The sequence below is a fragment of the Thermobia domestica genome, chromosome 11 (genome assembly GCF_964235325.1).
Source record: "Thermobia domestica chromosome 11, izTheDome1.hap1.1, whole genome shotgun sequence".
Classification (NCBI taxonomy): Eukaryota; Metazoa; Arthropoda; class Insecta; order Zygentoma; family Lepismatidae; genus Thermobia; species Thermobia domestica.
In genome coordinates this window covers 114,018,154-114,306,511 of record NC_137464.1, presented here as the reverse complement: position 1 = coordinate 114,306,511, position 288,358 = coordinate 114,018,154, and the positions used below count along the sequence as shown (strand labels likewise).

The following is a 288,358-nucleotide window of genomic DNA, read 5'->3' as shown; positions in this document are numbered from 1 at the left end:
CTAGATGTTTGAAAGTATCCACTTTATCAAAAGTATTATTTAATATTTTAACACATACATAATTTGCCGTATTACGGTCCAGACGCACTTCCATGTATTTAGTTTTCTCTGCATTTACTTCTAAACTCATGTCCATGCAAGCGTGTCTAATAAGACCTTTGAATTTCTTTCTATTTTTCTCATATCAACCCCTACTAAACTTACATAATCAGCGTACGCATAACCTGGTGAACACCGTTCAGCTCTAGGCCTGGTTGCTATCCTTCATCTTCCTTATAGCGTATTCCAGGACAAAGTTGAATAATAATGACGACAACACATCTTCTTGTTTCAGGCCATTCTTAACGTGAAAGCTCGTGGCCAAAACTTTTCCTACCCTGACTTTACTTTGGGATTCATTTAAACATGCCTTAATTAATCTAATTAGCTTTTTCGGTATTCCAAATTCTGTAAGAACGTTGTACAACGTTTCTCTCCTAACCGAGTTATAACCCTTTCTAAAATCAATAAATAGTTGATGTACCGGACTACTGTATTCCCGCTTATTTTCGAGTATTTGGCGAATGGTAAATATTTGGTCGATAGTTGATCGATTTCGTCTAAATCCACACTGATAATCTCCAAACATTTCATCTGCGTATGGGCTCATTCTTGCTAATAGAATGTTTGAAAGGATTTTATAGGATGTTAACAGAAGAGAGATGCCTCGATAATTATTACAGTCAGTTTTGTCGCCTTTCTTGTGAATTGGAACAATGATTGATTCTTCCCACTCTTGTGGCAATTCTTCCTTGTTGTAGATAAGGAGAATGAGTTTGTGTATCTTGTTCCACAATTTTTTGCCTCCAGCTAAAATTAACTCAGCCGGAATTTCGTTTGCACCCGAGATTTGTGTTTCTTTAATTTCTTTATAGCGAGTTTTACTTCTATTCGATTGGGTTCTGGAATATATGATTCTGCCGGGTGTATCTTCCTTTCTCCACGCACATTAGTTTTTGGCTGCGTGTTAAGCAAATCGTCAAAGAAATCTTTCCATCTATTTAAAATGCTATCTGTATCAGTGAGAACTGTTCCATCAGCTTTCTTTCATATATAAGAACGAGGTTGATAGCCTTTCTTAAATTCGTTGACCCCTTTATACATGTCCCGAATGTTTTTATTTTTACTATCTTCAAGTTCCTAAATTTTAGCTTTCAAAATATCGCGTTTTTTTGTTCTAAAAGTTTTGGAAGTTCCTCGCCTGATGTCTACGAAATTTTGTGTAGTTACTTCATTCGGATTTTGTAGCCAACGTAATTTTGCCTGTTTTCTCTTCTCTGCTAGTTCGAACCATGGTTTGTTCCTACGTATTATTTCCGCGTGTCCCAATTTTTCTTTTGAGAGAGGATGTTTCGTAAGCAAAGAAAAGAATTCAATTGCTGGAATATTTTTCTCTCTAATCTTAAGGTTACATCTGTTAAGTAAAGAGTATGACATGCGTCAGATTTCTGAAACGATTCCTGTAATGTTATTGAGATTATAATCATTTTGCTCAAAGAGTATTGTTGCGTCACACATAATTGATATTCTTTCTTCATAGTTTTGGGGAAGTCGTCATTTATATTATTATATTACTATAAAACAATTTTAACGTGGATCTTTGTGGATGCCTAATTAGAAACATACAAATTATAAATATGCATGTATTCAGATTTCAGAATGTTTTCACGGCAGTGATTTGTAATACTGATATGTACTACTACTTCATCTACATCACCTAATATATAATATACTCTACAACAGTTGATCAGATTCATCTACCGTAATATGAGTTTCATCTCCCTTATCTAGAATAAGCCTCAAATCTGCCCACCTTCCAATGTTGAAGACAACCAATGGCGTATTTAGGATTTTCTTTTGAGGGCTATGCCCAATACAATTAAGGAAGTGGGCAATTGCCCACCTGAGTTTGAGAATTAAATATATTTTAATTTATGCATAAATTGAAGTTATAATGGCAAGAATTACAGATCGATAAATCCTATATGATATGACACAAAAATTTAAAAGTGAATCTAACCCTTAATTCTATTCATACAAGAAAAAGAAAGCATCCTCTTGGCCGTCCTAATTTCCCGGGCTAATTATTCCCCCGTTTTGATTTTCTTTAATTCAAACATTTCCTTCTTTTAAAAATAACTAAACGATATAATTGTTCCTTTGTTATAATAACTAAAGTCCTGTCATGTTGATATCCGCGCATGTTGGTGTGGAACACTAGTTTCGCTTATCAACTCCTCTTAGTTTTGGTGTTACTGATGACGGCCAACTTGAATCACAACTGACCATGGTCGATAAAGTATGATAGGCGAAATGAAAGTAGTAACGTCAAGAAAAAGAAACAGAAAAATAGAAAGGATGACAGAAAGAACAATTAAGGACGCGGTTCTTACATGGAATGAAATTTGACAAATACAGTATTATTTCTAAACAAAAAGCATAAGAAAATGGAAAGTCAATGACATTCTTAGAAATGGTAAGAAGGATTATTGTTGTACGTGGAATGCGTAAAACTAACAAATTATTTCGAGGGGAGAATGAGCCCGATAGCCTCCTAAATTCGTCACTGAAGACAATTCTGCTCCCTGATCCTTCACAGCATTGTTTTTCAACTTAATAAATATTTTGAACATCGCTTATATATATATAAAATATATATATATATATATATATATATATATATATATATATATATATATATATATATATATATATATATACGGGACCATCTTACCCCCCCCCCCAATGTTGAAGACAGATTTGCGCCTTTGCTCTACCCCTGACATTGTCACATCCAATGTGAGTGTTAGTGTATGCCCACCATCTTCTACGTGCCTTACTAAACTAGTAAGCAACATTATAGCTGAAATATAGCATGACATGGAGACAACTCGGAGATTTCATAAAATTTGTTGTGTGGCGACTTAATACTCATATTGTAATATATATATATATTAGATAATACGGAATGCCCGCTACTGGACAAACATGAGCTAGCCATCGCTAATCAATCTTTGCTTTGTCAAACAGATACCTGAGGAAACAGACAATACGGAGCGCCCGCTACTGGACGAACATGAGCTAGATGGTGACGAGCGATACGTTATACATTTACACAACTGGGGGAAATGATTTCATTCAAAGCAAGAGAGAAACGGTGTTGATATCAGACTACCCCGCCGGCGTATGATTCGACTTACTGGACAGAGACTCACTTTCGTTTACTCGGACATGTTACTGACAAGACTCACTTTAGACAATATTATAGACATTGTAGAATTGATGCACACGATATGTAAATACACTGAGGAACCAGTGATTAATGAACGTACGTATATTATTGTGCTTTATAAAACGACTTGAGACAGTAGGATAAACACACGGTAGTAATATTGTAACCTTTAGATATTGTAGACAGACACAACTTGGACAAATGTATGAACGGTGGACAAGTTCTTCACCACTTCTCGGCCGACATTACTTTCTTCACAGGACGGAATAAAGAATAGTAAACATAATTACCTGGAAACAGTGACCAAAGCTCACCCAACCTTATTCCCACTCTACGAGTAGGAACACTGCAGAAACATTGTGGGACAATGTCCTAGGGTGGCGACCAGTCCCGATGACTTCTCCAACCTCACCATATAGCAGTCATGACCATAACTTCGGCACAGGTTGACCAAGAGGTGACATCTCCTTAGTTAACGCCAAGTAAGCACATTTTACCACTACTTTCACCAGGTAGACAGAAGTTCGCTGCAAAGCTGCTGCAACACTTGTGTTTGCAACAGCGACCGCAGTCCAGGAACGTTTAAATCCCACAGAAGCAGGCGTGACCAATAACAGATAACATAGGACGGAGTCCCTTATTAAGGAATCTGATGACACAGAATCACTACGTCAAAGGACGAGGCTATACACGACTGAAGGTGGTTCTAGAGACAAAGCTTAAAAAGACTACTAAACTTCAACTCTCATCACAGCAGTGATTAACGAGTGTTACACCAATCCCAGTAATATGTCAGACACACACGCGCTGAGCGGGTTTAGATGAATTCCTTATGATTCACTACATGTTCACTCCTCCAGCATACTGTTCGACTACAGCAATGCTTAAAAGGGCGTTGCTAATAAAAAGGACGATCGCTTACTGCACAATTCGCAGTAAATTTATGTCCAAAGACATAAAGCAATTATGCCTCCCTCTAAACTTCCGCCATGTTTTCGTTACAAGAAGCTAAGACAGGGGGGGGCACGCTCCGCAGCCCGCTCGCTCCTGATTGGTCGCTCCATACTGCGCATCAGAGCGTAGTATTGAAACGACAACTTTAATAATAAAATATATATGACTAGGTGGAAATAAAAAATATATAAATAAACGTCTATATACTTACGTTTATAATTAATCTCTCTGTTTAAACGAAACGCGAAATTTCAAATTATTTCAAACAGTCAGAGCTATCCTCAAAAGCCGCTCAACGCAAACCATAGACATACAAAGAAAAGTAGCATACTGCGGCTACACACACTAGTCCAATTGTCGACCATCTTGAATCCTTCATGAGAGTCGAGAATTGAGAAAATATAGAAGGAAATAACATTAACTAAGAGCTGATTAAACATTTCCACAAATAATCTCTTTGAGAAAATGTAACGCTCAAAGAGGAACGTTACAATGTGGAGTATCAAACAATAATAGGCTTTTCTGAGCAATATAATATACTAACTAGTTTATTCATATCTAAAACGGTTTACAACTTACAGTGCTTGGAAATTTGACAAATTTGCTGTTTGTAGCAGATAATAGATGACAACGCTACCAAGGAACATACGAGATTCGTTTCGAAATTAATGACTCCTATTTTTGTTGACTTTGTATGTCCGTGCCGGATGTCGTTAGTGTACTGCTAATGCTCGAGCCTTCATGGGTACGGCATTTCCAAGTTAGTGAAAAGGGTGTTCATGACAAGCCACGGCCCGGTCTACCCTGCACAGCTGTCATCCCTCGTAATGAAGAGCATCTTGATGAACTCATCCGTGCGGATGCCGGATAGCAACCAGAGAATTGTGTACAAAGCTGAATGTGGCGAACATTTTCAAGACTCGGAAGCTGTTGTAAAAGCTGTAAGGAAGTGGTTAGTCTAAGCTGGTTCCGATTTTTACAAGCGCGGCATACAGGCTCTGGTTCATCGTTGGCAAAAGTGCATAACGAATGGTGGGAACTATGTGGAAAAATGACAGTCTGTATCTGAAATATTTCTGTTTAGTTGTGCTGTTGTTATTTATGTATCTCCATTAGTTTCCGTGAAAAAATAGAAGGCATTACTTTCGGAATGACCCTAGTACATCATAGGCAGCATTCTTACCGAAGAAAATTATTCTAAAACCAGAAGTGCAGATCATCAGCATTCATAAACTTGCCAAATCACAATTTTGCAGTGCACTATGAGCACCTAATATAGAATGAAATGTCACAAATTTCAGAAAAGTGAGTGGCGAATGTGCTAAAAGCGTACTTCTTTGGCATCCCAAAATCAGTCAATCGGATCGTCATTGTAGCTTAAGTTAAAAAATTAATATCGAAGCATTCCTGTGAAGCGAGGAAACTGATACTGATTGGACACAGATGAATGAAATGTGACAATGATATCTCTGTCATGCAATTTTAATGGATTTTTTTCCTTCATTGCATAATAATATATGGGGGTGACTGAGAAGTTTTGAGCCTAACATAGAAAATGAGAATTTAAAATAAAATAATTATATGTTGTATTAGAATAGTACAACCCTTGATATTAATATGTATCAATCTCATGGTTCTAAGTAATTTCTTTTATGTTTTACAAGTTCTTGAAGTGACTGAGATGGCAGAAGTTGGGAAAATTGAAAAAGTCGAGTACGGGTTAGTCATAAGTATCTGCAATTAAAAGGAATATCGGCATCTGAGATCCACCAAGATTGGTCAACACCGTAGGTCAATCTGCCCCTTCATACACCGCCATCAAAAGATGAGTGTAGGAGTTCAAACGCGGTAGATTGTACCAGCTTTCAACTTCCCTATGTTTTTCTTCTCTTTTTTTTTTTATCAAACCTCTCATGATAGGAAGGATGGATCCTTCCGGTCATGGGAAGCTTGTAATTCGGAGTAATCATCAGACTTCGACTTGAAGAGCAAGTTCGGCACGAGTAGTGAGTCCATCAAACAGTTGAAGTTCTTTTATATCAAACTATCTAAAATTTCTAATGATGAAAATAAATCAAATTTCCTTGCAACTAATTTTATGCATTTATTCAGCATCCAAATCGATATGTACGAAATACTCATGCAACATAAATCATATGCTCATGTACAACTATCGTATTTATGTACGCAAATACGCATATTACTTTCTTGCATTAGTTAACTTACTTAGTTAATTTACATCTTACATTTGCAGGCATCGGCATGCTTTGTGTTAATGACAAGAGGCACATATAGACTACATGTTAGCAATCAGATTAAAGAGATATGGAGAATAACATGCCAGTCAAAGTTACTTTAAATTCATATAGAAAAGGATATTCATAATCAGACCATATGTTCCCCAGACGATTAATTAACGTAGATTCTATTCATTTAATTTTATAAGAAATTCATTCCGACGTAGCTTCACTTTTAATAACATATTCTAGAATGTAACCTTATTCCATTTCATTAAATTCCTATCTTTTAATGTTGGAAAAGACATAGCTGATCATATTCTAATTTCTCCCTTTTAATATGCACTAGTAGCGTGGCGATTAACTTTTAGATTCTCCCTAAGATGAAACATAGACCTTTCTGACATTTTGTCTGATGGTAATAGTATACAACGGGTCCTCATCATCTAGTGTGCGCGGGGATACTTCATACTGTTGCACTACGTATAAAAATGATTTTATTACATTTAGAAGTGGTAACAGAACACGCAAGAAACCCAGATCACGTTGTATTCACACTCCAACATGAAGTGTGAATACACCGTGATCTGCGTTTCTTATGTGTTCCATTACCACTTCTACATCAAATAAAATCATTTTATACGTAGTGCAACACTAAGAAGCATCCACGTGCACGTGACATGCGATATGTGTTTCAAATGCCCCACATATACTCATACACTATGTACAAGGGCACATTATTATTCCTCGCATACCATATAAAAAAACACATTCCTAGAAAAAATTCTATAAGCACAAGGGCCATTTCAAGAATGCAATTAAAAAATAAGGGAGGGAGTACCAAGCAAAAACGCGCACAGAATAAGGACTATATTATTTTTTAATCAAGAAATATAAAGCACCCTGAAAGTTAATACCCAAAATGACCTATTGAGTAGTATACAAGTACTTACCGCAGAAATGATGACTTTTTCATATAATGTTTAACACGCAATAGACACAAAACAACCACTCATTACGTAGAATAGAAAACTTTCAAGCACCAATATAGAAAAATAAAAATGTGGCACGTGGTTTACGATCCACGCATAATTCATCACAGCAGCCATTTTCTGCTTATCTCCTCAGTACTGCAGCGTGCTCCCACCTACGGGCAGAACACAAAGCACAAGCTACATCAATGTACGCAGAACCAAAAAAAAAAAAAAATGACACCTGCACGTAGACGGAAACTCTGCCTAGAACTGCAGGACGTTATACGGCCCGCAAGAAAATTCCCGAAAATGCAAATTACCAGTAAGTGAAAGTAACAACAAAAAAACAAACTTCGCATTGCATTCAGCTCACAAAAACCTCTACGGAATGATTCCAAACCTTGACGCAAAGCTCTACGGAATAACCCCGCAAACCCGTTTTCTTCACAAAAACCGGTAAGCAAACACGCTAGACCTGCTACTACTGCATACAACTCTCAAACAGTTGAAGAGCGTTCGCCGTCGAACAAAACAAATAAGGAGTACGATCACAAAGGTGAATATATGTATCTTGTTTTTCATATTCGTATTACCAGGAAAGTGAACGACACTCACTTCGTTACCCCATTTTTAAGTTCCTAGATGTTCAATGAATAATCTGTAAAAGACTGCACTTCGTGCGTCCTCGAGAAGTGACGAGTACTTGACGTCTACTATTAGCTATGCGTTAAATAGTTTAAATTTCTCTCGATGTTCGATATGTTAGATTGCTGAACTTAGCTAAATTATCCATGATTATGATCATAATAGGAATAATATATTCAACCTTTCTCCTAAAAAACACACCTTCTTATTCTCACAACACATTAGCAGAAAAAGAAGTACATCTATTCGATATTAAAGAGATGACATGGTCTCTAATACATAAAGCTTACAAGCATGAATGCAAAATTCTAATAAAAATTGATGCATTAAAATAATATCCAATAATTGAAATTAGACATATGATCATGCAAAAAATTAAACATTGAATACAACTACTTAGACAAATTAAATAAAACTGGAACAGAGTAAACAGTCTGCTACAAGGCATAGTGTTGAAGATGAGCCGAGATCTGAAAAAAAATCAAGTGATACCGCCACGGAAAACACTGGCCTGCTGCTTGATATGATGACGAAAGATAGCCGATTGACAGCTTGACAGATAGAAGACAGACTGGGCATATCACAGGAGCGACCAGATCATATTCTGAAGAACGGGGTTGGTTTATCAAAAGTTTCTGCTCGATAGGTCTCACGTCTTCAGACTCCCGAACAAAAACGCACTCGGTAATTCCTATCCGTGGACAATTTGAAACTGTTAGAACGTGATGTGGACGATTTTCTCTATCGATTCATCACTATGGACAAGTCTTGGGTATACTATTGTACAGTCGCCCCTTGTCGGTTTGAAAGATTAGATATTGCGCTTATAAACAACGTAATTGGGGATGTCAGAACCGACAAGTTGCGCCCAGGATTTTGTACACATTGAACTTGATAGAACATAAGGTATGGGATTCGACCTGGGTTGCATTTAAATAAAATCAAACATATGCAAAGGAAACAGACTGTGATGTAAAAGGGGATGAAAGGGGTGAGAAGGGAGCCACTTTTAGGACAGGTTAACCTACTTGCACCTACTTGTAGATTTGGGTGTTGCCTTCTTGACGATTCTTCCAGTGGGCTGACGTCCGTCCATCTCTCCATCTGGCTGGCTGGTCGTCCAAGTAATCGAAGGTTAAGAGTTAGTGAAACCCGGACAGGAAAACCAACTTTACGAAGATCGCAAGTTCAGTCAGAGTCGAAACTTCTTTTCAGAAAACAATTCATCGTCGTTAGCTATGTAACGTTAGCTGAAACAAAGGTGCTCTTTAGGACAGAGCAAGGCTAAATTAGTTGTAAGTTTCAAAATGAAGTTCGCGGTCTACATCTTAACTCGTTTCTAATTCCATGTCGACTGCCCCTTCCAAAAGTCTCTCAATCGTTTTTGTTTAGCGTCTCTTCCGGGTTCATATCTTTGGTTGTTCACCATGTTTTCCGTCTAGATGAAAAAGTGCGTGCTCGTAGATTAACCAAGGTAAGGTGACGGTAGGAATGCGGACGGAAAGTAATCTGTTGTTTTATTAATTTAGAAATTACAAATGTAAGAAAGAAATGACAGACAGCAATAAGGCTTGCTAGTGGGAAAGGCAAATGAACTTAGAAAAAAAGTCGAAGGTGATTTAACTTTAAATGAATGGTTATCCTTTTCACTATAATGTTTTAAAATAAAATGTCCCATAGTTCAAAATAAAATATTTTGCCATGTGTCTAAATACACATATCTTCACATCCCCCCTGAAATCAAAGACCCGAATGAAAACATTTTGGAGACAAACAAAAAAAATCACTTTTTAGTTTTTCTATTTTAATTAAAAAAAAATAGCATTTTTGTAGTTCCATTCAGTCTTCATGATATAGACACAGCTGCAAATATAGTCTGGAAAGATTCATGTGGTGAGAAATGATGAATACAGCATAAATTTTCACAACACTAACACAGTTGATAGCATAACAGTCAAGGCCAAATGAGGTAAACACAGCAACGTCGATGTTGTAAACATAGCATCACTAAGCACAAAATGTAGGTCTGGAAATCACAGGTACAATGTCCTTACACATCACGTAACTGGAACGTTCATTCAGTACAAGTAGATTATAGGAGTAGGGTAGACAGGTATATAATAGTAACATCACAAAATTTAGGGGATACAGTCAATGACTGCCCAAAACACGTAAGATATGAGAGTAGGGAGAATAATTGGATAAAATAATGGAATGAATAAAATCGTCGAAAAATCAGGGGGAAAATGCATAAGTAATAACTAAACCGTAATCCATACGTATATATCTATATATAGTAAATAAACACTCCAATTCCAATAAAAATTTTAACTCTATAATCAAAATAATCATTACGCGGTAGAAGAAAAATTAATCTAGCTACCCATAGAAAGAACAGATAAAACAACACAAAAGAATGTTGATTTTCAGGTTTTAGAAAAACGAATTGTGGAGAATTTAGTTCCACAATGTCCGACGTATTGGCAGAGTTATAGCCCTCTGCACTGGCTATAAGAAATCAACATGACAGACTATCACCAAACACATTCCTAAATCCCTAACTAAATATGTGATAAAAGAGAAAAAATCTTTCTTCTTATATGAAAGTAAAAGTACGTATACCCACAGGCAAGTGTGGAATCAAGTCAATTCTTCAAATATACAGGAATATATACCATATAAGCACAAATCTTCGTTATACATAAATTCCAAGTCATTTTCATAATGAAATATGCAAGTTTACTATATACACTGCAGGCAATGAAAAATTGTTCATTCAAAAGGATCACTAAAATCACACAAAAGGTTATAACAGTCTATATTCGTTTGAAAAGAATACATTGACTGAGTATGTTCTCAACAACTAATAACAAATCGTAGGATCGAATCAAAAATCCAGGGAAAAAACTTCATTCTTCTTTACATCCACATTTGGGTCATAAAATGCATCTTGAAAATGCAAAAAACGTAGGAATTCCTTCTTCATTACTATCATAACATAGATAGCATACAAATATCAATTCACAGTCGCGTCTATCTTCCTAGTTTTCTTCTGCTAAGCACGGTGTATCAATGTGATGGTAATTTGGCGCCAAGATACTAATTTATTCAGTTTATAAGCTGTGGATAAGATGACAAAAAAAGAACGTGTTTTACAAAGTTAACCAACGGTTCTAAGTAACTGAAGAAACAATGCTGTCTATATGAGTACTCCTTTTTCCCCTTCTCTACGTTGTAATTGTTATTGCCGGCAATACTTAGAAACACAAACAAACCAAAACAAATTCCATAATGACATGGCCAGTGTCAAAACAAAATTCGTCACCAACTTCACAGATGTTCCTAATCCATCGAATCTTTCTTTGAGAACCGTCTTCTTTTTTTAAAAAAAAAACTTCATTGCAGAGAAACAGCTTCCGCTTCTTTTCCTTCTTCCAAGGGAAAATACACAGGTAAAAGACGCTGATAGAGATCCCAATTCTCCTTGTCGAAAATACACAATACAATACAATCTACGTTGTCCACATGATCCTCTAAAAATTTTCGTGTGTTTAACAATGCAATTCTGGCAGCAGGTTCCTTAGGGAGATGAAATGCACCCGCAGCGATGCAAGGAAAAGCCACAGTTGAAAACTGATTTTTCAACACAAAATCAAAACAATTGTTATAACAATTCTCCAAAGTCTTCTTGTTCGCATCGCTGGGACCACACGTCAATAATACATGATCAGCGGGGAGATTATAGCCTGGAGCAATCTTCACTTGTCCTGGTTTCAAAGAACGTATTTTCTCACAATCTTTACGAAATTCTTCTCCTGCAGCTTCTTGGATACTTCTATTTGCTCCTCCTAATGGAATAAGTAATTCATTCGTGGGGTTCACAACAGCGTCAGCTTTAATCATAGCGATGTCTCCCCGAAAAACACTGATTTTCTTGTTGATTGCAGAATTGGAACCAAACTTCGGTTTCAAACCGGAACAATTCTTCCCTGTTTCAGCCCAAGTGGGTAATTGGTTGGCAATCACAACCTCACGAAGATTCACAGATGGAATATCTTCTTTTTCTATCATGTTTACCGCAGGGTTAAAAACAATTTCATAATGTTATTCTTTTTCTTTCTCTCTCTTCTGTTTCTCTTCCTGTGCTTCGGCGCAGCAGGCATTCGCAGGAGCATTCTCGACAACATCTTATATATCCAAGTTAACATCACCTTCTTCTCCCTCATCCTTGTTTTCCTTCTGTTTCTCGTAGTACTTTTTCAATCTTTGTACTGCAATGGAATCAACCTTGAATCTTCCTCGCGCAATCCTGAACTTAACAAAATAGGAACTTGGATGGTCAATATCCTGAATGATTCCTGGACCAAGATAACGTCCACTGAAAGCTCTGGTGGATCCTTTCTTCATGGTACTGTCCAAAATCCATACCTTGTCTCCGACTTTGAGATTGGGTTTCGAATGACGTTTGTCATAAAATTTTGTTGCCGTCTTATGTCTGGAACCATTTATCATGGGCTTTGTCTCCTATTTCTCCAAGTTGCCGTAATCGTTCAGCATTGTCCTGAAATTGACAGGGGGTGTCCAAAATTGCTTTGTGTAGCATCCTACATCTGAATCGATGCAAAAGTTCAAAAGGGCTGTATCCAGAGGATAAGTTAACAGTTAAATTGTGGGCTAACACAACAGATGGCAGTAGTTCGACCCATTTCCCTTGATCCTTATTACACAACGCAGATTTCAGTCTCTGTTCAATGTTTCCGATAGCTATCTTAGCAGTCCCGTTAGCGTAATGAGCTTGAACATTTACAAATCGAATCTTAGCTCCAATCATTGCACATAACTCCTTGAATAGGTTACTTGTAAAACATGGACCTTTGTTTGTGACTAATTCTTTAAAAATACGTATTTTAAAATTACATTTTCATAAAGAAAATTACTTACAGAAGACGCCGTTATATCTGCTAATGAACCACAAATAGTATACCGAGTAGCAGCATCGACAACGACAATCAAATACTTGTGTCTCAAAATATTACTCGAGGAGTACACCCCTTCAATGTCTACGAAAATGCGATAGAAGGGCGGCACTTGAGGATACGTTTGCAATGTACCATAAGCAGAACCAGGTTTATTTTTGCTGGACTGACAAATTAAACATTCTTTACATTTCTGATAGATATATTGTTTCATATTAGGGAAATACACAGATTTCACTAAAAGATCATATGTCTTAAAAAAGCCTCCGTGACTTGAACCAATGTCAGAAGTATGAGCCGCATCAAAAACTTTATAGCGTAATGAAACAGGTACAGCAACTAAAAATTTCATACCACTAGATGTTTTTTGTTTTCTATACAAAATTATTTCCTTAACCGTAAAATAAAATGCCTGTCTTTTAATTTTTGGGTTTTTCTTTTCCTTGTTTCCTAACCAATCAAAAATATCCTTATAAAACGGGTCCTTCATTTGTTCATCTCTGAGAGAAGGCTCGTCACTTAGCATATTGTTACACTTAGTAACAGTGGAAGAAAATACTCGAGGATCTTCCTCATTTTGTTGCTCGTCAGAAATGTCCCTGGGGGCACGAGAAAAACGTGAAAGAGCGTCAGCTTCTATGTTAGACACCCCAGATATATGTGTCACAGTAAAGGTATATTGTTCAATAAAACTAAGCCACCTAGCAAATTTACCTACATTTTTTGTCTGTTTCAAAAACAACTTTCTTACAATCGGTTTTAAAAAAAAAGTGATGTCCTAGTAAAAAATAACGAATGGATCTCAAGGCATATATAATGCTCAAAAGTTCAAGTTCATAAAGATGTCTAGATTTTTCACTTTTACTTAAGCTACGGCTACAATAAGCAATAGCTCATCTGAAGAACATATAGGTTGTTTGAGCACGGCAGCAAAACCGCGTGTAGGTGCATCACAGAACAAGTATACAGGGTGTTTCGGATTATAATGCATTAAATATGGCGATTTTATGAGAAGGTCTTTAATTTTCTCAAAAGCATCTTGTTGTTTTTGTGTCCACTTAAACGGTACATCCTTTCTGAGAAGCGAGTTCAAAGGCTCCGCGATTTCAGAAAAATTAGGTAAGAATCGTCTTACAAAGCTAGCTAACCCTAGAAAACTTTTCACATGTTTTTTCGTCTTCGGACGTTCATAATTACTAATGGAGTCAGTTATTTTCTTGGAAATTCGCAAGCCATCGTACGAAATATCGCGTCCCGAAACCGTTAATGAAAAATAAGCCAATTTCGTTTTTTCTGGTGCAAGTTTAAGACCACGTTCTCTAATTCGTTGAAATAACTTCTTGGTGAGATTGATAACATCCTCAAAAGTATTTCCACCCCAAAAAAATCATCAAGGTACCCGAAAATTTGTTCAGATTCTAATCCTTCCAGTGTCATTTTCACTAATCTGTTTAAACCAGCGGAACTAGTAATGACCCTGTGGGACGGCTGTAAAACAAAACGAACCAATTCCAGGGATTGAAAAGGCAGTGACATGTTGATATTCCTCAGCGATCTTCACTTGGAAGAAACCGCTGAGCAAGTCAGAGCAGCACAGGTAGCGACACTTACTAAGACGCGAAAGAATGTCTTCTATCGACGGTACAGGAAAACTGAATGGTGCAATGTGTAAATTAATAGCCCTGGCGTCCAAAACAAATCTAAAAGATCCAGACTTCATTTTCACGAGAAGAATAGGTGAGTTATAACTCGATATACACGTCCTAATAACCTTTTGTTTGAGCAAAGTATCAACCTGTTTTTTAACTTCTTCTCTTAAGTGGAAGGGTATTGGAAACTGATTGGTGTGAACTGGGACTTTATCTAACATTTTAATTTCATGTACGTAACCCTTGGCCACTCCAAAATCATCCTTTGACCAAGAAAAGCAATCCTTATACTCCTCTATAACAGGATGAAACATTTACCTCTGATCGTCAGAAAGTTGAGGGTTAATGTCCACACGCTTGACATCAAAACCAGCAGGAAAGTTAGTGTTGTCTTGTTTACTGGCTAAACCATGATTTTGAACACTATCTGTATCATTTGGGCAATGTGCACCCGGCCTAATGTCAATAGCTGCACCTAAATGAAGATTTTTCTCTAAACAACTTTTTGTTGGTTGGGTTGACTACTCTAATAACAGGATTAACAGGATTCACTCTAGACTCAATGACAAAAATTTCGGCTTTAGAACAGATCTCGTTGTGTTGCAAAATATTCTGAACTCCCACTAAATCATTAATTTTACGAACAGGTACTGAAACGCTGGAATTCGGTGGCAAAGTGACAGATTTCGCTGTTATGAAATACGCTAGCATTAAGTTCGCTGTTCGGAAACTGTGCCTATAGCACGACTCTCAGGTAGCGCGTATTCAGTGGGTTTTCCAAACCTAACTATATGAACTACGTCAATGTCGTGGTTAATAGTAATGTGTTGAGGAAGTAACCAATCATTCCGTAACAAAACAGAAGATGCAAATTTGTCTACAACTCTAAAAGTATGCGTAAATGAATAGCCGTCAATTTTGAACTTCAGCACAGCTAACGTGTTAGTTTCAAGTCCTTTACCCGAGATACCACGGATAATAGTACGTCTTTTAACAAGTCTAGTGTTAGTAGGGAGGAGCTCCCTAGTACAAATAGAAATTTGACTACCAGAGTCCAACAACGCTTTATACTCTTTGTTTCCAATAGTAATTTTGATACAAGACAGAATCCTATCCCTAACAATAGGCGTAGTTATCGTGTGGGTCTTAAAAGCAGGTCTCTCACTATTCTCTGAACTATTTTCGGTATTTAAAACATTACAATTATCACTTCCCTTGAATTGTGCAATGTTGCACTCGAATATTTTAGCAGGACAGTGTATATTGTTATTCGCGTGAGACGTACTATGATTCTGTTTGCGCCTGTTCTGTTTGTTCTTAGCAATAACAGAAGTATTTGTTGCAGAGCTCATTCTATTATGCATATTATTATTATTATTGGCACTCTTACATTCAGGGGGAACAAAAAGAAGAAAAAGAGTTACAATTCTGTTGATGAGGCGGGATAGAAACTACAGACTGTTGATTACCGCATTCTTTCCCAGCGAATAAGATATCATAATGCAAACGCGCAAACATTTCTTTTCTCTCCTGTTGTTCCTCGAGAGAAAATGAAACTTGAGAATTATCGCGCAATGAAACATCAGCTATCTTAGCGATAAATTCCGGTGTACTATACTGCAAGATTTGTTCTTTCGAATTAGCTTTAATAAGCGTCTTATAGTTCACAATTAACTCAGCTGACTGTTCTTGTAATAGAAATATCACACAACGCATCAACGGATGAAAACGATTTATTGCATGTGAGCTTAAAGTAGTGAGGCAATAACCCTTCCATTAGGAAATTGATTTGTTGTTGTATAGGCATAGATTTATCAAAACTAAGTATGAGATCTAGCTTCTCGTAAATATAAGCTCTCTGACAACTGATATTTAGTCAGCAAAGCATAGGAAAACTTAGAAATAAAGAAGCAAAACTACCTGAAGTATTTGGCTATGGTTCATCTAATCATGGGCGTCGTAACGAGGGGCTTGGGTGGTCGCGTTCCTCCCAGATTTTCGTCACACGTATGTAAGCAAACTAAGAAAATAAAAGCATATATTCAGGGGTGTAGTCGAGAGTATACGAAGGTGTATTGCTCAATCTTAGTCATTTGCGCATACTTTCTGCTTCAAGGCGTGTAGTACTATATTCAAAACTAGCATATATAACCTGTGAAATTTTTAAGACTAGCGTATACTCTGAGAAAATTTTAAGACTATGGTGTACGCCGTGTGAAATTTTAGGACTTGAGCAGGAAGTTTTTGATAGTCTATTATTGCAACACAGCCCGTGCCCGCTGCAGCCTCTAGTTATTCGCCTCTACGTTCTAAACATTTTCTATATATTTTACATCCCTGGAGTTGGTGGCCCCGCATCGTGGAGATTGTGGGGACATTATCTAAGCCTTTGGTCAAGTGACCTTACATTTGGACCTGTCAAGTGACCTTACATTTACATAGATTACTATTGAGATAAGTGGGTAAAACTGCATTCAGGTTTACACCTATAATTTCATTGTTCTTAGTGTTCATCCTCCCGAAGTTGAACTTTCGAAGATGTCCTCAATTCTAACTATAGAGAAACGTTCTCACACAACAGAATAAACATAATTTCAAACCGTTCATGATCTACAGTATGTCACAATTATATTCGTACACATGGTGATCATAAAGAAAATAGAGAGATGCGCGTAAACAAATGAAGGACATTTATTTCTGCTTGAACATAAATACATTTGAAACACTTGTTTGTTGTTACAGATACAAAGAAACAATCTACAAATCGATATAATATAAAATGCGTGCGTAACTAAATTAAGATACGCAATATTTCGCCACATTGTTATTCGTACAGTTAGATATAAACATTGACGTAAGAAGCAATTTTATGAAAGAACAAAATAATTAATACTTTGCAGCGTAGCCTTTGGCTTTAATAATTGCCATACACCGCTGCTGTATAGAATAGACAAAAATAGTACACGTGACAGGGCTGATATTGGCCTCATTCTTCCGTCACCACCCGTTTTAAGTCTTCTTTTGACTTAACATTTTTATTGTGAACCCTAGGTTTCAGATAAACCCATAAGTGTTCAATAGGGTTAAGGTAAGCGAATTGGTGAGGGGTGTGCAATTGTTTGCTTACATTCCAAATTAACCAGTCCCTCTTTATACCTGCCTATATTTGGGATCGTGATCATGTTGGAACATAAAAGTTGGTAGCATGCCCAATTTTCTGCAGTTTGCTTAACATTCTTCCTCAAAATGTCAAGGTACATAACCTTGTCCATTGTACCATTAATAAACTAAACTTTAGCAACCCGTTTTGCCGATATGCACCCCCAAAACATAATAGAACCATCTCCATGTTTTGCGTGGGTATGGTATTGACAATATTGTTGTCCAAATTGGGTTTTCCCATCACCCTGTGGACCCCATCAAACCCAAAGAGATTAATTTTAGTCTCATCTGACCAAAATACATTGTTCCAAAATTTCTGACTCTTGTTAACATGTTCTTTTGCAAACTGAAGTCCTAACTTAGGATTCTTACGACTTATGAATGGCCTGTTCCGAGATATTCGACCATGGTAAGCGTATTTGTGTAGCACTCGACGAATCGTCTCAGTGCTTACTTTGTTCCCTGTAGCACATTCTATTATCTTATGGACTTTTGGAGCACTTAGTCAGGGATTTATTTTTATCTGTCTCACAATCACTCTCTCGTCCTTCTCACTTAACTTCTTATTCATCGAATTTCTTGGTTTATTTCTCATTGAACCACTATACATAAACTTATTTACTACACATTGAACTGTTGTGTGCCTTTTTACTATTAATTGTCCTATTTTCTTAACGACCATCCCCGTAATGCTAGCGTTACGATTGTCTCCTTGACTTTCTCTCCTAGTTCCTTACTCTTCCCCATTCTTGAAGGTTTATTTACCTGTGTACACCGCGATTAAGACCAGCTGTTAATATGTCCTTTTCCTGTACGCCACACTAGCTATGCTCGTGTTCTAATGCTGTTTTCTTTCCTTTTTAGTATATGAAATGTAAACCTGTATACAAGAGTACGAATAACAATGTGGCGTAAATTCGGGAGTTCTCATATGTTTTCTTTTCTGCCTTTCTATGGTGTACTTGTTTCGCCCCTTTCTGCACTGGGTTTGTCTATCATTGTCCTACCTCACTCCTCCAGCAATCTGCTGTCAATTTTACCACTAGTATGTTTAATACATAGTGGTTTTCTTTCAAATTAATGTGTGTACGAATAAGAATGTGACATACTGTATATTTAGAAAAAAATAGCACTCTGCTAACGTAATTTGCTGTTTTGGAAAATATAAGTTTTACTTATGAATATCTGGGAATCAGTCGATCTGTCTGTATTCTGACGTATTGGAGTTAATGTCCCTTTATAATTCATCACCGATGCCGATGCTAAATGGTACGTGAATCTATAGTTTATGGTAGGATCCGAACCACCATAATGCGTTCAAACTTCACTCAAGGGAATCGAACCTGAGACTTGCTGCAAAGCAAACATGCTTGCTAGACACTTTACTAACTTCCTTTGTATATTTCAATATCATTAACTTTCAGTAATCACCGGTAATCGACCTATAACCAGAGTCGAAGTCTAAGAGGGAGTTATTGAAAATGTTTAATTATCCTAATTTTTATGTAAATATTTCACTTTAGAATATTAGCGTTTAAATACTCCTCTCCCCCATACAACCATTACACACGCTAATACTATGTAACAAGCAGTAACGACTACATATTATCAGGTGCAACATTTAATCAATCAACATATAACATATAAAGCTTATAAAATTTTAATTAGTCAGCTGGATTACATCTTATGAAAAAAGTTGAATAATTTCTACCTTATATGTTAGTTGTTTGACGTAACGTAAGCATGAAGGTAAGCTTAGATCTTTGTTCGAAATTCACATTGAAATGATATTCGCAAAGAATCTTCAGTGGGCTGAATCTCTTTCGTTTCAGGTTGGCTACAAGACTGCGATAATCGTAGGACGTAAAAATGTAGATTTTATTCCCCAGTCAGAATTTTTAAACTATCCTATCTCCTCAAGTCAATAATTGTCTGTTTTACATTATTACTTTTCAACCACAGAGCAAAATAATTCAGTCACTCTACTCCTATTTAGCGTGTAACAAATTGTTGCGAGGTCCTGGGCAAGAAAAGTTGTTGATCGCCCTTTCAGTTTTTAATTGCTAATTATAATAAAATTTCTGGAAATCAATTAATCTACACATTTAATTATTTGTGCTAAAGAAAATAAAGGTTTGTTCTTTTTACTTTCCCGTTCCACCATTTCTTTCATCATCATTCATTTGGAATTTCATCCATCTCCTTAGCAGTTACATAACTCTGGGGCGCTAAACTAAAGATTTCATCTTTTCTTTCATTACTACAATCTTAAAGTTTGCACGTATTAAAGTTTGCACGACATTATTAATTGTTGAATTGGTGGATTTATAAAAGTCAGTGCTAAATCATTTTAGGCTCGATAATCTTTCCAAGGCCCCTGGAGGCGCTAAGCTCTGAGCGTGCCATTTAGGGAGGATAGCGATAGAGAAATTACCTTTGTTCGAAGGGTCGCATGTTCGATTCCCGTCCAAGTAAGTTCGTGGTGGAGGACATCGTGTTCGTGGGTTTTCTGGGGATTCTCCAGTTTCCTACCACATTCTCATTCAACTATTTCTTTCATCATTCACTTCTGTCTCCTTTAGCATTTAGCTTGCATAATCGTGGGATCTTAAACTAAAGATTTCATTTTTCATTTGCCTTTACGCATTTGTAGTGTAAGGAATCCTTGAGACAACGTTTGAAAGATATCATTTCATAATTGTGGGAATTACTGAAAATAAACTTTCCAACAATGATAGCTGCCAAAAATGAACCAAGACCAAAGTGATAAAGTGCACAAATTGGCCCCTAGGGTAGTTTCTTAAGACAAAGTTTCATATTTATGGCAATTATGGAAAAAAAAAATTAAAAATTTTAACATTGTTAAGGTAGGACAAATGTATCTCTATTAGTGGTGAATATTAACAATATTTGAGCATCGAAATTAACCTTACAAGCACATTGACACATTTCAGTTTATATTTTAAAATACCAATTAACTTAGATTCACATTCAAATCAATGAAGTCATTCATGTTATAGGTTAGAGTGGGTATATATTTCCGAGTGATAATTCAACAATAGTGTTCTGAAGTATTTTATTTGTTTGCTGACGGAGTTTCAAAATTAAGCTCTTTAGATCTTTCCCTTTGAATGTGTTCAAATTCCTCAGTTACGCTACATACACCAGGGATGGCCAACGTGTTGACTATCAAATTCTGACAGATAGTCCGCGGCAGTCACTCTACCGCTACTCATCAAACCTTGATTTCACCCTCACCCTCATGAGAGCCATCCTTGTATGGCTGAATACTTATGCTTGCATCGTAGTTCAAGGAACATTTTGAAGTAAAGGCATTGGATACTGTTGATAAATGATGTAAACGTCACTATCGACCGAGATCTCCATTGTAACAGTTGTTCCATTTTAGGTGTTCCACAGTAAGTTATACGATGATATGTTTAGTTTTCTTTCTTTAGGACGTATATTAAGCAATGGCGGATCCAGGACGGACTTCTGGTGGGGGTGGTGGGTTGTAATACTACTACTTAGAGCTACTTTTAAGAGCTCCAAACTCTGGGATGCGTTTTATTTGTATATATATACAAAATAAAGAAGTTTCCTCTTCTGGGGGGGAGCGATCGCCCCGATCGCCCCCTGGATCCGCCACTGACGATAAGGAAATAATTCAACAAATAGGTTGAATAATTGATGCTCTGATCCTCACGAAGGAGACCCTCTCTAGGCCTCCTCACCCTCAATTAACCTCGCCCTCAATGATATGAGGGCGAGGGTGCGCGAGGGCGAGGATGCGCGAGGACGAGGACAAGCTTCGATGTAGAGGATGAGGGTGCGCGAGGGCGAGGACAAGCTTCGATGGCGAGGGTGAGGGTGCGTGAGGGCGAGGACAAGTTTTGGCCGCGAGGGCGATTGTGCGCGAGGGCGAGGAAAAGTTTTGAGCACGAAGGCGAGGGCGAGCGAGGATAATGAACAACTCCTATCGCGAGGGCGAGGGTGCGCGAGGGCGAGGACAAGCTTCGATGGCGAGGGTGAGGGTGCGCGAGGGCGAGGAAAAGCTTCGACGAAAAGGGCGAGGGTGTGCGAGGGCGAGGAGAAGCTTCGATAGCGAGGGTGAGGGTGCGCGAGGGCGAGGACAAGCTTCGATGGCGAGGGTGAGGGTGCGAGAGGGCGAGGAAAAGCTTCGACGGCGAGGGCGAGGGTGCGCGAGGGCGAGGACAAGTTTCGGCAGCGAGGGCGAGGATGCGCGAGGACGAGGACAAGCTTCGATGGAGAGGATGAGGGTGCGCGAGGGCGAGGACAAGCTTCGATGGCGAGGGTGAGGGTGCGGGCGGGCGAGGAAAAGTTTTGGCCGCGAGGGCGAGGGTGCGCGAGGGCGAGGACAAGCTTCGACGGCGAGGGCGAGGGTGCGCGAGGGCGAGGACAAGTTTCGACAGCGAGGGTGAGGGCGCGCGAGGGCGAGGGCCAACTGCTACTGCGAGGGCGAGGGTGAGTGAGGTCGAAGTAAAATTAACATCTATGCTCTGAACCATTGCGACCAACTCCAACCCACCAAAACCCATCGACATCAACTCTGACTCATGATCCACGTCCTCCTGTCCATTGACTAAAGAGGTTACAATTGCAATAAAACAAGACTGTGAAATTATCACTTATCGGAGTTTGAATTTCTACCGTCAATGGCTCAAGCACCTTTCTGTTACAATACTGGTGGATCTGACCTTTACGATATATAATGGCAAAGTGTTTCTCATCTTCCGAATTAAAATGAATTTAAATGTATCATATATAATTATTTCTATGTTGTCTTACAGACACATTGCAGTAGAAAATAGGATGAAATTTGAAAGTCTCAAATCAAGAAAAAGTAGACCAACGTAAAAAAAGAAAGAAAAACTAATTTTCTATATAATTAAGCATTCCGTACTAATTGAAAATGCCCATGTAATTAAGTTTAGAATACAAATTTTATGGCCATTTTTCTCACAACTTTATGGCTTGATTGCCTTATGCTCTGAACGCTCCATATATTAAACACTAGCTTCAGCAATATAAATAGAATGCAGTGGGTATAAAATTCGAAGAACTGTGGTTTTCATTAGTCAATTTGTTTCTCAACTAATATAAATCGTTTTCGATTATTTTTACAAATCAACCCACTACCAATTTCCAATGTATACAAAATGCACCCCCACCCCCGCTCATAAAACAATTTAAAAAATGCCAGGACATATTCTGTTTATTTTTAATAAAGAGTTATATGCTGAATTTTAGCTCTCAGTTGAACGGCTTGTGAGATACTCAATTTTTCGCAAAAATTCGGACTTCTACTCCCTCTAAGGATATGTATTATAATGAAAGTGATACGCGTATGATAACTTCCCAGTTGGGATTGGGGCCTGATTATATACCAAACGTCATTTCATTTGACTTTGAAATTTGACCGGGATGATTACGCAGACATAGTTACTTTCAATTTTTATAATTTAATTCATATGTTATAGGTGATTCAAGAATAATTTTTCAAGCAGTTCGCTCCTCTAGAAGCTCACAGGCTGCATCCCAAAATCCAATTCCTACTATCCTATGAAAATCCAAAAGTGACTGAACTGAAAAGAAAAAATGGAGATCTTGAAAGTAAAATGTAGAAAAGCTCACCAGAGTTCAGAAGATGTTGTCTACAATGCACTGAACAGAATGGGTCGGAGGGTGAGTGTGAGTCACGGTGAGTGGTGTTTCGCAGCAGGTCACGTCCTTTTGACCCACGATCCACTGACCCACTCACAAATCTTGACCCATTTCACCCACTTACCAACCGACCCATTGACCAACTCCATCTTTGATTTTAACATGTCTTCTTTCATTTAAAAGACGAAACATACATCCACACAATTTTTTCGTCGATTGCGAAGATTAGCTTGATATAAAAGTAAAAATGGTCACTTTTTCTCACGGTGAGAAATTGATATGATTAAAACACCCATCTTGAAGTGGGTACAAACTACCTTCCAAAGTTATTAGAAACGCTCTCTCAACCCCGAAAACCATAAATTCGACAAATATTTCAGTAATTTTTGAGATTCTTTTTTTAGCTCTCCCAGGCCATCATCCTGTAAAGATGGGGATTAATTTGGATGTAAACTCCATTATGCGCATCACTATCCATCTCAACGATAGAGAAAATTATGGATAAGACACTAAGATCAGTCGTTTTACATTATTTTTACATGTCACACCTCCCAACTTCCATAACTTCATACTACCACAATATTTTCTTCTTAGATTGAAAGTAATATGTCCCCCAAGTTTGGTAAACGTTGCCCCAGACATTAAGGAGTTACCCTGGAATATACACTTATACAGAAACATTAAAATACTTAGAGCTGTGCGAGCAATGGCTTCAATGCTGCCCCTGTAAATTCAAAATCCAGCTAACATGTTCGTTCAGAAGTATTGCTATTTATCTCGGTGATAACGAAACTATCGACTCTACACTAATATCGGTCGTTTTAAATCATTGTACGTATATGTTACTCGACTCTCCTTATTAGATCTGCTAGGGAATTTTACTTCTACTGGAGGTTGAACTTAAAGGCCATCAGAACTCCTCCCAATGAACTTGGAGACCCCGAAAGATATGGATTCACACTAACATTGGTCATTTTCAACTACTTCTACATGTCAAAATTTCACACACCCCTTCAGGGTGCTAATGAGTGCTTAACTTACGTGGCACCTGGAGTGCCACTCTTTATCTAATCCACCCCGAAAATTATGGATTCGATACTAATGTCGATCTTTTTTTATAATTTTGATGTCAGCCCCTTTCATTTCTCCTGGGAGAGCAAACGGATACTGCCACCGTTAGGACTAAATTTGGTCTTAAATGAAATTACAATTTCTACCAATTAATTTAGCGACCAGTGTTGCATTTAAAAGCTCGGCCCCTACGCACTTTTGCTCTCGGCGCCCCCAATAACTACATATTTCTCCGCCCCTTCCTCCCTAACTTAAAAATAAAACAATTCGAATATGCTTAATTAGTGAATTTATTACAGTTAAATACCACTCACTACATGCTACAGCTACAACTACGCAACAAAAAATAACAAATGTGAAACATGTTCTGAATTACTTTTAGATTTCTTACGCTATTATTAAACATATTAAAATAGTAAAAGAGGATTGTTCATGAAATAGTATACTTGCTCTTGATTTTTAACTTTTTCATACGGAAAAAAATAAAATATTATTCAAGTTTTAAACTTTGCACTCTGCAAATATGTTGCCCTCTAGGCAATGGGACTAATGTGAAATGTGGACTAATGTGGACTAATGGGAAATGCGGCACTGTTAGCGGCGCTGAAAACTTGCGATTCGACTCTAATATCGGTTGATTTCGATATTTTTATGTCGCTACGTAACCACCCTGGGTGCTAATGGGAGCTTAATTGGACTCTAATTGAAAGTAGAACTATTCACCTAAGCGACCACGAAACTATGGATTCGATACTAATATCGACCCGTTTCTAGCATTTTTGATATGCATCCTGACAGTACTCTTTTCCAGACTGTAAGAAATATAGTTAAAATTGCTTTAGATATATCAGAATTGTCTTTAAACACCTTTTATATTCTGTATAAATAGAGAGTGAGCGAGCGAGCGAGAGAGAGAGCGACTCAAGACATCACCACTTCCACGTTGCAAAAGCATATATCAGGAATTGAATTGAAAATCTATGTAAAGACTTTCTGCTGTGTCATGCTTCATAGGGACAATTCCAGTCTGCTCACGTGACCTTTGGGGTTCATGAATTTCTTGCGAGCGTTGCGACTTTGGATTCTCTGTTTATACCCTCTGTTTATGCATCAAATAATTTTTCAAGAACATAAATGACATGCTGTATTATGAATGTTGAAAATTACCCTCTATATGACAAATAGCTGCAAATAAATACACTACATGATTAATTTATTGCTATTGAACGAGTTTCTTAGCTTGCATTTAACATTTTCATATATAATACCGACCTACTGTAAAAATTATCTCAGATGTTATATTTTAAACATAATAATTACTATGTTCTGCAATGATTATGTTATATATATACAACTAATGTATTTTAACTATTACAAGAATAAATAACATGTATATAAACAGAACAATCCTAAAGCAAATCTCACAGTAGAGATAACTTTATATACAAATCAATTTCTTCTTCTTCAAGCATAAGAAAATCAGATAACATAAAGAAAGGTGTTTTAAAGGAGAAAAATCTCCTCTAGCTCTTTACCTGGTGGTATGGTTCCTAATATAGAGGCTACATTACCTCTTTGCACTTCCATACTTATTCTCTGAATTAGGAAGGTGCTTGCTCTATCATCACCAGATAATTGAGTGATGCGTTTACCTACTTCCTTTATAAAACTGAGGCCTTCTTTGCCCCAGGATCCACTGGATTCAATGGCAATGGGAACAAATTGGTACTTCTCTTTTAGGTTACTGTATTTTCTTCTTTTTTCTGTTTCCTTTCGACTGGCTACATTGCCCGCTTGGAGTGAGGAGAAAGGAAGGTTGGAAGGGGCGAAAGTATCTGTGCATGTAAAATCCCAAATCAATGATTTGCCTCTCTTCCAAGGTATTAAGGTCATCCCATCTGGTCTTTTACCATCAGCTCTACTACATCCATTTGGCTCCCTTATTGCCGGTATACCAGCTGAAATGGGTGCTCTCATTATAATGTCATTGACATTTGAGTGTCGGGGATATCTACCTGTACTTTTTATGCAAGACAGTCCATGCAGTCCTTTTTTATCTACTGGATTCTTACATGACTGACATTTATGAGGTTCACATATATTTGCTCCCAAGCGTAACGCAACAGCCATTCGAAAACTCTCATTACTGAGATGAAGGCCTAGAGGGGACGAAGGTAAAGCTTTAAGCCAAGCTCCTCCTTCTATGGATGATGCAGCAATTATTCTAGCCTTGTCTTCTAGGCTGTCTGAAGACCGTAGCAAAAAGGAGAAGTGTGATTTAAAGATAGGTTCTTCCCATGTGGATTGCTTTGCTCTGGTACTAAATTCAGGTAATTCAGATCCAACTAGTAGTGACCAAGTGCAAGAGCAAATTTAATTTTTATCACTTGTTTGACCAGTAGTTGCAAGAAATAATCATATCATTATGTTATGATTTTTTCAGTAACAGACAGGAATATATTAAAGTTTACAACAATAATTATATTATGAAGATATTTCTGTTAGCTAACATCTGATGAAGATAACGTTAAGTTATTGAAACTGTTATGACTTATTTTAATTTTAATAAATAGGTATAGTCTCTGTTCACTAATGTATTTTAATGTAATTATTTTGTATAATTTTTCATGCATTGCAGAAAATAAATATAAGTGTAAAAAAAGCATTGATCTAGATGAGAATCGAACTCACAAGCTTATGATTTAAAAGCCGACAGCTTACCAGTGAGATAACACAAGACTTGTGGAAACAAGCTTCTAGCGATGTATAACGGTTCTCAAGAAAATTATGACCTTCATATCCACTACAAACGCTGTTTTTGTTCTACTTTGACTTTTATTTTAGTACTCAGGGGATAATTATATTCTATGTCTTAACTTTGAGCATTCTTTTACATATGGAAAGATTCGTTTACGTATCTAAATGTTCCATCACGTATGGAGAGCTAAATGACAAGCAAGCATGTGCTGATATTAATACAAGGTTTCGAAATATTGTAACATTAAGTATTTCAATCAATGTTGCTTTTTTTCTACACTTGGTAACAAGTCTTATTATATTTAAAAGAAGAAGAACACATCTGCAAACTTTTTCCCGATTGCAAAGGCTGGGTTGGAGGTTCGAACCTGGTTGATTTTTTTCCGAAGACACCCGAAGTTGGACTTAGAAAATTTTGGCCTCAAAACACCAATAAGGAATGCGCTCAACCTTTTTGAGACAAGGTATCTTTATAAGCTGAATATAAAGTTTCATGGTCTGGAAGCCCTTGTTCCTCAAGTTATTGACCAGCAAATTTAGGGTTGGACTCAATTACTCCAAATGAAATATCTGCACATCATATTTAATATGCATACTAAGCACGTAAAGATCTATCTTCATGCCAAATATGCTTGAGTAAATTTAGTGAACTTCTCGAATGAATTTCATCAATCACATCTAGTAGTTTTCTTTCTTTTCCTTTTTCTTTCTTTTTTTCTTTTTTCTTTTTTTTTGTGTGTGAAAATTTTACTTCTTTCAAACTCTAAATTTGGTTCTTAATAACTCGGGAACCAAAGATCTAAACTTGATCCTATTTTTAATTATGGTAAATTTGAAGACCTTAGTAAGCATGCAGATTTATTGGTCATCGAAGTTGCTTTGGACTTAGTGCGTTTGCACACGGCAACGATAATATCGGTGGAAGCCCCGATAATATCGGTGTCGGTGTACTTTGCACACGTCGCCGACAATATCGGTGGAAGCCCCGACAGTATCGTTGCCGGTGATGAGCGAAGTAAGTGACACACACAAAAAATCTTCTCCATATATGAAAACTAATAAAAAAATAATAATTGGGAAAATTATTTTTTAAAACAAGGACTACAAAAACTGTTCTGAAGAGGTGTGGAGGACAGTACAAAACTTAGAAAAAATAGTCCTATGCCTAAACATGTTTAGATTTAACAGTGCCGTTTTAAATAGATGCTGTAAACATATTATTTTCGTTTGGATGAGAATTGATGCTGCTGTACATTGCAAACTATATTAGTTTTTAATTTTTGTTGAAACACTGTTACATATTGTATGTATATTATTTTGTTTTCCATGCAATTAACATTAATGTCATAGTTGATTAAATGATAAGATTCGAATTAGTAATTCTGTTTTACATTGCTCCATACATACACTGGCGCAAATCCCGGGGGGATGAAGGGGACCTGTCCCCTCCAATCTTGGAACTCGGGAGATTGTCCCTCCCCCCCAATAATCCGATTTGAAATGTGTTTTTTGGGAGAGAAATTTGATTGTGTCCGATCGCCAGAAAGGAAAGTGAGATGAGATTAATGTCCACTCAGAATAAGCCTCAAATCTGCCCGCCTCCCAATGTTGAAGACAACTCTGCTCACTAGAGATGCAAGAGCTCGGAAAAAACCGGCTTTTTTGAAAAAAAAACTCGTTTTTTTCTGCTTTGCTTTTTTGCTTGGGAAATTTTGGGCTTTTTTGAAAATTCTGCTTTAAATTGATAAACCAGATTTTGTTTCGCTTCTCTACAACACAAAAAGTCATTTAATTAGTGGTTGATGCCGATAATAATATAAAACCTCAAAAATAAACCATGAATTTCGGAAAGATATTTCAAACAGTTTTACTTCTCAACATATTTACATTATGAATTCCAAAGGATTAACCAATGTATAATAAGATTTTTTTAAACCTCCTACATACAAAAGTAAGCAGGGTTGGCAAGAGCCATGGTTGTTTTTGAAAATGCCAAAAAACGCGTTTTTTGGTGGGAGTTTAAACTAGGCTTTTTTGGTTTAAACCAGGTTTTTTTGGGTTTAGATATTTTGCTTTATGTATTTATATTACATATTGACAGAAATAAGTTTGTTTCGCCTTGGTGTTATTATGCAACAACGGGGTTATGCTGGAAGAGGTCACATAAGCTTAAAGAAGTCCGGTCAGTAAATTTCTTAAATAGGGAAACTCCCGCTCTAGCCATCGGGAAAATCCCGTCATTACTCTAAATGTAAAACAATAACGGAAAAAATCCTGTTATTGCTTTGCATGTAAAATTTAAAGGTCAACGTATCATAATCAGTACGCTAAAACCGAGGTATTAAATTACAAATTTAGTGCGTACATATCATTTAAAGTACAATCCAAGCTAATGTTGGAAGCTACGTAGGCAATCGATAAATTTTGTCAATTTATATCAGTATAGATATTTAAGCAACCTTTGCTTCTTTATAAAACAGGCATTCAGGCATGCAAAATATACAATTTAGTTTCGTTTCGTATTTTCAGGCTTAACATCCTTACGTAATACCGAGGTTATCAAGGAGAAGACTTTCGCTTAAAGTGACATCCGAACCGCTACTTTGTTTACGCATGAAAGAAGGGTTGTGATTCGACCGAGAATTGAACATGGGGCACCTTGATTAAAAAGTGAAAAGGAAATAAAACTAATGCAGATGGTTTGATGTATGGAAACGTCAACATGAAGTTCACACGATTCGCATTTTTCGTACCTTTTATTTTTTTTTGTTTTCGGTTTAAACCAGTTGTTTATTTAAAAAAAAAAAAGAAGAAAAACAGCTGGTGTAAACCAGCCAACCCTAAAAGTAAATACTTCTTTAAAAAAAATACTCAAATAAATAGCAAAATTCTATGTAGTGTTTTTCCTTCAAAATATTCCATACCATCTTTTTGGAACAAAATAAAATTAAAATAAAACAAGAAAAATACTTAGATTTATATGATACACTTAAAGGCTGCCCACCTAGAGCTTTTGGTTTTGTATATTCTTGAAATTCTACAGTTTTATATAAGCACCATCACGGTTTATTCAGTCCTCAAGTTTTCTGTATTTTTAACAAGAGGGATTGAACATGAAGGGTGTGAGATAAGAACATGGTAACCCATAATTTTACTATTTTAAGAAATTAGAAATTTTCTGCTGCACAATCCATTTTGAAAGTCGGAAAGCTGATTTTTCACATAAGTCTATACATGAGGGATTAAACGAAGCGGTATGCGTTGCTGCCTATCTGATACTGCGTAACTCAGCAATTGAAAATTTGTTAGTTACCATGTTCTTGGCTCACACCCTTCATATCATTATGGAACTCTCCCCACCCCACCAACAAACACACAAAAAAGGACTACGGAATATATTTAAGTTAAGATAAATACAACTGCACAACAAACATGATTGACTGGAGCTTTTGCGCTTTTATCGAGAAGTCCGGAATTCAACTCAGCATTCGACCATTCTGACAAAACTTTTCTTCATTCCATCTATGAAGTAGAAATAGTGCGTGTACTGTGAGTTGGCTGACTTCATTTCTTATTGTTTTTAAATCGTTATTATTACTAATTACCAGCAGTGACGGTTTTGCGAGGGTTAGGGGGGGGGCGGTCTTTCGGACTGAAGCCTGTTCCCCAAAATTACGGAATGTCTAAAAACGAACGAAATATATATTAGTTATGCCTTTACTCATAAACTTTAAGCTGCCGTCAAATAAAAATTACGAATGTTTAGAAAAACTAAACTAAACATTAGTAAGAAAAAAACCCTCCCAAAATACTTTTCTAAATCCGCCACTGATTCTCAGCATAAAATGATCTTCAAGGTTGTATCCGGAAGATTATCGCTAAATATATAAACGAAACGAAATACAGTATTAGTTATGCCTGTACTCATTAACTTCAAGCTCCTCCCAAATAAAATTAGGAGATTTTAGAAAATGAAACAATCAGAGAAACCCGTCCCAAAGTACGTTTCTAAATCCGCTACTGATTATTTGTATAAATTAGTATTCAAGGTTGTATCCGGAAAATTATTGCTAAATCGTTCCACAGCTACAGTATAACAGAAATGTGGAAAAGTACGGTTAGACGGATATATTAAAAAACGTACGCTTTGACCGATATATAGAAAAACGTAAGTTTAACTTCTGCGTTAGAAGCTAGAGTACTAAGCTCTTAGAAATGAAACAGACGACAAACTGAAATGATATCGAGAAGAAAAAATATCGATAACTCAAAAGTTAAAATAAAGTTAAATAGCCTCTAAAATTGCCCTCAAATACTACATTCTTCATGTTAGCTTTAATTCGTAAAACATGTGCTCCATCCATCTTGATGGTGAATTTTAGAGCGAAATATGGCATTTAGGTCATGGAATTCTTATCTAAGTATAGAATATACTATAAGAAAGCTATTTAGATAGAAAAATCATGAAAATGAAAAAAGCCAAAATTTCCAAAATTCTCGTTTTTTTTTTCCAAAAAAGCCGGCTTTTTATGTGAAAAAAAAACATCGATTCAAAAAGCCGGCTTTTTTGCATCTCTACTGCTCACCTGATCCTCCACAGCATTGTTTCTCGATTACAGAAATAGTTTGAACATCGTTATATATATATATAATAGGGGAACGATCTTACCCGCCCCCCAATGTTGAAGACCGATTTGCGCTGTTGCATACATACCTGTCGTTTCTCGTTTGTTTTTGTCCATGAACTCAAAATCCTGGGCAAGGCTTGCATAAACTTTTCGCCATGCTTTTTGTTTTTCAATTCTGTCCTTGAAAGAGTCTGTTATCTTATCCCATATGCAAGATCTACATTCCACAAGTTCAATAAGGGTTAAAATATCGAATGGAAAAATTCCTGCCATCTCTAAAAATCTAAGCAAAACTAGAAAGATACGAATGCAATAATACACAACCTTTTCATTCAGTCACTGTAGCTAAACTGCAGAGCTCTATCAGGGGGTCGATCCCGGTACAAAGGAGAGAGGGAAAACTTTGACACATAGCTTTCGTCTTTGTTTTCAATTGCCATTCCACAAATTATTTGGGATGGTTTTGGAAATGAGAGAAAAAATCTGCAACAAGTGAAGCATGAAGTCACATCCCTATTGTTGAGATCACAATCAAGAAAATGCCAAATGAGTAACTTGTCCTTGGAGTTTTGGAAAGAGTGTTTGATTGTGCTGGTTTCGTTTCAAAATAATAATAATTCTACTTTGACTTGTCAACAAATATTCTATTCAATCATTGCTTATTGAGTGGAACCGGGAAAAGTGATCTGCACACAATTCTGATGAAAATAAAAGAAAGTAATAATAATCAGGATTTTTTTCCATATGCTTATGTTCACAGTGTGTCAAACTTTGAAAATTACGCTTAAATTAATTTCCAGAATGTATTAAAATTTAAAAGCATTAATATATTAAAAATTATGCCATCAAAGAGTGTGTGTGTGTGAGAGAGAGAGAGAAAGAACAAAAATAAAAAAGGAGTGGAAAATAATCAAGAAATTGGTTATCTAAATTTCCTATATTCTATTTGATAATAGCTATTTAGAGGGAAACCAGTTCTCTTCAGACTTCCCACATTTTATATTTATTTAATAAAGGGTATTAGCTACTCCAAAACAGAGACTGTAAAAAAAATTATAAGCTGTTCCGAAGTTGTTTATAGGACAAGATAATAATAATAATATTATACAATTGTAATAGAAAAAATGGAAACAACAAAATTCCAAAGACAAGAAACAAAACAAAAATACACAGCGCCTTGTCACTCACTCTCTTCATCTAACCCACTGGCCGGCCGACATTATCGGTGGCGTGTGCATCCAATCATAAGAAAACATTGCCCCCGACAAAATCGGTGTCGGCGATACCGCCGGCAGTATCGGGGGCTTGGCCGACAGCATCTGCGTGTCGGAGGATCGGCCGATAATATCGGTGGCGTGTGCAAGCTACGATTTAATACATTGAAGTCGATTTCACCGCCTCGGTTTGAAGGAATATTATTGGTGAATTGGCAATGGCTTTCATGTTCTTGACGCTAATCCTTACATTTCTGACGCTTTCAACTCACGTTTACTGAGTATGAGTGCATTTCTGGGCATTTTTCGTTAAGTGTTACCACACATGTGAATCACCTTGCTTCATCTGTTATGCTCTACCGACACTCCAGATGTCTTTGTAGAGCATTTGAGTACAAATTCGCTACACTTAATACTCAGAACTTCACTGTTGGCCAGCATCCGTACCTGGCGATTATGCAACCACTCACAACGGGCATGAAGGTGTCCGTCATTTTATATTTATTCCAGATATCGACTTAATACAAACGAATTATTGTTACCTGGTAGAAAGCCTATCAATTCATATCCATTTAGACCAAGTTTAATTTGGTAGATTATCCGGGACTCCCTACGTTCCTTTGGGGAATCCCTTGCGCGTGCATGGTAGGATTGTGAAACATGAAAACGTCCATAGAACAGGTATGACTTCTTCAGTGAATTTTTTACCCGCCCTCTTTATGTTGGATAGTTTCCGTACTACTGGCGTCCGAAAGTCATTTTCCCACGCTTTCGGCACCTTGTAGATCTGAAACTATGTCCGATAGCAGAAAGTTCAGGAGAACTTTTTTCTTGTCTCAGTGGCAGGGGTCACCTCCCAAGAGTTGTAACACTTATTTTGCAAGACCCGATATATATATGCATGCGTCCTCCTGCGCGTGCCACTGTCAATTTTAGTATGCCGCAATTAATAAATATTTATAAAAAGTTCTTCCCCATTTTGTTCTCTCACAAATGGCATTTTGGGGATAATAGTATATTCTTAACATAATAAGTACTGGACTGCACTTCATCAATGGTAGAGTGCGTGGGTCACTGGTTTGATCCCAGCTGTTGCCAAGTTAACATCCTGATTGACAAACACCATGCTCGTGGTTTTTCTTGGAGTTTTCTTATTTCCCTCCTACTTCTTTCAGTTCAGCTTATCATCATCATCCATCACATTATCACTGTCTTAGTGACGATGGTTAACGTTTAAAGTTAAACTAAAAAATAATAATAAAATTTAAATAAAAAGTATTAGCTGGTCAAACAATAGAAGTTTGTTTAAATTATAAAAATTTTAACTTATTTTATTTGTTGTAATAATTTAATTATTTGTTACCATAAGCACATCAGATTAAATTGATTATAAGTAGAAATAGAAGATGGACATGAGGTGAGTTGATATTTTTCTTGTAAATATTTTGGTAGTTCATTTGCAAAATTTATATTACAGTTTTATAGAATAAAAGCGCATAGAGGATTTTCAATATGTAATATTTTAGTTATTTCCACCACTTGCATGCTATCTGTCAAATATGAGTGAAATGAGTTTCTTATTATTCCTCTTATTTCACATTTCTCTATTTTGTATAAAAGTTCTCTACGAGGCACTAAATCAAACGCTTTACTAAGGTCTGAAAACAATCCTATGCACTTATTTCTTTAGTTCACTTACATAATTAAATATTGGTAAATAGCGGTTTCCGTTGATTTCCCTTCAATCAATGCATGATGTTCTTTTGAAATTGTTCCAGTGCTTTGTAAATATTGTGAAACCTGTTTGTTCATTACTAATTCTAATACCAGGGGCGTACGCAGGAGGTGGGTCTTGGGGGGTCCGGATCCCCCCCCGAAATCCCGACTTTTTTTGTAAATGTAGTCTACTTTTAGGGGCAATTTTAGAAATTTTCATATAATTTAGCCTCAAATTGTATTTGGACTCCCCGAAACGCTTTAGACCCCTCCCGAAATAAATTCCTGCGTACGTCCCTGTCTAATACTTTCGCGAATTTTGTAATGAGAGAAATCGGTCTGTAGTAACCGATATCCATTTTATTCCTTTTATATATATATAAATTGGTTTAACTTTGGTAACTTTTAATTTATCAGGAAATACCCCTGTTTGGAAAGAAAGGTTTATTAAATAGCACAAAACTTCAGCTAGAGAGTTATTTACAATTTTGCTAAGTGCAGATGGTATTTCATCAATACCTGCTGACCGTTTATTTTTCATTTGATTGATAATTTTAATTACGTCAGTCACATTTACAGAATATATGTACATTGAATTCAGATTATTGTTTATGTTTACTTTCCCAAATTGGTTGCTATTTTTGTGTTTGTCGTATATTCTACATCAATTTTAATAATATAAAGGTAACCAAGACGGTTCTGTCGCTTTTTGTGGAGGTCTGTGTTCAATTGACCCTCACACCGTGAGTTGAATGCGAATGGAGATAAGGCGAAGGTCAGTTTTGGTGTGGGTATATACAACACACTACCTGTTTGTGGCAGTTTAGTTATAGCGTGAACTTGCGCAAGGAGAGTGAACATGGGACCTTCACAGGGTGTCATAAGAGCGTGTATGCTGTACGAGTTCTAACTGGGTTCAAACTGGCTGTAGCGAGGCGGAAGATAATGCAGATTTTTCGTGAGGGTGTCGTGACTACGCGGTGGTTTAACAAGTTTAAGAACGGTGATGAAACACTCGAAGATGAACCACGTGCCGAAAGACCAACACACCTAAAAAATCAAGATTTCAGGCAGCAATTGAGGTGAACACTGGCCAGACATGTGAGAAAGTGGGACTACAATATAGTGTGAGTTGAGAAACCATTCGGCAGTGCCTCTATCAATTTGGGAAGCACTACAAGTTGGGTCGATGGGTCCCACACGATTTGACTCCAGGTCAGAAGGCAACGCGAGCAGACACCTGTGTTTCTTTGCAGTCTCGTCTGAGAAAGGAGCCATTTCTGGACAGGGTGTTGACATGTGATGAGAAGTGGGTTCTGTACAAAGCTTCACGGCACCGTCATCATTGGTTAGTATCCCATGAACTGCTTCCAAAACAGCCGAAACAAGCATTGCACTAGAAGAATGCCCTCCTGTGTGTTTAGTGGACTGCTCGCGGCATCGTGCATCGGGTACTAATATCAGCTGGTCAGACCATAAATGCAACTGCGTACCTTCAACAGTTGTGCCGTGTTGAAGAAAAACTTAAAACTGTGGAGCCAGCACTTCTGAATCGCAAAAGAGTCATTCTGTTACAGGACAACACTAAGCCCCACGTGGCTATGATGACCCGGTACATCATTGTATGCCTAGGATGGAACACTATTGCATCCGCCATACTCCCTAGACATTGCACCGTCCAATTATCACCTGTTCCATTCCTTGGACTATCACTTGAAAGGACATCAGTTCAAATACCTAGTAGAGATGCAAAATGCACTTGAAAACTGCTTCGCTTTACGCCCACCAAGTTCTTCCGCAATGGAATCCACGACCTTCCAAAACGTTTGCAGAAGGTCGTCGATGCTGATGGTAACATATCGATGTTCAAAGGTGGTGGTTGATAAAGTGACAGAACTTTCTTCATTACCATTATAATAATTAAAAGTGTCTGAAATTATTTTTGGATTATGGATTACTTCATCATTAATTATGTTTTATTTCAGTGATATTTTCTCTATTTTATTCTATTCTTTCTCTTCTTTTTAGTTCATTATTAACTGATGTTCACATCGCTTTGGTTTTATTAGCTGAATGCTGTACTATAGTTTTGTTGTGCTATAATAACACGTTTATATATATATTCTTAAAATTTGTATAATTGTTTTCGAATGTTTCTATAGTATTTTCTTCCTTCCTTAACAAGTTTAGTGTTTTCATTTTTTGATTGGAAATTTTAATGTCCTAAGTAAACCGATGTTTGGAAGTGTTTGTTTGTAAAGTAACACTTTTTTTTTGGGGGGGGGGGAAGCTACATTGAAATAGCAACTAAAGTTATCAAGAAAAACTACCAAGTTGCATTTACGCCATTGTATAAAACTACTTCTTCCAAATTTCCATCTTTAATTAGCATTTTACAATGCATAATATTATTTGTATTAAAATCCTGTCTATATATGTATATTTTTCTTGTTTCCGTCTTAAAGACGTATTTTTGTTTATTGGTACATCAACAGTGAAACGTAACCAAGATGGTCAGAGAACCCAGTGTTTATTACCCTAGCATAACTATTTAATGTTGACTCCTTTATCAGAAGTTGATCTATTGCTGTTTTGCTATTTTCATTTATTTTAGTAGGTATTCTATGATTGTTTTTAGACCATGTCTTTCTAACATGACATTTAATTTGAAATCAACCTTTTAGGTTATCAAAAAGTCAACGTTTATATCATCTATTACTGCCACGTTTTTAGTTCTTTCTTGGTAATATGTTACAATTTTTCCCAGTTTGTTTGTGAATAAGTCTATATTACCGTCAGGTGTTCTGTATACACATACTATAGCTAAATTACATTGCAATAATTCTAGTATGCTATTTTCAAAAAGTTTATCTACATTTAAAATTTCATATTTTTATTTGTATTTAAGCCTTGTACAGCGACCAAGCCCTTTTGTGTCAACTGCACGAAAGAGCATTCTGCTTGGTCCTGGGACTGGCCAGCCTTTCAACGAGAAACGTATCCGAGAACTAATACTCTAGGCATCAACTTGACAAAGTGCTCTCCTTTTCGAGTTTAAGGGCAAATCATGTAACAATTTGGCAACCAATATTTTTTGAATATATACCCATCACTGATCACAAAAATGCCGGATGCCTGAAGAAACACCTCACGGGAGGGGGAGGGGGTGAGGAGACGAAATTTTAGCCGTTTCTATTATTCACTATAACTCCCTAATCGTTGGAGCTAAAGCATCCAAACTTTTTTTCATTTTGTTTGCCTAATTGTCTTCTACAATTTAATTCTAGTGCATTTTTGAGCTGTATGTATATATTGTTATTTTCATTTTTACTCAGTATTGGTTGCGCGTGACGTCAGTTGTTTTAGCCACAGATTCTTTACAAGATCGAATTCGGAAAAATGTTTCCGCTAAAAGTTTTTCGTCATTTTATGCTCTTTCAAAAAATGTATACTTTATATTAGTGTAGGACTAATAGTGCCTGAGTTATAAGCGACTTTATTCAGTCGTGTATGAAACTGATCACGGCGCGGCCCAAACATAATTTTGTCTGCCTGCAAGTATATAATCCTGATGATTAAGACTATCTATAATCTAACTAAAAATATCCATTTTTAATATCAATTGAGGGGCTTTCCAATAAAATAGCCTTTGTTAAAACACAATTTTTTCCGAAGAATGAAAAGAGAGCTTTCTCTAGTACACAGTATGAAAAACTCAGTAAATATGTTTCTTTATACGTGTGTTTGATACCTTTCCCTGTACCTGATATCTTTAATACTTACTGTAACGGTAAGAAAAGAAGCAAAAAATAAGATATGCCTAACATAGCTAGGTTCCTACTTTTAGGAAAATGCAGCCTGGAGAAATTACCTCCAACCAGTGGTGCTCTGAAGCAACTTATAAAGAGATCCCATTACCAAACAGCAAGTTGGGAAATGCTGATAAGTGTGAGATTGATCTATCAAGGCTAGAAGATTCCGGATGTTACTTTGAGGACCAAATTCTGAAGCCAGTTTTGAAAAGACTTGAAGATATTCCCAAGGTTTGTTTAGAGATTACCATGTGTAGCTGTCAGAAACTTGAGTGTGTAAGTTTGAAATGCAAATGTAAGAATCGTGGTTTATTGTACACTCCAATGTGTAGTTGTCCGAGCGAGTATAAAAATTCAATATCAGTTAATGAACAGAGTGACAAGGAAGATTGAATGACACATTAAAGACATCACAAATTTCTTTTCCTTTTTCGAGGTATAAAGGTAACCGAGAAAGCTCTGTTATTTTTCGTGGTCTGTATTCAATTGGCCCTCACGCCGTGAGTTGAATGCGAATGGAGATGCGGCGAAGGCCAGTTTTTGGTGTGGGTATATCCAATATGCTATCTGGTTGTGGCAGTTTAGTTACACCGTGAACTTGCGTTAGGACAGAGTGAATATGGAACCTTCACAGGGCATCATAAGGGTGTGTATGCTATACGAGTTCAAACTGGGATCAAACGCCGCTGTAGTGGGGCGGAAAGTATGACAGGGCTTTGATGAGAGTGTCGTGACTACATAGACAGTGCAGCAGTGGTTTAACAAGTTTAAAGACAGTGAAGAAACACTCGAAGACGCACTACTTAGCGGAAGACAAACACATGTACAAAATGAAGGTCTTCAGGCAGTAATTGAGACGAACAGTGGCCAGACATGTGAGGAACTTTGACTACAATTCAGTGTGAGTGAAGAAATCATTCGACAGCACTTCCATCAACTTGAGAAGCACTACAAGTTGGGTCGATGGGTCCCAAATGATTTGACTTCCTCCAGGTCAGAAGGCAACGTGAGCAAACACCTGAGTTTCTTTGCTGTCTCGTCTGAGAAAGGAGACATTTCTGTACAGGTTGTTGACAGGTTGTACAGGTTGTTGATGAGAAGTGTGTCCCGTACGGAGCTCCACGGTGCCGTCATCATTGGATAGCATATCATGAACCGGTTCTAAAACAGCCGAAACCAGCACTGCACCAGAAGAAGGTCCTCCTTTGTATTTGGTGGTCTGCTCTCGGCATCGTTCATCGGGAACTGCTTCCAACTGGTCAGAGCATCAATGCGACTGTGTACTATGACACTTGAGCCGTGTTCAAGAAAAACTCCAAACTCTGGAGCCAGCACTCTGAATCACAAAGGGATCTTCCTGTTAGAGGACAATGCTAAACCCTACTTAGCTAGGATGACCCGGGACACCATTCTACGCCTTGAATGAGAAACACTATTGCATCCGCCATACTCCCTAGACATTGCACCGTCCGATTATCACCTGTTCCGTTCCTTGGACAATCACATTAGAGGACGTCATCTTAAATCCCTAGTAGAGGTGCATAATGGACTTGATATCTTCTTCGCTTCACGGCCCACCAAGTTCTACCGCGATGGAATCCATGGCCTTCCAGAATGTTGCCAGAAGGTCGTCGATGTTGATGGGGTCTTTTTTATCTTTCAGATACGTGTTAGGTGACATATCGATGTTCGAAAGTGGTGGGTGAAAAGGCAACAGAACTTTCTTGGTTACCTTTATATAAGAGTGATATAACATTATTGAGAACTAATTCTAAAAAAACAAATAATTGCTACCTTAAGAATATAATTTCCTTCTATTAAGTTGCATATTATACATTTATTGTATTATAGCAACAGTACACAATCTTAATAATAGGAGTGCTTCTTCTGTAAATAAAATTTAATAATTTTAAAACTGAACATTTATAAAATATGTTAGGGATATCTTATTTTTTGCTTTTCTCCTACCGTTACAGTAAGTATTAAGAGGGAAATCTGGTAATATTAAAAACGTGTATGGCATATTGTTCATGACTCTCTCTTGAAAGCAATTTTGTAATCTGGTTCCTGCTCTATTTCGCTCAGTACCATTGTAGTACATAAATCGATGGACTTATAGCAAAAACAGCCCTTGTCGAACATGATTATTTCAGAAAAATGTATAGAAAGATACATGTTTAGGAATGTTTTAGAAGGTATCAGAGACACGTATAAAGAAATAGATTTGCAGAGTTTCTCATACTGTGTACTAGAGAAACCTCTCTTTTCATTCTTCGGAGAAATTTTGTATTTTGACTAGGGCTATTTTCCGAAAAGCCCCTCAATTGATATTAAAAATGTATATTTTTAGTTAAATTATAGACAGACTTAATCATCAGGATTATATACTGGCAGGCAGACACGATTATGTATATATTAATCATCATAAGCTGCTAATATCTACCGTTTGTGGGAAGGTAACGCTTGGGCCGCGCCGCGATTAGTTTCGTACACGACTGAATAAAGTTGCTGATAACTCAGGCACTATTAGTCCTACACTAATATAAAGTATACATTTTTTGAAAGAGCATGAAATGACGAAAAACTTTTAGCGGAAATTTTTTTCCAAATTCGATCTTTTAAAGAATCTGTGGCTAAAACAACTGACGTCACACACAACCAATACTGTGTAAAAATGAAAATAACAAGAAAGCCAATAGATTTAGCTCAAGATGCACTACAATTAAATTGTAGAAGATAATTAGACAAACAAAATAAAAAAGTTTGAATATTCTAGCTCCAATGGTTACGGAGATATAGTGAATAATAGAAACGGCTAAAAGTTCGGCTTTCTCCCCTCCTCCTCCCCTCCCGTGAGATGTTTTTTCTGGCATCCGGCATTTTTGTGATCAGTGATGAGTATACAGTATATTCAAAAAATATCGAATGCCAAATTGTTACATGATTTGCCCTTAGAACTCAATTTTTAAGCCCTGATGCCTAGACTATAATGGTTGCCGAGATCTCTCCCGTCGACGATAAGCGTCGTTTCAAAGAAATCATCCCTTTCTCGTTTTCTGTGAACTTAGCTACTGTTGCAGTTACTTCTTATAAATCTGTGGCAACCCACATGTCCGACGTTTCCACTCAAACATATCTTGTTTCCTACAAAAACCCAGAAATTCCGACCCCAGTCACATCAACTAGCGAACCGCTCAAACCCCACGTGTTTCTGTTAATATTCCTTCAAGTGGTCTTCGGCGAACCCCACCTCATCGCCGCTCACCTTACACGGCCGGCCTAAAACTTAGCCAGTATGTACGGCAACTTGATGAAACGGTCGTTTCCTTGAGAACAAAATCTCCACCTGTTCGTAAGCCACCTTTTGTTTCCTTGAAATCTGATATTTTGGGAAAAAACGACCTGATGGATACTGAATATAAGGTAGTTGGCGCAAGGAACTTACATTGAGAAAACTCTGTTCTCCGGACAGCGGTATATTGTATAAATATATGGAATACTCTTGCTTACTACACAAATCAGTACGGATCATGCGTTATCGGTATGCTACATAGGCGCTGCCCTTAGATGTTACATCATGCCGTTGCAGGATGTCTGATATCTAACAGTCTTCCTTATATTACATGCATATATCACAGCGTTTCCCAACCGGTATACCGCGGCTCACTGGTGTGCCGTGAATGAGCCGATGGTGTGCCGCGAGTAAATCGAAACAAAATTATTAATTCTATAGCAATTAAATTACAGGACATAGGGAAAAATGTATACTTGTATTTCACATTACTATGAACCCCTCCACTACACTCGAACCTCTAATATGAATCTACAATTTTCAGTTTCATACCGCGTTACTTTTCTGTACATTTTTAATATTGAAAAAGGTATTTGTTATCATTGTTATGACGTTATGACCATTATTGCTTCTTTATTGTTGCAGACTATTTCGTGACTTCAAATTTTAAAATATTCAATCCTTTCGACAAAACAAACATGCATACAAATTACCTACATTTGTGTTTTAAAAGTAAAAGAGATTTGTTTGTTCGTTCGTTATTTAGTGATCTTCCTTGTTAGTGAAAGTTTGGATGTGGTTTTCGAGAAAGAAAGTGTATTTTTATAAACCTAAGTCCAATATTTCATTGCAATTTGTTTTCTATTTTTAAATTAGAATGAAAAATAAGCATAATGATTTACCATGGTGGAAAACCAGTGATCGAGCTTTCTTCTCTGTTAAATCAGTAATCACAGAAAAAGATATCATGGTATTTTATATTTAAATATAATAAAATCTATGAGTGTGCCGCGAGAATTCAAGTTACACCCATAGTGTGCCGCAAGTTGAAAAAGGTTGGGAAACGCTGATATATCACCTTCGTCAGCTATATGTCAAATACGTCAAATTTGTATGTGAGATCCTGACCGCCGATATTGTTTCATACGAAAAGTACGTACAGATGGAACGCTTATACAAAAAGTATTATAAAACATGCGTTTTCAGTTATACTTTTGCTGAACGTTAAGACCAAAAACTACAGGATTTACAAATGTAACATTCGATTTTCCGTGTGCCACATACAATTTTTTTCTCAGTGTAAGTGCGGGAACTGTTGATTTTACTATATCACGTCGACCAACAAGGCAAAATTAAATTTAACGCTATTAATAATAATAATAATAATAATAATAATAATAATAATAATAATAATAATAATAATAATAATAATAATAATAATAATAATAATGCTCTGAGCACACTATTTGACCATTTTCCAGTGTTGTTTGTGTTAAATAATTCAGATTAAGAACTGTAATTATCCTGAGAAAAATATATTAAGAAAATCTTACTCTTTTATCAAAGTTGTGTACATTTTACATACAAATCATAGTTAAAAGAAAAAGCACAAAATTAGTACTAAATTCATAATATAGAGTCCAAGTGTTATTATGTGGTAAAGATAGAGAAACTATCGGCACTCTAAAAGCATTATGAAAATTATTTAACATTGCAAAATTATAAATTATAACACCATTTGACTAATTCAGGTAATAATTAAATAAAATTAACAAATAAAATTAATGATAAGAAATTGTAACGAAATCAGGTCGCGTTACTGGTATATACACTAGTAACCAAATCTTCATTTTCTTTAAGTTATTATTAAAATGAGGGGGCGCGGTGGCTCAGTGGTAGAGCGTTCACTTTCGGTGCTTTGGGTCCCTGGTTCGATCCCATCTCGCGCCGTGTGGACTTTGTGGTGGACAAACATCGTGTTCGTCGGTTTTCTCGGGGTTCTCCCGTTTCATTCCACTTTCTTCATTCCACCATTTCATTCATTTCTCATCTTCACCGTCTCCTTTAGCCTAACCTGCATAACCGTGGGACGTAAAACTTAAAGATTTCATTTCATTTTTTATTAAAATGAGACGATTGGTGAAATTATGAGTGCGACTACTATAATTTTCTATAGCAATTTAATCAAACATGATTTAAAATTTAAAGATGTCGAAATCCTTAAACAATCATTTAAGACATCACTATAATTGGTTTTCTAGCTTTGCTTGTGTAAATATGCAGGAATGTTAATAGTTCCGTGGTTATGCTTCAATGTGCTTCAATAGGATTTGAGGAAGTTGGGATAAAATAAGTTGAAGGTCTCAAGAAACTTCGAGATAATATATTTTAAAAAGTATAATTTATGCCAGGAAAGCGTGCTTTAGTTATATATGAGGAACAGCATCGTGGAATGACGGTTAACACAGAGCTCAGAGAGTAGAGCATAGACAAGCGAACAGGAAAAATATGGGCAAGTGTCACTATGTCTCATCGACGTTGGAGGACTCAATGCATTGATGCACTGTGTTCGAATGGAGCCTCATGGTCTTCCTACGGAAAGGCAAGCTCATATACTGTGAAATTTGGCAAGTGCAAAGCATACCCCGAAAACAGTGATGCATGAGAGGAAACAGAAGATAATCATACGAAAAGACAATGAAGACAATCGCGACGAACATACGTGTCAAAAAATCTCGTTAGAACATTTCTGCTGCTAAACCAGTGTACTGCAATATAATATGGTATGTGACAAAGGATCCTTGTAAGACGCACGTTGAAAGTTCCATTGTATTTGCACAGCACTTCATTCTACACATAGATTGTACTTTATCTTAAATCAGGCTTTTTTTTTAAGCTACACTAGCACCACCACCAGCAAATTCACAGATTTACAAATTTCTGCTTTCGAAAGCTTAGTTAACCATAACCTTAGTCCGTTGGTTGTAATAACTATTTAAAAGTTATCAGTTACAATTCGGGCAGCCTGTATTATTCGGAGTTTTAAAAACAGTAAATAAATTGCTTTAAACTGCATGCCATTTATTTATTTATTTATTTATTTCATTTTAATTCCAGATTTTACTGAGGTATTCAGCCTACACATTTAAGGAATGTAGTTCCTTCAACGGACGAAAAAATCTGTCTTGATCCGAGTGGGTCACGTGCGCTGCTTAGACAGCTTTGGTAAGCTCCTTATCAAGTAGAATAAAATAAGTGTTTTTCTTCTATTGACCTTTATTTGCAGGTTAGCAGTGATCACGGCGCAAATTCCCGGTATGATAAAGGGGACCCGTTCCTTCCAATTTTGGAACTGGGTGGGAATGTTCTCCCTATAATCCGATTTGAAATGTGTTCTTTGGGGAAAAATGTGGTAATTTGTGCCCGACTGCCACAAAGAAAAGTGTGATGAAAGTGATGTCCCTTGCTATACGGTACAACATACAACAGGTTCACCTCAGAAACCAGATTCATCTACCTTAATATGAGTGTCATCTCCTTTCCCCCAGAACAAACCTCCAAACTGCCAGCCTCCCAATTTTGAAAACAACTCTGCTCTCCTGGTCCTCCAAACTGGCAGCTTGCATTGTTTTTCAACTTCATAAATATTTTGAACATCGCTTTAAAAAAAATACATGGGAACAATCTTATCCGTCGCCCCCCCCCCCCCCCGTTCCAATTTGAAGACAGATTTGTGCTGCTGGCTGTGATGATGATGGCATTAGAGAAACATACCGTATTTCTTAAAATATAAGACACATCTCTTTGTCAGCTTTTAGACATCCAAAATTCAGGTGCGCCTTAGATTCGATGGCGTCCTGGATTTCGATGTATATATTGCAATATACATGTTTATTCATTGCACGTAGGTTACAACATAGAATCTACTGCAGTCTTTAATAGTGGTAGTTACAACTAATATGCTTAAAATTAGTTGTATTACAATGACAGACTGCACAAAGATGGTAATCGCTCATGAACAGTGAACATTTCGTTTTACTGATAAGAAAATGCTTATTGAAATAGGAATGTATTTGTATATTATTTCTGCGCCTTAGATTCGAAGCTTTTTGTAAATGAGTTAAAATGAGGTGAAATTTCAATGGCGCCTTATATTCTATTCAATACGGTATTAAAGGCATTATGCTTACATTAGCAAATCGAAAACGAATACAAAATTTCAATTCACATGATTCTAAGTAATAGAATTTATTTCTAGTTTAATGTCTCTTTTCAGCATTGAGTCTATATAAATCATGTACCGAGTTTGATGAAGTTCGAATCAGTGCAAAGCTCCGTGGTTATATGATTAGCGTACGCACTTTCAATATGAGAGAGTCGGTCGGAGACTGACTATCCGTGAAACTGTGCGGAAGTTAAATATTTCCATTAGTTCCAAATTTTATTACGCACGAAGACCTAGACGTATATTGGCGAAATTCATTGCCATATAGAACTAGAAGAACACTCATGTCATCATTAGTAGTCGCTACCCAAGAAAACAGTCACCAATCATCCGACAATTCTGGCTAGTATCAACATACAGGATGAATCATGGGTTTACAGGTACAGAAAATCGAGCTAATGTCATCCCATTGGAAGTCACCTGGATCTACAAGACTCAAAAAGGCCAGACAAGCCCGATCCCGGTGAAAAAACTGTTGTTTTTTTTCACTGTTCGGAATCGTACATCACAAATTTCTTCCATGTGCCCAAACTCTCAATAAGAAGGTCTACGCAGCTGTGTTACAATCGTTACGCTAGTCTGTTCGTCGTAAACGGCCAGACAAGTGGGCATGTGAATAGGGCATTAACATCATGCATATGTTCTGTGTCTCACTTAAGAGATTGTGTTCGACGTTTTTCCCAAATACACCATCCCCATTAAACATCATTGTCACGGCTCCGTGTGATGTTTTTATTTTCCTCGCACTAAAATTCGCATTTAAAAGGGAACTATTTGAGAACGACGACAAGGGAACTCCAGCACATTCCACAGTTTTATCAGGTCATTTTCTGAAAGAACATGCGGTGAATATGCAATTAGGAATCTTGGTTTCAAAACTAGATATATTAATAAGATCATTACAGCAAATAGCTATCATTAAATCCAAAGTATTGTTCCTTTGTGTATCAAGGTTCACTTCCCTTGGTACTGTACAACCAACGCCCTATATAGGTACAAAATCCAATCCAAGTCCATAATGAATTAAAATTATCTAGATTACATGTAGAAACAATGGATGGAGTCTTAAATCAGACCCGTAGCAGGGGAGAGGCTATAGCGGGCACTGTCTGCTCTAAATTATTTCTTGCTTCCTTTGAAATAGAACTTGTAGAGAACTTTTTAAAATGGCTCACAAGATATGAAATTCTTGCCATTTTATTTATCAACTTATATTCCGTATAGTGCATTTTACTTACTTCTTGCTAGACTAGCAAATATCTTACAGAAACCATCGTAGTCTTAGAGTTTTATACCATAATACAGTGAAACCTGTCAACTTGGCCACCTCTCTAAGTTGGCCACCTGCTTATCTTGGCCTAGTTCGTCCTGAACCTGCATTTTCCCATAAGACGTTCGTTACTTACTACTCTGGTTGGCCACCTGTCTATCTTGGAAGTTGGCCACACTGAAGCAATGTTTATCCTATGATGATAATGATAAATTTACCTGCGTATCTTGGCGACGCAAAATATAGTTTTGTTATTTTTTTTAACTCTTTCGTATTCCCATATGAGAGGCAGATGTTCTGTATTTGTGACTGGAGAAAAGAAGCAAGGATTCCCGCGATTTGCTCTTGGAGGTCAATGGCCAGAAGACTACCCTGCTAAAGGGGTGGTGAAGGAAGATGTGAATAAGAAAAATCACGTACAGGAATTCAGAAATTGGTTGTACGTATTTGTTTACCCTGTCTGTTTTGGTAAACCCATTAGCTATATCAGCTCCTCTCAGCAGTGGGGAGCTTTAGTAATTCCGGAAAATTCTCAAGGTTAAAACTAACCATCTCAATTGTTAACTATTGGCACCTGTCGGCGTGTCAAAAGATAGCGGAGTTTTTGAGATATGAATTCCCTCAAGATTTTCTCAAAACATCTTTTGCTCCGAGGGTAACACTTCTAGCTCATTCCGAATAATGCAATGTACCGGACTTGTTTTCAGGAAGAGAAAGATATGCACATAGCCTATATTAAACATATTATAGTAATATTTTCTAGTACTGTATATTTTTATGATTACTCTATATACATTATTTATAAGTAGCTGTGGTGCCACTGCTTATTAAAATTTTACAATCAAGTAATACTAGAAATCCTATTCTAAAAATACACAAATCACCTTATTTTCTGTAAGTTGGCCACCTGTCTAAGTTTGCCACTTTTCGATGGAACCGATGGTGGCCAACATAGACAGGTTTCACTGTATCTGTCATTTGTATATCCCTCGTAAAAGGAGCTACAGCTCTTTGTTATAGATTTCATAAATAAATTAATAAATAGTTTTGTGGGTTTCTGATGTCTTTATCATTGCCCCCTCAGTGTTCACTTCTGCCTTCTGTAGGAAACAAGATTGACTACAGACCATCTTAAATATCTAGATATTTGCTAGTTACTTTAAGTTTTGTGCGGCAAGAAAAATAGTTACAAATATCGAATACAGAAATTACTTTTATACACGAAAAACATGAATTACCTTCCGGCTAACTTATTTTGATGCTATGTATAATTATTTCATAAAATACAAATCATTCTTGGAAAAATGACTTCACTGGAAGAAGAAAGAACTGCCTAGGAATTTCAGGAGGACTGTAGGTGCAATGCCTCTGTCCCTAGCAACATCTCCTACACATTATTTCGTCTCAGTCTAATCTGGGAATCTTTAGTAACGTTTTCATTGTATTGTTTTATTGTTCCCTTCTTTCAGAGTCTTACGTTCCAATAATTTCATCAAACTCCTTTAGGAAAACTAAAACAAGAGGGACTCCGAAGCAAAAAAATCTTTCCAACTTCACATTCAACATATGTTCACAAATAACAGTCTTCTATAATCGAATTCTCTGCCCAAATTTCGTTTCTATTTGGGGAATCAATCTTCTACTGTACGCTCTAAAACAGTTTCTACTTCTGCGGAATTAGTATTGTAGCTTTTGCTACACTTCTGTTATATTTTCCCACGTGAGGTATATATATATTGTATACTATATATATTGTATATAGTATAAAGTAACTAGGAAATGAAAATGTATGTCGATACACAAGAGCGCCTACAAAACTTTTTCCGGGGAGGGGGGAGGCAAGAGACTGACACAAGCAAAGTCGCGAATATAAACATCTTGATGCATATGACATTTCATGTAAAACAATTATTATTGACGCACATTACATAGCTTTATTAACTACAGTAAATATATTAAATACTAAACTGTAAGGGTAAGGATATCTAATATATTTTTACATGTATTACGAAGAACCGAACCCCTTTCAAAAATCCAGAGAGGACAATTCTCCCCCGCTGCGGGTGCCCAGGCCGACAGGAGGAATAAGCTTAGTTTTTCTATTTTTTCCATGCTACGTACTAGCGCAACTACAACACTGGGTGTCGTAACTTAACCCAGTTATGCCTGAAAAAATTTCTACTATTAATTGTTTTAATCTTTTGTATTTTAGCTCATATTACTGCCTTTTGACGAAAAAAGGCGAAAAAGGTGATCCCCCACTTCTAGTTTCACCGGGAGGGGGTGTGCTTTAAAAAGGGCCAGCAGAAAGCACATTGGATTGATAGAGCATAGACGAGGACGCCTTAAAGTCAGTATTGCAGAGTGTCCTTTTAAAAGGACGGTAGGCATATCTGGGTTAAAGAAACTTTTATCCGACAAACAAAGGCTTTAATCTCCTTTTAAAATTATGACACTAATATTTGTTTATAATTATTTAGTGTATTTGGATAATTTTGAATTTACTTCCTGTATTTGAACGCAAAAGATTTTCGGTAGGCGATTCGTGCTTTCTGTCTTGCTGTCAGACATTTCGCACAACATTAACTGCTAAGCGTAAATTATTGCTGTTGTTCGTTTTCATTAGATACTTAGCCTGAAAATTATGGATATACAAAATAATTCAACCAAATGTTAATAAATTTTAGGAACTTGAATTTGTGAAGAGTTTCTCAAATATTAGCAGCAAGCGTGTTTTCCTGTCAAGGGGTATTCTAGATTAGAAAAATATCTCTGTTGCATAGTCATCGACAAAACCACGTTTATGTTATACTTATTAGTGAGCCATGTAATCTTAAGTATAATAAACTAAAGAATAACCCCAGCTAGTAACTCAATTCCTTCCAAAATATGATGATACCATTGATTGATAGACAATGATTGAAATATCTAATATTTTAAGATGTGTAGGTTCTTTAAAGCTTTCTGTGTTTACAGGCAGATTCTCATTCGTCAGATCTACCAATTAAAGGTCTTTGTTTTGATACAAAAATAAATGAAAATTCCTTAAGGAATCAAAACGGATGGAAGAAGAAGATACATATGGTTTGAAAGAGTAATGGATCTAAACTTAACTTGATTACATTCTCAGTAGTATGGAATTTAAAAGAAAACTGATATCCTTTGTGCCATAAGTACAAAACCTGCAGAGATGACTTGCGATTCAAAGGGAAACTGTGTACACATAGTCCTTAATTACGTTTTCAAGAAATACTTCGATTGGATTAAGGGATTAATACACAGTATAACTTCAAATAATTGGAAGAGTTTGGTATGAGACATTGAAAAATATAGTTCAATAAAGCAGACGTCTTCGACATGATCATGAATAATATAATGGACATATCTGTGAAGTAGATATAATAATTCCTAATTTTTAGAATACAGTGATCTTATGTACTTCCAATGTATTTTTTCTTTAATCTTGGTTCTATTTAAGACGAGGTCCAGAAATTTTGTGATATGTTCTCAGAAGAAGGTTGTAATGGAGCTAAATTTTGGAGAAAAACATTCAATATAAAACTATTATTCGAAAGAAAAAAAAACAGTTGTTCCTGTAATTTCAAAGGAGTGTATTAGGTTTTAAATATACAGTAGTCAATCAAACTGTATAAAGTGATTCTATCACACATCAATATATTTTTTACGAAATCAAGTTTGTCAATAAATACCGGTACAAAGTGGGAAAAAAGTCAATACGTATAAATAAGAAGAATAGAAAGAAAATGATATTGAAAGAATATACAAGTGATATAACCTTCGTCAGCAAAATATTTTTCTTGGTTCTTCTATGGAAATACGTTGTTGAAGATGAAAAATGGAAAAATGCATGCTCAGTCAATTGCAAATTACTTAAATAGCAAAATTCGAGATGAAAAGGTCATAACACGCTTACATCAAGACACAATATTTTGTACAAAATATTTTACGACTAGTTGCATATGAACAGTGTACACAAAAAAAAAAGACTCAGAAGTTATTAAGATTTAAATTGAGAAGCAACAAAGAACTCCAAGTTTTAACTAGTAATCAGTGTTCTTCCAAAGGAGAGTCAAGTTCAAAGTTTCTTACTCAATGACTGTAGAGCCATCGAACAACTCCCACCGATTACTCCTAGAAGGAAACTACAATGTTTCAGCGCTTATATATTCTTATTCAACGCTTTTTAACGACATCAAGACTTAGTTACTCACTCTTACTGGCGCATCTGAGATTATTACAGTCAATATTTCCGTGTGATAAGCAGCAGATACCTGTTACTACATCTTCAAAGAGCCGAAACATCCAACGTCTGCAATGAATTATTGTGTTACTGATTGTCGACTTTATATCCAGCTTCTACGTTGGAACTGCTGTCCATGCCTTGTTTAAATCCAATGGACGTTAGTGAGTATAATGTTACATCTAAACATTACTTTGCAGTAGTATCTTTCTCTTTCTTTTCAGGACAACATGGAAGTTGAACATTACAAAAGTTGAACATTACATATATCCATTTGACTTATGACTTAGGAAACTCGCTAAGTAAATTGAAATTTACCGCAGTTCCGAATTCTCACCAAATTCCTTCGAAATGACTTTTCCCAAAGTCAAGACTTTGTTAAATGATTTTTCTTACCCGGAAAGTATGAATTCATCCCATTTGGTGCAAACTGTTAGGCAACCAAAAGAAAGAATTTAGGAGAAAAAGATTAAAAGTTATTAATCTGTTTGCACACATCTTGTATTCACCAGTAAAAGTTTCCTTAAAATCTGTCAACAATAGCACAGGCCAACCTTATAACTTCTCTGATATATCGATTTCTGTGTGATCATCGCTGGATCTTGCCAGTAATTAAATGAGATGTTTGGAGAAGCAGATAGTATTTGCAATGTTGCTTTTATCTAGCGTTTACCCCTCTCCCTGCGGGGGGGGGGGGCTTGGTACTGGTGCAGTTCCACATGATGGATGTTGTCGCCATACAATGCTGGTATTTCTCTGTGTAAATTGGGGATAGGATATGTTGGTAATAAACAGCATTGATTTTGACTTTTGTTTCGTCCTTTACTCTATAGCAAAAGAAAGTATCACTCAAAATACCTTTTGAAAAAGTTGTTTGCATTGACGCACCAAGTTACACAGGTCTCTCTTTGACGAATGCCTCTGTTGATGATGGCCGACCTTTTACACAGTCGTTTAGGTAAATCAATATTTCCTGTATTGTCACAACAAATTTCCAGTTTTATCAGACAGGTGGCGCTCGTACAGCTTCCTGCCTTTGCAGGTCCGTAACCAGCCCAAAAATGTAGGGGAGGCGGTAGAAGTTAAGGGAGTGCCGATCCAACCATATTATAGTTCATCACCATATAGTTCATTTGCAAGCCTACAGTAAAAATTTTAGGGGGGCAGTAAAAATTTAGTGGGGGTACGGCCCTCCCAGATCCCCATGGATACGGGTTTGTGCTCTTTCTCTTTCGTTTCGTAATGTTAATGCATGCACCTGACTTCCAGACAGATTACAGCCTCAATATGTGATGGATCGTACGACTCACTGTGATTGGGCCATATGTAATTGACTATAACACGTTGAGGTAATGGACTCTCACAGGCGTATTATTGACGGATACGTTGAGGATGGATCTTCTCTACCACAGATCTTGTGTTTCAGTAAGGTCCTCTTTGGATGCGATTTCGTAGGAGATGTGAGTTGTAGAGGAGCATGCTGCGCATAACGTTTAATCACTGAGAGTGGCCCGCCCCTTTACAAAGTCATTGTTTTGACACTGTTCTACTATGAGGGAAATGCTAATTTCCATGAGAAAGAATTATGACGTACCCTTTTCAAAAGTGTTTTTTCTCATCGACATTTTTCCCATTGCAAGACCTTCATACTCCTACACAAGTGAGAGATGTGTCCGATTCAATTTTTAAAAAAATACTATAAAATACACGATGACAAACGCTAACCGTTGATTTCTAAATAGTACAGAGTGATCACAAAGTCCCGTTACCCCCTATGCATTACATAGATGTTAATGAATTGTTGGTTCTTATTGTGGCATGTGCTGATATACATCTAAATCATGGCTGATGAGTCCACTTACATTATGGAGGAATGGACGGACACAATTCGGCTCATGAACGACCCCAAACAGGAAAATTAATGAGAGATGTTCAGCATGATTTCACTGTAATGTGTCAGAACAATTTCACGGTGGAAGAAAAAAACTTTTTGCAACTGGCTGCGTAAGAGAGAAGCCCAACTAAGGACGGCCACTAACACCAATGGAAACTTGTGTGGAGGCTGCAGCGTCTGTCGAACGTTTGCCAGAAAAGTCCATTTGTAAGCGATCACAGAAATTGGTATTCCATACTCGACATTGCAAAAACATATGACGAAGGATTTGCAGTGAAAGGATTAGATTTGTAAACGAAATAAGTGATAGTGACATGCAAAAAAGTCAACAGCCTTGTGAGCGAATGCTTGATGTCTTTACAGCTCTTCTTTCAAAGGAAAAATTGTTTTTCTCGGACGTGTGTGCAATATATCGCAGTGCAAAAGCCAGAAACATTTATTTCTGGAGTAAAGAAAGCCCACATTTTTTAAATAAAGAACTTGAACACAAGCCACCACATATGATCTGGGCTGCAAGCCTGCAACTCACTTGGTAGGTTCATATTTCTTTGACGGTGCTGTGAATTGCATTGCGTATGTCACCATGTTACGTGATTGGTGTATTCCATATCTGCAAGATCGGGGGTTGCTCGGTCGTGTATAGTTGCAGCAGAATGGAGCACCAGCCCATTATGCTATTGCCGTTAGAGAATATATCAATTAGGTATTTCCTGATAAATGGGTAAATGATGTTCTGATAAATGTAGTTCTGAACATTTGCCTGCACCCGTGTAGTGGCCACTACAAAGTCTTGATCTCTCATCTTAAGACAATTCATTACGGAAGTTCGTTAAACAAAAGGTTGATGCCACACATTACGAGACAGTTGATGAACTTACGGATGCCGTCCGACATGCATTTACTGCCATCACACCAGCAATGTTGAGCAGAATTTCACATCGTACATGGAGGAGAATCATACTCTGTTATGAAAACGATGGTGTACATACAGATACTCTGGAATAAATAGTAAATTATAGTCATACTACTTCGAAGTTGTCCTCTGCCATGATCCCACATTAATACAATGTGATCATCAATGAATATATGGACACGCGATAGGGGGTAACGGGAATTTGTGATCACTCTATAGATATTGAGAATATTTAATTCCAACTTAAGTACTGATAATAGATTAACTATCACACATAACATAAACAATTGAAGTATATAACATTAAATCATGCAATAAAGTGAACAAAACTTGAACATCCTTCATTCTTTTCAGGTGTCAGAAATATTCTGCCAAAGAAGAAACTATGGTTAAATCATCTTGCCAATTACCTTGAAATTCTACATAAAGAAGAGCAAGATGTATCTCTTCCCTCTCAAGAAAGTAAGTTTTCTCTTTATTTTTGTATAATTATAAACATTTCTTCTACTCTCACTAAACATGGAACCTTGTTTTCGATTACAAGGAGCATAATTTTTATGTATACTTTTAAAATAATACTCATAATCTCGTAGATTTCAGTGCTTTATATTGTACGATTAACGGTTTAGTAATTTGTCATGCTCCCATCTAACCAAAGTGCCATCTCGCATGTACTTCATGTGGTGTCGGGTTCGATTCCTCGAATGCATAGAATTCTGGTATTTTCCCACCATCATGAAGCAATTGGGGTCATTGAATTAAGCGGTAACGAATTCCACTCTATACAGAATGACAACAACGAAGGGATGCGAATGGCTGACCACACACTGACTAAAATCCATCTAGTTGGCCATAATACTTCGTGGGTTGAAACGTTAGAAAGAAAAAGTAGTGGTTATAATCCATTTAGCTATATTATTAATTGGTTGTATTGGGGTTTAGCGTCTCTGCCAGCATTGTGGCTATATGAGGGATGGACCTGCAACTTAACTTGGAATTCGAACCACACGAGCCACCATATTCTACTTTCATTTCTTCTACCGACTACCACCTCTTCCGGCATCTTGATCATTTCTTCGCAGGGAACATTCCTAATCACCGAGCAGTGCAACGTGCAGTGGAAAACTTCGCATCGTAGACTCCAGGTTTGTCTCATCATCTCATCATGAATGTGTTGCTGAAGCTAAAATCAAACTCTAACCAGGTATATTTTTTTCCTTTGATAATGACACGTTAATGGATATTTCTATTGCACCAACCCAATACAAATATATGTAAGTATGTATATGTCTCTCATGACATCTGGTAAGAATGAAGTATTTACATTTTAAATTTTATTTGTATCATCTTTAAAACAGCATATTGGCATTGTTTCCATGATTTATAACGTAAATATTCCTAAGAATTAACCTTGTTTGAAATTTTTTGGTTGATTGTAAAATAGGTTCTCATGTCTTAACGAATTTAGCTATGTGGAAACAAAAGAAATACAGATTTTCTAGTTTTAGCCAGTAATCAATTTTGCTTTATATTTAAAGTTCTAGTTTTTTTTTCTTCCACATAATTGTGAGGATAGCATCTCGGTGGTATAGTGCTCTCTTCTGATTGGAAGCGTCGCACTTCAGTTTTGAGCCATATGTGTGGACGTTGATTACATTATGCCAGTGGACTCTCCCATTTCCTTATACTTTCTCACCACCTTTTTCCAAACTCATTCACTTGAATCTATCAGCAATTTTTTATTTCATTTTCTTTCTGAAATACAGTTCGTCTAATGGAAAACATCTCTGGTAATATATTAAATGAAGTATCATCTCGGTATTCAATCAAATGATAGGAGTGGAGCAATCCATAATGCACAGTCGTCTACAAGTCTCTACAGTGTTTGCTGATTTGCAACTGGCATCCTCCATTACCTAGTGTGTATACTGCAAGCTAGGTCTTCCCTAGCATTTTTTCCCTCCATAAGTTAGTCTAGCAACTTTTTTTTATTAGCTCATCATGACATAAGATAAGAGGGCTGATCAACCAAGACTAAGACTGATTATTGTAACGCAGTTAACTTTGTTGCCGAATGCCAGCATGTTTGATAGTTGAAAGAGTTTGTTTCATGTATACTCTCACTAGGTGGCAGCATTCTCGTATCAGTAGGTTGGAAGTAATCCGCTGTTTTAGACACTGGCTTCTATTTCAGCTCACAACGTGCTCTGTATATGTATACAATGAGGTTGCACGAGAAGAACAGTACGGAGCAATAAAGTTTTGTTTTCACTTGACCATATTCTTCTGAAATATACGAAAAGCTCAAGCAAGCTTCTTCCGGAGTGAATAGTCGTGGTACCCAACGGGCACAAATACGAGACATATGGAGATGATCTTGCATTATTGGAAAAAATACTGCCATATAAAATTCCAAACACTTCACTTAGTTTACGTAATGTTATCCCTCGATCCTCACGGACAATCACAGCAGCAGTATTGATGTTTCTTTCTGTCACAGCACAGGCTGAAACACCAGGTCCACCTTGCTTAACACATGAAACTCGTTCTTCTTTGAATTCTTTGAGCCACCGAAGCACTGTTGCTCGAGGTAATGCACTTTCACCGTAAGCTTGCTTGAGCTTTTCATATGTTTCAGAAGCTGTATGGTTGAAGCGAAAACAAGACTTTATTACTCCATACTGTTCTTCTCGTATAACCTCTATTGTAAGCATGTACACAGCACATTGTGAGGCGAAATGAAAGCAGTGTCTAAAACACAGTGGATTACTCCCAATATATGAAACACAACTCTTTCAACTATCAAACGTGCCGGCATTTGGCAACAATGAAAGCTGCGGTATAATAATCATTCTGCCTTGGTTGATCAGCCCTCGTATGTTTACTCCATCCAAATATCTGTACTTTTTACAACACTTTTAACAAGAAAGTTGTTTTCTCTTTCTTGGTTTATTTCTTTGTCCAGATTTCAAAGGCAGTTACGCGTTTTTTATTTGTTTGACCAGGCGTCCAGCTCTCGCTTCTAGACAAAGGTAGTTAGCAAACGCTTTCGAATCCTTGTATCAATATTATAGGAATAAGTATATTCCATTTGCTGTTGAAGGTGGCATTAGCTTGGTTTATTCGATAGCAATCTCTCCTTAAATCTTCCATGCAGTGTTATCTTACAACCAAAGTACATGAAAGTAGATTCATTCTGTAACTTCTCCCCACCAATAAAATGTCTTGCCTTTGCTTTGTTCTTACTTGCTGCCATTATCTTTGTCTTAGAGCGATTGATCTTCATACTATACTTTTTGAGTACTAGATCCATTATATTAAGCGCGGCTTCCATCTCTTGCTCAGCTTCAACTAACTCCTCCTCTTCTGGATCCAAATTGATCATATGTAAGGATAGATTCTATTTTTCCTGCGATTTCCCGTAGAACGATTGCCTGAATCACTAAGATCAGAGTTCTAAATCTTCAAATTAAATGGCTTTTTTTTTTTTTTTTTTTTTTTTGGCGTAACAGTTTTTAAAGTCATCCAGAAACTGCTATCTTATACACCCCTTGCATCGGGCTAAACAGCTCTTTACGTATTTGAGAACCAGAGGACTTGATAAATTTTGCGGACCGTGTATAAAACATTCATTTCTGCGGACCGTGTGATACAGAGTACATTCTGTGAACCACTTCAGTCAGAAACAAGTTTTCTTTGTATAAAACATTCATTTAGTGCTAAGATAAAGGTTATTCTGAGCTGAGGCATTTCTCGATTTGCTTTCTTTTTTCCTTTAGTTTAACGGTACTTTTGCATGTAAGTCAATATGTTAACTAATATTACTAAATACGTTCTAGCATACTTTTGTATACTGCGCTAGAAGTCATGAGTTCAATTCTGTGAAATATTACGTAATTTCTCATCATCTTCTCTGTTCTAAAGGTTTTAAACGTCAAAAAAGAAATAGATTCATAATACTGAATTACTACTGCCTCTGACTTCTGAAGTAGGTTCCATTGCTCTCAATTTACGAAATCTTCCCGTGAAAAGTCTGAATTCAACATCTCAATTACATGGTGGTGCACTTTGATGAGCTGATCAACTTTAAACTAAATTAGTTGTTTGTTTTTTAAATATATATATATATTTCAAACATTGAAAACAAAATGTTAAAGCAAAATACGTATTAGAGAGTACGAAAGAAATCGAGATGTAACGAAGAAGAGAATTACTCACATACACCAAATTTTATTTATTTATTTATTCCGCATATTTATTCCAAAGTTCAATGTGCTTAGGGCGTCGTTGCTAAATACCTCTTTAAAAAAACATCTGACACATTTAAAATTGCTCTTTGTACTTATTAAGTTTGAATTCTTTGAAAACATCTAAATTTCAGAATCTATGCCAGTAAATACCTAATCATCATAAAGGGCAAGGTCTAGTGAACATAGTGGATTGCCCATGTATTGAAACTACAGATCTTTTAAAACATCCTGTCATTTACTCTTCTAGTATGAACAAGATTTGTTTGGCAAAAAAAGTTATCTTTCACCGTCACTTTTCTTACGAGTTTTAGTTTTCTCCAACACGTTTCAACTACTACATTAGCATTAGTTCTTTGACCCTTATGATGATAATTTGTAATTGGTAACGAAATACTGTCGTTACTTTGCAGTTAATCTATTTGCACTAAATCTCCTTGTTTTCAATTTTCAGATCACAAAGGGTATGCAGAATCGATTTTATGGTACGTAGCTTCAATTAAATGGGGTGGTTGGATCAATGGGTGGGTGGGAATAGTGTACCATCAATCTTCCCAGACTTCAAAGGGTCAAAGGGTGAAGATTGATGGTGGCTGGATTGACAGACAGGGGAACAGGCCGTGGAGGGAGGGCGTTTGGGCCGCTGGGCAGACGGTTGGATGTAGTTACGTCTTTTTTTTTTTAATCTGCGCTTTACATATTAATCTTTTTTTTTTCTTGGGTGGCGTCGGATTGGGTGCGTGGGATGTCTTACAGAGTCAATGCCAGTTAAAACTAGAGATATCCCAATTAAGAGGCAGAAAGGTTTTACTCTGAACACACACACACATCTATTCGTAGACATATACACGTACGACACCACTTCCATGCACGCATACACAAGTACATACGTATAAATATATTAAACTACAGGCACTCCATCTACACTGCTAGGACCCCAGACACCCATACAAACTCTCTCTATCTCACACACACACACGCACATACACTTATATATATATATATATATATATATATATATATATATATATATATATATATTGATAAATACATATTTTGGCGCGGGAGACCCGAGTCCAAAACTCGGCTAGAGCATATGTGGTTCGAATCCCTTGTTAAGCTGTAGATCCACATCTCATATAGCCTCGTTGCTGAAAGGGACGCTTAACTCAAAAAATAAAAAAACGGAATCCAACACGCTTACACACATTTGACACTGCGATAGAAACGTCTATTATGTCACTTGTAGACAACTACATTCACTGATAAAAATCAAAATTGCTAGAAGATACTTGTTAACATTCCTAAGGACTTCCAAATAGAATATCTTGATTTTTCCAAGAGTGTACCTTACATTTATTGCCAAAAATTATCGAACATAAATATCATTTCAATCGTATCTACAAATAGTTAATATTATTATTAAGAAAATCTACTTCATTGTCTCAGCATTTCTTTTTCCACTTGACTTCTAATATTCCTAAAAGCGTACAACGACATCAATCAGTTTACATAACAGACAGAAATTGTGTAAATTATTCTTCATTTCCACTCACCAAATCCCACAAATCATTATTTAATTTGTAACCCATTTAGACCCTAATTTGAACTTCGGAAACATAGTGACAACCGTAATTCCAATCATCACCTAACTTGCTGTGTTATTCTTATATTTTTAATGTTCAATTCTCCCTCCTTTTTTTTATCATACACCTTATTATACCTATAATTATTTTCTTCACTCTCCTTTCCCTACAACTTTCACCCCTAAAGAATTCACTATTTGGTGTTGTCTTCTATTGTTTCACTTCCTTCGAAAATTGCTCTTCTATAATTTATTTCCCAGTTCTTTTTATCCTCACTTTTCTTTCCCGATCTTCATTTATTCCGAATGTTTTTTTTTTTGTTTGTTTCCTTTACTCCAACATTCACCATAATTCAGTAGTCGTATTGGAAATAAAATACTGCCGATATGATTAAATGCATAAATATATCTTTAATATGCTTCAACATTGTGGAGCTTATTTTTAAATTTTTATAACTACTAAGATTTATTGTTTTCTAATTTATTACCAGTACACCGTACCAATCCATACCGCCCGAAGTCAATCAATGCCTCAATCATCTCATATATCATAATTTTGATTTCAAATGTTTCTATACCTCTACTTGTGTACTACGCATATGGACACTCCTTTCATGAACAAATGTATATGTTACAAACATATAGAAGCATTTTATTGTTCTCATTTTTTCTTTTCTTTCTTTCTTTAAATGACTGATACTATATGAAATGTGGATCTAAAGCTTAACAAACAATCCAAAACCACATGATCTCCCACCGATAACAGAACCGGAGTCTCTCGTGCCAAACACGCGAAAATATTATTCATACAGAGACACGTTTTGTACAGTTTATTTATTTATTTATTTATTATGTTTTAGTTTAACGTCTCATAACTATGCACCGAGGCTAAGGGAGAAGGTGATAATAAGACGGAAGATAATGGTGGAATCACGAAAATGATAGAAAACGGAAACAACCCGAGAAATCCATGCGCACGTTGTTTGTCTACAACAACGTTTATATGGCGTGATTTGGAATTGAACTATGTACCCCTGCGCCTGAGGTGAGCGCTCCCTACCACTGAGCAACAACGGTCTTTTTTTAACATACATTTACACAAATACATTACACTGATATTTCCAACTACGCGCACTCTAGCTCTTTAGATCGCAAGTAAGAGGGAATACCCAAACTATCCAGAATTGCAACATAGCATGTACGCGTTTTATAGTTATGGAACGCACGTCACTAGCAGAGTCGCGTCATCTCTGTGTGGGGCTGGAATTCTTTATCATTGGTGCTGCTTTGTATGTGTTCCTGCTTATAGCGTCCAGTAATTATTGTGATGTATAATTACAAGGAATGAAGAGAGTGATTGAAATTTTACTTTTTGTTGGAGAAAACTGCAGCTGAGCTTTGTTATCCAGTAAGCAGAATTCTTTGAATAAATCACAAGTTTACAAGTGTTTCCCGGTTCAACTGAAAATTTCCCACAAATTGAGCTCTTTCTGGGCCTGTATGAGCATCAGGACCCAACTGTGACTGACTCCCGTCTTATTCCAAAATCGTATAGAATTCGCTGACAGGCACTCCATGGCAAATTTGTTCAGTAGTATTTTGACTATCGTCTTAATAGCCTGTAGATGTTTTTCAATGTCTTTTTATTTCAAGATTACTAGGTAGTGGCAGGTACGAGGTTTGGTGAAAAAATATCCGACTCTTATTCATTGTGTATTCAGCGTAGTTCTCCTTGGGCTTCCAAATATTTCTCTCAACGGATCTTAAATTACTGGGAGCAGCGTTGTAACACTCTTTCCGGGATTACGGGCAGGTTTTCCGTCGCATATTCTCTTGAGAGTGACATACAGCCTTCTTTCTTATTTTAATCTCTTTTCCTACTTATACGGGGTTGACATTTTATATGATTCGCAACCATCTTGATCAGTCCCAAACATAATGTACTATTAACCTCTTTTCTTCCAAGTAGGTAGTCACATAGTTTGTCCGTCTTTTTCGTCTTCCTCTTCCTCTTTAGCCTTCAACTTCCATCGTCCCCATACTCTTGCAAAATAATTACCATTTTTCTCGTAACATGACCATACTGTTTTTAATCTTCTCTCATAATTCCTTCGACACGTCATCCAACATAACGCTCTCTTATATTCTTTCGTTCCTGATCAAACCTAATAACACCATACATCCATCTGAGCATTTTTATTTTGCCCACGACTAGTTTCTTCTCTTGTATCTTCTTGATTTCCCAAGTTTACACTCCGTACAGCATGCAGATTTCATTACGGTTTTGTAGGCTCTTCCTTTTCCTTTGACAGTTATTCTTGCATCACAAAGAAACCTAAGATCTACCATTTTATCCATCCTACTTTATTTATGTGCTTATTTCCGCATCTAAATTCCCATGCTTATCTACCATAGAACCTAAGTACTTAAATGTATTTACTTCCTATATGCTCTGTCCTTCCATCAGTACGGTTTCTTCTCTACCTCCTCCAAAGTTCATATATTGAGTTTTCTTCCTACTAATTTCGAATCCTGTTCCCCAAAGTCTTCTCCACTTTCTAGTTTCTCATCTAACCTTTTCTCTTGGTATTATACAAAACAATATCGTATACTACAAACGGCATACAATAATGCGGTGTGTCTTTGATACTTTTCACATAGGACATCCGTAACCAGATTGAATATGTATGGGTTGAAGGAAGATCTTTGATATAATTCGACTTGCTGGTATCCAGTCCGTGTAGATTATGCTACTCTTGATTCTTTTCCTAGTTTCTTGATATCTACCAAGGGCGAGACGAACATATTTTCCTGGTACGCTACTTCTCATGCATCTTCAAGTCTTTCAACATGGTACTTTGTCATAACCTTTCTCCAGGTCGATAAACACTACATATATATCTATTTGTTCTTTCTTGATATTTTCCCATCATTTATCTAATTGCAAAAATGGCATCTGTTGTTCCCCGATCTGGCATGAATCCGAATTATTCCTCCCCTATTGATGTATCTTTGCGAAACTGTTTCTCAATGAATTTTTCCCAAATCTTCATTGTATGAAACATTAGCTCTATAATTATTGCTATCTTGGATATCATCCTTCTTAAAATTAGTATTATTATATGATCTCTTCATTCTTTGGATATTCTTTCTTCGGCAAATAACTCTTGCATCTGATTTAACAATAGATCTATTCCTTCTTCGCCGTAGCATTTCCATACTTCCAAAGGCATTGCATCCGGCCCAGTTGTTTTGTCTATTTTTCATTATGCTACCATTAATATTATATTACTTCTTTCTTTATGTTGTCTGTAACTCCTTGCTTTGATACACAGTTCTCCATGATTACTCTCTAACTTTTCTTCATTTAACAGCTTTCTAAGTAGTTTTCCAAACATCTTTTGGTTTTATGCTCTTCATGTAGTACTTGTCCTTTTTGTATCTTATTTGCATCATATTAAGAAAAATATTTTATTGTTTGTCCCATGCTCTGATTATCCGTAAAAGTTTTCTTTTATTTTTGCATTTTTTTTTAAAAAAATCTCTGTCTAGTGTTGCCTTCTGCAGGAGAGAAAATCTATTTAGATCTTCCTTGTTCCAATTTTACATGTAACTAACTGCTTTGTATTCGTTTGGAAGAACGAGTTACATATAGCATAATCAGATGCCACTGCAGAATTTAATATTCCCTTCAATTCTCTATTATTTTCTCTGATATTCCAATCTTTCTGGAACCTTGAATACATATAATATAACTCCTACTCTATTATCAACATGCATGTTCAGATAACCACCCAGAATTCTCTTTCCTCAGTTGATACACTAATTAATTTTCTTTCCAAATCATCCCAGAGAGCGTCCTTTTCTTTCTCTTCGCATCCAACTTGCGGGAGTAAACATTTCTTCAAGATACAATTTGACACTTATTGTTCTATCACTCCTCCTATTTACACTAACTACATATCGCCTTAATTCACTACTCAGGACGATTCGTATCTCATTTCTACCTTGTTGATTTGTTTCACTATACGGTAGTTTATATCCACTTCCTAAGTTCTTCGCTTTATTTTCTCTCCACTTTATTTTCGAACATAATGGTTCTATTTAGTCAGTCTTCTTGCCATTAGATGTATACCATTTGTTTTCTTTTCCAGTAATTGTTCCCACATTTAAGGTTCCGAATGATATCTGTACTATCTTCTTTAATAGAGATCGCCCATTACTAGGTATCTTTCGCTCATTTCTCACAACGGGCCCTAGCAGGGAACGGAAATGCCCTAGCATTTTCCGAAGCAAGATTAAAGTATGCTATAATTATTTTTTTCCCAGCGGAAGCCCTTCCTGACACTAACCCTTGCTATTTATCCGGACTTTGGACGGGCACTAAAGTGTGCTGGCTTGCACCTCTAATTGTTGACTTGATCATTCTTTCCATTCGACGATGGATTTCAACTAAGACACCTTCCGCTGTATAAAAGCACACAACATCCTGCTGCTCTTCTTTCGACGCCTCCATTACGCCTAGCTTTAAACAAGAAATGACGACACGGCTACTGTTCGGTTATCATCGTTTCTTATTCCTTGCTGGACACGTAACGCCTTTAAATGAGTGAAATGGAAGAATAGTTTTCCTATCACTAGCAACCACTTGTCTGGCTTGTCCCAATTTTTCTAAATACCATAGTTTTTATGCAATATCTTCTGCCTCATTATTTATTGACTGCTCCTTATATATTTCTTGAAGAAAAAAGGAATCAGATACTTTTTGGAGAAACCATGTATTCAAATGATATATTGCCATTTTTGAAAGGGAAAATGCATCCTAAACTTGTGATGTACACAAAGAATTATTCTTGTGCTTACTGGCGGATAATTGTAGTCTCGGCCGTAGATTTTTACCAACAATTTCAGACATCACCATATTCCTTGTGGTCATACATCACAATAATCACAGGACACCACGAGTAGGAAGACACACAATGCAGCACTAAGCAGGAACCACTTACAGGCTGACGCCACTTCTGACATTGGCTAGGGAATCACAAGCTGCAATGTCCAGTGGCACATTCTGTAACTACAAAACGTATCCATACTGTGTTGTAATTCCGGTTATTTTTGTGTACCCTCTCCTATCAGTGATAGTTATATGAACAATTACACTTACACGACACCATACCTTACCTGGCTCTCCATATGTTATGTATATTTCTACATAGCTTATGGCATTTTCATCAGCGCCCTAACACTTGGTCTGATGCCTACATTTTCATCTGACCCGATGTCCTATGGCCCAGATGTCTCTCCTGAAGTTTTCGTGCTCCCCTGTCTGTCTTCCCCCCACCCAGCCATTCTTTCAGCCACCCCATTGAAGTTGGTGGGCGAATAGTTTTATGGCTGGCCTAATGAAAAGGAGTACTGGAAATAATAATAATAATAAATAATGGAAGGAAGAAAAGGATCAACGCCCAAGACAGAAAATACCCGTCTATGAAGAAGATAAGTTATGCTGGAAGAGATTCATAATTTAATGTCCAAGTTAAATGGTATCCAAAGAGAGGGAAGAGTATCAGATAAGTACTAATGAATGGAAAAGTATATCATCAACAGAATGAAGAAGTCAAAATTTAGATTTCACGAACATCACCAATGCTCAAATATATACTTATATTTTAGAAATAAATGTATTTGCTCTTAATTCAATAGGTTTCTTTTAATTTCGTCAGTATGTTTCTTGCATATTTAGTGATGTTTGAATACCCGCGCTGTCTGTTTTTAGTTCATCGATTTGTTTGGGGTTAAGTTTCTTTGAAATGAAAGAAATTTTTAGCAGTTTGACTTAGTTTCCCCTTCAAATCTACTTGAATGTTTCTTTGTGAACTTATATTTTGTAATTTAAGATTTAAATAGTTAATTATCAAATTTAATTTGAGTAATATTGTAACGCAAATTCAGTCTGAAAGAGGAAAAGAAACATTTCATTAGACTTAAAGAAGAAATCGGTAAAATCACATTCATTAAAACTTTAGTTTACTTGAAACAAAATAGAAAAGAATTCCTCAGATACAGTAAATCAATTGGCCAAAGAACAAGGAGGCGAAGGTGTTCAACATGGTTGACTACGGCCTATCCAGTGGTTTTTACAGAGAATGAAGAATAGAATTTAACTGAGATCGCACATTTACATGAGTTTTAACAATAACACCAGTATCCAGAAACCATGCAGTACCCATCTATATACCCATCTTCACTAAGCTCTGTAAAAAAATAATGCATTAAATTAAATGTTAATATACAAAAAAAAGTAACGTTTAAAATTAGAATCAATTTCAAAATTAATTCAATAAATTTAAAATTAAAAATGTAAATTCTCAATATCTTGCAATTGTAAGAATTGTTTTGAACTGTAAAAGTTAATGTATACAGAGGGAAATGAATAGATTATTATAAATAATTAGGTTTTTCGAACAAAACTGATAATTAAAGTAAAATGAAAGTACCATAAAATTAAGAAATAACGTTGGCAATTCCTATAGATGGAAATAACTCTTCTTGCTGGACTGGCCAGTGCGCATGCCTTTCACGCACGGGGTCCTGATTACGATTTTCGATTCGAAAGAATTGAAATTTGAACGAATTACGTTGGTTCGAATTTCATCTCCAATTGTAGGCCCACGTCTCAGAGCTGAGAAGCATCAATACTAAACTTCAACAACAGTAACAACAGATATTGATAAAACGTATTAAAAGATAGTAAAAGTAATATGTGTATGTAATGCCAGTTTGGTATCAGAAGGGTACTTATAACCTTCAATAATAATGTTTTCCTTTTATAAAGTTCGCGAGAGAAGGTCTCGTGACCATTCAGTCGAGTGTATAAAGTTGTGGAAACCGAACATAGATAATTAATATTAATAAATATAAATAAACAAGTATAAAACTATTGAACTCACAAGTAAAGGTTCTCTCCCAAGAATCGGGGATCCGGAAACTACGCATATACAGTATTTAGATAGAGGAGGGCCACGAAGGAATACTGGTGAAGTATGCCGGGCCGACAGCAAAGGATAAATCCAATACAGCCGCCCGAATAGTCTGGAGGATCCGTAACAAAATCTCAAAGAATCGTGCAATTTATGATACAAGCGTCAAATTTTACACGCTGTTTATAGACATCATAAGAAACAATTCTAGGGGTGGAGCCAAAAAATATCACGTGATTTCGTCGAGATAGCCGCCATATTAAAAATGGCCGCTCAGTGCATATAAAATAACATTTAATTATATTGTTTAACATGTTAATGCATTTTGATTTTAAAATTATAATCTATTTTTCACTTTTATGCTCTTGATAAAGGTCATTTGACACTTGGCGTGGTAAAATGTTGAACTTAAATGTTTAATTTTGATTGATTTATTTATTTTTGTTAGTTGTTTTGCAGTTATTTTGCCTGCTATTTCTTTCGTCTTTCAGTGTAACTCCAATTTTGTTTTCGATTTATTTCAGAACTGAACTGCTGCTAAAATGAAATGACATTTCAAACTAATAGACACATAAAGATGGCCTTTCTTAAATGTCTTGGAGACATTATCAAAAGAAGTGGCTGGAAAACTGCTCTAGAACAAGCTAGAGTTTCAACTCCCAGGTCTGCGGACGCGTTTCTGAAAGTGGTACACATAAACAAGACTCTTCGTGCCTATCAAGTAACAGCATGCACAATTTTCAAACTGAAGAGCGACGCCTACAAGCACTATCTTGAATCGAGAGAGGACATCAATGAGCTCTTATCTTTTAATGAATGGTCAGAAATTAGATGCAAGGAAAGTCCCCAGTTTTTCTTCTGGAACTTTATAATGAAAGGAGATTTTCAGTGCTATGTGAGTTCTTTGTCAAATATTGTGTGGTTGTCCTTTGCTTTGGATCATACTAACTACGCCAGAGCCGTTTCAGTTCATCTCAGAGATATGAGAAGACTTAAAGAAACTCACCCTACTATTCTTCAAGAATTCTCCAAGGGGAAGTTCACACTAAATAAAACTTCGAGACCTTTTTCTTTCATGCCTCTTGACGAAGCACATGAACATAATAATGCGCTTGTTAAGGGCGAAGGAGGAGCTGTAGGTATTACAGAGAATCCAGAAGCACTTCGTAGATGGATGGTCTCAGGGCCAGAAATGTTAAGGGCAGTGGAGGAATTCTTAAAAATTATTAGCCTGTCAAGTTCCTCAGATTCAACTATTCATCATGAACAAGTGTCATCAAATCAGATTCGATTTATCAAGGATGTTAGAAACCTGGCGGAAACAATAAAAGAAATGGGAGATCCTTTTCTGGACAGTACTCAAGATTTAGTTACCTTAGATTCACGTGTAGTTGCTGACGAAAATGTTACAAAATCATATAGAAACATGGAAGCACTTGGAAGAGAACAGAGCACAATTCTTCATTGATCGTCTATTAAACTGTGAAGTTAATATGAATGAAACTCTGACAAAGGATAAATTTCCGCTTTTCAGTTCTCCAATTAGGTCGAAATGTACAACCATCCAACAAATTGTAGCCGTCAAATAAGACCGCAATCTTTTCCTTAGAATGTACATAGGATGTCAAGTTCGAGATGGCGACCGTTATCAGTTTTTCAGTCATGAGCACCAATCATTTCCTCCGCCACTGGCAGAGTGCAATGGAAGCATTCGGTATGGAGGTCAATCAGACATAGTACCCTGCCTGGAAAAACTTATTTTTTGCAGTGAAGAAGATAGTGATGAACCTGATGTTGAAATTATTATTCTTTATGGTGCAGTCATTGTGCACTTTCTGACACCCGAAACTACAGATTCGTTTGTTGATTATGCCGAAAAGTTCATAAACATGATTAGAAATCGATTTAAAGGACAAGTGAAACGTGTTGACGTGGTGTTTGATACCTATAAACCAGATAGCTTGAAGAGTAGTGTTCATGAGAAGAGAGAAACAGACATTCGAAGAAAAGTTGAAGCGGATAGAAAGGTGCCTAAAAACTGGCAGGACTTTCTTAAAGTTGATGAAAACAAAACAGAGTTATTTCTTTTATTGGCAAAATTTGTAAGTTTAGCAGAATATCCACGAAAAGTTGTCACTCAAGGAAACAGTGCTGTTAGTTCACAACCTGCAGATTTAAGTCGAATAGTACCATGTTCTCAAGATGAAGCAGACACAAGGATATTTTTACATGCAGCAGATTGTATAATAGAAGGAAATATACAAGTTTGTACGGTTGACTCAGATGTGGTTGGCAGTCAACCATGCAGCTAAGTTGGAATGTGATTGTTCGTGGGTATTTGTATGGATCAGGAAAACATATGTGTTACATCAATGCTACAGCAATATCAAAGGTACTGGGAAGTGAGAAAAGCTCTGCAATACTTGCTTTTTATGCTTTGACGGGAAGTAACACTACATCTAAATTTGCAGGTAAAGGTAAAATATTAGCTTGGATAGCCTGGAAAGCTTATGATGAGGTTACGTCAGCATTTCAAGTATTATCAAGTGCTCCAGCCGTGAAGACAGTGTTTCCAATTGTTGAAAAATTTGTTGTACCGCTATATGACCGTTGCAGCATAGATAATGACATAAATGTAGTAAGGCAAAAGATGTTTACACGAAAGAATCGTGAGCTTGAGCTTATACCTCCAACTCAAGATGCTTTGCTACAGCATTTACTTCGAACAGCTTATCAAGCAGGACAGATTTGGGGAAGATCACTTGAAAAAGAACCTGAACTTCCATCTCCGAGTATTTACGGATGGATACAACCCGAGGAAGGAAGATGGATACCTCGTTGCATAAAAACTAAACTAGTCAGTGAGTCTTCAAGAGAGATATAGAAATGTAATTGTTCCAAGTGTGTTCTGGAAAGTGTAGCTGTTTCAAAGCTGACTTACCATGTACAGCTCTTTGTAGATGTGAAGGATGTAAACGCTGAATATATGTGCACGAAGAAAGACTGTAAATTCCAATTTTACTCTGCTTCATGTTTTAACATGAAGTAAAATTTTCAATTTTGTTGCTATGTGATATGTTTTATTGTACAGTTTTAGTATTGCAGAAATCTTATATTCAAACTTCAATTTCCACAAGCTTGACATGTAAAGTTAGAAAGATAAACTTAACCCACAAACGACCAAGACCAGTTTTATTCGTTAGCAACTGCCTGAACAATACCGTGTTACATCGAAAACCTGAGAAGAAAACTGAGCGAAATTCCTACAACAAGATTACGGGTAGTGTGCCTGAAGTGGAACAACGGGGGTTTGGCTAACTAAATGATATAGCCCATGTAACGTAGTGAAAAATAAAGTGGGTCACTGGTGGCACAAGGAGCGTTTGTGGGTTAAAATACTTAATAGTGCTATGAATTCCATTCTCTTAAATCAAGAACAGACCGTCTGATAGTATTTCTAAGCGTATATTTGCAATCAGTGACCTCAAGAACATATATTTTGATACCGATCACTCTATAGTTATGGCATTATGTTAAATCTGGTCACATTGGGCGCCATGTTGAAAAATAGCAAACTAAATAAACTAAATAACAAACTAAAATATACAAATGTGTAAATTGTTCATTATTTGGACAACAATAATTAAAATAATATTGTCACTTGCACATAAAGAGAAAAATATAAGCTATTTTCAAGAAAAAACAACTTTACGATATTAATTTTTCAATATGGCCGCCACTATGACAAGAGCGCCAATTTCGATTGGCTCCACCCCTAATATTGTTGTTTACACATCAATTATTGTGTACTGTAAATTTCATACTTGTATCAAAAAGTGCACGATCATATGACCGATCCTCCAGACTAGAAGGTCATGCCAATCGATTTTTGCAAGCAAGCTCTCATCCACTTCCCATGGGCAGATTGACTTAATGTTTTGCAGATTGATATATGTATGAACACTACACATCTATTGGTTTGAAATTTCGCGGAAGTTGACGTATTGAACCCAATATGGCCTATCAAAATGTCAATTTGTCAACGACCCATGTCAGGAAACGAATTGTACTATGGAAGTACAGTATCACTAGACGTGTACGATGTTACCTGTGTAGCCACAGTGCCAGTGTTGGCAAGGCGATTTTTGCTATATATGATATGGTTTGCAAACTTTAAGACGCGTATTCTAGCACATTTGTGGCTAGTGCGTTCTAGACTTCCCCAAATGAACAGTATATGTTTGCGTGTAACACTTCAATCAGATAACACAGGCACTGGTAACATTTTTAACTTACTGGCATTTCACCTGCAAAATCTGTTCCAGTGAATTATAGGTGATTTTCATGCGAAACTCCCTGAACTGTTTACCTGTTTACAGTGTATATTTTATATGCGTATTTCGCGGCTATATTGGATACACGATGTAAAAATTGGGATCCATTTGTATTATTTTCCTCACCTACTAGTGGTAATGGATCTTTACACAAAATTTTGTTTTTGTAGTACGTGCTGTTTGGTTCAGGATTTTGTTCGGCCATATTGGTTTTCAGATTTCGATATTTTGAACCGTTTAATGCATTTCGTACACATCTACTGATACTGCACTTCCATAGTACAATTCGTTTTCCAGACACGAGTCGTTAACACATCGACATTTTGATCGGACATATTGGGTTCAATACGTCAACGTCCGCGAAATTTCAAACCAATAGATGTGTAGTGTACATATATATATCATTTTGCAAAACATTAAGTCAATCTGCCCATGGGAAGTGGATGAGAGTTTGCTTGAAAAGTCGATTGGCATGACCTTCGGTCGGCCATATTGGATTTATCCTTTGCTGTCCGCCAGGCATATTTTACCAGTATTCCTTCGTGGCCCTCCTTTATCTAAATATATGCGCAGTTTACGGATCCCCGATTTTTGCTAGAGAACCTTTACTTATCAGTAAATTAATGTACGTTACTTTTAATTCTGGTTGTTCAGATTCCATTCGAATTTCGTTTTTAAAAAGTGCATATTTTAAAGACATAAGCATAATTAATCTTTTACCTATAGAAATTCTTTACAACAGAATTTAACTTTTTTTAAAAAAAAAAAAACAAAGTATTTCAGTATATTTTCCGGTAACATCCTGGTTTTAATAATAATAAAAAAAAAATGCTAGAATAGGATTTAATATTTTTCAATGTCTGTGCAGGTTAAGTTCCCACTTCTATTTAATTCGTTCAACTCTAAAGAATAACATTTAATTCAATATTTAATTAGAATGGTGTATGGTATACGTAAGTTAGTTAATTGCATGCTTAAAATGCACCTACGGAAAATAATTTATTTTGTTTATTGAATTTCTTTATAGAAAATATCTTTTCAAACAAGAAGGGTATTTTCTTTAAAATTTTAAAAGCAGAATTTGGGGAATTCTGTGTCAAATCTCTTATGAGACAGTAAACAATACTACCTAGTCCAGGGCGCAAAATTTCGAAGTCAGACGCACTCGTCAATAGTCAGCAGTATCTCTGACGTACAAAATTATGAGAGTCCCTCCCGTTCCACGAACTTTGATTTCACAAAGAAAGAGATTACATCAGGGCGTAAAATTTCAACACTAGACCAGGAGGGCAAACTACAACGTCGTCAAGAGTTTACTTTCCATGTAAGTTGTGAAGACTTCACATTCCGTGTTTTCTCTCACTCAGTGACAATTATTTTCATGCTAAACAGAAACTGCACAGCCCTGTGAGTTAGGCAGAAACCATTCTACTAAACACTGGTCGCCAGCTCTAAATGTATAGTCGCCAGTGGCGACCTGGCGACCGGAAATTTATTTTACTGACCCAGTCGATATGTAAAACAAATATTAAACTTTTCCTTGATAAGTGTGTATAGCCATTTCTCGGGGGGGGGGGAACATACCTAAAATGTGATTTTTTAAAATTAAAATTTTCAGAAAGATGAATTCTGAATAGAATGTTTTAATAAAATTATTAATGTCAAAGAATCATGTAATTAATCACATGACCGATGATCTTAAAAAAATTGAATTTTTGCTCTTATCTAAAAAGTACGTGATTTTTTAATTCAAAATTTTCCGAAAAATCGTTACACGGACGATTCAATCCATACAACTGAAACAATTCTAAACTGTTTTTAGTAATAAACATTATGACATTATGAAAAGAAAAGAAAGATCTTGAAAACAGCAAAAGTTTCATAGTTGATTTTAATATTTGGTAGTAAGCTTTAGTTCATGTACCAGGCAGAGCTTGTGGTGAACTCTTAATTAAAATGTGGTAATTTGAGCATAATTTCAGATATTCTAGGAATAGGTAAAGAGATTACATGGTTGACTATAGTTTAGTATCTCTTACGAACAGATGATGTGCATATTTATAAGACTAATATATAGTTTTACGAATATTCTTTAACAAAAATATGAAAACTGGTGATAAGATCCAGAATAATGCGGGCCAAACAATATACAATATTGCATAAAAATCCAAGAAAATCGAACATGTAAGAGGGAGGTAAATTCTACCTCTAATTCTTTACTGATATTTTGTACTACTTCTGGTTTAGCAGAAACTTAAGGATCGAAATGAAATGTATTCTTAGGACATGTAATCGACGTCAGAAAACATCTTTTATCTGGAGGGATGCTATCGAGACGAGACGAGACGAGACTTTGTACAGTCTTGGCCTCGTCTCGGTTGATAAATAGTGATCTTGGTCTCGATCTCGTCTCGAGTCAAAAATCGCCATCTCGGTCTCGTCTCGGTCAACAGATGCTTGTCTCGATCTCGGTCTCGAGGACCAAGTCTCGGTCTCGTCTCGCTCTCATGTCGAAAGTCTCGAAATAAATAGTGTAAAATTAAAATTGTGCAAGTATTAGACCCTATTATCGTACAGTCTGTCGTTCCCGCTTTTTATTTTTTGTCTTCATTCTTGACAAAATTATTATGGTGTACCTCTTCATAGCTAATTTGCCTGCGCTAATGCTTTCCATGCGTGTGTTCAAGGTTCAATCATCAGTGGGTATATCATACCTGGGACAAAACCCTAATAGTAACTCATATTTCACTTTCAGAAATAAAACTTCTAATATAACCTCAGTACAGCTTATACAATTAAATTATATTAAATTAACTCCAGTAGTTTATTTCCTTCCTTTGAATTAGAATTGTTCAATATCTCCTAACGGATAACGCAACACATAGCTGCATGAATGTATTTAATCGTACCGAAATTGAAATTTTACAGTTTCCCATTTATTATCCAATACATTCTGCTTTGAATGTCATTTTAAAATAGAATATAACGTTCATTACCTTAACAAATAGCGTAAATTTTTACTACAATATATTTTGTTTCAAATTGATCAAATATTTTATTACCGTTTCACATCTTCCTGTTTAATTGACACTTTGTAACACGAACGTCCTTAACTTAATGGTGGGAGATATGGCACTCATCTCTGCAATGTGTGGTCTCGGGTTGGATAACCAAACAGTTACATTCAAAGTCCAATGTTTCGCACAGTTCGCGTATCACTTTAAGTACGTTCTGTTTCTTATACAAGTTCATAAGGTCATAATGCATTAAATAAGCATATATCCACTACCGTAACTAGGAAAGAGCAATTGGGGCAGTGCCCCGACTCTCACCCGTAAGGGCCTCGAAAAAGTCAGGAATTTCATAATTTCTACTCTGAGAACTGAATAAAGAATGATACCTAAGAAATTGAAGAATTTAGTGCTATAATTTGAGTAAATTGTCATGGGTCTGTAGACATATCTGCACGCCAGGAAAAATGTCGCTCCCTCCTGTGACGTCTGGGACTCGCTTCTGAGGTCACCTAGAATAGCCACCAAGCCCGGGGGCTTTCCTTATGATACTTCCGCCTCGGGGATTCGGAAGGTGGATTCAGATAGTATATTGTGGAGTTCGGATTAGGATTGCGAGCTGGATACTGAGGAGTTGCTTTGGACTCCCACTCCGAACCAGAGGATGGCAGTTGCATCTTGCCAGTAGACCAGAACCCGATCAGAGAGAGAGAGAGAGAGAGGCGAGACGACGGAGACCAGGACACCAAGGAGAACCCAATATTCCTAGCGTAAACCTGGTCTCTCTTCTTTTTATAGAAATTCCTCGTAAATTTCACTTGTATCCCCAATGATCTTATATTTCAAAGGGCAGCCGTCCGAGCCCAGTACCTGTCTTACGGGCTGAATTCCCCACTTTCATTCTTCTGACAGCTTTGTGTGTAGGTGGAGTTTCTTTTCATTTTTCCTCCCCCACACATCCTTTACATGGTGAAGATGTGGCTTTCTACCCTTTTTTACCCCTGCTAGTGCCTTAATTTGGTGGAGCATTGTTTTTAGCCCTGTTAGTTTTATTAGTGCATGTTTTCAGTTTTCGGTTTTCTAGTAGTGCATGCTTTTTGGTTTCTTTGTTGGCCAATAGCTGTTGTTGGAGCAGGCATTTCGGTGCCAAGTCTAGACTGGTTTTCTTGCGGAGAGTGTTGTACACGCATCCTGATCGAGACCAGTTATTAGGCGTATCTCCGCAACAGACGGATGGTTTCACCAGAGTATAGGCCAATAAGCTCTCTTTTCTATTGGGTCTTTCGCATTTCACTACTTATGCAGTGAGGCATTTTTGCCGAGTCTGTGCGAGGTTTATTGCGGAAGTATGGACGTACCCCGAACAGAACCTTGCTAATGACGTAGTACTGTACGAGGAGGGTTTCACCCTATTGTGAATGCTCTTTTGGTGTGCGTCTTTCTTTCGAGCGAAAAGTACTACTCTAGCGTTGAGGCCTGTTTGTCGAGTCCGCACACGGATCTCGTTGCGGCCAGATGAATTTCTGACCGATCCGATTTCCTCGTTTAGGGGCGTAATAGCGCTAGAGTCCGAGAGGTTCTCCTCAAGTGGCAAGTAGCTCAGCTATGTTTTCCTGTTATTTTGTGCATGACGGTTGGGTCCTGGCGAGATGTTTTTTTTTCTTAACTCTTTCCGAAGTACAGTGTGTTTTTTTCATTTATATTTCTTTGTGTTAGCGTATTTTCGGTATTATTATTTTATTTTTGAGTTAATTATTGGAGCTATAGTATTAATGGGATGTGTAGTTGTGTGCCCAAGTTCTCACAGATTCTTGTCTATGTTGCGTTACTTACATGAGGAGTTAGGTGTGCCTATAGAAGAAATTTTAGATGATAGCAATACTGTATATTTTGAGCCTGCCGCGTGTTCTTCCCCAAAGTCTGCCAAGGTTACGTTTTTACATACCTTACGTCAGCAGTTGCACTTATCCGATACCATTTCCGAGATTTCTGGCTCCTCTTGGATTTCTTTAAGTCCGAAAATTTTAGATATAACATCTGCAGCGAATAATGCAGGAGGCGAAGGTCCCGTTTAATATATGAATTCTATTATTAGGCCCGAGCCATTTTATGCACGTTTCAGGGAGGATATGGACAGATTTTTGAGAAAATATGAAACTGTGGCAGAAGTCAATGGATGGACAGGAGCTCACAAGAAGTTAATTTTAGGATCTTTACTTAAAAAGGAGGTGCTGAAAATTGGTATTCACCAATTGAGACAAAACCTGAATTCGCGCAGTAGACTTATGACCAGTTTAAAGAACGAATTTGTCAAACTTTTAAAGATCATGCGCTTCCTCATTTTACTGTTGCACAGATGAGAGCCAGAGAGGAAGGTACAGATGGAAGCGTGATGGACTATGCTTACTCAAAACAGGATCTCATTCTTAGATCATATCCTACGGCCTCAGAAAAAGCACAAATTTAATATATCATCGAAGGTCTTCAACCTGAATATTTCCGTGCCGCCATTAAAAAGAGTATGAAAATCTTGCTGCACTCGTTGATGAGTTAATATTAGAGGAAAAAGCACGATTGCTGACAAAGAGGAAGGAATTGGATCAGTTTATTAAAAAGAATTCAGTACTTCTGCAATCTGCCTTGGTCAGCCACAAGCCGGAGACAGCCTTCCTTATGTAACAACTGCTGACGCAGCATATAGACAGGAAACAGCTGTAAGAGCTGTGGACACGCCACGAAAGCAAATGCAGCACAGTAATGACGTCAATGGCCGTTTGGTTGAATTACAGCAACAATTATCCAAGTTAACGCTGCAAGTATCTGCTATTTCTGATGGTAATAAAAATGAAAACAATGGAAATAGCTCACGAAATAGAAGAAATAATCGTAGACGAAATTTTTCACGTAATGACAGGCAACAAACGAATGATAATGGTGGCAATAGTTTTCATGTGCCTCAAAATGATTCTAACCGATCCGAATCAAATACAGGGTCCTCCCAAAATAACGACTCCTCAAGAACGGGACCTATTACCTGTTTTCGGTGCAAAGGTCGTAATCATATTGCTAGATACTTCAGGGCGTCTTTAAACTAACTGCTAGAGTAGCAACCAGGACTATTGCTACTCGTACTCCCCAAATTACGGTCCCTCTTTTCATCCAAAATGAGCTGCCCCATAATAGTGTTATTGTGGGAGGTGTCCAGACTAAATTTATGCTCGACAGTGGCAGTCAGATTAGTTGCATCGGTTCCAATTTAGTGCCGGAAAATGCTAGGAGATATCGTATTAATACTCGTTTACGAGGTGTTATTGGCAAGTTTATACAGATTTCTGAGCTGGCGATTCTCCAGTTTGATATTAATGGGAGACGTTTTTCTCATGTTTTAGAGTTATTCCGCACGTTGACTATGGTCCCTTGCTTGGAGCTGATTTTTTGAATAATCACAGAGCTTTAATTGACTATGATAGAAATACCTTTACTCTTTCTCATTTTGGTCGCTTACCGTCTCGTTCATTGCCGAGGCGAAATTTAGAGGTGCATTTGTCCAAAGTCCTTACGAGTAAAATTGCTAGCTGTTCCACTCCTGTCTTTCGAGTTTTTGAAAATACTGTGTTGGCACTACGATCACATACTTTGGTCCGTCTTCGGAATTCGCTTGATATTACTGGGGAAAAAGTTGTTGTTGTCCCCGTCCCAGCGAATTGAAGAGTTATTGGGAATTTTTATCCCACGAGTTTTGGTAAATAGTGACACACCAGTCATTTATGTGACGAACCCCACCACCAGCCCAGTGAAGTTACGCATGGAAACAGTTCTTGGTTTGGTAGAGGACTTTGAGAAGGTGCCTGATGATTCGGAGGCAGTTGTTGCAAACACCACGGAGGAGTACACCACACCACCTGAGCAGTTAGCCGCATCGCAGAAAATGTGTGATCCCACCCGAGTGGACGTCAACCAAACCAAGATCTCGCTCCGAAGGACAAGGAAAAAATTTACGATCTCATGCGCTCCTTTGCGGATGTCTTTTCTTGGTCGGACACAGACGTGAGCGTTGCCAGAGACATTGAACATGAAATTAGGCTATCTGATGAGACTCCTGTCAACAAGGCTCCGTATTCGGTCCCATACCACCTTCGAGATGTCATCAAAAAACAGTTGGATCTTCTCCTACGTCAGAATGTAATTTCCGCAGACTTCGCCATGGAACCACCCTATTATTTTGGTCAGAAGACGCTCAGGAGACTCCGATTTGTATCGGACCTCAGATTTTTAAATCTTCAATCAATGTCCTGTAACTATCCGACGCCACCGATGGAGGACATCTTAAGACGCATGGCGGGAAAGCTTTTTTACACCAGTTCGGACATGAAGGCTGTTTTCTTTAAATTAAGCTTACTAAGAAGAGTAGGGAGTGCACAGGATTCTCAATTCCAGGCTTCGGATTCTATGTGTATAACTGTCTACCGATGGGACATATCTCCAGTGCCGCAGCCTTAAATAAGTTGGTAAAATTCACGCTAGCAGGAGTGCCTTCGTCAAACATCGTGTATTATGTGGACCATTTTTATGTAGTGGCCAGTAGTGTACATGAGATGCTAGACTTGTGTAATATATTGTTCGAAAGACTCCGTTGGAGAGGTTTTAAGCTGTCCCCCGATAAGACCAAAATCGCCCACCACTCTTTGGTCGTACTTGGTCACAAGCTTGGGAGTTTTGCGATGTCCGTCTTCGATAAAATGTTGGACACCATTAGAGACTACAAGCGGCCACGAACGAAGAAACAAGTCAAGAGTTTTCTTGGAGTTTGCTCCTTTTTGCGGCGTTATGTCAAGGATTTTGTGATCATCGCGAATCCACTCCAGAAGTTGATGAAGAAGGATGTTGATTTTACCTGGGGTAAGTCCCAACAGGATTCCTTTGAAGCGCTGAAGACCGCCATCTTGGAAGCTCCTACCTTATTGGCTTACAAACCCAAGCGTGACTTGCACATATACACAGATGCTTCGATCCGAGGTTTAGCTGCCGTCGCAAAACAAACCTATATCTGATGATCCCGAATCTGAACTTGTACCTATTGCATTTGCATCCCGTGCAGTGGGGCCTGCAGAGAAGAATCTTTCTCTTTACCATCTATAACTTCTAGCTTTGCTGTACGCCTTGCGTTCCTTCCGCTATTTTGTTTTGGGCAGACATTTTTCCTGCACACGGACTCCAAAGCCGTAACATATTTAAAGAATAGCAAGAACTTAACTGGAAAACTAGCCGGTTGGCTCACTGAAATTGAGGGTTATCATTTTACTATATGTAACGTTGTATGCTCACACATACAACTGTGGTCCCGCGTTCAATTTGTCCACAGGTAAAAGTCAAACCTTGCCCAATTAACGGACACAATTCCTTCCTTTACCTGCACACAAATCAAACACAAGCACACTAGTCGAGTTAGATTCCCCGATTCTTGTTTTGGCAATAGCAGAGTAAAAGCACTGAAAAATAATATGTTTTTTTTTCTGGAAGCAATCAAGCCTGTTTTGACTAGGAGATATATGTAAACTCTCAAAATTCAACTTGAACAATTTATTATAAACAGAATATAGGTATAACAACAACAAGAAATTTTTAAACCCCGTAGCAAAACGATTAAATATTGAAATAACTCCAAAAACTTCCCAACAAATGACAATTTCAACAATTAACATTTAATTTATCCAAAGTTACGAAAATATCAAATTCTTTGAACATTAATTAGTCAAAAGCAACGTGAAAAATTTCAAAAGATACAATTTTACCCGTATATACATTTACTCTTTCAATTCACTGAAGAATACCACCCTTCCGGCACTCAGTGACAATCCGGATACACGTGAATAATTAATTTTGCTTTTCTTTCCCCAAAATTCACAATATTTATTGGTTAGGTTAGGAATTAACAGTAATACGTCTACTCGGGTATTACGCGTTTGTTCCCACATGAAAATTCCCTACTTAAATACTTTCCCAGTAATATTTTTATAGTTGGCATATATGTGCTTAATGGGATCCGAACCCAGCATGCGCGATCCGAACCAATATATAATATAATGGGATCCAAACCCAAGGATTGGGAGTCCCATGCACTGCTCTGACAAATAACGCGAGGACGAATAAATTTCCAATCTCCTTCTACAGCTAAAAGAGGTTAAATAATTCGTCCTCACCTTATTCCCCAGGACAGTACTAAGAGCAAACCCAATACTCCACGTTAGTAGAAAAATAGCACTCTACTTACCAAAGAAAACACACAAAAATTCTTAAACATGCATTAATATTCATAATATTCTGATAACACACTAATTGAAGCACTCTTTTCATATAGTATCCAGCCAACTGTCACATAATTCCAAAACCATATGTTTGAAAGGGAATTTCAATGTTATATCATACCGAAAAATGAATTTAACTAATTTCCAAGAGTTTTAATCTAACCCTTACCCTTTCCAATCTTCAAGTGGCCGATTCAAACCCACCCAGCTGCTACAGCCACAAGTGCTGCCATCTCTTGAGACTCGAGGGAACTCCTCGTGACAAGCACTCATAAGTGAAGTGGAAGGGCATCTATTGAGTAGAAGCCGTATTACCTAACTCCTACCTTTACATCCAAATATACAATTATAATTCCATCAGAAATCTTTTTTTTTTCTCTTCTTCGACGGAAACGCTAATATACGTTACATATAGATCCGTCTGCCCAAAAATTTTTAATTACATCCATCAAAAGTATATGCGTTTAAGGAGAAGAATCTTAATCTTAGTTCTAATTACAAATTCCATGCGTTGCATGCTTATAGACAAAAATTTTACAACTTACAGTCTCCATCCATTTATACTTGAGGACGTGCTTAATTACAATGGTAAGATAGATCCGCGTACAAATGTATCCATATTCGGGTATATACTGGAAGATCGTCTTCCCTCATTCTTTCGGACATAACCACAAAAGACATTAGGACCAAAACGACGGACAGCTCCTGCAGGATACAAAAATTAAGCGACACAAACAATTCACACAAACATGTCACAAATATATATATATCAACATGATAAAATGATCTTCCTTACAAAAAATATATTCTTTTTTTTTCTTACACCTAAACCTGTTAATCTCCAACCTGGTTCACGTGTTGCGCATTTCTCGGCAGAATATACCGTTTACAATGCTGAACATGTCTCTTTATTTTGACCTGGGGGTTGTCCACCTTCTCCAACCATAAGGTATTCATAGTTGGTTGACCAACTACATAATAAGGACCCTCCCAAAGTTCAGCAAGTTTAGGGTTGAAATGTTTTTCTAATGATGCCTTCATGAATCTTTTTGTTAAGACTTGGTCACCAACTTTAAAGTTAACTGGCAAATGCCTCTTAGAGTAGGTCTTTTCACATCTTTTCCAGGCGTTCTCCAAATTTCTTTTTATGATTTCATATTTCGTATTTTTATCGACTTCTTCGTCTAATATTCCCAAATCTACTAGCCACTTGACATCAAGCGGGCTGTACATGGTTCTTCCATAGTAGATATCACATGGAGAGAGACCCGTAGTTTCATTAAGACTCACATTGATAGAGAAAGCAATTTTAGATAGTAATTGGGCCCAATTCCTTTGATTATTATCAATGTACGCCTTCAGAATTCCCTTCAAACTACGTATCGTTCTCTCACAAATGTTCGGAGATGGATTATAAGGTGAAGTTTTTATGTCCTGTATCCCTAGGCTGTACAGGAAATGAGTAAAGTACTGTGATACGAAATATGTCGCGCAATCATGAACCACCTTAGAGACAAATCCAGTTCTTAAAAATATATCCATCAATTTCTTACAAATAGCTTGACTTGAGAGTTTCCTTAAAGGTTCTAAGAATACAAACTTACTACAGGCGTCTACTACAACTAATACATATTCATACCCCTGACTACTAGGCCATTTCCCGGCAATATCAATAAAAAACGTGTTGTTTGGAGCTTTTACATGTCTCGTATAATAATTTCCCTGAGGCAAGGTGTTCCTATCACGAATCCTTTGACATTTTGAACAAGATCTCACAAACTCACTGATATCTTTAAACATATTCGGCCATGTCATACGTCTAGCAATGGCGGCAGTTGTCTTTCTTACCCCTCTATGAGCACCACTTATCAATTGAGAGTGGAAATAGTCTAGTATAGTTGGTACTAAACTTTGTGGAACTACTACTCTATAACCATCCCCAATCTGGCTCTTCGTTTTCTTTAATCTCTCAAAACATATGAGTCTACACTTTCTTTCTTTTTTAATTTACCTATAATTTCTTGAAGATCTTTATCTGACTGTTGATGTTCTTTCAAAGGTTCGTTTAACAACGGCAATTTCCAAAAATTTACAAAACTCAAGTTGACATTTTTACCATTATCTTTGATAACCTCAGCTGTATTAGGTTCATTAGTATAGAATTCTACATGATTTCCTATTCGCGAGAGGAAATCTGCAGCAATGTTAGAGCTCGTCCTAATATGGAGAATTTTAAATTTAAACTGGGAAATTTTCTCCATCAGAGTACCGTACTTCCTTTGCCGTTTATGATTATGAAGTAACCAAGATAAAGCCTTCGAATCTGTGTAAACTACAAAGAAATTATGCAAATAATATTCGAAACGTTCTAACGCCAAAGATAAAGCCTTCGCCTCCAACTCGTAAACATTTTTGCTCCAATCTGATGGTGGTATGGCCTTTGAAAACATATGTACTGGCATTAATTCACCATCTTTATTATATTGAGATAATATCGCACTGTAGTTTTTCAAAGAAGAATCACAATGAATAACAAAACTTGAATTCATATCCGGGACCTTAAGGATTACCTCGTCACAAAACGCATCTTTAAGTTTTTGAAAAGCATCATCGTGTTCTTTAGTCCATTTAAATGGAACTTTTGCGGAACGCATCTCCTGTAAAGGTGCAATGAGTTCAGCAAAGTTATGTACAAATTTTGAAAAGAATTGGAAAAATGCACACACCCTATTCAAGCCTTTCCTATTCTTGGGTTTCGGTAAATTTTTAATGGTTTCAAGTCGGTCCTCATCTATGGTCATCGTACCTCGTTCAAATTGAAACCCTAGATATTTTATTCTGGTTTGAAACAAAAGAGTTTTGGAAGGTGATACAGTTAACCCAGCTTCCCTGAACCTACTTAGAACTTCGTCAACCAGTTTTTTATGTGATTCTAAATCAGGTGTAAATATTAACACATCGTCATAAAATATTTCTAAGTTATCCCCAATTAAGCCATCTAATATTTTAGACATCAAATAACTCAAAACATGAGGTGAAGTTGATAACCCCATTGGCAAACGCCGAAATTGATACATCTTATTCTTAGTTACAAAGGCAGTTACCTGTTTACTATCCTCAGTGAGCAAACACTGGTAAAAACTTTTCTTGAGGTCAATCTTTGAAAAGATATGGTTATTTGATATACTAGAGATAACATTTTCAAGATTGGGTGACGGAAAATTCCGTGTAATTATCTTTTTGTTCACAGAGCCGTAAGCCACGACTAATCTCTTACTGTGGTCCCTATTCTGGACCAAAAAGCATGGACTGGAAAATGGAGAAGCATTAATTTCTTCTACCACCCCCTCTTTTACTAAATCTTGAATAAAATTATCTAATTCTTTTTGCTTATAGTTTGGTACACTATACGGTTGTAACTTAACTGGAGTTTTATCTATTAATTCAATTTGATAATAGAAATCCCTCACACATCCTAAACGATCCGAAATGACATCTGAAAAGGAAGTTACTAAATTATTAACATAATTTTGTAATTCAGGATCTTGAACTAAAAGTTCCGAAGAAACTTTATAATTACCTTCTGAAGGTGCTGCATTCTGCCCAGAATCAGTAACCTGAAGCACCTCATGATCCACATAGGTTTCCAATTCGGCAGCTAACTGCTGTTTTCCAAGCGCCTGCTGTTCTGATCTGCAAGTCTGATTTTGTAAGGTTCTAGGGAATCGAGCAGCCTCCTCAGCCCCCTTCGAGCATGCGGGAGTGGGATGAACCACGCTATCCCTAGAAGATAAAAAGTTTGTCCGAGGAGTAGACTGTTGTAGGTTAGATGGAGGATTTATAGGAATGATTAACTTCCTAGCTTGGATTTTATAAAGTCTGTTTGACACATCTATCACTGCTTGATATTTTCGATGGAAACTATTTCCCAATAAGAGATCAAACTCTGTAGATGGAACTATATAAAAGTTTTCTGTAAACTGTTGAAAACCCATCCGAAAATATAAGCGAACTCGTGATTTAACTGTCACTTGTTGATCACCAAGACCTACAACTTGCAAACTAACATCTACTTCTCTGATTTTACACTGTTTTTGCAGATTTCTAAAGAATACTTCACTCACAAAGCAGGACTCGCTCCCTGTATCGAGGATTGTGTTAACTAATTTCCCTTTTATATATGCAGGCACAACCAGAAGATCTCTATTATGTTTATTAGGTTGTGAAGAATTTATATTTTGGAAACCAGATTCATTCACCAATGATGTATGTTCAGAATTTCTACCCAAAGCACTGTTCCTTTTTCGAAAATGTTTGTTTGAACCCGAAGAACTAGTCCCAATATTCTTCCTAATGGCACCTGTATTACTTTGAAATTGTTCACTACCTGATGACGTATTAGTATTCTTACCAGAAACTATTATATTTTGATTTTGTTCAGGATTCCCGTCTAAACATCTACCTTCAACCAAATTTACCGGTTTACTATTTACACTAGGTTGACTAATTACATTACAAGTAGCCGTTTTATTCGTTATTCCCTTATGGGGATTTTTATTTACACTACCCATTACTGGTCCGACAGCATTTCTCAAATTGTAATAGTCGCTACTATACCTATACATATTATCAAAATGTAAAGCTGCGTCCTCAAGCTGTTCAAAAGTCATCGGTATTCCCCTACAATTGAAAAACTTATGAACCATTGGACTAACCATATTACAAATTAAGTTACAAATCACTGGTTCTTCGAAGTTCATATCTAAAACATGTATTAATGCTAATTTTTCCTCCACAAATTCATACAAGGTTTGATTTTCACTCATAACACGGTAAAACTCTAAACGCATAAACTGTGTTCTAGCCAAAGGTGAGATGAATTTAATGACAAGTTGTCTACAAATGTCTCCCCAAACTGAACCTGTACCAATCATCGACTGCAAAAGATAATTAAATTCCCCTTTTGTCCGTGCTAAACTAGCTATTAAAATAACATCACACGGTAAATCTTTACTACGCACTATTTTGTCCAGTTTCAAAATGAATTGGAATGATAATTCTGTATTTGTACCGTCTACTAAAGGTAATTGATTAGTCTCGGCTAACAACAATTTATACACCCCTTCGGTTGCTAATTTATTAAAATCAAAATTCAAATGCTCAGTACGCATATTATGTCTGTGTACATTTCGTCTATCTAAGCCTGGAACAGAGGAAGAACGTATCCGTGGCCTCCCACGATTTGGTTCAACAAAGTTGCTATCAAAATTTGACTCTGCATTATGAAAGCAAGGATTTTCAAAAGCTACATAACCTACAAATCCTTCTTCACTACTCGAACTACTACGATCAAAATTATCTATATTTTCATAATTCTGCCTATTATCCATCTTTCCTGTAGCCAGAGTTCAAAATTATCCGTAAATTCTTCTCCTTTTACAAACCACAAACAAATGCGCAACAACTCGTGCCAACTTGTGCTAGGTGCACCCTCAAAATTTTTCTCTCACACACAAATTTATTTTCTTTTCATATATCTCCTGTATATTACTCTGTGCTTTATTTTCCAACATTAAATTCTAATCTAAGCAAGTATATAGCCAAAACAAGTAACACTTGAAGATTGGAAAGTTGTAACGTTGTATGCTCACACATACAACTGTGGTCCCGCGTTCAATTTGTCCACAGGTAAAAGTCAAACCTTGCCCAATTAACGGACACAATTCCTTCCTTTACCTGCACACAAATCAAACACAAGCACACTAGTCGAGTTAGATTCCCCGATTCTTGTTTTGGCAATAGCAGAGTAAAAGCACTGAAAAATAATATGTTTTTTTTTTCTGGAAGCAATCAAGCCTGTTTTGACTAGGAGATATATGTAAACTCTCAAAATTCAACTTGAACAATTTATTATAAACAGAATATAGGTATAACAACAACAAGAAATTTTTAAACCCCGTAGCAAAACGATTAAATATTGAAATAACTCCAAAAACTTCCCAACAAATGACAATTTCAACAATTAACATTTAATTTATCCAAAGTTACGAAAATATCAAATTCTTTGAACATTAATTAGTCAAAAGCAACGTGAAAAATTTCAAAAGATACAATTTTACCCGTATATACATTTACTCTTTCAATTCACTGAAGAATACCACCCTTCCGGCACTCAGTGACAATCCGGATACACGTGAATAATTAATTTTGCTTTTCTTTCCCCAAAATTCACAATATTTATTGGTTAGGTTAGGAATTAACAGTAATACGTCTACTCGGGTATTACGCGTTTGTTCCCACATGAAAATTCCCTACTTAAATACTTTCCCAGTAATATTTTTATAGTTGGCATATATGTGCTTAATGGGATCCGAACCCAGCATGCGCGATCCGAACCAATATATAATATAATGGGATCCAAACCCAAGGATTGGGAGTCCCATGCACTGCTCTGACAAATAACGCGAGGACGAATAAATTTCCAATCTCTTTCTACAGCTAAAAGAGGTTAAATAATTCGTCCTCACCTTATTCCCCAGGACAGTACTAAGAGCAAACCCAATACTCCACGTTAGTAGAAAAATAGCACTCTACTTACCAAAGAAAACACACAAAAATTCTTAAACATGCATTAATATTCATAATATTCTGATAACACACTAATTGAAGCACTCTTTTCATATAGTATCCAGCCAACTGTCACATAATTCCAAAACCATATGTTTGAAAGGGAATTTCAATGTTATATCATACCGAAAAATGAATTTAACTAATTTCCAAGAGTTTTAATCTAACCCTTACCCTTTCCAATCTTCAAGTGGCCGATTCAAACCCACCCAGCTGCTACAGCCACAAGTGCTGCCATCTCTTGAGACTCGAGGGAACTCCTCGTGACAAGCACTCATAAGTGAAGTGGAAGGGCATCTATTGAGTAGAAGCCGTATTACCTAACTCCTACCTTTACATCCAAATATACAATTATAATTCCATCAGAAATCTTTTTTTTTCTCTTCTTCGACGGAAACGCTAATATACGTTACATATATCACACGTCGCCGCAGTCAGCAATGTAGAAGCTGATGCATTTAGCCGTTTTGTTAATCACAAGCGTGATATTACTGATGAGAACGCAAGTGCGGCGGATTCCCGGATATTTTTCATTGAAGATGATGACGCTATTGATATCAGAAAAGCTCAACGAGAAGATCAGTACTTTAGCAAGATTATCGCCTACTTGGAGGATGCTCCCGACAAGGATCCTTCTTTCGAACGAAGAGCATCACATTTTACCCTTAGGAATTCTCTCCTGTACAAGGTGTACTCCACGCCTCTTGGGAAAGTTTATTTAGTCGCCGTGTCGTTGTCCTTGAGAGACCGAGTTTTAGAGAAGTATCATGCCGAAAAGCTCGCAGCAAACCACGCTGGATTTTTGAAAACCTATAATTTGTTATTGAAGTCTGTATACTTTTTGGACATAAAAAATTGTCTATCAGAAGTGCAAGGAATGCATAGTTTGTCAAGTGCTGAAGAAGAGGAGTAGCAAGCCTCTTGGAAATCTCCAGACGCATCCCAGCGTTCCACCCTTCCATAGAGTATATAAAGATTTTTCCGGGAAATACCCGAGCAACAACATTCTTAAACATAGTTATTTGGTTGTTTATATCGAACTCGGTTCTGTATGGCTGGTTCTTTGCCTGATACATCAGCTGCTTCAGTGTCTCATTTTTTGTATGAGCAAGTTATTTTGAAATATGGCCTTTTTTCAGAATTGGCATGTGACCGTGACTCAACTTTTACGAGTCAAGTCTTCAAGGAACTGTGTAATATTTTCGATATCCAGTTACACTTTGCGGATGTGGCAGGACACTATATTTAGGCCTAATGGAAGGCGCCATAAGACATATAGAACAAAAACTGAAACTTGCCTTGGACAAAGATAACCAGTCCAATTGCATTGAACTTTTACCCCAGATTGTTTTCTCGTATAACGTCACATGCAATTTCAGTATGCAGATTTCGCTATTTCAGTGCCTTTATGGATTTTCTCCTAAACTGTTACATTCAGCCATGTTGGACACACAGTGTCAATTCGCGGAGAATCAAGATCGACTAGAACGTTTAAGATATATAAGGGAAAGAGCCCATGATAATTTGTATAAGAGATTTTTGACTTCCGCTAAATCGTACAACAAAAAGAAGAAACAGCAAACATTTAAGAAAGGTGATCTGGTCTGGATTTTTGATTCAACTATTAAGAAAGGTAATTGTAAAGCTTTGACACAGCCCAGTACCTGTCTCACGAGCTGAATTCCCCACTTTCATTCTTCTGACGGCTTGTGTGTAGGTGGAGTTTCTTTTCATTTTTCCTCCCCCACACACCCTTTACAATAGGAATTGAGTTCTTTAAATCGACGTTTTGTGTACTGGATGCTGTACATTTTTCTTCTTTGTGAGTGACGATGGTATGGGCTTTGGTCCTGCATATTTTATGAGGGATGGTAATGGCGACTTTTCCACGGCATTGATTTGTAATCAGTTCTTTTAGGGTGTTGAAATTTAATTGCTGTCCTGCATTGTAGTTTAATGTAAATCCTCTAATTTTGCATATGTAGCTGGTGACATTGGTGTTTCGATTATATATTTCTAAACTGTAATTTTTTGGCCCTCCACTAACAAATGTCTTGATGTAGGTTCGTTGTCCATAAGAATCCATCTCATCTGATAAACATCCCAAATATGTGGAAGGTTCAATGGTTGTCTCCCCGGGCTTTTCTGTAAATATCACAGAATTAGTGTCGAAATATAAAACACGTTCCTGCAACATTTGCAGGTACTTGTACAGTTCCAGATGTGCCTGATATTTTGCAAATGCTTCTAAAACGACATTAGTGTTTCGATTTTGAACAGGCACATGTTCATTGTACTCCCAGAACGCATACAACATGGTATCATTGATGGATACAATTTGATGGAGTTCAATGTCGGGGGAAGTGAGTTTTCATAAAATTCTTCAGGCTGATCAATAATCGTGGTCTGGTTAAAGTTTGCAAGTTTTGAGAGAGCTTTTCCCATAGAGAGTTAACACAAAGTTTAGATAAACTTCTTCGTGCAGGATTATTTTCAATTTTGGTCGGATCCAAAGCAATACCTTCACGCTCCAGGACGGTTTGTATAAATTTCGTTTTGTCTTCTTCGGTGACACATGAACTCGACCATCCAGAAGCTTCCATTTTCGATTTCAAAAACGTGTTGCTGTATTCCGTGAACAAGCCACCTGTTTTCGTGATGGGGTCATATTGTTCAATTTCAATCCCAAATTTCAAAAATTTCCACCGGTTGATATCCTAATTCTATTGCCTTTTGTATTTCGTATGATTCACATGTTCCAGTGAGGTATCGCTCCTGATCGTTGTGCGTACACGTTGCTGTAGGGTCTAGGTTCATTTCGTCGGCACAAGCAGCACACAGTGGAAACAGTAGTTTCTTGTTGCATCGATATGGGAGGAGACCATGATAAAGATGGCGACTTGGCAATATCGTCATTTTGATCAGACAATTGACTTTATTTATCAGTTGTATATTTTCATCTCCCTGTAGATAAATTCTAGGATGTCCTACAGGGTATTTAGCGCACTTATTTATGAACGGATAAAGCGAAACAATATCGAAATATTTTATTTTTTCTCCTGCTTTTTCGTCGACTTGATGTTACAAACTCGCACAATTGGTCCTGCCTCCAAAAAAGCTATCTCTTGGATTTAAGGGTCTGCGATTCATGTACGGATGATTCTTGAGATACGTCGCCATTGCTGGATTTTGTTTCAAGAACTATGTAAATTCGCACTCTCACATTGCATTTTTCGTTGCGTTCGTTCATAACGGAATTCCATAGTGTCTTCTTGATTGCCGTAATTGGGCTGATTACGGCCTGTAGTAACACACACTTTACAACAATGATAAAAACAGCCGGCATGCTCATAGACGTGCTCCTCTAACTTTTCGGGATCTTGGTAGTAGCCATCAACATGGAATCCCGCAATAAACACTTCCTTTTGTCGAGCCGCGTGTAAGATTTGTTTTCCTTCGGTTTTTTCAATGTAGGCCAGCCATTACATTGCAGCGATAGACTGCGTACTTCTCCATCGATAACCATGTGGCGGTAGAATTCCAATGGTATTAGGCTTGAGGAAATTCCGGCGGAATACTAAATTGGAAGTGCTTGCAATTGTTATCGTCTCCAAGAAGGGATTCACTTTGGTTTCTGCTTCAAATGACGTCATAAACGAAACACATGCTTGTCGCAGTATATTGACATCTCGAATGCAATAGTTGATAATTTCCTTCTGGAAATCAAACGTGTCATTACGATGGTCGTTGTACCACTGCATGAACTTGTTCTTGTCTTCTACGGACATTTCATCTGCACCATAATACTTCGTTTCTGGAAGTGGTCCAATATACGATTGAATTTCCTTGATGTTGAAGAAATACGGGAAGTAGCCTTTGGTTGCAGGTAAATTGAACGCTTTTGACAATTTGCTTAATGCCATAGGCAGAAAGTTCAAAGAGTCAATGAATGTTAGATTATTTAGCGTTAAACTTAGTATTTTGGTTCCATTTAATATGACGTCAGGTCTCCATTGACATTACTCTACCATAGTCTTTAGAATAAAATGTCCATCGTAACCCTTCGAATTCGGTGCGAAACAGAAAATCCTATTTATGTTAGGACGACGTTCCCGCAAGTACTGGAGAAAATTGTAAATTGGATCGTCTCCTTGGAAAATATGCTGGCGCTGACCACACGTACTGCAAGACTGCTGGATATTGTCATTTTCAACTCATGCATAACATACTTGTTGTGCAACCAATAAATTCGGAACGTGTACAAACATGTTATCGCCAATGTTCTTGTCCTGCATGAATTCTATATCGTAGAAAATCAATAAGGCTTTCTTTGCTTGCATGATTGATGGAACACCAGGTTTCAAGCATTGTCGATCAGGAAGCATGAAACATTCATGTGATCCTGGAACAATCTTCTTACAAACATACAAAAGATCTCATTACAGTCATGAATGCGTTGTCCACTTCTTACAAAATATACTCTGTAACATTTAGTACATTGTTTCACCATTTTACATACAGGTTCCCCTTGATGATATACAACATTACGATGATTATTAAAACATTCTTCGCCGTAAAATTGACGATTGCAGTCGTTGCACAATATCAGCGTTTGGTTCTTCTCGCATACAAGTTTCTCTAAGTATTTGGAGCACGTTACAGGACAATTTTTCACATGTCTGTTACGTTCGCTGTATTTTTATGGCACGCTTCACAATAGAACTTGGAGGCAAAACAAGCAGTTAAAGATTGAATAATATCAAAATGGCCAGCCAAACAAATCAAATTTATGGGAGTGCGATTTTCATCGTTGGGTCCCTCGTACATGATGTCACGGCTTGGAGGGAACACTGCTCACATCTCGTCTCATCTCGATAGCGAGACTAGAAGAGATTTTTTAAATAACAAGCTTACCTCGGCTCGGCTTAACTGAGCCGATGGCTCGAGCCGGCTCGCTTGGAATGAACCATCGGCTCGAGCTGGCTTGGTTCGGATGAGCCATCTGCTCGGTTCGACTCAACTGAGCGAAGGGCTCTAGCTGACTCGGTTAGGTGAGATGTTGGCTCTTCTTACTTCTCGGTTTGGGTCGATAGTGAATGAGCTGTGACCCGATCTACTCGAGTCGTTGACAATTCTAAACCCAAGCCGAGCAGTTTTGAAGATATTTGGCCAGTGCCCTATAACATTTAACAATGTTTGGCTCGAGCCCGAATACTCAACCTAGACCCTCAACCCAAATTCAGAAGCTCGTGAACAATGTTCTTGAGTTCTAGACTTCACGACTACCGAGGTTGGCAATCAACTACTTTTTTAGTATTCAGATATCTTTCATGTGTATACACAGTGTTGTTATACTACTACTACTACTATTACTACTACTACTAATAATAATAAGAAGAAGAAGAAGAAGAAGAAAAAGAAGAAGAGAAGAAGTTGTAGTAGTAGTAGTACCATTGATAATAATTATATTGTCTATGTAAGATATTTGAAGAGAGTACTCGAAACTATACACCAGATTTGGCTCGACTCGACTCGAAACTCGACCCGAATTCAAGTCGAGTTGGAGGAAATTTTTCAAGCCGAGTTCTCGGGTCGAGCTCAAAGATGTCTGTTTCTAGTCGAAACGAGTTTCAAAGAAAACTTGCTCGAGCTCACTCGGGCCCATCCCTACGAGTAACGCAGTATGGCATTTTAATCAATGTTTCATTACATTAAAATGTTCATATAGCTGTCATAGTAAAAATTTGTCCTTGCATTTACATAAATCGATTCAGAACGCGTTACATTTAATAATAATAATAATAATAATAATAATAATAATAATAATAATAATAATAATAATAATAATAATAATAATAGCGGTAGTAATAGTAGTACAGAAAACTGAAGTAATAAGATTTTATTCACATATTCAAAGTTTCGGACCTAAAAGTAACGCTTACTTTTGAAGTAACAGTTACTTTTTTGAGGCAACTAAAGCGTTAGTAACGCGTTACATATTAAGAGAAAGTAAAGTAACTTGTAACGCGTTATATTTTTACAAGTGACTAACGCTATAGAAGATAAGGAAAGCAACAATCATAAAACATTAACAAAAATACGTCATTTTAAGCAGTATAACAATCACTACCCATATGTTTGGTGTCTCTGAAACGGTTTGAAATAACAATTGTTGTAAATGGCATTATGATCATTTAAATCTTTTGAAAGCATCTACATGATAAGACGTGATATGTCAGCACGTTTTTGAAGTAAAGTCTTTAGAAAAAGTTAAATTTTCCATTTCTTGTAACTTTGTTCCTTCATTCATTCGAAATATATTATACCATGATCATAGTATTTGAAGCTAAAATACAATTGATGGGCATTGCACCATCCATGTCATTTGAGTGATTAGAGATCTCCAAAATGTTGATGTTAGTGATACTGTATTGTCCTTTGTTACACTGAATAATGTATATGGTATTGTGGTTCTATTTAATGTCTAAATTAGAAATATGTAATACCTTATGTAGTGCAATTAGAGAAAATATAACTTTAAGTTGCGTTGCAACACTGCTTGTTTATCTAGTGGTATTGCAGGGTATTCATTTTTAATCTCATTGTTTTTCCCCTTTCAGTTTGTTTATTCATTTCTTAGCACAAAATTGCATATAACATTTTTGTTTAATTAGTTGGAAACAATTCTGCACTGCAGTGTGCATTGTTTACAAGGGGTGCAAAACTTCATGAAAATCAAATTAGAAGAATTTCCCCTTCAATATTTTGCACAACATGGTACAAAATTTTAGCATTTTTAACTATATATTTATAGAAGCGGATCCAAGGAGAGGGCTATACGGGCTATAGCTCCCCTTGACACGGTTTACGCAGAATAAAATGGGCTTCAATCCTACTTTCTGTACACTGCATAAAGCGGCAAACTATGTTTGATCCCCTCCTTAATCATATCGCGGATTCGCGGCTGTATATCTGTATATATATATATATATATATATATATATATATACAATATAGATAGATAGATAGATAGATAGATAGATAGATAGATAGATAGATAGATAGATAGATAGATAGATAGATAGATAGATGGGGAATATGTTATCTTGATCATCCGCTATAACGGAGAAACCAAAAGAGGGAGAAAAGCGAAACTTTGCACGAAGTAACTGTAAGGAGAAGCATGTATGAAACAGAAACACCCAACAGTGTTGCCAGCCCAATATAAAGTTATGTTTTTCCAAATGGCACTTCGTCAGATATTACATATTTCAAATCAACATGTTAAACGAAAACTTAAATTAACTCATTTATTATTCAGTGTTGCAAATTAAGGATGCTATAGTAAGTTACCACAAACATCCAAAGTTTGGAAACCTCTATCACACAAGCAACACAACCGAGTTGGACAGGATAATGCACATAGAAATTACCTCAGCGTTGCATACCATAGTTAGGGTATGACTTGTTTTAAGTGAATAGCAAAAAAGTTACAAGGGCTTGAAACAATGTTTTTTTCGAAAGATTTTATTTCGAAAACATGCCTAGGTAAGTATCATATCTAGTTACTAGTATGGTTAGCAATTGGCAAACAAATCATCTTGCCGTTTACAGCATTTCGATATTTCAAACTATTCCGGAGATATGAAAACCATTGCTGAAGTTTGCAACACTGCTTAAATCATGAGAACTTGTAATTACTGCTACTAAATGTTATTCCTGCAATGCTGTAAAAAAGAAGGAAAACAACAATGATTTTAAATATTTTCCCAGAAATACGCCAATTTCAGCAGTGTTGCGAACTTTATCAATGTTTATCATATCTCCGGAACGGTTTGAGATATCGAAGTGCTGTAAACGGCAAAATGATTTGTTTGCCAAATGCTAACCACACAAGTAAATAGATATGATACTTAGCTAAGCATGTTTCGAAATAAAATCCTTCGAAAAAATCAAGCCCATTTAACTTCCTTGCTATTCATTCAAAACAAGTCATGCCATAACCATAGTATCTAATGCAAAGGTACTTCTGATGTGCATTGTCCTGTACATCTCCGTTGTGTTATATGTGCGGTAAAGCCTTCCAAGTTTTGGATGTTTGTGAAACTATAACATCCTTAGTTTGCAACGCTGAATAATAAATGTGGTATTTTAAGTTTTCGTTTAACATGTTGCTTTGAAATACGTAATAATCTGATGTAGTGCCATTTGAAAAAATATAACTTTATACTGAGTTAGCAAGATTGTTGGGTATTTCTGTTTAATACTGTACATGCAAAGATGTCCCCTTCCTTCCCAGACAGCACAATGCACGTACAGTATCCGTATAGTACATGTACAATTGCACGGATGTAACATGTGCATCATCTGTATAAATGCACGCCTGTACATGTGATGCACATATACATGCCAGGTCCTATTCAACATCTTCACGTGCACAGAACATGTGCAACGTACACGTCCTGCAGAAGTGATTTACACCTACCGCGCGGGTGATTTACAAGTAGCACGTATTCGATTTACATGTAGTTCACAGGTGATTTACATGTAGGACAGCGGTGATTTACACGTTGCACACAGGTGACTTACATGTAGGACAGAGATGATTTACACGTAACACACAGGTGATTTACACGCAGTTCCCAGGTGATTTACATGTAGGACAGAGATGATTTACACGTAACACACAGGTGATTTACATGCAGTACCCAGGTGATTTACATGTAGGACAGAGGTGATTTACATGTAGGACAGAGGTGATTTACACGTAGCACATAGGTGATTTACACGCAGTACCCAGATGATTTACATGTAGGACAGAGATGATTTACACGTAACATACAGATGATTTACATGTAGGACAGAGGTGATTTACACGCAGTACCCAGATGATTTACATGTACGATAGAGGTGATTTGAAGCAGTATCCAGATGACTTACATGTAGTGCACAGGTGATTTACCCTTAGTACAGAGGTAATGTAAAAGCAAATTCGAGATGCAACGAAAAAAATAAGTTTATATATTTGGTGTCTTACGCAGTAACACAATCTATAACTGCAAAGACATCACCTTCAAAGTATATAACAAGTAACTAATAATTGTCAGTGAGAATTTTAGTTTTGGAGTTTATTATTTGCAACGAGCAAAGCTTTAGGTAGTATCTTTGACATGTTTGCCAAGTAATAAATAACGCAACATATTCTACTGTAATCGGTCACGAAAATAATTTTGTAAACCTATGAACTGTCTGACAGTAGTTACATCAGTACAATGCTGCCTCCTGTTGATATTGTATCCTAGCTCAGTGGACGTTATGGAGTTTTTACAATCATTCAGCTGTTATTCGTCGAAAAGTCTCTATAACACCGCCTGGAGGAAAAACGACATCTACCAAAAATGGAGGTTACTTTCTGTTGATGAGAATGAGAGTAAAAGAATGAAAGTAAAAGTATACACTTGCACGGTATTATGGACGTCTTATACACACGCGCAGTAGCCGTGCAAATACCCATGTGCACACAACGGCTTAAGAACCGGTAATTTAAATGTGCTCCATCCACGCAATGCACATGTGCACATCCACTGCTCAAGCATGGGTTACGCACATGCGCTGCATCCACACAAAAGCACATGTGTATATAACGGGCTACAGCACGGTTTATATAAATGTGTGCTTCATCCATGCAAATGCACATGTGCACATAACGGCTTAAGCACGGGTTACGTACGTGCGCTGCATCCATGCAAATGCACATGCGTACATAACGGGTTAAGCACAGGTTATATAAATATGTGCTTCATCCATGCAAATGCACATGTGCACATAACGGCAAGTACGGGTTCCGTACGTGCGCTGCATCCACGCAAATGCACATGCGTACATAACGGCTTAAGCACGGGTTATATAAATGTGTACTTCATCCATGCAAATTCACATGTGCACATAGCGGCTTTAAGCACGGGTTCTGTACTTGTGCTTCATCCACGCAAATGCACATGTGTATGTAACGGCTTAGGCACGGGTTATGTAAATGTGTACTTTATCCATGCAAATGCACATGGGCACATAACGGCTTAAGTACGGGTTCCGTACGTGCGCTGCATCCACGCAAATGCATATATGTACATAACGACTTAAACACGGGTTACGTGCGTGCGCTGCATCCGCACAAATGCACATGTGTATATAACGGCTACAGCACGGGTTATATAAATGTGTACTTCATCCATGCAAATTCACATGTGCACATAGCGACTTTAAGCACGGGTTCTGTACTTGTGCTTCATCCACGCAAATGCTTCTCCTAGTCTCCTAGAAGCAGAAAAACTCTTCTCAAAACGATTTTCATTTTCTTTTTAATCAAAAGATCCAATATATTTCAGGCAAAAATTTTCTTGTAAGCCTTATATCTGGAGAACTATATATAGTGTACCCAAACCCAAACTATCGCTTAAGTCGGTATGATGTGCTTATTCCGTAGAAAATACGAAAACTCGATTTAGGGGCCGTTCAAAAATTTTGCGGCCCTTGATCCAAAAACTAATTATTGGCCAAGATCGCAATCTTTTGATGCATTTTTTGGTTTATTCCTAAAATTTTTGTAAATTAAACTTGACAGAATTTTTATGTTGATATACAAAGAATTTTGAAATAATTCATTTCTTGTCGAGAATCAAAACGTTTCAAATAGTTTCGGTAACAAGTAGAAGAAAATAATGACCAAAATTACCGATCAGACATAAGCAATGATTTATAGTACGGTATCTTTATTTACAGTTTAGACGTCCCGGATTCAAATCATTCCTGCATCAGTTCTAAATTCGATTTTCAATATACACACTGGCATCCTTTATCCAGTGAGTGTATTGATATCGTAATTGCTTTGCTATCAGACTGCTATCAAGTTGGTATCAAGTTCCAATCCGGTCGTCAGTCATTCTGATACAATTTTACATTACATGAGCCCGGATTTACGACGATTCGGGCAAACATAGTTTTAGAGTGCATTTTATTTTATCTTTGCACACTTCCCGTCAGTGCATTTAGTTGTTGTTTAAAGCATTTTCTACTAGCACTCACGTGAACGTTTTAATCCAATAGACATCTTATTAGTTTTGTCGTGTAGGTAAGGTTAGTTGTCAGCAAGCCCATCAAATGAGGTCATTGCCATTTCGCGGGTATTTGAAGTACTTAGTTGCCGCACGCGAACAAATTAATGTGTTACAGAGACTTGTGAATCGTGTGTCGTTTTGTTTTGTTTCCTGGTGTATTGTAACTCTTTATTTAACCGTGGCATGGCAACAATGCGTTGCAGACAGATCCATGTTTTAGGTGGGAAGCTTGCCAAGGAAAAATAAACGTAGTCTAATAACGTTCAACTATATTTCGTTATTTCTCTTTTCAAGCCGCTGGGAAGAAAGTGTGGTGAGAACAGTCTCTACTCTGAGGTAGAGGTCTGCACGGGCTCGGGACTCAGGCCTACAAAGCATATATCATTTCAGGGCCGGGCCAGGCTCGGGCCGTAAATTTTTAAATATACAACCATATTTCTCGGGCCTAAATTGGTAAATATACTGTACAACAATATTTACTGGACCATTCTTTGTGGAGAACTTTTAAAGCACAACTGCAAGATTGAGCCTTTAATTGCTGTAAATGAAAATACAATTTTGCGTTAACAATTAAGTTTCTGTTATTTGGGTTTATTTTGGGCTCATTTGATTATCACATGAGCTGGGGCCGGTCTCGGCCCTAAATGTTAACACATATTTCGGATTCAGGCGGGGCCGGGCTCGGGCTAAAAATTCCGGCCCGTACAGACCTCTACTGTGAGGTTAATTTTTCGTGATTATCTGTGCACCTGCTAACTGCACCGTCGTGTTTTGAGAGCTCTCTTGTTGCTAAGCGGTTAGCGTACACGCCTTTGGCGTGCGAGACCCGGATTCAATTAATGGCGAGAGCTCATGTGGTTCGGATTCCGCGTTAAGCAGTAAGTCCATGTCTCATATAGCCTCACTCTGAAAGAGACACTAAACTCAAAACCACATCACATCATGTCACATCACATCACCGTTCTGGTTTGAAGGTCACGTTAATTGTAGGTTTCTTCTTTTATAACCTCGGCACTTCATAAGGAATCAAAACCCAAAACTTAAAAAACAAACAAAAAACTAATTTCAAGCCCTGCACACACCCTGGCCTCAGCGTACTATTTACATCTTACAACAGTCATTTTCTACCAAACACTTCCAAGAATCTCTTCAGTTATTTGTTGAATTCCCACCATATTATGTGGACGACACTGGCTTCCCCCTCTCCAGAATCTACTCAATTGACATTTAAAAAATCCACTTCTGTTCTCTATCATGTAAGAACCGTTGACCGCAAGAAGATTTGAGGCAAGTTTGCTGTAAAATAAAATAAGGAAACCCTGTTGGGTCATTGGCGTTTATATTCTATTTGGAAGTCATTGAATATTCACCACGACTTAAAATGGGAAAACGAATTATTCGAAATATACAGGGAGTTTCAAAACAACACTGACAACGTTTGGGACGTGATTCCTGACACAAAGTTAGGACAAAAAGTATAGACCAACCTGGGTGCACAAATGCTTTCTTTCGGAGTTCTAAACTGCCGAAAACATGAAAAAATTAAGTTTAAAGGTCCATAGTTCCAATACCATGGGACCTACCGTAGTCGGGTCACGATTTCACTTAGGAACTTTTATATGCCCTATCCAAATATATAAGTTTCAGAATCGTGCGGTACTTCCGCAACAATTTCTATAGCGGTAGATCGTGAGTATTTCAAAATATGTGTCCGTAGCCAAACTCCCTCTATAAAAATTGTTACGTGAGTACCTTAGTACTCTGAAACATGTATTCTTAGATAGAGCACGTATTAGTTCCTAAGTGAATTTTTGACCCGACTAGATTTCGGAGATTCCATAATTTCGGAGCTATGGATCTTTAAACTTTATTTTTTTAATGTTTGCGGCAACTTATAACTCCAAAATAAAGCATTTATGCACCCAGGTTGGTCTATACTTTTCGTCTTATCTGGATATCAGGAATCACCTCCCAAACGTTGGCGGTGTTGTTTTGAAACATCCTGTAGAGTTGATAAACGTTTGATGTAAGTCAGTGCAGTTCTCATTAGCTAATAAGGATGAAACATTTTGGGATGCGGCTACTGGAAATGATGTGTAATGATATAACTATAAGCAATTTGAAGATCTGTTCGGTATCTTTAAAAGGCACAATCGTTATAATTGTGGAATGGTTTATTTTGCAAACTTCACAGCGTAAGAAACTAATTTTATAACCTACGATGTCGAATTGATTTATTGTAAGTTGAAAATCATCACTATCGCATGCAAACAATATCTCGGAGTTTTCATGTAGTTCAAGTGACGAAGCCTTCAGTTCATACATATAATTTGGTATGCATACCTCCTGTTATCATCCTTCCTTCATTACTTAGCACAGAATGTCCGAAATAAGACTTGTTATCTTCTTCAGCGCCGTAACTTAGATTTTTTCTGGAGGGGCAAGCATTAATATTTGGGCCCCCTAGAAAGAAAATATGCCCCTTCTTTCCATCTTTCCATCTTTGTGGCCTCTCCGGAGCTTGTGGGCATTCCCGTTATTACTTTCCTAGACCCGTTCCATACATGACAAATTAATTAAGGGGACAATATTGACAAATCTGAAAGTCATACGAATAAGTATAATTTCAAGGGCCCCTAATAGTAGACATTTTTTACTGAAATAGGCCTACGACTCATTTTTGTTTTATTTATCTTTTGTGTGTTGTTTTGTTTATGTAATGTAGTGAACCTCTTTGAAGTTTCATTTATAATTTCATGTTCGTATCGTATATGGAGTAAGAAAATTTTGTCTTAAAATGGCCCCCTCGAAGAGTGAGGAGCTTCTCTGGGGGGCAGTTGCTCCCGCTGCCCCCCACAAGTTACGACCATGAGCTTCTCCCTCAATCATCATCTTTCTCAACAACTTTCTGTAGCACTTTTTCTTTAATTGTTACTGTGATCCTATTTTCAAATTTTCTTATACCTCCTTATAGGAAACATGTTCTCAAATTCTTCACTTCATCCTTCCCAAAGACAAAATTTCGTGAAGTCAAAATAAAATTCAGCTAACCGTTGTTTCTTCTTTGCAGTAAATCTGCTCGTAGCTACTACACGTTCATCAAAACTAGCTCGTGTAATGATCATATAGGATCAGTACGATATATTACTGGGAGAATGAAAAAAATATAAAAACTTTCAATTTCAAAATTAAACAAAATAGAACTGTGTTTTGCTATAACAAAACAATAAATTGGAAAAGTTTCCGTGGCTGTATTAAGACATGGCACATAAGCTAGAAACAAACTTTCCAAGTAAAATATAGTCAGAAAGTAGCTCGTGACTTCAAAATCAAGAACAGCAAACAGTATTTAAACGTTGGATTTTGAGGTCACTGGGATAATTCTGGTATGGTCAGATGAAGATGCTGCTGGTTTTCCGACGACTTCTTAGCTAACAGAAACCTCAAATCGATTCTTGAGAAATTAATTTTCCCCAATGTATTCGATGCCTCGAGAGTTAAGAAGAAAGAGGTCCTAAGAGTCCATCCAGTTCCACGCAAATAGGTTTGCTGTGGGCTACCACTGATGCTATCCTTAGAGGTCCTAACTTCGATCCCGTCTCTATAGCCACGCAAAGAGTCTTGCTGTTCGTTGCATCGTAATTGCTGCTCTCCCTATCACATAAGTCTAGGCTTGTATCCAATGAATTACAGTGCCTTTAGTTAGTGCGAGTTAAAATCGTTATCGTGTGGCATGAAAATGAGACGAGAAGCTGACATCCCAAAAGAGGCCGAAACATGTGAGTAGCCAGTAAATTGAATTTAGTGCATAAAATAAGTTCTAAGTGATATAGCCCAAGGCTTATCGTACGCCTGGCGTATTATTTCAAATCACCTTGCCGATATAATAATTTTCTTTGTAAGTCAGACAGAATCTTTATTATTTAATTAAACTCTGTTGAACCAACTTTTATGACACACAGAGTAGATTCGTTGGTATTGACTTTCATTCAACATTAAAAGTTTGACCCTGCCCTGGCACATTTACTAAATATGAAGATAAGCAGTAGTGACCAATAGATTCCCTTTTGTTGTATGTATAGCTTATGTAAATAAACAGTCATCATCATTACAGTTTTGTTTCTTATTCCTTATTGCAATTCTTAAATAAGGTTAATGAAAGATTAAGAGAACCAGTAGTATTGTAGTAACAAAAGTTCATCAAGTAATTTGTACAATAATTATTTTCTTAATAATGATAGAGTTGCATCGGCTTAGTGCGCAGCCTCATTTGGAACAAGAAACATACTCTGTTCGTTGCATTACAAGTAGCATACCCTACAGGGAAATCAAACTCTACGTCACATTCTATCCACTGTACTACCACGTTACCATCCAAAACTTACTCCACTGACTCTAATACTAATATTAATATTAACTCGAATGTTATATTGTGTGTGTGTGTGTGTGTATGCAATGCCTTCCTTCAAATATTATGAATGGTAAGGGAGTGTTTTATTTACAGCGTTTTTATCTTTTTCAACGCCCAAGATATTACCTGCATTTGTCAATGTGAAAAATCCCCACTATAGAGTGATTGTAAGTTTAACACTCAGTTTTACATCACACGAAATATAGAGTAGGGTCGGATAGTATCGGACAGCGTATAGTATTGGACAGAACAAATTATTCTGAAATTAATGTAATTAGTCTGCTGGCAGGCAACAAGTGAACACCTGTTACCGTGTCGAAGTTTTGCAGTCCTTTGCTTTGAGGCGCGTGAAGCAGGTAAATGGAAGCGAGCATAACTGCATTTCCTGAACATTCTCTGTGTGTATTCAAGATATTGTCGGAAGTATAAGAGTAAAATAGGTAAGAGCATAGTGAGTATTGCAACCATTACATAAAACACACATTATATGAGAGTAAGTTCATATATTAACCTTTTGTTCAAAACTAATATGTGCTACACAATTCATGAATAAATGCAAACGTGTGAATCGGATAGTATCGGACACTTTATTGGCATGTAGTATCAGACAAATGGAAAGTCATTAAATTCATAGAAAATAAGCTGTTCTTCATTCACCAGATTGTGTTGTCGTTATAATATGAGCAACGAGAAATATCAAGAAAAGAAAAGTAAAAAAAACTATATGAGGGGGAAATGGGAAGAAGCAAATATGAAATATGAAAGCCACTGTGGTTACATGTGTTGTACAATCATATCATAACCAAAGTATTTTCCCGTCGAACATCGTCCTAGAACTTGATGAAGTTACGAAAAAGATCTGTTGCGCATAGTGAAATATTAACATCTAGTCCTTATAAACATCAACTAGAAGCAAGACTTCTGTCGACTAGAAGTCTGTCTTCCAACTACAAAGGCTCGAAACACGGAGAACGACAGATCCAGGTCTATTTTAGCCAAACAAGTCAATGTAAATAAGCAACGTCCTAACCGAAATGGATCCCAGAAAGAACCACAGGAACCAGCTCAAAACGACGAAGATATGCGTTGCATAATTTGTGGGAAGTCATTTCAAGAAGATTGGATACAATGTTACCGTTGCAGTTGGTGGGCTCATGAAAACTGTGAAAATCTAGAGCATTGTCTAGAACTTTATGTATGCAACAACTGTGAATCAATGTCTTAGAAATGCATAGCTCTATGTTTTACGAACTTAACTGTAGGTAAGTATAGTGTCCGATACTACACTACAAAAGTTTAGAAATACTTCAATCTTGCCTATTTTCGTTTTCCTTACTTGGCTATGCAAATGAACGTTTTCCGATACTACCCGACCCTACTCTACAATCTTTCACAACTTATTTCTACTTTGCTTAGAATACAATACGGAAATAGCAGCGTATTACTGAAAATGTTGTATAAATATACATATAACACAATTATCACAATAATCGCACCTCAAAATATTTTAACCTTATTAATCAACAACAGATGCAATGACTGAGATCATGCAATTACGTATCAAATCTGTAGTTGGACTCAATTCATGTTACAATTTTAATTAAGGGCTATTATTCCAAATAAAGTATAGCAATGCAATCAACAAAGCTTTCTTTAGAAATTTCTTTCCGAGGGAGTTGTATTGGGGCATTATTTGTTAAAGATGCTCTGTACAGGACAGACATATAGAATAATGGCAATCTTCCTTAGTTCCGGAGGCGGTGGCAAGGTCTGGCATCGGAAGTATGTCTACTGGTGTTGCCAGACCAATCAGTTGGAAAAGCAGGAGACTCGAAGGTAAAAAAAGAAAAAGAAAAGAAAAAAGAAAGAAAGGAGAAAGCACACATACAGTGGCGGCGTTTGAATGTAAATTCAAGGGGAGATCAAAAATTGCCATTATTAAGGGGGCAGTGGTCAAAACAAGCAGTCCAGAATTCATTACTACTTTTATTTCAAAATAAAGCAATACATACGAAACAAATTTGAAGTTTAATTACTTCAAAATAAGTTTCATAAAGAAAATGTTTTCCGATTATTAGGAATCTTATGGAGGTAGAAAGAAGACCTCATGCCCCCTAATTGCACCTAATGGCTATAGAATGCCTAATTGCCGCCCATGACCCCTAATGCCATACAGTGAATGAATTTTCCGCAGCAAAAAGCAGCAAATTTTGCAGCTAGATTTTCCGCTGCAAGGATAAAGCAGGAGATTGTTCATTTTTGATTTTTTCGCAGTAGATCAGTAGAACGTAGAAAATGCAGGAGATCTCCTGCAAAACAACTAGATCTGCAAACACTGATGTCTACAAGAAGCACTGGTGTTAACAGCGCTTTTTATTGCTCACTGCATAACTTAAATAAATCTCAAATCTCCTAGTGGAAAATAGTTGTTACTTAAAAGAAAAGTAACGTGGAATTGGTTAATATGAATGATGGTGGTATTCAGGAAACTTTTTGAGGGGTTGGAGATAGTGCCATTCTCAGGATATTTTCATGAAGAGCAGTGGCGGCTCGTGCTTTGAATTTTAGGTGATGCACAATAGATGACCTTGCCTTTTTCATTATTATTATTATAAATATTAAGTTTTATAATAATAATAATAATAATAATAATAATAATAATAATAATAATAATAATAATAGTTAGTATAAAAAATAATGGCGATTTCTTTATGGCATACTTCAAGCATGCAATGGAGAATTCAGTTTGCATGATTTTTGACGTACTCTTGAAAATCGTTGTGCTTTCAAAATGAATCTTGAGAGCGGTGTCAAGTTCAGCACTGAAATTGATCCACGAAATACGCCTGGATTTGAAGAAGAGTCTTTTTCATCATGTCCTCCTAAAGCCAGTTCGAAGGTGTCACAAAACAGAATGCAATTAATGATTATATTGAGCACGTACCTGTTTTGGGTCACTTTTTGATTGCAATTCGCAGTGGATCGTCTATAACCAGCATCTAGTTGAGCAGCAATATTCACATTTCCCAACACAGTAAGATTAGCGTGTTTTTTTTATAATCTGACCAATTTTCATGTTTTATTATTATTATTATTTTGTCGTGCAGATACTGGATATCCAAAACACCTTTTTTACCCCATGCATCTTTTCTTGCCCCGAACAACAAAGACGAAAAACAAAACAAAGCATTTTCAATTTCACATCCACATAACTACTTATGTTATTCGCATAAGTTGGGATTTAACTTCCTTGTAAATGTTCGTTTCTGACTTCTAATTATTGGAGTTATATTGAGAGTCGGAATCGGTCTTCCGATGTTTTTCACAAGTAGGTTTTCTTCTGAAGTTCTTTTCGAAAACGGCTCATTGAACAGAGATGCTAGAGAGTTCATTAAAACTTCACGTAGATAAGAGACAGACACGTAATTATGTAATTACAGCAACACTATTCCAATGAACAAGAAAGACCGGCACATACACACACAAACACACAACACTACAAAGCATGCTTTAAAAATATCACCCTTCCCAAATTAACGCTCTTTTTTCAAATATTGCTCTCCAACTTTCTGATCCACCCTACGCCTACACACATGAAAAGGAAAGCATTCTATCTATGCTGCCAAATTTCTACTCATTCAGACACGAGTGTATTAAATATTGAAATTCCCAATCTGTCTTCACTCTTCACGGGGTAGCTTTTACCAGTGGCGTAGGTAAGGAAGGCCCAAGGGGGTGGGCCCCCAAAGGGTTCCGATAATGTACTTTGGTACTTTGATGTTTGGAATTTGTTTTCGGAAGAAACAACAATTGCCTTCCATGTACTCTATTTCAAAATAAAATATATCACTAAACAGTTTCTAGAAAAGCTATGTTCACTAACGTCGTACTTATACTTTAAAAGTATTTTCATTTGTTGGAAGGAGTATTAAAATCGAGTTTTCCAGGAATCCCTACTGTTCAAACGGAAGAAAGGAAAGAGAGTGAAAGCCTATATGGATATGCTAACTTTGACGTTATTGTTGTACTATGTGAAGTTATTGTTCACATAGGAATAACCACATTTTCACGTATCTTCTTTGACCCAAAGCCTTTGCGGACTGAGCCAGGCAGGAGGAAAGAATCAGTTCCTTTCTGATCATAAAAGCAAGTTCGAAAAAAAAAACTTTTACTGAAGGATTAAGAGGGAATGGACATATTTGAGCCGAAGAAATCATTAACCTCGACAAAAATAACAAAACACGTGACTTGTCATCGCCTATTTTGAATCATTCACCGCCGTTCCTAAAGGATTAACTACAATAGGAATCCTCAAAGAAAACGGCATCAAAGAAAGTAGCGATAGCAAGTTTCCTTAACCTACAAAGGAAACAAAGAAGGGGTAAAAATAAAGATTTTTCTCTGTTGTTTTGGTTTCATTCAGGTGAAAAATATTTGAGGAAAAAATGTTAACAGGAGAGTAGTGTTGTAAAAAAACGTTTTTTTTCTGTGAAGTTATTTTTTTCAATAAAAAACATCGTTCTTTTTCATGTTTTTTTCAAATGTCTGTTTTTTTTCTGGCAACTATTATTTATTGATTTACGTTGCAGATTATTGAAATAATCAACATAACTTGAGTCGAAGCCCTCGTAACTTACAAATCTTTTGTTTCTTTATACGTATATACTAGCAAAATTGTGTGATTATTACTTTCGGCCCCAGGTCATTTTTGGCGTTTTCCTACATTTCCAGTTAGTGACTTATTGCTCAAAAACTATTCATTCGATTGATATGGTTAAGGCCTTGTTTTTTAGAAAATAGATGTGACTATTTTTTGGTGTAAGTTGCATTGAAGTGTTGCCAATGGGTAGGAAATTATTGAGGGAAATGTAGGGGTGAAAATTTACAAAAAAATCCCTAACCGAATTTCAATTTTTTTGTATCTAGTACCACTCCTGCTCAGAGATGTTCACCCTCGCGAGGGTAGCCCTCTCGAGGGCATCCTCACCCTCAAGTTCCCTCGCCCACAGTGACGCGAGGGCAAGGGTGCGCGAGGGCGAGGACAAGCTTCGATGGCGAGGGTGAGGGTGCGCGAGGGCGAGGAAAAGCTTCGACGAAGAGGGTGAGGGTGCGCGAGGGCGAGGACAAGTTTCGGCAGCGAGGGCAAGGGTGCGCGAGGGCGAGGACAAGCTTCGATGGCGAGGGTGAGGGTGCGCGAGGGCGAGGAAAAGCTTCGACGAAGAGGGCGAGGGTGCGCGAGGGCGAGGACAAGTTTTGGCAGCGAGGGTGAGGATGCGCGAGGGCGAGGACAAGCTTCGATGTCGGGGGTGAGGGTGCGCGAGGGCGAGGAAAAGCTTCAACGAAGAGGGCGAGGGTGCGCGAGGGCGAGGAGAAGTTTCGGCAGCGAGGGTGAGGATGCGCAAGGGCGAGGACAAGCTTCGATGGCGGGGGTGAGGGTGCGCGAGGGCGAGGAAAAGCTTAAAGTTTGCACGACATTATTAATTGTTGAATTGGTGGATTTATAAAAGTCAGTGCTAAATCATTTTAGGCTCGATAATTTTTCCAAGGCCCCTGGAGGCGCTAAGCTCTGAGCGTGCCATTTAGGGAGGAACGGTGGCTCAGCGATAAAGAAATTACCTTTGTTCGAAGGGTCGCATGTTCGATTCCCGTCCAAGTAAGTTCGTGGTGGAGGACATCGTGTTCGTGGATTTTCTGGGGATTCTCCAGTTTCCTACCACATTCTCATTCAACTAGGCTATTTCTTTCATCATTCACTTCTGTCTCCTTTAGCATTTAGCTTGCATAATCGTGGGATCTTAAACTAAAGATTTCATTTTTCATTTGCCTTTACGTATTTGTAGTGTAAGGAATCCTTGAAACAACGTTTGAAAGATATCATTTCATAATTGTGGGAATTACTGAAAATAAACTTTCCAACAATGATAGCTGCCAAAATGAACCAAGACCAAAGTGATAAAGTGCACAAATTGGCCCCTAGGGTAGTTTCTTAAGACAAAGTTTCATATTTATGGCAATTATTGAAAAAATTGTTTGCTGACGGAGTTTCAAAATTAAGCTCTTTAGATCTTTCCCTTTGAATTTGTTCAAATTCCTCAGTTACGCTACATACATCAGGGATGGCCAACGTGTTGACTGTCAAATTCTGACAGATAGTCCGCGGCAGTCACTCTACCGCCACTCATCAAACCTTGATTTCACCCTCACCCTCATGAGAGCCGCCCTTGTGTGGCTGAATACTTATGCTTGCATCGTAGTTCAAGGAACATTTTGAAGTAAAGGCATTGGATACTGTTGATAAATGATGTAAACGTCACTATCGACCGAGATCTCCATTGTAACAGTTGTTCCATTTTAGGTGTTCCACAGTAAGTTATACGATGATATGTTTAGTTTCCTTTCTTTAGGACGTATGTTAAGCAAGGGCGGATCCAGGACGGACTTCTGGTGGGGGTGATGGGTAGTAATACTGCTCCTTAGAGCTACTTTTAAGAGCTCCAAACTCAGGGATGCGTTTTATTTGTATATATATACAAAATAAAGAAGTTTCCTCTTCTGGGGGAAGCGATCGCCCCCCCTGAATCCGCCACTGACGATAAGGAAATAATTCAACAAATAGGTTGAATAATTGATGCTCTGATTTTCACGAAGGAGGCTCTCTCGAGGCCTCCTCACCCGCAATTACCCTCGCCCTCAATGATATGAGGGCGAGGGTGCGCGAGGGCGAGGAAAAGTTTTGAGCACGAAGGCGAGGGCGAGCGAGGATAATGGACAACTCCTATCGCGAGGGCGAGGGTGCGCGAGGGCGAGGAAAAGCTTCGACGAAAAGGGCGAGGGTGTGCGAGGGCGAGGACAAGTTTCAATGGCGAGGGTGAGGGTGCGAGAGGGCGAGGAAAAGCTTTGACGGCGAGGGCGAGGGTGCGCGAGGGCGAGGACAAGTTTCGACAGCGAGAGTGAGGGCGCGCGAGGGTGATGGACAATTCCATTCGCGAGGGCGAGGGCCAACTGCTACTGCGAGGTAAGGGTGAGTGAGGTCGAAGTAAAATGAACATCTATGTACTTTACTATCAACATATATTGGTTTGTTAGGACAATAAAATGAGGATATGTTGGTAAGTATTTCAACAACAAACTATGAAGAAATCTCGAGTAAAATAATAATAATAAAAAAAATATTGAAAAATATTATACAATATTTACGTCCTTCTTCTGTTTATTCAAATATAATAATTTTCCTTTCATTATGACCTCAACTATTATAAAAAGTACATATTCATTAGTGTCTTGTAAAATATTTTACAACATCTGCGTTCCTTTCTCTGTTGAATCAAATGTTAACAGAACTTTCTTTCCACATAAATTTTTGTTTTTATTATTCCGTCAACTACTGTCTGTTCTAAATGACAGGTTAAAGGAGCAGTAGAAAATTGTTTTTGAAATAACACGTTTGATAGTGCAAGGATGCGATGACTAAAAATTATGATAAAAAATGTCCACGCTATTACAGAACGGCACTATGCTTTCCGAAGCTTGAAATCTTCCTGACTAGAAATTCTGAAAAATCAGTAACTTTTGTAGAAATTTCAAATTCCCTGACTCTTCCAGGATATCTCGCTCACTTCGCCAATATGTATTGCAAGTAATACAAATCTCCTCATAAAAAGAGTAACCAAAAGCTTCCTGTAGTTTATTTTTAACTCTGATCCTTTTTTTCATTTCATTTTGTTTCATCCTTCCTTAATTTTTTCATTTCTGGTCTCGAAGAGGGGGGTCCGGACCCTCCGGACCCTCCCCCCCTTGGCTACGTGCCTGAGTCTATTGTACCCATTCCTAAGACCTAAATCAGTTCTTAGGTATTCAGTTTCGTCGTTTAAGTCAGCTCTTGAAGTCACTAATTTATAAGCTCTGATGAACATATTAATCCAGGTATTCGCTTTAATCCAAGGATGTCCTAATTTTGTGTGTGCATTTAGCAGCTACTAGCAGTAGTTTCCTATGCATTTTTGCCTCAAATTTATTGTACAGCCTATAAAAAGTAACCTCCAAGAACCTGATGGAGTTCTTCCAAATCAAGAGTAGACTTAATTTTAGAGGTTATTGGTTCCAATTAGACCATTAGAAATTTTAATTGGTCAGGCTTCTAGATTATAAGCGTGTCATCAGCATAATGAAAATATTTTGTGAATCTTAATTCCGAATTCTCAAGAATGCCTGACCCAAAGTTATTGATTGCTAATAGTACAGGTAGTGGACTTCCCATAGCTAGCCCATGTCTTTGTTCATTACAATTATCGTCGAATTTAAAATGAGTATTAAGCAAGTATTACCTAAAGAATTTTAGTGATTTCATACATTTCAAGGTTACTGAACATCTTCCTTTCAATGTATGAAGGATTTGTAACTTCACGTCCTTTCTTTATAATTAGTTTATAACTCCTCTCACTAGTTTGTTCACTTTTGAAAAATTGTCGATCCAATTATTTGCTGTCACGTGCCATGTATTTTGAATAAGTTTTGCCTTATGGCCATGTTTCTTAATTTATTTCTATAAAACATCAACGATGTTTTTTTTTTTTTTTTTTTTTTTTCATGCAGTGACATTTCCTGTACTTAGACCGTACCCTCTCCCTAAAGAACAAGAAAAGAAAAGTCCTGACCACTCAACTGAAAGTCAATTTTTTGGGAGATGTTATTAATTGAGATGTTTGTTCTATTAGTAGACCCGTAACTTCGTGGGAATTTTGTGTTTCTTTAGAAACCTGTCATAATGTTCAGCAGTTATCAGGATAAACTACGGTACCGTCAGCTGAATTATGCTCAATGTCTCCACAAGCAACGTTTAAAATAAACTTTTTAATTTCTTTATGGATCTAATGAAACAAGCCTACTTCCAACATGGTAATTTTCAAATGCATTCTACCAAATGAATGTTAAATCAAATTTGTCAACATTATTTCTTTTATTATTCTTTACAGTTCAGTGATACGTGTTTTTTCTCTCTTTGAATTAGTAATTTACCTTGTGAATAGCAATTTTTTTTACTGTTTTATTTATTTATTTTAAGATTTGCAAATATAATAATAATAATAATAATAATAATAATAATAATAATAATAATAATAATAATAATAATAATAATAATAATAATAATAATAATAATAATAATAATGAACTTGCTCATTTCTCTATACAATAGATATATATATTACAAGCTAATAAATTTCATGTTTGTTCACATTGAAAAACAGAGGATGGGTACAACCATAACTAATTTCCAGAATTTTATCCGCTTACATTTCGATTGTTTAGAAAGAGTCTCATATAAAGAATATGACAATAAAAAATCATTCGCCCTGGATATGATCATTTTATTTTTATACTTTGTTTAGCCACAGAATACAATAACTTTTCAGTTGGTAAACTGGTCACAGTCACTCCAGTTGAAGGTAAGACATAAAAATAGCAGTTTAGTTCCCTCCCCTCCCTTCTTTGGAGAGGAGAGGTAAGATAGTGAACATAAGTAGTAGTAACAATAGATAATGTATGTTTTTGGGTTCTTAAGAAATTCATGGATAACGTTATTGTTAACAAGTTATGTGGATGCGTGGTCTCACGTAAATTTCACTTTTCATCCCTTTTAAAAGCCACTGAATAGGTCCTTCTTAACTCGTGCTGAGACCTACATCTTTATTCCATAGCCCATTGATTTATTGTGTATATGGAATTATTTTTCTGTTTCGTTGGAAATAAACTGGAATTTTAAAGATCTTATTTTACTGATTTCTTCTTGGTCTGCTACTTTTTCGAAACCAATTTGCATTACAATATTACTGAAATTAAATTTGATCATTAAATAATCAAATTATTGCATTACAAAAACTTAATTTTTACAAAGGTACATTTAACATAAAACAAGTAAAATTCCCTTTCACTTCAAAGAAAGAAAAAATAATTCCCCGTAAAAATCAATAGGCTAAAAAAATAAAGATAGCGCAGGTATTCAACATCGTTAAAACATGTCTCAAAAATATATTTTAAGAAACAAACTGAAGAAATTAAAAGAAACGTATTGAGTTGAAAGCAAATTCTTTTATTTATTTATAAAGCAAGTATGTGAATATAGTTGATCTTGACAACAAATCTATCCAATGTTGACTTTAATGTTCTTTTCATTCTATTGATGATCCAGCTTTCCATTCACTAGTACTTCGCTGATATCCTTCCCTCTCCTTGGATTATGATTTCAACTTGGCTTTAAATTACGAATCTCTTCTAGCATGACTTATCTTCTTAATGGAAGGGTATTTCCTGTCTTGGGCGTTGATCTTCCTTTCTTATATTGCTTTTTCTTCAGTATTCCTTTTTATTAGGCCAACTTTAGAACAGCTTTCCTCCTTCAGCTTCAATGGGGTGGCTGAAAGAATGGCTGGGTGGGGGGAAGACAGACAGGGGAGCACGAAAACTTCAGGAGAGACATCTGGGCCATAGGACATCGGGTCAGATGAAAATGTAGGCATCGGACTAAGTGTTAGGGCGCTGATAAAAATGCCATAAGCTATGTAGAAATATACATAACATATGGAGAGCCAGGTAAGGTATGTGTCGTGTAAGTGTAATTGTTCATATATCTATCAGCAATAGGAGAGGGTACACAAAAATAACCGGAATTACAACACACAGTATGAGAGTATTTTGTAGTTACGAAATGTGCCACTAGACATTGTTAGCTTGGAGTTCCCGCATCAATGTCATAAGTAGTGTCAATCTTTGTGAAGTGGTTCTTCTTGATACTACATTGTGTATTCTCCTACCCGAGCGTAATTTTCTGTGATTATTGTGATGCATGACCACAAGGAATAAAGAGGATGGAAAGGATTTATGGAATACTCTCAAACGAACTACTGGAGATGCACGCCAGTACAATTTAGTGCTGATCCAAAGCCCGGATAAATGGTAAGGATTAGCGTTAGGAAATGCATCCGGATGTAACAACATCCTGTCAAACCAACATAATGCCTAGGAAAATGATAGTGTTCTTCGGAAGCGATGCATAAGAGACTGCCTTAAAGAAGCTACTCTATATACGATTAGGGATCATAAATGTGGAGTCAATGAGCAAAACAAAAGAAAAAATGGCAGACCTAATGGCAAGAGAAAGAATAGAAGCACTATGTGTGCAGGAAACAAGGTGGAGAGGAAATACAGCGAAGAACCTAAGAAATAGATATGAAATACTGTATGGTGAAGCAACTCAACAAGGTAGAAATGGGGGCAGAAATTGTCCTGACTAGCGAACTAACTGAATGTGTAGTTGGTGCAAATAGGACTTATAGAACAATGAGTATCAAACCGTGTCTTGAGGAAATGTTTAGTATTATGAGCATGCACAACCCGCAAGTTGGATGCGAATCCGAAGAAAATGACACTTTGTGCAATGATTTCCAAAGGAAGGAAGGAAAAATAATTGGCGATCTAAACGGGTATGCTGATACTAGAGGAGGACTTATATCATCAAAAGCCCACGAAGGTTGAAATGTCAGAGAAAAGAATGGGTAAGGGGTGAGAATATTAAATTTTGCACTGGCATGTGATTATACTATATGTAACACATTAATCCAAGAGAATACAAAGCAGTTTGTTACATATAAAGGTGGAACAAGGGAGAGCCAAAATAGATTCTCTCTTATGCAGGAGACAACTTGCAAAGAATTGTATAATAATCAACAAAGAAGCAATTGGAACAAGAGTCGTAGTACTTGATTGTGATTCACCTGCAAAAGGAAAAGAATCGCTAAGAGAACTACAGCTAACATTAAGTGGTGTCAATTCAAAGACCAAATTCTAAGATGCGAGTCCAAGGGAAATGTATTACAAAGAGTACAACCCATGAAAGGAGCCAAGAAATTGTGGGAGATGAATACTGCCTACATTAAAAAGATAGGGGAAGAAGTAATAGGTATGACTTCAGGTAAAGTGCTCCAGCAGATAAAGACATTTGGTAGTGAGATGAAGATGTTCAGATAGGAATAAAGAGAAAAGAGGTACTAAAGTAAAATGGGATAAATTAGGAATTGACGAGGTTCGAGAATGACTGTGCAAACTAAACACAGTAGCTAAAAGAGAAGTGGAAAAAGTAAAGTCAGAAGCCTAGCGAGAAGTGTACAAAGAACTTGAAACTAGCAAAACTGAGAGGAAACTCCTGTGGATAGCTAAGCCACGAGACAAAGTGACAAAAGATCTCTCTCATACTATACAAATAAAGAACGAAAAAGGGGAAGTAATACAGAAAGAATAAAGTCACAATAACATATGAGACTACTATAGAAAGCTGTTAAATGAAGAAAACTTGTGACTAATCTTGAAGAACAATGTACCAAACCAAGGAGTTGTAGACAACATACGGAAAGAAGAAGTAATATTAGCGGTACTCAAAACAAAGAATAGGGACACAACCGGCCATAAGGAAATATCTGTGGAAATATGGATATGCTTCAAGGAAGAAAGAGAAAATCTATTGTTAAAGTTGATGCAGGGTATTTGCTGAAGAAAAAATTCTCAAAGAATGAAGAGTATAATAATACCAATTTTTAAGGAGAAGGATGATAGCGATAGTTTAAGACGGACTAAGCTAATGTCCCATAAAGATTTGGGAAGGAATCCTTGAGAGATGGGTTCGGGAGGAGACATCAATGGGTGATGAATAATTTGGATTTATGCATGTCGAAGAACAGATGCGATTTTTGCAATTTGACAAATGATGGGAAAATACCAAGAAAAAAGAAAGAACTATATGCAGTGTTTCTCGACCTGGAGAAAGCTTATGACTGTATATCGCTTCAAGAGCTCTGAAGATTCATAAGAAATATAGGTATAGCAGAAAGGTGTGTTCGTCTCATCCAAAATATGTAAAAGGAAGGTATGAAAGATCAATCACCTTTGGGATATGCTGTTTGCAGATGACACTGTTTAATATAATACCAACATAAAAGAGTTGGGAGAGTGGAAAAAAAGTTTCGGAGGATAGAGGATCAGAAACCAGTGGGAAGAAAACTGAATATATGAACTTTGGAGGAGATGGAGACGAAACCGTACAGAAGGAAGGACAGGATATAAAGATGGTAAATAGATTTGAATACCTATGTTCCATGGTGAATAAGAATGGGAATTTAGACGGAGAAATAGAGCACACAATTAAGATGGGATATGAAATGGAAGAAGATCGCAGGTACTCTTTGTAATTAAAGGGTAAGTTTCAAGGTGAAAGGAAGAGCCTACAAGACCATAATAAGACCTGCAATTTTGTACGGAGCAAAAAAAAAAAAAAAAAAAGTGTAAGACTAGACTTGATCAACACAAAAGTGCTCAGAAGGAATATGTTAACAGAAAGATCTATGTTGAAAGAGTTCAGAAAGAAAAGAATAACAGATAGCATTAAAATGACCAAGATGTCTAAGAAAGTACGAGAGAGAAGATTTCAGTGGTATGGTCATACTATGAGAGGAAATGATTATTATGTCGACAAGAAAGTGGGAATTTGGAAGTAGAAGCCAAAAGAGGAAGAGCAAGGTGGATAGATTGCACAACTGCTGACTTAGAAGAAAAGAGATTAATAGAGACTGGTGTTTGAGAGTGAGCAAGGTGGAAGCAAATCCTCAAAAATATCGATCCTACATAAGCAGAAAAAGAAAGAGTAAAAGAAAAAAGAAGACAGCATATCACTATCCGAAGTTCATGAGTAGAACAAGCACTTTCGCGAAGAATGGATGTCGCTCGAGGATAACAAACAGAGTGGTGCACCGAAGTGTGTTACAGACCAGCATGTTGCTAAAGTGGATGAACTCATCAAGGATGTGTAACAGTAGACGACATTTGTGCATCAGTGAGACTTCCTTGCTCATTCAGACACGAAGGGGGTCAAGTCTTAATAAATTTTTAGTCAACTGAGAGAAGAACTAGGAAAACACATGTAAACTTGTGATTTATTCAAATAATTACCTTTAAGAACTTGTTGAGTAACAACGAAATTTCAGGCTCGCTCTTCAGTCCTTGTAGTCATACATTACACTGGACGCTATGAGCAGGAACATATACAATGCAATATCAATGATATACAATTCCAACTCCACACAGAGATGACACCACTTGGCTAGTGACATGCTTTCCGTAACCACAAAATGCGTGCATGTTGTGTTGCAATTCTGGTTGGTTTGGGTATCCCTCTTACTTACGAACTGAACTGGTAGAGTGCGCGTATTTGGAAATATCAGTGTAGTGTAGAGTGTATTTATGTAAAACTATGCGAAAAAGGGTCTTGGTGGTTCAGTGGTAGAGCGTTCACTTCTGGTGCGTAACTCCCTGGTTTAATTCCAGCTCCAACCAAGTAAGCTTTATGGTGGACAAACACCGTGTGCATGGATTTTCTCATTGTTTTTCCATATTTCCTACTTTCGTCATTTCGACATTATTATTCATATCATCATCACCGTCTTCCTTAGACTCAGTGCATAAACATGGGACGTTAAACTAAGAAAAAATGTAAAAAAAAAACCTCTACAAATCGTAGGTGTCTCCGGTTCCACTATCGGTGGGAGATCATGTGGTTTTGATTACATGTTATGATATAGATCCATGTCTCAGTATCAGTCATTAAGAAAGAAAAGAAAAAGTTGAAAACAATAAAATGCTTCTTTGTACATAACATGTACGTTTGTTTATTAAAGAAGTGTCATTATGTGCAGCACACATGTAGATGTGTAGAAACATTTAAAGTCAAGATTACATTATGAGATGATAAAGGCAGTGATGAAATTAAGCCGATATGAGTCGGTATGGCACACTATTAGTAAATTAGAAAAAAATAAAGACCATGCCAGCTGTAAAATATTAAAAATAAGCTTTATAATATTAAAATATATTGAAGATTTATCTATGGATATAACCACACCGGTAGTATTTTATTTCCAACATAACTATTGAATTATGGTAAATGTCGGAGTAAAGAAAACGAAAGTTTAGAAAAGAACGGAATAGTGGGAATGAAAAAAGAGAGGTATAAAAATTTGATAAAAAGCTGTAGAAATCAATGAGTATTATTAAAAGGAAAATATGATGGAAGCTTGAGGAAGTAAAAGAATTGAAAAATAAATTATAGAAAAACGATTATATCGAAGAAATTGAAACAAGAGGAGATAACACTAAACAGCGAATTCATTTGGAGTAAAAGTTGTAAAGAGAGAAGAACGAAGAAAACAATTATAGGTATTATAAAGGACATAATAAAAAAAAGGACAAAAATGCATATTAAAAACATAATGAAAGGGATAACACTGAACGTTTGGTAAAGAATGGATTTATGATTGTCACTATGTTTCCGAAGTTCAAATTAAAATCAAAGCAGGTTACGATTTATATTGTGATTTATGGAATTTAGTGGGTGGAAGCGAAGACTAATTTACACCATTTCTCTATATTATGTGAATTGAACAGTGTCCTTGTACAGTTTTAGGAATGGAGAGAAAAACTGTAAGAAGTAGATTTTCTTTTAAGAAATAAATTCATAACTATTTGTAGATGCGATTGGAATGATATTAATGTTTGATGATTGTTGGCAAGAAACTGTAAGGCACAGTCATCGAAAAAATTAGGATTACTATGGTATCCTCAGGATTCAGTTAACAAGTATCTTCCAGGAATGACATAATGGATGTGGGTGTCGCCGTGTCAAATGTCTGTGCGTTAGATTTTTGAGTTTAACATTCCTTTGAGCAACGAGACTATGTGAGACGTGAACTACAGTTTAACATTATATCTAAACCACTTGAGCTCCCGCCGAGAATCGGATCCGGATCTCCCGCGCCAAAATGTGTATGTGTCATATCTATCAATCTATTAATCTATCTATCTATCTATCTATCTATCTATCTATCTATCTATCTATCTATCTATGTGTGTGTGTGTGTGTGTAATTTAATATGTTTATACGTATGTACTTGTGTATGCGTGCATGGAAGTGGTGTCGTACGTGTATATGTCTACGTATAGATGTGTGTGTGTTCAGAGTAAAACCTTTCTGCCTCTTAATTGGGATATCTCTAGACTTGACTGGCATTACCTCTGTAAGACATCCCACGCACCCAATCCGACGCCACCCAAGAAAAAAAAAAGATCAATATGTTAAGCGCAGATTAAAAAAAAAGTCGTAACTACATCCAACCGTCTGCCCAGCGGCCCAAACGCCCTCCTTCCACTGCCTGTTCCCCTGTCTGTCAATCCAGCCACCATCAATCTTCACCTTTGACCCTTTGAAGTCTCTGAAGATTGATGGTACACTATCCCCACCCACCCATTGATCCAACCACCCCATTTAATTAAAGCTACATACCATAAAATCAACGCTGCATACCCTGAGTGATCTAAAAATTGACAAAAATATATTTAGCGCTCCAAATATTGAGAATGCTAATTGCTTTTGTAATAAGAAACAAATAGAAACAATAGGAATCTATTCTTAATTCAAAGTATATATTTGTTTAGTATATACTAATAATTTATAATATAATGTAAATGTAAACACAAGATTAAACAATTGTGTTTTACTTATTACATTATAATAGTTCTTATTTTATAACTGCGAAGTAAGGTTACCAAATACAAAGTATCGTCAGAAGAGCCAAAGAACTAATGAAGATTATAATTGAAACGTCCTGGAGAAAATTAAGAAGTGTTGAAAGGAAAGCGAGAATGAAATGTAAGTTTACTTTTTAACGAACAACAAATCTTTTTCATACTAGGATAATAAATTACTGGGTATTTAAAGGATTTGTAGGTTCAATGAAAGGCCAATCCACTGTATTCACTAGATCTTGCTCCCTATGATTATAATCTATATAGTAACATAGACTGAAATTTTAAAAGATTTAGACATTATAAGAGCAAAGAGCAGTTCTCTGCAGGCCAGATCAAGTAATTCTTCTTGGAAAAGTTTTTAAACAATAATGTGCAAAGTATGTTGAACTTTAGAATGAACTTTGGAATAAATAAATAAATAAATAAATAAATAAATAAATAAATAAATAAATTATGTATGTAGATTATTTCCTTCTTTGTCACTTCAAACCTCTTTTGTACTCTCAATACCTCTTTCACTTAAATTATATATATATTTTTTTTAATGTTAACTAATTTTATTTGTTTGAAATTTACATTTTACATCTATAACCTTTAGAACAAAGATGATAGTGAGAAATTATGATTATGATAATGAAATCAATATTACCACTTTATAAAATTGAGCCTATGATTTCTTAGCCTTTTATCGCAGAACACTTAAGTACGTAAAAAGTATTCAGTAGCATTAGTTAACATATGGACTTATATACTAAACTATATATATGTAAAATATAAAAGAAAAAGAATGGGTGTCAATTTGGGGTAAGCTTGATCATCTCTGTAGTATTACGAAGTTTGCTTATTTTGTTATTACATCAACTATTCACTGAATTTTCTATATTATGGTTGATTATTATTACTGATGAATAACATTAGTTATATTTATATACTAAATGGACGTTGTCTATAGATTGTAAAGTTTAACGACAATAAAATATTTTATTTTATTCTTTTCTTTATAAAAATTTAGTACTGAATGTATATATAGTATTCAAAGAATACATATTTGTGGCTGAAGTGGTTCACAGAATGTACTCTGTATTATATGTTTATTCCATGGAAAAGTTGTACGGTGGAATGAATTGAAAGAGGAAGATAAGGCTGCTCAGGATGTGAAAGAAGATTGTATACTGGGCGCTGAATTTGAAAGACCATAAAGAAACAGAAGAAAGGGGGTATTTATATCGTTCTGACAGAACTTATCAAGGCCGCAGATTGTCAAATACTAACGAGCTGTTTCGTTTGGTGCAAAAGAATGTATGAGATAGGACAACTTCTGGAAGGCTTTAGAAAGTGTGTTACTGTACTATTACGCAAAACAGAGTCTGCCATCAAATGTGAACAATAGAGAACTATGAGCTTAATAAATTCATGAGTTGAAAATATCAACGGCCACCGTTCTATGAATAATTGAAGGAAAGCTGGAATCTATCATTGAGATGATCAATTTGGATTCAGAAGAGTAAGAGGAAATGAAAAGCAATATTAGGATTGCATTTAGTCTTGAAGAAGAGGATACGAAAGATAAAGGTACGTATATTCCTTTTGTCGATGTGGAAAAGTCAGTTGGAAGAGTTGATTGAAAAATAATATTTAGAATGCTGAAACGGTTGAGCGTAAATTATAGAAATAGGGAGTTAACACAACGGTTGTATAGAAATGAAACCACTGTGATAAGATGTGGCGAATATATTGAGGAAGATGCTATCAAGCAAGTGTAAGACAAAGTTGTTCTTTATCACCTATTCTATTTAATGGATACTATATTCAACAGAACGGACGAATTACAAGAGAAAATAAAATAAATAAATAAATAAAGGAGTGGGGATACACGATGAGAAAGTGGACTTCTTTGGATTTGCTGATGACATAGTTGTGTTAGCAGAAGATGAGCAAGAATAGAAAGCCGTGCTTAATGTGATTGGTCAAGTACTCAAAAATTATTACAATCATTGAAATTCTAAATGAGGAAGTGTCATATCTTAAAATGAACCAGTGTAGTGATAGAAGGTGTGCGGAATCGCAGTCTGGTAGTGCAAAGTCGAAACAGTGCAACAGCTTTAGTGAAGTGGTGAAGGAACACAAAAACAAAATTGAACACAACAAAGCCACAACAAATCCGAATCATTATAATGATACAAATAGAGAACAACCAAATAGTGCTAAATATTCTGATTCCCGAAGATTAAACTACACTAGTAATGTGCCTAGACAAACAATTAAAAATCAAGTACAAGGAACATCCGACACCAGCAGGGTATCAACAAGTGCAAGTTATAGGACACAATGGAAGACAGTACAATCAAAGGGTAGAAAAGCGCAAAGTATTTCCAATACGGTAGATGAAACCAAAAATAAAATACGTCTCAGCAATAGGTTTGATGTTCTAGAACAATTCAATAGTTATACAGGTGAAAAGGAAAATACTGCAGAAAGCGTGAAGAATGGAAAAAATGAAAAGACGGTAACAGAGGACAAAAATGTAAATAAAGTAGAGAAAAGTCAAAAACGACAAAGTAGTTTCCAGGGAAATAGAAGGGGTAACATATATATTGTAGGCGATAGCCATGCAAGGAGTATAGCCAGAATTATTCAAGAACAGAAGGTGAACATGCAAACCACTGGTTTCGTTAAACCAGGTGCTGGTTTAAGTGAGGTAGTTAGCTGCTTGGTACAAAAAGGTGAACAAATGTCAAAGTGTGATACGGTAGTAATAATTGGGGGATCAAATGATGTGGCAAAAAACGAAGCTGACAACGTGGTTAGGAATTTGAGAAACATCTTGCCAAATCTTACACAAACAAATGTAATTGTGTCTACTCTGCCTCATCGGCATGACTTAATCGGTACATCAATTGTAAACAAGGAAGTTGATACAGCAAATGCAAAAATCATTAAATTGTGCAGAAGGTTCAAAAATGTAAAGGTACTAGACATAAGTATGTATCCTAGACAATACCATACCGTACATGGTCTGCATCTAAACGGTAAGGGGAAACAGTGCATGGCTGATAAAATATGTGTATTAGTGGAGCAATCGGAAACCTATAATGATACTGGTGTTATAGCTTTACCATTTAACAACAGTCTCAAAAGTAGGACCACCGTTGCTGTCAGCGCTGATGTAAACAGTACTAATGCGTATAAAGAAAGGGAATTAGACAGGATCTGCCTCGTTCAAAAAATACACGCAGATAATGTGGAAAATCTTGAAAAAGCAGGTAATGTAAGTGCACCTAGTCCAACTCAGCGAAAATCAAATAGAATAAGAAAGGTTCCTACAAAGTATGATGATAATAGTTTTTTAATGCAAGTCCCAATAATAATTCCAAGCACTTAGCCAATAGAGGTAACAGTGACTACAATGTAACAAATGTATATTATCAGAACGTGCAAGATCTAGCTAGTACGGAGCAAGGTAAACCTCAACATAATGCTATACAAGGGTGCACGAAAAACAATAGAAAATTGTTTACAGAGTCATATAATGGTACAGCAAAAGAAGTTGAGCTAATAGATAATAATGAAGCTGGTCGAATTAAACAATCTAACTTAACTAGACTTCTTAATGTTAGCAACATAAATGATATAATTTTAGCACAAAGTAACTCTGGTCTGTTTTCAAACATGAAAGGTGTTATAAATTGTGACTTTGAAAATATCTTGCTGTTCCACATTAACGTACAATCAATAAGAAACAAATTAATTGAAATTGAAATTTTTCTTGACTCATTTCCGTGCCAAATTCTTTGTGTTAATGAACACTGGCTTAGAAATGAAGAAATACTTCTATATGTACCTAAAAATTATATCATGGCAGCAAGCTATTATAGAAGTAGAATTACCCATGGAGGAGTAGCAATTTATTTAAGAGATGGCTTCACCATTGACTATATTGTTATTAACGTAGATAATTTCTGCTATGAGGGGGAATTTGAAGTAGTTGCAATTTCATTTCCTAGCGCGAAAACAATTGTGGTATCAATTTATCGAACACCAGATACGGATGTCAATGTCTTTCTTGCACGCTGGGAAGACCTTACTAACTACTTAAGTAAGCATGATAAATATAAAATATTATATCTGGGGGATGTAAATATCAATGTTTTAGTTGATACTCCTACCAAGAATTATTTTTCTGATATACTTAGATCATATAACTTTTATTTTCTAAATGATCAGCCAACAAGAAAGGAAGCTTGTTTAGATAACATTATTACAAATGTATATAGAAATGATTTATCGTGTGGTGTAGTACAGTGCTCATTGTCAGATCACGATGGCCTATGGGTGTTATACCCCTTTGTTAAACACAATAATACTAGGGTGGTGACCAAGAGTTTTCGAGTACTGAGTTTAGATAATATCTGTAGTTTAAGGCATAAATTAAAAGAAATTGACTGGCAGCAAATATTCTTCAGATGTAAAAATGTAGTAGAAGCGTGTGAATTTTTTATGTATAATTTAACACGATGCCTAAACGAATGCTGTCCAAGAAAATTTAAATGCTATAACTTATCTACAAACAAATTACAGCAAAATGTTAGTAACTGGTACACTCCAGAACTAGCAGAGCTTCGTAAGGTTGTCATTGCTTGGTATAATAGGGCTAAATCGGGCTGTCCTGTGGGAAAAGAAAAATACATCAGAGCTAAAAGACGCTACAGAAAGGAAATAAGTGCGGCAAAAATTAAGGCAAACGACAATTTTATTGTAAACCATACAAATAAATGTAAAGCAGGGTGGACAATTATAAACAGGGAAATAGGGGTACGAAAAGAAAATGACTCAATATCAATATCCCCTGACACTTTTAATGAATTCTTTGTAAGTAGTGCTAAGTATGTAAATGGTAATACAAGCAGTATCTCTAAGTCCGCAGAAAACGATGTTATAGACTTCAAAAGTATTCTAAGTTCATGTAGAAATCAAACTAGTAACTTGACATTTAAATGGACAAACGTAACACCTGAAGCAATTTTGTCAGTGGTTCGTAAGTTTAAGACATCTGGTAGCGAGGATTATTATGGGTTTACTAATAGTACAATTAAAAATATTATAGACGTAATAGTGGAACCCCTTACACACTTAATTAATTGGATACTAGTAGAAGGAGTGTTCCCAGATTGTCTTAAGATTGCGGTTACTATTCCCATACATAAAAAAGGGGACAAAAACTGTCCCAGCAACTACAGACCAATATCTCTCGTACCAATTGTATCAAAAATTATTGAACATTGCATGAAAGAACAACTAACTCTGTACTTTGAAAATAACAATCTCATTAACTGTGCACAATATGGGTTTCGGAAAGGTATGTCCACAACTAAAGCTGTTGAAAAAGTTGTATCTGAGGTAATTGATGCCTTTGAAAACAGTTCATTCGCTTGCGCAACATTATTAGATTTAAGTAAGGCTTTTGATACTGTTTCACATGAAATATTGATTCAGAAATTACAGTATTATGGGATCAGAGGAACTGAGCTCTTATTGATCAGGTCTTATCTAGAAAGTAGAAAACAAGTTGTGTGTGTACAAAATAAACAGTCAAACGTACTTGAAATATTAACAGGAGTGCCACAGGGAAGTGTCATTGGACCTTTTCTATTTCTGGTATACATTAACGATTTACCTGACTACTTATTAGAAACCACTGTTATGTATGCCGATGACACTACATTTATAACGAAAGATAATAATATCAACGCAATACACACGAAAAATAATAAAGCAATAGATAAATCTACTGATTGGCTGTTTCACAATAAATTAAATTTGAACCATAATAAAACAGAGAAGTTATACTTTCATCTCAGCAGCTCCACAACTGATACAAAAGAATGCTCCTCAGTTAATCTATTAGGGATATACTTAGATACGAAATTAAACTGGAATGTGCATACTATGCAACTTTGTAAAAAATTATCAAGGGCAGTATATGTGTTACGTAAATTGAAAATATCTGTAAGTAAAAGTCTATTAATCACTGCATATTATGCTTTCTTTCACTCTCATCTGTCGTATGGCATACTATTATGGGGTAATTCTTCCGGAGCACAAACAGTATTTAAGTGGCAAAAAAGAGCGATAAGAACGATAACAGGAATTCCAGAGAGAGAATCATGTAGACATTTTTTCAAAGATTTTGAAATAATGACCATCCCGTCCTTGTACATATTATCGTGCCTTATTTATATCAAAGAAAACTGTACAAATTATGTTACTCGAAGTAGTGTTCATTCACACAATACAAGGCGCAAAAATGAAATAAATATTCCCCATGTACGGCTGTGCAAAACTCAAAATAGTTATAAATATATAGGGATGAAATTGTATAATCTATTGCCACCTAGAGTGAGAGAAATGGAGATTAAAAATTTTAAATGTTTTTGTAAAAAGTGGCTCTTAGAAAAGTGTATATATAGTATTTCAGAATTTACGGAAGAAATTTCAGTATTAGAATAGAAAAGTGGTACCAGGTAAAATATAAAATATTGTATGGATTAATTAAAATTGTAAATATTATATGTACGCAAACTTAAATTTTGACGTTGTCTATTACAACATCATGTTGTTTAACGACAATAAATAATTCTTATTCTTATTCTTATTCTTATTATATGAAGATCAATCACTCTAAGACAGCTAAGACAAAGGTAATGGTAGCAAGTAAGAACAAAACAAAATTAAGATGTTCTATTGATGGACAGAAGTTGAAGAATGTGTCAGATTTCACGTATCTTGGTTGTAAGATAACACCAAATGGAAGATTCAAGGTAAAAGTTGTTAGTAGAATAAATCAAGCTAAAGCCACCTTTAACAGTAAACAGAATATATTTACTTTCTGTAATATTGATACGAGAATTCGCAGAGCTTACTAACTACCTTTATATTTAAATGGTAGCGAGACCTGGATGCTCGGCCAAATAGATAAGAAACGCATAACAGCCTTTGAAGTGTGGTGCTACAGATTTGCTTCAAAAGAATATTCCAAAAGTGGACAAAGTAACAAATCAAAAAATATTGAAAAGGATTAGATACGATAAAATAGGAATATCTGGTGTGAACACATCTTATGACATGATGACTAGTTAAAAGGTTAGGAGAAGAATTTAGAGTGGGATAGAATCCTAAGGTAAGACCTAGACTATAGTACATACATTTAAGGGCGACCATGTTGTGGTTTCCAGGGGGAGGGCAAGTATAAGCGACATTTCAAATGTAGTCTCAAATTTTGCGGTAACTATTCTAAAATACCTATTGGGTTTTCAATCTTTCGAAGCACAATTTCCTCTAAAGGGGGGGAGGGAAGCGCCCCACCTTGCTCCCCCTGATGGGCGCCCTTGCATACATCAGATAATAGAAGATACCTGTTGCAAAAGCTACGAAAAACTGATAAAAGACACACTGACCCTGACAAGGGCTTGCAGATGACCGTGCATTATGGACTGGTTCACACCAATCATATGACTAAATACAAAGAAGGAGATTCCGTTTAATATACTATCCAAGATATTTTCCATGGGACGAGTTGTGCTGTAGAAAGAAAATGGAATAAAAATTTTTAGTTGATATATGCACGTGAATAAGTTTGAGAAGGGGGGGGGGGGCAAAAAAGTTAGGATGTGGAAGAAAATAGGAGAATCTGCGGGAATAATGTCATTAATTTGCACACATATGACCCAATATTAAAGTACGATACTTTAAGCCAGAAGAGAATTTTATACCACCGAGATGCTATTCTCACAATTATGTGGAAGAACACTGGAACTAAAAATATAAAGCAAAAGTTTATAAGGACTAAAACCATAAAACCCATAATGTTTCTTTTGTTTCCTTATAGTTAATCCAATTTAAAATATGAGAACATAGTTAATGATAAATCCAAATATTCCAAACGGGATTAGTTCTTTGGATTAGTTTTGTTATAAGTAATATTTACTACCTACCCAAATATGGAAACGACAGCAATGTAACTGTTTCCAAGGTGGATGGTGGAAAAAAAAACATATAAGTACTTCGCTGCTAACAGACGTCATGACAAAACACACCACACACACACACACACACACACACACACATATATATATATATATATATATATATATATATATATATATATATATATATATATATATATATATAAAGAGAGAGAGAAGAGAAGAGAAGAGAAGAGAAAAGAGAGACAGAGATAGGATTGGTGACTCTTGAAATCTCCGGCTGACATGTAACTTTCAAAGGCCGAAGAAATACCTGGTTAGAACAGTCTTCAGCTATAGCAGCATATTCATGACGAAACAAGGCTAGAGTCTGCGATGCGAAGCTCTCAACTGCACATTTCACCGCCCGATTATCATGAATTCTCTGCCAAAAAGTGATCAAGATGCCAGAAGAGACGACAGTCGGTGGGAGAAACGTCAGTAGAACAGTAGAATATGGTTGGTGAGGAAGGGTTTCATACTGCAACTTATGGAGAGTCTGCATCGTCCTTCGAGCGTAATATGAAAGTTTAGCAGAAATATATCATGTCTGTCACTCATTGCTGGATGGTTGTGGACAAGTTTTCGGTGATTTGATGGAATTCTCCATTATAATGTTGAACAGTGACGGTTTCACCTTGATGGAGAAAAACATGGTGCGAGTGGAGAGGTGAGTTTGGACGTTGATCACGATCCATCCAGTTCTGACGGACTGTGGTTGTCGCAGTACAGCTATTTTTCATCCAATTGACACTCTGATGAAGGAAACCTTCCCGGTTATTAAGTACACTCAGAGAACTGCACACCTCCAGATGAGGATCCTTGTCGCCCAGTGTCGACTCATGTGACAGCCACTCCAACTGTTCCTCCTTACCGATTACAGGAAGCCAGCGAACGACAGTGGTAGAGTCTACGTCCAACTCGTCTGCAGTGGCACGAACCCTTTTTCCAGGGTTTTCTTCCACGATATTACTGAGGGGCTCATCAGAAATCCCTTTTGTTGATTGCTGTAGTTCTCAGTTATCAATCCCTAGTCACAGGCAAGAAAATGTACTGTTGATGTTTTTCGCGACTAGACAGTAGAATGTCTCAATTTAAGCTTGTAAAGAGTAAGCACTCACAATTGTGTGGTCTCCATGATGTATTTTCAAACGACCCTGTTGAACAATACACTTCATCTTGACTGACTGGGCACCACAGTTTGTTTCGTAAACATCTACTGAGTTTGTGACGTCGTACGCGTGACTGTGGCTCATCCATTGGCTGCAATATAGGGAGTGGTTTCCCTGCAGACATAAGAGCAGACATTTTGATCGTACCAAGCGAAAAAATTATTGCATTTCATTTATTCTCTCTTTTTTTTCAAGTGTTTTCTGTTTTCCTTGGTAAGTGATTAAATTCTTTCCAAACCCCTATACTATGTAGAATTAGTGATTTTAATAATATCGCTAAGCTCTCTCGTGGCTATACGCATCTTCGATGCTCAAGTCCCGGGTTCGATTCCCAGCTGGAGATCATGCGGTCTGGAGCACACATTCTAGGTTCATGTCTCATATAGCTTTGATGCTGAGAGGGAAGCTAAATCTCAACCCAACCAACTAATAATATAGCTAAATGGATAATAACCACTACTATTTTTTCTTTCTATCGTTTCAACCCACGAAGTATTATGGCCGATTAGACGGATTTCAGTTGATTGGTGTGTGGTCAGCCCTTCACATCATTTCGTTGTTGTTTCATTCTGTATAGATTGGGATTTGTTATCTTTTAATCCAATGGTCCCGATTGCCTCATAATGGTGAGACAACAAAAGAATTCTATACATTCGTCATGAATCGAGCTCGGTACCATATTTCATGAAAGACATTCAAGAAGGCCATTTGGCTAGATGGAAGCATGACAAATTACTAAATTGTATTTGTCCGTTCCATATGTAAAACTAAAAATACCTATTATTATTACAAAATATCGCCCGAGCATGAGACAGAACCCAGGAAGTAACGTGAAACCCAACCTCCACGTTACAATTGTTAATAGAAATAAACATAAGACGTTGAGATTCTCGAGAATATAAGTAACATTTTAAAAATATACATAAAAATTACACCCTTTGTAATCGAAACCGAGATTTCGCGTTTAGTGGGAGTAGAAGGAATGTCTATAATTAAACAAAGATAAAGAGAAAACTTACTTACTTGAGAGGGAAGAGATACATCTTACTCTTCTTTATGTAGAATTCCAAGATAATGTCCAAGATTAAGATCATATATCCATAGTTTCTTTGAAGATATCTAAAACCTAAAAGGAATAAAATATTTTAAAGTTTTGTTCACTTTATTCAATGATATTTAAGAAGTTTTACGTTCTCTGTAAGAGTTTTCTTAACTTGTTTACTACAGTAAAACCCGTCTTCAACAGACTCCTTATTAGACCGAAAATTGTCTTAAACGGAAACATTTCAAGGTCTCATGAATTTTGGAGTAAAAAAACGTGTAAACATTCCTTCATTAAGTGGAAACTGTGTTATGTGGACAACGGAAGGCAAAATAAACCTTTAAAGGAAAATTCTGAATTCCGGATTACAGCGTTTAGAAAATTTTTAGACATCCTGTGAGGGGCAAACATATACATTACACTATCTGCAATAAATTCTTCGTTCCTTTGTTAAATATTTCTGGACAATTTTCCCTGCGGAAAAATGTCACTGATTTAGTAAATGTAGTATCTGAGGCTAAAGTGTGTGCGGAAAATTTAGCAGCCAAACAGCAATATATACAGAAATCAATACTGACTATTGGAAAAAATAAAAGCCAAGCATATTTTATGTTCATTTGAAGAGATTTTGTGTATTAATTTGTAGAAGAAAGAAGTACCTGTAATTGAACAACGTACGCACAGCAATATGTTTTCCCAGTATGTTTGTTACAAGCATATACTTTTTAAAGGATAATTCTACCCCCATTAAGCGGAAATCTGACTTTAAGGGAAATTTTTGCGAGTCCCGCTCGATTCCGCTAAAGACAGGTTTCACTGTATTAGATTTAAATTGAGATTCAACATTCTCAATATCAACAATTTAGAAATCAACGGATAACTTTTACATCATTTTTTTTATTGCAGTTGCTTTTACATGCTTTCTTTATCTCGTCAGTCAAAATCATGGGTCATAGAATTCAATAAATGAATAACTAATAAAAATAACTAATAAAAGTAAACTATAAATAGAGTTAAAAGACCTTCTCCAACAAACACAACCTGTGTAGTTAGCTCAAAGCACTGAGTTCGCTCCTCCCTCCACTCCAGTACAGAAGCTGATCATTTTTTCATCCGAACAACTTGAAGACAGTGACACCTGTCTAATTGGGTTTTACAGAGCAAGAAAACTGTACGCAACGTAAATCAATCTCTCATTTATGTAGCAGAGTGAAGGTCTTGTAGTAGGCAAAATGTTGATAAGAAGATACGTCATGGCTCTGACCCATGGAAATTTTAGCATATCCTTCATAATAGAACAGCTTCAAAATAATGGCTTTGTCATGAGACGGGCCACTGTTAGTCATTTAATTAAATGTTATGCACAGCATCCTTCTCTACAACTCTTATTACAAAAGGAATTGCATCCAAAGAGGACATCAGTGGAACTTACAAGATCTGCACTAAAGATCCCAGATATATCTGTCTATGAGGATTTACTGCCTCACCATGTTACAGTCAAACGGTTACTTGTGGCCCAATTACAGTGAGTCATACAATCCTTCACAAATTGAGGCTACAAACTGTCTGCAAGGTTTTATGATTTTTACTTTCTTCTAATATAGAGAAAAGGCCAAAACACAAGTCAAAATTAATGCTGCTTATTCTCAACATGTTCTATCCCCAATTTATATAGATGAAATACGACATTGTATGGCGACGACATTCACTGTATGGCACTGCACCAGGTCATGGCTGCCGGTAGATGAGGGGTAAACGCTAAGTAAAAAAGAACAATGCCAACACCATCTGCTTTCCCACCCATCTTATCTAAGTATTGGCCAAGTTCAGCAATGATTACACAGATATCGATAGATCAGAGAGTTTAGGGCGTTGGGCTGTGCTACTGGACAATTTTAAGGAAAATTTTACTGGTGAAAGCAAAATGTGTGTAAAATTGACTAATAGCTTTTAACTGGTGTCTTCTAAATTCTTTCTTTTGCATGCCTAACAATTTCCACCAAATAAGATGAAATCACATATTTCGGGTAAGCGTGAAAGCGATTTAACTAACTCTTCACTTCGGGAAAGTCATTTCGAAAGAATTTGGTGAAAGTCTGGAACTGCCATAAATTTGAACTTGCTCAGCGACTTTCCTGAAACACAATTCAAATGGTTATATATATATGTATATAATATCTGCCTCTTCAACCGACTTGTTTCTTGTTCTGAAAATAAAGAGAAAGATGCTACCGTAAATTAATATTTAGACTTAACATTATACTTACTGACATCCATAGTACTTAAAACAGGCACGAACTGCAGTTCTAACGTAGAAACTGGTTTCAAAATCCACCATCAGTAACAGCAACAATTCATTGCACGTGTTGGATGTTTCAGCTCTTTGAAGATGTTATGTTATAATCTTCTGGTAATTGCATGTAATATTGAGTGTAATGATCTCAGGTGCACTATAAAGAGTGAATAGGAAAGTCTTGAAGTGGTTAAAGAGTGTTGAACCATCAATCATAAGCAGTGCAACATTAGAACACCTTCCCTAAAATAATTGCTAGGAGTTGTTCGATGTCTCTACAATCATTTACTAAGTGTTCAGAAGCAACTTTGTTTATTGTAGATCAGGGACGTGTAGTGCATATTACCGTTGTTACCGGCGGTAACGGTAAAAATGTTAGTTTTTCGTTGTTTTCATATATCTTCAAATTTCATTATCGACGTGGGAAGATGTTTACATTTTCCTTTTTCTTTCTTTCTTTCTTTTTTTTTTAAAAAAAAAGTTTGGATGGCCTATGCTTCATTTATATTGTGAACGAATGCAACATGCCAACACCAAATAGGAGCAGCTGTTGTTGATACCGCAGATTTCAGAGGTAACGCGAACCCCGATAGCGTTCGTTCACTCCAGAAGCACCTTTTATTGTGCCAGCCAGAAGCATCCTGTGAGCTCGTATTTGGATTTTCGGAATAGCCCTTATGTTACCGTTCGGCTGAGTGGAACAGGAAAAAATAGGAACGTTCCCTGTCAAAACAAGGAGAATCTAGAATATCATCAACATGTATATTCTACTCACCGCCCACTTAGGAGTCTATTCGCTCTCCTCTCGCTGTAGAGGATCGAGCGGGCGGTAATTCTACTATACTGTTTCGTTTGCTTCCCCATTCTAAGGATAGAAACTTGGCTGCAATTTCAGTATTCATAAGGTTATTTCACTGTCTTAACAGCATACAATTTCGGACAAATATAAGTAGCAGGTTTTTCATACTAATAGCATTTAACACGTACTACTGGAAACTGATGTTCCAGTGCATTATTTATATGTTAATCTATCATTTTTACACTTTTGTATGTTAATACGTTATCTTTAAATTTGAATAATACAGCAACAGTGAATAAGAAGAATATATTGCATAAGATATTCTAACAAAAATTTAATATAGGTTTACTTTGGTTCAAAATAAAGTTTCTCATTGAATGTTAATTTGAGCTTACGGGCATTATTTTTTTATTTTTTTTTTAAATTGAGATTTTATTTCTGTTTAAACAGTATATATAAATTTAGATGGTTATCTCATGCCTGAAGGAGCAAAGATGTTGTCAGTCCCTGAAGTGTCATTAAATATATAGAAATGCCTATCGATGAAACACATTGTGCTATATGGGAACTGTTTCAAGAGCAAGGGGAAATAGTAATAATTAGAGCAAAGCAGAGATGTTGCCCGCGCTCCTTCCAATTCGAGTAATTATTATTATTTATGATTTATGCTAATTAAGTTGAAAATATTTTGTTTTTAATTTAGTATAGAAAACTTTCGATGCAACAAATTTCCAACTCTAGCCGCTAGCCCACTAGTTGAATTTGCACTTTGATGCAGTTTGATGTGTTGAAAAAGAACTGTGCAATCGTCTTCATCGTGCCGCAGTTTGACTGTCTGACTAATTTTCAATACGGAAAACTTGTTGCTCAAACATACGATGAAACTCCAGTTATGGTTGGTGAGGTAGGGAACTTCAACCTCTTGTTAATTATATTTTCATTCTTATGCTCATAGACTTAATTTAGTTTTAGAAAAGTCCGTTGATTATACAAAAGGGCACAGACGTAAATAGCACCCCCGCAACCCTCGTGGCGGAGGGGAGGGGCGCACGAGCTCCAGGGTCGCAAAATATATCGAAATTAGGGGCGCATAACTAGGTTGCGGGGGCACTGAAGCTTCAAGTTACGCTACTGGAAAAGGGTATAAGTTGTTTTTTTAAATTGTGTTGGGACTTGGTTCTTCTTCCTCGAAGTCTTCAAAAAGAACAAATTCTCTGGATTATTTAGTCAACAAAAGTATCCCAACAGTCTCAAATACAGGGTATGGAACTATAAAAGTAGGGTAAATGATGTGCTGTATGTCTTGAAAGATAAACTGTTAGGAGTCTTTAAATCCATGATGGATAAAACGGACGAATAGGATTCTCAAACCAGAGTTTGTGTAGCAAAATTCTATCAAATATTTCAAAGTTTTGACTTCAATTTTTTACTTGAACTGTTTTCTGTTATAGCATCAAGATAAGAAATCTTGTTCAATATCTTACAAAAAAAAAAAAAAAAAAAAAAAAGCATGATGTAGGTTACTGCAGAAAGAAAACAGTTGAATCTGAAAAAGTCTAAGATCATTGGGAGACAGTTTCAATAATATTTATTAAAAAAAATGAAAGAACCTCAAGAGTCACATTGTTCAAAAAGGTCAAGAGTAAATGAAGTGGGATTTGACCCCTTTGCCAATGCCTATAGTTTGAAATGGTTAATACTCTGAAAGAAAAAGTGAGTCCTAGATTTTCTGTTATTGAGAAACAAGAGTTACTTGTAGTATCAGCAACCGGTAACAATCGTCAAAATGTCACGCCACGTCACTGTTGTAGATTCTTCTTTGTGTGAACACTGTCTTCTCAATCTAAATCTCATTTTTTTATTTTATTTTATTTTATTATTTTTTTTTTTTTTTTTAGTTTTAGTTTTTGTGAATACTGTTCACATGCAACTAGTCATAAAATATTTTGTAGAAAATGTTGTTTTGGCGTAAGTGTGTTATGAAGTTTTCGAAGTATTTCATCGCATATCGGAACTTCTTGTCCATGTAGTTTACAATTGATTGAGAATATATTTTTCAGTCTTTAACAACGTATGTCCAAGGAAAAACCAAGACAAATATTGTGCTGACGATGGTTGTGTATAGTTGTATATTCTTTCAAGTTCATCTTTTCTAGATTCTTCTGATTGCTTATTTGAGTTGACTTGTTTTTCACTTTGCATTGACGTTTATTGGCAATTCCGCTTTAGCAAAAAATTGTCTTGATGTGTGATATATATACTATCAATTTACACAGTTTTAGTTTCTTTTATATTTGAAACCTAGTAAGTTCCTTTGAAATTAGAAGAACAACTGTTTTTGCAAACGCAATAGTTTCACATTCAATGTTTCTTCTCCAAATTTAGTTCCGTTACAATCTTCTGATAAATGAATCACAAGATTTATGGAACCCGTCTTAAAATTAACAAACTTTTTTTTAATATATGGTCACTGCATTACATGAGGTCACTGCATTCAAAGCAAGGAGTTATCGTATCTGTTTCAAAGAAGTGTTCATTGTGTTACTCATGATCATATCGAAGCTATCTGCTTTATCGAACTATATTTTTTAGTATATTTTACTAATTTCTTCCTATAATTTGAAGTTAAACGTATATTATTCTCTTAATCATCCAATCCAAGCATTTCTTGAAGACGTAATTTAAGGACTATATGTAAACAATTTCCCTCTGCATCACAAGTTATCTCTGTAGGTTTTGTACTCATGTCACAAAGAATATCAATTTTTTTTTTTTTAATTCCATAATATCAAGGATGTGACCAGAGTAAGTTTAGATCCATTACTCCTTGAAAACACTTGTAACTTATTCCATCCTTCTTGTTTCCTCAAGGAATTTCCATTTCTTTTTGGATTTAAACAAAGACCTTTGGTTGGTAGATCTGACGAATGAGAATCTGCCTGTAAATACAGAACGCTTGAAAGAACCTACACATCTAAAAACATTAGGTATTTCAATTAAAATATCAATCACTCAGTGGTACCATCATCACATTTTGGAAGAAATTGATTATTAGCTGAGAATCGTTCTCTGCTTTATGGTACTTAAGATTAAATAGCTCATCAGTAAGTATAAAACATCAAAGTGATTTTGTCGATGAGTATGCAACACAGATATTTTACTAGTAGACGAGAAAACATATTTGTTACTAATGTTTGAGCAAGCCTTCGTAAATTCAAGTTCTTAAAAATTATTAATATCTGAATAAATTATTTTGTATATTCATTATTTTCAGGCTAAAATTCTAATGAAAACAAACAATAGTAAATATTTACATTTAGTAGTTAATATTGTGCGAAATCTCTGACAGGAAGACAGAACACACTAATCGCCCAACATATCAAAGTCTTATCTGTTTTTAAATACTGTATTTTCCAAAACACCTTTTGCTTTCAAGTATGATAGAAATAAACTCTGAATGACCCAAGTACAGTAATTAATTGTAAACAGATAAAACATTAATTTCATATTTTTTTAAAAAAAAAAAAAAAGTTTAAACCTCTGTTTATTGGGTAAAAGTTTCTTTTAGCTACGCCACCCAGAGTTGTAGTTGGGCCAGTACACAGTACGGAAAAAGTAGAAAAACTAATCGTGCCGCTAAAATAATTGTTCCTTCCATCAATGTACGTAGTCGTTTCCTAGTTACTTGGTACTATATGCAGATAGATTTGCGTGTATGAGTGATGTAAACAAAATCATAATAGAATTATAGCAAAAGTTATAACTTTCATAGCAACAAGCAATTGTTTGAGACTCTATAGTAGCAGAATGACCCTTTAGTGCATTGGAAATCTGAGGAGAGAACTCGATTAGACAAGGTTGTTATTTGTGATGTGAAATTGCAATAGATCTTCTTGTTTATGGTTTGCCGTTTTGTTTTTGTTTTCCAAAATAAGTTTGGTGAAGTTATTGGAATGTAAGACACTCATAGACCGAAACAATAAAATAATGCAGTGAAAATATTACTACAATTTCCAGATGGGAGTCAGATGAATAAATGTGTACGGGTGGCTCCTTATCCCAGGGATAGCATATACTAGGGACACTGCATCTGCAGTCCTCCCGAATTTCTTTGGCAATTTTTTCTTCTTCCAGTAAACTAATTTTTCTCAGTGGATTTGCATACCATGAAATAATTGTTTACATGAACAAAACAAGTTAGCGGAAACGTCATTTATGTTTTGCGAGTATAAAAGTAATATTTGTGTTCAATATTTGAAACTATTTATCTTGCTGCATGTAAATGAAGGTGACAAGCAAATACTCCAATATACTTATGACTTTCATCTACTGTTTTTACATTCAGATAATTTTACTTCATTCTGCTCTTCTTCTCTAGAATTGGATTTTGTTTATTAATAGATCGATTTTTGCACCAAGGGACATACACCAAGATGTATTAAGGGACAATACTTTGGATATAATGATCACTTTTTTTTTTTTTTTTTTTTTTTTTTTTGTAATGATCTTGTCTATATAGCTAGTTTTGGAACCAAGATGTCTAATTCATTGTATGTTCATATCATTGTATTTCCATATTCATTGCATGTACTTTCAGCAAATGATCTGATAAAACTGTGAAATAGGCCGGTGTTCCCTTGTCGTATTATCCTAAAGGTCCTTAATAGTGTCAATACTTTAGTTGAAATGAATTCTTTGAGTTTTACGTCCCACAGTTATGCCGGTTAGGCTAAAGGAGAGGGTGATTGTGAGAAATGAATGAAATGGTGAAACGCTCTACCACTGAGCCACCGCGGCCCCGTCAATACTTTAGTTTTAAATACGATTCAATATAGTGAAATGTAACCTAAATGATATGTTATAAATTTATATCTAAAGCTATTATACATAAAATGAGTATGTCATAAAGTACCATTTACTTAAAGATTTAACAGACTTGACAGCCGTATGCCAAAAGTAACACATAATCTACTAGGGGATCTGATTTGATGTTTTAGAATTTTAAATAAAACATGAACACATTGACTCTTTGAAAAAGCACTGCAGACTAAGGGTTAAGGTATAGAGATGTGAATTACTTTGAGGATGTACTTTTAACGTGTTTGGCGTAAGAGTTTCCAAATCTCAGTTTGACACATCATCTTGCTTTGCAGGTGAAGATCCATTATCTCGCTAATCGATGAGCTGATGTGAATCCGTCGAAATCTGGTTCTCCAATCTTTTTTCCCTTCTTCTGGTTGATAATTTTGTTCTCGGTTCGTTTTCCGGATTCCGCCTTCGATCTCTTCCAATTCCAAATATGGAAACTGGTACTTGGTATAACACATCCTACAATTATGACGAAGATAGATGTAATCTCGGGAGTTCTCAACGAAGGTTATAAATCTCAGTTACATGCGTTTTCTTGAAACCTCGCTTGATGTCATCGAACCCGGTGAAATCTTGATGTAGCTAAAAGGCGGAATGAAACTCCTGACGGTGATAAAAAATTACGAGAGTCTGCGAACATTTTTTTTATATTCTTGTCCATCGTAACTCCATTGTATTTCTCACAATCTGACACATGGGGAAGCAAAATACAGGCAGAGGGATGCAATGACAGGAGAGAATGAGAAAAGTCTACATAATGTACCTGATTTTATTGTACAGAGAAAATTAGAAAAAAAAGAAGTTACAATAGCGCTCAGAGAGTTTGAGACTACATCAATAATGTGCTTACATAAAAAATAAATAAAATTAACGATGATTCCTAGAATTGACATCAACGGGGATTGATCCTTCGAACACAATCATCAACAGTAGGGGAACGGAAAAAGTCACATCGAATTAGATCCAATGACTAGGAGCAATGGTGTTTGACGGCGATGTTGTCTTTGAGCAAGAAGTCGAACACCACTCCTTAAGTATGTCATAGTCCATTTGTCCGGATGTTTACGTCGAACGAAATCGCGTAATCCTCGTAACACAGCTGCGTAGATCTCCTTATTGATAGTTTGGCCACATGGAAGAAATTTGCAATGTACGATCCCAAACATATCAATAAAAGACAACACAGTAGCACTTTCACCGGTATCGGGCTTGCCTGGATTTTCTGGGTCTTGGTGATTCCAATTTGACAACATTAGCTCGGTTTTCTGTATCCGTAAACCCATAATTCATTTTGTGTGACGATTGTGCTCAGAATTTTCGGATCATTGGCTTCCGTTTTCTTCAATTCCCTGCTGATAGTGCCATGAGCGCCCTTCTGGAACTGTATGAGAATCCTCTACAAGAATTTCGCTAATACACGCCTAGGTCTTCATGTATGATTTGGTAAAATTTGGAGCCGATTGAAATATTTAACCCCCCTGTAGTTTCACGGACAGTCAATCTAAATCGAATCGCGCCGACTGAAAGCGCGTACGCTAACCTTAGACATGGAACTCTACACTGATTCGAATCTCAGAATCTCATCAAACTGTCAGTACGTTTCATATGGACACAATACTGAAAAGAAGTACTAAAAATTAATTCTACTATGGACAATTATGTTAATTGAAATTTTGTATTCATGTTGTCGATATGCTAATGTGAACATGATGCCTTTAATAATTTTGTCATCATCACTGCTAACCTGCAAATAAAGGTCAATAGAAGAAACACACTTATTTTATTCTACTTGATAAAGAGCTTACCAAAGCTGCCTAAGCAGCACACGTGACCCACTCGGACCAAGACAGATTCTTTCGCCAGCGGAAGGAATAACATTCCTTAAATGAGGCACAATCTGGAAATAAAATTTTAAAAAAGTAATAATTAGTATGCAGCTTAAAGTAATTTATTTAATGTTTAAAAAGTCTGAATAATACAGGGTGTCCAAATTGTAATTGACAGCTTTTAAATATTTATTACACATTTCAACAAACGGACTTTCTGGTTAACTAAACTTGCGAAAGTAATAGTAAATTTGTGAATTTGGTGCTGGGTGTAGCTTAAACAAAAATGACTTTGATTGAAGGAAAAATACAATCTATGTGTAGTATGAAGTGTTATACAAATACAATAGAAATTTCGCCGTGTGTTTTACAAGGATTCTTTGTCATATATCATATTATACTGTAGTACGTTGGCTAAGTTGGGAAAAAGTTCTGACACAATTTTTTGAACTCCGAAGAATCATCGAAATTTTCTTGAAAGAGAAGAATCGTCCTAGGGCTGAGTTGCTCAACAACGAGTCGTTAGGAAAGTTAGCAATTTATACAGACTTAACTAAACCTATGAATGACTAATTTAAAATTACTAAGAGAAAACCAGCTTCTGCCTCATTTATACTCTTACGTTAAATTCTTTCGACAAAAATGTTTTGTTTTAATCAGTGACGGCGATTGGACTTTAAAAATGGGGGGCAAGACATGATCTGAATATTTGCTTATCAATGTTAGTTTTACTGTTGTTTCTAATAGGATACTATCTTTTTCAGTTAAAATACCGTATATCTTATTTCATATTTTATTAAATAAATTGACAAGAGCAACGCAAGTAGGTACTAAACAACGAAACTGTAAGAAGAGATTTCATTCAGATTATTTAATAAAAAATTGCAAAACAAATAAATAGAAAGGATAATATTAAGTATAGTGGTGAATAATGAGGTTTGTTTTGTAGAAATTATATTGAAATTGGGAATTAATGAACAACTTCCACACATGCCATTAAATGTGTGTTATTACTCTTAGAAAATGAAAGATAGTAAATACTACAAGCATATGCTACGACATTTAAAGAAATACACAATTGCAATAGTAATTGCTTTGAAAAAACTAGAATCTTTGAATTTTACAACCCACAGTTATGTTGACAAGGCTAAAGGAGACGGTGATGATGAGAGATGAATGAAATGGTGGAATGAAGAAAGTGGGAGGAAACGGGAGAACCCCGTGAAAACCAACGAGCACGGTGTTTGTTCACCACCAAGTCCACACGGCGCGAGCTGGGATCGAACCAGCGGCCCCAAGCACCGGAGGTGAAGGCTTTACCACTGAGCCACCAAGCCCTCAGTAATTGCTTTGAATTGCAATTTAAACACAATTCCTATAGCTTTCTTAAATCCACGGGAAGACAAGTAACCAATAGGTACTCACGCAACGGCAAATATTATATGGCACCATTTTTTCTATAAACCAGTAATATATACAATAACTTTACATTTTCAAATGAAACTATATACATTAAGGAGTCACTTCAAAAAAGTGGGGGGCAACTGTCCCCTCTTTCCCCCCTCCCTAATCGCCTAATCCCAATTGAAAAATAAACGCATTTTAAAAGATGACAAACATTCAGTCAGCAAACTGAGTTTCCATTTCCGGTAGACTTTGCGATTGAAGGTTTGAGCGCTTTAAAAATAAATTTTGAGTCTCGTTTTTCAAATTTTGATGCAATTGCAAACGACATTAAGATTTTTTAAAATCCTTTTAACGCTGATATAAAAGTGTTTGACCCAGAACTTCAAATAGAAATGATTGATTTGCAGTATAGCTTTTTTTTTTTTTTTTTTTTAATCATCACTGGTGAAATTCTCCAAGAGTCTTCCACTTACACAGATTGATCAGTTGCATAAATTTGTTCGTTCAATTCTTTCTATTTTCGGAACTGCTTATCTGTGTGGAAAAAACTTCTCCAAATGAAATATTAAAAAAACAAAAAATCACAGATCCAAGTTAACTGATGAGCATTTGAACTTGAAGTCATTCTTGATAATACCCACTAGTAAATTTGAACCACAACTGGACAATTGCCAACGGAAAATTAGAACTACATACACAAGTCTCATTAATCGTAATTATAATGTTGAATTTCATTATGTAAATTACTTATGTATGTTACTCATTGAAGTTTTAGGATAAATTTCATATCCTTAATTGCTGTTAAAATGTCGAATTTCATTATGTATGTCAGTTAATTTGTCTCTTATTTGGTCGAATAAAATATCTGCCTTATTTTCTATAATTTACTTAGTAAATTTTAAGATTTAATCAAAATAAACTGTGGTGGACCGGATTGATGGTGCTCGCGAGCCAGTGTTGGTCCGTGGGCCGTAGTTTGGAGATTCCTGGTCTAGTGCTTTATGTGAGATTGATTCTGAGTTGCACAAGAAAACATCAACAAGAAATAATAATAATAATAATAATAATAATAATAATAATAATAATAATAATAATAATAATAATAATAATAATAATAATAATAATAATAATATGAGAGGAATTTACTTCGTTAAATGAGTTGTATTTTATTCCTACTTTGATTTTTGTGTTCGTTTGTATAAAAGGCCAGTCTTAGGAAGAATAGGCCAGTCTTACTTGTTCCTCTTTGTGATTGTAGATAGCGGCTAACTGTATAATAGGGTGGCAACATCCGACTCATCGACAGACCACTCGTGGCTGCTAATGCCCTTTTGACAGTTTTACTGCTGATAAAAATTGATTATGTTCCTAGGCGAACTACAGGTCCACTTTTCTTATACAAATGATTCTGTAATATACGTAGAGTTTGGTGCAAGAAACAGATATTTCCATTTTAAAAACCTCCGAGACCGACCAAAAGGTCTGCCCCCCACTGCCTAACCCCCAGCAGACAATTCCTAACTCCGCCCATGCAGGACGAAAAGATTTTTTTTCCAGGTGTTTCTTTTCGCTTCCATACTTGAAAGGGCACTCCCTAACTCCCAAACAATATAAGCATTTTATGAAATAGATCAACAATCGTCTGAGCCGATAGCCAAGCTCATGGTCAATAAAACTATGTCTAGCCCTCTACCCTCTTAACCCGTAAGTACTCGCGCCCTTATTGGTGACAGCAGTACTCGCGCCCTTTTTGGTGACAGCAGTACTCGCACAGGGGTCCAGTAGAGCCCCAAATTGATATTACTTTCTTACAACAAAAATATTTTTTAAAATAATTAAGACAATGTAGCATAAATCTAGACATGTTTTTAAAAGTATTTTCTGCAATTAGATTTTTTGTACTCGTTTTGAGACATTGTTATATTTTTTCATCAGGACTTCTGGCTAGTAACACAAATTTTACCTGTTCTGTTTAGGGGTCTGGGTACATCCCGCGCGAGTACTTAAGGGTTAAACAAAAACACCACAGAATTGTAAACTTCACAATTTGCTGCATACTTTAATTTTCAAAAGAAAATTCCTCGAATAGCATAACACGCCTACCCAGATAAACCACAGCTGCATCAACACCATCTATCGTGAAAAGTTGATACACTTTGGAATCAATGCCGTCTGTCGCAGAGACAAGTAATATAAATTCATATCAAATTTGAAAGACATGCTACATAGCTATGCCGATAGTTACACCATCTGTCGCGATAAATATTCAATCTTAATCTTGATACTCTTGACATAACGAAGACCCGAAAGCTCCATCAATACAATCTGTCGCAAAACACCCGTAAACGAGTCCTTCTTCTCGGTGGCTCGTGAAGGCGAACTATATCATTTATTATAAAGTACAGGTAAATCTGTAAGTGGCGTACGCAAGGGGGAATTTTCTGGATTTAAATCCCACATTGAGAAAGGTATTTTGGAAAAATAAAATTGGTCATTTGTACTGAAAGGATATGAGATTGTGCTTGAATCCCTTTTGTTAAAATTCTGTGTCCCACCACTGAAATATGTAAGTTTTCAATAATTACCGTAATAGATGTTACACCTAATCTCTACCATAGCTGCATTTATGTTCATCTTTCCAACTATTAGATTAGGACAATCATATTCAGTTTCAAATGAGAATTACCGCCAAATTTTACTATATCCGATGATATGTCCATGCATACAAATTTTCATCAAAAGTCTACTCCAATATATGTAAATTTTCATTGTTCCATAGTGCTATTGGTTTATAGTAAGATTAAATTGAAATCTCGTCGTAGATACGTAGGCTGCACTTACATTATTATTTATGAAAAATATTAACTATTGAAAATCCCGCATATTTATTTTCCTTTAAGAATCCAAATTCTGCACACTTTATCGTAAATTTTGCAAATGAATTAGTCAAAATATATGAATAAAAAAGAAAGAAAGTATTATCAACTCACCTTACGTCCATATTTTGGAGATAACATTAGTTGAAGTTGAAGTTCACCTCCAAAAAGGTGTTTTATACTGGCGCAGATGAGATAACATTATATTCTTAACATAAAAATTAGTGTTTTCATGGTAATATATATTTAAATTATTGGAACAAATAAAGTAAATTCAAACTTTTATAATTTAAACGAATTTCTATTGCTTCTTTCTATTGTTGACTCTGAGCAGTTTTTAATTTTTATTTTATATTAGTTTAACGTCCAATTATTATCCACCGAGGCTAAGGGAGACGATTATAAAGACATAGATGATTATAATGGTGGAATAAAGAAAGTGGAAGGAAACGATAGAACCACAAATTTCACTCTGCGAGAGCTGGGACCAAACCAGAGACCCCACGAACCAGAAGTGAATGCACTACCACTGACCCACCGCAACCCAGTACTTCTTATGTTAAGAATATAGTGTTATCCCCAAAATGCTATTGTGAAACAGAATGGGGAAGAACTTTTACAAATACTTATTATTAAATGTACAGTATGATCAAAAAGTCCTGCCCCTCCTTTTTTGTTTGTATGTATGTGTGCTTTTATTTCATTTTCTTTTCAGATGACTGACACCTCCGTTTTTCTTTATACGTGTCTGCGTATATATTCTCCAAGTCCCCTTCACATAGCTAACACAAGTACCTACAGTGTGGAAAAACGTGTTCTGGCAAGTGTATGGGCTTATAAACGTCCACACACCTTGAAAACCATGAAAGATGTGCAACGTTACTTTGCAGCACGATTCAATAAAGAGCTCCGCCGAAGCGAACGACACTTCTTTGGATAAGAAGAGGACAGGTCGACAATCAACATGACAAGAAACATATGCAGCAGTGGCGAGATCTCCCCCTCTAAAAAAAAATCGTTGCGGAAAAGATCTTATGAGCTTAGAGTTCGAAAAACTACTATGCTGACACACATGAAAAAGGTCCTGAATTTAAATCTTTTAGGCCATCATTCGTAACTGAGTTGAGTGATGACATAAAATGCGACGAAGACATCATGAACCATGCTATATATATATATATATATATATATATATATATATATATATATATATATATATATATATATATATATATATATATATATATATATATATATATATTGTGACGATTCCACGGGCAAAGTTCTCTTTTCAGACGAAGGTGCAATTTATTGACCTTGTACGAATACGGGAGTTCTTTTTCGGAGCAAGAAAAGCCTGTAAAGACAAGATGGAGCTTCAGCTCACTACACTCTTCTTGTTTGGCCATTCTTGGATAAGGTGTTACCCTAGAGATAGATAGGGAGGAAGGGTAGATAGGGTAAATGGGTCAGTGAATAGCCAGCACCGATCGAGCGGCCTCCCAGGAGATAAGTCGTGTGACAATTCCTTGTGGGAAATAGTTAAACCACGTGTCTCGAAACAACAATATCAGACAACTGAAGATTTAGAGCAAGCTGTTAGGGAGGTATTCAAAAAGATCACACAGGAGATAGCGCCGCCTCATATTGTGCCTTGACAATGATGGTGCTCATACTGATGTTCTAGATAACTATAGCAGTGTCAGCAAGAGATGGCATCTGACGTTTCTTGCCACATACAGAGAAACATTGCAATCCCTATTTTGGGACTAGTGTTAATAACCACGGTCACCCTGTCTTACACCCAGTGTTGGGTAAGTTACTTGTAAAAATGTAACGCGTTACAAGTTACTTTACTTTCTCTTAAAATGTAACGCGTTACTTGCCACCAAAAAGTAACTGTTACTTTATTTCGAAAGTAACACGTTACTAACGCGTTACTTTTAGGTCCGAAACCTTAAAAATGTGAAAAAAAATATGACTTCAATTTTCCTTACTACTATTACTACCGCTATTATTATTATTATTATTATTATTATTATTATTATTATTATTATTATTATTATTATTATTATTATTACTATTATTATTATTATTATTATTATTATTATTATTATTATTATTATTATTATTATTATTATTATTATTATTATTATTGTACGTTCTGAATCGCTTTATGTAAATGCAAGGACAAATTTTTACTTGATATATGAACATTTTTCATATAATGTAACATTGATAAAATGCCATACTGCGTTACTCGTAGGAATGGACACGAGCGAGTTTTCTTTGACACGCGATTCGACTAGAAACAGACATCTTTGAGCTCGACCCGAGAACTCGACTCGAAAAATTTCCTCCAACTCGACTTGAATTGGGGTCAAGTTTCGAGTACATTCTTCAAGTATATTACATAGACAGTATAATTATTATCAATGACACTACTACTACTACAACTTATTATTATTATTATTATTATTATTATTATTATTATTATTATTATTATTATTATTATTATTATTATTATTATTAATTATAACAACACTGTATATAAAAAGAAAGATAGGCGGTTTGTATTTGAATACTAAAAAACTAGTTGACTGCCAACCTCGGTAGTCGTGAAGTCAAGGACTTGCTCACGAGCTTCTGAATTTGGGTTGAGGGTCTAGGTTGACTATTCGGGCTCGAGCCAAACACTGTTAAATTTATAGGGCACTGGCCAAATATCTTCAAACTGCTCGGCCCGGGTTTAGAATTGTCAACGACTCGAGCAGCTCGGCTGACAGCTCATTCACTATTGACCCGAACCGAGAAGTGAGCCGAGCCAACAGCTCACCCAACCGACTCTGCTCAGTTGAGCCGAACCGAGCAAATGGCTCATTCCTACCAAGCTAGCTCGAGCCTATGGTTCACCCCAAGTAAGCCAGCTAGAGCCATCTTTTCAGTTGAGCCGAGCCGAGCTGAGCTTGTTATAAAAAGTCTCTTGTGGTCTCGCTATCGAGACGAGACGTGATGAGAGCAGTGTCCCTCTCGTGAACAATACTAAAAGTATTCCATATTACTGTTTAGCTTACATTTCGTTTTCCAGTGTAATCAGGCCATGATTTCAAGACGACTTAAAACTATCGAGCCATTTATCAAACTCGACTGGACTCGAAACTCGATGCGAAAAACTAAATCGGCTCATAACTCGACTCGAGGATATTACCCTTGACTTGACTCGAAACTCGACTTGAATTCGAGTCGAGTCGAGTTTTAGCTTGACTCGTACTCATCCCTATGTGTTAGAAAAAATGGTTGCTTATTATTATTCTGCTAAACTAATTATATAATAATAACAATGTTATGTAAAATTAAAAATAAAGAGTATACTGTAGAGAAACATTACACTACTCAATAATCAACGGGACTTTACGATAAGCAAACTCATCTGAAAGAACTCCAATATTACATACCATCAGCAAAGTATTTTCTAGTAATAAAATAGGCCTAGTTGTTGATAAATATTTTCCGCCGGGGCACTTTAGACACTTCACCTTTAAATTCTGTCCACCATCATCCTCAGCTCTTAAGAAAAAAGTATTCTTTCAAATGTTCGAACGGTAAAATATTTTCGTTCTCCATCTTTATAAAAACAACACCAATCAAAGTAAAATAGACTACCGGTATCATTGCACTCCTAGTTCACTCACTGAATGTATTGATTTGGAGCTGTCAAAATCTACGACAAAATCTTTCAGGTGCTTTCAATCAGTACACGTGATTTCCCTAAGGCTGTTCTCATCTTCAACAAACAGCAAGTGGCACTACGAACTTACCTGTTTCTCTGTGTGTCTGTGATGTCGGTCACTGACATACGTAGTTCATGCTCGATTGTTTCATTCTGAGAAATTCACTTACAGGAAAGAAACATTTGATTCCGAAAAAAAATATACATATATGGTAGTTACTCATTAGAAATGTAACGCGAAAAAAGTTACACAAACTAGGTACGTTACGTAAAAATTTGTAACGCGTTATCGTTACAGTTACTTTGGAAAAATTGTAACGCGTTACTAGGAAACGTTACTTAAAAAGTAACGCGTTACTTGTGTTACGTTACTTCCCAACACTGCTTACACCATTAATTACATTGCTACTATAGATGCACAGAAAAGGCCTTGACACGTGAGTAAAGGCAGCGTCATTGCGAGCTGTCAGAGACCTTCTCTTGCTGACCCTGCTATAACCAAGCAGGAACACGAAAGGTGACAAGACTTTGGGACCTTACTGTATATTCAGAACATGAGGTTTTCACGGATATTACAGTTAAGAGTAGCGTACACAGAATTTTATCACGGGGACTTCAAGCACTCAATCCTATATCCTTTCAGAAATGTGGGACTTCACGGGGACTTCATAACATCTTTCTCAAGGCGATTTAAACCCTCTTGAGCAAGACATTATGGAAAAATAAATAAACATGAAGACGAGGAACAGCTGAAAAGTTCGTAGCTCAACCCAGAAAGAGTGAAGTAGTATTATGAAATTGCACAGTTTTAAATAACATTATTCTGTGTGTACATACAAATTTTCATATTAATAACGAAATTCTTATTCTGTTTTTCGTAGTCTATGTCCAAGCAGCGAAATTCACAAACATCAAGATCAGAGATGTTGTTATTTCTTTGCTCCACCAAGGAAAGTCACCGAAACAAATTCGGAAGGACATCAGTGAAACACTACATGACTGTCCTCTGACATATGAAGAAGTGCGTGGTATAGTTAGATGTGGTGATTTCTCAACAGATGACACTCCACATGCAGAAAGACCGAAAACATTACTGTTCCCAAAATTGTGGATGAAATTCATGACATTATTCTTGAAAATAGCAGAGTCTCAGCAAAGCGTGCAGCAGAGATTTTGGACATTTCTCGGAACGCGTCGGTAGCATAATTGATAATGATTTGGGCATAAACAAACTCTTGGTAAAATAGATTCCCAAAAATCTGTCAGCAAATCAAAAGCGTGAAAGAGTAAGATCATCAAGGGAAGTCATTTCCCATTTTGACCTCAATGCCGACAAATTTCTGCATTACGAATGGTAACCATGGACAAAATATGACTGTACCACTATGATCCTAAAACGAAACCACAGTCAATGGAGTGGTGGCACTCAGGTTCCCCTAGGCCCAAAAAAGTTCCAGAGACAGAAGTCGGCTGGAAAAGTGTTTGCAACATTCTTCTGAGATAAGGATGGAGTCGTACTCATAAACTACGTGGCCAAGGGTCAGACATTTAATCCAGGAGCGTCATTTCAGATTTTGCTTGGGGGGGCAAGACCCCTTGATATAAGTAAAATTTCGCGTTTTTCACTGATTTACTACTATTCTATTGATAAAATCTATATACATCTCAAACTCAGGGGGGCAAATGCCCCTCCCTGCCCCCCCTAAATGACGCCTCTGATTTAATCCAGCGCATTACTCTGCATTACTGTACTCACAAAACCGAGAGATAAATTGAAATTGTAACGCTATAGGTCTTTCTTTTTTTAAAAAAAAGAAAGAAAAGAAAAAGAAATCGCTCCTTCAGGACAACGTCACTGACTATTGAGAAATACAAACAAATGGTATTGCATGATCTAGGGTTTTAGTGTCTTATTTCCCAGATCTAATTCCGTCTAACAATTACTTATTCCTAAACTCAAATAACGTTTGAAAGGACCTATTATGGATCTGAGAAGGAAGTGATTAGTGCGACGGTACAGTTGTGAGAAGAGCAGTTTTCAGAATTTTTTAACTGGTCTACAAAAATTGGAGCACCCTGCAAGAAAATGTCGGCTACTGAACTTCAGAAGGAGTATGTAAAATAACTGTAAAATTTCATCATTCCACGTACATTCCTTCTGGGTTGGCTCACGAACTTTTCAGCATCACTTTGTATTAATTAGGAAACTACCCTGGTCTGACAATATTAGAAAAATGGCATTCGAAGTAAATGCAATGATCACGCGTTATAAGTTGAAATGTTAGGCGTGTGTCCAGCCAGAGGTTTTTATGGCACGAAGTTTAGTATTTTATTTCAGTATACAGAGGTAAGGCGAACTTCAAGATAGACAGATAATAAAGAAATTATTAATCCAATGTTCTCGGGATTGCTGCCAGAGTGAATGTTGCTGTGCTGAGCTTTCGTTACTATACAGCGGTAACATCTTCAGAGCTATTATATTCTTTTCAATTTTCTTTAATTTCACTACATTGAAGTACTGATGAATTTAGCTAACAGATAGAAGCATTAAACCGACTTCCTAGTGCTACAGATTATGAAGAGCTCTAGCAAGCCAAATGGCGTAAGTTCACTAGGTGATGCTTGATCAGAGCATCGGTTTACTTCCAGGCGCCATTATTTCTGGCTTTCTGGAACGGAGTTTGCTGCCTCTTAATTCATGTAGCTCCTCGATTAGGTGATGATGCTTGATCAAGTTAGCTCTCCCGCCGGGAATAAAACCAGAGACTACACATATCGAAATCACACGTACTAACAACTCGGCTAAGTATGAGGTGTGAATACATTTTCTTAAAAAATCACTTTCTTTTCCAATGTTCTGTATTTGCATTCGTAGATGTTAAAATTTTGTGGATATGCTGGCGACAGAGTTCAGAAAGATAAACAATACAGTATATAACAAATTTGCTGGAATTTTGTGAAGGGTTAAAGATAAAGTTTCTCTAAAGTATGTACAATACTTAGTAGGCCTATAACTGTACAGTATTTGATTTTTTGGATAAATTATAAAAGCGAATGAAATATAGGAGGAGAGAAATGTCTTCCGAAGAGAAATATAGGAGGAGAGAAATGTATTCCGAAGAGAAACAGAACATGTAAACTTAAGAGAAAATAGTTTCACTTTGTAGGTGTATATGTTGCGTAAAATGTAACGAAATCATATATATATATATATATATATATATATATATATATATATATATATATAACGTTAATGATTTAGTTACATTTATATATTTATATTTATATTTTTTTACATTGATATATATATATATATATATATATATATATATATATATATATATATATATATATATATATATATATATATATATAAACATCGGGATGACAAATGGAACGTACGTACTGAGTATAAGCAAAATCCAATTTCAATATCACTGTACTAATGAGGAGGTGGGCTTGAGCAGGGTTGGAACCTCTGACTACTCAACTAGCTTCTGATAAGTCACACAGAGTTAGTATTTATTACTCATGAGGTGAAAAATTTCTCGTCTCGAAAACGAGATAGAAATAGAATTTTCAAATTATAGACGAGACGAGAAACATGATAATTCTCGTCTAGTTTTCGAGACGAGACAAAAAAACTCTCAAGTCTAGTGGGCAATATTAGTTCACCCAAGTTTTACATCTCGAACACTGTTTTAGTGTTGCATGATTCACAATGTTAAACTATAAATTAATACAGTGATTATATAAACATAATGATGAGCATTTATCAATGTTTAAAGGTACGCAAGTCATTATATAATATACTCCAATAATAATAATATAAACTAAATATTGTTAAGTCACATCTTTCATGGACCTCTCGTGACGCGGCGGAAGAAATCTGACAACTTCTAGATGAAATTAAGAAGAAAATCAGAACAAATTTTCTATATAAATTTACGAAACGAGATGAAAAATTTTGAGACGAGTAAAAGGGTTCCGTAAATCGAAACGAAACGAAATGAGAAAGAATTTCGACAATCCAGATGAAATGAGAATTCTGCAAAATATATGAGACTCTTTTCATGGACAACACTATAATTTCTTTCCCAACAAGACCTAACCTCTTAACCAGAGTGTGTCTGTAAAGTTGCGCAGTTGATTGCGTATATCTTTTGATCTGAGAAAGATAAAGACCTGAGACTTGAAACAAATGTAAGCATGTTCTATGTAGATATTTTCGAGATTATGACCAAAGCTGGAACTTGTAATGTTTTTGTGTAGTAACGAAAGATCGCAAATTTTTGCATAAAAATTCATGTTATCAATTATGTGTAAATGCTCATTGTTTATCATTAAATAACCTAAAACACACGTGTTGCAGTAATTTTACGACAACAGTGTTGCCAGGGGCCGTGTTTCTGTCAAAAACACCCATTTTACGGACTTGCATTAAATAGCCTTTTTATATGGCAACACTGTATCAACCTTGTCACATTTTCGCACCAATGGATAAATGTTGATGTATACTGTACATATACACAGGAATTCACCCGAAGGAAATCAGTTTTCTGCAACTGAATATTGATTTTCTTCATTTTGCAATTTTTTTATTTTACACTTACGGTAATTTCTTTCGTAATTACTCAAAAACTTTACAAGTTCCAGCATTGGTCATGATCTCGAAAATATCTACATAGAACATGCTTACATTTGTTTCAAGTCTTAGGTCTTTATCGTTCTTAGATCAAAAGATATGCGCAATCAAACTTTGGGTTGCGCAACTTTACGGATACACTGTATTTAAAATACTATTATTGAACCATTCTATTGTCCAGTGCCCCTATTGATTTATCATTCCAGTCAGCTAGATTTTCCATCCTCCTCAGCGTACAAATTTCCGAAAACTCAAATACATTTTGTTTTCGTAATGCCCACATTTTTGCTTCGTGTATGTTGATATTAATATGGGTATTTTTGTACCTCTTCATTTAGTACTCATAGAGTATGCATCTCATCATTATAGCCACAATCATCTTAAACATCTTTCACCATTTTCCCCGTTGTTTTATACTTACCGTTCACATTTCGTATCTTTTTTTTAATTATACAACCTAGGTGCTGAAAACTGTTCGCCTATGTTTAAAAATAGTTCAATTGGATTCAGGACTCTCAAATTAATATAAAAAGCGCAATTAGAAATGTATCCAAACATAGGCACGCTTTACTCGTGGCATAACCTTTAGTTCTTTGGTATGAAGATATACCTAGAGGAGTTTAGTAAGCATATGACGTATTAAGCTGTGCAGACCCTTGGTTACCGAGTTATTGGCCTCAACATTGGTAATGTACTCGGTGAAATTAAAAAAAAAAATAAATAAAAAATCATTAAAAAGTGATTGATTGCAACTCATCCTATTTTCACACAGATTGGCATGGTGGTAGAGCTTTACGAGGTTATAAAACATGTAAGATATTGTGTAAACACTTTTGGGTATTGTTCATCGAAGTTGGAGTTTAGACATATTAGAGTTGGAGTTTAGTTAGACTTATTCAAACTTCAACTTTGATTGCCATTAAATCTGGAACCAAAAGCTTGCACAGCATAATATACTTACATATGCTTCTACTACCATCTCAGATATGGCCAAGTGGAAACCTTTCATTCTCGAGTTATTGACTATCAAATTTGAGATTTGGACATAATCAAATTTTCGAAGAAAGAAAAAAAATCACTATACGCTATTGATAGAACTCATTCGATATCGACCAGATTTGCACTTGCAAATTTGGCATGATAGTAGACGTTTACTTGAATTGTTCAACTTCAAATCCCAAATTTGCTGGTTAATAACTCGAGGACCAGAGGCTCCAGAAAGAAAACGATGTTGGAATGAGGAGAATTGGAGAAGGTCTGTTAATGGAGACAATGATTTACCAACTTATTTCCTGCAGTTGTTCTAGATTTGATATTTTCATCTACTTTTAAGCTTTCAAACATTTTCTGATTCATGTTTTTATTTCTTTGAACATACAGTATATAATGAAATAATACATTACATACATAGCAATATTGAGATTAATATGTGGCATTCATTAGACAACATGCTCTAGAGAATCCATCTCAGAACAGTTCTCCATTAGAGATTCATCTCAGAATGAAGAACTGTTTCGTGCGTCATCTACTCCCAATTTTACTTGCATAAGGACCTGAATCTGTGGGGAAATGTTTCGTGTAAGTTGGATTGCATTTGTCCAGGCGTTTGACACTATTTGTTTGATGTTAGCATTTGACAATATCTCGCATCGTATGAAGTTTTCTAATGTTTTTTTTCTGAATAGCAAAATCAAAATTAAAATGAAAGGAAGAAAGTAAAAATAAAAACAGCTGGAGTGGGTAAGATACCAACCTTAATTTTACGCGTAGGAATCCATAATGCTAATCACAAGACCACATTGATTAGTTAGTTAATTTTAGTGTTTTTCACGTCACTCTCTCTTCCTAACCTGGTTCTTTAATGATTAGCTTAATTCACTGTGATATTCTATGATTTGTACGCTTTTAATATTTTGATATGAGAAATGTGATGTATTCGTTTGGAAACAATTCTCTTCGGAATATTCTTTCCAAAAGTACGTAATGGATCGTAAAAATTCTTCAACTATGAAAGTCATGTTCACTTCAGTAATTACTGATTCCGAGAAAAAGCAGAAGTTTGCTGTTAAATTGTTTTAAAATACAAAAATGTTTTATAAGATGAGTACATAAGCATTACTGTTTATGTAGATAATATTCAAGTAACAAAAACAGGATATGTAATTAATACTGTAAATTTAATTATAAAATGGTGTACATCTATAATTTAGTGTAATATGTGCGCAAATGTGAACTAAATTAGTACTAATTTAGATTATTGTGTACTGAAATAGCAGTACGATTTCGATGTGCACAACCATTTCCATTTTGGCCTCCCTTGGACGCCTTCTTCAGAGGCTCGACCTATAGCCCTGTAGCCTTTTCCCTACAACAGTAATATGGTAAGATTTGTGAATGATTTAACGAAGTTTTCGATTTATAATTGTACACTGGAAACACTGGAAGGTGCAATTTTACTATACGCATCCACAGAATGTAAAATGCACGGAAAAATGTTGGGAAGTCTTTAATTTGCCCATTTTATGTCGAGAACAGAACCCAACGAACCCCTGCGGGGCTTCTAACCCGTTCCTACTACTATTGCTACTCCTTCTCCTTCTCCTGCTATTACTACTTCTTATACTATGGATCCGTATAGTAAAACTGCACGCACTGGAAAATATCATTGTTAACACTTTTTCTCCACACGTATATATATATATATATATATATATATATATATATATATATATATATATATATATATATATATATATATATAATATATATATATATATATATATATATATATATATATATATATATATATATATATATATATATTCATAAAATTAAATAGTGCCCAAAGTAATGGTATATTGACTAAATTTGTGTAATTGCTGGAGATACAAATTGAATGAGACCCAGATAATTTCCTTTTTTAAGGTGGTTTGTTGTACAATTATATTCATTGAATACATACACTCCTTTGATTTTTTTTTTTTTTTACTTATGTTATTGTCTTGTATAAATCGTAATATGAATTTAATTATTTCCCAGTTTTTCGCAACCAAAATCATGTTGGTTGAAAGAGGTAAAATATGATTATTTTTTTTAACAATTTATTGATTAGAATATTTCTCTTGTCTTTAAATGTGCACAACTGAGAATATCTTATCTTAAAAAGAAAAGAAAGAAATAGTGTACTTCAAATCTTTACAAATATATTGGATAGTTAAATATCGTTGTCTGTATAATAGCATTATTGCAATCCAGCATAAGGTAGCCTGTCTTTTTATAATAATGTCAAGTGCTCCTAATAAACTGCTTTGTATTTCTGTAAGAAAGTTCATTTGTGATTTACTTCTTAAATATGATAAATATCATGTTTCAAATTTTGAAACAAGTACCTATTTCCATCCAACCCATTTACGCCGAATAGCTATGTTTTCTTTTCTGGACAAGCAATTGGATATATGTCTGCGTTTTACTGAGATTAGCTAATAAATGTTACTGTAATCTGAAATAACCCTTCTTCACCAAGTGTAATATATAGTTTAAGATATATGAGACTTATATATCCGACGAGCTGCTGAAATCTTTTACGGTGCTGTTATAGTTTGATTGTTGACTGTTTTGTGCCAATAGTGTAGCTGCATAGGACAGTTAGATAACGGATACAGGGGTGAATGACAAATCTTGTCTTTAGTCCTTCAGCCGGATGTAATAAGTTTCTCGTCCTTGGTGCTGGTGTTGTAACTCTGTGAATACCCATAATTACTCCACGCTCAAATATGTACTACTGATCAGCATTTGTATCATTGAGCACATACGATCGTGAGCATCATACGACCGTGAGCACGGTCGTATCGTTTCTCACTCACATCTATATCTTTCATTAAGGATTTGAGTAGAATTACGTACATTCAATAAGGCAAGGAAAAAACAGAAGATAGCTAATCGGTGTTATGTCTACTTTGTGGTATGCATCCGTTGTATTAATCTTACAGTTTCCTCCTGTAAGGCGGCCTGAGATAACACTGTACGCCAAAATTAGAAGACTTTCTGAACCAAAAATAATAGTCTTGTTTACTTCTCGTCCTTGTTCTGTGTTAACCAAGTCGACAATAACCACAAAGAGACGCAGTGACAATTATTGATAAATAATTTTATAATCTTAAAATCCTAATTGAGTCATTCTACATATTTTTGTGCTTGAGATAAGAATAGTCCTCTTTGGAGCTCTCTTGCCAGAAATCATATTTTTTTCTCATGTATTTTGCAATCTATGGGCTAAAACTATAGCAATTTATCTCCCTAAATAACTCTTAAAGTTTGCAACACTGCAATGTATAAGACATTTTGTTCACCATTGTACAGTCACCTTATATACGTAATAACATAACACAATCCCATTTGAAAATAAAATAGTGCACACCGAGTTGGCAACACTGCATTACTTACAGCACTAAAGAGAAGGAAGGAAAATACCTTGAACCTGAACCTGAAACTAATGGTAACGTTTTTAAATAGACTCTATGGTATGTATAATGTAATTAAAACTTCTTAAAGATCGTTTAAATACATTTGAAATTATTTAAATTTATCTTAAAATTTTACCATTGCTTGGGTTCACTTTTCTGAAATCTTTATTGTGTCATTAACTTTATCATTATTTATGCCCATTAGCGGTTACAACTTTGGAATATGTTACACCTTCGAAGGAGCTATCCAAATTTGTTATCAGATTATGCAAAACCCATTTTATAGTTAGGAAGCATTCGTGATACGTTCGATCTCTCATTATTAGGGCAACCATAAAGCCCTATCGGAAATCCCACGCGCGCTTCTGCCGATCCTTCCCTTACCCTCAACTTGCTCGAACTGGCTTGCTGCCACCTGGCTCCCAGGTTTTGATAACCTGGTTGCCAGGTGGAGCGTCCTGATTGGTCAAGGGTAATTGTAGGATCATGCCGAAGGCACGTGAGACCCCATCTGCTTTATTTTGCTTTGAGGGTACATGTGTCACAACAAAATTATTCAATAAGAATACAATATGGGCAATCATCATCATCATCATAGGTATTCTGCCTTTATTGGCAGGTCACTTGCCGCAGCTGAGAAGCTTCCATGCTCCACGGTCTTCCTCTAACCTCTTCGTCTTCACGTATGATCTATCTGTTTTTATATCATCCATTAATTGTAGTCTCCTTCGCCCCCTCCCTCTCTTTCCCGCCACCATACCCTCTAACTAGGACGTCCCTCATGATACAATCTCTTCTTAGGCAATGTCCCAACCAGTTTCTCTTCCTCTTTCTAATAATATCTAAAAGTGTTCTTTTCTCACCCACCATTTCCAACACTCTCTCATTCATTTTCCGCTCGACCCAACTAATTCTTTCCATTCTTCTCCACACCCACATTTCGAAGGCTTCCAGTCGATTTTTATCACCTTTACGTAATGTCCACGTTTCCGACCCATACAGTACAACACTCCACACGTAGCATTTTATGAGTCTTTTTCTCAACTATTTATTCAAGGTCCCACAAAACAGACTTTTCTTCCTCCTAAAGACCTCTTTCGCCATTCCTATCCTTGCTTTTATTTCACGTTCACACTTCATGTTATTACTAAGAATACTACCCATATATCGAAAACTATTCACTTGTTCTATTTTCTCCCCTCCTAGTTTTATATTTGACACAGACCCCTTCATTCCGATCACAATGGCTTTTGTCTTTCTAACATTTATTTTCATAACATATTTTTCAAAGCCCTTTCTAATTTTTTTCTAACATTTTATTGATTTTCTTTTCAGATTCTGCAACAAGCGCCATATCGTCTGCAAATCTTATGCATCTAATCATTCTACCTCCTACCGAAATGCCATCATCATCATGTATGCCATCATATGGGCAGTAGGCAACAAATAATGCACTCGGCATATATGTCGAGAAAAACAATAAACAACAGTCATGTTATCCGAGAGGATGTGAACCCTCTGCGGGTAGTACAAAAGAGCAGCAAAGGCTGCGGCTGAGAATTCGGTTACAAATATAGGTAGAGGTAACATGTTTGTCCATTGGAACATAATGGTTCCATCTTGATCAACAACCGCCAGCGAAGTGGGAGTAGCGTCCACATGGCACTGAGCAAGGCATGTGGGAGATTCCCAAATAGGTGCCGGTTGTGATCGTACATTATACAACACAGAAGTCACTAAATGCAGAAATTTACGATGTAACACTGCAAAGGCGATCGGATATGTTAATGAGGTAACAGGGGTGCACCATACAATATATCCAGCAAGTAATTGAGTGCTTGACGAGAATGGTAAAATAAAGACAGAGGGCAAGTATCGTTCATCTATGGATAACGTATTGTCTTGAAGGTCCACCCAGATGCCTAAGTACATGAGACATTTAGTGGGATACAACACTGACTTGTTGACATTGATATCCCAGGTGAGAGAAAACATGTGAAGAATATCGTCATAATAGACGAGAAAGTTTACAAGGTGTCCAATTTGGGTATGAAGTTCATGTGTGATGAAACGCTGCATGATTAATGGGCTGAGAGCCCAACCCATGGGAAGGCGCACAAAGCGGAACGTCTTTTCACCACACCGTACACCCAAAAAGCGGCCAAGTCGATTTTAACCATATAAGAGGCCGGAATGGCCAACATTGCGATGTCAGTCACTTTTTGGAAGTGTTACGTGAGACACAGACTTATACAAATTAATCCATTCAGAACAATCGTAAATCACTCGCACTGATGAAGCCTTGGGAATACCGAACACAGGAAAAGAATTGACAATAAGCGGAGATTCCTCAATTATTCCTGCTGCACACATCGCATCTAACACAGGAAGATAATGATATTTAGTACGGCGAAGGGCACAAGGGGCTGTAGTAGGCGGTTTGTGCTTAACTTCGTCTACACAACAAAAAGTCCCAGGGGGACAAAATTTCACTTGAGAAGGCACAATACGCATAGGAGTGAAGGAGGTAATATGAAATTCTCCTTGCTCCTGCACTTCACTAACACTTTCACTATCCACACTTTCTTCCTCGAAATCATTAGATTCATCCTCCGACTGTTCAGGTGTGTCTTAACGGGGGAGGCCGCTGAATTGCTGGATGAGGTCCCGCCAGAAGTCCCACTCGTCCGGGAGATAGAACCATGGTTCTTGGATAGCTAACTGGTTGACCGCATCTATGTTGCGCTCTTGGGCTATATACAGGAAAGGGACACGGTGGTCTTCTGGTGGCCATCGTACGTCTTCAGGATGCAAATCTAAATCAATGATGAGCTGAGCGAGGGGATCATCTAACTGCCACGGCTGGTCAGGAATATCTTCCAGTGGGTTGGCCGGCGCACCTTCAGCGGGCAGCGGAGTCCAAAAGTCCACAATGGTCGTCATTTCTCGGGCTTGGTTGCAGCCGTATTCTTCTTCTTTGTCGATGATGCCGATGTGGACGACGTCCGAAAGGGCTGTGGTGGCATGTTGACCTGCAGTCCAGGGATGGAAGCCACAGCGGCGTTAGCGGCAGCGACGCACCAATTATATTGGAATGCGGTGCAGAGGAGGCGAATTTGCTCGATGAGAAAGGCACGGTCCTCTTCTGAAAGCTGCTCGATGAAGGCAAATGAGATGTGAATGTGACGCAATTCAGTTGCATCTCGACGGCCGATCGTGGGGTCCGTAAGACGACTACGCAGATAAACCATGGCGGCGTCGACGTCAAAGGTAGCTCCATAGTTTCTCGGAGGCTGCTGCTGCTGCTGATGATGATGATGATTTTGCGGAAGCGACTCAATGTGTCTAGTAAGAGCTTGCAGGGATTGCACGAGAGCGACACTAGGGTCTGGGATCTCGGTATGTTCCTCATTGCTCATCTTCTTGAAGAGGAATTTTGTGAGGGTGGTTTGATGAAGTTTAGGACGAGCACTAGTCGTCGACACTGATGAGGGCTGAGGCGTCGAAGACGTCAAAGCGACGCTAACACTTTCCGGAGGAAGAGCACTGGCACTAGTCTTCGAAGTCGCTCCTTTCGTCGCACCTAACACCGGTGAAGGTTTAATAAGAGAGGAATTGCTAGATAGTGCACCAAATTGACTGGCGGGCGAAGCAAACACTTGTGAGAAGTCTTGGGCAAACTGTTCCTGGGAGACGGTTTGTATCGGTGAAGGCACACGATAAGCGTCGAACGGTACCACTATATGCACTGGACAGTCCGCAGAGACGCGTCGTCCGCGACACTTGCACCTAATCGACGTAATTTTGGAGTTGCGGAAAAACAAGTCGGATGATAGGTTTCGGCGTAGACCGGAGAGGGGCTCAACCACAATGGGCGGAAATCAATCGGAAATCCCACGCGCAGTAAAAGCATAATGGAATTTTCCACCTATGATTGGTACCATATCTGTGATTTTGACTATTTTACATGTTCAAATTTGCTAATCTTATAAGCATAATAAAGTATAATTTACCAGGGACGTAGCTAGGGAGGGGCAGCGGCCCCCTCAAATCTTGGCTTGCCCCCCAAATATTTATTTAAAATTATATGTTACAAATTGTTTTTATCTGACAATAAATAAAAAAGTTATCCATAGTAGACTGAGATTATTCATACTTCTAAGAAAAGGTTATTTTTTAAAATCCATTTATAGACTATTTCTTAAATGAGTGGTAATCAGAGTATAAGATCAGTAACTTTGGGGGCCGGGCGTCATCTTCGTTACCATTGCGAGGTTCTTCCAGCTCTGAGTGATTCCAGCCTTATAGTCGCCTTGAGGTACTAAGGGTTAAAAATGTATGTGAATGCACTTTTTGTAACGACTAAGACAAAACTGAAAGGTCGATTCGACTTAGAGGCTAGGAAGATGCCCCCTCCCCCATTGCTGGGTTTTACAATAAAGTCTTATATTTTAATTGTTTTACGAGAAGATACTGAGTGTAGACTTACTTCCTTATTTTTATTATATTTAACAACGATTCTGTCAAAACAGAGGAGGTTGGAATATGTAAACTACTTAGGCCCTTATCTGTGTTGGCGCTGGCAACACTGTAGCTGAGCGGGAAAGAGTCTATTTTCTTCCTGAACGTGGAATGCACTGTATTAAGTTTACTATGTATGTGTTCTTGAAATTAAGTTGAGTATGGAGAGATTTATAAAATCTGGATATTTTATTTCACATGGAAAAAGTGATAAGCAATTGGAGAGCTTATAGCGAAACTGATAAGGTGCATATTGTTGCTTAGGAAAATATTCATTCGGACACTGTTGATAAGAAAGAAGCTAAGAAAGTTGCTAGTACCTCACAGCAAAACCTCTGTATATACCCAAGCAGACACCCAGCTACTTATTTGTTCGGTTGTTGAAGCCACTAAAGAAATTAAAGCAGAGGAAAATACATCACGTCTCTACACTAAAGCATTATGCTTGCCAAACAAAATGGCGTAGAGTGCTTTAATCAACCAAAGAGCAGAGAAAAGAGAGATAGTAATATGAAAGATTTGCTGGTTTCGGGTAATATTTCGAAGAAAAATCACAGGGTTACACGGAAGCTAGTGGCAACATTGTGAACGAGTTTGACGGATGATTCTGCAAGGAAAATGTAGGCTATCTGTTATTCGTAGCATTCAAGCGTGTCATCCTAAATCAAAACTGTTCTTGATGGAGAGGCAATGAAAGAGTTTGCTTCGCAATTCAAAATAGATTTTCCTGAACATGCATTCGTTGTTGAAAAAAAAAAAAAAAAAACCGTAGAATCTCTTGGACCTGTATGCTGTTCTGCCCAAGGCAATTTTTTCCCTTGCTATAAATTTGCTCAAAATAGCCATCACGCTACCTGTGTCATCAGCTTCTTGTGGGCGTTCTTTCAGCGCGCATAAGAGGCTCAAATCATATCTTCGGTGTAAGTCAGGCCAGGACAGAACATCAGTGTTAGTCGCACTTGAACAACAGATAGCTTCTAAGCTTGAAGAAGAAAAATGTTATTAACATATTCGCAAAGTCGTTGCATAAGCATCACAATTTGTGTCCAACAAGTAATCTGTAAATGCAGTGTTGCAGAACCTTGTCAGATGATGCAAGAGCAGCATTAAAAAAAAAAAAAAAAAAAAAAAAAAAAAAAAAAAAAATGATGGTGTAATATTAGAACAATATTTTACCAATTATTATTTTATTGTATATGTACTTCGTTGATTAGATTTTTTATGTTCACGAAAGTTCAAATAATTGTAGGCCTCTTTGATATTCATGTTATTTTTGAGACGCACGGAAGATTCAGTTGAAATTATGTTGAAGTTTATTAGTCTACCATATAATGTTTCTTCTACTATGTAGAATAGTGCATTTTAGTCTTGATATCCGGTAGCCTCTTGGAAGTCATGTCACCCTTTTACGGTAGTGAATGTCTGTTACTATATTATTTGTAACTATTTTCTCCAGCTACAAAGAATATAAAGATACAAGGCAGAAAGTTATATATAAATGTATAAAAAAGTATTTATATGAAGTACTGCATTTTTTAATGTTCTAATTGAAATTTATTGCATAAGTAAACACTATTAATACATAGTTGAAATCATTGTTTCATTATCGCATTTCGTAGGAGAGAGATTCTTTTTTCTCTTCTAACCCCCGAAAGAGTAGTTAAAGTTTAATTTAGGTCAATTTATTGGTGAGCTCTCCAAACGATACTTACGTGTTGATTATCCGCAGTTGCCGCGCCACTCGATTCCGCGAATTATCGTGAATACACAAGATATATATATATATATAATATGGGTTATTCCATTTGCAAATATAGCCCCCCAAACCTCAGAACTCTGGCTACGTCCCTGTAATTTACAGAAATAAAGTATGAACCATAATGCTTAATGCTAAAGAAAAACTGGTCAACAAAGGCTTTATCAATGCCGTAAATAATGGAAATCAACTACCAATTGCCTTTACGCCTAACAATGGAAAGTTTGAATCTCTCCTCTGTCCGCACCTTCCGCTCAGAATGATTTTTTTTTATTTCCTCACTTTGTGTTAACAGGCAGGCAAGAATGGTTGCGCTTAGCTATTCCAAGATGCCAAAATCAAGAGTATATACAATCTCAGAGATTAAGAGAATTCCGAACTGGCCACTTCAAAGTAGAAGGCGGTTATCAATTTTGTACTATTTGTTCTGAATTCAGTAAATATAAGAAGATAAATGTTTCTTCTTCGAAACACCGATTAAGGAAAATTGCACAGAATGAGGTAGTATGTTGCATTGATGTAATTTTTAGTGGGAAAAATGAATAGTTTCATATACATTTTTAGTGCTTGTATAATAAAAACGAGTAAAATAAAAATAAGTATGTAATAATTATAAATGGGTAAAAATGAAGTATAATTCAAGGAACAGCACATTATGGCATAATTTAGGGAAAAGCATAATAAAGTACGATGTAAAGAAAAATAAAGCATAATATACAGCTGTATAAAGCATCAAGTTGCTTGCCATACTCATTATAGATAAATATAATATTGCAAATCCTCGAATCCTGCTATGTACTCTACTGAGAATAATGTAAGGAAAAGTATTCCCACACATGATGTGTTTAGGAAAGGATCATGGTGATTTTAAAATTTATTGTTAATATAAGTATATAGAGGCGTTACGGTTATTTAGGGCGAACTCACCAAAATGTTTCTGTGTCAAGTAGTAGTTGTTATTTTGCGCTCGCCTTTACTACTCAGAACGTCTCATATGATAAACATCAACAATTTATGATTTATAACAGTAGTAACCAAACTTTTTAGGTTTGGGGCTACTCTTCATTTTAGAAATGACTAGCTGTATACTTATCCATTCACTACCCGCTAGAGAGAAGAATCATGAAACAATAAATGATCGACAAACAGTATGATACAGACCACCGAGGGCTACCTCTCACGATTTATCGGTCGACGCGATCGTTATCCTTGGTCTATAAGAGTATCTAATAGTTTCTACGATGAGTTCAGTACATTTTACTGTGTTCCTCATTGTCAGAATGTTGTATATTAAACTGAAATTTGACAGAAGTCTTTCATTCTAAATCCTAGTATCTCACATGAACAGGGATCCTAGACGTTCGATTTCTAGGATATATACAGAGTGTCTACTATTTCAGACAAATAGAATTCCCTGACTTTTCCAGGTTTTCCAGACTAAAACAGAAAATTTTCTAAACTGTATTTTAGTGAAGTAAAGTAACCGCTTTCTCTAAACACTTATAGTTTTATAACATCTGCTCTCTTAGTTGCGACAGCTGTTATAAAAATATGAACAACGTTAAAATAAATACCTATTTATTCTTAGCAAGAACAATATTACTAAATACAATGTATTTTTTGATGGCCTCCCACCTCTCCTTATAGCCATCCCTCTCCGCTCCTTATTTCAAATACAAAAAATGTGAATGACAAAACATACATAATAATACACAAAAATGCGTATAAAGTTTTTACATTTCATACTGCTTTCTTGTAAAGTACATTCAGTTTCATAAACTGGACTATTCACGTGATTTGCTTCTATTAGATTTATTATTATTATTATTATTATTATTATTATTATTATTATTATTATTATTATTATTATTATTATTATTATTATTATTATTATTATTATTATTATTATTCCAGGACATGAACTAGAACTAATATATACACAACAATACACACAAGAATGTCGCTGCGAGATACAAATACTGACAAACATTGTGAATTTTAGTATTCTAGATTATAAAAGTATTCTATATTTAGTACTTCCATGTAGAATACTAAATATAGAATATTTTTATAACCTAGAACACTAAACTCTATATGGTGATTTCCAATTATGATCACGTTGCTGGATCTTTCTCTTAAAATTTTTCCTGTATTCATTAATTTTGTTGATTTTGTTCCTGCATTCTCAAGGATTTTTTTCTCCTTTTTCTTAAGTTCTTCCAACTCTACAGCTGCTCTCTTTCTTTTTTTCGAACGATTTTCTCTGCCTCAGTTGTTGTCTGCTTCCTTCTGAGAGCCTCTTTCCATTTGACATTTGCATTTGTTGCTGCATGAATTAACTGTTTTGGGATTGGCATTGTCTGAACACTTTCTTGGAACGTGACAGCGTCATGTATTATTAAATAAAACAGTAGGCGGGTTATGTTTTTCGTATCTGCTATAATAGTGTATACAATAGTAAACGTAAAACAACTTCCCAGTAAAATTTTTATTTTAATTCGTTAATTTATTTTTCAAATATAAAATCATTTTACGGATATTTTGTGCCAATAGTAGACTATTAGTCTGTTGAATCAAGTTCAGGACATGCAAAATTGTAGTGGATAGCACTGTGTTTGTGATTTTCCTTGAGTTCTCCTGTTTCCTTTCTCTATTTCACCCTCTTTATTTGACTCTGCCTTTGGTGCACATAGTCCCGGATACGATTCCTAATAGGAGAGAATAAAAATTTAAATTCAGAATCATTCACTTTCATTAATCATTCTTCTTCATTAGCATAAAGGGAATAATCATGGGACGTTAAAGAGTAAAATTTCATTGCACTTAATCCATTTCTCCATGACTCACTTTCATTTCTTATTCATTTCATTCAGCTACACAGCTACAGAGCATAATCGTTGCTCTGTCTGAATTTTAAATACTGAAATCTTTAACATTTTGCGAACATAATGAAAAAAGATAAACTTCTATGATTTTTGAATTATTTTAGTGTAATTTCACAGTAAATAAAAATTCCCAGACATTAAACATCCAAAAATATAAAATCTGGGAACGGTTTCGAAGAATTCCTCTGTGAACCTAAAGAAAACTTATTGGTGCATAAAATACATGATGTAGAAAATTCTCTGCTTGTCCATCGTGTAGAATAAAGTGATAGATTTCCTTCTCTTTATAATTTATGGGCAAACAAAAGCCATTAGTATGTACTTCTACGTAAGATCACAAATGAGCACGCAATTGACTATCTTGCTGAGGAAGAGGCAAAGAGTACCTTGAAACAGTTAGTACTTTTGGATGTTTTAACGTGTGAGGATTTATATTAACTGTTAGTAGATATATTCCATCGTGTTTTTGAATAAGTAATTAAAGCAAATTCACCTTGGGTCATATGAAAATTATCTCAATATAGAAATCAATGGTCTTTTCGATTGTTTATGCCGAAATTAAATGAAATAAATATTTTTTCCCCCTCAAACTTTCCTTACATTTCTCTGATAGCTAAATTTTCATAGTTGGTAGCAGATGCTACTTTAGTACACGTTTATTATTATTATTATTATTATTATTATTATTATTATTATTATTATTATTATTATTATTATTATTATTATTATTATTATTATTATTATTGTTGTTGTTGTTGTTGTTATTATTATTATTATTATTATTATTATTATTATTATTATTATTATTATTATTATTATTATTATTATTATGTTATTATAATAATGAATTGTTTGTATCATTTATGCAAAAACTGTTATTAGTAAAAGTGAAACATCACACGAAAGTTAATATCTCTGAATTTCTCTTTTGTGATTAAAATATGTCTTTTACGATTAAAAACATTTGAGTACGGCGTTATATGACAATAAATATAACTCTCTTCCCTGGATCATTTCATGCAGTTGAAAGAAAAATACATTACGTCATTTCTTGCTACAAGCCTTGAAATATGATAAACAGAACTCAAACTTCAAAATTGTTTGATGGCGTTCATGATTGGTCTTCAAGTAGGGTTTAGCCATTTTCGTTCTTATACTTATCTTTGGAACAGCAAGAACACTGTAAGGCATTACCACAGAAAGAATTATTTCTCTGAAGGAAATAACGTCAAGTATCATTAATGGACATTCAAGTGTTCTAATCATTGCATATATAAGGTGCTCAGAAAGTAACTATGTAGTGCATAACTTGCCGTATTTTATTTTCCATAAACAACTTTAAGCAACTGAAATTAACTCGAAGCTAAACTTTAATGTCATGGAAGTTATAAGAGATGCTGGAATTGATCTTCTTTCACTTGAAGACACAGTTGCACACGTTTCTGCATGTTCTTGAAGACGTTGTGCAGAACATCAGGAGTGATGTTTGAATGTGATGTGTCAGTGCAGCTTGGAGTTCTTGTATGGTGTGCGGATTGCCTTCATAGGCCTTTCCCTTCAACGTACTCCATAGAAAGTAATCTGGTGGAGGCAAGTCGGGTGAACACGGAGGTCAGAGTCCTCGAGAGATGATGCGGTCACCGAAGATGTCCTGTAAAAAGCTCACCTTGTGAGCGGTATATGTAGTCGCCCCATCCTGTTGGAACCAGGCATTCTCAATTTCGTCCTCATTCAGTTCACCTAGGAAGGGCTCCAGAATGCAGGTGCAGTTTCGTTCTGCATTTATGGTGTCCTGAAAGAAGATGGGCCCAATGACGCGTTTACGAGTCACGGCGCACCAAACACCAACCTTTTGATCATGCAGTGGGGACACATGAAATTCATGCGGATTCTCCGTACTCCACACACGACTATTCTGGCTATTCACGTAACCGGAGAGGTGAAACCATGCCTCATCCGTGAAAAACGTTTTATCAAAAATCCCCTCACCATTGTCCTGCAGGAAGGACAGGAACCAGCTGCAAAAGTTCACACGCGCCGGGCGATCGGTGTTTCTCAGTTCATGCACGACCGAAATTTTGTACGGATATATGGACAGTCACTTCCGGAGAATCTTGTGAGCGGAACCCACGGACACGTGGGCCCGTTGAGCTATCGTCTAACCGATTTCTTTGGACTGTGCAACATCACATCTTGCACCTCCGCTACCTTCTCTGCGGATGTGGCTGTGGATGGCCTATCTGATTTTGGAGCATTGTGAACGCTTCCGGTCTTTCGAAACTTGGTGATGAGGTTCCGTACAGCATTGCGGTTAGACATCTTCACTTCTTGAAACTTTGCTGCAAATGCAGCTTCTACTGCTGAGATAAACTTGTCTCTATTGCGGAACACATGCTCCACAAGAAACACTCTTTGTTTAATCATCAGCATGATGACCTGGATCCCAATGATGTCACACAAGACCGGATCTGTCTTCAATCAAACCGGATCTGTGAACAAATACAAATACCTGGTCAAATATGGTTCAAATATGTTAAACAATGGACAATTTTGTATTACTAATTGACAATCATATCAGTCATCACTTAGCACATCACAACATGGCACTGTATAGTTACTTTCTGAACACCAGGTATAACTGGATCTCATAAAACAATTCGCCATAGCTTTTACTGAGAAGTTTTCAATCTTTAAATACACTCGACCAGTGTGTCCACTCGAACTCAATTCTAAAATCCCCTGACATTTCCCGGTTTTCCCTGACAAACAGGCAATTTTTCCCCTAACAAGCAATTTCAAACCTATGAAAGGCATTTTCTATATACAATATTAAATTCGATAATTATAAGATAAAATGTTAATGCATACACTAAGAACGGAAATCGTACAAAGATTGTAATTACATGTAAAATGATAAACTATTCTAAACTGGAAATATTAAACTCCTTTTTACTCATGTACCTTTGCCTTTATATTAATTGAACACTTTGTCTTGTACATGTCATAAATGTGAATATGAAATAGGTACGTACTCATTTTGTTCCATGTTTCTAACTGATGATCCTTGACATGATCCTGGTTCAATGCAAGAGTCATTCGCTTGCTTCGTTTATCAGGTAGTCTAGCTACTTCTGGGTCAAAGTAAGAAATTCCTTTTGTAAGCTTATAAGCTAAAGGGGACTTTGAAAGCAATTTTCTGTACAAACTAATCATTGCCTTGCGACACTGTAATCTGAATTCAAGCACATCTCTTTCGTTTATTTGACCTGTAACTCGAAGAGCTGCTCTCGTAGCAAAGCCTAAGTCAACATTTCTGGCTGATAGGAGATTTTCTGGCTTTTACAAATCAATATTTGTGAGATTCTGGGAATTCTGAAGGACCCCTTGTGAAGGACCTCTAACATTCTTCATAGTTGCAAGAATGGACTCATACAACATTGACGCTAATGGAAGATCTGATTGAAAGCTTTGTAAAAACATTTCTACATCAGTTACTAAGGAGAGCAGAAATGATAACTTTGCTTTCAGAAATTTATCGTCAATATAGTAGAAACAATGGTTAAGCTTTTACAACTAGGCACTTTGTGGTCCTTTTTTACTCCTTCAACGTATTTCTGCACATGTGGCAGTATTTCAATTACACGTGCAATAACCCTGGAGTTTACTAGCCACCTTATAGCACAATACTTCAAGGGAAATACATTCGATACTGAATAGTGAGAGTAATTGGCACGAATAAATAATAAATAATAAATAATAACAGTAATGCAGAAACATTACTGAATAAATAATAAAGAGTACGAAGAAAATTTGTGATATCCCAGCCAGTTTCCCTTCTACTTGTGTACTGTATGTAATCCACAAGTTCCTATATACAACAACACAGGGTAACTCGGATCCTCATGCAGATAAGATTTTATTTCTTGAAAAACTTTTAGGTTGACGTTAGGTCCATCCATTGAAATTTTTATCAGTTTCTGTAAGTTGAGTCCTTTTAGGACAGAAATAAAAGCTGTAAGTAAATTGGCAGAAGTACAATGACCAAAGAATACAGAATCAAAGTAACAAGTGTTCACTTCATTGGAGTCTGATTCCAGAAACGTATGACGAAGTCCATTTGTCCCTCCTGGGCCACCGTATTCAATGATTCGTCAAACTCAACAGTAAAGTGGGAGCACTTACAATATAAATCAAGAGGTTCTCTATGAAAATATGGACCTAACTATGTACAAATGAGTATGCAATCTTCGTTCTCTACAATTGCATTTTGGATGCAATCTCAGAATCCGAAAACATTAACGGGAACAAATCAATGTTTGACACACTTCCACATAATGAATGGTATTGCATCACAGTGTACAAACACCAAATGATTTCAACCTTTGTAACTTGTTCTCGAAGTAGATATTTCTTAAAGAGAGACGATGTGCTGACACTAAAAGCCACACAATCTTCCAGAGACGGGTGAGACAAAACCTGCAAACTCCTAGGCACTCTGCTGCATCAGTCAATCTCGCTTGCGCCATAATTTAGACACAAATCTTCATCAACTCGCACAAATCTTCATCGACTCGACACAAAATATTTCCACAAATTATTTAAATTTAATTGATCTCATTTCTGAAGCGGCAAGCAGTGGAAAATTCCCTGACACTTGTAACTTATCGTTACAGTGATTAGAGAGAGAGAGAAAAAAAATATTTTCACAACCCCCACTCTTTCCTTTTTTCCATATAGATTTTTTGTGTACTTAAGCATCAGCGCTTTGCCAAGAAAACAGAAATTTTAGTTAATAATTAAACGTAAAAGGTCTGTAGCGTCAAATTTTCTTTCTTTGGGATCATAACAGTATAGTTTATTATTTACAATATTCTTTACATTTATTAAGTTGAAATAATTACTAGCAAATGCTAGCGGTAATATTTTTTCTTTGTCACATCTGCCACAGGTGGATAGATTGGTTAGATTATAGCTCCCAGATTTATAGAAGCTGGGAGGAGGAGATGTAGAAGCGTCTTTTCTTCGAATATCGGGATTGGATTAACACGCATAATGTGGCTATAGAAATTTTCAGTTTTAAAGTTTATATTTCGTCAGATGAATACCTAAATCTCCAAACTGTAAGTAAAACAAATATGTTCGAATAATCAAAATTTACAAATAACCAGAAGTAGTGTTAATGATATTTTTATGTGTAGTGTATAAGTTTTGTAGTGTATATTTATTATTGCTCTGGTTGGGATACACACTGGTGATTATAATTTACTTATAGTTATTTTGTTTATATATGATTAGCCCGTTGACATGGTCACATCTTCTGTATTGAAATTTTAGTGCCGGGTTATTCTCGTGTTAGTAACCACTCTGAATTCGAATTTCCGTATATATATATATATATATATATATATATATATTTGTCTGGTTCGTACTGTGAGTTCCCATGCGTGTTTCTTCGCTGTGTGATGTTTCTTTGTCTCGTGGGGATGGTGATAGACTGCATCATGGATAATTTAGTGATGGTGTAGGGATGTAAACTACTGTAATTTAGTTAGGGAATCCAGGGGTGTCGAAAATTTTGATAACGAGTCATTGTGTGTATATTGAACATTCATTTTCGTGGGACAGAGTGGTATTCGAGAGTGCTTAATGTGTCATTAAAAATTTTACCTGTCATTACGAAAATTTTAACATTCAATAGTTAACTATTGCAGTAATTAAATCGCTTTGTTGTGCTTGGATAGTTTAGGATCCGTTCATAGTTGTAGATGTGGCGCTAGTAGCGTCGTATCCAAAGCTGATTGTTAATATACAGAGCCAATTAATAGATAGCAAATACAAGGATATTTAACATAAGTTATTGATAGAAATAGCAGAAAATTTACTTAATAGTGTACGTATCGGTTAGTTTTCTTAGTAAATCTGTAATGCTGCGTTTATTGGAAGGTAAGCCTGAAATTTAATTAGCAAATTAAGAAGTAGTACGGTAAAATGTGAGCAGCTGAAAGTAGTAGGAATGATAAATAATATTAGTTTAGATGAATGGAACGGGAGTTTTCGTGGAGTATATATATATATATATATATATATATATATATATATATATATATATATATATATATATGTTATATGTATACAATACCCCGATGGTATTGTGTACATATGACAACCTTTATTACAATATAAATAGTGGCATATATACATACATGCATACATACATATATATATATATAAGCATATTATAGTATAATATTATTGAGTCTATGGGCTAGTTTGTGAATTGGTTGGTGTTTCGTAGTATTGACTAGTACTTAAGAATATAGATATGTTGATTCGTGATTATGAATATTAAGAATATAATAGGAACCCAACATATAAATATATCAGCCCAATAATGAATATACATATGAGAGGCCACTAGATCAAGTGAGTGAGTGTGTGAATGCGATCGGAGCTCCCAGACCTATCGTCGAATATTATAATTTCGGAAAAGCTAATTCATTAGATTGGGTTGAGTGGAAATTAGTCGCAATTCGGTGTGTAAGTGAAGGCGAATAGTGTAATAATATCGATGTGTATTGATAACTTGCGAAACTTCATAATACGTCCGTATATTATTTAGTAATGTCATTATACCATATTTACAATATTTCCAATAACGAGGAAGATTCGGTGAGGAAAAAGTAATACAGGTTAACACATCCTATAGATTTTTTTTATTATTTCGGTATTTTCCAGTTTTTTTGTTTCATTGTTTTTTTTTTTTTTAATATTCGAATTAAGTACTTTCTTCCTACTTTGTTTTCGTGTGAGAGGAAGTTTTTATCTCCTTGTATACTTCATGGCATTTGGCACGGTTCCTTCGGGGCAGAGCGATGTCGTGATGTGGTGGACATGTGTGTGAGCTCACAGTAGGAAAGTTTAACGTTATTTTCCATCACCGATGGACTTGTACTATAACTATCCGATTTAATTTCAAGCTTTCTTCCAGACATGTAATTTATCTCTTATTGAAGCTTGCTGACATTCTGACTGCTTTGATAATAACGCTAATCTATTGTCAAATGTCGGGATGAAGAATTGATAATGATGATGATTTAAAGAAAAAGAATATATTTACTTAGTTCATCTTTTGATTATATTATTTATTTACTTACATTTTATTGAACTGGATTTTTTTTAGAAAATTTTCCTTTCTATTGTCTCCTTTGCTTTTAACCGACTTTTGGTGGTAACGAAGGTTGTTTGTTATATAGAATTTGTTTGTAAATTCCAATTCTGAAGGTCGTCTAGCAGAGACGGAATAACTAAGGCGCAGGTACTAAGGGGGAACTTTCTAACGGTGGTCCTCCTTTGTATCTCTGATTGTTCACAGACTTCAAGCGGGTTTCAGGATAGTATAATCGGTCTGTATTGTGAGGACCGTACGTTTTTGGGGTCTATGTGTAATTGTTTCGGTTTAAGTCAACAAATGGTTGCAAGTTTTTATTATCTTCGACGACCTAAAATTGTTCGGTTTTTCTTTTTGCTACTTCGGTTCTTTTCCTCGTATCTCTGATCAACGATGACTCCAAGATGTCGATTATTCAAAATCTAAGAAGCTAGCGTTATTAGGAATGGTGAAAGGATACATTTTTTTAAGCTTCTTGATATTTTTATAGGCTTGGAGGCATTCGATGTTCGCTCTTTGTAATTTTTTTTCTTTCTTATCTCTTTCCTCGAACTACAAAAAAAAAATTTTTTTGCCAATTTGTATATTCCTTGATATAAGTAATTTTCTTAATATTTATAATAGAGACATCTCTAACAGACGACATGTTTTATATATATATAATTTAAAAGAACTTATAACTGAGGTTCTGGGATTTTGGTTCCGAAATGGGTTCATGATCTTGGAAGTCGTTTTCCATATTGCTGAGAAATTAGTCTCCATTAAATATACCTGTAATTCGATATTCATAGTGGTTCCACAGACTATATTTCTGCCAGTTATAGCAAAATAGTATCCTTAACATCAGCTAGGGCTAGCTAGTCACCAATAAGGAGGAATATTAATCACCTGCCTACGCAATTAACATTATTTTTTTGTTTAATTTTGTAAATATACCTTGATGAGTTAAAAGAAACTGTTTATTGATTAAAAACCTTGGGTTGGATATTTGTGGAAGTTTTTTTTTATTTTTATGTATTATTTTTAATTTTTAATAATTAACGTCCTTACGAGAATACTACTGTATAGATATACAAGCTTCTGTTATTACGAATTTAAAAGCTCTTACTATAATATTTTTGTAACTAACTTAATATACCCTTTTACTAGACCGAGACTGTACAGCTGTAGTTGGATATAATTACCAGAAATTTTGTTTCATATCGTAATACCTATGTTTAAGACTTCTAGTTAATTAAATAAGGAAATCTTTTGTAAATTGCTTATTTGCACTTCAATCTCAATTTTCCGCGTCGTCTCACTTAGTCAGCGATGAGTATACTGACGACATTTTCTGGAACTGTATCTGTGTTACGAAATTTTACCCTTTATTCGAAATAAATTGATGGAAAGATAAAATATTAACATTTATATTCGATGTTGCCATGTAAAGTCAATATTTTTGTATATGATTTCTCTGTACGGGCGAGAGTAACTTCAGGAACTATGAAAATTTTCGTAATCAGTGAAGAATTCATAGTAATAATTCCATCCTAAAAGAAAAATCCAACACCCAAATTGAAAGTTTAATTTGCGTCAATTTAGTGCGTTCATCTTTATAGAACAGTGTTTCCCTAGTTATTCATTTGGAGTTGCCATAGTGCGAAATCACATCCAATTTATTCTAGAAGTGCAAATAGTGATAGGTTAACGCAGATATCCCAATATGCCGGAATCGAAATAAAGTTTAGAAATCAATTACTATATAATTTGGATAGACTGGAATACTGTACTAAGAAGATATATATATAGAATATGAATCACCTTGAATTTAAGTATGTCCAAATTACAGTGAAACAAGTAATGGCAAAGAATTAGTAATGTACTGGAACTGTGATTTACTAAATTGTATTCATAAATACACCGTCTTCTTCACAAACAAATAGTTTGCCTAAAGATATACATATATACATTGTTCTGAAATAATTCTGGAAGAATATGGAAAAATTTCAATATATTTAATGCTATGGAACATTTCCCTGAGAGCTAAAGTTCAGAATATTTGTGTTATAAATTTTTTAAGGTGCAATTTTACGCAATGTTATTTAAAAATTTCATGAAACTTTCTTTGTCAAGTAAAGCCATAGAAGACATCTTTTTTTCTTTGTTTAACCACTAACTGTTTTGAAAATCATTTGATACTGCAAATCTTATGTGAAATATTGCTAAAACCATATTCTTGTTTACTTCCGCTGTGGACGGAGGTATTTCCATTTTGAAAAATATTGTGTTTATTTCAGTTTATTTTTTATTTTATTTATTTATTTTTTTTTTTTTTTTGAATATGTCGAATCATTAAATGTAAATAAAAATTCCAGCTGGAATAATGTTTCTTTATTTCCTATTATTTGTAGACGAATGCATCCTAGCAATTAATGGTAGTTTAGTAAGATTTTAATTTATTTGTGTATTTATGTATGTTAGGTTGATGTGATGGTGTGGATCATGTCATCTCATACTAAAGTCATCTCATCATGTCATCATGTCATACTCATGTCATCTCATTCTAAAGACATTTCCTCTGGAATGTTTTTTTCTCTTTTCTTCGGTGAAGTGGCTGCCTTATTCAACACACGCTTATATTTGCTATGGTTTCTACTGAAATCGTTGCTATGGAGATGACATGAGAGATGGGGTGGACATCTCGGATTTCCAGATGGGTGGACATCCTGTCGACACTATTCCACCAATTCATTTGAGGCAAACAGTAAAACTGATATCTTCATTAGACCACAAATGAAACTGATCCTGGAGCGCACCAAACTCAATAGGAAGGAACGGGAAACACGATGTTGGTTGAGCAAGTTATCCTTCATTGGAAACAACTGCTTCTACCTCGCATCCCGTGCATGAGACTCGGCATATTGTTTCAGGGTTACTCTGGTCCCTTTTTCAATGTTTTACTGTAGAAGCAGAAGATGTATTGAAAAAGGGACAGAAGAAGTCCTGAAACAACATATTCTTACAATTATCATGTCCAGGATGCAAGGTAGGAGCATTTTTTTTTCTAGTAATAAATATGCATTCAATAGCTTCCGTAAGTGAAAAATCATTCTTCTTAACCAAATTAGGCTTACATTAAAATACCACCTGTTAGCCAGTTAAACACCGGAGCCAAAACACACAGAAAAAATATTTGAACAAGAACAATTTGATTTACAATTCAAAGCAACCCAAATTTGTGTTATCAGAACTTCGGAACTAAAAGAGCTAATTATACGCAGTATATTTCACATCAATGTAAATACTAATGGAGATTTACGAAATGTGACCCCTAGGAGAGGAAACGGGGATGTGTGTTTATGTAATTCCAGTGAAATCGAACTTGCACCAATAATTATTACTTTGAAACCAATAAAAATGTATATGTTTTTCACATACTTTCCATACTTTCGCTTCTAAGTATATTCATTCTGTTATTTATTTTATAAGTGGGACTGGATGTGAAGATAATTACGGAATATACAGATTGTTCTTCGTAAATCAAATTATTTTCATCATTTACTACTCTATATGACGAATATTATGTATTTTAAAACTTTCTGAATTGCATTGGGCTTGTACGAATGAGATGTCTGCTTTAACATTTATTGGCGTACTCATCTCAACAACTAGCAGAGGGATGAACTAAGGTTAACTATTTTGCAACTTAGTAAGTTAAAGACGCTCTATCTTTATGTATCTTTGGTAAACCAAATATACAAGAAAGTGCAGGGACTTCCATTTTCAGTGATTTAGCTGTGTTCGAGTCAATGATTCAGGATTTTTTCAAAATTGTATTAACTTTCCTTATGACATCATATAGTGTAATTGACTGTGAGAAATGCATCTATTTTGGAGGGCAATTTGTCTCTGTAATGCTACTTGTCATTGATTGTGAAAGCGTTCCCTTATGTGATCTAAAGCAACCAACAGTTTTTAGAAAACATCTATTTTTTAAAATCCCTAATGAGTCTGTACATGATTTTTCCTTGTAAAAGTTTTCATTCTGAGTTTTGCGACCTAACACAAAACAACAGTTTATGATGAACTTTTCTTTCTTTGTTGGGTCCTCAATACAGTTTGCTCTTTTCTCTATAAAGGAAACAAACTTTGGAATAATTAGTTGTAAATTGCACAAACTGAAGTAGAAACCTTTATTAAAGATTTTTTCTATCGAATTTTTATGATAATATTATATGTGTTGCGTGAGGTTGTGACTAGTTTCTTTTTCTTTTTTTGCTGTAACTTTTTTTTGGCATAATATAATCTCGAAGCTTTAACAAAAAAAAAAAAAAAAAATCTTTAAAAGGCTGTAATCTCAGTTTTTAGTCGTGTATAAAATTATTACAACGTTTGTATTTGAAATAAATAAAAGAGTACAGGATTTTTTAAGGAGAGGTGAATGGCTAGGATTTTTAAAGAAGACGGCACTTTGAAAGTTAAGTAATTCAAGTTTTGTTTACTCAGCGAATATATGCCTATTTTTTTAAAAAAAGAAAATGTTACTACATAATATAACTTTCGAGTGTCTGAACGAAACAGAATAATTTTCACGTATATTATCATTCATACATAAGATACATATAAATCATTCAATTCTGTTAAAATATACAAAACTGTAAATACAATGCATCGAACATTAGGAAAAACAATTAGCTTAAAGTTATAATAAGGTAATAAATTTACGGAAGAAAAAGAAATAATTAGGCTCTAAACATTAAATAAGTGAGCTCCCATCTAATGAATGTATCACTGCTTAAAAAAAAAAAAAAAAAAAACAACTTGTATAAGTATATTTTCTCTTATACAGTATATATTACAGCAAAGATGGGGCTGAGAATGAATTCCTTTCCTGGTAACAAGAAGTATAGATACGCAACTGTGTGCAACAGAAACAGGATATTGCATAATGCATAAAATTTACTACTCAAATTTAGACTTGCAAGGACTGTGCAAGAAAGGACTGCTAACAAATTACAAACTACGATTTTTCGTTTTCTTTTTTCACCTTCTTAAATTTTCCTTTTTCCCCTGGCCTTGAAAAAAAACCGATAAAAAACAAGTTTATTTCCCAAAAGTTCTGGTACTTTTCCGACTTTTTACTTCACATACGTATTTTCATTCAACATTAAAGTAAAATAATTAAATTAGAAGACTTAAGTATGGACAAACATTCTTTCACTGTCAATATTGTAAAATTGAGTTCCTACCAGGACTGCTGGAAATTTTATTACTCAATGTTCAATATTAAGATTTAACTTGGAAAAACAAGGTAACGTTATGGTGCTTCAGATCTAGATACGAAACATTTTGTCGCCTTTCTCTACCATAAAACTATTATATATTACTTGCATTTACCCCAATATTTGTATCCAAACATCGATTTACATATATGAAGTAGACAATGAAAATTCCTTATCGAAATACCTGAATTACAAACTTCGGAAAGGTTTAGGGACATCTCAACTAATCTGTGAAAGAACATTGTAAAGGGAACTTCACATAATGGATATTTGGCATCGCGTACAAGGAAAAGGGCCAGCTTTTGCTGCGGACTGGAAACGTGTGACTTGGGCCAACAAGTTGTGATTTTCCCTGTATTCCAATTAAAAACTAAGATCGAATGCATTAGAAGCCCAATGAAACGCTTCACATAAAGTGTGTGGTTCAAGCTGGACGAGGTTCTAGAGGGGCACGATGGCTCAGTGGTAGAGCGGTTACCACTGGTGCGTGGGGTCCCTGGTTCGATCTCCGGTCAAGTAAGTTTGTGGTGGACAACAACGTGCCCGTGAGTTTTCTCGAAATACTCCCGTTTCCTCTCACTTTCTCATTCCACTAATTATTCCATCATCATTCACTTGCTTTAATCACCCCCTCTTGCCTAAAGAGCATTATCGTGGGACGTTAAACTTATTTCATTCATTTTTGGACTATGTTCTATGATGGTAAGGGGAAGGAGGGATTCAGCATATTTATTTGGACATTCTCAATGACGAAATGGTGCGATTTCTCCAAGAACTTCATGATAAGTATACTGTAAACATTCCCATATACCAACCAAAATATCTGCCAATTTAAATCCACCTGAAAACGTATGAAATTATTTACTACATTGTTCGTGAATATATCAGAGATAGCGAGAAAGTGAATGTGTGGTGTGCTTTGGGACGCGACAGAATTATCGGATCATTTTTCTTCATCGAGCACACAATAACTGGCCCCGTTTATCTGGAAATGCTTGAACACTTTGCTTTTCCACAGCTACTCTGTTTGCAACCAAACGTGATATTCCAACAGGATGGTACCCCACCGCACTGGTGTTTAGATGTTCGTAGGACTTTCGACCGAACGTTTCCACAGCGATAGATTGGAAGCGATGAACCCACTCCTTGGCCACCGCGATCTCCAGACACAACCCCTATGGATTTCTTCTTATGAGGCTATGTCAAAGATAGAATTTACACCACACCTGTACTTGATATTCCTGTTCTTCGTCACCTCGATCAAACCAGACATGCTACACAACACATGGTGGGAGATTGAATATCGACTGGACATTCTGAGAGCAACTAACGGGGCCCAGATAGAAGTGTATATATAGAGTTGCTCTTCAAACCGTTATTCTTTGGCACTAATAGTTTCCATGCAATTAATATTTTGTAATCAGGAAGGTTTCGTGTGGACACTCTGTATACCAGAAAATTTTGAGGTAACAATTCTGGCACCAAATATCCATCCCTCTTTCAGTACGATTTTGATCTGTAACTTCACGTTCTTTCTTTATAATTAGATGGTATCTTCTCTCACTATTTTCTACTTTTCGAAAATTGTCCGTCTAATTACTTGCAGTCACTTGGCTTGTATTTTCTGTAAATTTTGTTCTTTGTGTGATGTTTCTGTCCTTTCATCACTTGACTTTATTTCTGTAGAACGTACAAAGATAAGTTCTCTTAAGCGATCACATTTTCTATATTTAGTATATTTAGACCCCCTCTTTTTTTAAAGAAAAAAAAAAGCATTGCTACCCACCTGCAGCTTAAAATTTTGAACGATTAGTGGAAATGTTTGTTTCTTTGGTAGACTTGAAATTTCGAGAGAATTCTATTTTGTTTTAGAAACTGTCATGTTCTGCGGTTATAAGGATAAGTTAGGGTACCGTCAGCTCCGGAAATATTACTCCAAAAATCTCCACAAGCGACGATTTAAATAAATTTTTAAATTCCCTGATGAACCTTGATGAAGCAAGTGCATCCCCAACATAGTAATTTATAATCATATTCTACCGGATTGGTAAAAAAGGATTTTAAATATTTTTTTTTTCAAAATTATTCATTTTTTTCTTTTTCCCTTTACGATTTAGTGATAAGTGCTTTTTTGGGAAAAGTTTTTCACCAATATTCAAGCAAGTTTAATAATAATAATAATAATAATAATAATAATAATAATAACAATAATAATAATAATAATAATAATAATAATAATAATAATAATAATAATAATGGTAAGAGTAATAATAATGGTTTATTTATACTGCAATCAGTCAAATACAGCACTTTGTCAAGTTTAAACTTAAATATATTCAGAGGTATAAATGTTTTAAAAAGTACGTAAATACAATGTTCGATTATTTTACTATAGTTTTAAATTAATCCTAAAATTTATAGCTTGTTATTCCATATACTGTTGTTTTATTTAAATACCTCAGTCTCAATTATCAACTTTTTTTGTTAACTTTCTTGAAGTTTTTTCGTTATTGTTTCTTAGTATTCTACCTCAAATTGATCAGGGCTCATAGCGAGCCACGTTTTTTTAAACTAAAAATTACTTTTTTTCAAGTTGGTCACTAAAAGTTACTTTTTTTTTCAAGTTTGTAACTAAAAGTTACTTTTTGGGGGGATAAAGTCAATTTTTCGTGTAATTTATGTTTTGCATTGGCAATTTTCTAAGAAAAGTATAAAAATAAATGGAACGAGGAAAACCTAATCCATATTATTTGCTTTGATCGTTTTGTGTTAAAGGAGAATGACATACGTTCGTATATTGCTTGTTTACAGTTTACTTTTCATTGTGTGCGGAATGTTGGTAGAAGCCATACCTTTATTTACCAATCATGTGGTACCAAGACAAAATTTGTAACAAACCAATTGTATATACAAGACAAAATTTTATTACCAGCAAATGGTAATCTAGATTAATTACATTATTTAAATTTTGTAATATTGGACATAATGAAAATATAGAACTTTGGCCTTACCCCATCCAGATCAAAGTTGAAATACAAAACCGTGTAAAGTATGTAATTTATAATGAACCTCTAAACACAAGTAATTCAATTTTTTTATTAGCTGACAAACTCAAGTAAAATAACTTTTAATCTTAACATATGTTAAAACATTACGTATTTCAGCTATGATCCAGCCGGCCCTATTTTGGTTGAAAAGAAAATGTAAAATTCAATTTTACCCAAGTTTAACATCAAGGTTTAAAGTTACTTTTTGGTCACTTTTCCATGTGCTTTTGGTCACTTTTGAACTATTCAAAAAAGACCAGACCACTATAAGCGCTGATATATCGTCGGTCCAATGCCAAAACCACGAATGTGAAAATTTTGCTATTTTCACCTAACTGTAGTTTCATGTTATTTGGGGCACACAGATTCCAATACCAAAGCCCCATTTGTGAAATATGAGTATATTAGAAGTTATAATCAATACCTAAAATATGTACCTATGTCTATATACTGATTGTTCGGGATATTGAATATTAAAATTCTTATAACTCAAAGTCAAATTTAGCACATTTGCGGTTCTGGCATTGTCCTAATATTAGGAACTTTCAATAAAATATTTTGAAGTAAGTAAGTAATGGGTAATTTATTATTTTCAAAGTTTTTCTAGCAATTCCCGATCATTGAATAACTGTCTGTTTGTGAATAAGTTTTAAAAACTATAAGCCCATTGTTCATAACTATAAGCGGTAAAATCATATTTGGTTTTAAAACATAAATATCTGATAAACTTCTTTATATTCGCTGCAGTTTTTGTGAATGAACTTCAGATATAGAATTCCATACCGGACATTATTTTGATCTAACTAAAACCTTATACAGAGAAATACATGTAAATATTATTAAAATTCTCGCAGTGAGTTGATTAAAATCATAGAAGTTTCGTGGTATCTCTTGTAATTACCTTAACATGCTATTTAAAGAATAGTTTTTCATCAAATAACACTCGTACGTCCTTTATATTTCTAATTTTTTTCTAAGACTAATCCTTTATACAATATCTCTTCACGATATATTAATATTTTGTTTTTCTAGTATATGACATTGTTTTTTCTATTATTTACATTGATAGACATTTTATTTTCATAGGCCTAATTTAATTCAACATCTGTGCAATGTTGGAGACTCTTTATGCCATTATAATCTGTAATAATCTTGTACAGTTTAATATCATCGGCATACCTTACAACGCTACGAAATCGTTGTATGTAATTTAGTCGGCACTCCATTGTTCCACCGAGTAATTTTCATTCTGGTTCTTTATTTCAGATTTGGCTTGAAACAGTTCAGCGAACAACGAAGCAGGGGCGTCATTTAAGGGGGCAATTGCCCCCCAAGAGTTTGAGGAATATATATATTATATATATATATATATATATATATATATATATATATATACTTTAATCGATTGTCTACTAATGTACTAGTACAAAACGTGAAAGTCTTATGTATGTGGTGCTCTTGCCCACTCAAGCGAGGTCTGAAATGACGCCCCTGCAACGAAGGCAAAATAGTGTTCCTTGTAGTGAGTTTCTGTGGCTTTGCGAAGTTACTTTTAGTACTTAACCTCATGTAACCACGCATCTCCAAGAACGATTTTCCTTGGCCCGTTGGATTTCTCCCGACAAATTAGTTTGTTTCCCCTTAAAGAAAGTATGGATTTTCTATTCAAAAACGATGTTTTGGTCGAAATGAACGGAGTAAAATATTAACTAAAACCAATGAAATATAGTGATGTGTATGTAATCCAATACATACATAAATAACTAGTAGTTAGTTTAAATTTTTATGATACAACTTAGCAGTATTTTTTTCTACCCCGTCCATGCCAAACAGTTCACATAGGTATATACACACACCAATACACCAAGTTAGTTGTGGGATGCTTGTCACGCGGAAGAAAGAGGATAGTGTACTGACACTCATCGACAACAACGCATCGCAGAAACAGATCGTCGTAAATAAGTGTATTTATAAATACATTGTCCACCTCATCAATATATGATAATAATTCATAGTGGACCATAAAGGATAAATCTTTCATAATTCATTGAATAAGAATTATAATTTTGGAAAATGTGTAGTCTTTAGCTTAAATGATCTTTTCGTACTCGGTTCGTGTTCCGAAATTCACTGTCGTCATTGTCCCGCGTATGAATGTTCATTATAGGGGCAAAATGAATTATAACAAAGTGAAACAATAACTATGTGAATACGTATTAAAGAGAAAAATGTAAAGTTAATAATTTTGTTCTTCTGCAATGTAAACCCACATTTCATTTTATTTTCGTGTTGTAAAAAATTTTATAATATTTTTGATCTGGCAAAGGAAAAAGTTACCGGAAAGATTTTACAGCAGATTTAATACTGTTTTATTTGTGATGCGTAATTGTTTGATCCAATCAATATCTTGTGTAAGTAAATAGTTTATTTCCATGTGTTTTGTATAATGATATTTTTATGGGTATATTAAATATTGTTGTTGGATGTTGTGGACATCTTAGGTAACCAATGACTTGCTTGAGTTCTCAGTTTGATGCCCAGTTGGAGTCTACTCGTCGATCGTTTTGCTGGGCTAGTAACCATCGGATTTCGAAATCCAGTTCTTGTGAAACATCTAGAATTGTTGACTTGACTAGAGGAGACTCAAAACAGGATCGAACCCAAACCTTTCTTAAATATCCACTTCGCAGTCTCCTATGAGACAAGTTGATATATTCTGTTAGATATTGCAAATATAATGTTTAGCTTTGTGTCTGGCAACAGTGACGTTTTTTTGTATGTGTTCGCTAGAAGAAAAAGAAGAGATACAGACTTCCTAGTGCAAAGAGATGTGTGCTAAGATGTTAAAATAATTGAAAACGTTCTTGTTTGTACTACTAACATTTAGTCTAAATAAAACCATTAAATAATCAAGTTCCTGTGCATTATACTCCCAATTTTCAAGAAGTTATGGGCCCAGGCACGAGAGCATTGTAGTAAGTGAAACGTGCAACTAGCGATTGTGACTGTTCTCACTTGAAATTTGTTGAAGTTGGTTGTCGCCGATAATAAAGTACTGTTGTTGTGAAAAAGTATTGTGTCGCTTGGACAATGGAAAGTCAAAAATTAATGTTAAAAGGGCAGTCTAACTGGAGTGTGTGGAAGTTTCAGACTACAGTAGTGCTGAAATCTAGAGAGTTGTATGATGCAGTTACAGGAAAAGAACCTAAGCAAGAAGATGGTAAAAGCGCGGCAGAATTTGAAAAAGAACTTAAAGAATTCAAGACAAGGGACAGCAAAGCACAGGAGTTGTTAGTGACGTCTGTAGAAGATCAAGTGTTGTCACATTTACTAACGTGTAATAGTGCAAGAGATATGTGGGAAAAGCTTCTGTCAGTGTACGAAAAAAAATCTGAAGTGTCTCTTCATCTGCTGCAGCAGCAATTTTTCAATCTTAAATTTGACGGTGAAAGTGTAGCTGACTTTATTTCAAAGATCCAGGACATTTGTTCTAGGCTGAAATCTATGGGTGAAAACGTTTCAGATAATATGCAGATTACGAAGATACTAATGTCTCTGCCGGAGGAGTACAAATTTCTAGCCACTGCTTGGGAGTCGGTACCAGCAGAGAAACAGTCTGTGAATGAACTTATTTCAAGATTAATGGTGGAAGAAGAAAGGTTGAAGAATTCAAGATCTGTAGATTGCAGTGAGGAAAGTGGAACTCGTGGTTTTGCAGCCAAGGCTGGATACGGAAAAAAATCATCGGTACCAGAGAGAAAGTCAGAGAAGATAATAGTAAAAATAAAAATATTCGGGACATGTATAAGGGAATCAGCGAATTTAAGAAAGGCTATCAACCTCGTGCTTATATATTAAAGAAAACTAACGGAACAGTTCTCACTGATACGGATAGCATCTTAAATAGATGGAAAGATTTCTTTGACGATTTGCTGAACACGCAACCAAAAACTAACGTGCGTGGAGAAAAGGAGATACGCACCGCAGAACCGTATATTCCAGAACCCAACCGAATAGAAGTAGAAACCGCTATTCCAAACCGCTAAAGAAATTAAAGAAACACAAATCTCCGGGTGTAGATGAAATTCCGGCTGAGTTAATTTTATCTGGAGACGAAACATTGTGGAAGAACAAGATACAGAAACTTATTCTCCTTATATGGAACAAGGAATAATTGCCACAAGAGTGGGAAGAATCAAGCATTATTCCAATTCACAAGAAAGGCGACAAAACTGACTGTAATAATTACCGAGGCATTTCTCTTCTGTCAACATACTATAAAATCCTTTCAAATATTCTATTAGCAAGATTGACCCCATACGCGGATGAAATTATTGGAGATTATCAGTGCGGATTTAGACAAAATCGATCAACTATCGACCAAATATTTACCATTCGCCAAATACTCGAAAAAAAGTGGGAATACAATACCCCGGTACATTAATTATTTATTGATTTTAGAAAGGCGTACGACTCGGTCAGGAGAGAAACATTATACAACGTTCTTACAGAACTTGGAATACCAAGAAAGCTAATTAGATTAATTAAGATATGTTTAAATGAATCCCAAAGTAAAGTTCGGGTAAGAAAATTTTTGTCCACGAGCTTTCACGTCGAAAATGGCCTGAAACAAGGAGATGCGTTGTGGCCATTATTATTCAACTTTGTGCTGGAATATGCCATAAGAAAAATCAAAGATAGCAACCAGGGCCTAGAGTTGAACGGTATTCACCAGGTTATGGCATATGCTGATGCTGTAAATTTAATAGGGGATGATAGAACAATAGAAAGAAATGCAGAGATCTTATTAAACGCTTGCAGGGACATGGGTTTAGAAATAAATGCAGAGAAAAGTGCGTCGGAACCGTAATATGGCAAATTGTAGATGCGTTAAAATATTAAAAATACTTTTGATAAAGTGGATACTTTCAAATATTTAGGATCGATATTAACAGACGAAAATCATATTCACGAAGAAATTAGATGTCGACTACAAGCAGGGAATTCATGTTATTATTCGGTTCAAAAATCTGTCGTCGCGAATTCTGTCGAAGAATTTGAAGCTTAAAATATATAAAACGATAATCATGCCTGTTGTTCTGTATGGTTGCGAAAGGTTGTCGCTTACTCTGAGGGAAGAACATAGACTGAAAGTATTTGAGAACATGATCCTGAGAAGAATATTCGGACCCAAGAGAAATGGGAATGGGGAATGGCGGGAACTTCATAACGAGGAACTACGTAATTTATACGGTTTACCAAACATTGTTAGGGTCGTCAAGTCTAGGAGGCTTACGTGGGCAGGTCATGTAGCTAGAATGGAAGAAAGTAGAAACGCTTTCAAAGTCTTGACTGGAAGACCAATATGAAAACGACCTAGGCGCAGATGGGAGGACAATATTAAGATGGATCTCGCAGAGATTGGAATGCAAAGTAGAAACTGGATGCAGTTAGCTAAGGATAGAAGTCAGTGGATAGCTTTTGTGAACGCGGCATTGAACCTCCGGGTTCCATAGGCCATAGAGTTAGTTAGTTTAGATTGGGGAGGTGATCTAAATGATCGAAAATCAACCAGTGGTTACATGTTTCAAATATTTGGAAGTACAGTAGTTTGGTGTAGTAGAAAACAAAATTGTGTTACTCTGTCAAGCCGAAACAACAGCAGAGGCAACTTGGATTTATAATTTGTTACAGGATGTAAAACTGCCTGATATTTTTTATAAAGAAGTTCTTTTACTCGAAGATAATCAGGGAGCAATAAAAGCAGCTAAAACTTCTGAAACAAGTAAAAGGTTAAAGCACGTAGACATAAAGTACCATTATGTAAGAGACGAAGTAGAAAAGGGTAAAGTTAAAATTGAGTACGTTAGTTCTGAGAATTAGATTGCTGATGGTTTAAGTAAGCCTTTAAATAAAACAACTTGAAAAATTTAAGTCTGGGTTAAAGCTTTCAGCTGTTTCAGATGAGTAAATGTACTATGTGTATAACATGGTTGTTCATTTATCTAGTGCATGTTTAATGAAAATAATAATAATAATAGTTTGTGTACTTAAACATTACATTTGAGGAGGGGTGTTAGATATTGTAAATACAATGTTTAGTTTTGTGTCTGGCAACAGTGAAGTTTTTTTGTATGTGTTCGCTAGAAGAAAAAGAAGAGAGACAGACCCTAGTGCAAAGAGATGTGTGCTAAGATGTTAAAATAATTGAAAACGTTCTTGTTTGTACTACTAACATTTAGTCTAAATAAAACCATTAAATAATCAAGTTCCTGTGCATCATACTCCCAATTTTCAAGATATTTCCTGAATCACATTGTACGAGTCACGTTCGATACATGAGATTATGCGTTCCATAGCTCAGCTCGGAACTGGAACTTGGATTGGAATCCTACTACCCTTATAACCTTGTACATCAGGATACCGTTAATTAATCCTGGTAAATCTTTTACAAAAATTAAATAATAATCACACAGCAATAATAATAATAATAATAATAATAATAATAATAATAATAATAATAATAATAATAATAATAATAATAATAATAATAATAATAACTTATTTCTCTATAAATGGATATACATTTTGAGCTAATAAATTCCGTGTTTATTTACATGAAAACGATAAGTACAATCAGCACTACTTGCCAGGACTTCGTCTCGCCATATTTTGATTGCTTAGAAATGGTTTCATTTAAAGAATATGAAAATAACAATCGTTTTTATAAATATTCTCTGGATATGACCCTTTTATTATTATACCTTGTTTAGTCATAGGATATAACAACTTTTAAGATAAAAAATGGTCAGAGTCACCCAAGTTGACAATGATGGATATATTGTCATTTTATACTTTCTTTTTAGGAGAGGTAAAACAGTGAATATGCACACTGCGGCAATTTGTAATCGAGACTGTTTTTTTTTTTCTCAACACGTGGCGCAGTTGTGCAAGTGAGCTGTGGTGCAAACAAAAGAGGAATGTTTCATGAGTAACTGATAGCAAATGCATTGATGTGGCTGACAGTTGTGTGTATAGACGTGGTGAGTGTAGACAGGTGTTACTAAGTTGCGTTCTGAGTTCAACATGTAACAAAGAACGAACATTAAGTTTTGTGCGCGTCTGGGTAAGATTGCTACAGAAACTAATCAAATGTTGCAAAAAGTGTATGAAGCCACTTGTTTATCCCATGCGCGTGTATTTGCATGACAGGTGCTTCAGGGAGGGACGGGAGTAAATTGAAGACGATAAACATCCGGGTGCAGCAAGGACAGTAAGAAGACAGGAATTGGTGGAGAAAGTGAGGACACTGATTATTGAAGACTGAAACGCTACACTGCGAATCCTTGCTGAGAAGTTTACGTGAATAAAGAAATTCTGCTGCAAATAATAAGCCACGATCTCAGTAGAGGAAGGTCTATGCCCGTTTCGTGCCTAATTCCTTAACAAATGATCAATAATGATCAATAAAGGGATAGGATTGATCACTGCAAAGAACTGATTGCTATCGCCAATAGAGACCCTAACTTCCTTCTGTATATCTTTATTGAAGATGAGACATGAGTTTTTTTTTTTTTTTTTTTCAATATCACCAGTCGACCAAACGTCACAGTGCAAAGGAAAAGTCTTCTAACTCTCCACAAGCAAAAAAAAAAAAAAAAAAAAAAAAAAAAAAACTGGGCCAGTCAAAGTGAAAAATGAAGCTTTTGCTCATTGTTTTTTACGATGGTAAGGGCATTGTGCATACGGAATTTGTGCCTACAAGATAGACAGTTAATGCCTCATTTTACCCTGAGATATTGGAGCAGTTACTGAAACGTATTACATGTGTAAGGCCCAAGTATCGGGGTGATGTTCAGTAGCATCTGCTCCATGACAATGTCCCAAGTCACAATGCAGTGATTGTGTACGACTTTTTGTCCCAAGAGGGGATCTATGTCTTGTCCCACCACCTAGTCACCAGATCTGGTCCTTTATGATTATTTTCCATTTCTTAAACTCAACTCTGTATTCAAAGGTTCATATTTTGACAATGTAACGGCCATCAAGAGATAAGGGTTTTCAAAGGATTTCACAAAAGAATTTCCAGCGATTCTTCTATGCATTGATGGACAGGGCGCAACGATGTGTGGATGCTAAAGGATCGTACTTAAAATGATCCAAGATGAGAAATTTTCTATGTTCACTCTCTCTCTCTCTTTTTCTACATCTCCAGTCTCGATTTTAAATTGCCGCACTGTGTATGTAGCAGTGATAGCGGTTACTATATGTTTCCTCGATTCAGGAGAAATTCATGAATACCTTTAACCTTAGTTGTATGAATGCACAACCTCAGTTACATTCTTCATTCCCTGGTAAAGCTGACTGAATAGGCTGTCAACCAGGTTAAGTATCTATGCCATTCTTATTCTTTAGGCAATTGATTTTATTGTATAATATATGGAGAATTATTTTACTATTTTCTTTGAAGTAAACTGGAATCTTAATTATGTTATTTTAGCGATTTCTGCTTTCAGTCTAGTTAAACCCTTGTTATGAATTAGCAATATATGTAAATTTTATTTCACTTAAATTAAAGTTTATTATTAAATATTAGAATTGTACATTATAAAATTTAAATTTCATAAAGGGACATTTAAATAGATTTGAAGAAGAAATCAATAAAATCGCCTAATTAAAATCCCATTTAAGTTAAAAGATAACAAAAATAATTCTCCATATAAATCAATGGACTATCACACAAAGATGGCGCAGGTATTCAACGCTGTTAAAACGTGTCTGCTAAAAATTACATATAAGTAACAAACAGAAGAAATTGATTGAAAACCACTGAATTGAAAGCAAAGAGACACTTTTATTATAAAACAAAGATATGAGTGCAGTTGATGTTCTTGACAAGAAAATCTATCCGATTATTTTCATTCATTCATGACACAGTTTTCCACTGATATTCTTCCCTCTCTTTTCATCCCCGTATCAAATTACGGATCTCTTCGAGCAAGACTTATTATCTTCATGGAAGGCTATTTTCTGTCTTAAACATTGATCCTTTTGCTTTCTTCTTATTATTATTTCCAGTATTTCTTTTTATTAGGCCAATTTTAAAACAGCTTTCCACCAACACCTTCAATGGGTTGGCTGAAAGAATGGCTAGATAGGGGGAAGACAGACAAGGGAGCACGAAAACTTCAGGAGAGACATCTGGGCCATAGGACATCGGGTCAGATGAAAATGTAGGCATCAGGCCAAGTGTTAGGGCGCTGCTGAAAATGCCATAAGCTATGTAGAAATATACATAATATATGGAGAGCCAGGTAAGGTTTGTGTCGTGTAAGTGTAATTGTTCATATACCTATCAGCAATAGAAGGTACACAAAAATAACCGGAATTACAACACACAGTATGAGAGTATTTTGTAGTTACGGAATGTGCCACTAGACATTGTTAGCTTGGAGTTCCTGCGCCAATGTCATGAGTGACGTCAATCTTTGTGAAGTAGTTCCTTCTTGGTGCTGCATTGTGGTGGTGTCCTGTTACTATTGTGATGTATCACCATAAGAAATAAAAAGGATTTTTTTTTTTTTTTAAGGAAGAACTACGACCGAGACTAAAGTTCTCAACAAGCACTTAAAAATTATGCTTTCTGCAAATCACAAGTTTAAGATGGTTTCCCCTTTCAAAAATGGCAATGTGCCATTTAAATACGTGTTTTTTTTTTTTGTTTGTTGTTTTTTTTAGAAAAGTGTTGGACTATTAATTTTTTCTTTTTGTCGTAAACAAATGAATGAGGAACGGTTAATAAATAATGAGGCAGAAGATATTACACAAAAACTATGGTACGTAGAGATATGGAAACGAACCCGCGCGTTCCACTTGCAAAATGGCGTTACCTCTTCAACAAAGAATGAGAAACGATAACCGAGAAACAGCCGTGTCCAGTCCAAGCAAAGCAAGAAGCTAGAAATGGCGTAGGAATTGTCCCGTGTAGTGAAGTAAGTAGATGTATTATTGGTGCAAATAGGAGGAGTGATAGAATAATGACTATCAAATTATGGGTTAAGAAACATTTAATATTGTAATCATGGAAGTTGGATGCGAAGACGAAGAAAAGGATACTTTCAAAATTATTTGGAACGAGAATTAACTAATATACTTAAGAAAGAAAGAGTAGTTCTTGGTGGTGATCTGAACGGGCATAATAGAGAAGGAGATATATCTTCATGAGTCCGCGAACTTTGGAATGTCGGAGAAAGGAATAGATAAGAGGAGAAAATACTAAATTTTGCATTAGCACTTGATTATTCAGTACGTAGCACGTTCTTCCAAAAGAATACAAAGCAGGTTGTTATATATAAAAGTAGAACAAGGGAGAGCCAAATAGAGTTTCTCTTATGCAGAATACAACACTGTAAAGGAATAAAGAATTGTAAAATCATCAACGGGGAAATAATTGGAACAGAGTACAGAGTCCTAGTATTGGATTGTAAATTCATGTGCAGGAGAAAAGGAATTGCTAAGAGGAAATGCTACTACACCTAAAATTAAGTAATGGATGCCCAAAGGTCGAAATTTAAGATACGAGTTCGAAAAAAAAGTATTACAAAGACTACAACCCATAAAAGAAGCCAACAAATAGTAGAATATAAACAATGTGATCATTAAACAGATAAAGGAGGAAGTAGGTTAGACTTCATGGAAAGGTGCTCCAGCAGATAAAGATACTTGGTGGTACAGAAAGTAATGAAAGAGAAAAGAAACGCGAAAGTGAATAGGATGTATCAGAAATTGACGAGAATCAAGAACGATACCGGAAAGGGAATAAAGCAGCTAAAAGATAAATGGAGAAAGGAAAGTTAAAGGCCTGGCGAGAAGTGAACGAAGAATTTGAAACAAGCAAAAATCAGAGAAAACTTCTATAGATAGTCAGGGCATGAGACAAAGCAACAAGAGATTTTCTCATATTATACAGGAAAAACACGAAAAAGAAGTAGTATTACAGGAAGAATATAGAATCAAAAGAAGGTGGAAAGACTGCTATAGAAAACTGTTTGAAATGAAGAAAACTCGAGAGTAATCTTAGAAAACTTTGTACCAAACCAAGAAGTTGCAGACAACATAAGGAAAGATAAAGTAATATTAGCGTTACGCAAAATGAAAAATGGCAAAACAATTGGCCTATATAAAATACCTATAGAAGTATGGAAATATCTCGGCGAAGATGGAATAGATCTGTTGTTAAATTTTATGCAAGAGATATGTATTGAAGAAAAAATATTCATGAATGGAGAGGTAGTATAATAATACCAATTTTCAACGAGATGGAGTAGACCTGTTGTTAAATTTTATGCAAGAGATATGTATTGAAGAAAAAATATTCATGAATGGAGAGGTAGTATAATAATACAAATTTTCAACAAAAAGGATAATATTAAAGATTGCCATAATTAAAGAGGGATTAAGCTAATGTCACACACGATGAAGAATTGAGAAAGAATCATTGAGAGACGATTTTGCCATGAATGGAGAGGTAGTATAATAATACAAATTTTCAACGAGAAGGATAATATTAAAGATTACCATAATTAAAGAGGGATTAAGCTAATGTCACACACGATGAAGAGTTGAGAAAGAATCATTGAGAGACGGTTTTGCCAGGAGACATCAATAAGGGAGGAATAATTCAGATTCATACCAGATCAGGAACAACAGATGCGATTTTTGCAATTAGCCAGATGATCGAAAAGAGATCTGAAGATACATAAGAAATAGAGGTATACCAGAAAAATATGTTCGTCTCGCCCAAGATATGTATATGAAAAAGCTAGAACAATAGTCAAGAGCAGTGTAGGCTACACGTACTTCATACCTGTCAGATGTCGGATTACATCAAGGCCATATTCAACTTATATTCGGATTTCTTCAGCCCATATATATTCAACTTAGCTATGGATGTCCCATCTAAAGGTATTAGAAATGCATCTTGAAGTATGCTGCTTGCAGATGATATTGTCTTACTTAGTACCAACAGAGAAGAGTTGAAGAGAAACTAGAAAAGTGGAGAATATTTCGGAGGACAGAAGATTAAAAATCAGTAGGGAAAAAACTAAATATATGAACTTTGAAGGAAACGGAGAGGAAATCGTACAGATGCAAAGACATGGTATAAAGAAAGTAAACACATTTAAATACTTAGGTTCCACGTCGAAAAAGGATGTGATTTGAGATAACGGAAATAGAGCACAGAATTAAAGTAGGATGAATGGAATGAGAGAAGAGAATCCCAGGTGGAAATGACCCGCAACATTCGACACGCCTTCCGGGATAAAGCAATGGACACTTCGCAGATAATCAATCCGTACATAATTCACATTTGATACAGACATTCCTGGCAAAACACAGCACACCTGTGCTTCATTAGTTTTCTTATTCTCCTGACATGACTCCATGTGATTTTTTTCCCCAAAGCTGAAAATGCCTCTAAAAAGAACCACACTCCAGTCCAGAGAAAACATTATGCTGAATGTGATAGATTAGCTACACGCAATCGCAAAAGAGGCGTAGCGTAGAGGTAGATTCCAATGCTGCTTTCAACAGTTGGAGAACTGTTGAAAAAAATGTCTGGCAAGCCAAGGGGACTATTTTGAAGGGTTTTATGTAGAATTGTGGCATCTGAATACAATTACATTATGAATAAAAGTCGGTATTTTTTTTAACAAACCTCATACCTGCCACTGCCTGGTTATCCTTTGACAGAAATGAGAAAGACTTCGAGAAATTCGACAGAATATTAATGACTATAGTCAAAAGATCACTCAACAAATTTGACATCGAACACTAGATAGCGAATATTTTAAGATGACTTTGGAATAGGTCGGGAGTTAGCCACAGTTAGGCCTTGCGTACTCATACAGCCATAGAAGGATGTGAAATCGTTGCAAATCTTCAGTTAAAATGTCCATTTTTTGAACCGAGAGAATACTTGTAAACTTGTGATTTATCAAATAATTATTCTCAATAACTTGCCGAGAAACAACGCCCTCAGTAGCTGTTATCTCCAACAAAAGATAAATTTTCAGGCCCATCCTTTAGTTCTCGCAGTCATACGTCTCATTGGACGCTATGCACAGGAATATATGCAAAGCAGTATCAATGAAAATTAATTCTAACTCCACACAGAGATGACGCCACTTGGCTAGTGACGAATGTTCCATAACTATAAAACGCGTGCGTCTGGTATTGCAATTCTGGTTGGTTTGGGTATTCCCTCTTACTTGTCGACCTAAAGAGATAGTGCGCGCGTATTTGGAAATGTCAGTGTAGTGTATTCATGTATGTGTTAAGACAAAAAAGTGGTCGCAGTGGCTCAGTGATAGAGCGTTCACCTTCGGAGCGTGAGATCCCTGGTTCAATCACAAGTAGGTGGACTTGAACCGTATGCATGGGTTTTCTCGGGATTCTCCCGTTTCTTCCTACTTCTGTCGTTCCATCATTATCATCCATTTCATCATCACCGTCTCCCTTAGGCTTGGTGTATAATCGTGGGACTTTTAAACTTATACATATATATATATATATATATATATATATATATATATATATATATATATATATATATATATATATATATATATATATATATAGGTGTTCTAAAAATGACGCCCACGGACCACAGAGCGCTCTACTACAGGTCAAAATAAAGCGAAAATGTTATATGATGAAATGCCCTCCTGGGCCTCCTTCAACCGCTATGGGGAATCAAAATTTTACAATGTGGCAACATCGCAGAGTAACTTGGAGCCATTAGCATTACTCTACGAATACAACAAAGCAGTTAAATCGATTGCTACACTAATAAGTTATGCTAGTATCAATCAATATCAACTTTATTTGGCATCTGGAAAGAATCGGTATAAGTATTTGATAGATTGGTACATCTAATATATGGTTCTTTATTTGCGACGTTGCCACATAGTGCAATTTATGTCTCCAGACGATGACTCGAAAGGTATACAAATATATATATATATATATATATATATATATATATATATATATATATATATATATATATATATATATATATATATATATATATTGCTTTATTTTGACATGTAGAATAATACTCTGTGGTCCGTGGGCGCCATTTTTAGAACACCCGATATATATATATATATATACAGGGTGGGCCATAAGTCCAATACCACCGCTTGTAAAATCCGTGTTCGTGGAAAGTAGTGAACAACAACCATGTAGTAGCATAATAGGCCGAGGGGGAAGTCGGATTGTGATGGTGACCAAGATGGTGGCCATCTTGAAAGCCGCCGTCTTGAATTCACGTCAAGATTTTTAAATAGGAACATGGTATGCGGCACACCATTTTAGGCTAGAATTTAACGACAAACACAATGGTGAAATTGGTTTGTTGATATCTTAATTTGTTCAAAAGTTACAGGTATTTCAAATTGCTAATTTTACCTGTCACGCATGGCGGAATACGTGCTCTACGTGGCCCCCATCCGAGTTATGCACAAGGTAAGTCATTCAACCGAATTGTCCATGACCCTCAAAAGAGTTTCTGGTGAAATATCGGCACAGGTTGCAAATATGCGTTCTTCCAGGTGTTCAAGATCCCGGATCTTTTCGGCGTATACCTTTGCCTTCAGATGACCCCACAGATAAAAATCCAAGGGCGCCAGATCTGGTGATCGTGCTGGCCATTCAATGGGACCACAGCGCCTAATCCAACGTCCAGGAAATTGTTCATCCAGATAGGTACGTATCTGTTTGCAACGGTGGAATGTGGGATCCGTTTGCAACTGTGCAAGGGCACAGTCGCAAAATTCCACACGAATATCAGGGTCATCTTCAGATAGATGATGTTGAAGTTGCAATTTGTACGGATGCCACTTGCTTTTTTGTAATATACGTCTGATGGATGTACGGCTGACATCACATTCCATGGACAGACGACGGGTACTGCGGTGTGGTGATGTAGCAAATGATGCCAGCACTGCTACTGATGTGGCTTCATCTGTTTCGGTCGTGGATCTTCCACACCTGGGTTTATCTGCTATGGAACGAGTATGCATGAACTTCTGGAAGAGTTGGGCGACACTAACATGGGACACAGGATGTCGATCTGGGTGCCTGGCATTGAATTCAGCTGCTATAGCCCTTGCACTCCTTCCTCCCCATGCCTGATCAACTCCTTTCTCTCTGCTGTCGTTAGTGAGGTAATTATTCACCTGCAATAACAAAAACAGTACGGTAAAGTTAGCAATTTAAAATGCCTGTAACTTTTGAACACATTAAGATATCAACAAACCGATTTCACCATTGTGTTTGCCTTTAAATTCTAGCCTAAAATGATGTGCCGCATGACCATGTTCCCATTTAAAAATCTTGACGTGAATTCAAGATGGCGGCTTTCAAGATGGCCGCCATCTTGATCACCATCACAATCCGACTTCCCCCTCGGCCTACTATGTTACTACATGGTTGTTGTTCAGTATTTTCCACGAACACGGATTTTACAAGGGGTGGTAACGGACTTATGGCCCAGCCTGTATATAGATAGATAGATAGATAGATAGATAGATAGATAGATAGATAGATAGATAGATAGATAGATAGATAGATAGATATAAACTACAAACCGCAGGTGTCTAACTGTGGTGGATTTACTGAAATATTTTAATTTAACGTTCAACGTGTTTGCCCTTTAGACTAAGCGAGACGATGATTAAGGCAAGTGAATGGCGATGGAAGAAATGATGGAATGAGATTGTGGGAGGAAACGAGAGTACTGCGAGAAAGCCCACGGACAAAATGTTGTCTACCACAAACTTACTTGTACGGAGATCGAATCAGAAACCCCAGGCACCAGAGATAAGCGCTTTACCACTGAACCACTGTACCTCCTCCCCTGGATATACTGTAGAAAACGTGTCTGTTATGAATAATATTTTAATCTGTTTGATGCAAGAGACTCAGGTTCTACTATCGGTGGGAGATCTATGGTTCCAGTTCTATGTTTGTCATATGTATCAGTCATTAAAATTAAAAAAAAAAAAAAAAAAAACTTGGAAACAATAAAATGCTTCTATTTGTATAGCATTCAATTTTGTTTCTGAAAGGTGTATTAATGGGCGTAGTATGTATGTAGGTGTGTAGAAACACATGAAGTCGAGATTATGAAAAAACAAAAAAGCCGAAAATCGCACCAATTGTAAAAATTAAAATGAGTACTAAAATATTGAAGTATATCAAATATATACATATGTATTCATATGAACATACTGAGAGTATTTTATTTGCAATACGGTTATTGAATTATAGTAACTATCAATGTAAAGAAACATGGAGCTAGAAAAGAACAGAATATTGGGAATGAAAGAAGAGCGGGATAGAAATTTGATAAAGAGCTGCAGAAACCAACAATTATTATTAAAAGAAAGGTATGGTGAAAACTTTAGGAGAAACAAGAGAACTGGAAAATAAACTACAGAAAAGTGATATTTGAAGAAAGTGGAACAAAAGAATAGAACACCAAACAGCGAATTCATTGGCAGTGAAAGTTGTAGGGAGAGGAAAGCCAAGAAAACAATTATATGTATTATGAAGGATTCATTTTTTAAAAAAGAAATACAACAAATGGAAATTAAATCATGATGATAGGAATAATACCGAGACTTTGGTGAAGAGTGGATTTACAGTTGCTATTAGGTTTTTGAAGTTCAAATTAGGATCAAAATAGATTACGATTTAGTTCGTGGTTTATGGCATTGGGTGGGTGTAGGTGAAGAAGAATTTACATCGTTTTTCTATGTTATGTAAATAGAACGGTGTCCTTGTACGGTTTTAGAAATGTGAGAAATCGAGGGAAAAACTGTTAAAAATAGATTTTCTTCTTAAAGAAATAGATTCATAACTATTTGTAGATACGATTGAAATGATATTTTTAGCTGATAATTATTGACAACACTCTGTAAGGTACATTCATTGAAATAAAACAAGATACTTCATTTGGATATCCGTAGGATTCAGTCAACAAGTATCTTCTAGATGTTTTTATTTTTGTCAGTGAGTGCAGTTGTAATTATCTAGGAATGACATAATAGAAGTGAATCTCGCAGTGTTAAATGTGTGTGTGTTGGGTTTGATTTGAGTTTAGCTCCTCTTTCAGTGACGAGGCTATACGAGGGTGGACCTAGAGCTTAACATGGGATCCAAATTACATGAGCTCCCGCCGAGAACCGAACCCGGATCTCCAGCACCTAAACGTGTGTGTGTGTGTGGGATGTTAAAGGTGTTAGTGGTGTCGATGGGGGATGCCTATATTTTAATATATTTATACGTATGTACGTGTGTATGCGTGTATGGAAGTGGTGTTCTAGTGTATTTGTCTATTTGTAGATGTGTGTGTGATCAGAGTAATACCGGTCTGCTTCTTAATTGGGATGTCTCTAGATTTAATTAGCATTGACTCTGTAAGACATCCCACCACCCAATCCGATGCCACCCAAGATAGAAAAGATCAATACGTAAAGCGCAGATTTAAAAAAAAGAAGACGTAACTACATCCGACCGTCTGCCACTAGCGGATCCAGAAGGATCGTTTGGAGGGGGCGGTTCGCTTCCTGGAAGATGAGTGTAGAATCAAGGTGACCATAATTTTAGTTTGCAAGAATGGTACGCTAATGAATCCGGGGCTGAAGGGGGGGGGGGTAAACCTGATTCCCAGATTTCATTTGGGATCCGAATTTGCATTTTTTTAAAAAAAATGGAAGTGTATTCTTTCCGTAGATTTAATTTAAATATGCACTTCCGTTTTGGAGGCGTGGCGGTGTCATGACTCACTTCACAGATAGTCACAGCCATGTTATCAGATGCGCTGTCTTGCACAGTACTTGTAGAAAACAAAATACTATATTGACGATGGCATTCATTTTAACGAAAGAGTGTACAATTTGGTCTAATCATTTATATTTTGAATAACAATTGCGGGACAACAGTTGAAAAAAAAGGACCGGTCTACGCAAAAATAGATAACGGTATACATGCATAAAGAATAATACAAAATGTTAACAAATTACAAAAGACATTATGATGTTCCTATGCATTTCTTGGTAGCTTAAAAATAATACAATAATTAATTATAAAGTGATGTTCAGTAGTGTATAGTACACAGTGTTCCAAGTGGGCCAAAACATAGGAAAGCAATCTTTACATATTGCATTCATTTCTATTTATATCAGGATATAATTCAGCACATTGAAAATTTAAAAGAAAAAAAAAATAATATTCAAACTGAACTCCAAGGATGTATTAGTGGCACCGTGAATATTCCCCTTGGCGATTGCCCGAACATGATTTTCGTGGTTTTTCTCCGAAATAAAAATGTTATGGTTTCTCCCTTAAAAGAACTAGCCTGCTCACTCAAGAGCACATATCAAGTACAGGAGAATGAAATGAATACACTTTCTAATGCATAATACTAATCATCACTGCATTTAAACACTATTGAACTACTAACAGGAACCCAGAGCGACGGTTTGAAGTCAAACTACAGCAGTAACATATAAAGAAATGAATTGTGAATATAAATTCTATATTAATATATTGCAGTACTCCTTAACCATATAAATTACTAGTTACTACGAAGGAAAGTGCATAATTTATTCAATAAAATACTCCAAATAATGTAATAACAAAAATATCAATACTAAGTGTTCTCTTATAAAAACTCAACAGAAATTTTGTCAATCTAGTACGAAATGTGTATACGTTTTACATTAATTAAAATATGAATTAAAATGATATGGAATCACAATATAAGCCATTATAATGCATAAATAGTAAAAAAAAAAAAAAAAAAAAAAATCCTCTGGAAGATTAGCAAAGCCTACAATAAAATGAACGAAAGATCAGAAATGTAAAACCAAAATGACATTTCCGTTCATTACTGCGCACAAACCATGCTTTTTTTTACATATCGACTGGTGATATTATTTGACAATATCAGATATTTCAAAAATGCAAATTAAAATTTAATATTGAAAAATTTTACCGTTAAACGAAATTACAGTGGAGAATAAAATACGTATAACTTAGTTTTCATCATCTCAGATATAATATGAACCACTTTTGGCCTAATGGCTAATACGCTTACCTTTGGTGCGCGTGGTCCTGGGTTCGATTCCCGGTGGGATTACAGTTAAACGAAAAAAATGTGGTTCGGATTCCGTTATAATCAGTAGGTCCACGTCACCTTTACCCGTCTCGGCACAACGGTGGGACGTTAAACAAACAAAGCAAATATCATATGCATAATATATAACTGTTTATTAAAATATATTATATATACACATTTGTTTACGATTGTAGCTGTGCCCTTTTGTTTCATTTAAAAATTTAGAAAAGCAAATTCAAAACCTTTTTTTGAGTTCGTTCGTCTTTCTTGATTTTGTTTGCGATTCAGATAGATCCAAGGAGTTCAACTGTAGACTGAGACTCATGAGTTTCGGGGAGTATCCACGAGTTGAAAATTAGGGGATGCGGCACAGGATCGACACGGCACAGGATCGACACGGCATACGACCGACAATTCAGCTCAGAAACCTGTTTCGGTCCTGTGCCGTGTCGATCCTGTGCCGTTTCGGTCCTATGCCGTGTCGATCCTATGCCGTGTCGATCCTGTGCCGTTTTGCTCTCACGCCGCTGCTCTGAAATAATTTAACTTTTAATCATGTGCCTAAAAAAATAATATTTTTATTATCTGTTTAATCTTTGCTCTTACAAATTATAAACTCCTGTCGATTCTATGCCTGTGCAAGTTATATGCATAGAATACGTACGATCGAAACGGCATAGAGCCGACACGGCATAGGAACGAAACGGCACAGGATCGACACGGCACAGGATCGACACGGCACAGGATCGACACGGCATAGGAACGAAACGGCACAGGATCGACACGGCACAGGATCGACACGGCACAGGACCGAAACGGCATAGGACCGAAACGACGCACGATCATCCCCACTGCGTAGTATCTATAAAACCAAATATTTATTTCTCATAAAAGCAATCAGAGACCTGTCAATTGATTTTAAAATATAAGAATTATAAGATATTTACTATATGAATATTAATAATTGTGAGTGACAAAAGAATGATAGTGCTAAATGGACAAAATATAATTTCTTGTGTGCTTGGTCAAAAGCATTTCTATATGTATGGAATACTTATATTTATTATTATTATTATTATTATTATTATTATTATTATTATTATTATTATTATTACGTTTTAACTCGTTTTGAAATCATGGCCTGATTCCACTAGAAAGCGAAAGCCATGAGAAATGTAAGCTAAGTAGTAATATGGAATACTTTTAATGTTGCTCACTAGAGGAAACATGCTCGCATGTCTTCTCGTCTCGATATCGAGACCACAAGAGACTTTTTTAATAAGAAGCTCAGTTGGGAAGTAATAACTGAGCCGATGGCTCGAGCCGGTTCGCTTGGGGTGAACCATCGGCTCGAGCTGGCTTGGTTGGATGAACCATCTGCTCGGTTCGGCTCATCTGGGCCGAAGGCTCTTGCTGACACGGTTCGGTGAGCTGTTGGCTCGGCTCACTTCTCGGTTCGGGTCCATAGTGAGTGAGCTGTGAGCCCAGCTGCTCAAGTTGTTTACAATTGTAAACCCGGGCCGAACAGTTTTGAAGATATTTGGCCAGTTCCCTATAACTTTTAACAATGTTTGGCTCGAGCTCGAATACTCAACCTAAACCCTCAACCCAAATTCACAAGCTCGTGAACAATATCCTTGACTCCTAGAATTCACGACTACCGAGGTTAGCAATCAACTAGTTTTTTAGTATTCAAACACAGACCGCGTTTCTTTCATGTTTAAACACAGTGTTGTTATAATTATAATTATAATTATTATTTATTATTATTAATAATAATAATAAAAGTTGTACTAGTAGTAGTACTAGTATCATTGATAACCTATATTGTCTATGCAAGATACTTGAAAAGAATACTCGAAACTACAAACCAGATTTGGTTCGACTCGACCCGAATTCGAGTCGAGTTGGAGGAAATTTTTCGAATCGCGTTCAAAGATGTCTGTTTTTAGTCGAATCGAGTTTCAAAGAATACTCGCTCGTACTCACTCGTGCCCATCGTAGGATGACCACATTCTAACAATCGAAAAGTAGGACACAAGTATAATAGTACTGTATATGATATCTTACTGCGTCGGCAATACGCATATCATTATTTCAATTAATGTTAACCTTAAGTTAATGAACATTTTTGTTAAGAAGAAGCACTGAACAAAATTATTAAAGGAATTAAACACAACTCCAAATGCTTTGATGAATAACAAATTGGTTTATTTTATGAACGTACAGTCAAAGTTCGTGTTGGGCTAAATAATAATAATAATAATAATAATAATAAATTTCGAAGCGTGGTATTATTTTAAGAAATGAAAGAAAATTTAGACCGGCACAAAGGAACTTCTATTTAACTTGGTTAGCATCACTGTCATAAGTTCAATAAGAAACCTTTCCTACTTTACCGATATCTCAACAAGGCCTTCTCAGTAAAAGCGATGTATTGTAAAAAATGGTTTGTTGATTGTTCTCCACCCCTAGTCTTCTGAGGAGTGTTAAAAAACACAGCGGTTCATCATTCAGGAAAAGAGTGTGTTTGATTCAAAATATTGTGAATAAAGAATGAAACATTAAGATATTGCAAATAAATTAACTCTGGACATTTCGCAGGACATTTTAAAGAAGAAGGATATTTCTCGATTTCCTAGACATCTTCGCAACACGCAGGACAGCTCTTTGAAAAACAGTACTGTACTGCGAAAATCAGTACGTCTGGTTACCCTAGCCCATCCGTACGAGTAACGCAGTATGGCATTTTAGCCAATGTTACCTTACATGAAAATATTCATAACTTATAGCTGTCAAGTAAAAATGTGTCCTTGCATTTACATAAAGAAATTCAGAAAGGGTAATAATAATAATAATAATAATAATAATAATAATAATAATAATAATAATAATAATAATAATAATAATAATAATAATAATAATAATAAAAGCGATAGTAATAGTAGTACGGAAAATTGAAGTGATAACATTTGTTCACATATTCTAAGTTTCAGACCTAAAAGTAACGCGTTACTTTCGAAGTAAAGTAACAGTTACTTTTTGGGGGCAAGTAACGCGTTACATTTTAGGAAAAAGTAAAGTAACTTGTAACGCGTTACATTTTTACATGTAACTTACCCAAAACTGTCCATGGGAAAATTGTTCACTGCTCGGGCCAAGATTGTTTCTGACTGTCGACAGATGGATGCCGTTTATGGCAGACCTTTGCCTGAAGTACTGCCCAAAGTTTGTAGTCCAACGGGTTAAGATCCGGGCTGCTAGAAGGCCAATCAATGGTAGAAATGAAGTGAGGGACGTTCCGCGCCAGCCAGTCCTAAGTTGGTTTCGCTGTGTGGCCTGGAGCGGAATCCTGTTGGAAGGTCCACCTTTCTCCAGGGAACATGGTAGCAGATAGTGGTTACACTATAGGTGTTAGCACTGTGTTCTGGTATACCTTGGCAGATGTTTTAACACCTTGTTCGCAAAAATACAGCTGGGTTGTGCTTGAGTAGCTCACTCCCCACCAAACCATCACTGAGGCAGCATGATGTGTTGGGTGTCATCCAGAAGTCCTAAACGGCAGAACTCCTAAAAATATAGGCACTAGACCTGAATTTTAGTACTTCTGCAGTTTAGGACTTGTGGCACGGTATGATTTTTAGGATTTCTGCCGTTTAGGACTTGTGCCACGATATGATTTTTAGGACTTCTGGCGTTTAGGACTTCTGCCTTTAAGGACTTGTGCCGTTTAGGTCTTGTGCCTTTTTCATTCACTTGCTTTAGTTCTGAAATTCGCCACCACCCCACGAAATTGCGACGATGCAGCAACTAGTTGGCAATAATGTCACGAACGTAGCTAATACCAACAATAACAACTATATTTGTACTACTAAGATTATTATTATCACTATCTGTTCTGCACTTATACGTGAATTACATAATACAACTTATTTCATTCTAAGAATTAATTACATAATTAGTTAAGAAATTCGTTTCTTTCGAATGGAGATACGAGAATCCCAAGACAAATTCCTAAAACAAAAATAAATAAATAAAAAATTGAAAAAATGTTTAAAAAGCATATTTTACCAGACTTCTGAAAGCAAGAAAACATTCAGAATTTCAATATATACTGTGTGGAGCGAATTTTATTAAGAGTAAGACAAAAATCCACCAAAGTTTACTTAATTAAGACAAAAGCTCACTAGACATTTCACGAGTGAACATTAAATACCAACGGTATACATAAAGAACGCAGTAGATTTAAAATTGAACAAAGAACATTTACTATGCAATACATTGGGTGACATTCACAAGTTCTAAACGGCACAAGTCCTAAAAATATAGGCACTAGACCTAAATTTTAGGTCCTGTGCCATTTTTGCAGAAATTACTACATAGTCATTTAGGGGTATAGCCTGCAATTTTTTCTAGGGGAGCTTGATTTTTATATATTAAAAGCAAATCAAAAGTTTATTTTCAGATTACAAAAGCTTCAATAAGACAATAAATTTATACATATTACACATGTACATAAATACATAATATTATTGTATTTCCAGTTACTTCCTTTTTGAAACCTGGACCTTGACAGAGCGTAAATTTAAAACCACAGCTTGTGGGAAATGTACGAATAAATTAGTTATAAGAAATCGGAAACTGTTCATGGAAGTCCATTTGTTTGACTGTATTTATCTTCTGTACTCTTATATAAAAGAGTAAAGATGAGTGATTTTTGGGCATAGTACTACAAGTAGAGTCGATAAATTTTAGTTATAAAATATAATTTTCTTATGAAAGCAGTACATAAGAAAGAATTTTTGGAAATAAGTATCGTAAAAAGGGTGGGGTAAGATTTTTTTTAAAGGGTAGTGTATCTCGCAAGTTTCTAAAGCTAGTAAAATAAAACTTGGCATATAAGCTTTCCTATTAAAAAAAAAAAAAAAAAAAACTGAAAATTGAAAATTGAACACATAAAAGGGAAAGAGCAAAGGGAGCACATTTTTTTATGTTCGATTTCCCCATTACTTACTCAGAAAATATGTAAATAAATTAAGGAAGGATTTGTTTAAGCTAGATGCGTGAAACTCGGCATTTGAACTTTTAACTAAAAGTAATAAAATACTATATGTTTCAGCGTCTTGAAAATTACACTTCTAAGCGAAAGGAGGGTCAGTTTCTATAATATTAAAATATCCCACTACTTATGAGATTTGGGCAGAAAACTCTTTTTTCCTTTAGGCCTCGGTTCATCCAGTTAAGCAAACGAGAGTACAAAGTGGCTGATTAATTAGGTTCTTTTAATTATTTTAACATGTTGACGTAGTTTAATTCTTTTAAAACTGTATTCTTTCACATTCTATTATAAACATATTTCATTTGCTGTAATTATTAAACACGTTTAATAAACATAAAACAGACTAACCTCCGGTCCCGGCCAGAATATATTTTTGGTGTTAAGCTATCATTTGCCGTCCGTAAAATAACCTTTGATTTAAACTTCACGTACTATCAAGACTCAAGTCTCAGAAATGTAGCATATATGAAATATACTACTTCTACTACTACTACTATACTACTACTACTACTACTACTAAATATTAATAACAATAATAACAATAATAATAATAATATAATAATAATAATAATATAATAATAATAATAATAATAATAATAATAATAATAATAATAATAATAATAATAATAATAATAATAATAATAAAAATAATAATAATAATAATAATAATATGTACTTCTGAAATACATATGTATCTATGTGTTATTAATTCTTTCATAATCTTGAAAGAAACTTTTGATTTGTTTTTAGTTTGTAAAAATGAAGGCCCTCTAGAAAAACTTGCTGGCTATACCCTGAATGACTATGTATTGGTTTCTGTACACGTATTGTGTTATCACTTACTAGTCTAGTGTTATTTTTAGAACAAAACAATGGTTCTTGTCTTGGAATATTACTAGTTTGGTTTGGTAGTACAGTGATAGAGTGTGACCTATGATTTTATTTCCCTGTAGGGTATGCTAATTGCAATGCAATAAACTGTACATGCTTCTTCTTCCTAAAAAGGCTGGGCGATAAGCCCCTGCAATTCCATTACAAATAAGGACGATATTATTTTATAAACTACTTGGTGAACCTTTGTTAATATAACGCTATTAGTTCTTACAACCTTTTGTTAATCTTATTTAACAATTGCAAAATGGAATAAGAGAGAAAATATATAATGATGATGATAGTTTATTTACATAAGGTATACATACAACAAAAGGGAATCTGTTGGTCACTACTGTGTATCTGCTAAACCAGGGTCAAACTCTGTGTGTCACAAAGGTTAGTTTAACAGAGTTTAAAATAATAATAGATATTTTGTTTGACTTACAAAGATTATCATATTAGCAAAATGATTTGAAATAACACGCCAGACATAGGATAAGCCTTGGGCTATATCGCTTAGAATTGTTTTAAGAGTAAATATATCATTTATGCATTAAATTTCATTACTGGCTACTTACACGTTTCGGCCTCGTATTGGAAGTCAGCTTCTCGTGTTCTTTTCATATTCCACGATAACTGTTTTAATTGCACACTCCGCCAAATTACCTTTCCGACCTTACAATACTTTCTTGGAAAACTTCGGCTAACATATATCACCAGACGTTTCGAAAACCGACATCCTTTACTTCAGGATACAATGCGTTATTTAGCACTTCACCCAACACCTCACCGTTACTATCATTCTCCACTTTCGCTCCTATAATCTACCACCGTTAGATCCCTCTTTACTTATCATCGCCGATTACGTCATTCATGAACATCTTCCTCTCATTCACCCATCATTTCCAGCACAGTGATTACCATTATTTACTAACATGGGACTCATTCATTTTCATCATTGAATAGAGCAGCCTCTAGGCTAAAGATAAGCTCATTTGTCTAACTAATATCACCCACGTGTTGTCCTGTGTATGCATCTCGCCACATCATTCACGCCCATTACTATATCATACGTATCGTGCATTCTATACCCAATCCTTCGTTATGATCATTAATGTTCTTTCCTTATAATATACTGCCTGATTATTTTCTTATTTCCCAGGTAACACAAACCGGACCATGAACGTCTTTTTTGGGGGTTCGAATTCAAAATGACGTATTTTGAAAATTTGGAACGTCTTTATCACGTACCAAAATGGTAGTAAAAATGACGTGTCAAACATGACCGAAATTGTACGTGTTTATCACGTGCCAGAATGGTAGTAAAAATGACGTGTCAAACATGACCGAAATTGTACGTGTTTATCACGTGCCAAAATGGTTGAAAGAACTGACGTCTCAAACATCACCTAAAAAGGACGTCTTTTTGAGGTGCTAAAAGCGCGGACGTTCTTAGAACAGTGCATGCTGGGAGTCGTGCTTGATACAATCACATGATAGAATAGCGCGCGTCCATCATTTAGAAAGTCGCGTAGTGTTAATTTTTAGTAGTAAAAGTACTCGTTTTACAGCAAGATTGTCATAACAGACCACTGTGCTACTATACCGGAGGAGAAGGTAAATTATCTCATCTTATCTTTTCAGAACATTGCATTTAATTAGTGTGAAGAAGAACCATGTATTGTGTCATTGAGGAAGAACCGGAGATACAGTTGCCTGAAGGCAATCCAGTTATTATTGCCAACGAAATTTGGCTCACTCCACAAAAATGCGAAGTTCTATGGCCTCCATATAAAGTGTCTACTCGTTTCGAACGCGCGCTTAAAACAGGGGAACAACCACAAGAAAATTGGCTTCCTGTGAAATTAAAAAACAGATTTAAGACAAGTGAGTATTTGCATTGAATTTCCCGTACAGGTTTACCTTTGGCACATGACTTGAAATAATTGTTGATAAATTATAGATCTTTCATTAATTTCCTTCTTATTGTTTCCTAAAAGCTTTCCACTTTCGCATAGATACAATTCAAGGGTGCCACCGGAATTGTTTTAAAAATTACGATTAGATATATGTCTAGCAGAAGAGGTACAGCAATTTTTTCTAAGAAAAATGTTACAATTTTGGTGATTTCTTTTCACATTAGCTTAGGTTAGATTAGTTTGTTAGATTGTTACTTTAGGGTCCAGCGTAATTTTCGAATAAATCATAGAATTTCACTTATTTCTGTTAATAATAGGTTTGGTTAGGGTTATGTGAGGTCTAAGTACTTGCATCAACCCATTTCTATAAATTTTATATTTTTTACGTACCTCTGGAACCCTTCTGCTAAACATACCCCAACGATTGTTTTACGATTTACTTATTAATGCGGCTTCTAGATGTGTAGCATAAAACTTCAAAACTAAACTAACCTTTGCTATGTTGCCACTAAGAAGCACGAATACTATCTATCAAGTCAGGGCAGTGCGAACGCGCTGGAATGCGTCCGAAGGGAGCAGGCACGTCAGCGATTATGGGTATACGTGCTAGTAAGGGTAGTGGAAAGAAGTGGGTTTTTGGCAGTGATACGAGTTTTACTAGCACTGGTCATGGTTTCATACGAACGCTCCAATTGTAAACTTAAAAACACAAGTGGCATTTCTTGAACACGCGGTTCTACCAAATTTTGACATCTCTCTTACATGATTACCAATGGATACCAGTATTACCAAAAGGGTACCTTAAGTAGGTACCAGGATGACGTGATTGAGGTTAAAAAGATGACGTACCATGATGGTACCATATAGGTCATCAGTAGACGTCTACGGACGACGAAATCGAGGTGAAAGAAATGACGGTGCACAAATCGTCCTCTGTAGACGTCTACTGCACCTTACAGAAGACGTCGCAGATCACGTGATATTTGATGACATTATCACCAAAAAAATGACGTCATGTGATACTCTTTAAAAAACGTCTTCTGTTCCAATTTGTGTTACCTGGGTTATCTTCTTACTAATAACAATCATATATATGTAAAGTAACTTGGCTTCAGTTATCGCATCCTTATTGGTATGCAACCGTGCACATCACATGGCATCAGTTTGAGGGAATATTATTGATGAATTGGCAATGGCTTTCATGTTCTTGACGCTAATCCTTACATTTCCGACGATTTGAACTCACGTTTACTGAGTATGAGTGCATTCTGGGGATTTTTCGTAAAGTGTTTCCACACATTTGAATCACCCTGCTTCACTGTTATGCTCTACCGACATTGCAGATGTCTTTCTAGAGCATTTGAGTACAAATTCGCTATACTTAATACTCAGAACATCACTGTTGTCCGGTATCCATACCTGGCGATTATGCAACCACACACAACGGGCATGGTGTCCGCCATTTTATATTTGTTCCAGATATCGACTTAATACAAACTAATTATTGTTACCTGGTACAAGCTTATCAATTCATATCCATTTAGACCAAGTTTCACTTGGAAGATTATCCGGGACTCCCTACGTTCCTTTGGGGAACCCTTGCGCGTGCATGGTAGGATTGTGAAACATGCAAAATTCAATGGAGCAGGTATGACTTCTTCAGTGAATTTTTTACCCGCCCTCTTTATGTTGGTTAGTTTCCGAACTATTGGCGTCCGAAACTCATTTTTCCACGCTTTGTAGATCCGAAACTATGTCCGATAGCCGAAAGTTCAAGAGAACTTTTTTCTTGTCTCAGTGGCAGGAGTCACCTCTCAAGAGTTGTAACACTTATTTTGCAACACTCGATATCTATCTATCTATCTATCTATCTATCTATCTATCTATATATCTATATCTATATCTATATCTATATATATATATATATATATATATATATATATATATATATATATATATATATATAGTAAGTAAAGATCTAAGGGTTTACTTGTCCTTCCATAAATCCTTCATTGTAAACAGATTCCGGCGTTGCCGCTCTAACTCAGGTAGAACTGTATAAAGCTCTCAGTATGGCTAGCCCCATTACGGTTATCATAGTAGCCCGAGCCCGTGCAGACCTATAAACACATTACCCCACAGAAATGAGTGCCATAAGTCCATGCCTTCTAAAGGCTGTTGCGCCATGAATTTAGTTATCATTATTATTATTGCTAATATTAATATGTAATATTAGTAATAGGCTTAATAAAGATTCTCTGTATCTCTCTCACCCTATCAATTGAGTCAAGCGCTGCTAAGCGGAGGAATTCGTAACTATTACAGAAGCTGACCGGTTGCGGGAGAAAATGCAATCGCAAGAGAGCAATACGGGAAGATAGGAGCGATGCAAGAATAAATCCACTTCTCCATGTTAAGAAATAGGAGCTCGCTGCCATATGCTCAATGTTACTGCTTCCAGTGACAACGTTGGCTGCCACTGGAAATTTAAATCATCTCTTTCTTTCCGTTTTTTAATTGACTTTTTTCAGAAATGCATCAATACTGTTTTGCGCTCAAGATCAAAGGTTTATTTTTCACTGATACACTACTTTAATACTTAAAAATATTTTAAGTATTAAAAAAATGTCCGGTTGCACAACCATGCAACATTAGTACCAGCCGCCGCTGCTATTTGGTATTCTATCTTACATGTTATATACTTAATACTTATATAGAATGGGTCTGCGTCATTTATATGTATATTGAGAGATCGGATTTTGTCTGCACGTGCACGAAAAGAAAAGCAAATTTCTACATTTTGTGACTGAATTTTTTTTAATTTCTCCGGGGGGGGGGATGAATTTTCTTCGGGGGGAGATTCCCCCGGGCCACCCCCTGAATTCACCCCTGCCTGGCTATATGTCCTGCCCACCTAAGCCTCCTAGAGTTAATGATCCTAACAATGTTTGGTAAACCGTATAATTTATGTAGTTCCTCGTTATGAAGTTTCCGCCATTCCTCTTGGGTCCGAATATTCGTCTGAGCATCTTGTTCTCAAATACTTTCAGTCTATGTTCTTCCCTCAGAGTAAGCGACCATGTTTCGAAACCATACAGAACAACAGGTATGATTACTGTTTTATATATTTTAAGCCTCAAACTCCTCGACTGAATTCGCGACGACAAGAGATTTTGAACTGAATAATAACACTAATTCCCTGTTTTAGTTGACATTTAATTTCTTCGTGAAAATGATTTTCGTTATCCTAGATATTTGAAAGTATCCACTTTATCAGAAGTATTATTTAATATTTTAACGCATTCATAATTGGCCGTATTACGTTCCCAACCCACTTCCATGTATTCAGTTTTCTCTGCATTTACTTCTAAACCCTTGTCCTGCAAGCGTTTAATAAGACCTTTGCATTTCTTTCTATTGTTCTCCCATCATCCCCTATTAAATTTACATCATCAGCGTACGCATAACCTGGTACCATTTCTTTCTTTACTATACCTAGTGCTCTCAACGGGTCGGGTCGGGTTCAAGACCGACCCGACCCGTGACTAGAATTGACTGACCCGACCCGACCCGAGTGACCCGACCAGTGATCCCATCTGATTGACCTGACCCGACAACCCGACCCGAGCTGACCCGATTGACCCGACTCTACAACTCGACCCGACTAACCCGACCCGACAACCCGACCCGAGCTGACCCTATTGACCAGACCCGATAACCCGACCCGATTGGCCTGACCCGACAACCCGACCCGAGCTGACACGATTGACACGACCCGACAAACCGACCCGAGCTGACCCGATTGACCCCGATCCGACAACCCGACCCGAGCTGACCCGACTGACCCGACACGACAACCCGACGCGAGTTGACCCGACCCGACCTGACCCATTTGAGAGCACTAACTACTCCTTACATATATGTAATAACAATAAGTAAGATGTAGTACCCAAATAGTATAACAGTTGAAGTACAATGACATTATATTTCTGTTCCCATGTTACCTGCTATTTAGTGGGGAGGAAAGCTTTTATATATAAATATTTCGATGGGGTAACTTGCAACATCTGTTGCAACATGCCGCATGCCATTGAAATAGAAATTTTTGCGGTTAAGCATTGTTATATGAACAATTGTTGTTGGTAATAAACTAAGAGTATTATTATTATTCCATTATTATTATTATTATTATTATTATTATATTATTATTATTATTATTATTATTATTATTATTATTATTATTATTATTATTATTATTATTATTATTATTATTATTATTATAGGACAACAGTGATGGCTTATTGCTTGCAGTGCCTAGTAGTAGTTGTTTCCTTTCATCTTCTCAGTTAGAACTTCAGACTGCAGGTCAAAGTGAGCTTCATGGATCACCTGCAAATGCATCTAAGAAGATAGTGTAGAATCCTTCAGTTGATCTCCTGAACATGTATGGTTCTATCCAAAATCTGGAACTAGAAAACTGACAGCTCGGAAAAGGAAGAGATGTGCTATTCTTACAGACACTCTAGAAAAAAGTACTTTCGAAATGAAAAAGAAGCATCTAAAAGCAACCGAAAACGTAAAATCATCGGCTGAGAAGAATTTATTCTCAAGTCGTCTGTTTGGTTTCTGAAGAACCGTACGAAGAACAGGATACAGAAGAAGACTGGGTACAGTGTTTATGTTGTGAGAAGTGGTCTCATTGGTCGTGTTCCGAGAGAAATCCGTACTACATCTGTATAGATTATAGACATTGACTGCCACAGTGAAAATGAGTGAAGCGATGTTCAAGCTGTAGATTTGATAGCATTAAATTTCTGAATCAAGTCCGATTGTTGCAACTTACCCCAGATGATGTTGCAATTTACCCCATGGGTGGGGCAAGTGTCAACAGTCGGACTTAGTTCAAAAAGTGGATGCTATCAAAACTGCCGTTCGATGTTTTGCACTTCTCTTTTTTTGGTATGTAGTTAAGGCATGTACCTTTTAGTACACTCAATATAGTTTTTATATCTATAATAATTTTCGAGTAAAAAAACAGACCTGAAAATTGTTGCAACTAGCCCCATCTTCCCCTACAATCACTTTTTCAAAAAAAAAAAATGTATAAAGCCAGTAAAGCAATTAACATGTAGGTCTATTTTCGAAGATAATATAGGAATTTTTCGTGCTGCTAATTATTTATTTTTAAAAAATCAGATGCTGAAACCAATCGATATAGCGCAGTTTAAGCAATTCAGTTTGTTTTATTTAAAAAGAAAACTCTCTATTTACAAATTTGATTGTTCCTATGTATTAGAGCAGTCTTCGAAAAATCAGTGCCTATTGTATTTCTAAAATATAGCTGGAGCCGCGGTGGGTCAGTGGTAGAGCGTTCACCCCTGGTGCATGGGGTCTCGGGTTCAAACCCTGCTCCCGCCAAGTGAACTTTGTGGTCGATAAACGCCGTGTGCGTGGATATTCTCGGGGTTCTCCCGTTTCCTCCCACTTTCTTCATTCCACCATTTCATTCATTTCTCATAATCACCGTCTCCTTCAGCCTAACCGGCATAATCGTGCGACGTAAAACTCAAAGATTTCATTTCATTTTCTAAAATATAGCTGTATTGATTTATTGGTATATATTTACCTTCAGTTTGTTTGAGAGAAAATTATTACAAGAACTAAAAAGTGTTTCTCTAGTAAATACGTTTTCATAGTTTAGCTATTTACGTTACTAAACAAATTTGTTTTTTTTTTAATACATAAAATGGCGCCCGTATATATATAGGGTGTAACTTAATTAATATAACAAACGTCGTTAGGTGATTCCTGACACCGAAATAAAACAAAAACTATACAACAACCTGGGTGTAACACCCGAAAATTTGTCGGAAAAATTTATAAACCGCCATAACTCATGAACAAAACGTCGGATTGAAGTCGGGCAAAAGAATGTCCATTGTTTTTAGTCGTAGATTCGATTAGTGTACAGTGACGATGCAAGGATGACTTCCAAAGAAACTGGAGTATTCCTTTGAGTATTTTATCAAACGTTGAATGAAGAAATGATCAATCAAGTACAAGATTTAACATTAAAAAATAATAGTGCATCGTTCAAGTTAGAAGAACACTCAGAATTCGAAAGAAAGAGAGATACACATGTGTGATTCATCTATTTTGTCTCAGTACATAATGACGTCTCGGAAGAAGATTTTAAATGGAACGAAGTCTTTAACGTATCACACTTATATCTTCTAGGCTAATGGTAACGGATGATAAATGAACGGCTTCCTGTCCAAGAGTGTGTGAAAAAGGAAAAATAACTTTGATCCAGATTAGGTTTAAAACGACTGTGCATAGGACAGTCAGGCGGCATGTAAATAAATATAACATCGAAAAATGCAAAGATCATATGTGATGAACGAGTGTACAAGGAATTCTCCACATGACCCAGGGATTCCAAATATTGTGTGAATAGATATGGGGCAAAAGTAAGCTGCATTAAACGGTTTCTTCCTCGTAATATGTAATTCCGTGGAATGTGGTACTTCTGTGCACAGAAGCAACAAAAGTGGGGAAACAAGGGATGTTGTACACGTTGCATAACGATACCAAGAAGTGCGCTGGAATAGTATACTTGATTTATCCGTTAGATGAATCTTCTCGCAGGAATACTTTTGATGGCGTTTTCCCCTTCCTTCGAGTTGGCAAACCTCAACTTTTCCCTGAGCTATGAAAAACTTCATTGCTATTGTGAATATACCAAAATACTATCCTAGTGTAGACCACTTACATTTTGATTTTATCATTGCCGGAGAAATTTTCTCAAAGGAAGCTCGTTGAAAGTACATTTTAAAAAAAGGATAGTCTTTTTTCGACATTCTAATGTACATACCTTAGAGCTGTATGGAATACCTACACGGAGGAATACCTACGGAACTATCGTCCCTTGTGTGCCAATTGCGAGTGGCTTACAGAAGGCTGTCTTGAAGTTTTATTGTGGAATGGCTTCAGTTAGCATGGCTGAGTTGTAATAAGCATCTACGCAACTTGTGAGTGATATACATAGTCAGATGCTCTACTGTTACACGTGTAATTGCTGTATAACAGGATGGGAAATGTTGTGTTCAACGGTAGAGGGTTGTGTCCAGGTATTTAAGGTCGTGTAAAAGTGTAGACGTTGGTGTTTAAGTAAAATTGATTGTGTTAACCTGTACACGCCTGCGCGATGGAAGATTACCCTGTCCACGAGCTGGCAGATATGCAACTCATTTATGGAGTAGCAAAGGGCAATAGCCCAGAAGTGAGGCGTTTACATCGTGACCGTCGCCCTCAAAAGAGAGTAACTTTCCTTGTATTTTTCCATGCCTCCATATTCGACTTCGAGAGAGGGGTCCCTTCGGTTTCTCGTACGTGAAATCGGAGGAAATAGCCCCATATGGACAGCTGAACTTGAAGACAGCGTACGTCGAATGATCAAAACCGTCTTGAAACTATCATGTGTATGGCGTAAAAACCCACATGCAACTCTAGTAAACGATCAGCAGCAGAAATTTGGTGTGGTGTGGTGGATAATTTTGTGGTAGGATCTTATTTATTATCGGTCTGCCTGTGTGGGAGTACGTATCTTTTATTTTTACGTAATTGTCTCCCAAAATTGATAGAACATGTGCCCTTGAACACAAGACAGCAGATGTGATTTCAGTATGATAGTACACCTGCACATTTTGACAGGAATATGCAGACTTACCTAAATGAAACATTCCCAGATTGGGAAAGAAAAACCTGCGTTATGACAACCTCGTTCATTCTACCTCACGCTGCTTGATTTTTTATTTCGGGGATACGTATGAAACTCCGGCCACGACAGTCGAAGAACTTGTAGCTCGATGTAATATAGCTGCGGCAATCATCTACGAAATTTCAGATGTGCTTGATCACAGGCGGAAAAATTTGCTTCGCCGATGTCATCTTTGCAATGCGGTCAACGGTCGACAATATCAGACTGTGAACTGTTATTCTTCATAGCTGTCTCGTGTACACATACTGCATTGCGCAAATACTGTACAAGGTACCTCTGAGTATTTCACAGTTATCCTACCTTGTACGAAACAGAATAAATCGATAATTTGAAGTTGTATTTCTTTCTTTCCTTGTGCAACACGCGCAACACCTTGAGTATCGTCGAATTTCATTCCTTCTGTACTCGTAGTTATTATCTTCCACGGATTTACGCATTACGGGGAGGAAATCTTTTAATCTAGCTTACTTTGGCTCAAATTATATTCACATAATTTGTGGGAATCACTGTTGTTATGTGAAGAATCCCTTATACTCTAGTTCATCGTACATGATCTTTTGCCCCTGACTGTCTTATGCACAGTTGTTATAAACCTACTCTGGATCAAAGTTATTTTTTTCTCATTTTTACACACTCTTAAGTTGAACAGGAAGCCGTTGATTGATCATCCGTTACCATTGGCATAGAAGTTATAATTATGATAAGCTAAAGACTTCGTTTCATTTAAATTCTTCTTCCGAGTCCAGGAATCACCTCCAGACGTTCATTACATTAATGAAGTTACACGCTATATATATAATGATAAAAAATAATACCGATATTAGTGTCGATGAAATAGTATTTGGAGTCACTCAGACGAACAGTAACACTCCCGATGCAGTTTAAATCCATACTCAGATTCCATTGCCCTTTATGCTCAAAATGAAACTATTCTCCCCGTGCGAAGAACGGGTATTCTGTTAATAATTTATTATTAAACATCACACCATAAAATACAAAGTGTATCACGTAATGTACACGTTATACTGTTACTTGCTTAATGTATAAATGGAGGATGAAGGACTATTATTGGATCAAAAGATCCAATATATTTCAGACAATAAATTTCTTGTAGGCTTTAGATCTGGAGAACAACATATAGTGTACCCAAACCTAAACTATGACTGAACTCAGTATGATGTGCTTAGTGCCTGAATAAAACGAAAGCTCGATTTAGGGGCCATTCAAAAATTCTGTTGCCCTTGATCCAAAAAATCTAATATATTTCATTCAATAAAAAAAAAAATCTTGTACGTCTTATATCTGAAGAACTACATATAGTGCAGCCAAACCAAAACTATCACTTAACTCAGCATGATGTGCTTATTCCGAAAGTAATACGAAACCTTGATTTAGGGACCGTCCAAACGTTTGTAGCCCCTGATCCAAAAAGTCCAATATATTTCATTCAATCAATAATTTTATTGTATCTTATATATGGAGAACTACATATAGTGTAACCCAACCCAAGATATCACTTAACTCAGTGTGATATGCTTATTGCGTAAAAAATATGAAAAGTCGATTTAAGGACCGTCCAAACATTTTGTGGCCCGTTATAAAAAAAAATCCAAAATATTTAATTAATCGAAATTTTTCTTGTACTCCTTATACCTGGAGAACTACATATCTGGAGAAAACTCGATTTAGAGACCGTTCGAATATTTTATGGTAACTGATCCAAAAATTAATATTAGCCAAGATCATAATACTTTGATCCATTTTTTAGATCATTCCTAAAATTCTTGTTTTTATCCAATCTTTCTTTTAAACAGTATCACTCTCTTTGTTCTCAATTTGAAATTTATCAAGCAATTATAAAGCATTGCTTATTATCCAATTTGTATTCGGTGTAAAGCTTCAATTTTCTCAAAGTTTCAAATAAGATAATAAAATATGATTTACTATCGGAATTCGTGTCAGGTATTATTATTACTTTTATTGGTGTTTTCCTTTCTTTCAATTGTTAAAACAAGAAACTACCTTGCACTGTCATAAAATATGTGCTCTTTTCCAATAGCATAATAAGTGCTCATATAATTTTGAACTTTAAAATTAAGGATTGAATCAGTACAAGAAGTACAATTTGGATAACGAATGACTTATAATTGATGTTTAGTGGCGTACTGAAGTAAAGGGATTAAGGACTTTGAAACCCCCCTTGAGCAAGGTATTATGCAAAATTAAGCACGTTTATCATATTAGCACGTTTATATATATAAACACTTGATATTATATAAACTTGTGTTCCTAAAGCCCCTGAACCCCCTAAACATTTGCGTAGAGTACTGATTGTGTTTCTCTTATTATTTTAACCGTTTTATGCTTTGAACGAAATTTGAAGTGCAGGAACCCTGTGAAGGTGACCACCTTTACTATAAAAAATTCTTTAATGGTTCTTAGTTTTTCTTCAAAACAATCAATAACGAACGAAAAATAAATGATTGAGTTTGATTTTAAATCGAAATTTGAAATACCACCAAAAAGTTGGCCCACCCAACCTTATTTTGTAAATGACTCTTAATAATTTTCAAAACAAACTATTTCCTCTTCAAACCAATCAATAAGAAAGGAAAACATGTTATTAGCTTGAGTATTGAATCGATATTTAAAAGCAGAAAAAACAGTATGAAGTTGACCACCAAATGTATCCTGGAAATAGATATATTTTACTGGTTGTTTTGAAACAAGTGATTTTTTCTTCAAAATAAGCAAACCGCCCCGAAACAAATCACCTTCATCAACATTATTTCTTAATTATATTCTTATGTTTTTCGAATCAAATTACTTTTCTTCCAAACAAGCAACAACAAATCCATATCAAACGATTGATTTTGGTCTTGAATCGAAATTTGTAAGTAAAGGAATCAGATTGAATTTGATCACATTCTAAATTTATTTTGTAAATCTCTTTCTCTATTTTTTCGAAACAAGCGATTTGCTCTTAAAAACAACCAATAAGAAACGCTTGGCTTCGGTTTTGATTCGAGACTTTAAAGTGGAGCCAATATGAAATTCCATCACCCATTTCTCTTGAAAAGACTCTTTATGTTTTTCGAAACAGACTATTCTTTTTCAAAATAATTAGTAGCATACGCATATCAAACAATTGATTTTGATTTTCAATCAAAATTTTAAGTGGAGGAACAAGGGTAAATTTGGCCATATACCAACTTTATTTTGTAAACATCTCTTTATGTTTTAAGAAAGATACGATTTTTACTATTTTTCTTCAAAAAAGTCAATAACAAACGAAAAACAAACGATTGGCTTCCGATTTCAATTCGAAATTTGAAAGGAGGCAACTTAACATAGGTGCATTGCTTCGCTTAAAAAAAAAAAAATCCAAACGCAAATTCTAAGCCTACAGTTTTAAAATTGCAGTTACATGTACATAGTTCAACTTAGTATACATAAAAAATTACAGCATTATAAAAATATCAGACAAATAATATTATTTATTCGGTATTGAAAACCTCGAATCAACTATTTAGCGTCATTTTTTTTAATATCACAAAATTAAAGGTGTGGGACATGGATATATTACGAACAGTATTTTTATACAATTTGTATATATATATATATTTAAATAGACCATTTAGAATTATTTATCCTTACAATTTTTTATATCCACAAATTCGAGGTGAGGGATATGCGATATTGATATATTCAGAAAGTGTTGACCACCCTACAGAATGTCGATCCTGTGCCGTGTCGATCCTGTGCCGTGTCGATCCTATGCCGTGTCGGCCCTGTGCCGTTTCGGTCCTATGCCGTGTCGATCCTACGCCGTTTCGTTCCTATGCCGTTTCGATCGTATGACGGTTCTCTCCTATATATCCTTGAGAAAATAATTGTTACTTAGTATTGCGTAATTATAAAATAATGTATTTTTTATTATTTCGATCGTATGAAAGTTCTGCTGTCGATCCTATGCCGTGTCGATCCTGTGCCGTTTCGGTTCTGTGCCGTGTCGATCCTATGCCGTGTCGATCCTACGCCGTGTCGATCCTATGCCGTGTCGATCCTACGCCGTGTCGATCCTATGCCGTGTCGATCCTACGCCGTGTCGGTCCTGTGCATGTAACCCGAAAATTATTATGGGCAAAAACCATGACGAGCGGAAATCCACAGAACGGTCTTAGTCACCTTGCAGTTCATCTCTGTAAAACGTACAGCACAAAATCAAATCTACGTCCTTTCTTGTTCCTGGCAAATTCCATGTTTCTAACCTTCAAAGATTCTTAGATATTGATATATTATAATAATTGTAATTCCCGTCTCTTTTCTTTCCACCTCTTTTTACCTCATTTTAATAAATTATCAAAAAACGTTCAAACGCATGTCAAACAATTTTAAATGAGAAATCCAAATATCAAATTTCAAGTCTCTAACCTTAAGGGATTCGGAGAGATGGCCACCTTATTAAAGTAATTTCCACCCCATCGCCCCTTCCTTTCTTCGAATTTCCAAAAAAAAACCTTTGTTAGTGATACCCTACGTCACAAATCTTTTCAACTGTCCGAATTTCAACTTTCTAGCTCGAGCGGTTTGGCCTGTGCGAAGATTAGTTTTTCACTCAGGACTTCGTCTTTTATATATGAATTACAATAACAGCTTGTGTTATTTCCCAAGAAAAGATGAAATGCCATTAAAAGTCACAATGAATCCCTGATGCCTTCCTAAAGTTTCCGTGTTGAACCCCAAGAGACATTGCTCGGTTGATCTAGCTAGCATAGCTACCTTTGATCTTTGATGCATGAGGTTCTGTGGTTTGATTCCAGGTGAGTATGCATCAAACGCTATACAATGGTTCAGATTCAACTTAAACTCTAGTTTTCGTTCTCTAAAGCATCGCTTTTGACAAACAACATAAATACATATCAATCAATCAACCAACTAAAAAGTTTCAGATTCAAAGAGTTTTTCGGTAAGGCGAGCTGAAGACTCTGATTCTGTTTATTCAAGGTAAAGGTAATTGAAGTTTCGGAACCCTAATTCAATTTCCACTTCTTTTTCTAAAACACAATTTTAAAATATACATTTTTAGTTCAAAGAGTGAGTTAGCCGTCTTACTCTCCTTCCTACAGCTGTTCTTCAGTCGAATGAATTATATTCTCGCTACTTTGGGGTTAATGGTGACCGCTTCAAGGAACTAGGGACAGAAGTATTCACAATTCAAATATGTCTATATTAAGTACTATTAAGTACCACATATTTTGATTAGACTCTGCTAGGCTTGTCACACAGATTGGATCGGTCGGGAAAAGACCATATTTGTAATTCTCAAGAGTAAATGCTAAAGTAAAAGTAAAAGTAAAAAAAAAAAACTTTGGGGGGCGGTCGCCCCCTCCGCCCCCACGTGGATCCTCCAGTGCCGTCTGCCCAGCGCTCCAAACGCCCTCCTTCCACTGCCTGTTCCCCTGTCTGTCAATCCAGCCACCATCAACCTTCACCTTTGACTCTCTGAAGTCTCCGAAGATTGATGGTAGACTAACCCCACCCACCTATTGATCCAATCACCCCATTTAATCAAAGCTACGAGCCCTAAAATCTATTCTGCATACCCTTAGTGATCTGAAAATTGAAAAGAATAGATTTAGCGTGCCAAATATTTAAAATATCACTTACATTTGTAATAAGAAATAGAAACAACACGAACACATGTTTAGTCCAAACTATACATTCTTTTAGTATGTTTTTATTAATAACTCGTAATATAGTGTAAATGTAAAATAGAAAAGTTACATTGCGTGTTTACTTAATATAATATTTATTATTTGATTTATTGAAAATAGCAAGTAAAACTTCTGTAACAGAATTTTGATCCATTGATTTAAATTGCTAATATTTATTATTTCATTTTAGACTTGTAGATAGATTTGAGGGGAGGGAAGAGTCTCCCCCGAATACATTTTATTTAGCAATTCATCTTTATTTCGTTGCTATCTCACCAACAAAACAATTACTTACTTTTATAGAGATGTTTACTTTCTGCCTCACAACGATTTGCATACACTAAGAAACTGTTTAATCTTTTTCAGATAATATTTGTATCTTCTAAGTTCATTTAGTTCTTTCTTTTTCTTTCTTTAACCCAGAAGTAGGGTTTAGGTTTTATTTAGGCAGCTTCGAACTGTATTCCCTATTACACTTTGTTGGTTTGCTTGGTATAAGTTATATATTCTGTCTTAATAGTCCAAAATTTAAGTTAAAATTCCTTGTCAGTGCGGTTCCGTATAATCCTTGAAATCAAATAATTAGGTCTTCTCTGAAATTGTTGATCTCTGTTGATATACATAAAATTAATTTTTTTAAAATTTTATCAGACTTGGATATAAAAATAATTATATTTTTTTCATTTGATTATACGGACTGGTCTTAAAAATAAATTTTAATTATAATCTTCTAATTATAAGTTTTCGCTAAATTGCTTTATCAGATTAGTCTGTTTTTATTTATTTATTTATTTTATATTTGAATTTCATTTAGTTGTAGAAATTCTATAATGGTGTGAATGATTTTCCAATTATTTGATGCCAGAAGATTTTGTAAACAGTATGGTCCATATCCAAGATTCCTAAAAATTGTATCCATTATAAAGTTCCTTCCTTTTTTCTTATTATCACAAGCAAAAATTATATGGTCAATAGATCCAATATCTTTTTTGCATCAACATAGATTAGTTTCAATTTTATTTATTTTGTATAATTTATGGGGTGTTAGTGCTGTATTAAAAAGTAGTCGATAAAATAGGATAACTTGATGTCTTGTCCAGTTGTGAATGATATTCCAAGGTTTAGATGTATTTATATCCATGATCTGCCAGTATAATTTGCCTGGACCTTGTCGATTAATTGCTTTCCATTCATTTATTGATTGAGATTGTTGAAGACAAACCACTGGTTTAAGATTTAAATGACTTATTTTAATCAGAGCAGGTTGTCCATCGTCACATGCGGATTTCGCGGCCAGATCTGTTTCATCATGATAATTTATGTTGGTATGTGATTTAGTATATAAAAACTTAATTATATACCCATTTTCTAAAATTGTTTATATAAAATTTTAATATTAAGTAAAAGCCAGGTAGTTTTGATAGTCCAATTAGTCTTTTCTAAAGCATGTAGTACACTGAGAGCGTCTGAACATATACATGAACAATAAAGTTTTAATGTGGATTAGAGCTTGTCTTATTGCAAAAGCCTATCCTTCGAAAATTGTGAAAGTTTTTGGAAGTTTATATTTTTTAAGAATGTTTAAATTCGGAATTGATATTGCTGCACCAACATTTTTTCTTTTATATTTTGAAGCGTCCGTGAAGAGTAGAGTACAATTAGGTGGAAGTGGATCCAAATGCATATTCCAAATATTTTTGTTGATTTTATTTGTTTTTTCTATATTCTTAGAAGTATAATATTTCGGTGTGATAAGATTTATTTGTATTAAATTACTAAAATAATCAATCACATAACAAGGTAAAGAGAGTGTCTTAAATATTATTCCTTCATATCTTTTAATATTGATAAAAGCTTGATAAATCAATGGTAAGTTGTTCTTATATGGAATCCTTCTTCTTCTATTTCCAACTATGTAATAGATCTGGTATAATTTGTGAATGATAATATTTTTTGATTTTGCCATTCTAGATAAGATAAAATTTTCACCCTGTTTACATATTTGGTACCGCAGAGGAATCGTTCCAGTTTCTTCAAAAATAACATTTTTGGGGCAAAATTTAGGTTGAGAAAGTATGATTTTGAGCATTTCATAAATGAAATTTGTTAATTTCTGATTAAAGTAATTCATTTTCTCAGTGTAAAAAATACTTCCATATAAAATTTTGTTTATGACACATTGTGTAATTATTTTTTGAAGACAAATAGGATTGATTCCCCATCGCTTCGAACTTAAACTTTTAATTATATTTTGATATTTATTTAAATTTGTAATTAAATAAGATAAATGGTGTTTGAGATAAGTTTTATATCTAAGTAAAGTTCAAGATACTTAAAATGATTATTATGATAGAGAGTATGTCCTTCTATTGAGAGTACTGGAATTGAATATACTTTTTTCCTCGTAAAAACCGAATATATGGTTTTATTCCAATTTATCTCTATCCCATTATTAATTGACCCTTTGATCAATTTGGTTAGGATGTATTCAAGTTTGATTTTTCCTTTATTTAGATCATTAGTGGCCAACATTACCACTATGTCATCAGCATACGAAAATATGTTAATGTATTTTGATGTCTCTAACATTAGGTCCAATATATATATATTGAAAAGGATAGGACTCAGCTTACTGCCTTGAAGAAGGCCTATGGATGTTGTTCGATATTTACTATAAGTTTTATTTAATTTAATAGCTATTCTTCTATTTATAAGTAAATTATGAATAAATCTAATGAATTTAGTCGGTATCTTGATTTTATACATCTTTTCAATAAGAACATCTAAAATAACTTACGAGGAAGGTCTATAAACCGTGAGAGTTGAATTTTGATGAAAATTTGTGACAAGATTCAGTTCGAGTTGCTAAGTAACGTAGTAATAGTCACTCGGTGCGCAAATGCTTCGTTGAGCTGCTACACGGACGCCATCTTGAAATTCTGTAGGCAATGTCCAAGAATACTCTTTTAGCACAAAAATGAAAAAGCTTTTGATAGATCTGACTTCAGTATTGTAAACCAAGTTAGATCATCTATATGTGAGAGTACTTTCAGTGCATGATCGCCATCTTGAAAGGCGCCATATTGAATCGCCGTCAAATATGATAAATGGCAATGGGGTCATGTGGGGTATCAAATAACACTGGAATTTATTCCTAAATTCATTTCCGTAACCAAAGTTTACATATCTGTTTTCACTTCAGAGTTAAGAGCTCTCTCGCTCACAGGAACATATAAAAACTGAGCAAGTGTGTTATGAAATGCGGTCGTGCGAACACTTGCATGATTTTAACTAATGCAATAGTAGTCACTTGATCTACAATAGCCACTATACCAATCAGATCTTGAGACTAGTGAGAGATGTCGTTAATTAAATTGAAATGCCTGTAGTGAAAAATGGAATAGCAGCACTGTAACAAATCATACCTATTTCAAAGTGCGCTATATATATGAGTCTCTGTGTGTTGCGATTTTGCATAACATTTAAATGCTGTAATATAAGTTAGGTGGAACGGCACATATGATTTTACAAGAATCTGTCTTAAAGTTATTAGAAAATTAATAGAAAAAAAATTGAAAAATAATATAAACTATTGCACATAAGCAAATATTAACCTACTAACTTTTTGCTCTTCAGTTGTGATGATGGAGATCCAAAATGAAGTGATTAGCACACACCATCATGGAACAATGTAAACACTTAACAAATGCACTTTTGTCACAATCTTCATGACCACATACACTATTTTCTACTAGTCTCCAGAACATTTGTAAATGAACCAACTATTGCTCCTGTTACGTACCGACATTTCTGCCATGCATATGCAAGCATGTCCTTTAGGACTGGCGCACAAAATTGATGATACACAACAGAATTTCTTTATGAGAATTCTGTCATATAACTTATACACCGAACAAGTGAACACCTGCTACAATCAGTTATTTATCACTGTTTAGATATGAAAACTAGTCTTGCCCTTATTATAAGTAAGTGTTTTATCGTTAAAGGTGGAAAGATGCAGATATTTAATTATTTAATATTGAAGGTAAGAGCAAGAAAGAGGCTTGTTTTATGGATTGCAACTTGGAATTGAATTTTGTAATAATCTTTACTGCCACATATTCTTAGCAGGTGTGCATGCATTCACTTATCACTAATAGTAGAACAGACAAAAGAAAAGTGAATTCTAAGTTTCGAGGTGTATATTCTTAAAATTGGCTGTGAACTGATAATTTAAATCTCCTTCATTGTTCAATGTGGCAGTAATAAATCGATTGTATTTAGAGAAACTGTCAATAAATACTTTAAAGTATTTTAACTTCGTAATATACACGGTAAATTATAGGTTGTCAAGTATGAGTATTGGAAAAGAATGCAATATTCTGCAACAATGATGGTCTTTGTGTAAGGTTTCTAGATTGGAGAAGAAAACTTAACACACTATAATGGACCACGTAAAATTACCTAAAATAGATTTTTGATTTGATACAATTCAACGTCCCACACGCCTGCTACGCTAAAGGAGACGTGGACCTACTGATTATAGTGGAATCCAAACCATTTTGGTCGTTCAACTAAATGTACCAGTTTATATCATTTGTCTAATATATATCCGAACAATCTCTTTGGTATTCGCTGCTTGTCAGTACTATTAGGCATGTGTTTCATCGACCAGCAGTCTATTCCATCGCACTTTGAAATAGGTATAACTTGTAGCATGCTGATACTCCATTTTTCACTACAGAAATTTCAATTTAATTAACGACATCTCTTACTAGTCTCAAGATCTGATTGGTATGGTGGCTATTGTACTGCATTAACTACTGCATTAGTTAAGATCATGCAAGTGCTCGCACGACCATGGTTTATGACACAAGTTTAACTCGCACAGTTGTTATATGTTCCTGTGGGTAAGAGAGCTCTTAACTCTGAAGTGAAAACAGATACGTAAACTTTGGATACGGAAATGGATTCAGAAGTAAATTCCAGTGCTATTTGATACCCCACATGACCTCCTTACCATTTATCATATTTGACGGCGATTCAATATGGCGCCTTTCAAGATGGCGATCATGCACTGGGAGTACTCTCACATATAGATGATCTACCTTGGTTTACAATACTGAAGTCAGATCTATCAAAAGCTTCTTCATTTTTGTGCTAAAAGGGTATTCTTGGACATTGTCTACAGGATTTCAAGATGGCGTCGGTGTAGCAGCTCAACGAAGCATTTGCGCATCGAGTGACTATTAGTACGTTACTTAGCAACTCGAACTGAATCTTGTCACAAATTTTCATCAAAATTCAACTCTCACGGTTTATGGACCTTCCTCGTTAGTCAAATGCTCTTTTTAGATCAATGCTGATGGCCATAACAAATTTGCTTTCCAGATATGCTTGATATATGTTCAGGATAACTGGTCCTATTGCATCACTTGTTGAGGAAGCTTTACGAAATCCTGTAATGTTTTGAGGTGATATTTCATGGTACTCTAAAAACCATAATAATCTATGTAAGATCAAATTTTCAAATATCTTGAGCGAGCATTTTCATTTAGTTACATATGACTTTAAAATTGTCATGTATTATATTTTATATATTTTTCGAGTCGAAAACGTTATATATTTTAAATTTATATCCTGTGGTAGAGACCAATAAACGTATCACCGATTTCTACATATCTTTAATGCGCTATGGTACAGATTCAAAATAGCGGCGCATTACAGATTCCCCTTCGTCTTAAGAAAATTTTGTCCATGGATAAAATTTTTATATTCTGTAATCAATTTTCTTCTAATACATTTCCTTCTTTCTTCTCAGAATTATACTTTGCCAAAAGTCTCTGTTCTTCTTCCATAACATTTGGTGGATACCGGCTTAAGACATCCGCTATAAAATTTTGTTTTCCAGGTACATACTCAAATGTTAAATCGTATATTTGCAATTTCAATATGATTAGGGTAGTTCTTGAATCCATTATTTAAAGAAAACGCATAGGTAGCTGCACGGTTATCACAATGAATTATTGTTTGCCTTCCCAAAATATAATTCGAGAATCTCTCACACAAAAACAAAATAGAGAGAAGTTCCAATTGAAAGTCATGGATAACTCATGAATTTTAAGCCTTCTGTTGGCATATGCAATCTATCAGACACACACAAACTATCTTAAAATAAGCTTAGGTATTCCTGTAATATATCCTACAAGTATAGTGGGGTGGGGGACACTGAACAATTTCATGGTAATTTACTTTATAAGCAAACGGTTCGCAACGAATGGTAGAAACTTTACATGAAATCGAAACCCCAATATGTTGTTCAACACGGTGCAAGCACTGTGCGATATCTCGTATAGAATGGATGCTACGTAAGTGGAAATGAACACGTGTGTTCTGTTCAGAGTCACCCACGATCGAGAGGTGAAACTGAACAAGGGAGGGGTGACACTGAACATTAAAAAAAGCACTAAAAATATGCAGAAATACTAAACTATATATTTTAGGGAAGAATAATCTGCATCTATGATCTGTCCAATAAGAACAAAGGAAGAGATTTACTAAAGTCAAAACAAAATCAATAATATATCTACTGTGTATTAAAACTGCTTGGGGAACGTAGACCCCGTAGAACTAACAAGGGAACCTTCCGAAAATGATAGTTGCAGTGAAAGATGTAACCTATGCCAATTGAAAGAGCTGTAACACAGATGAGCATTCCCAAAAAATTAGCTGCCCATAGCAATAGGTTCAAGAAATATAAGGGGTGGAAGTTCGGGAAACAGCAAGGTTGGACAAGGGGGGAAAGTGCAAATTACGCAAAAAAAGGGGGCACGGCAAAATACAATGCTGACAAGTGATGTATAGAAAGAGACTTGCTACAATAGGGAACAAATGAAGGCCACCAGTGGGGTTAACAGTGTTGCCAACTGCAATGAAAAGCACATGTTTTGCAAAGAGCACTATATGAAGTGAGTGAAACATTCAGTGTCAACCTGTCATGTATAACATAAGATATGGCGTGTATAATCAGTGGTACAATCTAAGAAAAGAGAATAGAAAAAACAGAAGTACGAAAAATACGGAAAAGACGAAGTTGGCCATAATGCGCCAGATTTGATCACGAGCTGTGCATATTAGAATGCACAAAACAAGAAATCACCAACTATGCAGGAAACCGACGTACCTAGAGTCGAAAAGAAAAACGAGTTCCAAAGTTGGCAACACTGGCCATGAACATGCAGGCAAGTCTAATATAGTTAGGCCACTCACTTCACAAAAAGAAAATTCCGGCAACAGGCATCACTCGGAATGCATCAATGCTGGAGTGTGTGAGGCAATGTCAAGTCGGGGAACATGAAATGGTTGGGTTGAGCCAACAACCGATAATAGAAGTAGTGAACATTATGTCATGGTTGGGTCGTATGTGGGAATATACAGGGTCTCCCACCAAACTTTGTGAGCTGAAAGATTTGCGAAACGAACAAACATGTGACGGATCCAGTTGTGCAGGAATGTACTAATGTCAGGAGGTGATAAAAGTCTGTGAGAAGCAAGTGCCTCCAGGGTCCCCATCATAGGGCCCCAGGAGCCAACTTCAAACTTTCAAATGGCAACAGGGACCGAGTGGTACCTCTCTCGATAGATCATGGAATGTGCAACAACACCTATAATAAACATTTACTATATGAAGCATGTTTTTCAAAATAGCCGCCACAAATATATGTTGTGTCTTAACATGGCATCGAACATTGTGATCTCAAATTGTTGCGAAGCGAAAAGAGATGTTGCAAATCCAATTGCACAGGAATGTACTCATGTAGACGGCCAAGAAAAGTTTGTAAGGAACAAGTCCCCCAAGGCCCCCATCATAAGGCTCGAGGGATAAACTGCAACATTTCAAATGGGAAAAGGGGGCGGATGATATTTCTCTGGATAGATACAACACCGCCTATAAGAAACATTTGCAATATGAAGCACGGATTTCAAAACGGCCGCCAAAAATGCAAGTTGTTCTTGTCACCAAGCAGATATTTTTGGCGCCCATTTTGAAATCCCATATAGTAAATATTTCTGATATGCGTTGTTGCATATTCCAAGATTTATCGAAAGAAATAAAACTCGACCGATGGTGCTATTTGAAATTTTGAAGTTGGCCCCTGGGATCCTATGATGGGGGACTTGGGGGCATTTGAGTCTCACAGAAGTTTGTCGCCCGCTGACATGGATTCATCCCTGCACAACTGGATGTGTCACATTTTTTCGCTTTGAAATTATTTCAGTCGCAGAATTAGGTGGGACACTCTGGATATATCATATAGGCGGTGATAGTACTGCAGGCAGCAACACACAGCAGATCAAGCCTTTGATTATGTTTGTTTTCTACATGTCGATATGTGATAGAAAGACCACCAAAGGTTCCGACACCTCTAGAGTACTGTTTCGAGACATTCACAGGCGATCATTGTACAATGTGTGACGGATTGGCAGTATTCCGCTGTGCTCACTGCAAATGTATCTTCTGTTTGGACCATTGTCTCATCGAACAATTGCACGTACAATGTGGAGGAGCATGTACAAATGATGCGAAGGCTAATGCCTGTTGCCGAAATTTTCTTTTTGTGAAGCGAGTAGCCTAACTATATTAGACTTGCCTGCATGTTCATGGCCAGTGTTGCCAACTTTGGAAGTCGTTTTTCTTTTCGACTCTAGGTACGTCGGTTTCCTGCATAGTTGGTGCTTTCTTGTTTTGTGCATTCTAATATGCACAGCTCGTGATCAAATCTGGAGCATTATGGCCAACTTCGTCTTTTCCGTATTTTTTGTACTTCTGTTTTTTTCTATTCTCTTTTCTTAGATTGTACCACTGATTATACACGCCATATCTTATGTTATACATGACAGTTTGACACTGAATATTGCACTCACTTTATATAGTGCTCTTTGCAAAACATGTACATTTCATTGCAGTTGGCAACACTGTTAACCCCACTGGTGGCCTTCATTTGTTCCCTATTGTGGCAAGTCTCTTTCTATACATCACTTGTCAGCATTGTATTTGGCCGTGCCCCCCCTTTTTTTTGCGGAATTTGCACTTTCCCCCCTTGTCCAACCTTGCTGTTTCCCGAACTTCCACCCCTTATATTTCTTGAACCTATTGCTATGGGCAGCTAATTTTTTGGGAATGCTTATCTCTGTTACAGCTCTTTCAATTGGCATAGGCCGCATCTTTCACTGCAACTATCATTTTCGGAAGGTTCCCTTGTAAGCAATGCTGACATGTGCTCACGCTCTGGTTCTGCATCGTCCACAGATAAAAAGTACATTGTCACCAGTGCTCACACAGCCTATGCGGTACCAACGGCTGCATCTTGAACATTGGATCCAGTTACCTATTGCAGATAACTCAGGACAGAGAAATGAAAGCGCTTGCAGCATTACATTGCGTAATTAACGAAACATTTTCTCCTTTCTCGGCGCATGTCACCAACACTGCATTTAAACAACCTTTGTCTGCCACAACACGCTTTGGTTTATTGTTGAAAGAAAGGTCAATCTCTTCCACATTGTAGATGTGTTCCGGAGAGTTGATCAAGCCAGTACCTTCTACGGTTTGATGCAGGAGATCAAAATATTCTGTGACAATTTCCTTGTTGAAACCTTTTGCTCTTGTAAGAGATAGCTGTTTCGGGGTTCGTAATAATAATTCATGTTTCATTTGAGAAACAATCGAAGCCAGTCTTTTCCCGCCGAACGCGTCTCCCTGTTAAAATGATGTTTCAGTGCTTTCTTTTCAGCGTAGTCAAATTCTGCTTTTCTTACATTTTGCAGTGTTATAGGAAAAGTTTTTCGTGTCACCTTGAGCAACAAGTTTGCCATTTCGTCTTCCTCGTCTTTCCCAAACACTGGCTGATAATCTTGTGACCTCCTACTGACAAATTTCAACCACAAGTGTAACGTGCCCTTGGGTATCTTGTATTTCTCGGCAGCCCGGCAGAGGGACAGTTTTTTTAATTTCCTCGAAGGCTTGCGCCATTGTTTGCTCATTCCATCGTTTGTATTTTGTGCCATTCTTTACTCTCTTGTAGTCTCTGGGCAGCTGTAATGAAACATGAAACCCTGATAAGGCACTGTATACAAATTGTACAGTAAAAACATCATAACAGCAATACAAAGCTGTGTTCAGTGTCACCCCATCAAATCTGTTCAGAGTAGCCCCACAACGCAGGTTGTCGGTTAAGTATTCGTACTTTTTCACAGATGGCAGCACCAGTCAGCATGTAGCAGTCAGGCATGACTAAATCCCCACCAAACTTCCATGCATCAACAACGTGGTTCTGTGCTGTCTCCCATAGAAATTACACATTATATACACAAGTTCTCAAACTACAATATGGCTATTTTATTACTTGATCCTTACATTTGTGTTTGTCTCTTTCGCTTTCCTCTCCAAAACAAACGTGGGTTCCTCGCGTCCCACGAATATATAGCTCACCACACAAATGTCTTTCAATTCCACCACTTTCTACCAAACTCAAGGTGGCGGTTTTTTGAAACAAATGACAAACGTTAATATGTTCAGAGTCGCCCGCCATTCAGAGTCCCCCCATCCCACTCTATTGTGACGATATCTAATAAAGTAAGCATGTCAATAAAAAATATCTCATTCTACCTAAAAAAAATCTCAGTTATCTTTCCACTTAGAGAACAAGGTCTACTGTAAACCTCAACTGTACTTCCCCTAATTATCCTATTAAAACGTTCTATAGTGCGTTGTGTAGGGCAAAGACGAGACTTTCAGCTACTGATACGTTTCTTCCGATGTAGCAAACAAGAGGGAAATAATAGAGACAAAACAAATAATTTTCCCAAAATTTCCCCCTAAAATCGAATATTTTTTTGTAGCTGGCAGCACTGCTACCAGACAGAAACAAACTATCTTAAATTAAACATTGGTACACCACTAATATATTCTACAAGTATCATGCCGATATTTAAGGAACAAAGCTTCTAATTACCAAAAATATATTACGGTAAACAGAAAAGTAGGGAAAAACTAGAAGAATCAAGAGTTAGAACCTAAATACGAATTTTCCGTGCGCCCCCATAATTACCCCATTGTAACGATCTGTACCCGCGTTGTTCAGTAAGGACAAATGTTCGACTGCCGTAAACTGACTTGCACTTGGATCAGGCCCGTAGCCAGCCCAAAAGTGTAGAGGGGGGGGGGCTGAAGTTAGGGGGCCCGATCCAACCATATTATAGTTAATTTGCAAGCCTACCGTTAAAATTTTAGGGGGGCGGCCCCCTAGGCCCCCCTGGATACGGACCTGACTCGGACGTATAGATACGGATTTATAAACAAAAATTTCGAATTTTTTGTCCAAATTTAGGGAAATTTTAATTTACCTAATTGGCAACACTGCGCGCAGGCCCGCCCAATTGATGTCAACAATTAGGTATCTATCCGAGGTATCTACCTGGCAAGTCTTAGGGAGGTCTCTCTACAATGAAGGAAGCTACAAGGAAGAAAGATGTAAAGGAAATTCGAAAATTCTCGAGTTTTTGACTGAGCTGAAATTTGAGAAGGAAATTCAACCCCGAAAAGAAAAAGAAATTAATATGATAAACTATGGTCCAACCATATTTGGCAAAAATAATATCTCGATATCTTAACCCTATATTGCGCAGTGTTAACCCAAATTAACAAACCATGTTGAGTGTGATACTTTGAAAGTCATACCGTAGATGGTGCCACTTCTGTTTCAGATGGTTTCCTTTATGCCGTGCCATCTGTTATGAACACTCATAATTGCATCTCTTTCGGAAGGAGAGGTTTTCCAGCAGTTTCTGTTGCGAGGGCGGATACAGCGTGAGTGAAATGCATTGCTTTGTTTATTTTTGAAGCAAGAGGAGTCGAAAACGGAATTTTTTCTTTGAAAAAATATTTTTCTAGAAGGTATGTGTCTGTTGTTTATTTTAAGTGCTTCTAACTTATCACACTAATTTCGTTTTGTATTTGATCATCCGAAATATGTTTGTATATTCTGATTAACATTGAGCAACTACGAACCTCTTTTACTAAGAATCAAACATTTCTTCGATAGGCCTAATGGAAAGTTTTAAAGGTTGGTTTCTTACCTTCTTTTCTTTGACTTTTGTTGGAATTTTTATTGGCTCATGGAAAGCATTGTTGCGTGTAGTGTATGCTTTCAGTGTTACCAACTTATGAATAAAAATAATATGAAGTTGAACACCAAAAAAAAAATACTAAATGTAACAACGTCATTTCAGACATCTTTCTCTATTTTTTTTTTTTTCGATTTTGTGTTACTTTGAAAACCTCAGTTACTCTTTCTCTCTCTTTCCTTTCTGTTACTCTTTAGTATTATTTACCGATTTATTGCCCGATAAAGATTCTTGAAGACTGTAAAAGCTTATATTACTTTAACAGATGAGCAAGAATATATTTCGGAAAAACGACTCGTTCAGCCATACATACCTTCTGACAACAGTGAGGATGGGCAGCTCCAGGTAAGTGATAGAGTTAGGAGTTCTAGATTCAGACGATGAAGAATGGCGTCCTAAATCTGAAACTTCAAATGGATCAGAAGATATGTTCAAAACTATTGTACTCCAGTATTTTACATTGATTTCATTGAAATAGATACTTTTAGATTAGTAAATTGAAAGAATCATTTGTTTTTTTTTCTTTCTTCAGATGAAATAGTAAATGCCAATTCCAGTCAGGCTACAACTGCTGCCAGTCGTCAGCCCCAATGGAAAAGAATAACAAGAAATTATCCACCTCTTCAGTCACCACAATAGAAATCGCGTTTGTCTTCTCCAAATAAAATCAGATCTCCAATTGAATATTTCCAAATGTTTTTAGTGCTGATATTCTGGATTTAATCGTTCGTGAAAGTATTTTATATTCTAACCAGAAGAACCCCAATAAACCTTTGGAACTAACTAAGTTAGAATTAGAAATATTTAGGAACCGTAATGTTCATGTCCATTTTCGCATACCAAGGACAAGATTGTATTGGAGTTTGTCCTATAGAATTCGCCAAGTTGCTAATAACATGTCTTACGGCATTGTGTTTCACTTCAAAGAAAAATTGTTTACTGTCATTCTATACATAATAGGTGTGATCCATGAAAGATATGTTAGTAATTTCAGATTAAACATACTATGTTTCAGCATACCTTAGAATACATATTGTTTACTAAAGCCTGTTATGAAAATGTGCGCAATACTATGTGTAAAGAAAGTCTGTAACGTCTAAAAAAAATCTGTATTGGATATCAATAAAATATTAAACAAATAAGGTTCATAATTGCGCAATGTTAATTCAAATACACAATTCTCCTGACATCATATGGTAAATGTGAAAGTCAAAATTTATTATTAGTTCGGTTTAGATACGCGAATTCAGTAAGAAAAAACATCTAAATATTTTTTCTCGAAACAATTAATAAATTGCGCAATATAGGATTAATTAGTGTCCACACAGAAGCGGATTAAAAAAGTGACACACCCATATGTGCCACTTTGGCCACCTAGGTCCGAAAGGGTTATTGTATATACACATTTGATTACATTTTTTTGACTAATAACTCGTGTTGTTGTAGTAGTTATAGTCTCGACTAATAATAATATCGTTGTTATAAACAATCACTTTATAAGGTAAATTTTATCTCCTTTTTACATATTAGTTCCAATATTGTTGTTGAGAAATGCAGGGTGTTTCAAAATGAAAATCGGGGTTTTAAGTCTTCGTAGTACTTATTACATGTTACGTACGATTATAAACAATACATCAAGTAAAAGAGCACATCAAACAGTCTTTGCTACAAGTGTTCGATGTGAGTTTCATTCGTCACACGGGACACATCTAATCGATACGCGAGAAAGGCCCATAAACTTTCCGCCATATAACTTAGCACAAAAGAAATTCAATTTAGTGGAGTCTCGTTGCAACTGTACCATCTCCTGAGGATTTGTTGACCGCCAGATGCGAACATTATGAGTATTCACATTAGCTCTTAGGTAAAATATCGATTTATCTCTGAAGATGACACGATCTAGAAAATCTTCATTGTTATGCAGCAATATTTCATTTGTGAAATTGGCACTTAAACCGTAGTCTGTATTCTTTAGACCTTTAGCAACTGCAAACGATAAGGACGTAGTCTCCTTAATATTCTTCACACAGACAGTTGCACTATAACTACAGATTCAGTCTTTATTAAAACACAAACAGCTTTCTGCTCTCTAGTCTCCATCTTTGCTACTTGCTTTTTCTAACGGCAGACAGAGGTAACAATGCATGTGCATGCGTGCGTACAAAACTGTTTGAGTTGCTCTTTTATTTGATAATATTTATAATTGTAAGTTAATTCTAATAGATACTACAAAGTTTCAAAACCCTAATATTCATTTTGAAACACCCTGCATTACTTCAAATTGAGTCATCCTATATTCATGTCTTGTATATATATCATCAGGGCCAGCCCTAGGCAATTTGTCGTCCCGTGCAATGGTTTTAAGTATGCTACTAGGGTGGGTCGTTTTGCCACTTTTTTTTCGGAACGAAATGTAATACCTGGCAAAAGTGGCCAACCCACATGGACATTACAGGTATAGATTTTTTTTCAAATCAGATATATCTTCTGTGAGAACTATTGCCTTAAAGTTTCAAAATTTCACTGAAAAATTACAAAAAATACCAAAATTGTTCATTATTTTTAGTTATGTCAAAGTAAACTTATTTTTGGATTTATACATGCCAGATGCTATGAAAACTGACATTTAAGTCTGTGGTGGGATAGGGGTGCCTACCCTGGGGCCGGCAAAGGGGGCAAATTCAGTACAATTAAGCGTTTCTACAGCTATTTTCGTCCTTGCCTTTTCCTTCTACTGGTGGTTCATTGTTATTTTTCACCATGACATTCCCACCCCTCCACCGCACAATACTGCAACACCCTTCTCCTGTCCCGATCTGCGTAACTCAGCGTCACTATCAGGAACGAGCCGGATACGCTTCAAATTGGGCACAATTTCTCAAACGCTATACTCTTGGTTACTGTTGCCTTCAGGTTATATGAATTGGCCGTTACAGATAATAGTTTGCTAAACACTATTTTCACAGAAAATTCTGTATTTCTTTTTTTTAAAAAGCCAATATTATTTATTATATCACAAAATTGACTTCAGTGACAATGAAGCAGACGAAGAGAAAGCAGAGGAAAGCTCTTCTGAGGAAGAGACCAAACCCAGAAACAGAACATCTAGACCGAAGCTAGATTTGACTGAAACTGCTATGATTGCTCAGAGATACAATGTAAGCGAAAGGGCTGTGGCACCTATAACATCAACTGTGCTTCAGGCAGCTTTAAAGGCTGGAATTATAACCTCTCAACAATCTAGCAACATAACTCTGTTTTAATTGTGGACAGGAGAAAAATAAGGCTTGCGAAACTTAAAGTTGCTCGGAATTTAAAAGTAAGTTCTAGAAATGATGATCCCATTAAAAGCCTATACTTTGATGGTCAAAGGGAAGACACTAAAACACACGCAGGCATCGTTAGAGAAGAGCACTTATCATTTGTGGCTGAACCAATCACTCAATACGTTGGTGCCGTGACACCATCCTCTGGCTCTGGCCATGACAAGACCACGGCTATTTTCGAGTACATCATGAACCAAATCGAAGGTGGCTTTGATGAAGTAGAGGTTCTTGGGTGTGATGGAACAAACATTAACACTGGTTGGAAGGGAGGTATTCGTCGAAAATTAAAGGAACTAACAGGCTATTTGTCTCTTGCATTTTAATGAACTGCCTTTTCGAGCTCTCTTCACGCATATTGGCGCTAATTCAAGCTCCTATTCTTACACAGGTCCCATAGGTTCAAAACTATCTGACTGTGAAAAGCTTTCAGTGGTGTCATTCAAACCAATAAAATGTGACTTACCTCATCATAGTCAGAAGCAGGGTGCGAAATCCTGGGGGGGATGAGGGGGAATTCCCCCTCACTTACTGTTTTTTTTTAAAAATAATCCCCCTCACTGCAGAGTTACTGGGGGGGAGAGAATATGCAGATATTTGTCAGAAGTCATACATATTTCTTGAAAATGTAACGTTAGTTTCCCTACAAAATACTTTCAAAGGCATGTTTCCCATTAATACATGTTCAATACACTTATCAATATATTTGGAAATATTTCAGGAGGAAAAGTATAATGAAAATCATCGAAGTGCAGTTAGCGTTAAGCAAAAATAAAAATGCAGTGAATAATTAAACTGTGCTTTGATCTGGCAACTCTGAAAGCAAAATAGAAATGGGATCTGAAGTAATTATTCTTTTTTGTCCTTCTACTACTAAGATGATCATACTTGAGTGCGGTGTTATTGACTTCTTGAATGTAACAAAAATGAAACGTAGGAAGAGTGCTACGAATAACGTAATTACAAAGTACTTTAACGTTAATTCTGAGTCAGACAATAAAGTTCGCAAACTAAATAGTGACAATTCGCATGTTACTAATAATAGGCCGCTATTCACGAACAAAAGCAGTGACGAATGCAGTAGTGGTGAAACGGGTGAAGCTGAAAAGAAGTGTTTTAGTGCAAATGTGATGGAAGCTTCTAAAATACATTTATGAGAGAGTTTGTGTGATGGAAGTGATAAAACAATGTCAAGTAAAATGAACCAAAATGTAACATTGTTAGAAGAAAGTCAACCGCCCATGGAATGGAAAAGATTTCAGAATTCGTGGAACCAAGATAGATCATGGCTTGTTTTCGAAATGAAGGCAGGATAGGAGGTGATGATGTGTATTGTTTGTAAACTGCATGCTTCTTTCATGTGTAAAAACAATAACATTAAAACTACCAATAATGACTTGCCGTGGTCATCGAAAGGTGTTTCTCGGAAAAATGAAAATTTGGATGCCGTATACAGACATGAACTAAGTTCAGTTCATCGGTTGTGCTTAGATACAGAAGTTACTTGTCAGAATAAGGCACTGGAAAAAACGCAGAAACAGCAAGGAAAACGTGTCTGAGAAAGCAAGAATAGCAATTGGATGTAACGGTATAAAAGTATTTCGTACTGTGTATACTAGTGCAAAGCGAGGTTGGAGTTTCAGGAATCACCCAGAACTGATTAAATTACAACGTGCAAATGGTTTAGATATGGGGACTCATCTCCATACAGACAAAAGTGCTGCTTTGATAACACGTTTCATTGCAGACCAGCTACACAAGAAATTGGTAACATTTTTTGAAGTTTACTGATTGCTTCTCTATATCTGTTGATGAGTTTACAGATCAATTTTCTGAAAAGCATTTGATTTTGTATATTGCGTAGGCTACGTGGATGAGAGGAATATTGCTCGAAGCTGTTTTTATACCTAGGTAAACTAGTACGCATTGAAAAAGCAGATGCAGAAGAAATAGAAATGAAGATCATTGAAGCTTTCGCAAATTAGGGCATTGATTCAGATATTATTAAAGAGAAGCTTGTGGGTCTTGAATCAGATGGCGCATCGGTTCTCGTAACTAAGCACGATGGAGTTGCTGCTCGCATTAGAAGAAATTTTGTTCCCCACTTAGTCAGTATTCATTGAATGGCTCATAGGCTTGATTTAGTAACAGAAAATGTTTTTGGAGTCGTGAACATAGTACACCACTTCGAAAATCTGCTTAACGAACTTCATAAAATCTTCAGAAAGCCTTCTGCATTTGCTCGCCTCTGAAACATTGCCAAAGTCATTGGCAAAGAAGGTATTTTGAAAGTAAAGAAACTGTTTCGAATCCGTTGGATTTCCAGTGAAAAAGATGTGCTCTTAGACGTATATAGAGACTATCATCCATAATTGATTGTTTGTCTTCTGCCGAAGTGAGAAAAGAGTGGAGTGAACAAACGGTGTTAAACTTTGAACGTTTGTATCGTAAGCCAACTTCAAGACAAACCATACTTATGTTAGGGTTGCTTTTAGACATTGCACATGTATTAACTACGGTCAGTACAACAATGCAAGAAAAATCTGTATTATATCGAGAAATAAAAACTAGCTACGTACTGCGGGCACAACTCTTACTGAAATGAAAGAAAATGGTGACGTTTATCTCACGAATTGCAAAGAGAAGTATCTGTGTTATTGTGTTGACAGTAACTCGACATCATTTCAATTCGAGCGAGTAAAATGTCAAATCTTACAAGGGATTTAGATTAACTACGAAGACGATTTCCAGCAGATGAACTGATTTCCTGTTTTAAAGTATTTGATGAAACTTTAAATTCAAGAAACTTAACCCATTGTACGGCAATTCTAAGTCTATAACGCTGCTGAATTATTGGGTATAGATCCGTCTATAGCTGTAATAGAATGGAGACACTTGAAATCTGGTCTCAAATCTATTGATGATCTACCCGTATTTAAACTGCTGTTGCGGAAAATAAAATCAGTTACACTGTCGACTGCAGAATGTGAGCCTCGTTTCAGTGTTGCACATGACTTGAAAAGCTATTAAAGAAATCGATTAACAATAGATACATTACAAGCCTTAATGACAGTTAGATTGTGTGGACCCTTGAATTTGTGGAATGCATTAAGTGTTTCACAGTCTTGGGTTAAGGAGGGGCACCATATGGCAGACAATAAATATAGCACTATACAGAAGAATGAAGATGAGTATGAACATAATTTATTTCTATAAAGAGTACTACAGGTTACCGATAGTCTCGTTTTGTCAGATTTAACGGATGGCTGTAATTCTTATTTTTTTATATACAGTATCTCATTTCGGTATTGTTCTAACTTGAAAAATGAAATGAAATCTTTGAGTTTTACGTCCCACGGTTATGCCGGTTAGGCTAAAGGAGACGGGGTATTGTTCTAACTTGTAACCTACCGAGCTCTAACCTAAACAGTATTCTTTTAAATTGTAGTTATATTAATAAAGGACATGAGCCAATAGACTCGGATTTATATCTCAACAAATATAAAATTAAATACTTAAATGGCCAATCATTTTTAGATGTAACACTAGATAATAATATAGCCTGGTAGGCCACCAGTTAGAACAATAGCCTTATTTCTATTTTTGATGGTTTATTAATGCACGCTTGTAGAACATATTTAAGGTCAATAAAATAAAGCACAACGTTTTAGTTCAGAGTACACTGTTTAAGTTTTATTCAATACGGAATAGCATAATTGGAAATGAGTGTGTTTTGCGACAAGCTGGTAAGCTTAGGTTAGCTTCTTTTCTTTTCTTTCTGATAGGTTACGATTTTGTGTACAGGTATTATGTTTAAAAGAACTTCCCCCTCACTTTGAATGAGATGATTTCGCACCCTGGCCAGAAGAGCTTAGAAAACTCAGTAAAGACCTGAGATACTTATCTCAAGTCTTCCATTGCTAATGGTCCTCGTCACGTCTTTGAGACCATTCATAGGTCTAGATACTTACCAAATGAATACCAGGCTGTAATCCGTTCATCCATTCAAACGAATGCATTTCTCGCACTCCCAGAGAATGTTCTTTTCGCCATGATCACTGATGGTCTAACTTGCTGCCCGACAAGATGTATTACATAAGATTCTTAGTGCTCGAAAACACGAAGCAGAGAATCTTCATAACACTATTAGATATAACATTATTCCCAGACTGAATTTTGAGGCGAAAGATTACACTGAAATGATGTTTTGGAAAGCACTGATGTTTCAATAACTGTACCACCAGTTCTAAGGACGGTATCAAACAAATGGCTCATGGACAAACTTTCACTTTCTGACAACACTGCGCCAGAATAGTCATCCACGGTCTATCCATGCCACACGATGGCAGTAGAACGGATAGTGAAATTAATCACTGAAGCAGCCTCTCGAGTATGTGGCAGTGATGCTAGGGACGGGATAATCAGGCCAACCTTACTTTCTAGGCAAGCTGTGTCTAAATTGCATCAAAGTCCCAATTTGTGACAATTTTTCCTGACAGTGACGAATTGGATTAGTTCATCCGTCCCTATTTATGGTTGGTTGGTTGGGTAGGGCTGGCACAGGAGCCCTAGGTGCAGCCACCTCCACGTGGCAGACTCTGGGACGCTTGGACAGGCTATATGACCAGGTGAGCGAGGACCTGCACAACCGCTTAAATGTACTGAATTTCCCCCATTTTCTGGCCCCATAGGTAGAGGTCTGCGCGGATACAAAATATCGCATCCGCATCCGTACCGCATCCGCAGCATCTCTATCCGCATCCGCACCCGCATCCGCAACATCTCTATCCGCACCCGCATCCGCATCCGCAGATAATGAGGTAGCAAATATATACAAATTACATATTCTATAATACACGTAGTTTTCTGAATCAAACGAAACAATATGTTAATCAGTTTCCTCGTGATCAAATACCAACTACGATAAATAAAATGCAATACAAACCGTGCATATACAAATTAGAAATTAATAAACGATTTATGTACTTATCCAAGATCTTCAAATGCAGATATCGGACCAAAATAATTTCACGTAGGTAATATCCCCTCAATCGACTAATTTTAGAGCACGTCACTAAGTTTTTAAACTTCATCATTACTCATAAAAAAGGGGCATTTGTTCTAAACACAAAGGCGAAATAGAAATAATCGTTATTAAGAAATAAAAATTGATCACAGGACCGCAAACACATCCACATATCCCGAACTGACACTAGCACCAGTAATTGCACTAAATTTAAAAAATAAGTGACGAAACTAACAACGCAATACAATGCATGCTTTCACGACCAAGCTCATTCGTGGCTTAGCGGTTAGCGTACGCGCCTTTGGCGTGGGAGACCCGGTTTTAATTCCCAGCAGGAGCTCATGTGGTTCGGATTCGACGTTAATCAGTAGGTCAACGTCTCATATAGCCTCGCTGCTGAACGGGACGTTAAACTCAAAGTCAACTCAAGCTTTCACGACCACGCTTTTACTGAAACTAGAATTGAAAAAGAGGCCCAGAATATACACACAAGAAGAAAGAGAGAGAGAAACAATTGCTGTTATAAAACTCCAATCCCTCGGAATGTTCATTGAGGTCCGTGGCACCTCTCCGAAGAGAGAAATCTGTGCGGTCGCAAATGTGCATTCACTATCTGCTCCTGTACTTCAAAGGAAACAGTGAAGTTTTTTTTTCTTTTTCTCTTTTTTTTAAGAAAGGGAGAGAGAAAGATGAGCATATGATGTGATTTGTTTACTATTTCGGTGACGCCCTTCTCCAGTTTGTCACAAAAGGTAAAGATATTTCTGCTGGCCAGTTTTCAGTTTATGGTAGGGGATGCGGTGTTTTAAATTAGAGTTTTGGTTCCTGACCTCTCAGGCTAGAAAAACTTTACTTGAAGACATTGCTTCCTCTTCAAGGCGAATGGTCTGAAAATTTTCAGCTTTATCAGAGGGGCTTTGGCGGCAATTATTTTTCTTTTTTACAGCAAATAGCGGTACTTGAGGAGTAGCGATGAGGCCTGTCGTTTCTTTATGTTTAGGTCAGAGATGTCATTCACCCACAAAACGGCTGCTAAAAATATTGAAACAGCAATAAAAGGAGAACTCTCTTGTGTCATTTTTTGTCATTTTGCTGTCACAGAGTCTCAAGCTTCAAACATACTTGTATTTTGATTTTAGTATTTTTCAACTGGTTTTAAAACTTTTAATTCAAAATGAACGTTTCTAGTGCTCTTTCCACCATTATCAGAAATTTCACAGCATTTTTTTAGGAAACATTATCCGCAACTTTATCCGCTATCCGCACAGAAAAGATATATATATCCGCAAATACCAATTTTGATGCGGATATCCGCGGATATATCCGCGGATATCCGCATCCGCGCAGACCTCTACCCATAGGAGACATCCCTATCCCCCCCCCCAAGGGCACATAACTGGCATTTTGAGACTTGAATGTTCGTTTTTATAGCATCTGGCATGTATAAATCCAAAAATATGTTTACTTTGACATAACTAAAAATAATGAACAATTTTGGTATTTTTTGTAATTTTCAGTGAAATTTTGAAACTTTAAGGCAATAGTTCTCACAGAAGATATTATCTGATTTGAAAAAAAAAAAAAAAAAAATCTGTACCTGTAATGTCCATGTGGGTTGGCCACTTTTGCCAGGTATTACATTTCGTTCCGAAAAAAAAGTGGCAAAACGCTGCACCCTAGTATGCTACTCCAGCATGAACAACGAAGGGGAGGGTAAGTGCAGTCCCAGTCAGAAAGGCTTAAATACTTACTAAAAGTACAATCTCCTTGTGTCTTTTTTTTTTCTTTAAATATTAATCTGTAATGTTAGTGAGATATAAAGGAAACACACCTCCAAAGGAAAGATGGTAATCCTTTTTATAGAATTCAATATCGAGCTTCACTCTCAATGTATCAGTTTGCAATTCCAGTGCAACTAGCTCTTTTATCTTTATTTCTTGATTTTTTTTCTACATCTGTTAACATTAAAAAACACTTGTTTCTACCTTCAATGATGAGGAACTTGTTTGTGACAAAAACAAGATTAGTTGTAATATCAAAACTGTGATAACTAACTAAATAGAACAGATATTCGCTACTGTTCGAGAATTGAATTCTTGCATTTGACAACAATCAAGCAACTTGTGCTGGGATTTATTTGACTATTTGCTTTAGCATTGTCCATGTGACCTTAAACTAACGCGACCTAAACATAATTTATGAATGTAGTATTCAAATATTAGGTCAGCTTAGTAAATTTAACTACCATCATCATGAAGTCTGTTTACAACAAGAAATATTTAATTTAAATAATATACTTATGACAGATTTTGCCGGACCCTCCAAACTTGCCGCTCCATGCAAATGCGCGTGTTGCACTTTGCACATATGTTAGAGCCGGCTCTGCATATCGTATATATCTAGTCGACAAATTATATATGTGTAATATTTAGAAAAATACTAGTAGGCAAATTAGTATTAGCTTTTATATTTAGACAAGTTATTTAATTTTATACTGTTCGTGACATTGTTTTTATACTTATTAAAGACCCGCTTTCACGAAAAAACAAAATTTCATTTCTACTTTTATTTCTAAGTTGATACTAAAGAAAACTGCTGAAACCCGAACTGTTAATAGGTATGGTATTCATGTAAATTGTAAAATATTTGTAGCGTATCAGTATCTAGCGTTTAATTTATGTTCCATTTTACGGTGATTACACCTACATAAAAATATTTCATACTTAAATAGACGTAAGATGCATTACAAATGACTATTTAAGAAAAAGAAAAACAAGAGGCAATGTTTTTTTCTAAAACAACGTACATTTCTGAAAAAAATACGATTTTTTATTTCTATTTACAACACTAGTCCCTTATAAGCTTATTAGCAGCTGCATTTTGGAAACAGTGCATTGAGATGGAGAACCATTCCCAAAAGACATTGCTGTTTGAAATATTCAACTCCTTAATGCAATAGTAACTTTCAAAACAAAATGGTGACTTGGCTAATGCGAAAATTTTGTAGTAATTAAAAAAAAAACGAGCCTCGCCAAAAAAAAAAAAAAGCCTTAATAAATCAATGCGGCTGCTTAGTAGTCCATTGGCTATAGGTGTAACAAGAATTTTAGGAATGATAAAAAAAAAATGCATCAAAAGCTTGCGATCTTGGTCAATAATTAGGTTTTGGATGAGGCGGTACAAAATTTTTGAACGGCCTCTAAATCGAGTTTTCGTATTTTCTACGGAATAAGCACATAATACTGAGTTAAGTGATGGTTTGGGTTTGGCTCTACTATATGTAGTTCTCCAGATATAAAGGGGTACAAGAACAATTTTTATTGAATTACATTGGATCTTTTGATTCGAAAACAACAAATCTTCAATTAGTTCAATATCATGGGTATTTAGTTCTTTTCTATGTTGGAATTCAATGCTGTTGAACCTTTTCCGAATCCCATTGGCGATAACTGGTCAATGTTTACCTCCGATAACTTTCCAAAGATCAGAAAAATGGTAAACATCAACATAAAGGATAATGGTCTAAATTTACACAAAATACGGTAAATCAAAGTAAAATGTATTTCCTAGATAGACCCTATTTATTACTTGGGAATCATTTTGCTAAGATATCACAGAGCGAGACTACAGTTTATTTTATTACTTTTTAGTGTTTTAAGAACAGTTCTCGATTAGATTATTACAGAAGATTTTCTTCTGATTGGATTCATGTTCTTCAATTTTAAGTGTTTTTCTAACTGTTTTCTAGTGTATGTCCGGTAAGGATTTTTTAAAAGGGGAACATAGTAGAATAATCGTGTCCTTCTAATTGTTCCTAAAGATTGGTTATTTCTTTCTCCTTATTTTCAAGCAGTTAAAATGTCCAACAGTTAACTCCCAGTGGGAGCTTAAATTATCTCTCGTTCTTTTTAGACTTCCAAACTATACTACGCATAAGTAATTGAAATTTTGTAGAACGACTATGTCCCTCTGTCAGAGAAAAACGATAGGAGATAATGAGAAACTTTTCTCTGACATTGACTCAGCGTTCCTACAGTAGATTCACTCACCATTGTTATCTCTCTATTTATCTATTTCTACTTTCGGTTTGAATATTGATCTTGAACATAGAACGGCAAAGGACGGCGAGAAACTGTTTCCTAAAATAATTTCATCACGCTAAGGACAGTTAAAGCACCTCCGCTCTTAGACTTAGGCTATTTGAGAAAGTGTTATCCCCTGTAGCGAACGCGGCCAAAGTGGCTATTCAGTAATTTTACTTTTGCCAGAGTTGTAAATCATACTATGAGCCAGTCAGGGTTTTCGGGTCTTTTTGCCAGGTCCAGGTGTGTAATGGCAGAGTTCCAACACTCTGCACAAACCATCTTCCAAGCAGCTGTTTCTTGCTACAATCCCTTTGCCTGGCAACACGTCTTTCCTTTTTTCCTTCCTTTTAACATCTTTTAAACAGCAGGCGGTCTATTGTTCCGAAATGCACCAAATACGCCCGAGCTGACGTTTTCTCCGCGTTTTTATTGCTTTCGCGTTTGTGATTAGCCATCTACATTTAAATACATGGTCAGCGTATTCCAAGCGTACGCATGAGCAATAAATACGCTTTGCGATCGCCTCAAATAGCCGGGTACTTACTCAGAAGTGTTATTTATAGAACTTCACAACTTTCGCTTTCAATATTGATCGCCTAGAACAAGCATGTGCAAGTTGAAAACAGCGAGTGGGCCAACCACAGACGACTTACTGGCGTCATGGACCGCACAAACAATGTACACAATTTTCAGAAGAATTGAATTTATAAAATCGTTCGTCGTACACTAATACCACAGGAACATAAACACTGTTATAACAGTAACCAAAATATTTACTTACTAAAGAAAAGCAGAAAATTCTATTTATTTACCATTTTAGTGGAACACTTGACCAGTCTCCCTATGTTCGGTGATACAGTACCTTTATTCGTTCCCACATTTATCTACTTTGTGACTAAGAAAGTCATTCGCTACGCTAAATATGTCAATGACAGTTTATTCAAACAATGAGTAAAAATGTTAATGAAATTCACGAGTAATATCTTGAAATCAAAGCTTTCAGAGATAATGTACTTAAACCCAACAAAGTGAATCTGAGAAAAGGAACTTCTCAAACTTTTTTTTTTTTTTAAATCAGTAAAGAAATTTTGAAATAAGCGCACATAGTGCAACTTTTCTTGCAGGCAACACAACAAAAATCGTGTTCATGAAAGGGCTGTTAGAACGAATATTTTTCACTTCCAAAATTTCTTTCTGCTTCTTTTTTTCCTGATGAAACAAAGAAGTTCAAAATCAAGGAAGTGTAATATTACATGAGATAAAATGTAAAAGGGATTAGTCTTTCACATTATAAAATATGAAGCATTGTGGATAATTTCCAGTCCGTTAACTAGAGGTGGAATTGTGGGGGGTACACAATGGAATAGTTCCCCTTACTTGGGGCCGCGGTGGCTCAGTGGTAGGGTGTTCACCTCTGATGCATGGGGTCCTTGGTTCAATCCCAGCTCGCGCCAAGTGAGCATTGTAGTGGACAAACACCGTGTGCATGGCTTCTCCCACTTTGTTCATTCCACCATTTCATTCATTTCTCATCATCACCGTCTCATTTAGCCTAAACAACGTGATCGTGGGACGTAAAACTTCAAGATTTTATTTCATTTCATTTTCTTTACTTCCAAGTCTTTTTTTTTTAATTTTAAGAAAAAAAGTGTCATTGGGCAGGAGCGATTAGACTGTATCTGTTACTCCCTTCCCGTTTCCAGCTCTGGGGTGGTGGCAGAGCACTAATGCGTGAAGTTCCTGGTTTAATCCCCAACCTAGTAATTTTTTTCTGGTCCGTGGGTTTTCTCAGAGTACTCCTGTTTCCTCCCGCATTCTCACTCTACCAATTCTTCCATCATCAACCATTCCTCTACTTTAGCCATAATTGTGGGACGTTAAACTGAAAATGTCATTTTTCCACGTCGGGGTTTAACTAAACATAGGCCTAGCAGCTTTAAAACGATATTTGATATTCTGTCGGTTATAAGAACTGGTTATAGGAAGATATTCTGTCGGTTAACTGGTCCTGTTATAAGTGCTTAGATTTAAAGAAATTAAAGTTTATTTTTGAACACACTTCAAGTGACCATTTTATTAAAAAATACATGTTCCGTAACTTTTTGTATCGCTCTCCAAGGAGTTTTCCTTGTTTCCTCTTGGCATGTTGCCGGCCTGCCGCCACGTGGAATGCAACGAATAAGAGCTCTTCCTCCCTCCCGTTACGTTCGCTTTGGCATTGACCTCAATCCAGTACTGACAGAGTTGCCAACTAAGCAACTTATCATTATAGAACTTGACGATTAAAATTTTTAAGCGATTGTGAATGAGATTGTGATATACAGCTGAATACCTTACAGGAGCGTAAATTTATTAATAATAATTGATTGGTTAGTATGTATTTATATTCTTTGTCAGCTGCGAGTTTAAGATAAGATGTGAACAAGTGTTGTGTGTTTGATCCTCTCACCTTGGATTCAATAATAGGCTAATAAAATTCACATAGTAAACTTAACCTTACCAACCTAACTAATTATAATTAAAAAGCAACCATAGTTCTTCAAACGTATTCAAACATATTATTTTTATGAAAGTTTCAATTAAATTATTTATTCTTATCTATTATACGTTATAGGGTCTACAAGAGTTGAGTTGAGTTGATTTTAGTTTAGCGTCCCTTTCAGCAGCGAGGCTATATGAGACGTGGACCTACTGATTAACGTGGAATCCGAACCACATGAGCTCCCGCCGGGAATTGAACCCGGACCTAGGGTCTACAAGAATGCCTACCCTTTCCTTTCCCAATTTCCATCCATGACGCGTATCCATTGACTTTCCTAATACATGTCCTCATAAAACAGTGTCTAATTTTAAACATTCTTAAAGGTCATGAACTCCAATAAGCATCTTCCCCTTCTCATTGTGGAGTCATGGGCGTGCACATGGTGAAGGGACATGAGTAGCCAATCTCCCCCCCCCCTTTTCTGCTCCTTAATATAGAGTTCCTGAAACAAACGAATATCCATCAGAAATCGAATATGAGTTTCCCGCACCAACGGCGGAATTCTAACCATTTAATCACAATGAAGCCCATTGCCCACGAAAGTTGCAGAGAACTTACATTTCAGAAGTCAGCTGAAATAATAATAATAATAATAATAATAATAATAATAATAATAATAATAATAATAATAATAATAATAATAATAATAATAATAATAATCGTCATCATCATTCCATGGTTCTGACCGCTACATGTTCAATTAGAGGATGGGACCAATAGTGTGATGGTTTCGAAAGCTACTGTTTTGACTTCCTTCCTTACTGTCCGCTATTATTTTGAGCCAATAGCGTCATTTGAAGAGCAAGAGTTTTCACCGACACAAGCAGTGTCACCTATTTTTCTTTTAGTACATAACTATACTAGTGATTAAAATGTGGCCTATATGATTCAAACTCAGGGGGCAATTTCCCCCCTGCCCCTTAAATGACGCGGCTACTGAGAATTCTTGAGAGCTCCAACCATATATGAAATCCCGTGGTTATGCACAGCAAAACGTGTTTATTACTATTATCCTGCGGAATTCTAAGGTATAATTTATGGAGCATTTGATGTATTACAGCTGTGATCATGAATAATTTAAGCCTTCAAGATGTGGTTAAAACTTTGTAAAGCTAAAGACTAAAAAATGCTTGTTTTTACTAATTTTTAAAAGACTATACTAAATTGAATTGCAGAGGGTCTGGAAAATGACAGAATGATAAAACTGAGAGGAGAGGAAACGCAAACGCACTGAAGTTTCTTTCCCTTTCCGTTTTGAAAACAGCAAGAGAGAGAGAAAGAAAGAGAGAGAAGAAAGAATGGTTAAGAATGCAAGAGCGACAGACAGAAGTCAAGACAGACAGAATAAAGAATGGAAGACGTAGATAAATTCTTACCTCACCAAAATTAAACTATTTAATCTCAAGCTTTGAACAAACTTCCGCAATGAAGATTTTTCAGATTCCTCGTATTTCACAATTCCTACGAGAAAGAAAGTGTCTGAATACAACTCAAGATGCCTGCTATAATTATGGTATAGTTGGCAGCTCTGCTCCCTGTTTACATCCCTTATCCATTGCCTGCAACCCCTCTTCTGAAAGCATTTTCCGGCCTAGCTTCTCAATACCAAACCCAGTCGACTTTCAGAACACAGACCACAGAGCTTCCTTGTACAGGTTTAATTTGGTTTGGTAGTAATAGCTCAACACTCGAGCTAGTTTCTATTGTTTTTTTGCACAGAGCCTATCGTAAAACTCCAAGAGGAAGTGAAAAGTGTAACTTCAGAACTGTATAGCATCAGAAGTTACAAATAAAGTTTGTTCATTCGTTGCATTGGACATTTATTAAACATGGAAAACGAGTGCAGTAATTCTGTTAATTCTGGAGAAACAGAACACAGCGATGATGCGTCTTCTACTTTCGTACACGGGACCTTGGTTGGTAATGTGATACAAACTCAACCTTCGTCTGTTAATTTTTCCTCTCCTATTTACGAAAACAATGATACAACAGATAATGCGAAGGAGCGCAGTGGGAAAACATCTGATTGTAGTTGGTTAGCTTGCTATTGTTTTCCTTCTGTTGAAAACAGTGGCGGTGATAGTAATGGTCAAGGATGTGATAGTGGCGGATGTGATTGTTGTGGAGGGGATAATGGTGGATGTGATTGCCAATGTTGTGATTGTGGTGGATGTGATTGCCAGGGTTGTGATTGTGGTGGATGTGATTGTCAAGGTTGTGATTGTGGAGGGTGTGATTGCCAAGGTTGTGATTGTGGAGGATGTGATTGTAGTGGATGTGATCCAGATTGCTGTGTTACATTAGCCGAATTATTTTCATGTCTACAAGGTTAAAACTTTCAAGCATTAGAATCTACAGAAACAGTGGCATTGCCAGTCCATTTCAGATGAAGCTCAATCCTTCATAAGGTCACTTACTCCTCCAACTAATAGTATGACTAAGAAGTAATAGTATTTCGTTTATTGAGCCAACCAGTTTGCAATCAGAGTGCATACAAAATGTTTGAACTGAAAATAGTAAAAACAAAATAGTGTATTTTCTCCCAATTTTGACCTTCAATAATAATAATAATAACGATAAATTTAATACCAAATTAAAAATTGATAAGCTTTTTAATTGTATAAAAATTGCCTAAAACAATAGTTCCTCAAGTGTATTTTAGAAGTATTTTATTTTAGTTTTAATAATATATTAATATATAGGTTCTATATTTTTAAATTTAGTTATTTTGTTCATATCATAGAGTAAAAGTATTCATAATACAGGAATTCCTGTCGACCCCTCCCCCGCTGGTCTATTGGTTAGCTTCTCCAGAGATGGAGTGGATCATAGATGAAGTGGGTCAAGATTTATGAATGGATCATGGGCCAACAAAACGTGACCCGCTGCGACCCACCGACCCATTCTTCTCAGTGCATTGTAGATGGTATTTTCTGAACACTGGTGAATTTGTCTACTATTTTTCTTTCTTTTTAATTTGTTCCTATTTACTTACCTGAGATGAGTGGGGGGGGGGGGGGGAATCAGGCACTTTTGAATATAAATATTTGTAATTGTAATAGTAGAAATAGAACTTACTATTAGGCTTTCGAGACACAATCGAATTTACACCTTTTTTTCCTTACGTTTGCCTACTTCACCTTGATTTGAGACTGAAATTTCATCTTATTTTCCACCGAAAAAGTATTTGTAATTTAACAAGGAAATAATTACATATGATTATTAAATTGAAATTAATCGTAATATGGCCCATGGCAAATACTTTACCATTTTATATTGTGAAGGTAACATCAACCGGTATTGTAACAGAGCGGTGTTTGAGCAATAGCCCGTGAAAATTCAAACTCCGATTAGTGATAATTTCACAGAATTGTTTTATTACAAGTGTAAACTCTTTAGTCAGTGGAAAGGAGGGAGAGGGTTATGTGTCAGAGTTGATGGGTTTTGATGAGTGGTGGGTGATGGGTCATGGGTTAAGTTTTCATTGACCCACATCATCACTGGCCTGCACGTCTTTAGTGCACGGGGTTCGGGTTCGATTCTCAATGGGAGCCTTGAAATTATTTGAACATGTAACAGTGGTTCTTATTCTACTTGAAACTGTAGATGCACGTATCATATACCCTTGGTGCCACCAGCCAAACGAAGGAGTGCCTGTCCACCTCACTGTCAAGGTCCATGACGTACACTCTAAACTTCGTTAAGTCCGCAGAAAACAATGTCTACTTTTAAACTTTCTCAGAGGTGTGATTTCCAATACCGCCCGTTCACCCCTCACGATGTAGCCTTGATTAAAATGCTGTTCTTATATAAATTAACTATGTTTACAAGTCATTTAATTGCTAACAAGTTTAAAAGTTTAATTTTTCAGTTTGCTAAAACTTCAATAAGGAACTTTGCAATATGACCCCAATGTGGCCACTCTTAAATAACACAATTTACAATTCAGCAGTTATCTCATCGAGCTAATTTCTTTCACTCAGCAGTATCATTGAAGATTTTGCTTGGGAGAAGGAGGACAAGATCCTCCATCTACATGAGAGTTGCGGGTTTTTGTTAGTATATACAGGGTGAGTCAAAATAAGTGTTACAAGCCAATATCTCGCGAACTATACATCATATAAGAAAAATACTAAGAGACAATGTACAATACAGAGGGGCCTAAGAAACGAGTCAAACATTAGATTTCCCCCGCCCCCCATTTTGGGGGGAAGGGGGTGAACGTGAAATTTTCAAATGGGAACATAGGTCGAGTGATACCTCGTTCGAAAGAGCTTGAAAAATTGAACAATTTTTGTAGGAAACAATTTTTGATATGGGGCACCGTTTTCAAGATGGGCCCCAAAAATGGTCCTGTATCCGATAAAATTTCCAGTACTTATAAATAAGTGTTACAAGCCAATATCTCGCGAACTATACATCATATACGAAAAATATTAAGAGACAATGTACAATACAGAGGGGCCTAAGAAATGAGTCAAACACTAGGTTTCCCCCGCCCCCCATTTTGGGAGGAGGGGGTGAACGTGAAATTTTCAAATGGGAACATAAGTCGAGTGATACCTCGTTCGAAAGAGCTTGAAAAATTGAACAATTTTTGTAGGAAACAATTTTTGATATGGGGCACCGTTTTCAAGATGGGCCCCAAAAATGGTCCTGTATCCGATAAAATTTCCAGTACTTATAAATAAGTGTTACAAGCCAATATCTCGCGAACTATACATCATATACGAAAAATATTAAGAGACAATGTACAATACAGAGGGGCCTAAGAAATGAGTCAAACACTGGGTTTCCCCCGCCCCCCAATTTGGGAGGAGGGGGGTGAACGTGAAATTTTCAAATGGGAACATAGGTCGAGTGATACCTCGTTCGAAAGAGCTTGAAAAATTGAACATTTTTTGTAGGAAACAATTTTTGATAGGGGCACCGTTTTCAAGATAGACCCCAAAATTGGTCCTGTAAGAGATAAAATTTCCAGTACTTATAAATCGGAAACGGCTAAGTAGAAAAACATGAAACAAAAAATGAAAAAGGTAAACGCCATAGGCAACGTGGAATGGTGTTGTCGTGGTGCCCCAGGACCCCATCATGGGGCCCCGGGAACAATTTTAAAATTTCAAATCTGAATATAGGTCGAGTGATACCTTGTTTGATAGATTATGGAAAACCAAACAGCTTAGAAAAAAAAATGTTTTGATTTCGGGCAAGCCTGTTACAAAATGGCCGCCGGAAATGGTTCCACATTCAGATAGAAAGTGCAGTGTTCAAACTGAGTGTTACAAGCCAATATCACGCGAATTATTGCATCAAATAAAAAGTGTTAAGAGTCCATGTACAATACAAACAGGTCTAAAAATATGTCGAACACGAGGTTCCATCATCATACTGTAAGTGAATAACAAGTAAAATTTTCGGAGGCAAAATCGACCTATAACGTAATAATAATAATAATAATAATAATAATAATAAGAAGAAGAAGAAGAAGAAGAATACGCAAAATAATAATAAAACTAGTAATAATAATAATAATATGAATGAAAATAATAAGACAATGAATAATACTAATACGTATGCGCAAAAAGACGTCGTTCCTCAATCACTACAATCCTATGAGAAAGGGATAGGAAGGTACCTATTAGGCCCTACTTGTAGGCAACATCTCAGCATGTGCCCAGTTAGAGTAAGGAAAGCCCGTCAATGTCATTGCCTGGGGAATGGAACCGATGGCCTTCGGAACATAGTACAACGATAACGTTGTATATTGCATTAACAATCTGTACCATCTTATAAAAAAAAGGATCAGAGGGAATTATTTGAGCCGTTTTATACAAAGAAAAGAAAGTTGCAAAGAAATATCTTTAGATTATTTTTGATCGTCAACTATTAATGTAATCGCTATGGAAACGTAATAAATGTAAGTGTAAGTGTGCAGACGTAGAAAGAACGGGATATAAACTTTGGTGATAAGTTTTCCGTATAAGTAAACGAACACTATCGTATTGATATTATTAGTTTGGGTAGCGTTTGAATAGAGCAATGGCGGTGTTTGATCATTGTGTAGATATGTTGCTGGTGTTGGGGGAATGTAGAAGAAACTATCGTAGCGCGGCACGAATGTATGCAATGCGCTATCCCCAACGCCAACAAACATCTCACATGGCATTTCTGCGATTGGAGAGACGTTTGCGGCAACATGGTAGTCTTGTCCGGGGACGAGGTAGGGGTCGTTACCGCTCTGCAACCAATGAAGAACGTGCAACAGGAATATTGGCAGCAGTGCACGTAGACCCACATGTTACCACGAGATATCTCGCTCAGGCCAGTGGAGTTAGCCAAAGATCTGTAGTGCGTATTTTGCACGAGTACATGTTTCATCCGTATCATATCATCTTACATCAGGAACTATCTGGCAATGATTTTCATGCCAGATTGCAATTTTGTCTATGGTTGGAAGGTATGGAAAACAGACAGCGCAACTTCATATCCACCATCTTGTTTAGCGATGAAGCTACATTTACAAACACAGGACACGTAAATCGACATAATATGCATTATTGGGCTAGGGAAAATCCACTATGGCAGAGAGAAGTTGCTCAGCAGCATCGGTGGTCTCTTAATGTATGGTGTGGCATCCTTGGTAACCATATCATTGGGCCATATTTTTTTGATGGACATCTTACTGGTGATACCTATGCCGCATTTATCAGTGATGTACTATACCCGGAGTTGTTAGAGAATATTCCTTTCGCTGAACGTATAAGAATGTGGTATCAACATGATGGTGCTCCAGCACACAACGCACGTCAGGTCAGAGCCTTATTGGACCACCGTATGGCGAATAAATGGATTGGGCGTCGAGGTCCTATTCACTGGCCTCCACGATCTCCTGACCTAACCCCACTTGATTTTTTCCTCTGGGGTTATGTTAAGGATCGGGTAATGTCCAACGTACCAACAACTACTGATGATATGAAGGCGCGTATCCAAGGTGTGTGTGCATCTATCACTCCAGAGATGCTACATGATGTACGAACATCCCTATGCCGCCGCTTACGGAGGTGTGTGGAGCAGGATGGAGGACATATCGAGCATCATTTGTAACATGGTAAGTGTTGAAATTATTTGCTTTACAGTGATTGAAATTACAATTTTTAACATCGCACATACCCGTAGAATTACTAAACGTTATCCTACTACTTTACAGGATATTAGGTTGTGGTAATGCTGTTGTGACAGGCTTGTCTGAAATCAAAACAACTTTTGTAGTAAGCTGTTTGGTATTTCACGATCTATCAAAGAGGTATCACTCGCCCTATGTTGCGATTTGAAAATTCCATGTACACCCCTCCATACAAAAGCGGGACGAGGGAACTTCTTTAACACAAATTTCAGGCTTTCTGTATTGTACATTGACTCTTAACACTTTTCTTATTTGATGCGTAGTTCGTTGCGTTGATATTGGCGTGTAATACTCAAATTGAACACTGCACTTTCTATCTGAATGTGAAACCATTTTTGGCGGCCATTTTGAAACAGGCTTGCCCAAAATGAAAACAAATTTCGTACGAAGCTGTTTGGCTTTCCACGATCTATCAAACAAGGTATCACTCAACCTACAGGTATATTCCCATTAATAATTTTGAAATTGGTCCCGGAGCCCCATTATTAGGGCCCTGCGGACACCACGACAACATCATTCCACATTGCCTATGATGTTTCCGTTTTTTATTTTTTGTTTAATCGTTTCCTACTCATACGTTTCCGATTTATAAGTACTGGAAATTTTATCGGATACCGGACCATTTTTGGGGCCCATCTTGAAAACGGTGCCCCATATCAAAAATTGTTTCCTACAAAAATTGTTCAATTTTTCAAGCTCTTTCGAACGAGGTATCACTCGACCTATGTTCCCATTTGAAAATTTCACGTTCACCCCCCTCCCCCCAAAATGGGGGCGGGGGAAACCTAATGTTTGACTCATTTCTTAGGCCCCTCTATATTGTACATTCTCTCTTAATATTTTTCTTATATGATGTATAGTTCGCGAGATATTGGCTTGTAACACTTATTTATAAGTACTGGAAATTTTATCGGATACAGGACCATTTTTGGGGCCCATCTTGAAAACGGTGCCCCATATCAAAAATTGTTTCCTACAAAAAATGTTCAATTTTTCAAGCTCTTTCGAACGAGGTATCACTCGACCTATGTTCTCATTTGAAAATTTCACGTTCACCCCCCTCCCCCCAAAATGGGGGGCGGGGGAAACCTAATGTTTGACTCATTTCTTAGGCCCCTCTGTATTGTACATTGTCTCTTAGTGTTTTTCTTATATGATGTATAGTTCGCAAGATATTGGATTGTAACACTTATTTATAAGTACTGGAAATTTTATCGGATACCGGACCATTTTTGGGGCCCATCTTGAAAACGGTGCCCCATATCAAAAATTGTTTCCTACAAAAAATGTTCAATTTTTCAAGCTCTTTCGAACGAGGTATCACTCGACCTATGTTCTCATTTGAAAATTTCACGTTCACCCCCCTCCCCCCAAAATGGGGGGCGGGGGAAACCTAATGTTTGACTCGTTTCTTAGGCCCCTCTATATTGTACATTCTCTCTTAATATTTTTCTTATATGATGTATAGTTCGCGAGATATTGGCTTGTAACACTTATTTTGACTCACCCTGTATATATATATTGTTATAAAATTGATATAAAAAATATGTATTTCTGCAACTCACGGAAGAATTGCCCCCTCTACCGTCCTCAAATGACTCCCTTGGTATCATTGTCATTTAATTTTTACGTTTTAACAACTTCGTGCTTTATCATAACATATTGAAGTTTACATATTCAGTATCACTTCTGAGATTATGACGAAGGATTATTATTCAACAAATTCTTTCAATAGTGACCTACGCAGATATTTTTTTATCAACCGTTTAGTCTCATATCCTTTCAGAACAAGAGTGTTTTTTGTATATAGATCTTAACATAGAAAATGTTTATTTTTTTTTCATATCTTATTCAAGCGAGTTAAACCGCGAATACCCCTGCGTCCGCCACTGACTTTGAATCTACTCAGTGTTTACCTGGAGAGAGCGCACGAGAGAGAGAGTAAACAAATTTACAAACACTGGTTGTTCCCTTCACGCTATCAGGTCGTCTTCTAATTGCCTGCACGCTTTCAATATCTCTTGGTGTCATGTGAGAGGCAACGCAGCCAGTGGCGGATCTATGAGGTAACAACTGGGGGGACCAGTCAGAATCCAGACTATGATAGGCATATCATGAGTTTACTATAACTTTTTAAAATAGATAAATAATAGATTATATGCAAATAAATAAATTATTTTTGTCACTCAAAAAACTGGGAGGCCTAGGCCTCAAACTGGATCCACCACAGAGCGCTAATAGCGACAATTATTAGCCTGACTGTAAAGCTATTGGGAATTAGCGTTACTGACAGACTGAGGTGTCTTGAAATATTTTTGCCTAGATGTGTATGCAACCCGTCAGTCTTAAATATTTTTATGTTTGCATATTAGCATTTCTAACAGATTACATGTTTGGCATTATAAATGGGATACTATATAGGAATGAAACACACTGAATTCCGCGTATCTTCGCTATATCCGGATAAAATACAGTTTCTGTTCTTCAACTAAGTACAAAACTATGAAGCTATTTACACATATGGTAGTTTTGATAGTACAGTAGTTCAGTGGTAGAGAGGTCATCTTTGGCACGAAGACTGCCTGATGCGATGTGTCCCATACTCCATCAATTTTTCCATAATTCATTCACTTTCATTAACCCTTTCGGACCCAGATCATTTTTGGCGTTTTCCTACATTTTCAGTTAGAGACTTATTGCTCAAAAACTGTTTATCCAATTGATATGGTTAAGGCCTTGTTTTTAAGAAGAGGGATGTGACTATTTTTTGTTGTAAGTTACATTACAATATTGCCAACGGGAGAGAAATGTAAGGGTAAAAATTTACAAAAAAATACCCTAACTGAATTTCAAGATTTTTTGTAACTGGCACCACTGTTGCCACATGGGTCCAAGTCACCTACAAAAATCATAGGTGTGTTGATAATAGGGATGGCCAGATCCGGATATCCGGACACTGGATCCGGATTCGAGATTTCGGATCTTGGATCCGGATCCGAAATTTCGGATCTTGGATCCGGATCCGAAAAAACAGATCTTGGATCCGGATCCGAAACTCTGTCAGAAAATTCGGGTGTTCCGAATAAGCAAAATTTTCGAAATTATTGACAAAATGATTTTCATTCCTACCCCATCAGGATCCTGCCGCCTATAGTCGGACAATTTGTGCATGCCGACCAGATGCCGCGGTCGGATTGCCGGCGCCGGACACCGGCGTCTTTCCGCTCGATTTTCGACCGCGACGAGCAAAAAAAAATTCGTTCACCAATAGAAAACAAAGAGAGTTAGAAGGTAATTTGTTGCTTTAAAATACGAATTAGGGCTTATATTTCCCTCGTATAAAGCTTTCTCGAAACTGTCGGCAGACAGTCGGACGACGACTGCAAAAAGAGACTGCCGGCAATTTCTTGAAAAGCGACGTCGGCACGACGTCGGCGAAAGTTGCAATAACGCGTACCAGCGGCAAAGAGTCGAATTTTGGAAAATGAATAGAGCCTGTATCTTCTTTAATGATGAAGTAAAAATTGAAACTGTCCGAAGGTTTTTCTTGTGGGTGGGCACTAATTCCATAAAATACGTCTTGTGAAAACGGAGTCGGCAGAAAGTCGGCATACAGCGGACGGAACGACATCGTCAAAGGATGGTTGTAAAGACGTCGAAACGTTGACGGCGTGCCGACCACGAAAAAGGTAAATGCATGAAAAGAAATGTAGTAAAGGGACTGCACGTAAAGGGTATATGAGAAGTAAATACTTAAAATAAATTACAACTACGAGAGGATCCTTGACAAACATTTTGCAAGGAGACTGCAAACAGCGGACGGCGACCGCGGCAAATATTGTCGGAAAGACGCCGAAACGTTGGCGGCCTGCCGACAAGTAAAGGAGCCGAAAGAAGGTCGGCAAACAGCGGATGGACCGACCTTGAAAAGATGCTCGGACAGGCGCCGAGCCGCCTTTGCCGCTGAAGAGCCTGATTGCAGAAATCGTAGTCTGGTTGCGCTGTCTGTATGTTCGGTTCGCGTTCTTCATTTGTCACATTGTGATGCAGTGTGGGTAAAGTCCTTCAAAAAAAAATTCGTTGAGATAAGTTTACAAATTGGGAAAATAATGTTTATCATAAAAATATTCATTCATTGGAACTGTACGCAGTTGCTGGTTAAGCAAATACCACGAAAACATGAAGTGAGAGAGTGGTGAGTTAATTTAATATTATTCATATACATTTGCATATATTATTGCAGTTATTATGCATATACATGGGGTGAGTTAATTTAATATTATGCATATACATTTCAAATTGTCATGAATTTTATATGTTGTGTTACATATGTTAATTGTTGCTGCGCATGAAAAAGATTCGGTTATAGTATGTTCCCGCGCACTGGCGTCTCTGGCATATAAAATTTTTTGGGGGCGGGTATCAAAGAAAGTAATTTAAATGGTACTACCTAGCCCAACCTGTGTATTAACTTCGATTCTATTTGTTGCGGTTATAGTTAAGGAGACGTACTTCCCATTTAGGGAAGGACGAGAAACGCCATACTTTCAGGAATTATTCAATGACTATCTAGGATGTTAAAAAGTAGGTAATAGACTGAGTTCTTGCCCTTGTACTTAGGGTGTTTAGGTAGTGCAACAGTAAGATGTATCCTCGTGCACGGGAGATGAGAAGTAGCTGTTCTTAACTATTACCTTTGTTGCCTTGCTGCTTACCTTCACGAACCCCCTAAGGTATATCGGCAAGTCATTACTTTAGGCAAGGCAGTGACAATAACCAAGTCATCTGAACTGGTTCCCGCAATTATAGTTACAGTTCCCAAGAAGGAAAGACAGAAAACAAAGTGCCCTGCGGGGCTCTGACCCGCCTTCACTCGCTAACGCTCGTTCGGCAATACTATGTACTGACAGGATATCATTGCCTTGCCGAAAGTAAAGAGTTACCGGTATATCAAGAACTCGCTTACAATTGTAGGGTCCGCGCTGGCTCAGTGGTAGAACGTTCACCTCTGGTATTTGGGGTCCCGGATTCGATCCCAGCCATCGCCATGTGAACTTTGTGATGGACAAACACTGTCTGCGTGGGTTTCCTCGGGGTTCTCCCGTTTATTTACACTTTCTCCATTCCACCATTTCATTCATTACTCATCATCACCGTCTTCTTTAGCCTAACCGGCATAACCGTTGGACAAAAAACTTAAAGGTTTCACTTAATTTTTATTTACAAAACGAGGGACAGTTAAGAAACTGTAGTGCATTATTTTCTTCTTGAAAATGCAAAAGTTTACATGTCTTAGTTTTTAAGATAAGTGTCTTCTAACTCAACGCCAATGTATTTCTGCACAGTGTACGAAAGCTGTATTTTATGTTTACAACTGAAGCGTTACTAGTATGAAACCATAAAAAGTGATATTGAAAAATGTATGATTACCAAAGCCCATATGTTTTCACTACCCTCGCTTACGCGTATACCCACCGTCGCTGACGCACTTGTTCCCTTCGGACATATCCCCGCGCTACCGCGCGGGCCCATCAGCGTTGCCCTGCTCTCACTCAGTTATATAGAATTCGTGCTCTTTAGTGGCCAACTAGCACCTGGTGCTAAATTATCTTAGAGAAACGTGGACAATTTCTCATAATGCTTGTGCCATGACAAGGTTTGTGTTCCTTTAGTATTCTCTAGTATTTAGTGTATCTTTAGTAACCTAATAAGATCCACTAGATTATATACTGCAGGACTTGTTTCACATGTGAGCGAAAACTTCCAATTAAAAAAAAAAAAGGAGAAATGAGGTAGTGGTTAAACGCTCTTGTGTACAGGTTTACTTGTGGCGCAATACTAAAAAAAAAAAAAAAAATGAAAAATTATAATTCTTTCACCAGTTTCTTTTTTATTGTCCCCTAGTCGGTTTCAAATGGGCGGAATATATTTTACTTGGCATAAATAAAATTCAAGGGGACCTCTAGAAGTAATTGTTGAAAAATTATAATTCTTTTACGATTTGCGTATAAATAAGGCTTCCAGATGTCTAGCATAAAAACAGCGCAAAAAAGCACAAAACAATTTGTGCTGGGTGGCCACTAAATAGCACAAATGCTATCGAACCGAGTCAGATAGGGCGAAGCTGGTGGGCCCGCGCGGGAATACGTCCGAAGGGAGCAGGCACGTCTGCGATAGTGTGTATGCGGATAAGTGAGGGTAGTGGAAGGAAGTGCGTTTTGAGAATAATACAAGTTTCAACAACACTTGTTGTTGTTTCATACTAGTAACTCTCCACTTGTAAACAAAATACAGGTTCTGCACGCTGTGCAGAAATATGATGCCGGTGTACACGGTGCAGAAATAAGCCGCCCGTGGAAAATAACATCTAATAGAGCCATTTTTCATATGCACTCATTTGTTTTATTCGTCGTAAAGCACTTGTAATGGTTTAACATTAGTAAACGTAAGATACAGTTGTATTACATTGTATGTAATTAAGTTACCTGTAGAAATTCGTTCCTTATAAACATGTCTTTTCATGGAAAGTATTGAATTTTACCTGTAAATCTTCCAAAATGTAGTGCACCAAAACTACACCTGCACCAGACTGTCTTATTTTGATTTTTTGCTGGTCGCGGTGGCTCAGTGGTAGAGCGTTCATCTCTGGTACATGGGATTCCTGGTTCAAACCCTGCTCCTGTCAAGTGAACTTTGTGGTGGACAAACACCGTGTGCGTGGGTTTTCTCGGGATTCTCCCGTTTCCTCCCACTTTCTTCATTCCACCATTTTCATTCATCTCTCGTCATCACCGTCTCCTTTAGTCTAACCGGCATAACCGTGGGACGTAAAACTCAAATATTTCATTTTCCGAGTGTTAACCCTTTCTCCTGACACTGTTTCACGATGTGTAGGTACAAAAACTTGGACATCGGAAGTTTGAAAAAATTTAACAATTTAACATTAACATCTGTAGAAAACCATTAGCGACTACTATTAAAACTTTTTTGAGGAGAAAAGCTCATCATGAACGAGGGTTTGAAAAAACCCGGGCTTTTTTGAAAAAGCCGAACCCACCTGGGCCCATTTTTTCGGGTGTTTTTCGAGTTTAATTGGGTTTTTTCGGGTTTAATCGTTTTTTTTTCGAAATATTTCAATGTCTTTGGGGTAAAAGTGTTAAAATGTGATTTATATTTCAATATTGTCATTGTCACAACTTGCAACAATTTTCTACTCACTGCCGTTTTGAAAAAATGGCCGCCATTTTGATTATTATTATTATTATTTTTTTTTTTTTTTTACATTGGACCGCCGAGAAAATCTACACAGCAAATTTAGCATATCTTGTGCTTCTACCGTCAAAATTTCAACTTAAAAGACTGAAAATTGCGCTTCGTAGCGTAGATACTCGTGCATTTGACAAAATGGCCGCCATTTTGATATATTACGTTGGTATGCCGCCAAAATCTAAACAGGGAATTTAGAGTGTCTTGTGCTTGTACTCTGAAAATTTTAACTTAAAAGGCCGAAAGTTGAGTTGATTTTATGTTTAACGTCCCTTTCAGCAGCGAGGCTATATAAGACGGGACCTACTGATTAAGGTGGAATCCGAACTACGTGAGCTCTCTCCGGGAAGCAAACCCGGGTCACCCACGCCTAAGACTCGTACACTAACCGCTCAGCCATAAAGGAGCTCGGCAGACAAACGAACAAATGTAAAGTTATAGTTTTGTGATTTTTTTTTATAGCGTTTCTCAAAGTTATGTTCATTCGATTGAATTCTTATTACAGATGGTTTGTGTTTTAGATATGTTACTCAAATTGACTCCTAGGAGAACATAAAATGTATTTGTTTTGAAACTTTTATCATTTTTGCCCACCTGATCGATTTTACCTGTAGTTTATTTAAGTATATGTGCATTTTATTTGTTCCATTAACAAGGTTTTATTTTAAGATGTAATATTTTGTATTCAGCCGAATACAAAATTCTCAATTGCCAATACAATAGTGTCGCAAAACCCTGACGCGTATCGAAGTTCTATTTCAAAGTAATATAATGCTATCTTCACTAAATATAATATTCTATTTTAATACATCTTTTTGTCTGGTGAGGGACTTATATTATATTCGGCGTAAGCTCTAAACTGCGATAAACAAAGCCACGTGAAACTAAATCTCGCTGATATGCTGTTGTCCTACCGACGCTTGTACTCCTCCGCAAAATAGTTCATGTGATTGCATTATTACTTTTACTATGAAGCTTCATATAAAACTGCTATATTATTATTATAAATGACAAAAATATAATACGGATTATCTAATAATACTGCAATCGAGTGTGGCTAACGAAACAATAGAAATAAACACTAAGCATGCGCAGTAATTATGGCGCCAACTCAACTGTGGACGGGTGTTCTGCTTTTAAAGTCTGAAAGATGACTGGCATGAATCCCAGTTCCGCGAGTGTTGTGGTGAAACACCAACAAGGCAAACCGTTACTCACTAAGCAACAATTGTTTACGAGCGAAATTCAAATCCTTTTTTTTTTTTTTTTAATCTTTCGAGTTTCTTTTCTTTCTTTTCTGCTGCTGCTGTAAGTATCTGGACAACACGAGACAGTATTGTCAAAATGCACGTGCATAATTTGCTCCTCCCCGTGGGGAGTGGGAGAGATACATCACTAGCCAATCGTATTTGTGACAAGCGGAAGGATACGAATATTTTGTTTATCGGAGTTTAGAGCTTACGCTGAATGATGTATAGGGATTTATTGTTTAACATGCAGCTTCAAGGTAATGTTTCAAAGATTTCTCAAGAAACTCAAATTCCTACCATTGGATATACGGCAGGATTTCTTTTCTTTTCTGATTCTCGTTTGGGGTGGCGACCGTACTGTTGTAATAAAGATTAACCTTTTGTCACTCGCGCCAAATTTAGTAACATAACTACTCGCGCGTTTGCTTTTTTCCAACATTGACATTTTGAGATACAAACAATATATTTAGTAAACTTATTTGAAGTAATGCATGCAATTGTTGAGTAAATACTTAGGATATTTGGAATTGTTGCTATAGTGCTGTCAAAATGTCTTGATCCGTGGCAAAAATGCGAACTAAAGTTCAAACCATCGACACATCCACGCGTTGAGCCAATAAGGGTTCAGCTGTTGCTAAACGAGAGAGCCTTGGCGAAAGGGAGTGAATTCCTTCAGCCGATAGCAACGCTTGGAACAGAAAACTAGGTGTCAAGTCAATGTGGTATATCTATAGCTTGTCAATATCTCTTCTCTGAGATCGGCTTTCGAAATCATCGAATCTAATGCCCTGAGTAATAGTAAAAAGCTCGTGTAACTCATTGCTGCTCTTACGATTAGAATTCCTGTTCCGTCACATGTCCACAGTGATCGTACATCATCACGTGCTCCTTTCTTTTGGCAATCAAATAAAGACGTCGAAATAAAGTCATTAATTTTGCTCTTGAAGTTGCTGTACAGTTGCAGTGCGTTCTTCGCCGAAACTTGTTCGTAATTTATCCAAATAATTGTTAGTACATTTTACAATTTCATTAATCACTGCTATATCGATAAATTTCGGAAAAAAAAAAAAACTGTTTACTCAGTGATACCCTTAGCAGTAAACTTCGGTTCTAGCATCTTTTTCACAATGTTTTTACACTTTGTCTTTGCTGATGCTGCCAGTTACTATTTACATTTTGTTTTCCTGTCTTTCCCAATGAAACAATATTTTCACTGTAACTGTAATTCACATCCATATCGTTTGCATCTGAATCTGCATCTACACTGTTCTTATCTGCTTCACTATCATGATCAATATCATCTTCATTCACTTTTTCATTACTTCAATTCGCATCACTTTCAGCAGCCACTAATTTTCGATAGTTAACATCAGACTCATCATTAATATTGTCAAGCCACTTCTCTATCTCACTTCTATTCAAGAAGCGAGACGTTGCTTAGAAAAACAAAACTTCACTCATAAACAATAATTACCACATTAACGATCGCGCGTTGGAAAATTTCAAACTCCATAAAAATATATGTTTGCTAGTGTTATCACGGAACTACTCGCGCGTTTGAAAAAAGCAAACGCAGACGAAACTATTTCCTCAACCTGTACTGGAAGCTACTACAATTGCAGCACGTCAGCGAGCTTTAGGGTGAAAGAGGGGAAGGAGCCACTTGAGGAATAGCAGTGAGGGTGACTCCGCTAATGCGACCCCATTCGTAAAAATCATTAGTTTTTACTCACCTGTTTGCTTTTTTCCAACAGCGCGAGTGACAAAAGATTAAGTAAAAGTTAACTGTTTCGACGTAATTGAATTCTTCATCAGTGACTATAGTTTTCATTACTCTTACAGGTTTTCTTGTAACATACAGCGTTGAAGCCGGTTCATTGCAACAAGGTCTATTACACTGTGTAGTTTGGTTTGGTTTTGGTGTGATGAAGTATATTTTCGATTGTAATAAATATACGTGATGTGCCAACGCCGTACACATTGAAGAGTATATTTTACAAAGCATTATATTTGTTCTATTTTAGATAGTTCATTTATTTCTGGAAGCAAGGGGAAATGTTGCTCAAGAAATACAGAAGTGTTGCAATGGAAGAAGACCCACAGAGAGCAGTAGCGTAGCCAGGATGTGTGTTTGGTGGGGCAAGTGCTGTTATAGGTACATATGGAACAATTCCAAACAAAAAATATATAAACATAAAAATATATTTAAAAAATTACAAACATCAAACTACATTGTCGGACCTCTTTGGGGGCCCGGCCTCTCTGGGCCCCCCTTCCCTACGCCACTAACGGAGAGTATTGACAAAAATCATATGTACTAACATCCTTAAAGATATTTGTGAAGAGTGGTAGGATATATGTGGGACTACAGTTTTTTTTTTTTTTCCTTTTAGAACGGGTGAATTTCATTCAATCATAACATTTGTAAAACATTTCCCATTTTAATGCGGTTTATTTCAAATCACACGGGAATTATGGTCATCACTTACCTTTGAAGCGAATATTGAGAATTACGGCTTTGAAATTGATTTTTGTTTTGCCAATATTACCTTAGTCTCCCTATCCCGGTTTTTGTCGTTAAATTCTTTTTTTATTATTACTTCATCTTTTCTATGCAGTGTTGTAAAATTTTCTGTATCTCTCTATATTCTCACAATCCTGATTCTGAGCTATTTAAATTCTACATTACTATTTCATAGGTTTGAAGTTTTCTTCAATTATAAAGACAACTGTTGTTTGATATTGTTCTTAACTTTTTTTTTTTTTTTTTTGCGTGGAATCAGTTAAGAGAGAAAGTGTAATTATATTTCTCAGAGTACAAGCTCCTTAACGGTGAGGTTCAGTACCATCGCCTCCTTTCTTTTCTATCCCATTGATTTGTAGGGGAAGTATTCTTCCTTTTCTTTGAAATGAATAAAATTTTTGATGTTCTGATTTTACTGATTTCTTCTGAATATCTATTTAAATGTCCCTTGCTTTGTCAAAATGATATTTTAGTATATATAAGTATATTATTATTTAAATTAGATGTCATTTATGAATATTAAAAACATACAACACAGAATTTTATTTCCACAAAGTAAGAGACATTTAAATAGACCTGAAGAAAAATAATAAAAAGTAAAACCCTTAAAATCTCAAAGAAACAGAGGAAGATTTCCTCGTATATATCAATGGGCTAAAAAAGAAAAATGGCTGAGTTATTCAAGACAAAATATGGATAGCAGGAATTCTTTAGAATAATATAGTGCTTTTTTGAACATTGTAATCACTTCATATATATTTGCTTTTCTGATTTTACATACTGTATGAAGGCTATCTGTGTTAAAACTCAATGTTATGGAATGCTACAAATTTCTGTTTAAAAAAAAAAGTAGTAGTACATCCGAAGGTATATTACATATAACTTCTAAATGATGATAAGGTTCATTACATAGGCTAATGTATATAAGTTAATACGATGTGCATTGTATTTTGTTAATACAATTTGGTGTGTTTTTAGTGCTAATATAGACCAGAAAAAATTGTGATCTTCCCTTCATTTATTCTCTTAAAGAATTCCTTTAAAACAAAGGATCTTTGCAAAGTATTATGTTAAAACACTTCATTTATTATGTAAATGACTTCATTAACCTTTTTTCTCTATATAATGGGTATGCACTATGAGTATACTGTACATGTGGCTGTTTCACTTACGATATAAATTATTTTCTCACATTTTTCTGTTTCATTGTATACAATTAATGTATAAATCATATAGGAACACATTAAATGAACAATTAGTTACCTACTTAATTGTTATTTTATCTTAATATGATTTCCACTTTTAAAGTGTATTTAAATAAATATTTAAGGCATAGAGTTAGAACTGACAGCTTAGTCGTTAGAACTTGTGTTTAGTGCATTTCAGTGTTTGGTTTCTACGAATATAGTCATGGGTGTAAGCAGACAAGTGATCGCTCCGGCCACTTTTTTTTTTTTTTTTTTTTAATACCAAAGTTACAACAAATGCAGAGACATTTTGGCATGGCTGCTTGGATACACGTCTCTGTTTTCCATATATTGACAAACTAACATGGTTAGTGTCCACCTTTTTCTTGTTTACTTTATCCTTTTTTTTTTTTTTTTTTTTGCGTGTAGGCTCGGTTTGATCTCTCCGCCACCACATACCTTTTATTACAGTATTTTTATTTATAATTTTTACTTCATTAATTGTTATTTAAATCTCATTTTCCATTGGGAGTGTGACCCCTGTACTTTAAAAAAATTTAGAAAATCATTGACGTTTAAAATCCTTTTCCAATAGTTGATGGGAAAACGACAACCTAAAAAGACCGTATTTCCGACGGATTGCTGCGGCTTTTTTTTTTTTTTTCGAAGAAAGCGTTTGCAACTAGCAAATTTTGATTGCATAGAACAGTGTTGTTCCTAGTGGTCGTGATAGTGAAAGATGTGCTTTCAGGGGGAAAATGTACTGACTGTTATAAGTTTTTCACATTAGGCGCACAGACGTGTTAATTGAATTATTCTTAACGTTCATTATTAGCTGCTCAGTTGTTATTTTTAGTTCGCTTTTAAGCATTTGTAAGTCATTCCCAGATACTTTTCCTCTATATAGCACTTAAATCGTACTGAGAATTGTAGAAATGTACTGCGTATGTACCGAGTGCAATATTACTGGTGGGGGGGACCGCGGTGGCTCAGTGGTAGAGCGTTCACCTCTGGTGTTAGGGGTCTCGGGTTCAAACCCTACTCCCGCCAAGTGAACCTTGTGGTGGACAAACACCGTATGCGTGGGTTTTCTCGGGGTTCTCCCGTTTCCTCCTACTTTCTTCATTCCACCATTTCATTCATTATTCATCATCACCGTCTCCTTTAGCCTAACCGGCATAACCGTGGGACGTAAAATTAAAGATTTCATTTCATTTTTATTACTGGTGGGAATCCGCCATGATTTTCATTGCAGTGCTCCGCATCTTTTCTGCTGTCTGTCGATTGGTCGGAAAGGCAACTTTCCACCGGCGGCGCTGGCGCATTTTATGCGCCTTTCCGGTTGTTTGCCGACTGCTCGAAAGGACCTCTTTTCGATGTCAGCTTCTCAATTCTCCCACAGGCGGCATTCGACCTCTTGCCGCAGTCGAAAAGTAGCCCTTTGCCGACTGGATATCAACCCTTCAGGAAGGCAAAATTTTCACCACTTTTTAGAGTAGCTTTGCCTAAGTTTGCCTCCGTGCTATGATTTCTCATGAAGGGCACAATTGCTAGTTCTGAAAGTATATAATACTTCCATGTCCCATTCAATTTTTTGTTTTTTGGCTGAAAGTGCTGCAAAAAAGCAAAAAGAACAAATTTTGTCCTGGGACACACAAAAAAAATGCAAGTATTATACTTCAAGAACTTCCAAGGGTGCTCCCTGTCGAGAAATCATAGCATGGAGGAAGACTTAGGCAAGACTAATGTAAAAGCTGATGAAAATTTTGCCTTCCTAAAGCGTTGATTTCCAGTCGGCAAAGGGCCACTTTTCGACGGCGGCAAGAAGTCGGATGCCGCCAGTGGGAGAATCGGGAAGCCGACGTCGAAAAGAGGTCCTTTCCAGCAGTCGGCAAACAGCCGGAAAGGCGCATAAAATGCGCCGGCGCCGCCGTCGAACAGTTGACTTGCCGAGCAGTCGGCAAACAGTCAGAAATGAGCATTAAATGCGCCGGCGCCGCCGTCGGAAAGTTGCCTTGCCGAGCAGTCGGCAAACAGCCGGTAATTAGCATTAAATGCGCCGGCGCCGCCGTCGAGAAGTTGACTTGCCGAGCAGTCGGCAAACAGCCGGAAATGAGCATTAAATACGCCGGCGCCGCCGTCGGAAAGTTGCCTTGCCGAGCAGTCGGCAAACAGCCGTAAAGGTGCAGTAAATGCGCCGGCGCCGCCGTCGAAAAGAGGCCGGCATAAGGAGTCGGCAGAGGGTCGGAAAGAGGTCTTTCCGACTGTTTTGCCGACTCTGGCGGTCGGCAACAGTCGGCAAAGGGCATTATTCTTTACGATTTTCAACCGCTTGCCGCCTCGGCAAAAGGTCGGCAATTTTGAACAAGTAGATCGTCGTGCCGCCGCGGACGGGTGCCGGCTGCCTACCGGCGGCCTGCCACCGTCGACGGCGGCAATCCCTCTTGCCGACCGCGGCATCCTGATGGGGTATGCTTAAAATAAGATTTTAAGACACTTTTGATATCTGATCGTGTAACAGCCTTGCGTTCTCTTCATTCTGTTGGTATTTGGTTTTCGTGCCTTAATATGTCACAATTACTCCAAATTTGATTGAGTAAAACTGTCGACTTTGGTGAGAGCAATCCCATTGTCAGATTCGATTCTAGTGGAAAAAATTGTCCTTTGTTTTCTGTAACACTAGTCAAATGCTGGGATGAAACCTTAGTCTCAAGCCCAAGCTTCTTCATTAGGCTCAGGCTGCTTACTTTTCTAATTCTTTCTGAGTTATTGTGGTCACTGAATGAGGCCATTTCCTAGTCGTGATGGGCTAGGCCATTGCTAATAGAATAGCCCATAAAATATAGATCAAATCAAATTAAGGAGCAACTTCCTTTTCTTGCTCTTGATTTGCTTTTTTTCTTTCTTTAAAAATACGTTTCTCAGTGACCACACCACTCCAGTTAGAATTAAGAATTGTAGTAGAGATAAAGTTCTAAATGGCGATTAATGTATCAAAATCAATATATTAATGTACTGTATATGTATACAAAATACCATATGGAGCCTCGAGCAGTAACACGTATCTTTGTAATTAGTAATCCACTACTATCAACTCTGCATAGGTTGTATAAGGAGCTATATCATTCATGTAAACACATAGGCGGGTTCAGGGGGAGGGCGAAAAGTCGTTCGCCCCTACCCAGCGCCACCATTAACAGTCTATTTTAGTAATAATTTGTGGCAATTTCAGATCATCTAAGTAATTTTTCACTGCTAGCATCTCTAACCGCCCCCTAAGAATCCATCCGTCCCCTCCAGGAGTCCGTTCTGGATTCGCCCCTGCGTAAACATAATATACAACTCATTCAAGAGTACATTTTGGTGGCTTTTTAAAATTTTTATTTTAAAGGATTGTCATTTCTCGTGGCTACTTATGCAATTTTGTCCACAGGCATACATGCAATTTCCAGTCATTACGCAAAAACATTTATATACTTAATAGACCTCGGCTAGTTGGGGGCTTTGCTACTAGACCCCCGTTACTAGGGCCTCGCACCACAAAAGACTAAAGAAATGTCTGGGAATTTGCTCTTAGACCTTCTGATATCTCATTTGATCGGCCTATGACCTCGTACCTCGTAAACCTACAACCAAACCGAATCTCAGTTCAAATATCAAGTTGTATGTAATAACATTCCGGTATCCCGAGATATACCGAATTTCAGTGCGAGTACATGGGGGCTTTCCCCCCAGCTCACACATTTGCTCGGTCTACGGTCTCGCACATCATACGCCTGCAAACATAACGAATTTTTAAGGGGGCGCGGTGGCTCAGTGATGACGGTGGGTGTAGCCGAGCGGTCTGAGGCGTTAGGCTGATGATCGTGAGGTGAAGCCCATTGGGGGTTCGAGTCCCTCTGTAGTAGCAAGGGTGGAATTTTAACTGTCCTCGATGTTTCTGTGTTCGTGTCCCTGTCGTGTCTAGTAGTCCTGAAAAGTGGTTGAAGTAGAAAATAAGTCAGGAAGTTTTTTTTTTTAAAAAAAGTGATAGAGCGTTCACCTCCGGTGCTTGGGGTCCCTGGTTCGATCCCAGCTCGCGCCGTGTGGACTTTATGGTGGACAAACACCGTGCTCGTGGGTTTTCTCGAGGTTTACCCGTTTCCTCCCACTTTCTTCATTCCACCATTTCATTTATTTCTTATAATCACCGTCTCCTTTATCCTAACCGGGATAAACGTGGGACGTAAAACCCAAGGATTTCATTTCATAACGAATTTTTGTTCAAATAACAAGTTTCGTTTCTCTAACATTCCAGGATTCCGAGATATAAAAGTCTTTTCTCCCCGCCAATTTTCTTCCCTTCTAAGACACACATAAAAAAACGCTGAAGTACATACCTAATTATTTCAACTGAAAAATCCAAATACCAAATTCTATGCTCCTAACCTTCAGAGGTTCCCAGATATCGACATGTTATTATAATAATTACAATCCCCACCCTCTTTCCTTTCCATCTCTTTTCTTTTCCTTTTTACTAAAACGTCAAAAAACACTGAAACATATGTCAAATTATTTTCAATGAGAAATGCAAATACCAAATTTCAAGTCTCTATCCTCAAAGGATTGAACATATTAATACAATAATTGTAATCCCCACTTAATTTTCTTCTCGCCCTTTTTCTTCCCTTCTGGGCCACATATATATATAAAAAAAAACGTTGAAATACGTATCTAATTATTTGAAGTGAGAAGTCCAAATACCAAATTCCATGTTTCTAACCCTTTAAGTTTCCGAGATATAGGCATATTATTATACTAATTGCAATAATTGCAATTACCACCCCTTCTTTTACTTTCTACACCTTCCCTGCCCCTTCTAATTTAAATATCAAAAAACACTTAAAAAAGTATCAAATTATTTTCAATGAGAAACCCAAATACCAAATCTGAAGTATCTAACGTCAAGAATCATCAATATTTTCCACCCCATTTTCCCCCTTCCTCGTCGAATTTCCCAAAGTCCTTCCTTAGTGGTATCCTACGTCACAAAGCCTATAAACTGTCCAAATTTCAAGTTTGTAGCTTAAGCGATTTGGCCTGTACGGTAATCTGTCACTCAGTCACTCAGGACTTTGCCCTTTTTATATAGAGAGATTTAAGATTTTATGGGAAAGCCATGGATTTTGTTCTAAGGCCGCCAGTGTCTTAGAAATGTAATAGCTTTGCTATAAACTTTAAGCAATCAACTGACTGATCTGCGTCTATAGTATTATGTAAAATACCGCTTATGATATTTATTTTGCTCGTAATAAAAAAAAATAGAAATGATGACGAAAATTCAAAGACATCCATGATTTTATCGTAATTCTGCAGGAGTTCAGATCATTGGATTAATCATAAAAGCCGACTGTATAAGATAGACTACATTAATTTCCAATGTGGGACAAAGAAAATATGCAGCATTACTATGCAGTTTTTCAACGTTTTAACTCATTCTGAAAATATTATCATAGGTCTCACAAACAATCGAATTTTAATCCTAACTTGATTAATATATTAATATAACAAAAGGCAGATCTATACAACTACTGACTTGAGATGAAAGTGGCATACTTGTAGTGCGTTTAAAGATATACTAGTAGTATTGATTTAGTATGGTAAACATCAAAAGACTTGCCGCGCCTTGATAAGATAGTTTATCGCTTGTTTAATTAAGGATAAGTGGGAGTATCGAAGGAGGTGATGAAATAGGGTCAGGTTTTTTTTTTTTTCCTGGAGATAGATGACGAAAGGAAAGGTTGAATGACCACTACGAAGGTCACATTGGATGGTCCCTGTGCAGGACCAGAATGGATGACCCTAGAAATGGCCCCCAGGACCCATAGCCCCTATGCAGGACCCATAGCCCCTATGCAGGACCCATGGCCCCTACGCTTCAATAGAAGCTACCTATTAAAAAGCAAATAAAAGGAAATGGTTTCCTTCCCTGCTTGCAGGAACAGTGAATGACAGCAGGCCTCATGGCCCCTGGAAATGACCCCAACCCATGGCCCCTGAAGATTGCCCCCTGTGCAGGAACCATGGCCCCTATGCAGCACCCATACGAACAGAATGTGAGAACATTACAAGCTACATGTTAAAAAGGTGGGAGCAGATAAAAGGAAATGGTTCCCTTCCCTGCCTTGCAGGGCCCCTGGAAATGACTCCCAGGACCCATTGCCCCTATGCAGGACCTATACGAACAGTATGTGAGCATATATAATTGATTAGAAGCTACCTGTTAAAAAAGATGTGAGCATCCCTCGACTTGAACAACGTGAAAAGTTAAAAATAAGCCCCCTCCCCCCCCCTCCTACAAGTATACTATGAAAAGGGTAATATTTATTAAAAATTATTTTTTTCTTACTTATGAGCTGAAGACTGAGTGGCACAGACGTCCTTCCTTGAGAGCCGTTGAAATTGAAATGAAGGAGCGAGAAGGCGTTTGGCGTGGCTTTAGTGACGTCAAGATTAACTTTGTACCGTATCAGAATGATAAAAGTGATTATAGACTTTAATTATTTACACGAATCACAGATTACTTGCAATCATCTACAAACATTTGTATGATTTGAACTTAATGAGAACTCTGAATAACAATCACGTGTAAGGTTAAAAACCTTTATTATTGACAACCATGAGTGATATCTAACAGAGTTAATCACAGATGGATCACGAGTTTATGTGTTTAAGTTTAAATGATATTGATGATAGAGAAAAAATAAACCGATAATCACGAGAACTGATGGGTTATTGAACGCTTGCCCTATTACAAACTGAACTTGTATTTGTAAATATATATAAACAATTTGGAAACGTTATTACTTAGAGATAACCAGAGAACGGCGAAAACATTTATTTTGTTATTAGAATCTAATACGAGAAAATAAACTGCAACTTTAGAGATTAATGCCCCGAACTGCACAATTATTATTATTGTATGGATTTAATGTTTACGGTGAGAACATTGAGCATGCACCACTTATATGCAATAAAGCATATGGACTTATGGGTAAAAAAAAATGGTTCCGCCTATACTAAATAAAGTACTTATATATAAATCCCTATATTCCCTTTTTTATATATTATAATTGTTGCTACTGATAGTGTTTTTTTTAGTAATTAATTGCGTGATTTTACGTGTGTGTGTGTGTTTGCGATTTTTAAAAAAGTTTGGACGACCAGCGAAAATTGTAAGTTATTATTGTAGTTGATGTATATATCCACACATATTCACTGACGCGCCTTTTGTACATTAATATTTAAACCTAGGACTACCGAACAAATGTAAAATTGTAATTTACTTTAAAAGTATAACACATAATCGTTAACGTGCCACCACAGACATTCATATTGAAACGTGAGAAAAAAGTGATTAATTGTAAAATATTTTAACATTAATGCCGCACCTTTGTTTGAAATGCTATTTATGTTGCGCGCTTACACAAAGATTTATTTTTATTATAGCAAGCATTTACGGAAATAATTTTAAAATACCATTGCACCTAACACATGTTGGTTACGCCTTTTGTTAAAATTGTACGTACGCGAACACGAAATAAAAACTACTGTGTTTACCTAGCACAAGCTGTTTGCACTTTTTAAAATTGCACGTACGCGAACACGAAATAAAAAATTAGTGTGTGCACCTAGCACATGTTGGTTGTACTTTTAAAATTGCACGTACGCGAAAGCGAAATAAAAATTACTGTGTGCACCTAACACATGTTGGTTGTACTTTTTAAAATTGCACGAACGCGAACATAAAATAAAAATTACAGTGTGCACCTAGCACATACTGGTTGTACTTTTTAAAATTGTATGTACGCCCACCAACTTACATTTGAGAACGCGTTATAAAATAGTTTGTGTTATATAACTTTTGCGGACAAATTAGTTGCCTGGCACAAAATTTAAATTGCCTATCCATTATTAAGGTAAGCTAAGATGGCTATACTTGCTAACGCGCCTTTACTTGAAAACCACATGTTTTTTTTTACTAAGGTAAGCTAAGATGTTTATACTTGCTAATGTGCATTAGTGGAAAACCACATTTTTTTTTTACTAATCTATTGTAACGTAACCGTCGCTAACGCGCCTTTATATGAAAACCACATGGTTTTTTACTAAGGTAACCTAAGCTGTTTATATTTGCTAACGCCACCTATGGTATCGTGACCGTCGGTAACGCGCCTTTATTTTAATGGAGCATTATCCACTTTTGATAATAATGTATAAAATAATTATTATTTTGTTTTAACTTGTTGCTACGCGTTTGCTAATACTGAATAAATGCTTGAAAACAAATTAAATGCACACCGGCTTTGCCCTTCCCCTGAACCACTTGGTTGCGCGACGGTTTTACCCTGCCCTAAACCACTTGGTTGCGCGACGGTTTTACCCTGCCCTAAACCACTTGGTTGCGCGACGGTTTTACCCTACCCTAAACCACTTGGTTGCGCGTATGCTTTATCCTGCCCCGCCCACATAAACGCACGCAGGTTTTTTACATGTACACCGACTGCTACATGTTTAGAACTAATAAATGTAATTATTGTACGCATGCTTTCGTATAAATGCAAGTATTTTTCCCGAATGGACTTGCACTGCTACACATTAATAATAATAATTGTATGAATGCTTCCGTATAAATGCAAGTATTTTTCCCAAATGGACTTTTACTGCTACATGTTTAAAACTAATAAATATACGTATGCTTCCGTATAAATTCGCGCACGTTTTTTTTTCACGAATGGACACCAATTGCCACGCTTTTAATTTTATTTAATGTAATTATTGTACGCATGCTTCCGTATAAATGCACGCACGCATAGGCACCAATTGCCACGCTTTTAATTTTATTTAATGTAATTATTGTATGCATGCTTCCGTATAAATGCACGCACGCATAGGCACCAATTGCCACGCTTTTAAAATTAATCACTGCTATATTTTTATACATCTACAATAACAAATACTAAATATAATTGATTTTAAAACACGGAAAAGAAGAACAACCTGCGATCGGCTAACATTTATATGTTGGAAATACCTTTAAATAGTGTAGAGTACCATCATTTGCTTAACGCACATAGTGACGAATACGATTTTCATAAGTATTCATAAAATAATTGTAGAAAAAAGATTATCAATTTGAAATATTTTATTTCTAGTACATACTAAATAATTTAATGCTAAAAATGATATTAAACTTACCTTTATATATAATCTTCTTTTAATTACATTTCGAAACCACATTTTGAAGTATACGTATTCTAAGAAGCGCGTGGACAGGAAGTGACTCAACTTCCTGTAGCAGTGTTGGTAAATCTTAATACTTTGTGTTTAGTTAGAGAATGGTAATGGAAGATTTTTGATTTAAAGAGATTAATAAATAAGCAATTATTATGAAATGGGGAATTGTTTTTGGTATACTTTAATTACAAGTGCAGAAAAAGTATATGTGTTGCCTAGTTTGTAAAATAAAAATAAATGAAAATGCTTTAGGTCAATTTGTATTGTAGCCTATAGGAATATGAGCCGATTCATTACCCTTTATGATATTTAGACTGCAAAACACAGACTATAATGTAACACATTTGCTTATTTTATGGATTTTGCGATGGATTATTTACGCAAACTAGAATGCGAAGACAATTTAGTAAGACACATTGTGTTAGTAACAGACAACTTAGTAAGATACATTGTATTATTCAAAGACTATTTAGAGGATATTGAAGAACTATTTAGGGCAAACTAAGAATAGTTAAGGGTTAGTTACGGGATACTAAAGATAGGCAGGGAATAATTAGAGTATACTAAAGATAGTCAAGGGGGATACTAAAGATGGTCAGGGACTATTTAGGGGGCAAACTAAGAATAGTTAAGGGTTAGTTACGGGATACTAAAGATAGGCAGGGAATAATTAGAGTATACTAAAGATAGTCAAGGGGGGATACTAAAGATGGTCAGGGACTATTTAGGGGATATTAAGAATAATTAAAGGGTAGTTAGCCCATAGTAAGGTTAATCATGGAATAATTAGGGGATATTAAGAATGCTTAAAGGGTAGTTACCCCTTAGTAAGGATATTTAAGGACTATTAGGGGATATTTCAAGGGTAGTTAGCCCTTACTAAGGATAATTAATTACTATTTAGGGGATAATTAAAGGGTAGTTAGCCCTTACTAAGGATATTCAAGGAATATTCAAAGAATATTCAAGGAATATTTAGGGGATATTCAAGGAATATTCAGGGGATATTAAAGGAATATTTATGGTATATTGAAGGAATATTTAGGGGAAGCTTAATTATAGAGTGCGGAATGAGGATTTTTTTTGCGATACTTAGTTTTAGAATAAATATTACGGTGGGGCGCAGTACAGAATGAGGACCTTTTCTATTGGTATATTTAGTTTGAGAATGAATATTGCTGTAGGCTGCAGTACAGAATGAGGTCCATTTGTTTTGGTATATTTAGTTTAAGTATAAATTTTGCGGTTGGCCGCAGTACAGAATGAGACCTTTTTTTTGGTATATATATATATATAGTTTTAGAATAAATTTTGTGCTGGGCTGCAGTACAGAATGAGGGCTTTTTCTTTTGGTATATATAGTTATAGAATAAATTTTGTGGTGGGTTGCAGTACAGAATGAGAGCTTTTTTTATATACTTAGATTGAGAATAAATTTTGTGATGGGACAGAATGTTTCTTAGCTTATTTTAGAATTGGAATAAGGCAACATACAGGTATACTGTTAACGCAAATGTGTATAAAATGGGCTTTAGGATATTTTAGGATTGGGATAAGCCTACATAGATGTGTACTGTTAACGCAAATACGCATAGAATGGACTTTAGGATATTTTAGGATTGGAATAACCCTACATAGATATGTACTGTTATTGGAAACATGTATAGAATGTACCTTACAATATTTTAGAATTGGAATAAGGCAACATACATGTATACTGTTAACGCAAATGTGTATAAAATGGGCTTTAGGATATTTCAAAATTGGAATAAGGCTACATAAATGTATACTGTCAACGCAAATACGTATAGCATGGACTTTAGAATATTTTAGGATTGGAATAAGCCTACATAGATATGTACTGTTATTGGAAACATGTATAGAATGTACCTTACAATATTTTAGGATTGGAATAAGGCTACATAGATATGTACTGTTAATGCAAAGGGATATAGAATGGGAATTGGAAAAATGGGCAGAGACCTGTTATTTTATGAATCTGGTTGCAGACGACTTAATACTATACTGAATGCTTTTGAGTTAAGCCGCTAAGTGGCATTACTTAACATATGATTTTGTGAAAACATGGGTGAACTTGTTGAATATAATGATATATATATTAACATAATATTTTATTTGGCATTATTTTGTATGTCCAACTATATTTGATTACCGTACTAAAGACGGAGTCTTGTTTTTTGCACATTCATCACCGAAGAACTTAAGACATGAACTGAGGTTTTGCGCGCTTTGAAAACCCGGATAAATTGACCTTTGTACGATTAGATAAACTTGTTGAACGACGAAACATCATGTGATGATGAGTAATTTTGACCGTTGATACATGACTAAACATCATGTGACTATTCCTGAAGAAGTAATTTTGACCATTGATACATGATTAAACATCATGTGATAAGTAATTGGGGTCATTGACGTATGACTAAACATTATGTGATAAGTAATTTGGGCTACAACAGTATGATTAAGTAACATGTGATTGATAAGTAATTTGGGCTACAACAGTATGATTAAGTAACATGTGATTGATAAGTAACCACGTTTGATTATGCATAAGGTGAACACGTGATGGGATGTTCACCAACAGATGAATAAGCATTATATGACACTGTCAGGGAACGCCATGATAAGATATTATAAAAGAAACTGTTGACGTACTACAAAATAAGATAGATAGGGTATTGAACTTATATGATTAAAGATCCTTGTTATTAATTAAGATTGCCAGAGCGTTGAATACACAAGCGAGAGATTACCAATGATAAATAAAACTGAATTTAACATTATAGATGTTTTGAACTTTGAAAACTTGATGTTTTCGAAATAATATTTGTTTTAATAGGTCGGTTTAAAATATCATATGGTTTGACTACAACATGATAGCATATTGTTTACGTGTTTTCCGTATATCATGTGCTTATGATCACGGGTTGTTTTGAAATTATATTTGAAAAAATATAATGATCATGTGATATGACGTTGGTGATAAAATGTTTCCTTATATACTGGGGTTTGAAGAGAAGTTGTTCATAGAGGCATTAACGCTATAGAGTCGATTAAAAGTTAAGTAGAGAGGCAGATTTGAGATGGATTCTAATATTGAACCGGCAATGAAGAAGTTTAAGTCTTTAGACGCTCCGGAATCTCCAGAAATAATTATTGAGGAGGAGATTATTCATCTTAGACATGAACCGGTTTTAATTCCAACATCACCAGTGGGATCACCTTCATTATTGAGAGCATCAAATACTGGATCATTGTTTGGTACAACATTAAAAGTACCAGCAATGAAATGGACGCTGGATGTTGAGAAAGAAGAAGAAGCAAGACAATCACCACCAACAGCGATATATGTGGAGAATGAGAAAGCAAGACCCCCATCGCCGGATTTATTTATTGAAGAGGAGGAAGAAGGAAGAACAGCAGCACAACCACCATTGATATATGTGGAGGAGGAGGAGGAGGAGGAAGAAGGAAGAACAGCAGCACAACCACCACTGATATATGTGGAGGAGGAGGAGGAAGAAGGAAGAACACCAGCACAACTACCATTGATATTTGTGAATGAGGAAGAAGCAACACCAGCACAACCACCATTGATATATGTGGAGGATGAGGAAGCAAGACCCCCATCACCAGATTTATTTATTGAAGAGGATGAAGAAGCAATGTTTCCATCATTATATGTGGAGGATGAGGAAGCAAGACCCCCATCACCAGATTTATTTATTGAAGAGGATGAAGAAGCAAGGTTTCCATCATTATATGTGGATGCGGAGGAAGCAAGACACCCATCACCAGATTTATTCATTGAAGAGGAGGAAGAAGCAAGACCACCAATGCCACATGTAAAGGATGAAGAAGAAGTAAGGCCCCCATCGCCAGACTTATTTAGTGAGGTGGAAGAAGAGGAAATTCTTCGTTTATTTGATGAATTGGACGAATGTAAACCTGATACACCAATTGCAAGTGTTACACCACAAAAGGAACCAATGGATTTATCAGTGCGACGAAAAGAAAAGTGTGAGTGTGGTTTTGATATTGTGGACAAAAACTGTGTACGTAAAAGTATTTTAAATTGGAAACCTGAAAATGCATTATTATGTCAAGGCTGCAACTTTAATTATTACAATCAGCTTGAACACCATTGTTTGCTGGCTAACCAACTGTCATTAGAGGCGGAAGCATGGCTTATTATGGCAAATGAAAATGTAAGAAACGACGTTTATATTATTTATTTGATTTCACATGCTAATATGTATGTTAATGAACAATTGTTTAAGAAACAATATAATGAATTATTGCAAAATCCGAATTATATTGAGGAATTACCCAATATATTATTAGAGAAAGACAGAAATGTAACATTTAAAGCATGATTTTTGTATACATATTTTGTTTTGTACATATATTATTTCTTTGTATTATTATTTTGCTTGTATATATTTTTTGTTAGTGAAATAAATATTTAACCAAAATTTTATTTTTGATTTTTATTTATTATTAAAAACTTTTCTGAATAATAAAAATAGGTAATATACTATTATTGGATATAAGAATTGGTATTTACAATGAGCTTTAATTCGAAGAAACTTATTTTTCAAATACACAACTTGTAAATTATAAAAAGTTATACGTTAATTAGAAATGCAATATGAAAACTGTAGAAACTTTTTTAAATACATATGGTATAAAAGTTGGAAAAAACAAAATGAAAATGAAAATGAAAATACAAGTTTAAAAACAAAATAAAAATAAAAATACAAGTTTAAAAACAAAATGCAAAAACGCAAACGAAAAAAAAAGTTTTTTTACTTGCATGCATTATAAAATGCACAAGTAAATTTTATGACATGTGAATTTTGTCTTGTTATATGCACATGTTAAAGTTTTTTTACTTGCATGAATTAATTTTCACAGAATACTTTAAGTATAATAATATTGTAAAACGCATTTACACAAAACAAAAACACATTTAAGGAAATAATAATAAAAAATGAAAACAAGTAATATACACTGATAAAATTTTATTCACAATAAGATATACACACAAATACATTTGTATTTGTTAATAATGTTAACATTCTTTGATACATTCAAGATTTATATTAGTATATGCACAATTACATATTGAACAGTTTTTCACTAATTTATACACACTTTTATTATTATTTACTAATTGATTAACAGAAGAGTTTCCATTACAACTTTTTAAAATGCGGATTATATAGTAAATCTTTTTGTAAAAATAATTTAGTAATTAATTCAATGTTGTCTTTGTTTAATAAAATTTTATATAATGTCCATGTAAATTCCCATTCATCAATTTCAGTATCAGAATGCACTGTTGCAAATTGTTCATATAATTCATCAAAAGTTTGTGCGCTTACCATTGTACGCCATGCATTATAGCATAACATATTATAGTCCGAAGTAATACAATCATGTTCTTCTATTTTGCTTCTGTTTTGAAAACATCCGTAACACAAAAGTTCTCGATGTGGTTTCCAACGGGCAATACACATTAACACACAGTGTTCTTTTATAGAAAAAGAAGAACAATGATATCCGCATTCCTCATATTTATTTAGGAAAATACAACGATGTTTACAATAACGATTTTTGAAACACATTTTTGTCCTTTTCCAAATATGCTTCTCTTAAATCAAAAATATGATAATCATTCAATGTAATTTCTTGATATGAATAGTTAAATTTGTTTATAAGATTTAGAATATTGTTGGTATTTATATATTTTACATGAATTTTCAAATATTGTTTTAATATTTGATCACGTGTTGATTTTTTAATTAGAAAATTCCACACAACAGTATTTAATTCCTCATCGGTTTCAGTTAAACATTTATGCACAGTTTTATTTTCACTACGATTTGCACAACCTTCACAAAGTAAAGGTTCAGAAAGTTTATAATTTTCTAGTATTTGTTTTACACAAATTTCACTTACGTTATTAGGAGTACAATTACACTTTACTTCATTGAATATAAGATTATCATTAGAAATTGTATCTTGACTTGTTACTTTCTCTTGAAATGGTATTTCAGTTGATTCTCTAAAACTTCTTCTATACACTTGTTCGGGTATTGGCTCCTGTGTTGGAAATATTATGCGACATGTATCATCTTCAGGAATTTCAGGATCATTTGGATTAACAAGTATAATTTTCTTTTGTTTTTCAAGTTGAAACTGTTTTTCACGTGGTGAAATATACTTAGAGTTTACAGTATTACTTTTGGATAATAAAAGATTAGTTTGAATTTCACCTTTTTGTTTTTTATTATGAGAAGTTGAAAATGGTTTTATATGTAGTGATGTATTTCTTTTTCGTTTTGCACTAGCGGAAACAGACGGGCTTTGACTGTACAGCTTATCACGGTAGAATCCGCTTTATATCAGTATGAACCATGACCTCATTTATAATCACAAACCTGCGCAGAAGATTGAGCATAAGCCTTTTTACATAAGATTTCCAGGAAATCTAGAAAAAGAAGCATATTCTCAATCTTCTGCGCAGGTTTGTGATTATAAATGAGGTCATGGTTCATACTGATATAAAGCGGATTCTACCGTGATAAGCTGTACAGTCAAAGCCCGTCTGTTTCCGCTAGTGCAAAACGAAAAAGAAATACATCACTACATATAAAACCATTTTCAACTTCTCATAATAAAAAACAAAAAGGTGAAATTCAAACTAATCTTTTATTATCCAAAAGTAATACTGTAAACTCTAAGTATATTTCACCACGTGAAAAACAGTTTCAACTTGAAAAACAAAAGAAAATTATACTTGTTAATCCAAATGATCCTGAAATTCCTGAAGATGATACATGTCGCATAATATTTCCAACACAGGAGCCAATACCCGAACAAGTGTATAGAAGAAGTTTTAGAGAATCAACTGAAATACCATTTCAAGAGAAAGTAACAAGTCAAGATACAATTTCTAATGATAATCTTATATTCAATGAAGTAAAGTGTAATTGTACTCCTAATAACGTAAGTGAAATTTGTGTAAAACAAATACTAGAAAATTATAAACTTTCTGAACCTTTACTTTGTGAAGGTTGTGCAAATCGTAGTGAAAATAAAACTGTGCATAAATGTTTAACTGAAACCGATGAGGAATTAAATACTGTTGTGTGGAATTTTCTAATTAAAAAATCAACACGTGATCAAATATTAAAACAATATTTGAAAATTCATGTAAAATATATAAATACCAACAATATTCTAAATCTTATAAACAAATTTAACTATTCATATCAAGAAATTACATTGAATGATTATCATATTTTTGATTTAAGAGAAGCATATTTGGAAAAGGACAAAAATGTGTTTCAAAAATCGTTATTGTAAACATCGTTGTATTTTCCTAAATAGATATGAGGAATGCGGATATCATTGTTCTTCTTTTTCTATAAAAGAACACTGTGTGTTAATGTGTATTGCCCGTTGGAAACCACATCGAGAACTTTTGTGTTACGGATGTTTTCAAAACAGAAGCAAAATAGAAGAACATGATTGTATTACTTCGGACTATAATATGTTATGCTATAATGCATGGCGTACAATGGTAAGCGCACAAACTTTTGATGAATTATATGAACAATTTGCAACAGTGCATTCTGATACTGAAATTGATGAATGGGAATTTACATGGACATTATATAACATTTTATTAAACAAAGACAACATTGAATTAATTACTAAATTATTTTTACAAAAAGATTTACTATATAATCCGCATTTTAAAAAGTTGTAATGGAAACTCTTCTGTTAATCAATTAGTAAATAATAATAAAAGTGTGTATAAATTAGTGAAAAACTGTTCAATATGTAATTGTGCATATACTAATATAAATCTTGAATGTATCAAAGAATGTTAACATTATTAACAAATACAAATGTATTTGTGTGTATATCTTATTGTGAATAAAATTTTATCAGTGTATATTACTTGTTTTCATTTTTTATTATTATTTCCTTAAATGTGTTTTTGTTTTGTGTAAATGCGTTTTACAATATTATTATACTTAAAGTATTCTGTGAAAATTAATTCATGCAAGTAAAAAAACTTTAACATGTGCATATAACAAGACAAAATTCACATGTCATAAAATTTACTTGTGCATTTTATAATGCATGCAAGTAAAAAAACTTTTTTTTCGTTTGCGTTTTTGCATTTTGTTTTTAAACTTGTATTTTTATTTTTATTTTGTTTTTAAACTTGTATTTTCATTTTCATTTTCATTTTGTTTTTTCCAACTTTTATACCATATGTATTTAAAAAAGTTTCTACAGTTTTCATATTGCATTTCTAATTAACGTATAACTTTTTATAATTTACAAGTTGTGTATTTGAAAAATAAGTTTCTTCGAATTAAAGCTCATTGTAAATACCAATTCTTATATCCAATAATAGTATATTACCTATTTTTATTATTCAGAAAAGTTTTTAATAATAAATAAAAATCAAAAATAAAATTTTGGTTAAATATTTATTTCACTAACAAAAAATATATACAAGCAAAATAATAATACAAAGAAATAATATATGTACAAAACAAAATATGTATACAAAAATCATGCTTTAAATGTTACATTTCTGTCTTTCTCTAATAATATATTGGGTAATTCCTCAATATAATTCGGATTTTGCAATAATTCATTATATTGTTTCTTAAACAATTGTTCATTAACATACATATTAGCATGTGAAATCAAATAAATAATATAAACGTCGTTTCTTACATTTTCATTTGCCATAATAAGCCATGCTTCCGCCTCTAATGACAGTTGGTTAGCCAGCAAACAATGATGTTCAAGCTGATTGTAATAATTAAAGTTGCAGCCTTGACATAATAATGCATTTTCAGGTTTCCAATTTAAAATACTTTTACGTACACAGTTTTTGTCCACAATATCAAAACCACACTCACACTTTTCTTTTCGTCGCACTGATAAATCCATTGGTTCCTTTTGTGGTGTAACACTTGCAATTGGTGTATCAGGTTTACATTCGTCCAATTCATCAAATAAACGAAGAATTTCCTCTTCTTCCACCTCACTAAATAAGTCTGGCGATGGGGGCCTTACTTCTTCTTCATCCTTTACATGTGGCATTGGTGGTCTTGCTTCTTCCTCCTCTTCAATGAATAAATCTGGTGATGGGTGTCTTGCTTCCTCCGCATCCACATATAATGATGGAAACCTTGCTTCTTCATCCTCTTCAATAAATAAATCTGGTGATGGGGGTCTTGCTTCCTCATCCTCCACATATAATGATGGAAACATTGCTTCTTCATCCTCTTCAATAAATAAATCTGGTGATGGGGGTCTTGCTTCCTCATCCTCCACATATATCAATGGTGGTTGTGCTGGTGTTGCTTCTTCCTCATTCACAAATATCAATGGTAGTTGTGCTGGTGTTCTTCCTTCTTCCTCCTCCTCCTCCACATATATCAGTGGTGGTTGTGCTGCTGTTCTTCCTTCTTCCTCCTCCTCCTCCTCCTCCACATATATCAATGGTGGTTGTGCTGCTGTTCTTCCTTCTTCCTCCTCTTCAATAAATAAATCCGGCGATGGGGGTCTTGCTTTCTCATTCTCCACATATATCGCTGTTGGTGGTGATTGTCTTGCTTCTTCTTCTTTCTCAACATCCAGCGTCCATTTCATTGCTGGTACTTTTAATGTTGTACCAAACAATGATCCAGTATTTGATGCTCTCAATAATGAAGGTGATCCCACTGGTGATGTTGGAATTAAAACCGGTTCATGTCTAAGATGAATAATCTCCTCCTCAATAATTATTTCTGGAGATTCCGGAGCGTCTAAAGACTTAAACTTCTTCATTGCCGGTTCAATATTAGAATCCATCTCAAATCTGCCTCTCTACTTAACTTTTAATCGACTCTATAGCGTTAATGCCTCTATGAACAACTTCTCTTCAAACCCCAGTATATAAGGAAACATTTTATCACCAACGTCATATCACATGATCATTATATTTTTTCAAATATAATTTCAAAACAACCCGTGATCATAAGCACATGATATACGGAAAACACGTAAACAATATGCTATCATGTTGTAGTCAAACCATATGATATTTTAAACCGACCTATTAAAACAAATATTATTTCGAAAACATCAAGTTTTCAAAGTTCAAAACATCTATAATGTTAAATTCAGTTTTATTTATCATTGGTAATCTCTCGCTTGTGTATTCAACGCTCTGGCAATCTTAATTAATAACAAGGATCTTTAATCATATAAGTTCAATACCCTATCTATCTTATTTT

The 288,358-nt window shown here is 36.1% G+C and overlaps 1 long non-coding RNA gene across 2 annotated transcripts; it reads right to left on the bottom strand.

Annotated features, from left to right (window-relative positions):
• Positions 1 to 130,059: 130,059 nt before the first annotated feature.
• On the bottom strand, positions 130,060 to 278,067 carry LOC145663649 (uncharacterized). Of its 2 annotated transcripts, none has more exons than XR_014127212.1 (3): positions 277,977 to 278,067; positions 139,845 to 139,936; positions 130,060 to 130,162 (listed from the first exon to the last, which is right to left on the bottom strand). It is a non-coding gene; the product is annotated as an uncharacterized LOC145663649 (long non-coding RNA). The 2 variants fall into 2 exon arrangements; XR_014127211.1 differs by lacking the exon at positions 130,060 to 130,162 and adding an exon at positions 135,881 to 136,109 and having other exon boundaries at positions 277,977 to 278,061.
• Between the last annotated feature and the right edge of the window lie 10,291 nt (positions 278,068 to 288,358).